Source organism: Tamandua tetradactyla, chromosome 17 (assembly GCF_023851605.1).
Source record: "Tamandua tetradactyla isolate mTamTet1 chromosome 17, mTamTet1.pri, whole genome shotgun sequence".
NCBI classification, from domain to species: domain Eukaryota; kingdom Metazoa; phylum Chordata; class Mammalia; order Pilosa; family Myrmecophagidae; genus Tamandua; species Tamandua tetradactyla.
In genome coordinates, this window is record NC_135343.1 from 41,750,032 (window position 1) to 42,038,389 (window position 288,358).

At 37.4% G+C, this 288,358-nt stretch overlaps 3 protein-coding genes, 1 long non-coding RNA gene and 1 other non-coding gene across 16 annotated transcripts; 3 read left to right on the forward strand and 2 right to left on the reverse strand.

Annotated features, from left to right (window-relative positions):
• Positions 1-29,608: 29,608 nt before the first annotated feature.
• Positions 29,609-38,154, reverse strand: FBXO48 (F-box protein 48). Its single transcript, XM_077134437.1, has 3 exons — positions 38,022-38,154; positions 34,738-35,072; positions 29,609-34,221 (listed from the first exon to the last, which is right to left on the reverse strand). Exons 2-3 carry the CDS (start codon positions 35,035-35,037, stop codon positions 34,060-34,062), a joined length of 462 nt encoding a protein of 153 aa, XP_076990552.1. The 5' UTR covers positions 35,038-35,072; positions 38,022-38,154; the 3' UTR covers positions 29,609-34,059.
• APLF (aprataxin and PNKP like factor) lies at positions 37,766-214,178 on the forward strand. Of its 10 annotated transcripts, none has more exons than XM_077134429.1 (12): positions 37,766-38,217; positions 60,288-60,359; positions 106,287-106,459; positions 133,153-133,218; positions 134,084-134,231; positions 134,550-134,682; positions 146,147-146,322; positions 161,933-162,267; positions 167,609-167,734; positions 175,981-176,193; positions 189,873-189,919; positions 212,714-214,178. In XM_077134429.1, the coding sequence occupies exons 1-12, from the start codon at positions 38,206-38,208 to the stop codon at positions 212,914-212,916; spliced, it is 1,704 nt and encodes a 567-aa protein (XP_076990544.1). In that variant the 5' UTR covers positions 37,766-38,205; the 3' UTR covers positions 212,917-214,178. The 10 variants fall into 10 exon arrangements, with proteins under 10 accessions (XP_076990544.1, XP_076990542.1, XP_076990545.1 ...); XM_077134427.1 differs by lacking the exon at positions 37,766-38,217 and adding an exon at positions 38,337-38,626; XM_077134430.1 differs by lacking the exons at positions 37,766-38,217; positions 212,714-214,178 and adding exons at positions 38,337-38,626; positions 191,042-193,641.
• Positions 214,179-229,052: 14,874 nt separating this feature from the next.
• Positions 229,053-229,159, forward strand: LOC143661842 (U6 spliceosomal RNA). Its single transcript, XR_013164880.1, has one exon. It is a non-coding gene; the product is annotated as a U6 spliceosomal RNA (small nuclear RNA).
• A 14,012-nt stretch (positions 229,160-243,171) lies between these two features.
• On the reverse strand, positions 243,172-245,856 carry LOC143660937 (uncharacterized). 3 transcript variants are annotated; one of them, XR_013164336.1, is made up of 4 exons: positions 245,691-245,856; positions 245,032-245,371; positions 244,120-244,323; positions 243,172-243,491 (listed from the first exon to the last, which is right to left on the reverse strand). It is a non-coding gene; the product is annotated as an uncharacterized LOC143660937 (long non-coding RNA). The 3 variants fall into 3 exon arrangements; XR_013164334.1 differs by having other exon boundaries at positions 243,172-243,496; XR_013164335.1 differs by having other exon boundaries at positions 243,172-243,496; positions 244,120-244,366.
• An 11,092-nt stretch (positions 245,857-256,948) lies between these two features.
• Positions 256,949-271,059, forward strand: PROKR1 (prokineticin receptor 1). The gene is given in 3 exon segments (XM_077134438.1): positions 256,949-257,937; positions 267,963-268,576; positions 268,579-271,059. Coding segments are annotated over 3 exon segments (1,323 nt in total). The 5' UTR covers positions 256,949-257,308; the 3' UTR covers positions 268,659-271,059.
• Positions 271,060-288,358: the final 17,299 nt, after the last annotated feature.

Sequence of the window (288,358 nt, forward strand, 5' to 3'; positions counted from 1 at the left end):
CAGCCTTGTTGAACCAATGTATCTTTCCCTGGATGCATTAGATTGGACACTTCTATAGAGCTGTTTTAATTTGGACAATTTCATAGCCTTAGAACTGTAAACTAGCAACTTATTAAATTCCCCATTTTAGAAGCTGTTCCATTTCTGGTATATTGCATTCTGGCAGTTAGCAAACCAGAACACCATCTAAGTCTTTATCCTTTATCTTTCCTTCTGGTTTCATGTGTGTCCCCAGCCCTTTTCTCTCAGTCATACATTCAGCTTCAGTGCTATAATCAGGTAGAATTGTGCTATCAATTTGTGAATTTTTATAATCAGTTCTATGGCACAATCTGTATTTCTTCAACACCAAATGCCCAATCTCTACCCTATCTCTATCTCCTAATGTCATATGTTCCTAACTTCAACTCTCAAAATTCACTCATTAATGTTAGTTCATATTAGTGAGACCATACAGTATATGTCCTTTTGTTTCTAGCTAATCTCACTCAGCATAACGGCCTTAAGGTTCATCCATATGGTTACATGCTTCACGACTTTACTCTTACAGCTGTGTAATATTCCATTGTATGTATATACCACAGCTTGTTTAGCTACTCATTTGTTGATGGACATTCGGGCTGTTTCCATCTGTTGGCAATCATAAATAATGCTGCTATAAACATTGGTGTGTAAATATCCATTTGCAACAGTGGAAGTTTTACTTCCTACATTCTAATTTGGATTCCTATTATTTCTTTTTCTTATCTAATTGCTCTGGTTGGAACTTCCAGCACAATGTTGAATAACAATGGTGATAATAAGCATCCTTGTCTTATTCCTGATTGTAGAAGGAAAGCTTTCAGTCTTTCCCCATTGAGGATGATGCCAGCTGTGGGTTTTTCATATATTCCTTTTATCATGTTGAAGAAGTTCCCTTCTATAGCTACCCTTGAAGTGTTTTCATAAAAAAGGATGTTGAATTTTATCAAATACCTTTTCTGCATCAATTGAGATGATCATGGTGGTTTTTCCACTTTGATTTGTTGTTAGGGTATACCACATTAATTGATTTCCTTATGTTGAATCAGCTTTGCATACCTGGAGTAAATTCTACTTGGTCATGGTGTATAATTCTTCTAATATCCAAGTATTTTTTTGAGGATTTTTACATCTGTATTCTTTTAAGAGAATGGTCTTTAATTTTCTTTGCTTGTACTATCTTTGTCTGTCTTTTATTAACTAGCTAAGGGTTCATCGATATAATTGATTTTCTCAAAGAACCAACTTCTGGTTTTGTTGATTTTCTTCATTGATTTCATATTCTCAGTTTCATTTATTTTTGCTCTAATCTTCATTATTTCCCTCCTTTTGTTTGCTTTGGAGGAGAAACTAAATTCCACACCTCGGCAATGCCATCCTGCCCCTCCCTGCTTAGCTAATGGACTATTGTAGTTATTATCACAAGAGGTAATAAGAGTTTTGGTAGTAGGAATAGGATGCTAACGATTAACAAAATCATTTCAAAGGAAAAATTCATTGATGGTACTGATGGAATAAAATGGTGATAGTCCACACAGAGAAGACTCCATTATCTTGATTCTTGGGGAATAGCAGCTCCTTAACAGAAACAGGAAAGTTATAAAGTACATGAAAGTTTGGGACATTAAATGAGAAGTTCAGTTCCAGACTTGAGTTTGGGATTATGGTGACTCTGAAGGTAAGGAGACAGAGTGGAGATGCAGGGATATGCTTAGCATTGTAAACAAAGAGGGAAGAGCTGAAGTTTCAGGAGAAGTGTTCACCAAAGGAAAGTACGTAGAACTAAGAAGGAGATAGAGCATTAAGTCAGGACAATAGGGACAGCCCATGGATGGAGATCAGGAGTAGGAAGAGGAGTCAGCAAAGGAGATGGCAAAGATGTAGTTAGCTGAGAATGTCAGAAGTCCAGGGAGAAGAGAGGTTCTGGGAGAGAAGGGAAGTGATAAGCAGTGTCAAATGCATGGAAGTAAAGGAAGCCAAGCTCTCAGAAAAGCAGTTGGGTTTGTTCATTAAAACACTACATGTGATCTTCATGTGATCTTTAGAATGATTATGAAGGGCAGAGGACACAGTATGGAGAAAAACGAGAAGCAGTGATTGTAGATTATTCAATCCAGAAATTTGTCACAGTGAATTACAGAGTAAAGAGTTGACTTGTACTTCCAGGAGGAATAAGGACACTCATTCATTTATTTGTTCAATATTCTCATATTTATTAGAGGTGCTTCTTCACTGCTAGGTAAGTAAGACAAGCAAGGTCCTCATTAGTATGGACTTGCATTCTAGAATTGGAGAGATAGTCTATAGACAATGAAGTAATTTTCTGACTTTGAAAGTGCTAGGATGAAAATAAAATAAGGCATAGAATAAGCACATTCTAGTTAATAGGAAGAGAAAGTGCATAGATCTTGAGGTAGTATTGAGTTCGCAAGTTCAACCAACAAAAAGAAAGCCAGTGCTTTCTTTTTGTTGGTTAGGAGATATCAAAGAGGTAGAGAAGATTTTGGATTTTGTTCTGAGTGCAAGAGGATGTCATTGATGGAGTTTAAACTGAAGAGTGATTTGAATGGATTTACAACTTTCCCAGTTGCTTTGGCTGCTTTGTGAAGGATGGACTGTAGAGGGCAAGAGTTTTGAAGCTTGGAAACATGATGTGAAGGTATTGAATAAATCAGGCAACCAATGAGAGTGTCCTAGACCAGGCTGATAGCACTGAAGTGGTGAGAAAGGGGTCAAATTTGGAATATATTTTGGCAGTAGGCTTACCAGGATGTGTAAGAATGGATTTGGTGGATAAGGGAAAAGACAAATGAAGGAGGATTCCTAGATTTTTAGATAGTGACTGAATGAATGGTGGGACCATTTGCTGAGATGGGAAGACTGGGGAAGATGCAAGTGTGGGTGTGGCAAGGTGGTAAGAATCAAGAGTTTTGTTTTGCTCAGACATGAGATGCTTTGAGCCATCAAGTGGAGGTGTGGTTCAGAGGAGTGGTCAGAGTCATGTGAAAGATACTGCTGTTGAATATTTGCAGCTTGTAGATAAAGGACAGGAATATGCTGGAGAGGAGAGCATAGGAGAGGAGGAAAGTGAGAAAGTAGAGTTCTGGAGCACGATGAAGAAAGAATGGGTCTACCCAGACAGTGGGAAAGCACTGACCACAGAAAGTAAGAGGGCCACCACTGATGCAAGAGAAAAGGAAATAAAGATGGATGTAGAAATAGAGTTCTTTGGAGGCACAGAAGAAAAAAGAGATATAGCTTGTGGCAAATGTTCTCTGATACTTAATAAATAAGAGATGAGGCCATAGGCTTGTGTTTGCGCAAGAGGTATAGTTGGGAGTTTTAGGAGAGAAGAAGATGAAGTGGACATTTAGGGCACCCAAATGAGAATAAAAGCATCAGTCTGTAGGGAGTGCAAAGAGAGAAAAGCCCTTGACCTCTTTCAGAAGTCCTTAGTGACCTTAAGGTAAGAACGAGGAGCCCATTGGGAATAACCTGGGTGCCAACGTTGGGGCAGAACTTCTAGCAGTAGGTTAAGGGTGGGTGGGCAGGTGAGATTAAGAACATCTGCCAGATCCAGGTAGGGAATTTGGAATAGCCAGAAAGGGCTTTGACATATTGAGTGGGGCTGCCAGGCTAAGTTTCCTGATTTAGGCAGAATGGTGGGTGTGTTTGCTGCAGCACAGAGAACTGATCTACTGACCAGCAGCATCAGCATCACCTGAGAGGCTATTAGAAATGCAGAAGCTAGGATTCCAACCCAAATCTCTGATTCAGAGATTTTAACTAGATTCCTAAATGACGTTGAATGCCTGTTAAGTTTGTGACATGCCACTCCAGGGAATGAGGCACTAAAAGATGCACTAAAACACCTTTTAAAATATGAACTACTGAAGATCAGAGCATAATTCTTGTAGATTAGTTTCCTATGTTTTTCTTTTTAATATATCTTTAATTTTTTTATTTTAAAGGAAGATTGAACATATGTTTTAGAAAATTTTGAAAATATGGAAAGATTCAGTCAGATTCTTAGGGCATGTTGGAATAGTAAAAGAACAGAATAAAGACTGTGAGCATCTTCAAAAAGTTCAGTTTCTCTCCAGGATTTTTCACTGGGAGGCAGCCTAGCAGCAGAGTGGCTACTTCCTGGTTAGATGACCTTCAGCCTGTTACTGAATTTAGCCTCTGTTCATTTATCTATTGGCAAAATGGGCATGATAATAATAGTACATAGAGTTAATGTAAATATTAAATTTGAAAATGCATATAAAATCTTTAGCACAGTGCCTGGCACATAATAAAAGCTCAAAAACTGTTATTATTATGTATCAGGACCGTGCCATGGTGAGCAATCACAAAGCCAAGCAAACTTTTTAAAACAGTTCTAATAGCTGCCCCTGCTTATTGGGAGGTTATTGGTCTTTCATTAAAACTATTTCCTTGAAGGCATTCACCAGTCATGACAGGTCAGGGGGAGAACCCCAGCATTCTGGAGGGCTGGGGAGAGAAGGCAGACTCCTGACCTGAAGGTGCCGCCCAGAATGGAAGCCGAGGTCTAGGCAAAGGGAAGAAGATGTAGGGACTTCAATGCAAGGACATAAGAGGCAACAGACAGAAAGCCCTAGTCCTGGCATGGAATACAAGATCCTCCTGGGGCCTCTGATATTTTTACTTGGTTTTCTACCTTTTTTCCCATTACATATTGTGCTGGGTTGAAAGGAAGTATGCCCCCTAGAAAAGTCATGTTTTGTCAAAATCCCATTTCATAAGGGTAGAATGGTCTCTGTTCAATATGTATGTTTGAAACTGCAATCGGATCATCTCCCTGGATGATGTGATTTAGTCAAGAGTGGTTGTTAAACTGGATTAAGGGATGACACGTCTCCACCCATTTGGGTGGGTCTTGATTGGTTTATTGGAGTCCTGTAAAAGAGGAAAATTTTGGAGAATGAGAAATTCAGAGAGAGCAGAACAACATAGCCACGAGAAGCAGAGTCCACCAGCCAGTGACTTTTGGAGATGAAGAAGGAAAATGCTTCCCGGGGAGCTTCATGAAACAGGAAGCCAGGAGATGAAGCTAGCAGATGGCGCCATGTATGCCATGTGCCCTTCTAGATGTGAGAGAAGTCCTGACTGTGTTCGCCATGTGCCTTCTCACTTGAGAGAGAAACCCTGAACTTCATTGGCCTTCTTGAACGAAGGTATATTTCCCTGGATGCCTTTGATTGGACATTTCTATAGACTTGTTTTAATTGGGACATTTTCTCAGCCTGAGAACTGTAAATTAGAAACTTATTAAATTCCCCTTTTTAAAAGCCATTCCATTTCTGGTATATTGCATTCTGGCAGCTAGCAAACTAGAACACATATAGCAATGCAAATGAGGCTGCAATAACATGCTGCAAATAGAAACCATTAAAACCAGGAAATAAATGTTGTGTTTCTCCCAACTGCCTCTGAATAGGATTATTTTTAACATTTGATGGTTAAGCAATTTGAAAATCCCCCACTTTCTGATTGTAGTACGTTCACAGATTTAAATGAGCACTGATGAAACACTATGTTAAGTATTCAGTGTAATAAAGCGTGAGCTTATAGTGAATGTCTAATATGTCATGTGGCACATATTGGATTAAAAGAGTACATATTCTCCATTTTGAAGGCTCCTCTAGTTACAGGTTCTGTTTGACCTATAAGGATACTTTATCTATGCATGGGAGAATAATGAAGAATGCTGCTCTTGCTTCCTTAACGTCCTGGGGGATGAATGGGGTGTTGAAGTTGTATTGTGGACTGAAAAACTTATTTGCAAGTGAAATCATGGTACAATTTGGGCGGGCACAGTTGTAATTACATGCTTAAATTCTTCTTGTGTAGAATAACTTTAGTCATTTATTCCTTGATGAGAGACACACATGTAATACTGGAGTTTAATGGGATTTAATAAAACAATCATTTACTGGGGGATGCGAGGGTATTTCAGTGGTAGAATTCTTGCCTGCCATGTAGGAGACCCGGCTTCGATTCCTGGCCCATGCACTTACTGCAAAAAACAAACAAACAAACAAAAGCCAACCAAACAAAAATTCAACAAATGGTGCTGCAATAATGGGATACTCACATGGAAAAAGAATGAAATGTGACCCCACCATACAGCATAAAGAAAACAAACAAACAAAAAAAAAAAAACCAACCACCAACCATTTACTGAATATTTAGCCTGGACCAGGAACTGTGCAGACAGACTATTGCACAGTTGTTTTATTTCTATGTACAAACATTGCTTTATTTCAACTTTACCCTAAGCCTTTGAGGTATTTCATTTTATTATCCCCCCTCTGCAGATGAAGACACAGATTCAGAATAGTGAAGTAAGTTGGCCAAAGTTACACAGCTAGGATCACAGGGAGAGGATTCTAGCATAGATTTTATACTTTAAATCACAATGTTATGTTTTCTAACTCCTCACTTTCTTCCTGTGTGTATCATTCAAATTCATAGTTTCACTTAGTATCTACTGTGACAGGAATCCTTCAAGTCTGCTAGGGATACTTTTTCCTTTAGTATGCAAATAAAATTATTTGAATCCCATACAACTTACTGTGGGAAATCTGATGACCTCATGAATTTTTTCAAGAATTCTCAAACAGGAGGACTTACATTCTCCTATTACTTCTCATTCGTCCTCCTATCTTCATTCTCATTATCGGCCTTAGACAAAAAGGAGTTACTGTTCCCTCATCCTACACGTGCACATAGATCTCCCTCCCTTCCCCCAAACATCACTCTACCAAAGGCATCACATGTCAACTGGTTTCTTTGGGAAACAGATGCCGGGAAAGAACTAAGAATAGAAGAGGTTACTGGAGAACAATAATAGTAATTTGAACAGATAAAGTTTAATTAGAAAGAAATATTAACTATAGCAGGGGATTGGAGTAATGAGAAATTAGTTCATTAGTCATAGAAAGAACTCTAAAGAATATAGGTATAGCAGATCCGAGGAGCAGCTACTCCCCCTAGTTTGAGATAGAATCCTTAAGGAAGAGCTTCCCCAAGGCAGAGAGCCAGACTTTGTTGGGAGGACATAGCCATGGCCCATTAGTGACAGAGAAGGCACTGAGGTATTGCAATGGTGGAAAATGCCAGAAATCTACCCTCTAGGGTGTTGGGAAAACTGTTCCTGTGTGGTGTCTCACCAGATGGACTCTGCTGTGAAACTGCCTGAAGGGAGTACAGGAAAAGCTGCTGGCTGTAGGGTCCTGCTAACTAACATTCAGTGCAGGAGTCTGGTATTGGAGATATTGTGCACATTGCAGAAGGCTGCCAAGAGAGCACACTGGAAAAGGGAAGGAACACCCCTTCCTAGAATAATGTCTCTTCAGTGCCCTCTTCTGACAAGGCTCAAGGTCATGCCAGCTGGCAAGGTAGAATTATTCAAAGGGATCATCTCCATTTTCACAGATCAACCAAGAAGGGAGGATTAGGAGCTGAGGACAAATAAAATTAATAACTGGCACATTCCCCATCTCCTTTTCTCCTTCTTGAATCTACCTGCAGTTTAATTGGTTACAAAGTCCTTAACATACGGCTGGTTGATGTCATCTCGTAACATGGCTCTTCTGCCTCCTTCATCATTTCTCCCATTTAAGGCCCTTTGTGATTGCATTGGGTCCACCAAATAATTCAGTATAATCTCGTTATTTTAAAGTCAACCTTAATTCCACCTGCAACTTAATTTCCCTTGCTATGGAACCTAACATATTCACAGGTTCCGGAGAGTAGGATGTGGACATTTTTGGAGGGGTCATTATTGCTCATATCACAGTTATTATCCTATTACTTTATTTTTAACTTTTTTATTGTATGGTATATCATATATACAAAGCAAAGAAATAAAAAAGTAATAGTTTTCAAAGCACTCTTCAACAAGTGGTTACAGGACAAATCCAAGAGTTTGTCATGGGCTCCCATACATCCTCTCATATTTCTTCTTCTAGCTGCTCCAGAATATAGGCAGCTAGAAGGCTTAAATATTTTTTTTTATCATCACAATCAACTCTTTTTCCTTCTTTTTTTGTGAAAAATAACATATATACAAAACTATAAATTTCAAAGCGTGGCACCTCAGTTAGTTGTAGAACATATTTCAGAGTTTAACATGAGTTACAATTCCACAATTTTAGGTTTTTACTTCTAGCTGCTCTAAAACACTGGAGACTAAAAGAGATATCAATTTAATGATTCAGTATTCATATTCATATGTTAAATCCTATCTTCTATGTATAACTCCACCATCACCTTTAATCTTTCCATACCTCTCTTTAGGGTTGTTTGGGCTATGGCAATTCTAAATTTTTTATATTGGAAGGGTCTGTTACTAATATGGTGTAGGGAGATGGAACTATATGATGTTCTGGAGAGGCTGGGCTAGGTTTCAGGATTTATCTGGATCAGGGATGAACCTGGAGGTTGTAGGTTTCTGGGAAGTTACTCTAGTGCATTGAACTCTTGTGGAATCTTATATACTGCCCTAGGTGTTCTTTAGGATTGGCTGGAATGGTCCTGGTTGGGGTTTGGCAGGTTATGATAGGTAGCAAGGTCTACCTGAAGCTTGCGTAAGAGTGACCTCCAGAGTAGCCTCTTGACTCTATTTGAACTCTGCCACTGATACTTTATTAATTACACTTCTTTCCCCTCTTTTTGTCAGGATGGAATTGTTGGTCCCATGGTGCCAGGTCTGGATTCATCCCTGGGAGTCCTCTCTCATGTCACCAGGGAAACTTTCACCCCTGGATGTCATGTCCCACGTAGTGGGGAGGGCAATGATTTCACTTGCAGAGTTGGTCTTAGAGAGACTGAGGCCACATTTGAGCAACAGCAGAGGTCCTCCAGAAGTAACTCTTAGGCATGCCTATAGGTAGACTAAGCTTCTCCACTACCTACGTAAGCTTCACAAGAGTAAGCTTCATGAGCAAGAGCATGGCCTGTTGATTTGGGTGTCCCTAAAGTTTGACACAGTATCAGGGGATTCCCTGATGGCAAGGTTTAATAGTTTCATATTCTTTCTCCCCTCCCTTAGGGAACTTTGCCAATACTTTTTGATTATCTGCTTAATATACACTAGGATGTTTCCAGGCATTACAATAATCTATACAGGATTAAAGGACCTCTTTCTTATTCTGTGCTCCCTGTTTCAGTTGTTCAAATGAGTTATACAGATAGGTTGAATTAGATTATGCACTGCAGAAAATTTCAGTTCCACATCAAATAAACCTTTTTTCCATTGGTCTCAAAGAGTGTGTGTGGTTCTAAAATATAGACACTATCTTCCTTACCCCTATGTTCTAAATTACTTTAACCCCAACCTGTTTGGCTTCATTCTTATCTCTAAATATCAGATTATATATGTAAAATAGCCTCTCAAAACCCAGAAAAATAATTACCACTCTGGACTTATTATGTCTGTTCTAAAAGCTTACAATCTAGGCCCTTGTTTTCTTATAAGCATTTCCTAAAGGTGACCCTACCATTTTGTCTCATCAAATGTCCCACATGTTCATTCACATCATTACATGCCTCACAACTTTGCTCCTTTTTGTAGCAGCACAATCTTCATTCATAAATATACACCATCGTTCACCAATCTATTTCTCAGTCAGTGCATCCTTCAGCCACCTGCATTCATTGGGCATCAAGTAGAAGGCCCAAGGTCCACAGTCCATTAACATTCTCAATTTTAGATAATTTTATTCTTCCCAAGAAAAAGAAAGCCAATAAACACACTCTTGCCGAATAGGAAACCTAAACCTCCTCTTAACTCTTGTCCCTCACCCACTATTTACCTCTACTGTTGCTGTGGTAGTGCTGATGGGTTCCTTTTGAACATAGCTCATTGCATGCAATAACAGTTTTCTCTGTGTACCCTGGACTTAAACACTCTTTGTGCAAGAATCATACCTTTGAAGTAATTCTTATAAAAACGAATTCATATTTCTAGTGTTAATCAGTGTGATACGTAGGTCTATATACCCCTTTCAATTTTGTTCATCTTCAATATGGTAATATTACTTATAGACCCACTAGAGAACTACCTTCACTCCTATCTATTCCCTTACATTGGAGTTCAACCTTATTAGCTAACAGTTTACCCATCTCTAGCTTCTATGTATCTCTAAGTCCTCTATATTTTGCATTATAAGCCTCTGATTATACATTAATGCTGGTCATAAAAGTGGAATCTACAGGATCTATCATTTTGCATCTGGCTAATTTCACTCAGCATTAAATCCTCAAGGTTCACCCATCTTATCATGTGCTTCAGGATGCCACTTTGTCTTACTGCTGCATAAAATTCCATCTTAAGTATATACCACATTTTGTTGATCCACTTGTCTGTTGATGGGCATTTTGTTTATTTCCATTTTTTTGTGGTTGTGAATAATGTTGCTATGAACACTGATGTGCAAATGTATGTTTGTGTCATTGCTTTCAGCTCTTCTGGGTATAGACCAAGTAGTGCTATTGCTGGGTCATAGGGCCACTCGATATTTAGTTTCCTAAGGAAATGCCAAACAGTCTTCCATAATGGCTGCACCATTATCCATTCCCATCAGCAGTGCATAAATGTCCCAGTTTCTCCACATCCTCTCCAATATTTATAGTTTCCTGTTTGTTTAATAACAGCCATTCTTATAGGTGTATGGTGGTTTCTCATTGCAGTCTAGATTTGCACTTCCCTTATAGCCAATGAAAATGAGCATCTGGTCATGTACTTTTGAGCCATCTGTATTTCCTCTTCAGAAAAATGCCTATTCATATCTTTAGCCCATTTTATAATGCATTGTTTGTTCTTTTGCTTTTGAGTTGTATGATTTTTTTGTGTATACAGGAAATCAAACCTTTGTCTGGTATGTGATTTCCAAATATTTTTTCCCATTGAGTTGGCTGCCTCTTCACCTTTTTGACAAAGTCTTTTGAGGTGCAGAGCATTTGATTTTGAGGAGTTCCCATTTATCTATTTTTCTTTTGTTGCTTGTGCTTTGGGTGTAAAGTTTAGGAAGTTACCTCCTATTACTAGGTCTTTGTGCTGGTAACATGCTGTTCTGACCACTGTGGCTTTATAATAGGTTTTAAAGTCAGGGAGTGTTAATCTTCTCACTTCATTCTTCTTTTTTAGGATGGCTTTATATTTGGGGTGTCTTTCCCTTCCAGATGAATTTGGTAGTTAGCTTTTCCAAATCTTCAAAGTAGGTTGCTGGAATTTTGATTGGTACTATGTTGAATCAGTAGATCAGTTTGGGGAGAATTGACATCTTAACTATATTTAGCCTTCCTGTCCATGAGCAGGGAATGTCTTTCCACCTATTTAGATCTCCTTTGATTTCTTTTAGTAATGCTATGTAGTTTTCTGTGTACAAGTCCTTTACATCCCTAGTTAAGTTCATTCCTAAGTACTTGATTCTTTTATTTGCTCTTTGGAATCTAATTTTTCCCTAAACTGACTCTTCAGCTAGGTCATTGCTTGTGTATAGAAATGTTACTGATTTTTGTACATTAATTTTATATACTGCCACTCTGCTGAATTTGTTTATTAGCTCAAGTAACTTTGCTGTAGATTTCTCAGCGTCTTCCAAGTATAGTATTTCAACATCTACAAATAATGAGTGTTTTACTACTTCCTTTCCAATTTGGATGTTTTTATTTCTTTGTCCTGTCTGATTGCTCTAGCTAGAACTTCTAGCAAATGTTGAATAATAGTGGTTAACAGTGGGCATCCTTGTCTTGTTCTTGATCTTAGGTAGAAAGGTTTCAGTCTCTCTCCATTGAGTACGATGCTGGCTATCGATTTTTCATATATTCCCCTTATCATATTGAGTTAGTTACCTTTGATTCCTATTTTTTGGAAAGTTTTTATCAGAAAAGGATGCTGGATTTTGTTGAATGCTTTTTCAGCATCAATTGATATGATCACCTGATTTTTCCCTTTCGATTTGTTAATGTGCTATGTTACACTAACTGATTTTCTTAGTTTGAACCATCCTTGCATTCCTGGTATAAACCCCACTTGGTCATGGTGTATAATTCTTTTAATGCGTTGTTGGATTTGATTTGCTAATATTTTATTGAGAATTTTTGCATCTATGCTCATTAAGAAGGTTAACCTGTAGGTTTCCTCTCTTATAGCATCTTTACCCGGTTTTAAAATGATATTACGTTCATAAAATGACTTAAGTAGAGTTCCTTTTTCCTCAATTTTTTGGAAAAGTTTGAGCAGGATTGGTATTAGTTCTTTTTGGAATGTTTGATAAAATTCCCCTGTGAAGCCATCTGGCCCTGGGTTTTTCTTTGTAGGAAGATTTTTCACGACTGCTTGACTCTCTTTACTTGCGATTGATTTGTTGAGATCTTCTACTTCTTCCTGAGTCAGTGCAGATTGTTTGCTTGATTTCAGGAATTTGTCCATTTCATCTAAGTTGTCTAGTTTGCTGGCATATAGTTGTTCATAGTATCCTCTTATGATTTATTTTATTTCTTCAGGGTCTATGGTAATGCACCCCTTCTCATTTCTGATTTTGTTTATTTGCATCCTCTCTTTCTTTTTCTTTGTCAGTCTTGCTAGTGGCCCATCAATTTTATTGATTTTCTCAAAGAACCAACTTTTGGTTTTATTGATTATTTCTAATGCTCTTCTGTTCTCCCATTCATTTATCTCTGCTTTGATCTTTGTTATTTTCTCCTGTTTGATTTGGGGTTAATTTGCTGTTCTTTCTAAAGTTCCTCCAGGTGCACTATTAAGTCCTTGAGTTTTGCTCTTTCTTGTTTTTAATATAGGCATTTAGGGCAATAAATTTCCCTCTCAGCACAGCCTTTTCCACATCCCATAAGTTCTGATATGTTGCATTTTCATTTTCACTTGTCTCCAGATAACTACTGATTTCTCTAGCAATTTCTTCTCATTGTTTAAGAGTGTGTTATTTACTCTTCATGTATTTGTGAATGTTCTTTGGTGGTTTTTGATTTCCAATTTCATTCCATTGATCAGAGGAAGTGCTTTGAATAATATCAATATTTTTTAATTTATAAAGACCTGTTTTCTGCCCTAGCATATGATATATTCTGGAGAATGTTCTGTGAGCACTAGAGAAGAATGTATATCCTGGGGTTTTGGAGTTGTGATGACCTGTGTTTGTTAGGTCTAATTCATTTATCAGTTTGTTTAAGTTTTCTATTTCCTTGTTGATCCTCTGTCTGGTTGTTCTATCTATAGAGGAGAGTGGCATATTGAAGTCTCCTACTATTATTGTTGAAATATCTATTGCTACCTAAAATTTTGCCAATGTACTTTGGAGTTCCCTGATTGGGAGCATAAACATATATGATTGTTACTTCTTCTTGGTTAATTGTTCATTTTACTAATAAATTTACTATTAACTTTTACTAACAATTTTTACTAATAAATTGTTCATTTTACTAATCATTTGTCTTTTATGATGTCTTTACATTTAGTTTATTTTGCTGATATTAGTATAGCCACTCCTGCCTCCTTTTGGTTACAAAAGAACATCTTTTGCATGAAGATCTTTTTCTATCCTTTCCCTTTCAATTTATTAGTATTTTTGTGTCTAAGATGAGTCTCTTGTAAGCAGCATATAGCTGGATTGTATTTCTTAATCTATTCTGCCAGTCTGTATCTTTTGGGTAAATTTAGTCCGTTAACATTCAAAGTTATTACTGAAAAGGCATTTCTTTAATCCACCGTCTTACCCTTTGGCTTTTACTTTTCATATTCTTTTTCCTCTTTCTCTTTTTATCCTTTCAACTATTGTTACTCATACAGTTCAATTTTGTGCCCTCCTCCAAACTTCCCTTTCCTATCTTTTTTTTTTTTCAGCTGGCAGAACTCTCTTTAGTATTTCTTATAGAACTGGCCTGTTATTTACATTTTCCTCAGCCTTTGTTGTCTGTGAAAATTTGAATCTCTCCCTCAGTTTTGAAGGACAATTTGGCTGGGTACAGAATTCTTGGCTGGGAGTCTTTCTCCTTCAGGATCTTAAATACATCATACCACTGCTTTCTTGCCTCCTTAGTGCCAGTTGAGTAGGCTGAACTCAGTCTCATGTCGTTTCCCTTGTATGGAGTAGATTGCTTTCCTCTTGCTGCTTTCAGGATTTTCTGCTTCTCTTCAACATTTGACAGACTGATTAGTGTGCGCCTTGGGGAAGGCCTATTCGGATTAATTCTAATTGGAGATCATTGGGCTTCTTTGATTTGCATACTTGTGTCTCTCCCATACATCTGTTCCGCCCATTATAGCCTGCACTACTCTCCCTAGCCCTTTACTCTTCTCTTCTCCATCTGGGACACTGATGAGTCTTATATTTGTGCGCTTCATTTTGTCCATCATTTCCCTGAGATCCATTCAAAATTTCCCATCTTTTTTGACATCTGCTCTTTCATGTGTTCAAAATAAGTTGTCCTGTCCTCTAGTTCATGTGTTCTTTCTTCTGCCTCTTCAAATCTGTTGTTGCATGTCTCTCATATATTTTGATTTGGTCTACAGCAACTTTAATCTCTGTGATGCCTGCTATTTTTCCATTTATTCTTTCAGATTCTTCTTTATGCTCTTCTAGTGGCTTTTTGGTCTCCTTTATGTCATTAGCCATCCCACTGACTTTATTTAGTAGAGTTATACGAACAACTTTGATTATTTTTCTCAATCTACATCTCCTCTGGTATTTTAATTTGGTTATTAGACTCGGCTGTATCTGTCTGTTTCTTCATGCGGTTAGTGATCTTCTGTGGTCTTCATGGCATGTAAATATCTTGATAGAGTTACTTTGGAATTTGATTTCCTTCTGTAGTCTAAAACTTTGTATTCGTGGGATGGATGTGGAGCAGGATGCAAAGTGTGGGAAAGGGCACAACAGTATGCTGACAGTTTGTGGTGTGGGTATATGCACAGGTTGGGGATGTATGCTGGGGCCTGAGAGCATGGGTTATGATTCACGGGGTTGTGGAGGTGTGGTGCCGGGGCCATGGGGAGGAGGTGCAGCTCAGGGAGGCCTTGGAGCACAGGAGCAGGGTGTAGCATGGGGGACACAGAGGTAGGGCACAGCTGGAGGCAGATGGGGTGGCTAAGCAGAGGTGCTGGGGCTCATATGTGGGCAAGATGTGGGTGGGCATGTGGAGTGTGTGGGTCATGGGTGTCAGGGTGTGGGGTACAGGGCACAGAATTCAGGGCACAGGGAGGGCAGGGTGCAGATAAATCCTTGTGCAGGGGAAGGTGTCCAGGCAGGGTTGGGATGCAGATGCACAATTGTATAGGGGTGGGGCACAGGTCACAGAGTTAGTATGTGTGTCAGGGGTGGGTGATTATGGGGGGGCAGGGCCCTGGTATGGGTGCGCAGGTGTGGGGTGGGGTGGGGGTGGGGTAGGGGTACACAGTTGTGCAGGACTGAGGCTGTGTGGCAGATATGCATGACAGCACCTGCCAATTGTGGGAGGGGGCACTTGTGCCATGGAGTGGGGCAAGGTTGTACATGTGTGAGGGGCAGGGGTGTGGGGTGCAGGGATCAAGAAGTCAGGGCATGGATATCTGGGTGCCCAGAGGGGAGGATGTGGCTGTGGCTGTGCCAGTGCATGGGTCTGGGGGCAGGGCCCTGGTGTGCGCATACACAGAGCTCAGGGGTAGCAGAGTGGGATTGTGTCTGCGTGGGCTAGAGGCCGGTGTGGCCTGGATATGTAGGTCAGCACTTGCCCAGAGCTAAGGGTTGTGGCATGAGTGAGTGCATGTGTGCGCATGCATCTGGGGGGCAGGATGGTGATGTGCATGAGCATGGAGCTCAGGGAGGGCGGGGTGGTGTTGAGTGACTGCATGGACTGAGGACAGGAGTGGTCCAGGTGTGAAGGTGAGTGCCTGCAGGGGGCAGGGAGGGGGAGGTTGGGGTCAAGCAACCAGATGTGGGTGTGTGGGGTCTCAGGAGGGGCAGGGCGAGACTGTGTGCTTGCGTGGGAAGAGATGGGTGAGGCTGGAACAGGCTTGTACACACTCGCAGGGCGGTGTTGTGGGGGGTGGGGTGGGAGGGGAGGGGGTTGAGGCAGCGGTACTTGGAGTGTGGTGGGGAGCAGGTGATGGGGTTCAGATGTGTTGGGTGGAGGGGGATTTGCCAGTGGTGGGGTGGGGGCAGTACAAGTGAGGGTAGTGCGTTCAAGGTATGCAGTTTGACTTCCTGGTCCTTTTCTCCTTGTCTGTGCACACCTGATGGCTCCGGGCCTCTGTTTGGAAAGCAGCATTAGGCTGTGTGCACTAGCTGGACAGTCTCCACTTCTCTGCATCTCAATTCTTCTGCTTTTTCAACCAGGGGCTCTCTATGTGGTATAGAAGACCCTCCCAGGTCACTTACACACTTACACACACATTGCTCTCCCGGTCATTTTTCTGTCCCTTCTCTAGCTGTTCCTTGGAGCAGGGGTGAACTCCACCTCTCCTATTCCACCATCTTCCTGGAACTCCCATTTATATCTTGTTAGATAAAAAGGTGGGGGGGCGGGGAGAGGGATGTCTGCTATCATGGTAATGAAATAAAGTGACTTTGGAAGAGTGTAATTTTACAAAGATCTTAACAGTAGTTAAACCATGCACAAATATTGGATTCATATTTGGAAGTATTTATATTGTGATCAGCTGTTTTTATTATGAACAAAAATAAATGCCAAATCATTAAATAAATAACTATCTCTCCCACTTACAGGATTTGAGACTAAATTCTGCCTACAAACTGTAACAAGAACTACAAGCCCCGATAGTGACATCTTAGTGGAGAAGGAAATGCGTGACGTGTTAGTTCTATATTGGAGGAGTAACAAATTTCAAAAGGAGAATGTAATTCAACAGAGGTAATATCTTGAGAAAAGTTTTACTGCACTTTTTTCTTTTGCCTTTCCAAGTACATGACCATTTTCGTGGTTAGCTTTGGGGAAGAGAATACAAAAGGAGGAGAGGAAAGAAAATTCATACATCAAAAGGATCTTTTAGCAATTCCATTAAAAGGGAACAACAATTCAATTAAAACTACATAGCCAGAAGTTGGCTATGAAAGGATTTGCTTCATTCTTAAGGGGCTTGGGGGAAAGTTAAACATTCCATGGTTCCTTATAAAAATAAGCTTGTGGTTACATTGATGGTGCTCCCCCCCATTTCCTTTGCCTTTCTTTTTCCTCTTTCCTTCCTTCCCTCAGGAAATGTGAACCTGGTTCAGTGCTCAACACTGGGGATGTGCTGATTTGAAAGGATTATGTGTCCTAGAAAAGCCATGTTTTAATCTTGATCCATTTTGTGGAGGCAGCAGTTTCTTTTAATCCCTATTCAGCACTGTAGATGACAAACTTGATTAGATTATCCTCACAGAGATGTGACTTACCCAATTGTGGGTATTAAACTTTGATTAGAGGGAGATGTGACTCCACCCATTCCAGGTATGTCTTGATTAGTTTACTGGAATTCTTTAAAAAAGGAAACATTTTGGAGAAAGCTAGAGAGCCATGAGAACCATGAGTGCCCATGCAGCCAGAGACCTCTGGGGATGAAGAAGGAAAATGCCCCTGCAGGGGCTCCATGAAACCTGGAGACGTTGCCATGTTCACTATGTGCCTTTCTGGTTGACAGAGAAACCCTGAACTTCAACAGCCATTCTTGAGTGAAGGTAATCTCTTGTTGATGTCTTAATTTGGACATTTTTATAGACTTGCTTTAATTTAGACATTTTCATGGCTTTAAGCCTGCAACTTAATAAATTCCCCCTTTTAAAAGCTGTTCTGTTTCTGGTATATCACATTCAGCATCTAGCAAACTAGAACAGGGGATTTAACAGGGAACTAGCCAAGCACGATCCCGCCCCATGACGCTTAGGCACTAGGGACAAAGAGGAAGTCAAGTAATTACACAAGCAAAGTAAGATAATTTCAAAGTGTAGTGAGTCCTCCCTATGAAGGGAACAGGATGTAGAAATAAAGAATAATGGGGGGGGGGAGGGGAACGGTTTTGGATGTAGCAGGCCAGGCAAGTCTTGCTGAGGAAATGATTCTTAAGCTGAAACTTGAAAATAGGGTGGCCACAATTTTATTCAATTTGTTTGGGACTTAAAAAAAAAAGTCTTGCACCCCAGACGTTATGATTGAATTGCATCTTCCAACCACTCTTCCCCCACCCCCCCAAAAAAGACATGTTGAAATCCTAATCTCTGGTATGTCAAAATGTTACCTAATTTGGAAATAGTTAAAGATGGAATCAGGCAAGTTAAAATGAGGTCATACTGTAGTAAGTTGGGCCTTTAATCCAAAATGACAGATGTCCTTTTAAGGAAAAGAAATTGGGACACAGACAGAGGGGGGATGGAGGCGGAGAATGTCACAGACTGCCAGCAAGCCACTGCTAGAAGCCAAGATACAGACATGGAACAGAGTCTTCTCTACAGACATCACGGGAAGCATGTCCCAGGTTACAGACTGCTAGTCATCAGAACTATGAGACAATGAATTTATGTTGTTTTAAGCCTCCCATTTTGAAGCACTTTGTTACAGCCAGCCCTAGGGAACTAAGACACTGGGAATCCCCCCCCCACCCCCGTCCCAGGCATACTGGAGTGTGGTTGCCACGTTACTTTAAGGATGTGAAAGAGCCAGCCTTGCTAAGAGTAGGGCAATAAGCACTCTAAGAAAAGGAAGTTACATGCACAAAGTCTCTGAGATGAGGGAGAGCTTGGTACGTTCAAGGAACCAAAGGGTCAGTGTGAGGTAGAAGTTTCAAGGCACAAGGAGAGATGGAGGAGATTGAAAGGGAGCAGCTCATACAGTAGGTTCTGGAAAAGAGTTCTGATTTTATTTAAAGTGCAGTGGAAAGCTATTGGCAGGTTTTATGTAACATGATCTGACATTTTAAAAAGTCACCTTGGCTGCTGCATGGAAAATGGATAGAAGGGGTCAAAATTAGAAGTAGAATTAGGATGATATGTAGTAGCCCAGGTGAGTAATAATGGTGTCCTAAACTAGGATGTGAATGTGAGGTTGAAGAGAAGGTGACAAATACAGAATACATGATGGACATATAATGGACAGAACTTGCTGATGGAGATCTCCTGGGTTTCTAACTTGAGCAGTTGGATACATGGTGTACCGTGATGGGGAAAGATGGAGGAATAAAAGACACTTTCTGTCTAAATGGTCACACCTTACAAAGACTAGTTATATAAATCAGAGGCCGTGCATTCTAATACATGTAACTTCTTACAAAGAGACATTTTAGTATTTCGAATATGTTGTTTGGAGTCATGAGGCGAAGTTGAAATTCCTGAGCCTCCAGCATAACCCAAGTAAACATTATATTGTTGAATAAGAACACTAAAGGAGAGGAATGATCTGCTAGGCAGAGCCAGAGAGGCAAGATCAGAGACAACTAGAAGGATGAAAGGATCCACTGCTCCCTGTTGTGGTGTGGATTTCACCGCCGCTGTGTTACTTCTATCCCCGTGTATCCTGACCTGTATATGGTTTGAGAGTTAAAAAATGATTAAAATATTTTAAAAATTACTATAGACAAATGAGAACATATTTTTTTAAGTATGATCAAAAGTTTAAGTTAAAACAATGTAAAGGAAATGTAAATAAAAGGAGTGTGGCATTAATGATTCAGATATTAAAGTAAAAGACTTGTTTAAAAGTAGAAAAAGGAAAAAGAAAGATTAAAAGAGATATAACTAAAGAGTTAAAGAAACTCAAATTAAGGACAAAATTAGGGATAAGTAAGAAAGAAAAAAAAAAGACAAAGATATACATTTTAAAGGCCAAGAATAGACAGGGTGAAAATGAAAATAAAACTAGGTCACCAAATTTAGAAGGATGAGATTATGACAAAGCTAAAATGAGCTAAAGGATAAACAGAGAGAAAAAAAATAAAGAGGTGATAAAAGATTAATGAAGGAGGTGCACAATAAAAATGTTAAAAGTTGCTAAAATTAACCCCAAATCCCCAAATATTTATGAAATAAAGGTCTGTAAAAGTAAGCTCCCTAGTTGGGAGGCTAAAACATTGGAATGTATAACAGTGAATCTTGTGATGGACACTATGATTTCTATGGCCCTTTCTCTGTTCCTGTTTTCTCCTGCACAAAACCATGCAATACAGAACACAGCAGAAGTGCAAGAGTCCCTGAATGTGAATGTGTTGATAATGCTTTCTGCAACTTTAGCTCAAAAGGAGATACACTCAAGTCTGAGATTGGCAGGGAAGCAGACCAATTATTTGGAAGTCTTTTCTTTTGGGACAGTTTTCTCTCTCTCCCTTATCAAAAACTCTCTTGGGTGGGGTAAAGCTAAAACAAACAAACAATCAAAAAACTGTTCTCCTGGAATTTAGAATAGCCAAACCAATTTTTTTTTTTTTTTTTTTTTTTTTTTTTTTAGCATTTCAAACTAAATTTATTTTAACATTTGTTCCCACTATTATTTATTTTTATTCCATATGTTCTACTCATCTGTTGACAAGGTAGATAAAAGGAGCATCAGACACAAAGTTTTCACAATCACACAGTCACATTGTGAAAGCTATATCATTATTCAATCATCATCAAGAAACTTGGCTACTGGAACACAATTCTGTATTTTCAGGCAGTTCCCTCCAGCCTCTCCATTACATCTTGAATAACAAGGTGATATATACTTAATGCGTAAGAATAACCTCCAGGATAACCTCTCAACTCTGTTTGGAATCTCTCAGCCATTGACACTTTGTCTCATTTCACTCTTCCCCCTTTTGGTCCAGAAGGTTTTCTCAATCCCTTGATGCTAAGTCTCAGCTCATTCTAGGGTTTTTCTCAATCCCTTGATGCTGAGTCTCAGCTCATTCTAGGATTTCTGTCCCACGTTGCCAGGAAGCTCCGCACCCCTGGGAGTCATGTCCCATGTAGACAGTGGGAGGGTGGTGAGTTTGCTTGTTGTGTTGGCTGGAGAGAGAGGCCACATCTGAGCAACAAAAGAGGCTCTCTTGGGGGTGACTCTTAGGCCTAATTTTAAGTAGGCTTGACCTATCCTTTGTGTGGTTGTTTCATATGCCAAAAAAATCTTGAAAAAGAAAAAAGAAAAGCAAAGTTAGAGGATGACGACTTCCCAAGTTTGAAACCTACTATAAAGCAACAGTAATCATGACAGTGAGGTACTAGCATAAAGATAGACATATAGATCAATGGAATAAAATTGAGAATCCAGAAATAAAAAACAAAAATCTATGATAAGTTGATTTTTGACAAAGTGCCAAAACCATTTAACAGAGAAATAGTAGTTGTTTCAACAAATGATATGGTGCTGTGATAACTGAATATCCACATGCAAAAGAATGAATTTGGATACCTTCCTGACATGATATGCAAAAATTAACTCAAAATGGATCAGACACCTAAATGTACAATCTAAAACTAGAAAACTCGTAGGAAACATAGATATCAATCTTTGCGTCCTTGGTTAGGTGATGGTTTTTAGATACAACATCCAAAACACAAGCAACCAAAGGAAAATAGATACATTGGACTCCATCAAATTAAAAATTTTTGTGCTTCAAAGGAAATTATCAAGAAAGTGAAAAGATGGCTCACAAAATAAGAGAAAATCGTATATCTGATAAAAGTCTAGACTCCAGAATACATAAAGAACTGTTACAATTTAAGAATGAAGGGACAAATAATCCAACTAAAAAATGGACAAAGAATTTGAAAGACATTTCTCCAAAGAAGATATACCATGGCTAATTAGCACATAAAAAGATGTAAAATAGTATAGTCTCTTTGGCCAACAGTCACCCAAAATGTTAAACATAGGGGATTGAGTCGTGTATGCCATAAAAGGCATGTTCAAGTCATACGTGTCTTCTGTGGGTGTTAAACCATTTGTAAACAGGAACTTTTTGAAGATGTTATTAATAGTTACATCTGGCCAAACTGAATTGGTGTGGGCCTTAGTCCGTCTGACCAGAGGCCTTATAAAGAAAGGAAATTTAAACACAGTCATCAGAGAAAACCGTAGGAAGAATCCAGAAATTAGAAGAAGCCAGAGAGGAGAAAGAGATTGCCATGTGATGGAGGAAATTCAGTATCAGATTACTACCAACCCAGGGAGAAAGCACAGCCTAGCTGACATCTTGATTTTGGACTTCTAACCTTCAAAACTATGAGACAATAAATACTTGTTTTTAAGCCAATCCATTTTGTGGTATTTGTCATAGCAGCTCTAGCAAACTAAGACACCATATGATCTAGCAATTCTACTCCTATGTATATATCAAAGAAAAGTGAAAACGTCTGCCCACATGAAAATTGTACACAAAGATTCATAGGAACGTTATTCATAATAGCCAAGATGTGGAAATAATCCAAATGTCCAACAACTGATAAATGGATAAATAAAAGGCAGATTATTGGTCAATAAAAAGGAATCGAGTATGAATACATGCTACCACATGGATGAATTTGAAAATAAAAGGCTAAGTGAAAAAGGGATGAAACTCTCCTCCCATGATCACTGTTGATAACAAAGCTACAAACCCCCGTGTCACGAGACCCTTCTGAAACTCTGTGTCACACCCTATGAAATTTCTTTCTCCTGAACCCTTATAAAGCCTTGTGCTTTCCTACCTCCTTTGTGGGGTGATGACTTCCATTTCCCCATTGGCCACCATCAGGAAGAGTCCTCTCCTGTTACTTTGTCCTAATTAAAATCCATACCTAATTCCATGCCTGGCGTATCCTTTGGTCTTTGGGCTGCTTCAACCAAGCCCTTCAAGAGTTGGAGTAGAACAAACATTTCTACAGCATTTATTCAGGTACTATTCTAAGTTTTTAAATATATTGACTATTAATCCTCATAAAAGTTCCATGAGATGGACACTTTTGCAATCATCAGTTTACAGATGAAAATCTGAGGCACAGGTGACTTTTCCACATGATTAGAGATATTTGCAGGGTTGGAGGATCTCCAAGGATTGTTGGGAGGATGGCTAATACATAATAAATACTCAAATGAGAGTACCTATTATTATTCTCTGCTGACATGAGTAGTGACTTTTGAGTCTCAAATATTCAAAGCAGAGTAAGGAAAGTATAATCAAAATCTAAATTACAGGGGGTGCATGGGTGGTTCGGTGGTAGAATGCTAGCCTTTCATGCGGGGGACCTGGGTTTGATTCCCAAACCATGCACCCCCTCCCCCCCAAAAAATCTAAGTTACAATGAGATAAAATTATATATCACATTCGGCTATATTTTGCTTTCCATTTTGAGATGTGGATATTATACTTACAATAAAGCATATAATACAGGTAATGAATTTGAAAATTTACATGTGAAAAGTTTATTTTTAAGTGAATGGAAGAAACACTATTAAATAGGTAAGAAATCTTGGATATGAATTTTGATTATCTTCCTCAACTCCCTAAGGCTCCTAGCTCACTCTTCCTACCTACATGAGCTTCAAGAGGAAAGGAAAAAGAGAACACACACATAATTTTAGAAATGTTTTCAGTCCTGGGTAAATTCCTTTTATAGTTTTGTCATATAAGGCACTAGAATTTATTCACAGTGTTAGTAAAGGGGTGAGAAATTTCTTTACACATAAAGACTGTTAAACCATAAATATCTATTCTTAGGTCTTGGAACTAACAACCACAGACCAAATAACTGTCACCTCAGTAGAATATATTTGCATGTACAGTCCAACTTCATGGAACTACAGCATCACTGGAGACACTGGGCTGAAGATTTGTGGAACAAACAGGAGGAATATGAGATAATTCCTCCGTGGAAGGACACTGGCACAGAACAATGACATGAATATTCTCTTTTGGGTAGAATGTGAAAGCTGAATTCAAATGCTCTTAATTGTGCTTTTGGAGATCAAAGCAGAAACCTATGGGGTGGCCAGGCTAGGACTGGGGTGGAGTGGGATAAGAATTCCCTTCCTTTGAGTATTACATTCTCTGATGGCTTATATTTCTCGTTGAAGTTGTTTGTCATTTTTGCCTTATACCCCGTGTTCTCTTCAGGGAAAGAATCTACCCACTGTCAATCTGATCCTCCCACCAGCGCTGGGCAGGGCTGGTTCCAGTTCCGTCATTGCAACTAGAAGGTTCCGGACAAATCCTGACCTCTGAGATTTTCCAGTTAGGAAAGAAGGCTGGAATGAGAAAATAATCCTCTTTCACTCAAGCTCTGTCTAGGCTGCAATAGAAATACTCTGCTGGCAGTTGATAAGCATTTACCAGATTTCAATGATAACAGCAGAAAAAGCTTTGGGTGAGATCTGAGTGACTTTCTCCTCCCTCCATGTACAAGCTCTGTAGTCCTCAATTTCTCATCTTTAAAATATGAATGTTAAGAAACACCTTTCAGGACGATCTGATGCATAAATGACCACACAGACGGTAATTAACCAATGGAACATATTATTATGAGACAGTAATTGGGAAGAAGCCATCCTGTCCATCCAAGTTTTTCAAGATTGTAAAATAAAATAATGGATAATGTTGACTCTCTGACTCTGATCCACATATCAACCCAAGAGGTTACATGTTATAGAGTGCAGAGTAATAACATAGTATCTGTAAAGTTCTTAGATAATTTTTAGGTGAGTAAAGTATAGTTTAAACTGTAAGTGCTGAAAAGTCCCCTCATACACAAAATTCAATATTCATTCCTAATAAAAGCATTAGGTAAAACAATAAGTAATGAATACTTCCTTAACACACATACACACACACATACGCAGAGAGAGAGAGAGAAGGGAGAAAGACAGAGGGAAAGAGAAAGGAAGGAAAAAAGGGAGGAAAAGAGGGAAGGGAGGAAGAAATAGTAATATTATTATGGAGAAATACTTGAAGCATTCCCAAGGAAAAAGGCAAAGATGCCCATTGTGGTAGTTAGATTCAGTTGTCAACTTGGCCAGGTGAAGGCACCTAGTTCTGTTGCTGTGGACATGAGCCAATGGTGCATGAACCTCATCTGTTATTGATTACATCTGCAGTCGGCTAGGAGGCGGGCCTGCTGCAATGAATGACATTTGACTTAATTGGCTGGTGCTTAAATGAGAGAGTGCAAGGTAGCACAGCCCAAGCAGCTCAGCATTCCTCATCTCAGCACTCACAGCTCAGCCCAGGCCTTTGGAGGTGCAGAAAGGAATCACCCCAGGGAAAGTTGTTGGAACCCAGAGGCCTGGAGAGAAGGCCAGTAGATTACCCTGAGCTTTCCCACATAAGAAAGAACCTCAGATGAAAGTTACTGCCTTGCCTCTGAAGAACTAACAAATTATAAATCCCCTTTTATTAAAAGCCAATCTGTCTCTGGTGTGTTGCATTCCGGCAGCTAGCAAACTAGAACACCCACTCTCAAGGGAAAATACAGAGGCATAAGCATAAGAATGGAAAAAGTAAAACTCACTGCATTTGCAGATGACATGATAACATATCTGGGAAACCCAAGAGAATCAATGATTACATTAATGTGAACAATGAAATAATTCATTAGGTTATCAGGCTACAAAATTAATGTACAGAAATCAATATAATATGTGTGTTATGGTATGTGTGTACATGATAACCAGTTAGAAGATATAGGAAAAGAAAATTCTATTTACAATAGCAACTAAAAAGATAAAATAGTTGGAATTAACTTAAGAAATATGTGAAATCTGAATGAGGTTGAAAACATTCCTGAAAGATGAATGCAAATATCCTTTGGTGTTGAATAAGACAATTTAGCATCATAAAGATGTAAATTACCCCAAGGTAATATACAAAATTTAACACTACCCCGATGAAATTTCAACAAGTATTTTTCCTGGAACTAGACAAATTAATTTCCAAGATCATATGAAAAAAGGAACACATAAGCAGGTACAGGAAAACCTGAAAGAAAAGGATTAATGAGGAGGGATAATCATATCAAATACCAGTACAGAATAATCATCTATAATTAAAACTCTATGGCATAAATAGACAGCTGGAACAGAAATGAAATATCAGAAATAGTGCAAATGGAAATTTATTATATGAATAAATTGTATGAATAAAGTGGCATCTCAAGTCCGGGGGAAATACAGATTTGTTAATAAACAGTTTCAGGACAACTGTACAGCCATTTGAAAAAAAGTCTTTGGACACTTACTTAATATATATCATCTCTAGGAAAACACTCCAAGTGGGAAACTAAACCATACATGTACTAGAAGAAAACATAAATGAATTTGTTTATAATCTTGCTGTGAGAAAAAGTCTTTTAAACTTTGCTTACCATCAAGATGCAATAGCAGAAAAGATGGATAAATTTGGATATATTAAAAAATAACCTTTCCATAGGGAAAAAAACACCTTAAGCAAAGTCAAAAGATAAGTCATTAAACTGGAAGAAAAATAATTGTGAAATGTCATAGGTAAAGAACTAATCTCCCTAGTTTGCAAAGCACTCTTAAAAATTGAAAATAATAAAGATATACACACACGCATTAACAAATTTAACTACCCTTAAACATATGACAAGCTGCTGAATTTCATTATAAGAGAAATACAAATGAAATCTACAGAGAAAATTCTTTCAACTTTACTGTTTGAAAGACTTCATAATAAAACGGAGAAAAATTACATTGAGATACCTTTTATTACTATCAGATTGGAAACAATTCTGAAGTGGAAAAACACACTCTTCTGTGAACAGTTGGGGAAAATATGACATGGTATTAGATGAAGTCATTATAGTAGAAATTTAAATTTTGTGGGTGTGGTTATGGTGTTTTGTGGTTATGTAGGTGTGTGTGCAAGTTGTTAGGAATTACAACCTGATGGTATCTAGGAGTAAAACGTCATGAGGCCTGTGAAATTACTTTCAGATATTTCAGCTAAACAAAAGTGTATTTTTGTATAGTATAGATCAGTGGTTATCGACCGGGGGTGATTTTGCCCACCAGAGGACATATGGCAATGGCTGGTGACATTTTGATTGTCGTAACTGCAGGAGGTGCTACTGGCATCTAGTGAGCAGAAGCCAGGGATGTTGCTGAACATCCTACAATGCACAGACAGCCAATGCCCCGTCCCCCCAACAAAAAATTAACTGGCCCCAAATTTTAATAGTTGAGACATTGGTGAGACGTACTGTACTAGTAGAGAGAGAGATAAAGCAAACAGAGCTAAAGTTAGTTGGTGAATCCAGGTGATTACACCATTATACTATTGTTTCAACATTTTTGTAAGTTTGAAAAATTTCAAAATAAACATTTAGAGAGAAAGCAAAATTTTTAAAAGAACATGAAAGAACATTTAAAAAGATAAAAAGAATAAGAGAAAAAATAAGCTTAACTAATAAAATAATAATCCACACATGAAAGAACAGTGGCATAAATAGGCTTTTTTATTACTAATTTATGAAAAGAAAAGACAGAAAAATCTGCCCATTTTAATTAGGTGATGGAAAACATAAATATGACATTAAGATGAGAGATTTTCAAATGCAGTTTTAGGCTTCTTTTATGATTTTATATATTGTGTGATAATTATTGACAATATAATTTGTGATATTTACATTTAATCAAATGAGCAACATGGGAAACCCACAGTCAATTTCTTACTTACAGGACTAAACTCATAGTTGAAAAATAGGATTAATAAAAATAGTTATTTGAAAATATTCTTTGGTAAGTTAATGCTTATGATAAAGCATAATTGGCGTGGTTTGTAAATCTACTGTTTTCTCTTGTTGCATCATCCATCCTACCTTGACTGGGATGAGACTAAGGGATGTTGGAAAATGCAAAATGGGTTTACTAAAAAAAAGTTTTTTTTTTTTTTTTTTTAATGGTAAACTGAATATGAAGATACTGAGCTCCTATCAAAAACCTGACCTGCATCCTTGCTGTGTTCTAATACCTTCTTTGGTACCATTATCTTTGTTCTGATACCTTCTTCTGTCTCATTCAGCCTCTTCTCTTCTTTGTTCTTTATAGTTCTTACATTCTTTCTTCCTTTTCCAGAATTAATTTTTTTGTGCAGAATAATAGAATCGATTTTCTTTTAGCACTTTGAACACACCATTCCCTTGTCTTCCTTTTTTTAATTGTATAGCAAACATATATACAGAGCAAAGAAATAAAAAAGCAATAGTTTTCAAAGCACTGTTCAACAAGTACTTACAGGAGACATCCCAGAGTTTGTCATCGGTTACCATATGATCCTCTCAGATTTTTCCTTCTAGCTGCTCCAGAATATAGGAGGATAGAAGATCTAAATTTTTTTTAATCTCCACAATCGACTTTTTTTTCTTTCTTTTCAGTGGAAAATAACATATATACAAAAAAAGCAATAAAATTCAAAGCATAGCACCACAGTTAGTTGTAGTAGCTGTGTTTGACATGGGTTACAACGTCACGATTTTAGGTTTTTACTTCTAGCTGCTCCAAGATACTGGAGACTAAAAGAGAATATCAGTTTAATGATTCAACAATCATATTCATTTGTTAAATCCTATCTTCTCTGTATAACTCCACCATCACCTTTGATCTTTCTATTCCTCTCTTTAGAGGTGTTTGGGCTATGGCCATTCTAACTTTTTCATGTTGTAAGGAAGTCTTTCAATTTAATTATTGCTCCTTTGGAGGAAGTTTGTCTTTTTCTCGCTGTCTGCTTTCATTTTTCTCTGTCTTCAGTTTTCAAAAAATTTGCTCTGATATGGCTTTGTGTGTAAAATTCTTATTTTGTTTGCAGAGCATGTGGCTTCTTGACTCTGTGGCTTGAGGTCTTTCATCAGGTGTGATAAGTTCTCAGCTGTTTTTGTTTCAAAATAGCTTCTGTCCAATTCTCTCTCTCTCTTCTATTTTGAGTTCAATTATACATATATTAGCCTTTACTTTTATATTAATGTTTTCTCACTATCCTCTATTTTTTATTTTTCATCCTTTTGCTCTCCTTGCTTTATTCTGGAAATTTTTTTAGGTCTATCTTCAGAGTCACTAATGCTTTTCCTTTTCTTCAGCTGGGTTTAAACTTCTTTTAAACTCATGAATTGATTACTTAATTTCAGTCTTATTTTTTGCTGTAAAAATTCCATCAGGCTGTTTTTGTTATTTTCAGTTTTCTGCTGAAATTCTCAAATGTCTTTTTTAAAAGCCATTTTATTGAAATATATTCACATACCATACAATCCATCTGAAGTGTATAAGCAATGCATTTATTAGCATATTCATACAGTTGTGCATTTATTACCACAATCTATTTTAGAACACTTTCATTACACCAAAAAAGAAAAACATCTCAATCCCTCTATCCTTCTCTAGCCCTACATAACCACTAATCTGTTTCTGTCAGCACAAACACTTTTTTTCCCTCCATCTCTATAAATTTATTTATATTTACATTATATATATATGAAGTCAAATAGTATGAAGTACCTTGTATCTGGTTTTTTCACCTAGCATAACGTTTTTTTAGTTTTTTGTTTTCATTTTTGCAATTGATGGAATAATCATGTATTATTGTTCTTTACAGTCCATACTTTTATTTTAAAATATTTTTGAGATATCATCACACACATACAGTACATCCAAAGTATACAATTAGTGGCTCACCAATATCATCACATAGTTATGTATTCATCACCATGATTATTTTTACATTTGTATCACTCCAGAAAAAGAAAAAGAAAAAAACTTCGACATCCTATACCCCTTGCCCCTTTCTCTCATTGACTACTAGTATTTCAATCTACCCAATTTTTTTATCCCTTATCCACCCCCCCACCCTGCCATCATAGTTTGTTTTAGGTGCATTTTTATCCATATCAAGTATGTCTTTTACTTCACTGTTCACTGTAAACTTTGTTATTTTAGTGTCTTTATCTGATCATTTCAATATCTAGGACTCCTCTGCATCTTTTTCTATCATCTATTTTTCTGTAAGTTTGCATTCATGTTATCATTTCTCCTTATGTACTTGTTTTGTGTGTGTCTATGTGTACGTGCCAGGCATTAATTATAAAAATATTCATAGAGATCATTTGAAGCCAAGTATGGAGAAATCTTGCTCTAGAGGGTTTTTTTTTTTTTTTGCTTCTGCCAGGTGTCTAGGAGACAAATATTCTGGGATCTTCTCAATCCATTTCATGAACTGAGATGTTTTGAAAGTGAGTGGTTTTCCTGTAGTGACCTATCTACTTCCAGGGTGTCCCTAGGGTGCAGTCCTTTTCGGTCCCAAACTGTAAGAAACAATGTTTATTTAGGGAAGAGTTATTATTTCTCCATCTCTTAGGGGTCCTTGGATTTTACTCCTTGTCCTGCTTGGGCAGCTATCAAAATCTATTTAGTCTTTTAGATGGCTTTGGTGGATTTGGTAAATGCGCCCATTGCAAGATTAACCTCAATTTACTGGGCTTACCTCACAAATTAGCCTATTGAGTGTCTAAAGTTTATATCTCATACAGATTTTATTGATCATTATGTCCAGGTCATAAACTAGAAGCAACTAAATAAAAGTTTCCAAATTTATTTATTAAATTTTGCACTTCAATAAATATTAGGAAACATGAAAATTCCTTAATAGTTTCCTAATAATTGTGCCTCTTTCACACTGCATGTAGGGAACATGTTATTTTACCTATAAGTAAGAGCTCTTCTTCCTCCATTCTACTCACCCACTCATGTTCCTGATAAATGTGTAGTTCATTCTAAGGTCATGCCATAAAATTTTTTTATCAAGTTCCAAAATTTCCCTTTCAGTGTAGACTATGATCATGGGTTACAACTCATTATGCAACTAATTGTTTCAATACAATAGTGCTTCAAAAAACTAATATTTATTCACATAACTTACAAAGGTAATACTTAAAACTGATTGGGGTGACAAATAATTAAAAATAATAAATGGTACTTCTTGCATAAAGTTTACTTGGAAAAGAAAACAAAACTTATTTACTTTTATATTTTCCTCTTTCGGTCTTTGCAAAGACTAAAACAATTATTGATATACAGCATTAAGTTTCTCATTTATCTTATGTGCTGTACATTTGCATTTCAAAACAATCTCATCCATTAACAATATAGTAAATTGTTACATTCTGAATAAGATAAAAATAAATAACCACAGAAATAACTTAACACCTCTTTATGGAGTATCTACTATGTGTTGGGTTTTGGGAACACAAAAATAAATAAGAAATGATCCCTGCCATTAAGAAGCTCTAAAGAGGAAGACAGGCAAATAAAACAGACAAGTAAATGCAGTCTGACAGCTTTGAGAGTAAAATGCACAAGGAGCTCTGTGAACCTTAATAGGGCCACTTATTAGGAATGGCTGTAATTAGGAAGTTTCCAGACCATGATGCTATGTTTTGCAAAATGAGCAGATTTTGCCAAGAAAATAGTGGTAGGTGAAGGGAAGAACATTCCAGGTATACTGAACAGCCTATGCAAAGGAAGAGAGGTGAGAGAAATTTCATGTTGGGGGAACTGCAAATATTTTGGTATGACTGAACTGAAAGTAATAAGATGGAGAGAAGAGGCCAGAGAAGTAGGCCAGACGATATCACAAAAACCATACAGGCTATGCCAGGGACTTTTATTTCTGTGTGAATGCAGTGAGGATTGTAAGTTAGCGATGACACACTAATTTGGGGTTTTAGAAAGATGATTCTGGTGACAGCAAGAGGATGATCTGGAGGTAAGAATTATGGAGAGGCTACTACAGTAATCCAAAGTTCAAATATGGGCTTATTAAGGGCACATTAAGAAAATGTAGCAGTAGGAATTGACTATTGACAGATTATGAAGAATGATGGAAAAAATAAAAATGGTAACATCTAGGAGCACTGGCCTTTCACTGAGAATGTGAGATGAGTTCAGATTCAAGTGTCTGAGATTTAGCTAAGACTCCAATAGTTAGTAGCATATGTGTTTCTAGAGCATCACAGGAAGATCTGGTGTGGAGACATGGACATGGTAGTCATAAGCACCAACAGTGTTAGCTGAAACTCAAGGAATGGAATAGATCACCCAGGATGCTTAGAATATAAATAGATGAGAGGGCAAAGTCTGGTGGACCTTGGGGAACAAGAAAATGTAATGGATAGATGAAGGAAAGGAAGTGTAAAAGAAACTGAGAAGGGGTGGTTAGCACAAGAAAAGGAAAATCTAAGAGACTGTAGCCCCAAATCTAAAAGGAATTTCAAGAACTGAGTGTTTATCAAATTATTAACAATTAAAAATAGATTTAGCAATTAAGTCACTTGTAACTTTAATAAAAACAGCTTTAATCATGAAGATTAAAGGTCAGATTATAGTGGATTGAGAAATGAATGACTGATGAGGAAGTCAGAGGCAACAAATAATTATTTTAAAGAGGACATAAAACTAGCAGGACTGAGGACAAAGCAACGTATGATAACTAACAAAAACTAGGATACCAACGTAAACCAGAACATACCATATACTAGATAAAATAGGCAAAGGCCATCACATCAGGTATGACTCCTAGTGCAAAGACTGAAACTCAATTTGAATCAGTTTAAGTGAGCAGACCAGGAATGGTTTTCTCGGCTGCTCTACATCTCTCTTTCGTTGACTCCAAAATATCTTATTGAGGATCTTCTTTTTCTGTATGGCAAGGGACAATTTCATCATGAAAGAGGAAAGGACTTTTCTCTTCCAGCTATGAAAGAGGGTGATTTGGGTGATGTGCCTGCCCCTGGACTAAACACTGTCAAATATTGTTAAATTAAATTAGTCGGACGCTTTCCTTTCTTTTTTTTTTTTTTTTCACATGGGCAGGAATCGGGAATGAAACCCGTGTCCTCTGGCATGGCAGGAAAGCATTCTTGCCTGCTGAGCCACAATGGCCCACCCAGACGCTTTCCTTTCTAATTACACTTTTGTTAAGAGGGACATAGGTGGAAGAGAATGTTGCATCTAGAAGTTACGTTTTAGGACTAGCAGAAGGAATTGGGGAGAAGATAGAGGAAGGGACAGGACAGCAGTCTTCAAATGTTTGAATGGTAATCATAAAGAAAAATAATTGAATTGGTCTAGTTACAGAGGGCGAGACAAAGACTAGTAGGCAAATGTTACAGACAGGCAGTCTTCAGATCAATGTGAGGAACACTCTCTAATTATCAGAGCAATAGTAGAATATTTTGTGACATAATGGAAATCCAACTATATAAGTATTTGAGCAGGGGCTGGTTGACTACCCACACATTTTCAGCCTTTGTGAGCAATTACCAGTTATAGGCAGGAAAGGAGAATCTTAATCTTACAAACTTTAGCCCTATAGCCAGTTAAATTTTAAAGTAAATCACAGGTTTAATATGCTTTAAATTTGTCTTGATATTTGATGATTCAATCTAATTTTACTAAAATGGAAATTTTAAAATTATTGAAAGTTATTATTCATTTAAACATATCGCTGTTAATTTCATTTAGCTAGTTTTCCCATAAGTCTAGCTATAACTATACTTAATGAATCTCTAAGTTAATTTCTTTAAATGGCTTTCTGAATTGGTGAATTATCACAAAGCAGAAAAATATAAAACTCTCTTGTCATTTAAAGTACTGTAATATACTAACACAAATACATGAAACAATTCATTTTGAAATCATTCTCAGTACAGTTTATAAAAATAACATTTTGTGATTTTTCCACATTACAATAAAGCCAGAAAAAAATTCTTCATAAAGTACAAAGTAAAAATAAAGGTTTAACTTTCATAATACCTTTTTTTAAGTTTTCTTTTCTTTTCTTTTTTTTTTTTTTTTAACATGGGCAGGCACTGGGAATCGAACCCGGGTCCTCTGGCATGGCAGGCGAGCATTCTTGCCTGCTGAGCCACCAAGGCCTGCACTTTAAATTTTCTTTTAAATGTTAAATGTTAAAAGTGAACAAGAAAGTGAACAAAGATACACCTTTTGCAACCTAATTGTCAGTTTGATTTTAAACTCTCAAGGTTACAAGATAGTTGATTTTTCCTTTTATCTTTCCAGTTCTGCTTCTAGAATTTCCCCCCATGTATCTGCATCCATCGGGTACATGATTTTTTCTGGCAGGCTAATAGGAGAACTTATGTTGCTATATCTGCCCCTTAGCCACTCATGTTTCACTTTACTCTTCTGGTAATTCCTCAGTAGTATTACCTGAAAGAGGTAAACCATCAAGGTTAAAAAGAATATACTAGGTGGCTAGTACGTTTTTTTTTTTTTTTTGCTCTGGCTAGAACTTCCAACACAATGTTGAAGGTTAGTATGTTTTGAAACTAGAAAAGTTGATTGACAAGGTGGAAAAGAAGATTAAGTATTTAAATCGATAAACATATATTAATAAATTTATATGCGTGTGTATATGTCCATCTGTGTATACATAACAGAGTGGCCCACATGGTTTGGTGGAGTTAAATAAAGTAGTCCCTTTCCTTCTGGTTTAACATAGAAAAATTCCTGGATTTTATATAATCGATTCTTATAACGATTTAAAAGGATGAATGGGAGACAGTGTGATTAGTATGAAAAGATATTAAATAAATTTAAATTTCATTTAAAAAGTGAAAACACTCTATATATGAAACTTAACCTCTACCAAGCAAGAAACAGAATTGGCTCAAATGTAACACTACTAGTGTCAAAAACACTGTAGACGGCAAGGATTAAACTTACCCTCCAGGAAAAACCACTTTCTACATCATCATCTATTTCTCTTTGGCACACAGCTCGTACAGTCAAACAGTGTGGTTTCCATAAAGAGTCACAGTTTCTTATTGTGTGATTCCAACTCCTGCATGTCACTGAAGCCCTACATAAACTCTGAATGTCTAGCTGCCTGAAAATTTTAAGAATGACTTCTGGAGGCAGTAGTTCAAAGTTGCTTTGACTCGCTTTTTTCTTCTCAGCATCCACAGAATTCAACTCTACATCACAGACTCTTGAATTATTGCTCCTCTTGGAGTTTTTCTGCATAGCTTGATGTTTAGGATAGTCACCTCATATGTAATCTATAAGGCAAAGTATACCGAATATGATTAAAAGGGGAAATGTTGGAATGTACATATGGTATACATATATGGTACACAGAATAAAACTTAAAAAAAAATCTATGGAACTATACTATACACTGAATCCTAAGTTAAACCACGGACTATAACAGTACAATTATGAAAATATGCTATCATCAACTGAAACAAACGTTCCATACCAATGCAAGGTGTTGATGGTGGGGTGGTGTATAGGAATCCTGAATTTTATGCATGATTGTTCTGTAAACCCACTTCTCTAATAAAGAAAAAAATCATTAAAAAATAAGGAAAATAAGACCACATTGGAAAAAGACAGACAAGACAGCCAAAGTAACTAAATAAAGCCTTCAGCAGTTTTTAGTTTGAAAAAGATATAGGATATTTAAAATTAAATCCATTCTTTTCCAAAAAAATTTCTTCTGTATCAATGTTCAGTTGAACAAGCAACTTTTCTTTATAATACTGAAATGTAATAAAGGGTTGTATAAGCAAACACATTATTTACTTATGTTTAAAAAAAAAGAAAAATCTAGATTTTCTCCTTGACATTTAAGCTCTTGTTTCAAGGATATAAGTTTCTGGGTTCTCCTGATTTCAATGCCAAGTCGAATTCACTGAGCTGGCAAACTTTCAGGACTATTGCTGATTGATTATTCAGATTACTTAATAACATTTTTAAGTCCTCTAAATAAAAAATGTAATCCAGAGCAAACAATAAAGTATTATCCCTCCAACTAAAATCTGGCAAAGAAACTTAAATGAAGTTTTTTGGGAAACAATCTTGAATTAAAAAAAGAAAACCAAGAAACATATTTCAAACAGTAGCCATCTGGAATTCTTTACTAGATTAATATTTCACTTTAATCTGGTAGTTACTATATACAGCTTTCTGTACTTGGTCTTTTAACATATTTATGGCTCATTATAATCCACCTGCTGGCTTAATAACAGGTATAACCCCCCTTTTTATGTATATGTAATGTATATGTACCCCCTTTTAAAATGTATATTTTAATAATAAATAAATTTGTGGTTCCACACATAACAAAAGGCAAAGTTTAAACATACTCAGTATCTTCAGATCAGACTATAGATTCTACTCTCAGCCAGATACTTTTGTGTTCAAATTGCTATTTAATAGCTGTATAATTGAAAGAACTTTAACTTCCTCAACTACAGTCTCCCAATCTGCAAAGTGAGGCCAACAAAGCTCCTCTCATGTGTTCCTGCAGGATTAACATGAATAATATGTAAAACAACTAGCATCACATGTGAATTGCACATGGGAAGCACTTGTTATTTCCTTTCTTTTTTTTTAAAATGTTTTTAGTACATGGGGTACGAATCTAAAAAAAACTTTTTTTCCCACTTACAAAGAACATTACCAAAAAATGACAAATGTTCTTCACATGTCAGATCATATTTGTTGAGTTTAGTAGCAGCAGTTAACTACTGTGAGAACACAGCAGATTCCAAGGATTTCTCAAAAATCCGTATTATTCGATCTTATTAAACTGCTGAATATTTGCTTGGGGGAACTGATACCTTGCCATTAAATTTTTAACCTATAATGTGTGACTTAATAATAAACCAGAGACACAGTCGGTGGTTTCTAACATAATTGCTATCTACTTTATACCTTGAGGGTAGGTGTTCACATTTGACACAAATATGCCTGAAATTGGTAAGAGGATGAAATCAGGGTATAATGACACAAAGTCTCAAATAGCCAATTCGGATATAAGACTAAGTGTTTTAGCAATGGCTCCTTGAAGTTCTCTTACCTGTGTAGTTCATTATGAATTAAGGACTCATTGAGACCATAAAACAATAGTGACTAACAACCACAAGGAATGTTTACAACTCACCGAGGTACTCAGACAAGCATGGGAGGTGATTAAAGAATTAAAGGCATTCACATGGTGTATGCTTCAGAAATAAACTGAAAACATGGCTTGGGTACATCACCACTCCTGAGCTATATCTGTACATAAAGACAGCTCATATTTATTGAGCTGTTTATTCCATCTTGCACATCTTTTTTTAACAGCAGAGGAAAAGGGGGAGTGTAGGAAGAGTTGAGGATTTAAAAAAATTCGGTTTATAACAATTCTCTTTTCTAGACGTGCTTCTCAGTTACAGGTTTTTGGACTTGCAAGACCACAGCTGCTCCCTTTCATTAGGTTGTTTATGATCCAAATTAGCTTTGGTAGTTCGAGGTTAATATCGCTGCCCAACAGAGCGCTTCCTTTTGAGTGTGGGTTTGTGGAAGAAAGCAAACTGGTGAAAACAAGAACATGAGTCAGGAGTAAGTTTCCCTTTTTTTTTTTTTTTTTTTTTAACACCTTCCCCTCTCCCACTAGCAATATATCTCAAAATTAAAACTCCCGTATTCTTGGAAGGAATCTCATATTAGAAAAACGTTACTGTGCATTTAAATGTTTGCTACTTCTCCCAGGATCTAACTGGGGAATAAAATACTTCCTCCTGTGGCAGGAATTCCACAGGCAGGCAGACGAAGTCGTTGGAATTTAGCAGTTGAGGGTGCCTTGACGAGGTTCCTAAAATCGCACTGGGCATCTTTCTTATATTCAGTTGTTTCGCCAGAACGCTTAGAAAACTCTCTTTCCTGCCAGCTCACCCTTTCTGGTGTCACAGGGTGGGAGGAGTCAAAGGCAGAGCAGGAGGGGCTGGGCCGGAAGCCCTCACCAGACCCCGCAGGTGGCAGGGGAATGACCTCCCTGTCCACCCTGAACTACCATGTGTGTTCCTGCCCGCGTCCCAAGACCAACGGGCACTTAAAGACTTAAAGTGAACAATGACAACCATCTACACTGCCTCATACCGCGGCTTCAGGCCACGGAGCTGAAGCGCAGGGACCGCGTACTCAAGCGCGCCTGCGCTAACGCGAAGGGAAGACCCTCCTACCTATTGGGCTGCGGCGACCTCTCCTGCGGCGATTTAAATCCTTGGGTTTTCGAATTCTTCCCCATAGTTCCTCGCATCCCCACTCCAGCCCCGCCTTGCTGGCTCGGAATTCGCACAGGCGCAGAGGCGGGCGCGCATTGCCTTCTGGGACTAGTAGTTTCTCCAGCATCACATCTGCTCAGGAATGAAGAGGAAGGTAGGGCCAAGGACTACAAGGTCCGACGTTCTCTGAAATAGGTGGGCGGTGATTAGAAGGGCGGATAAACCCCGGCTTTTAAAAAGTTATTTTTAGGCGCGTGATGAGGGAATCCCCCTGTGCGTCATTGGTTTAGGTGGAGAGGCGGGACTCTGGAAAGAGACGCAGGGGTATTGGCCCTGTGCGTGTACGCGCGAGGCGAGACTTTTCTCCCCTACTCACGTGTTTTCCCCGGACCTTGGTCCGGCGCCTTCGTGGAAGGCGGAAGTGGTTGCGAGGACCTTCTTGCTGAAGGGCCTGACCCTTGCCCGCCATGTCCGGGGGCTTCGAGCTGCAGCCGCAGGACGGCGGCCCCCGGGTGGCCCTGGCTCCCGGGGAGACGGTGATTGGCCGCGGGCCACTGCTGGGAGTAAGTGTGGGAGCGAGCTCGGCCGGACCGGCAGAGCCGCGCGAGGTCCTCGCTGGCTTCTGAGGCCCCACCACGGAGGCCCTGTCGCCCTGGATTTTAGAAGTTCGGGGACAGGATGTTCTTAGTCAACCCTTTTTGGCACACAGAGTCCCCTTATGTTGCCCTTAAAATCACTGGTTTGTGTTAGCCAAGGGTTGGCATACTGTAGTGCAGGAGCCAAATCCAGTCTGTTTTTGGAATGGGCCCACAAAATGACCGACTGGCTTTTACATTTTAAAACGTAAAAACATATCAAAACCTTATTAACCATTAAGAGTATATTTGCTTTAAGGGTGAAGATATTGCCTCTTGGGCTGCAAAGCCTAAAATACTTATTTTATGGTCCTTTACGAAAAATGTTTGCCAGCCCCTGGTCTTCTCTCTTCGGGTTAATTTCGTTTAAGCTCTCGCCTAGTCTGCAGGATTGTGAGGGCCTTATCTACTTTTATCATAATGTCTTGTTTTTTTTCCAGTAACATCTGCAGTTAACCCTTATATGGCGTGTATAGTTTTTCAGGTATTGATCAAAGGACTTTTAATATATTTAATCCTTTCAAAACCCTGTGAGTTAGGTTCTCATTGTTTTGATGAGACAGTTGAGCCATAGGTAAAGGTCACACATAAACTTTTGGATGCATAGTGCCGCTAAGCTATATATTCCCCATCTCTTTCGAGGTTCAGGAGTTGAATATTTGTATATTCTGTTCTGGAATTCTGTTGATTTTACTGATTTTTCATATGTACTTTATATATATATATATAAAATATATGTGTGTATATATATATATAAATATGTACATACCTTCAATATTCCACTTTTTAGCATCCGTTTTGTATAGACCCCTAGCACTGTGGGGGATGCAAAGATGAATGAGACATGAATCCCTGCCTCTAGGTCTGGGAAGACAGACCTGTGTCAGTGAGTTGACCCCAGGGAGTAGGGATCATGGACTGAACTGTTGCTCTGGTAGTGGCTGGTGTCTTTTAAGTCAGACCCATGGGTATTAGGGCCCTTCTCAGAGCAGGTAAAGGATTGGCAGTTCAAGGTTTTGTTGCAGAAGTTGGTTCTGAATATGTTTGTGTGTGTATATATATATATATGTAGTTTTTTTGTTTTATTTTGTACTGACAGGCAAGTAATGTTTAAATGTTAGTTTCTCCCTAGTTTATTAATCTAGACAAACATTTGAAGGAATTGCCTGGGAGGTTTCCCTTATCGATATTATTCAAGCTGACTTAAAAACTTTAACAGAGTATATACTTCATCTAGTAATCCTATGTCTGGTGACTAACCAGTTTTGAGTTGTTTAACAAATCATATTGCCAACACCCAGTACCATATATCTGGTTAAAAGACGGGTGGTTTTAGCCCTGTAGCATATAAACATACCAACAGGTGAAATTGATCCTTCTTGTGCCCTGGGCTTTAGTGTGACTCATCACCCAAGCCAAGGTTTTTGTTTATTTTGCTAGCTTGCAATTCCATTTCATGATTGATACCAATTAAAAGGTTTTATAGCACAGCATCTCAAGCAACAGAGTACCTTTAGGCCAAATTATTTGCTTCATGTTTTTTCTTTAAAGTTGATTGCACTCTTAAATGAAAACAGCTGTTTTGATTTCTAATTTTCCTTATTCTTTTTCCATAGCGGAGACTACATTAAATTTCTCTATGATCAATTTTTCCTACTGGGAATGACATAGCACTGGTATTTAGTGAGACTTATCTAAATGCACGTGTAATTAAATTGGTTGACTGAATAAAAAGAACAGGCCTTCAGTTGGGGCAGATTGGGAGAAGAGTCAGGGGCTCTAGTACAGATTGGTCAAGTGGCCTCTGTTCACCACTTCTAAGATTATTGTAAGTGTCCAGACACTTAGTAAAAACACTAAGTACAAAGTTTACACAAAGTAACCACTCCCTGGCCCTGGCAAATCTGAACTTGCTGTTTCTTGTAGAATCCCACCTGGCTTTCTGGAATTGCTCGTCCTATGTGGTCCAACACAGGTTTCTCCTAGCCACTTTCTTTGTCATTAGGGATGTGCTTTGCACTCCCAGCTGCTCTATCCTGCCTTTCCCTCTTAATTAAACTTGATTGTTTAATTAAGCACTGTTTAGCCTGGGTCAACGCGTAGCACATAAATCTATTGTGAATTAGGTTTAAAAGTCCCTGAGTTGTGAAGTCAACTTAAACATGGTAAAGAAGCAGTGAATTTGATGAATTAAGTGTTAATATTTTCCCTATTTCGTTGAGTAATATACTAAATTCAAGAAGTAGTTGAAGAATTTGGACTGTGATCAGATGAGAGGGCGTATAGGAGATATGAGATGAATGAGAAGTCCTTGCTTTCAAGTAATTTAGAGTTTAACAGAAATAAAGACTTATGTACGAGTAATCTAAACAGGAATTGCAGCTTGAAATGCAAGTTAGGGCCAGGCAAGGCTAGCTGAGTGAGTGAAGTGGCAGGGAGTAAGAAAAACACAGGGACAGTGAGAAATGACAGTGGCTCTGCCTCAGGATCAGCGAGTCCACAAAAAGAGGCAATCCCTCCTACTCTAATGCAATTCTTACTGCTTGCAACAGTCATAGGCCCAATTCCGATCTGGTGACAGTGTTGTCAGACCATATAATTTTTTCAAGAGATTTGGATTTTTTTTTGGTCAAATGCCTGATTTTTATAAGTTCACATTTAATTAAAAGTTTTGTTTGTGTAAATACTGTGAGTCAAATGTGGCTGGAAAGCCTCTGAGCTATATACTATAAAACATAATGTTACACGAATAGAAGGAACCTGAAATTAAGAAGGAGGATCAGGGAAGACTTCATGAACTCAGTGACATTATAGAGCTGGTCTTTGAAGTAATGGAATAGTTCAAATTTTGGTATGTGGAGAGTGGGTAGGAAGGAGGGAGGGCCATTTGGACTAAATAAATGCATAATTTAAGGTTCTAATATTCAGAAGTGTTTGGCATATTTATTAATTGCCTAATAAATCTGTGGGATAATCAAATTACGTCAGTGATCCTGTTTCACTTTAAAAGACCTTGCTTTTGCAGTATGTATTAGTTTTCATATATATATATGTATACTAATATTCATGCCATATTCATGCTTAATCTGAATATGCTGCCTTCTTACATGACTCCATACCTTTCTCCAAGATCTGTATCTCTGGTAATTTAAATCTGCAAGTAGTGACTGAACATCTGCATTTTTATAGAGCTCTGTTGCAAAGCAGAAGTTTAAAACTACTGCTAAATACACTAAGCAGAATGTTTGGCACAGAATAGGTGATTGAGAAATGTGTGCTGAACTGAACTGAATGAGAAAAGTAACTGTTCAGAAACATTAATTTCTCAGAGTCACAGGTGGGGATTAAACCCAGTTTTGTCTTCCTGAGCTCTGCTTTCTTTTTACTATGCTACCCTGTCATATTAATGATGAGGATGATATTCTTACGCTTGTATAACATTTTCTATGTAAGCAGCATTAAAAGTCAACAGTTTGGATGAGTCGAAAATTCAGTGGCATCAAGTCAACACAGTTATATTGGCTAACAATTCAGAAGTCTTGGATTAGGAGATTAGAAAGCATTGGATTTTACTTTTTTTGTATGCTCTGTAGTGGAGGTCACATTTTATTCTTATCCATGTGAATATCCAATTCTTGCAGCACCATTTATTGAATTTTTATTTATTTATTTATTTATTTATTTTTGAGTGCATGGGTGCGGAATTGAATTCAGGTTTCCTGTGTAGCAGGCAGGAATTCTACCCCTGAACTACCCATGCACCCTGGATTTTACTTTTTTTTTTTTTTTTTTTTTGGCATGGGCAGGCACCGGGAATCGAACTTGGGTCTCCAGCATGGCAGGCGAGAACTCTGCCTGCTGAGCCACCATGGCCTGCCCTGGATTTTACTTTTTAAAATCTAAATAATCAACATTTTATCAGTATTGTGGATTAAATAGGTGTTTAAGAGGTAGCCTGATTATGTTAGAGTTCTCTAGAGAAATAGAACCAACAGGAGGTATCTGTAAATATGAGATTTATAAAAGTATCTCACACAACTATGGGGATGTAAGAGTCTAAAATCTATAGAGCAGGTTGCATGCTGGCAACTCCAGTGAAGGTGCTCAAGGAACTCCCCAGGAGAGGCTGGCTGGCTGAAGTGAAAAAGAGGGATTCTCTCTTCTGAATTATCCTTAATAACTTTTGGTTGATTAGATTAAGTTTCACTCATTGCAGAAGACACTCTCCTTAGCCAGCTGCAGATGTAGTCAACCGTGAATGCAACCAACGTGCTTATAATTTAAGTCCATGAAATGCCCTCATAGCAACAGGCCAGTGCTTACTTGAACAGACAACAGGGCACCTTCATCTGGCTCAGTTGACACATGAACCTAACTATCACACTGATAACCTAATTGCCATTTACACCATAATTTCTGTGAAACGTATATTCACAAGTTCCAAAGAACAATTCACTCTAATATATTAATAATTAATAACCTTTTAAAGAGAGCTTATTTGTAAATTTGAGTCTGCATGGCAAACCTCTGTCCAAAATCAAGTCCATTTCCCCAAACTGCTAACTTGTCTCAAAAATCAGATTTTGGTTAATTCTAATGCAATAATATTAAATATCTCTTACAACTGACTTAAGGAATAAGACCCACTTAACCACTGGAAGCTATGGCAGCATCGCTGTATTGTTGACCAATCTCTGGAATGCAGCCAGATCTCATACTGGGAAGCTCACTAGATAAGATATGGTTTGCTGACTGGAAAACACTCTGGATTCCATTTTAGTCTTAATTTTAGATTTCATTTACTTGCTATGAAAGAAAGTTTGAAGAAAGAGGTTCATGCAAATTATACCTAAAGTAGATCCCATGGGTCTCTTTTTGGTTTATTCATTTTCCTATCATTTTAGCTCAAATCCTGTACTCGATGATTTTTTGTTTTTTTTCTCCCATGAAAGTTTGAATTTATTTGTCTATTTTTATTTGTCTGTTTATGACAGAGCAACCTAGATAATCTTTGTGAAGGCACTAAATTATAAAGCATTGGAAAGGATAATTTTTATCATATTAGCCCCTGATGTGTAATATAGTTTACACTGAGCGACAGACCAGTCTTCCCTCTTTTCTGTACTTAATTTTATGGCAGTCAGACTAAATGAGAACATTGAATTAATGGGCTATATTATACCTGTCTGTGATATTTGGACATTTTTCTAGGAAAACATTTTAATAAAAAATAAAAAACTACTGGTATTGGTTTTTCAGTAAATAATATAAGCAAAAATGAAATGAAAGGCACCATTCAACCTATTGTAGGATCTAGTAGCTTATTTTATTTTATTCAGGTTTATTTTTCATTTTTAGAAATTTAGGGATAATAATTGAACAAATATGTCAATTTAGAAACATCTGAATTTTTTTGCTGGTAGTATAAGAAAAGCTTCTTTTGTTTGACTGTTGGACAACAAGAGCAATCATAAACAGTTCTTTTATGTTTTCATATTTATATCTTTTCTCTCGCATAATTTTCATGTTGTAAAAATAGAGGACTTGTATGTACATCATAATGGGTGAAACATTCATACAAAACCAGAAATTGAACATGATGGATCCACATTGTCTCAGTACAAAAGTGCTGTAAGAACAGTCTTGTCCCTGTTGAAGAGATAATATGGAGAATTCAAGTAAAAAGGTTTTTTTCTCCCATAGTATATGAAAGAAAATTGCTGTCATTTTAGCTTTTGCTAAAAAAGGATATGAGTGATTTCAGCATTACTCTCAAGCCTGTGCCTTCTTCCAGGTTTCTTTTCTAAGCTCCTGCTGTATGGTATGTAATTTCTTTGACATAAAAAAAGCCTTTCTTTAATGCTCAATTTAGTCAATTTTTCTATTTTCTAATTTTTCTCTGGCTGAGCATGAATAAATTTATTTTTAGAAGTCCAGTATTAATATAAAAATTGCAGGAGTAATGTGTATTAATCACAAATGCTTTTGACTGCAAATGACAGATATGTCACTGACAGCGTAAATAAATAAGACATTTGCTTTTGTTCTGTAGTGGAATCTCAAGGGTAGGCACGTAGTCTAGAGCTTGTATAGATACTCAAGGAACCACTTTTCTCTTTTCTTCCTTGGTCATCCTAAGCATGTGTTTTCCGTACCTGCAGTCACTTGGGTAAGGTGGTGTTTGCCAGATTTCTCAAAGTGAAGATACCATTTCCTTTTAAGGAGTCTATGAAGTGGTACTTGGAGACTTCATGAATATTTTATTTCACCTGAAAGTTGAATCCATTGAAGCCTTATTGAGTCAGTTATTATATTTGAAGTTCCAAAATAGTGATTTTTCTACATTTCTCTTTTTCCTCTACATTACCTGGCATTCTTTAAAGAAAAGATTTTCCTCTCATTCCCACTCCTTTTCTTGCATTCAGTATGAACTCATAAATTATTTTAGTATTCAATGTATTATATTCCATTATTATTATTCAGTGTGAAATTGTTCCAGATTTGGTCAGTAGGAGTCCTTTCAAGCTGTTACGTATGCCCTTTTGACATGTGCCCTCAGGTTTTGAGCATTTTCTTGCTTTCTGGCACAAAAGATGTCTTAAGCTCACCTTGTACTTTGCCCTTGATCTGGAATCAGCCATTTCTCCAAAGACCTCTGGATCCTTTTAGTGGGGAATGGCATTCAGAAGCCAAGATTTGGGCTCTTGGAAGTGCTGCATGTTGCTTCTGGAGTATTATGGCTTTTAGGTCCTTTTAAAGGGTAAAGTTAGAAATAAAGTTTTTTGTTTTTGTTTTTCGAAACTATAACTTTATAATGGTACTTCTAATTCTAATCTAACAGCACAGGGTTTTTCTACTCCCATTCAATGTTTGAATGTCCCTTCTCCCATAGTGAGAATGTCGTTTTCCAAAAACCATTAATATTTATTCTTTTTCTCTAATCTATAACATACACACATAATTTCGGAATTGTCATGAACATATCAAAGCCACAAACAACAACAAGTAGATTAAGAGAATTTAAGACTCCTTTGGAATTCTTTATTTTTCTTAGTCTAAATATTTTGTTCTTATAACACCCACTTAAGGTTTACATTGTACTGTGTTGAAAATATACTTGAAAGCCTTTTTTTGTATGTTTATGTTATCAGTATGATACATCATTTTTTCTTTTTAGATTCAGTTTTAGTGGTGTATCCTCTTCCTTATCAGCTTAATTTTGTTTTATAATGAAGATATATGGTTCATAAGTAAAAAAACCATATAAAAAAATATATATATACTTGGAAGTCCTTTCCCCATCCCTTCCGCTGTGCTCCCACCTGCCACTTCCCTATAGGTAACCATTTTCCTTAGTTTCTGTTATACCCTTTCTGTGTTTCTTTTTGCAAAAATAAGAACACACAAATACATATGTGTTCATATTTCCCCCTCTTTTACATCTTGTCTTTTTTGCTTAAAAGCTTATCTTTGAAATCAGTCCATATCAGTTCTTCTATATAGTTTCTTAGAGATCTTCCTTATTCTTTTTTCTGATACATAGTACTCATGTACATTTATCAGTATTAATTTGAATCATTTTATGTGAATGGGTACTTAGGTTGTTTATTTTGTTATTAAAAATTATGCTGTGATAGGAATGATGTCAGCAAGATGGTAGAGTAAGAAGGATCACAATTCCACTCCACCACAGAAATACTGAAAACAAACAGGAACTAGCAGAATCAGTCTTCTCAGAGCTCAAGAAAACAGTCAGAATGTTACAGAAACAAAGCAAATCCCTCAAGAAAAAGGCAACATAGAAACAGCAGGAAATGCATGTGGTACCTTTACTAGCCCTTCCTCCACCCGTTATCTAATTTGGCAGGGCAGTAGCTCACACTCCTTGATTGGGTCCCTGGTCCAGGGATATGAAGGGAGCAGAGCAACCTTTATGCACATTTGGGGAACATGCATAGCTGTAGTAGTCCATCTTTAGCAGTCTGAGTTGGAGCAGTGTTGAATCCAAGATGCTTATTTCTATCTTACCTGTCTCACAAGTATTCTGGGTATTGAAAGTGACTGGCAGAGCTGCTAGAACATTATAAAAAAGAGAAAAACAACCAAAAACAAGCCCTCAACTACCTGGGCCAAATGGTTACTGGTTGAGACATACAGTGTAGTCTTGGAACCAGGATGAGAGGCTGCAAATTTCCTAGGAGATATAGGCATTTGGAGTATCTTTGTATATTTATAGGGTTATTTATGTAGCCTTACCTATGTGCTGAGGGCAAGATCCATGCTTAGAAAAGACATAAGAGGCTCCTATGCTTTTACCTCAGGTTGTTCTTCAGGCTCACTGTAAGGCTGGTTAAGAGGTGAAGCCAGTTCCAGCACAGTGCCAATCTGCAAAGACTGGGAAAGGTCATTTCTTTCTTTTTCTTTGGGTTAGTTTCTGGCAACCAAGGAAATCTCTGCCTTAACTCTAGCTGAATACACGCTTAAGGAACAGAGACTTCAGTGACCACATATATGAAAGGATATAGTCTTTGAGTATATAATTTGGAAAAATCACTAAACATGTAGGCCACTATAGTCTTTCAATAAGAAGGGTAAAAAAAGAAAAAGGAAGACAGCAAGTTTTGTTGAAGAGGAAAATTTTTATTTCCAGTATATTAAATATTTAAATATCCAGATTTCAACAAAATACCATTAAGAAATGGGAGAAGATGGCCCATTCAATGACTAGAATAAATTGTCACAAACCAGCACAAACAGAACTAGTTCTGTTTCTCTAGAGAACCCTAATATAATCAGGCTACTTCTTAAACACCTATTTGATCCATAATACTGATAAAATGTTAATTATTTAGATTTTGAAAAGTAAAATCCAGGGCAGGCCATGGTGGCTCAGCAGGCAGAGTTCTCACGTGCCGTACCGGAGACCTAAGTTCGATTCCCAGTGCCTGCCCGTGCCAATTGACGTTGGACATAAGGATAGACCTAAAAAAAAAAAAAAAAAGATGCCTTAAATATGCTCAAAGAGTCAAAGGAAAACATGGACAAAGAATTAAAAGAAACCAGGAAAATGATATATGATCAAAATGAGAATTTCAATAAAAATTTAGAAATTAAAAAAGGAACCACATAAACCATATAACCATATAGTCACATTATAGAGCTGAAAAGTTATAATACCTGAAATAAAAAATTCCCCAGAGGGTTTCTACAGAAGATTTGAGCCGAGAGAAGCAAGTAACAGTGACCTTGAACATAAAAAATTGAAATTATCTGGTCTGAGAAAGAGAAAAAAGAATGAAAAAAGTGAACTATGCCTAAGACACTTGTGGGCCACCATCAAGCATAACAATGTATGCATTGTGGGAGTTTCACCAGGAGAAGAAAGAAAGAATGGGAAGAAAGACTATTTGAAGCAATATTGGTTGAAAAATTCCTAAATTTAATGAAAAACATGAATATACACACCCAGATAGCTCAATGAAAATCAAGAAGGATAAACTCAAAGAAGTCCACACTGTGACACATTATAATCAAACTGTGAATGCCAAAGACAAAGAAAGAATCCTGAAAGCAAGATAAATAACTCATCATCTACAAGAGTGACACAATAAGATTAAGCATTGCTTTGTCATCAGAAACTACAGGGTAAGAAGACAGTGGGATAGCATGTTTAAAGTGCTGAAAGAAAAGAAAACTGTTATTCAGGAATTCTCTATCTTTCAAAACTGTCCTCCAGATTAAGGGAGATATTAAGACTATCAGAAAAACAAAAGTCGAGGTAATGTGTCACCATTAGACCTTCTCTACAAGAAATGCTAAGGACAGTTCTTCAGATAGAAAGAACACTAGACAGTGGCTTATAGCTGTATGAAGAAATAAAGATCTCTGGTGAAGGTACCTACATGGGTGAATTTAAATGCCAATGCTATTGTATTTTTGTTTTGTAACCCCACTTTTTACTTCTTACATGATGTAAAATATAAATGCAGAAAAGTAATTATGAATACATCGTTTTGTATGTATTCATTTGTATGTGTTCACACAACATTTAAACATGTAATCTGACAAGGACAATATATGGGGGCAGGGAATAGAGGGCTATGGGAACATAGCTTGTTTACAGTATTGAAGTTAAGTTGTATTGAATGAGATAGTTATAGATTTAGGATGTTAAATTTAAGACTTATAGTAATCAACAAAGTAAGAATAAATAAATAAATATATATTTTCATATATATTAAATATAAATGAAAGGAAATGAGAACAAATTCTGAGTGGTTCACTACAAAAAGTTAGCTGAACACAAAAATGGGCAGTAATAGAAGAAATGAAGGCCAGAAAAGAGAAAAACCAAATAACAAATAGGCAGAAGTATGTCCTCTATTATCAGTACTTTAAATGTAAATGGATTAAACTCTCCAGGCAAAAGGCAGAGATTGGCTGAATGAATAAAAAAGTTGTGACATCTATATGCTATTTATAAGAGACTTACCTTAAATTAAAAGATAAAAGTAGTTTGAAAGTGAAAGAATGGAAAAAATATATTGCATACAAATAGTAACCAAAAGAGAGCTGGGGTAGCTATACTAATTTCAGATAAAATAGACATTAAATAAAAAAGTGATAAAAGGGTCAAAGGAGAACAGTTTATGCTGATAAAGAGATTGATTTAACAAAAAGATATAACAGTTACAACTATATATTTACCCAACAGCAGCACTCCAAAATATATGAAGCAAACATTGACAGATTTGAAGTAACAAATGTACAGTTTTACAATAATAGTAAGGAGATTTTAATACAGCACTTTTCATAATGACTAGAACATCTAGACAGAAGATCACTAAGGGAAGAGAAGAATTAAACAGTACTATAAAGGAACTAGACCCAACAGACATAAATAGAACCCTTTATGCAACAACAGAATACATATTCATCTCAAGTAAACATCATTTTCCAGGATATACTATATATTAGGTCACAAAACAAGTCTCAATACATCTAAAAATAATGAAATCATAAAACTATCTTCTTTTGGCTACAATAAATGAAGCTAGAAATCAATAACAAAAGAAAAATTAGAGAATCCAAAAATATGTGGATATTAAGCAATGCACTCTTAACTAGTGGATCAAAGAAGAAAACACAAGAGAAATTAGAAGCTGTGTTGAGATGAATTAAAACAAGAGCAGTACATACCAAAACCCAAGGGATGCTGCCAAGGCACAGCTCAGAGGGAAATTTATAGTTGTAAATACTTACATTAAGAAAAAAGAAGAATCTCAAATCAGTAACCTTAACTCATTGAAGAAACTAGAAACCAAGAGCAAATTAAACCCAAAGTGAGCAGAAGGAGGGAAGTAACAAAGATTAGAGTGAAGAGAAATGAAATACGTAATAGAAAACAATAGATTCAGTGAAACCAAAAGTTGGGTCTTTGAAAAGATGAATAAATTGACAAACTTTTAACTAGACTGACAAAAAGATGCAAATAATGTCAAATCAGAATGGAAGTTGGGACATTACTACTGAACTTCACAGAAATAAAAAGGATTTTAAGAGGATAATGTAAAAAAAATTTTTTTTTAAAGTGGATATTGTGAGTAATTGTAAGCCAACAAATTAGATAACCTAGATGAAATGGACAAATTCCTAGAAAGACACAAACTACTTGCATTGACTCAAGAAGAATTAAAAGATTTACAGATCAATAACAAGTAAAAAGATTGACTCAGTAATAAAAAACCTTCCAACAAAGAAAACTCTGGGACCAGATGGCTTTACTGATGAATTTTACCAACATTCCAAGTAGAATTAACACCAGTCTTGCTTAAATGCTTCAAAAAAACTGAAGAGGAGAAAACACATCCTCTTTCATTCTATGAGGCCAACATTGCTGAAATATCAAAGGCAGATAAAGACAGCATAAGAAAAGAAAATTGTAGAATATTTTTCATGAATATAGATGCAGAATTCCTCAACAAAATACTAGCAGACTAGATCTGTTGCACATTAAAAGGATTATACACCAAGGCCAAGCAGAATTAATTTAGAAATTCAAGGATGGTTGAACATAAAATCAATCACTGTAGTATACCACATTAATACAATGAAGGAAAGAAAGCCCATAATAATCTCAATTGATACAGAAAAGATACTTTATACAATCAGAATACTTTATTGATAAAAAATTCGGAAAGCTAAGAATAGAAGAGTGCTTCCTCAGCATGATAGTGAAAGTATATGAAAACCGCACAGCCAATATTGTACTCCATAGTGGAAGACTGAAAACTTTACCTCTTAGATCAAGAACAGGACATGGACACCCATTTTTACCACTGGTATTAAACACTCACTGGACGTTCTCCAAATTGGAAAAGAAGAAGTAGAATTACACCTATTTGATGATTTTATGTGAGGAAAGTATCAAAAAATCCACAAAAAGCTACTAGAGTTAATAGATGAATTTGGTAAAATTGTGGCAGATGGATCAATATGCAAGAATTAGTTATGTTCCTATATACAAGCAATGAGTAATGCGAAGAGAAAATCCAGAAAACAAGGCCATTTAAAATACCATCTTAAAAAAATAGAATTACAAAATAGCATCTTAAAGAATCAAATATCTAGGAATAAACTTAAACAAGGATGTGTAAGACCTTCACAAAACATTGCTGAAATAAAGGCCTAAATGAAAGAAAAAGTAACCCATATTCTTGGATTAGAGGACTTAATATTATTAAGATGTCATTATACCATTACAAAGCGATTTACAGATTCAATGCAATTCTGATAAAAATTCCAACACCTTTTTTGCAGCAATGGAAAAGCCATTCATCAAATCCACATGGAATAGCAAGGGGCCCCAAGTATCCAATAATATCTTGAAAAGGAAGAAGAAATTGGAGGACTCAGTCATCTGAAATTTATGTCATTTATAATTTATAATACAGTAATCAAAATATTGTGTTACTGGCATAAGACAGATATATTCCAATGTAATAGAATTTAGAATTCAGAAATAAACCTACACTTCTCTAGCCAATTGATTTTCAGCAAGAGGGATGAATCCACTCAATAAGGAAAGGATATCTCTTTAACAATTAGAGCTGGGAAAATTGGATATCCACATGTGAAATTGTTTCATTACTACTTTACACTATATTTAAAAATTAATTCAAAATGGATCGAGAGCCTAAATATAAGAGCAGAAACCATGCAACTGTTATAAGAAAACAGGAAAAAATCTTCAGGACCTTCTATTAGTCAATAGGTTCTTAAATATGGTGCTAAGTGCTCAAGCAGCAAAAGGAGAAAATAGAGAAATTGCACTTCATAAAAATGAACTACTTTTATGAATCAAAGAACATTAACAAGAAAGTGAAGAAGAACCTACAGAATGGGGGTAAATATTTGAAAATCATATGTTTGATTAGGGTTTAACATCCAGAATATATAGAGCTTATAAAATCAATAACAAAAAGACAACTTAATTAAAAAATGGTGCAGGATTTTAATAGACATTTCTTCAAAGAAGATATACAAATGGCCAATAAGCACTTGAAAAGATGAAATACCACTTCATACTCACTAGGATGGCTATTACTTAAAAAGCAAAACAAAACAGTACAAGTGTTGGTGAGGAAGTGGAGAAATTGCAACCCTCGTGCCTTTTGGGTAGGAATATAAAATGGTACAACTCCATGAAACGCCATCAGTTCCTCCCAAAGATAAACATAGAATTTGGCAATTCCACTCTTAGTCATTTTCTTAGTTTGCTAAGGGTGTCATAAGAAATGCTGTAGGCTGATAGTTTTGTCTTCAACAACAAGAATTTATTATTTTCTCACATTTTTGGCAGCTAGAAGTCCAAAATCAAGGTATCAGCAAGCAATTCTTGCTCTGAAGACTAGCATTTGGTGGTGGCTTGCCGGCAGTCAGTACTCCATCTTTGCCTCCATCACATGGCTATCTGTCCTCTTGTATTGCTGGCTGTCCAGATTTCCTCAGTTTATAAATACTGTAGTCACGCTGGATTATAGCCTATCCTGATTCAGTTTGCTCTCACTTTAATAACATCTTCAATATCTTATTTATAAATAGGTTCACGTTCACTGGACAAGTAATTTGGACTTAAACGTGTCTTTGTTGAGAATATGATTCAATCCACAACAGTTATATATTCCAGAGAATTGAAAGCAGGGACTCAGATACTCGTACACCAATGTTCATAGCAGCATTATTCATAATTCCCCAAAGGTGAAAACAACCCTAGTGTCCATCATCAGAAAAATGGATAAATAAAATGTGGAATACCCATATATTGGTCATTATTCAGTCATAAAAATGAATGGATTTCTGATACATGCTACAGATGGATGAACCCTGAAAACATGTTGTGTGAAAGAAGCCAGACAGAAATGGACAAATGTATGATTCCGTTTATATGGGATATCTAGAATAAACAAAGTTAGAGACAAAGTAGATTAGAGATTGCCATGGGCCTGGTGGAAAGGAGAATGTGGAGTTATTGCTTAATAGGTACAGAGTTTCCGTTTGGGCTAATGAAAGAGTTTTAGTAATAGAAGGTGGTGATGGCAGCACAACATTGTAAAATTGATTTATGCTTCTGAATTGTATACTTAGATATGGTTAAAGTGGCAAGTTTTGTGTTATATATATGTTAACATAATTTAAAAATTACACTATAATGAATGACTTTATGAATGTTTGTTTTTGCATTAAAGGAAGCATATCTTTTGGGTGAATTCCTAGAAATGAAGTTGCCTACATGGTTTTGGTTTCTGTTAACAAATATATTTCCAAAGGGATTGCAGCTATTTGTACTCCTACCATCAATGTCTGAGGAATTTGTGCCCATTTTTCTAATAATACATAAATTTAGGGACAGTTAATAGCTTTTTGATATTGTCATCCTATCCAGGAACAAATCTAATTTTGTGTCTTTAAGGACTGCTTTCTTTTTCAAAGAGAGAAAGAATTTACTACTAGGTGCATTGTAGAAGAGCAGAAGGCCCATTGGCCCAAAAATCTGTCTCCCCAAACTGCAGTAATTCTGATAGTTTTATTAGCGAAAAAGATAGGCTGTGTTTGGGATAATGAGCATAGTGGCCCCAGATGATGTAATTAGAGGTGATCTAATTAATGAATATGTACAGATTGGTTACATGGTTAGTGAGAGAACATATGTAAGAAAATGGTAGAATGAGGCGTAGGTGACTTGTAGGTTAAAGTCTCAGCTAGTGTGCATGTCAGGCAGGCCTACTTTGGTTAGATCCAGTCTTGGTTATTAAGATAATTTTGTACTTGGGGTGTACTGGGCTGACCTAAGACCCTTCATTAATAAACATTAGGGGCTGTCTTTAGAGCTCATAAGACTCTAAAGTAAAAAAAACCTAATAAAACGGGTACAGGTGAAGGTTAGTTGCAAGGTTTTACGATCACAAAGGCATGAGACAGAAGCTATACAGTCATCAGAGATCAAGGTAGCTGGATTACAGTTCACAGATTTCCATTATTTCCCTTTGTCTACTCCAGTATGCCAGAAAGGAATCTGTATAATGATTCAACAGTCAAAAATCATTCCTTAGATCCTGATAACTCAGTTACAATTCTTCCCTCTTATTTGGTAATTCTCTCTCAACCTTTAGGGATGTCTGGGCAATGACTCTTCTAACTGCTTCAAGGCTGACAGGGGCATTGTTATTAAGGGGCAAAGGGATGAAATGGTGAAACCAGTTGTTCTTGGAGAGTCCAGTATTTCTATGTTCCAGAGCTTCTCTGGCATTGGAACAATCTGGAGGTTTTAAGGCTCTGAAAAACAAAATAAATGAAATTTTACAGAGCCGAGGATATTGTTCAGGACTTTCAGGAATGCTGTTGGTTGGGGTTTGCCATACTGTGGCAGTTTGCAATATCTGTCTGAAACTTGCATAAGAGTGACCTCCAGAATGACCTCTTGAATTGAGGTGAAATCTCTTAGCCATTGGAACTCTATTCCTTTTCCCCCTTTTGGTCAACTAATCCACCATACTGGGGCCAGGCTCATCCTTGGGACTTAGGTCTCATGATGCCAGGGCCAGTTACATTCCATGATGTTTGGGCCAGGTTTAATGAGTGTTTTGTTTTCCTCATAAGGTTTTACTCATTTCTTTTCACATTATTCCCAAATGCTTTTATCTACTTGTTGCTATATATAAATGGATTTCTTTCCCTTACATTATTTCTTCCTGCTGTTTATTGTTTGTGTCTATGAAGGTGATTAATTTTGTCTGATAATTTCAGACTGCTTGTGATAGATTCAGATGTCATCTTGGCCAGGTGATGGTGCCTAGTTGTTGTTTCTGTATACTTAAATCATCAGCACCCAAATTTCGTCTATGACTGATTACATCTGCCCTCGGCTAAGGGAAGTGTCTTCTATAATGAGTGACATTTAATTTAATCAGCTGGAGGCTTAAAGAGTGAGAAAGCATTCAGAGCCACATAGAACCAGACATTGGAGATGCAGAGGAAATGCCCTGGCAAAAGCCATTTGAAACCAGCAGCTGGGAGAGAGTTGAGGGCCAGCAGGCATTGCCATGTGCCTTCCCATGTGACAGAGGAACCCAGATGAAAGCTACCTGCCTTTCCTCCAAAGAACTGTAAATTTGTAACTAAATAAATCTCCTTTATAAAAGCTTTTCTGGTGTATTGCATTTCAGCAGTTTTAGCAAACTAAAACACTGCTGAATCTTTTTATTTTAGCATTTAGCTTTATTATTGATGTCTTATTTATCCAAGATGATATTAGCTTATTATCTGTCTCTTATCTTATTGTACTAGATAAATCCTCCCTATGTATAATGTCAGCTATCAGGGAGATACTTCTTTGCTTTGTTCCATGATGGGAATTACTTGAGTGGGAATTACTCTAGTATTTTCCCATTAAGTAAGATGCTGGGTTGAGGACTGATTTATATATATATTTTACATTGTTAAGAAAATGCCAATCTGTTTTTTTTTTAATTGTGTGCTCTTTATTAGGACTGTTGAATTTTTTTTTTTTTATTTTTTTATTTTTTTTAGGACTGTTGAATTTTTATAAGGATTTTTTTTTTACAACTGTGGAGCTAGTATGATTTTTCTCTTTATTTCTATTAATGTGTTGAGTTATATTAATGGTTTCACTAACAGAAGAACATTCTTACATTCCTTGAGTAGATTCAACTTGAGTATATCCAACTTGGTCATGATTATTTTTTAAAGTCTTAAATTATGTTTGATAATATTTTATTCAGGTTATTTACATCAGTATTAACTAGTAATATTATTCCATTTTTTTATGTTATCCTTATCAGGTTTGTAAAGAACTTGGAACTTTTTCTTTTTTTTCTGTACTCTGGAAAAATTTGTACAAAGTTGTGATTATCTGTCTTTGAAGATTTGATAGAACTTTCATATGGAACTATCTGGTACTTTTTTTTGAAGAGTAATTCTTAGGCAACTTTCCCTATTTCTTATATTGAAATTGGCCTATTTATGCTTTGTCTCAACTTAGATCAGTTTTAGGAAGTTTTAATTTCCCTGGATATTATCCATTTCACCTAACTTTTCAAATTTATTTGCATAGAATTAGTACAAAAATGGTCTCAAGATTTCTTTGAACTTTTTATTGAAGAATAGCATGCATATAGGGAAAATGCATAACTTGTATTTGTTCAGTCTTATGATTAAAAAATATCCTATATTTTCAATGATTATTTCCACCTTATTGTTTCTCATTTTAGACATTTGAGTTTTCTCCCCAACTCTGCCCCTATCCGTTTTTCTTAATTAGCTGTGGGTTTTTGTTTCTTATTGATTTTCCCTTAGAGAATAGAATTTTAATTTATATATTAGTGTCTTTTATGTTTTCTATTTACATGCAACCCCATAAGTATGTCCAGGCAAAACTCACAGCAAAGTTCTGCTAATTGACAGAATTATGAGGAATGTTAAATAGCTATTGTCTTATAACAATTGTTTATGCCATTATACCATTAAGTTTAGGAATTATTACATAGGGATAGATAGTTTTCACAGGTCAACAGCCAGAGGAGAATTTTGCCTTAGGACAGACCATGCCTGTAGCTGACTTTGATGAGATTTTGTACTGTTTCTGACTTTGTATTGTATTTGTATTGTTTCTTAAATGGTTTAAGGCTTTTGTGATATTGTAATGGAATGAATGTATTTTGTATATGGAAAGAACATGTCTTTTGGAGGTCCAGAATGTGCTGGTTTGAAACAATTGCATACCCCAGAAAAGCCATGTTCTTTAATCCTGATTCAGTAATGCTGGGTGGGATCTTTTCTGTTCAGTTTGTTTCCAGGCAGATGTGACCCACCCAGTTGTGGTTGAGACCTTTTGATTAGGTGGTTTCCATGGAATTATGTCTCTCCCCATTCAAGGTGGAGTTACTTAACTGGAGTCCTTTAAGAGGGAACTATTTTAGAAGAGATAGAGCCAACAAAGCTAACACAAGACCTAGATGTTTGGAAATTTAGAAAATAAATGCCCCCGGAGAAGCTATTTGAAACCAGAAGCCACAGACCCCAGTCATATGCCTTCCCAGCTGACAGAGGTGTTCTAGACGCACGACCCTTTCTTAGGTCAAGGCATCTTTTTCTGGATGCCTTAGTATGGACATTTTTACAGGCTTAGAACTGTAAACTTGCAACTTAATAAATTCCCTTTAAAAAAGCCAACCCAGTTCTGGTATATTGCATTCTGGCAGCATTAACAAACCAAAACACTACCCTATGCACTTTCTGTGTGCAGTGAATAGAGAATTGGGAATTTGTATAACACATCTTGTTAGATTGGGTATGACATTAGAATAAAATTGACCAAATGAAAGCCAGGGGTCTCTTTGAATGCCAGAGCTCTGTTTAGGACTGGAATCTTCTCAGAATGTCTACTTGCTTATTAAATAGCAGTTTTCATCTTATTTCTAATTCCTTTACTATGTTGTAGTTCAGATAGTTAAGCTGCTGGTAGACAATCTAAAAAATGTGTTTTATTTTAGGTTTTATGTAATGATACTAAGGGAGACAGTGTCATCTTAAGAGCAAGGATGGTTCTGGAATCAGATTCTGTGGTTCAAATGCCTGGCCTGATGCTTATTGGCTGTGGGTAGTTGCTTAACCTCTCTGCACTTCCAGTTTCTCACCTATAAAATGAAGATATCACCTACTTTTCAGAGGTGTTGAGAGGGTTAAGAGATAAAGAGATAATACATAGTAAGCACAAAACTGTGTGTGTTGGTCTCCATAAATGTTATTGCAGTTAGTGTATTAATTAATAAGAATGTAATAGATATTCATACTGTACAAGGAGAAGTGATAGGCTGTTAAATACAGCAGGGGATGAGACCTTTAAAATAATCTGTGACCAATCTCCCCAATCCTGAAATTAAAACAAATTTTAATGATAATTTATTAAACATTTAAGCTTCCCATTGTAAAGCATATAAGATTATCTTGTTGCTTACTCACTTTTTAGAGGTGTGTTTTAAAAGAGACATTATACCAAATGCTTAAATGATATTAATTTCAAACACTCTTTAAAACACCTTTTTTTGTACTCGATAGAGGCCCACAGCTTGTAATGAAATTACTCTGTTATGGAATCAGGTGTCCACTAGAGGTCACATTATACTTTTATATTATTTGAAATATCTTTTTCTTGCTAGTGTGAATGAAACCTGCTTAAAAGAAACAATAAGATAGGAAAAGACGTTATGACAACCAGCAGAAAATACTGTTTAAAAAAGGAAAAAAAGCCCAGCTGGATAATTACAGGAAACATCATCATGACATCATCCTATTTCAGGGCTTTATATTTGGCAGTTTATTACTCGGTTGATTAGAAAAATCAGTTTGTATTATTGAAGTAACGATGAGATTTTAAAGTACCCAAGTTAGAAATAGACTCCTCTTACTTTCAGCTATAGAATAATTTGCATTTCTTGAAATTATTTCTGAATGATTACATGTACATATAAAGTTATATATGAATATTTTTCTCATCTTTGATATTTATTTTGTTTAATAAGAGTGTGTATTGTAGTACTACCTTCTTCAAGAGTGACCTGCACAAGTAACTTAAATTCTTTGGGCCTCAAGTTCCAAATAAGTGAAATGTGAATAATAGCCATGACAATATTATGGTAAATTTCAATATTTAAGTGAACATTCTGTGCAAATGTTATCACATTACTCATGTTATTTTTGTCTCATTGAAGCATATCATGAGAAAGAATATAGAAACCCCTGTCATTTTATGCTATCTTCTTTTCTTTTATTTTTTTTGCATGGATAGGCACTGGGAATTGAACCCAGGTCTCCAGCATGGCAGGGAGAATTCTGCCATGGATCCTCCATTGCACCACCAATGCTATCTTTTCTGATAGTTAAAATAAATTATTACTTGAGATTTACCTTTCTGAAAGTCATTATGCCTAATAGGTATATATTAAATGGACTATCCTTAGGATATTTTATTTTAGAAAATGTTCTAAAAATTAACTTTAATAATATGAAAAATTCAGTTATGTGGAGCTCTTTCTGCCGTGATGCTTGATATTACTATTTATGTGTAGTCACAGTCTTAAGTATAGAACTGCTATCTGGTTAAAAAAAAAATGAGTACTGATTCCTAGTAATTACACATTTTCCAAGTTTGTTTCAGAACTATTGGTTTAATTGACTCTATGCATGGCTATAGTCTGCTTTTATTGATAATTTTCCTGATTTTTCAGATGATACCAAGGTAAATAACAGATGAATCAAATAATTATGGTATTTAATTTGGTGCTTAAAATGTTTTCATTGTATATCAGCCACAAATTAGAAAGCTAATCATAACGATTGTGTTTACATTGCATTTTCAAAATGTAAAGTGTAAACAATTTTTGGACTTTAATATGCAACAGTGATTGTCTTCATACATAGAATACTATTGGCTCAAAACAGGAAACGATAAAAATAGAAGATAATCTTCACTTTGAATATTTGTTTTTTGCTTTTCTCTCCTCCTGTTCTCTTAACTGTTACTGATGTTCAGAAAATGCAGATGCAGATCATCTGACCTAGGTCTGCCTGACCCCAAAACCTATGGTCACACTTACTCCATTTTACCAGGCTGCGTCTTTTAAAAACATTTTATTGTTATATTATGTTACTTATATTTGAAATGTTATCTAATATATGTATTATATAGATTTTTATCTCATTTTATAAATTTTAGTGTTAAGAATCCCCACTAAATAACTTTCTTGAATAGAAGCCATCATTTAAGGATTTGGGCTCCGTTAGATCCCAAGCTTGAGTCTTGGCTCTGCCACTTATTTCCTCTTCTATTACTTTGGTCAGGATCCTTAATCTGAATAGTTTCTTCATCTGTTAGATGAGGACATTCTCTTCAATATACAGTTGTTGAATGAACAATATATTCCATGTCTAGCTTATTGATTTCAGAATCATTTTTTATTGCTGTTTTTTCAGGAGGTGGCTGTATTTGACATTTTTGTTTTTTCTCCTACAGATAACAGATAAGAGAGTGTCCAGAAGACATGCCATTCTTGAGGTAGTGGATGGTCAACTTAGAATAAAACCGGTAAATGTGGTTTATTTATTAATGGTTTATTTTAATTTTTTATATCTTGTACTTTTCAGCTTTTGATTAGTGGTCTTATTTTCTAAGTTATGGAAATAGGAAATTAATATTAGAATATATCCTTCTAATTACCAGAAAATAATTGGGAGATAAAGATCTAAACTACTTAGATCACCTATTTTCCCCTAGGGCAGTGCTTTGTTTCTTAAATTATGATAATGTTCAAAACTGGTTATTACACATAAGTTTTTATAAGAAAGTCTACAATTATTTACTGGTTGGCTTTTGGGGATAGAAAAGGACCAAATCCAGTTGTATTATAGTGTTGTATTTTAACAAATTCTATATCTATGTGAGTAGAGTTGAGTATTTTTAAAATTTTAGACCTTGTTCAATTTTAGGGTTTTAAAATGATTTTAATTTGAAAGTTTCTTTTGAGAGCTAGGACTGTAGTTTTATAGTGAAAGCAGCAATCATTTTCAGGGCTACCTTTATTTTTGTAAAAATTTTTAATTGTGAAAAATAACATATATATAGAAAAGCGATAAATTTCAGTGCACACCGCAACAATTAGTAATAGAATGGATTTGAGAGTTTATTATGAGTTACAGTTCCACAATTTTAGGTTTTTCCTTCTGGCTGCTCCAAGACACTGGAGACTAAAAGAAATATCAATATAATGATTCAGGAGTCATACTCATTTGTTAAATCCTGTCTTCTCTTTTATAACTCCACTTTCTCCTTTGGTCTTTTTTTTTTTAATTACTTATTTTTTATTGCTATATATTCGCATACCATGCAGTGATCCAAAGTGTACAGTCAATGGTTCACAGTATCATATAGCTGTGCATTTAGCATCACAATCAACTTTTTTTCTTTTTTGTGAAAAATAACATATATACAGAAAAGCAATAGATTTCAAAGCACATTGCGACAATTAGTTGTTGAACAGATTTCAGAATTTGCTATGGGTTACAATTCTACAATTTTAGGTTTTTACTTCTAGCTGCTCTGAGATACTGGATAAAAGAAATATCAATATCATATACTAAGATAAAAGATATCAATATAATGTTTCAGCAGTCGTACTCATTTATTAAACCCTACCTTCTCTGTATAACTCCACCATCTCCTCTGATCTTTCTCCCACTCTTTAGGGATATTTGGGCTATGGCCATTCTAACTTTTTCATGTTGGAAGGGGCTGTCAATAATATGGAATAGGGAGATGGAACTAACTGATATTCTGGAGAGGCTGGCCCCTCTGCATTTCAGGACATATCTGGTCCAGGGATCCATCTGGAGGTTGTAGGTTTCTGGAAAGCTACCCTAGTACATGGAACCTTTTAGAATATTATATGATGCCCTAGGTGTTCTTTAGGATTGGTTGGAATGGTTTTGGTTGGAGTTTGGCAAGTTATAATAGGTAGTAATGTCTAACTGAAGCTTGTGTAAGAATGACCTCCATAGTAGCCTCTCGACTCTATTTTAACTCTTTCAGCCACTGATACTTTATTTGTTATATGTCTTTTTCCCCTCTTGGTCAGGATGGTATTGTTGATCCCACAGTGCCAGGGCTAGGCTCATCCCTGGGAGTTATCTCCCATGCATCTAGGGAGACTTTGACCCCAGGATGTCATGTCGCATGTCAGGGGAGGGCAGTGGTTTTACTTGCAGAGTTGGGGTTAGAGAGAGTGTTCTAGTTTGCTATCTGCCGGAATGCAATATACCAGAAATGGAATGGCTTTTAGAAAGGGAATTTAACAAGTTGCTGGTTTACACTGTGTAAGAATTCGAGAATTCGAGAGTTTTGCCACGCAAAGGAAGACTCCAAGAGACGTTCTCTCATGCAACACGCAAGGGGTTTATTTACCACACATGCGTGGGGCTCATTGAACACGCAGGAACAGAGAGCCCCGAGCCTGGGTTTTGGGAAGCCTTTTGAGGGCCAGGATAAGGGGGTGGGGTTTGAGGGTTGAACATGAGTTACAGGTTCTGCTTTATGCAGGAAGTAGATAACGAACATTTTGCAAGAAGTAGATAACAAACATTTTGCAAGAAGCAGATAACAAACATTTTTCGCGCATGAGTCATGGGAGCTGCTTCATGCAAGAAGCAGCTGTCTCGTGCAAAACTCCCTTACTCAACCTTCTCAGTTGCATTCTTAGATTAAACTTCCTCCCGGCAGTTACAACCTTGCATAACCAAGGCAGCAGAAAACCTTGCATAACAAAGGCAGCAGATAACCGCCCCTGGGAAGTCCCGGGTTGTTTTTCTTAGCCTGATGGGGCCCATAACTCTTTTCTTTACAATCCTTCTTTACATAAGAAAAGTTAGCTACTGTTAAGTTTTATAAAATCCTTCTTTACAACTGCTAAGGCTGAGAAAATGTCCCAACTAAAACAAGTCTATAGAAATTTCCAATTAAAGGCATCCAGGGAAAGATACCTTGGTTCAAGAAGGACGATGAAGTTCAGGGTTTCTCTCTCAAGTGAGAAGGCACATGGTGAACATGGTCAGGGTTCTTTTCTCATCTGGAAGGGCCCACGGCAAACACGGCATCATCTGCTAGCTTTCTCTCCTGGCTTTCTTTTCATGAAGCTCCCTGGGAGGTGTTTCCCTTCTTCATCTCCAAAGTGTTGTGGGACACACCAAAGGAGAGACCACACAAGTCAAAGCAATTTGCCAGCCAATTAGGAGTCTTTATTAGCCGGTCTGTGACTGCCTCAGAAACCCAAGGAGGATTCAGAGAGCAGCCCTGAGGAGTTCTCAATGGGGGGCTTATAAAGGTAAAAACCACAAGCATATCCACAGAAGCAGGAAAAAGGACATTATCTTTTTGAGCCACATCTTGGTTTGCAGCTGTAAGCAAGCAATCTTATGTACAGAAGCAGAGAAATGCCATTTGCTCTTGTACAATACATCCCATTCTTTTAGTTTCTTAATAATGATTATTGTTCAATTTTTAACTCTTGGTAACTTTCCACCCTGGATGTTGTGACTCCGGATACCCCCAACACAAAGCACTGGCTGATGGACACTCTGCTTCGTGGTGTTGCAGCATTATCTGCTCTCTCTGAATTTCTTTCTTCCTACAAAATGTTTCCTCTTTTTGAGGACTTCAGAGACTAATCAAGACCCACCCAAATGGGTGAAGACATGCCTCTACCTAATCCAGTTTAACAACCACTCTTAATTAAATCACATCTCTAAGGAGATGATCTAATTACAGTTTCAAACATACAATACTGAATAGGGATTAGAAGAAACGGCTACCTTTACAAAATGGGATTAAGATTAAAACATAGCTTTTCTAGGGTACATACATCCTTTCAAACCAGCACATTCCACCCTCTGGACCCTAAAAAAGACATGTTTTTCCCATATACAGAATACATTAGTTCCATCACAATATCAGAAAACTTTAAAGCATTTCAGTAACAATCAGAGGCAATACAAGGTTAAAACCAGTACAAAGTCTCATCACAATTACTTACAAGCATGGTCTGTTCTAAGGCAAAGTTCTCCTCTGGCTCTGGGCCTATAAAAACTCAAAACAAGTTATTTGCTGCCAGCATCTAAAGGAAAAACATTCATAGGATACATATACCCATTTCCATAAGGAGGAAGCAACACAGGGGTCACAGGACCCAAGTAGTTTCAAAAACCCGCAGGGCAAAGTCCATTAGATTTTGAAGTCTGAGAGTCATTTATCTTTGGGGCTTCTGAAAGCTGCAGTCCCACCCTTTCCAAGGGCTACACAGAAGACTTCCTCTCTCCAAACGCAACCTTGGGAAATACTGGGGAGACCACCTTTTTCTTGGCTCCACCCTCTCCAAGGATCGGGGCTGCACCCAGGCTCTCTGCCATCTCTGGGGCATACGCTTAACCCCTCCATGTGGTGGCAGCCAGGTTCTCCCCAAACCCCAAGGAATGTGCTTCACCCTCTCCAAGGCCTGAGGCAGCATGACTCTTCCACTGCAATGTCGTGGAAGGCCCATCCTCTGCCTTTGGGCAAACTCACACTCTCCACTTTTTACTCTACTTACAAAGATAAACTCTTGGTTTTAATACCTATAACTCCTATTGTTTTTTGCAACTTTGCTTTTACTCCAAATGATATTTGAAAAGTTCCTAGTAACAGAGTAGTCATAAACAATGAAAGGATCCATTTTAATAACTAAGCACATTTTTTTGTGGATAAGTGAATCAACTGAATTGTGAACAACTGAATATCAGTGTTTCTCATTACACCCTTATTTATTCAATAAGAAATCATTGTTATAGCAAAATTTACAAGAATTACATTTTTTATATACCAAAAATAGACCATCGTGTATACTGATGGCATGAATATTTCAAAACCTTATTTATATATTTTCTTATCATTAATCAAGGACATTTATATTTTCAAGACTAGAATGTTTTTCAAATATTTTCCGAATTGGCTTAGTAAAGGTGCTTAGTTGGAATTTTGTGTTTACATAGATGAAAAATACTGAGATTTATTTTGAACTTCTTTAGTTACTCAGTAGAGTACTAGTATATAAAGCAAGTATACCTAAATGAAAAGTGATTTTACTGACCAAGAATCCTCTCTTTGAGTTTTAAATTTTTCCAGTGTAAAGCATTTTAAATTGCTCTATGGGTCTTTTGGAATATTCAGTTACAAGAAGGCACCATTTAGAAAACATTCATTATCCTTCTTGCTTTTATAAGATTGTATTTCATAAAACAACTATATGAAGTCAACAAGTGTCTTTTGAGCACCAAATTGCAGTAGAAACAGTATTAGAATCTAGAGCAAAATTTCCTCATAAGATTATAGATAAAAAACTAAAATTTGGAATGATAAAGTTTATTTATTCAAATTATACGTATCTTTTAAATATTGCTTACTATAATTTTACAAACTTTCTAGTAAATGTGATCTTGTAGACGGGAGAAAGAGAAATATTTTTATCCTTTCTTGGTACCTGTAAGTATGTGTGTATTTAAAAAGTTGTAACATATTTATAACACAAAATTTGTCATTTTAAGCATTTTAAGTGTACTTTTCAGCGGCATTAAATACTTTGACACTTTCTTGCTACTGTCACCACTTCTGTTACTAAAACAGAAATCTTCATACCCAAAACAGAAACTTTGTATTCATTAAGCAATAAATCCTCATTCCCCTTTTACCCAACCCTGGAAATCTCTAATCTACTTTCTGTCTCTATGAATTTACTTATTCTAGATATTTCATATAAGTGGAGTCATACAATAATTATCCTTTGGTGTCTGGCTGATATCACTTTGTATAATGTTTTCAAAGTTTGTCCGTGTTGTAACATTTATCAGAAATATGTTCCTTTTTTTTTTTTTTTTTTTGCATGGGCAGGCACTAGGAATTGAACCTGGGTCTCCGGCATGGCAGGCAAGAACTCTGCCTGCTGAGCCACCGTGGCCCGCCCAGTATATTCCTTTTTATGGCTGAATAGTATTCCATTTCATAAGTATGTATGAATACACCAGTTTTTGTTTATCCATTCATCCATCGTTGGATACTTGGGTTGTTTCCACCTATTGACAATTGTGAATAATGCTGCTATGAACATTGGTGTTTCTAGCAAATGAGTTTTCCTACTTTCATTTCATTGTGATACATAGCTAAAAGTGGAATTGCCAGGTCCTAATGATAATTCTAAGTTTAACTTTTTGAGGCATCACCAAACTGTTTTCCACAGTGGTTGGACAATTATATATTCCTACCAGCAGTGCATAAGAGTTCAATTTATCCACATGCTTGTCAACTCATATTTTATGTTTTTTAAAATAATAATCATCCTGATAGATTTGAAGTACTATCTCATTGTGCTTTTGATTTGCATTACCCTAATGGTTAAGGATGTTGAGCATCTTTTCATGTACTTATTGGTCATTATTTTATCTTCTTTGAAAAAATATATATTCACATCCTTTGCCTATTAAAATTTTGAAGCATTTAACACTAATCTTCTCATCTTAACTTTCATGTGTACAATTCATTTATATTAACTGTATTCACAATATTGCGATACAATCTACATCATCTATTATCAAAAGTTTTTTAGTACTCTAAACAGTGTTCTGTACCCATTGAACAATGACTTCCTATTCCTACCAACCTTCCCTGTTGTTACCTCCAGTTACAACAGTAACCTGTAGTCTACTTACTGTCTTTATGAATTTGCTTATTTTAGTTATATTGTATACGTGAAATTATATAATACTGTCCTTTTGTGTCTGGCTTATTTAACTCAACCTGATGTCTTCAGGATTCATCCATGTTGTAGCATGTCATAATTTCATTCATTGATGACTCAATAATATTCCATGTATGTGCATTTACCACATTTTGTTTAAACATTCATCTGTAGAGGGACAACTGGATTGCCTCTACCTTTTGGCTGTTATGAATAATGCTTCTATGAATATTGTGTACAGATAATCAGTTCACGTTCCTGTCTCAATTCTTTTGGGTATATACCTATCATTGTAATTGTTGGGTCAAATATATTTAATTTCTGAGGAACTGCCAAACTGTTTTATACAGCAGCTACGCCATTTACACTCCCACCAACAATATGTAGGATCCCATTTCTTAGCATCCTTACCAACACTTGTTTTCTATTTTTAAAATAATAGCCATCCTAGTGGGTGAGAAGTAGTATGTCATTGTGTTTTTTATTTGAATTTCTTTGGTGACTAATGATATTGGGCACCTTTTCATGTGCTTATTGGCCATTTGTATAATTTTTTTGGAGAAATCCCTATTCAAGTCCTTTCCCCAATTTTAAAATCAGGTTCCTTGGTTTTTTGTTGAGTTGAAAGAGTTCTTTATATATTCTGGATATTAAGGCCTTATCAAATTCATGATTTCCAGATATTTTCTCCCATTCTGTAGGTTGTCTTTTCACTTATTAATGTCTTTTGATGTACAAAAGCATTTAATTCTTATGAAGTCCATTTTGCTTATTTTTGCGCTTGTTGCTTGTTCTGTTGGTGTTGTCTCTAAGAATCTGTTGTCTAATAGAAGGACCTGAAGATTTTCCCCTATGTGTTCTTTTATTAGTTGTATGGGTTTGGCTCTTACATTTAGACCTTAGTCTATTTTTAAAAAAATATTTTCATTGAAAAATACTCACATGTACAGTCCATCAATAGTATACAATCAAAGGCTCACAATATTAACACATAGTTGTGTATTCATCACCATGATCATTTTTTAGAACATTACTCCAGAAAAGCCAGTAAAAAGAAAAAACTTTTACCCTTACACCTCCCTCTCACTGATCACTAGTATTTCAATCTAACCATTTTTTTTTTTTATCCTTTATCCCTCCCTCATAATTTATTTATTTTTTATCCTTATTTTTTTTAGTCATTTGTCCTGGATAAAAGGAGCATCAGATACAAGGATTTCACAATCACATGATCACATTATAAAAGCCATATAGTTACACAATCATCTTCAAGTATCAGTGATACTGGAACACAGCTCAACAGTTTCAGATACTTCCCTCTAGCCTCTCCAATGCACTATTAACTAAAAAAGGATATTTATATAATGGATAAGAATAGCCTCCAAGATAACCTCTCAACTCTGAAATCTGGGTCCTGGCTCATGCTACAAATCCTGTCCCATGTTTCCAGGGAGACACCCCTGGGAGTCATATCCAACGTAGGGGCAAGGACAGTGACTTAACCTGCTAAGCTGGTTTAGAGAGAGAGAGGCCACATCCTAGCAACAAAAGAGGTTCTCTGGGTGTGACTCTTAGGCATAATTATAAGTAGTTTTAGCTTCTCCTTTGCAGGAATAAGTTTCATAGGGCTGGACCCCAAGATTGAGGGCTCAGTCTGTTGAATTGGTTGTCTCACTGCTTGTGAGGATATCACAAATTCCCCGTATGACATAGTTTGATATTTCCTCCTTTCTCCCCTGTCCTCAAAGGGGACTTTGCAAATAGTTTTTTATTCTCTGCCCAAATTACTCTGGGTTGTATCAGAGTATCACACTAACCTGCACAAACCAATAAGATTTCACGCTCTATTCAGGATTCCATGTAATTGTGGTATTCAAATAAACAGACAATACAAATTAAATTAGATGATGCACTACCCAAAATATGATCTTTTTTGGGGGGGGTGCATGGTCTGGGTATCGAATGTGGGTCTCCTGCATAGAAGGCAAGCATTCTACCACTGAACCACCCATGCACCCACTACCCAAAATATAAAATTTACACCAAATAAACGTCTCTCCCTTTGATCTCAGAGACAAGTTAAAATTTTAAAATATGGATGATATCATCCTTTACCCTGTATTCTGAATTATCTTAGGCCTGTCCAGATCAGCTTCATTCATATCTTTAGTTGAAATCTGATCCCTTTTTCAACTTTTTAAACAGTTGCTATATGGGGTAATGCTGATTTTCATAACTTCAGTGCTCTAACTCTGAGTCTCAGGTGTCACATAAATACCCAATGTTTCAGGGAATGACCAGATTTTACACAGATAGCTCAGCATCTCAGAATTTAGAAATAACAGCTACAATTCCTGAATATATGTGACTGCTGTAAGAGCTTACAATCTAGGGTACTTTATAATAGGCCCCAACCTGATAACCCATTCTCTTGACTTCAATTCTCTGGGTTTGTATATTATGCTTACTCCATATGAATGAGGCATAGTAATATTTGTTTTCTTGTTTCTTACATTTCATTCAACATCCTGCCCTTAAGGTTCATTTACCTAGTTGTATGCATCACAGCTTCATTCCTTCTTGTGGCTTCTCAGTAATCCGTTGTATATATACACTACAGTTGCCTCTTTCATTCCTCAGACATTGTACCCTTAGGCCACCTCCTTCTATTGTGAACAGTGAACACTGCTGCCATAAACACCAGTATGCAAATTTCTATTTGTGTACCCACTCAAAATAGAAACACTCAGTTCCTCTAGGTGTATCCTAACAACGGTGTTGCAGGATCTAATGGCAATCCTACCCCTACCTTCGTGGAACTACCACACTGCCCTCTGGAGGGGCTGCACCTCTCAACTTCCCTATAACAGTGCATAGGTATATCTCTTTCTCCACGTTTTCTCTAGCACTTGTTTCTCTCTGTTCATTTTTAAAGAGTTTTATTTACACATCATACAATCCAATCTAATAGCCATGCCCTCACCACCGTAATCTATATGAAGACATTTCCTTTTCTTCTGCAAAGAATCTGTAACCCTCCTCCATATCCTCCGCTTGTTGACATTTAGTTTTGGCATGATGCCTTTGTTACATTCAGTGGAAACATATTACAGTTGTTACTGTTGACAGTAGATTCTAGCTTGCATAGGTCGTATTTTCATTTCACCACCTTGCAATGCTGACATTTATTTGTTTTTCCTCATGCAAAAAGGTTTTCGTATCTATATATTTAATTACCATCATTGTCTACTCTACACATGCCTGTTTTACTGTCTTTATTTTCTGCCTTTCCTTCTGGTGTTATATGTGCCCCCATCCTTTCTTCCTCAACCAAACTCATATTTAGCTTCATTCAGTGTACTTATATTATTGTGTTACTATCAGATAGTATCATGCAATCCATTTCTGAGTTTTTACAATCAGTCCTTTTGCACATTCTATGTTCCTTCAGCACCAAATGCCCAGTCTCTATGTTCTTAACTTGAACTCTCAAGTTCATTCAGGAACATTAGTTTATGTTAGTGAGACCATAGAGTATTTGACCTTTGGTTTCTGGTTAATTTCACTCAGCATAATGTCCTCAAGGTTCATCCACTTTGCTACATGCTTCATGACTTTATTCTGTCTTACAGCTGTGTAATATTCCATTGTATGTGTATACCATAGCTTGTTTAGCACTTGTCCATTGACTTACATTTGGGCGCTTTCTGTGTCTTGGCAATTGTAAATAATGGTGCTGTCAATATTTGTGTGCAAATATCTGTTTGTTCCTTGCTTTCAGTTCCTCTGAATATATACCTAATACATATTGCCATATAATCCATGGGATTGCTGGATTATATGGCAATTCTATACTTAGCTTCTTGAGGAACTGCCAAACTGTCTTCCATAGTGGGTGTACCATTTTATATTCCCATGAGCAGTGGATAAGTGTGCCTCTTTCTTCACATCCTATCCAGCACTTGTTGATTTCTGTTTTTTTTGATAATGGCCATTCTCGTGGGTATGAGATCATTGTGGTTTTGATTTGCATTTCCCTAAAAGCCACTGAAGTTGAGCATCTTTTCATATGCCTTTTAGCCATTTGTACTGTTTGTTCATGTCTTTTGCCCATTTTAAAAATTGGGTTGTTTTTCTTTTCGTTATTGAGTTGCAGAATCTCTTTATATATTCTGGGCATTAAACCCTTATCTGACATGTAGTTTACATATATTGTCTCCCATTGTGTAGGTTGCCTTTTTATTTCCTAAAAAAGTTCTTTGTTGTACAAAATTTTGAGGAGATCCCATTCATCTATTTTTTTGTTGCTTATGAGTTAGGTGTAAGGTCTAGGAAACCATCTCCTACCAGAAAATTTGTAAGATACTTCCCTATATTATATTCTGAAAGTTTTATGGTCTTAACTGTAATATTTAGGTCCTTGATCCATTTTGAGTTAATTTTTTACAGGGTATGAGATATGGATCCTCTTTCATTGTTTTGTGTATGGATAGCCAGTTCTCCAAATATCACTTATTGAAGAGGCTGCTCTTTCCCAGTTGGGTTGGCGTAACCACCTTATCAAAGATCAGTTGTCCCTAGATAAGAAGGTCTATTTCTGAACACTCAATTTGATTTCATTGGTCAGTATATCTAGCTTTATGCCAGTACCATGCTATTTTGAACACTGTAGCTTTGAAATATGCTTTAAAGTCAGGTAGTATGAGACCTTCCCTCAATTTTCTTTCTCAAGATATTCTTAGCTGTTTGGAGCACCCTGCCCTTTCTAATAAGTTTGGTTATTGTTTTTTCTATTTCTGCAAAGTAAGTTGTTGGGATATTAATTGGTATTGCACTAAATCTATAAATAAATTTGGGTAAGATTGACGTCTTAACTATATTTAGTCTTCCAATCCATGAACACGGTATGCTCTTCCATTTATTTAGGTCTTCTGTGATTTCTTTTAGCAATTCCTTGTAGTTTTCTTTCCATAGGTGTTTTCTGTCCTTAGTTAATTTTATTCCTAAATATTTGATTCTTTTGGTTGCTATTGTAAATGGAATTTTTTTTCTTGATTTCCTCCTTAGATTGCTGATTACTGGATAGTATAGAAACACTACTGATTTTTGAATGTTGATTTTGTACTTTGCCACTTTACTATGCTAATTTATAAGCTCTAGCAGCTTTGCTGTAGATTTTTCACATATGATATCATATTATCTGCGAACAGTGAGAGGTTTACTTCTTCCTTTCCATTTTGGATGCCTTTTATTTCTTTTTCTTGTCTAATTGCTTTGGCTAGAACTTCTAGCACAATGTTGAATAAAAATGGTGACGGGGGCATCCTTGGTCTGTTCCTGATGTTCAAGGGAAAGCTGTCAGTCTTTCCCTATTGACAATGATGTTAGCTGTGGATTTTTAATATATTTCCTTTATCATATTGAGGAAGTTCCCTTCTAATGCCACTGTTTGAAGTGTTTTCATTAAGAAAGGATGTTGATTTTGTCAAATGCTTTCTCTGCATCAATCAAGATGATCATGTGGTTTTTCTGCTTTGATTTATTGATATGGTGTCTTACCTTAATTGTGATTTTCTTGCCTTGAACCATCCTTGCATATCTGGAATAAATTCCATTTGGTCCTGGTATATAATTCTTTTAATGTGCTGCTGGATTCGATTTGCAAATAGTTTGTTGAAGATTTTTACAACTGTAGTCATTAAAGAGATTGTTCTGTGATTTTCTTTTCTTGTAGTATCTTTGCCTGGCTTTGGTATTAGGGTGGTCTTGGCTTCATAGAATTAGTTAGGTAGCTTTCTCTCCTCTCAAATTTTTTTGAAGAGTTTGAACAGGATTGGTACTAATTCTTTCTTAAATGCTGGTAGAATTAACATGTGAAGCCATCTAATCCTGGACTTTTCTCTTGGGGGAGCTTCTTGATGACTAATTCAATTTCTTTACTTATGAATGGTGTGTGAGGTCGAGTCAGTGTTGGTCATTCATGCCTTTCAAGGAAATTGTCCATTTCATCTATGTTTTCTAGTTCATTAGCATTTAGTTGTTCTTAGTATCCTCTCATTACCTTCTTTATTTCTGCAGAGTTAGTGGTTATGTCCCCTTTTCCATTTCTGATTTTACTTATTTGCATCTTACCTCCCTCTCTCTGTCTCTCTTTTTATTTTTTTGTTAGCCTAGCTAAGAGTCCATTGATTTTCTCAGAGAACCAACTTCTGGTTTTGTTAATATTCTAAATTATTTTATGTTCTCAGTTTCATTTATTTCTTCTCTAATCTTCGTTATTTCTTTCTTTTTGTTTTCTTTGGGGTTAATTTGCTGTTCTTTCTCTAGTTCTTCTAGTGAACAGTTAATTCTTTGATTTTTCTTCTTTCTTCTTTTTTAATATAGGCATTTAGGGCAATAAATTTCCCTCTCAGCATCTCTTTTACTGTATCCCATGAATTTTGATATGTTGTGTTTTCATTTTCATTTGCATCCAAATATTTACTGATTCCTCTTGTAATTTCTTCCTTGACCCACTAGTTGTTTAAGAATTTGTTGCTTAGCCTCCAGATATTTGTGAATTGTCCAGCCATCTGCCTGTTACTGGTTTCCAACTTCATTCCATTATTATCTGAGAAAGTTTTTTTTTTTTTATGATTTCAGTCTTTTTAAATATATTGAGACTTGTTTTATGACCCAGCATATGGTCTATTCTTGAGAATGATCCATGTGCACATGAGAAAAATGTATATCCTGCTGTTGTGGGGTGTAATGTTCTATAAATTTCTGTTATGTCTAGTCCTTTTATCGTGTTATCTAAAATTTCTGTTTTCTTATTGATCCTCTGTGTAGATGTTCTATCCATTGACGGGAGCATGGAATTTAAGTCTCCAAGTATTATAGTAGAGGTGTCTATTTCTCCCTTCAGTGTTGTCAGTGTTTGCCTTGTGCATTTTGGAGCACTCTGGTTCGGGGCATAAATATTTATGATTGTTATGTCTTCTTGTTGAGTTGTTCCTTTTATTAACACATAGTTTCCTTCTTTGATTCTTACATTACAGTTTTACATTTTAAGTCTTATTTGTTGGATATTGCTATAGCTACTCCTGCTGTTTTTCAGGTTGTTGTTTGCATGAAATATCTTTTTTTCAGCCTTTCACTTTCACCCTTTTTTTTTTTTTGTCCATGGGTATGAGTCTCCTATAGACAGCATATAGGTGGGCCTATTTTTTTTTATTATATTAATTAAAAAAATTAACTAACACAACATTTAGAAATCATTCCATTCTACATATACAATCAGTAATTCTTAATATCATCACATAGATGCATATTTGTTTCTTAGTACATTTGCATCGATTTAGAAAAAGAAATAGAAAGACAACAGAAAAAGAAATAAAACAATAGAGAGAAAAAAATAAAAAAAAGAAAAAAAAAACTAGACCTCAGATGCAGCTTCATTTAGTGTTTTAACATAATTATGTTACAATTAGGTGGTATTGTGCTGTCCATTTCTGAATTTTTGTATCCAGTCCTGTTGCACAGTCTGTATCCCTTCAGCTCCAATTACCCATTATCTTACCCTATTTCTATCTCCTGATGGTCTCTGTTACCAATGACATATTCCAAGTTTATTCTCGAATGTCGGTTCACATCAGTGGGACCATACAGTATTTGTCCTTTAGTTTTTGGCTAGACTCACTCAGCATAATGTTCTTTAGGTCCGTTCATGTTATTACATGCTTCATATGCTTAAAGCTGCATAATATTCCATCGTATGTATATACCACAGTTTGTTTAGCCACTCGTCTTTTGATGGACATTTTGGCTGTTTCCATCTCTTTGCAATTGTAAATAATGCTGCTATGAACACTGGTGTGCAAATGTCCGTTTGTGTCTTTGCCCTTAAGTCCTCTGAGTCGATACCTAGCAATGGTATTGCTGGGTTGTATGGCAATTCTATATTGAGCTTTTTGAGGAACCGCCAAACTGCCTTCCACAGTGGTTGCACCATTTGACATTCCCACCAACAGTGGATAAGTGTGCCTCTTTCTCCACTTCCTCTCCAGCACTTATCATTTTCTGTTTTGTTGATAATGGCCATTCTGGTGGGTGTGAGATGATATCTCATTGTGGTTTTGATTTGCATTTCTCTAATGGCCAGGGACATTGAGCATCTCTTCATGTGCCTTTTGGCCATTTGTATTTCCTCTTCTGAGAGGTGTCTGTTCAAGTCTTTTTCCCATTTTGTAATTGGGTTGGCTGTCTTTTTGTTGTTGAGCTGAACAATCTCTTTATAAATTCTGGATACTAGACCTTTATCTGATATGTTGTTTCCAAATATTGTCTCCCATTGTGTAGGCTGTCTTTCTACTTTCTTGATGAAGTTCTTTGATGCACAAAAGTGTTTGATTTTGAGGAGCTCCCATTTCTTTCTTTCTTTCTTTCTTCAGTGCTCTTGCTTTAGGTTTAAGGTCCATAAACTCGCCTCCAATTGTAAGATTCATAAGATATCTCCCTACATTTTCCTCTCTTTTATGGTCTTAGACCTAATGTTTAGATCTTTGATCCATTTTGAGTTAACTTTTGTATAGGGTGTGAGATATGGGTCCTCTTTCATTCTTTTGCATATGGATATCCAGTTCTCTAGGCACCATTTATTGAAGAGACTGTTCTGTCCCAGGTGAGTTGGCCTTATCAAAGATCAAATGTCCATAGATGAGAGGGTCTATATCTGAGCACTCTATTCGATTCCATTGGTCGATATATCTATCTTTATGCCAGTACCATGCTGTTTTGACTGCTGTGGCTTCATAATATGCCTTAAACTCCAGCAGCGTGAGACCTCCAGCTTCGTTTTTTTTCCTCAAGATACTTTAAGCAATTCGGGGCACCCTGCCCTTCCAGATAAATTTGCTTATTGGTTTTTCTATTTCCGAAAAAATAAGTTCTTGGGATTTTGATTGGTATTGCATTGAATCTGTAAATCAGTTTAGGTAGAATTGACATCTTAACTATATTTAGTCTTCCAATCCATGAACACGGTATGCCCTTCCATCTATTTAGGTCTTCTGTGATTTCTTTTAACAGTTTCTTGTAGTTTTCTTTGTATAGGTCTTTTGTCTCTTTAGTTAAATTTATTCCTAAGTATTTTATTCTTTTAGTTGCAATTGTAAATGGAATTTGTTTCTTGATTTCCCCCTCAGCTTGTTCTTTGCTAATGTATAGAAACACTACAGATTTTTGAATGTTGATCTTGTAACCTGCTACTTTGCTGTACTCATTTATTAGCTCTAGTAGTTTTGCTGTGGATTTTTCAGGGTTTTTGACGTATAGTATCATATCATCTGCAAACAGTGTTAGTTTTACTTCTTCCTTTCCAATTTTGATGCCTTGTATTTCTTTTTGTTGTCTAATTGCTCTGGCTAGAACCTCCAACACGATGTTGAATAACAGTGGTGATAATGGACATCCTTGTCTTGTTCCTGATCTTAGGGGGAAAGTTTTCAATTTTTCCCCATTGAGGATGATATTAGCTGTGGGTTTTTCATATATTCCCTCTATCATTTTAAGGAAGTTCCCTTGTATTCCTATCCTTTGAAGTGTTTTCAACAGGAAAGGATGTTGAATCTTGTCAAATGCCTTCTCTGCATCAATTGAGATGATCATGTGGTTTTTCTGCTTTGATTTGTTGATATGGTGTATTACATTAATTGATTTTCTTATGTCAAACCATCCTTGCATACGTGGGATGAATCCTACCTGGTCATGATGTATAATTCTTTTAATGTGTTGCTGGATTCGATTTGCTAGAATTTTGTTGAGGATTTTTGCATCTATATTCATTAGAGAGATTGGTCTGTAGTGTTCTTTTTTTGTAATATCTTTGCCTGGTTTTGGTATGAGGGTGATGTTGGCTTCATAGAATGAATTAGGTAGCTTTCCCTGCACTTCAATTTTTGTGAAGAGTTTGAGCAGGGTTGGTACTAATTCTTTCTGGAATTTTGGTAGAATTCACATGTGAAGCCATCTGGTCCTGGACTTTTCTTTTTGGGAAGCTTTTGAATGACTGATTCAGTTTCTTTACTTGTGATTGGTTTGTTGAGGTCATCTATTTCTTCTTGAGTCAAAGTTGATTGTTCATGCCTTTCTAGGAACTTGAACAACATCTAGATTGTTGTATTTATTAGCATAAAGTTGTTCATAGTATCCTGTTATTACCTCCTTTATTTCTGTGAGGTCAGTGGTTATATCTCCTCTTCCATTTCTGATTCTATTTATTTGCGTCCTCTCTCTTCTTCTTTTTGTCAGTCTTGCTAAGGGCCCATCAATCTTGTTGATTTTCTCATAGAACCATCTTCTGGTCTTATTGATTTTCTCTATTTTTATGTTCTCAATTTCATTTATTTCTGCTGTAATCTTTGTTATTTCTTTCCTTTTGCTTGCTTTGGGGTTAGTTTGCTATTCTTTCTCCAGTTCTTCCAAGTGGACAATTAATTCCTGAATTTTTGCCCTTTCTTCTTTTTTGATATAGGCATTTAGGGCAGTAAATTTCCTTCTTAGCACTGCCTTTGCTGCGTCCCATAGGTTTTGATATGCTGTGTTTTCATTTTCATTAGCCTCGAGATATTTACTAATTTCTCTTGTAATTTCTTCCTTGACCCACTTGTTTTAAGAGTGTGTTGTTGAGCCTCCACGTATTTGTGAATTTTCTGGCACTCTGCCTATTATTGATTTCCAACTTCATTCCTTTATGATCTGAGAAAGTGTTGTGTATGATTTCAATCTTTTTAAATTTGTTGAGACATGCTTTGTGACCCAGCATAAGGTCTATCTTTGAGAATAATCCATGAGCGCTGAGAAAAAGGTGTATCCTGCTGTTGTGGGGTGTAATGTCCTATAAATGTGTGTTAAGTCTAGCTCATTTATTGTAATATTCAAATTCTCTGTTTCTTTATTGATCCTCTGTCTAGATGTTCTGTCCATTGATGAGAGTGGTGAATTGAAGTCTCCAACTATTATGGTATATGTGTCTATTTCCCTTTTCAGTGTTTGCAGTGTATTCCTCACGTATTTTGGGGCATTCTGGTTCGGTGCGTAAATATTTATGATTGTTATGTCTTCTTGTTTAACTGTTCCTTTTATTAGTATATAGTGTCCTTCTTTGTCTCTTTTAACTGTTTTACATTTGAAGTCTAATGTGTTGGATATTAGTATAGCCACTCCTGCTCTTTTCTTGTTGTTATTTGCATGAAATATCTTTTCCCAACCTTTCACTTTCAACCTATGTTTATCTTTGGGTCTAAGATGTGTTTCCTGTAGACAGCATATAGAAGGATCCTGTTTTTTAATCCATTCTGCCAGTCTATGTCTTTTGATTGGGGAGTTCAGTCCATTAACATTTAGTGTTATTACTGTTTGGATAATATTTTCCTCTAACATTTTGCCTTTTGTATTATATATATCGTATCTGACTTTCCTTCTTTCTACACTCTCCTCCATACCTCTCTCTTCTGTCTTTTCGTATCTGACTCTAGTGCTCCCTTTAGTATTTCTTGCAGAGCTGGTCTCTTGGTCACAAATTCTCTCAGTGACTTTTTGTCTGAGAATGTTTTAATTTCTCCCTCATTTTTGAAGGACAATTTTGCTGGATATAGGAGTCTTGGTTGGCAGTTTTTCTCTTTTAGTAATTTAAATATATCATCCCACTGTCTTCTAGCTTCCATGGTTTCTGCTGAGAAATCTACACATAGTCTTATTGGGTTTCCCTTGTATGTGATGGATTGTTTTTCTCTTGCTGCTTTCAAGATCCTCTCTTTCTCTTTGACCTCTGACATTCTAACTAGTAAGTTTCTTGGAGAACGCCTATTTGGGTGTAATCTCTTTGGGGTGCGCTGCACTTCTTGGATCTGTAATTTTAGGTCTTTCATAAGAGTTGGGAAATTTTCAGTGATAATTTCTTCCATTAGTTTTTCTCCTCCTTTTCCCTTCTCTTCTCCTTCTGGGACACCCAAAATACATATATTTGTGCGCTTCATATTATCATTTAGTTCTCTGAGCCCCTGCTGAAGTTTTTCCATTTTTTCCCTACAGTTTCTGTTTCTTTTTGGATTTCAGATGTTCCATCCTCCAGTTCACTAATTCTAACCTCTGTCTCTTGAAATCTACCATTGTAGGTTTCCATTGTTTTTTTCATCTCCTGTATTTTCATTCCCATAAGTTCTGTGATTTGTTTTTTCACACTTTCCATTTCTTCTTTTTGTTCATCCCTTGCCTTGTTCATGTCCTCCCTGAATTTATTGATTTGGTTTTTGAAGAGGTTTTCCATTTCTGTTCGTATATTCAGAATTAGTTGTCTCAGCTCCTGTATCTCATTTGAGCTATTGGTTTGTTCCTTTGAGTGGGTCATATCTTCAATTTTCCTGGTGTGATTTGTTATTTTTTGCTGGCGTCTGGACATTTAATCAGATTTCCCTGAGTGTGAGACCTAGCAGGTTGAAAGATTTTCCTGTGAAGTCTCTGGGCTCTGTTTTTTTTATCCTGCGCAGTATGTGGCGCTTGTTTGTCTGTGGGTCCCACCAGCAAAAGATGTTGTGGCTCCTTTATTAATGCCACTATTGGTGTTTGGTTGGACCCAGTCCCTGCCACTGTCAGAAACTCCCTCCTCTCCCTCCGGGCAGCCGCTTGTGGGGGAGGGTCACCGGCCGCCGGCTGCCCTGTCCTGGGGAACTCGCCGATCCGAGACTCGCCGCCGGACTGGGAAGCCACCTGTGGGGGAGGGGCGCCGGTCACCGGCCGCTACAGCTTGGGGAAGTCCCTGATCTGAGTCACCGCTGGACCGGGAAGCCCCCTGTGGAGGAGGGGCACCGGTCGCCGCGACCTGGGGAACTCGCCGATCTGAGAGCCGCCGCTGGACTGGGAAGCCGCCTGCGGGGGAGGGGTGCTGGTCGCCGCGGCTTGGGGAACCCGCTGATCCGAGACTCATAGCTGGTCTGGGAAGCCGCCCACAAAAGAGGGGTACCGGCCGCCGCGGCTTGGGAAACTTGCCTCTCTGATACTCTCAGCCGGTCTGGGAAGGAGGTAGGGAGAGGCGCCGGCCACCAGCCGCCGCGACCCGGGGAAGCGTGTGCCGCTCGGGGAGCTCATCGCAGTGGAGTCTCGCAGCCGGTCCAGCCAGTCCAGACTGAGGTACGCTGTGTGTCCGGTCCCTGCCGTGGCCCCGGGAGCTGTTTTGCACTGTTTCTGGTTACCTAGTAGTTGCTCTCTAGGTGGGCCTATTTTTAAATCCATTCTGCCGGTCTGTGTATTTTGATTGTGTAGTTTAACCCATTAACATTTAATGTTTTAACTATAAAGGCGGTACATTCTTCTACCTTTTTCCTTTTGGATTTTATGTGTCATATATGATTTTTTTTTCTTTCTTTAACCTTTCTTGATAGTCTTCTTTCCTATACTCTTCTCCAGACCCTCTTTCCTTTCTTTTCCTTTTTGCGTCTAGTGCTCCCTCTAGTATTTCTCGTAGAGCTTGTCTCTTCATCACAAATTCTCTCAGTGAGTGCTGTTAAACAAACAGACAACTAAAAATGTTGGTGAGAATGTGGAGAAATAGGAACACTTACTCTTGCTGGGAATGGATAGTGGCACAGCTGCTGTGGAAGACAGTTTGGTGATTCCTCAGAAAACTAAATATTGAGTTGCCCTGTGACCTGGTGCAATCGCGGCAACCCCAGAGGCAGAATCAATTGTCTATGGCAGCTGGGTGCCAGGAATGGCTGGCGTCACAGGCAGACCGGCCGGGTGCTTGGCGCTGCAAGTTAACTGATCCCTCACTGGTCAGCTCCCCAGTTTTGATGGCTGGGTCTGGCAGAGCAGGCACCCCTGCTCCCTGCCCCTGACCATGCATACTGTCTTTGAACCACTGCAGTCCCAGAGGGGTGGGCCTGAGGAAGAAGGAGCCTCAGGTGTGCCACCCACTGGTGAGAAGAGGTAAGTATAGGCTAACTGCTACAGTTAGGAAGTGGAGAGCCTGAAGGGAACAGGTGCCTTGGGTTTACCGCCTGCTGGGACAAAGGGTAAGTGTAGGCAGGTTAACACACTGTCTGCCTTTGGTTTCATTTTTTTCCCTAATGTTCTTTTCCTTTTCCCTTCACTTATTTTTTCCCTGTCATTTATTTATTTACTTATTATTTATTTATTTATTTTGCATGGGCAGGCACCAAAGATCAAACCCAGGTCTCTGGCATGGCAGGCAAGAACTCTGCCTGCTGAGCCACTGTGGCCCATCCCATTTATTTTTTGTAGTATGTTTGTCTATATATTTTTAATATAGTGCCCAGTGTCTGGCAGGTATGCCAGAAACCATGCCTGTGGGGCCAGCTGTTCTTGGCACCCAGGTGCAATTGCTCCCAGTGGGTGAAAGCCTAGATCCCTGCCATGGACAATTGGTTCTGCCACTGGGGTTGCCGCAGTTGTACTTGATCACAGACCCAGGCTGAGAGGCTTCCCCAGCCAGCAGCTGAGGCAGGCTGGAGTGGAGGCATGGTCACTCCGCTCATGCTGCAGTGGAGATCATGTTAGATTGACCCACCTCTCTCTCCCCTTCCGCATTCCCATGCCTCTCTCCTTCCCAAAGCTCCCTAGAGACCCTTCTTGATTACTCATACCCTGGGATTGCAGTCCTGGTCATTTTCTCCCTGTGCCCTGTCTTGTTCCATGGAGCAGGAATGAATTCAGTCCACTCTGCCCCACCTTCTTCCTAAAAGTCTGAATCTCCTTTAGTGTTTAAATTGCCTTTTAACTTCATTCAGTAGTTGCTTGGTTACTGTAACCCTTTGATTGTTTTCTAGATCCCTGAAAAGTTGATTTTGCCAGTTTTTGCTTGTTTTTCAATGCTTGTGTAGGTGTAGCTATTTTGGAGCTTCCTAATTTTCCCATGCCACTATTATTTTTAAATAAATTTTTATTGTGGCAAAATATATACAACACAAAATTTCCCATTTCAGCCACTTTCATGTGTATGACAGTGATATTACAGTCACAATATTGTGCTATCATCACCATCCGTAACCAAAACTTTTTCATCACCCCAAAGAGTAACCCTGTACCCATTAAGAATAAATCCCTACCCACCTCAGCCCCTGGTAACTATAACCTACTTTCTGTCTCCATGAATTTGCTCATCTAGATATTTCATATAAATGAAAGATATTTGTCCTTTTGTTTCTGGCTTATTTCACTCAACACAAGGTCTTCAAGGTTCACCTATGTTGTAGTATGCATCAGAACTTCATTGCTTTCTATGGTTCAGTAATATTCCATTGTATGGATATACCACACTTTGTTTATTCATTCATCTGTTGATGGACTCTTGGATTGCCTCCACCTTTTGGCCATTGTGAGTAATACTGTGAACACTGGTGAATAAATATCTGTTCAAGTCATTTTCAAATCCTTTGGATATATATCTAGGAGTGAAATTGCTGGGTTATAAGGTAGTTCTATGTTATACTTCTCTGGTTTTTACACCTGTGATGTGTTGTCAGAGCAAGTTTGTCCGAGGAGTCAGTTTGTTCAGTTTGGTTTTTTGTTCTCCACTTCCCTTGACAACTGATGCCCTTGGGCATTGTCCTATTGTCTCTTCCTATCTGTTTTCACACTTCTTGAATCAGTTAATCCAAAGCAGGAATTTACTGAGCACCCGCTTGTATCTAGCAGTGTGAATAGCACATCAGTCCCAGAATGAATCTATCTTGGAATCCCTACCCCGTGATCCTTGGCTTCTGGGCAGCATGACTCCCATGCCACCTTCTCTAGGAAAACTTCATAGACCTCAGCTTCTCCATGTCCTCATGGCAGTGGACACCTCTCCCATAAGCTTCTCAGATTGTGTATATTGCACGTGGTTACTTGTATGCATGTCTGCCCAACTAAACTGTGAGCTTATCCTTGAAAGCTGAAACAATATTTTATCTTTGTATTCTTTAGCACCTAACACAATTTCTGGCACCTTAAAAAAAATCTGTATAGTTGTTTATTTAATACTTTTTTTTCAGAAAAGGATCTGAAATACCTTACTAAAAATACATAAGGAGTAGCAGAAATGTGGATGAAGAAAAACAAGGGTAAGAAAATCATAGAGTCAAAGCCAATAATAACAATGGTAGAATATATAATAATATATAAGTGTTTATGGTTGAGTGTCAAGCATGGTTCTAAGTGCTTTACATGCAGCATTCTCATTTCTTCTTCATAATGATCCTTTGAGGTGATTACTGTTATACTCACCATAAGATGAGAAATCATGAGGCACAGAAAGATTAACTTACCCAGGTTCACATAGGTGAGAAAGTGGGACTGGAACCCAGAGCCTGTGCTCTATCTACAGCCCTCCCAATACCAAGGGTAGGCATTCTGTATCACATCAATAAAAATTATTAAACTCCCCAATATGGGTATCTCTATAAATATTATATATAAATTATAAATATGCACTGATGAACTAATATGTACATTGTAAAACACAAAAAATGGAAATTAAAAAGGAAGAGAGAAAAATTTAAGTGCACATGGAAGTTCTGTTGGGGTGATCATATGTAACCTCTCAGATACATGCAACCCACTCCTGAGCAAGTGGGTTCAGCAGGTGTTTCTGTGAACTCTTCTTTCAGTAGAGAACAATGGTGACTATACATCACAGCTGTTCTAGGGTAGCAAAATAATGTGGTTCAAGTGCGGACCTTCCTGATTGACTGATTTAATCCAATAATGATCATTATTTTAAAAATCAATCATATTAATTGACTTTTCTGTATAACAGTCATTGTACTAAAAGTTTTACTTATATTTCTTCAATTAATCCTTATCACATGATTATTATAATCACCATTTTATAAATGAGGAGATGGAGACATGGGGGAGGTTGACTTGACCAGCATGTGGTAGGAGGTAAGATTTAGACCCATGTTTACTGAATTCTGAAGCCAGTGGCCCTCATCACCTTTCTGATAGCCTCAGAAATTTTGAAAACAGATGAGCTTAAAACAATAGTTTCTATTTATGAGATTAAAAAAAAAATTGAGACAATGACATAATGAACCATCCTGAATGAATGGCATAATGATAAGAATCCCTGATTTAATAATTGTTAACATTTTGCCTTCTATACTTGCTCTTCCTTCTTCTTCTTCTTTTTTTTTTTTACATGGGCAGGCACTGGCTCTTCCTTCTTTTTATCTTGACTTTTCAAAAAAGATATTTCAAAATATCTGGGGTGCACGGGTAGTTCATTGGTTAGAATGTCTGCCTTCTATGCAGGAGACCTGGGTTTGATTCCCGGACCATGTACCCCCCCCTCCAAAAAAAAAAGAAAAAGCAAGTATCTGGCATCCTATCATTTCATCCCTAATTTATTATACATATATCAGATGTATTAGGACATTTTATTCTTTTATCATCATACTTTTGTCACTGCTAATAAGTTTAACATTAATTCCTTAATATTCTCTATTAACCAGTCTATTAATTAGTACCAGTCAAATCAAAATTACTTTAAACCTGGAAAAAAAATGTGAGACTGGAATTGTAAATGAAAGCAGAGAAGCCAACATTAGCCTGACAGCTCTCTCAAAGGAACTGTGAGAAACACTTGTCACTTTCCTTGAGTAGCAAGGGATGGTTGCTCCTACTGAGCATTTACTATATATCCTCCTGGGCTATAACTTTGGATACTATAAGGGATGTTAGTTATTGTGTGTAGCCTGAGCATAATGCCTGTAGAGGGAAGACATTCAACTAATTGTGATTTGATTAATAATCATATATATCTCCCAGGTATTGTTTTCTTAAGGCCAAGCTGTGGCATCGTTATTTCATTCAATCATTTCATTGGTCTGGATGAGGAAACTTGCCTAAGGACCCATAATTAGAAAATGGAAGTGCTGAACTTCAACTCAGGCCAGTCTCATTCAGAATCTGAGTGGTTATCCATGTCTCAGTAATTACCAAGGGATTGGTGGTAGAGGCCTGAGACTTTAGTGGATTTTCAGCTACCAGTGGTTGGATAACAAGGTCACAGATTCCTGAGTATTTACCAGTCTGCTTGAGATGGTAGAAACTGGCTCCAGCACAGCACTAGAACCACCCACAAATGCAGATACCCCTCAGACATGTGGTCCAGTACAGCCGCTGAACTTGGAAACTCCAGGCTGTAGGTTTGACTTGGTGGCCTCAGGCCTATGCTGGGTGCCCTTTGCCACCATGGTTTTTAGTAGCTCAGAATGTTGAGGCTTTCTGAAGATGTCTGATACTATGTATTCAGCAAGTTTCAGAATGGGAATTAGAACCCAATCTCTTTTAATTCCATGCAGTATTTTTTTTCTCATTATATTTCCCAAGACAGGATTCTCTGTTACTGAATGTTCTCTTCTTTGAAAAAATTTCTTGACGTTATTACTAGTTGTTGACTTAGTTTATGAAGTAGTTTTACTACCTTCAAGTTACAGAATTTTTAGTAGTGAAAACAGCCTTAGATTCATACTTATGAATGTGAAAGTTAGATTTGGGTCAGATGTGGCATTGTATATCATTGGGTAAGAAGACATTGTTGCCAATAAATAGCATTAGGACAGTTGGTTATTTGTTTGAAAAAAAATTAGTACCCTACCTTAAACCATATCCCCAAATTAATTCTAGGTACATAAAATATGAAAGTCAAAACCATAAAATTTTTTGATGATAATAGAGAAAAAGTCTTTATGACCTTAGGGTAGGGAAGAATTTTAGAGCAGGATATAAAAAACAGTAACCACTGGCGCCTGCCCATGCCAAAAAAAAAGAGTAACCATAAAAGAAAGGTTGAAAAATGTTATTACGTTAAACTTAATAATCATTGTTTATCAAAAGACTATGATGAAAACGAAAATCACAACAGGGAGATAATATTTAAAACACATGTGATTGTCAAAGAATTGATAACCAAAATTGACTTAAATCAGTGAGAAAAAGATAAGCAACTCGGTAGTAAAACAGGCTAAAGACCTGAATGGCAAGCTACAGAAGTAGAAACCTAACTAGTTAGTAAGCTTGAAACGGTATTCATCTTCCTTATTAAGCAAAGAAATAGAAATGAAACCACAATAAGATACCATTTCATAGCCAGCATACTGGCAAAAATTAAGAAGTCTAACAATTTCAAACGTTGGTGAGGATGCAGAACAACTGAAACAGTTATACGTTGTGGGTGAGTTTAAATTTCTTTTGAAAATAGTTCGACATTATTTTCTAACAATAATGAAGTCCCTATAATCCAGATCTCATACCCGTGTACCAAGAGGTATGTATAAGAATCCGCATATCAATAGCAAAACCTAAAAGCAACATACATTTCTGTCAGCAAAATATATTGTGATATTTTTATATTATGAAATATACTGTAACAGTGAAAATGAATAACTTACAGTGAAAACACATGAATTAAAATCAGGAATGTAATATTGAATGATAAAAGCAAGCATCAGAGGAGTACATTCAGTATACCTCCATTTATATAAAATTAAAAATCTTACATAATGAACGATATATATTCAGGACCATAAATACAGGTGGTGAAACCATAAAGAAATACAAGTTTTAAACACAGATTCCAGGTTCATAGTTACCTCTGAAAGATTGACAAGAGAATGGGTAGAGAAGGACCCTCAGGGAATTTCAAAGTAATGATAATATTCTTTTTTCTTAAACTGAGTGTTGGATTCATGCATTATACCCTACAGGTATTATATCACTAAAAAATTATTATGGCATTATTATGACTTGAAAATGATATATAGGATAGTAAAATTATTATCTCACATTGGAGATACAAAAAGTGTTGATTTGTTTTTGAGGGAATATACAGTGCTAGTACTAAAATCTGATCAGTATTTTAGAAAAATATTCAGTTGGATTTTTAATTTTATTCTACACATTAATATATTTACTTAATATAGTTGATGGAAAGCTGCTCCTTGAACCTTGGTGATATATAGATAGGTCCTTTGTTCAGTGTAATACTTGATTTATTGTTTATGTTAATATAGTTTTCAAGAAAATACCTATCCCCTTGAAGTCAATTGATCCATTTATTTGGATATTTACTGTACAGGCATTATTTTGATTTAAACTTGGTTTTTAAATTTGGGCCCTGGTGGAGGTCAGGTGTTATACAATGGGAAAGGCCATTGTTTTAGTTTCCTAGGCTGCTGAAAGCAGATACCTGGAACTGGGTTGGCTTAAACAGTGGGAATTTATTAGCATACAATTTGATGCTGAGAAATTGTCCAGATCCAGGGATCAAAGCAATGCTTTCTTCCTGAAGGCTGGCTGCTAGCAATCCTTACCTCCTTTCAAGCCACGTGGAGGCATCTGCTGGTCTCTCCCTTCTCTTCTGGGTTTGAATTCAACTTTTTGCTTCTGTGGCTTCCTCTCTGTATTCATTATGTTTATAAAGACTCCAGTAGTAGAATTAAGACCCATCTTGAATGAGGTGGGTCATACTTTAACTGAAGTAGCCTCATCAAAAAGTCCTACTTACAATGGATATACATCCACAGGAATGGGTTAGATTCAAGAACATGTTTTTCTGGAGTATATACAGTTTCATGCCACCACGGCCATAAAGCATGAAAAAAGATAGGTTGTTACTCACAGGTCCCACAGAGTGTGAGAATTGGGCGTACGTAAGGGGTTGATGAGAAGGTGATTGGTTCAGCTGACTCAGCCAGCAAGTAGAGAGTACACAGGCAGAGGGAGAGGGACCCCTTGGGGTTACTTTTATTATGGTTCAGTGGTGAAGGTTAGTAGATTCCCCATGGGAGTCAAGGATTGGTTAGATTAAAACAAATGGACTGATATCCAGTGGTGGTGAGGATGGTTACCTTATCATTTGGGAGCAGTGCAGTGGGTTTTGAATGAGAATTGTGGGTGGTGTGGTGGTGGCCACAGACACAGGTTTGGGATCTGGAGAGTTTATGCCCCAGGGCTGCAAAGTGGTTCATTAACTAAGCCACAGGGTAGTGTTGAGGCAATTGCCTTAGCTGAAGGAAGATGGATGCCAAGACAGCACACAAAAGTTTTCATGTTTATGACAAGCACCTATGAAGTAACTGCCTTTAATTGTTAATATAAGTTTTAGGATCTTGCAGATAATGAGAATGAGATGGGGAAGTGACTTCTAGTTCATTCATTTTATCTTAATGTGATTTAAATATTATTGTCTGTTCCCTAGTCAAACCCAAATTCTTTGATCTGCTAAAGCAAGTTATTTATGCAACTGTAACAAAGTGAATGAGAGGGAAGTTTTAGTTTAAAAACTGTAAAATTATATAAAAATATATCGCAGTTGTTTTGTATGATGATCCCTTTTCTAAGATCTCTACCCTGAAGTATGTTAATGATTGACATGTTTTTCTGCTTTCTTTAAAATTGGAAATCCAAACGTACCACCAAAATAAAAAAGTAGCTTTGACAATGATAATTGTCAGTGCAATTGACAGTTACTAATTCTGACAATTACTAATTTTTGCTTATAAATTGGATGAATTTCTACTTTTTTTTTTCTAATCCTCCTTTAAAATAGGTTTTAGTTCTCAGAAGTTCTTACAAATAGTGCATGAGGAGATAATTTTAGTTCATGAGATGGTCTTAGGTTTTGCACGTGCCATTTAAATTTATTTGAAAATTTTGAATCAGTGGAAAGAAAATGCAATATAAAGGCAAACTGATGATGTTCTCTGTAAATGACTGTCTTAGCAGTGGTTGTGATATTCCTCAGGGTGAATTCATAGCTATCATTGCCATTATTTCATTTTAATAAAATCTTACTGTTTTTGTTTCTTGGATGATTGAAACAGTAGTTCTGTAACTATACCAAAAAACGTTGCAAAAGACTTTTTTTCACCTTTCTTTACTGATTAATCAAAATATACTTCTTGGGATAAGTGTGCTTTGTCCTTTTGTACAATAAAATTCTTGAGCTGTGAGCATTTTTCTTCCAGTGAAATTATGGGTATATTGTATACTCGCCTTTCCTCAACTCACTTTGTTTAAAAAAAAAAAAAAAAAAGTAATGCTTTCCTAATCAAAAAAAATTCTGAAAATAAGGAGGGCCTCCTTTTGGGCACACATCAATCTTTCTTTATTATTTGATGATACTCCAAGAGAAAGCTGTAGACAATTGATTTGTATTTTGGTTTCATTTCTTCAGGGATAAAGCATTGTTTGCACCACTTCTAAAGTGATAGCTTGATCCATTTTCTTTGCACTTGCAATCTGATGAAAATGTTAAAAAACATACCTCTCAAATCTGTAGATTTTATCTTTAATTTGTTATAGGTTTGGGTTTGCCAATATTTTTTCTGCCCTTGTTTGCTATTAAAATCATTAAAACTAGCCTCATTCAAGAAATTAGGGATTAGTCCCTATTTTTCTTGTCTCTGGAGAGTTTAAATTCAAAGAATTCTTTAAATCCTCTTGGGTCTTTTTTGGGAAAGGTTGAAATTATTGATGGCGTTTTTGAAATATTTAAGTCTATTCCAGCTCTCATTTTCTTTTTATAATTAAAAAATTTTTAAATAAGCCACACACACACATGCATAAATAGACATCCTTTTTTGTTTGCTGTATGTGCCTTAAAGTAATTGTCAAATTTTTGAGCATATTTACAAATGTGTTGGTATAGAATATTTGCAAAATTATTTTTCAAAAGTTTTTTCTTTGTGTAATGTATCATTGTTTTCATTCTAGAAATTTGTCAGTGTGTATCTGTGTGTCTTCTCTCTTTTTGCTTGGGCAGTACTGCTTGAATTTGCCTACTGATAGATGGCCAATTTCTGTTTCTATATCAGTCTGAGATTTTTAATTAAAAAAATATTACCTTTTGGCATGGTAGCCTTTTTGATTTATTCTATATTTGTTTTCCTCAGTATTTACTCTGGACTTTATTAGCACCATTCTTACATTCTTTTTAGATTTTACTGTGTTTATTTTCTGGACTTCTTAAATATAAATTTTGGCCTTTTTTTCTGAAATAAGCATTTAAATATCATTTTCCACTAAGAACTGCTTCAACAGCCTCCTGTACATTTCTGCATGTAGTACTTTAATTGTTCATTTTATTCCCAATTGAAATTGTGATATTTTTATTTGACTTGAATTGTGAAATGTATATTAAATTTTCAAATGTAAGGGGGAAAGATTTGGTTAGATAACCAATCAATTTGTTATTCAGGTCTCAATTTAAATTAGCAATGTGCTCATAAAAATATTTATATGATACTGATACATTGACATTTACTGATATTTAATTTAAGATATATTGTTTATTTAGTTTTAATAAATGAATATGAAACATAATGTTTCCTTGAGAAGAATGTGCACTAATTTATTTATAGAGATTTCTATATATTACTAGGTTCTTTGCTAATTTGTTTGTTGTTCATGTATTGTATATATTTAGTGATTTTTATTTGCTCAATCTAAATTTTTTTTATTATGAAAATAACATATACAAATAAAGCAATAAATTTCAAAGCACACTGCAAAATTAGTTATTAGAACAGATTTCAGAGTTTGGTGTGGGTTACAGTTCTACAATTTTAGGTTTTTCCTTTTAGCTGCTCCAAGATACTGGAGACTAAAAGAAATATCAGTATAATGATTCAGCAGTCATACTTATTTGTTTAAATCCTGTCTTCTCTGTTATAACTCCAGCTTCTCCTTTGATCTTTCTCCCAGTCTTCAGGGGTGTTTGGGCTATGCCCCTTCTAATTTTTTCATATTGGAAAGGGCTGTTGAAAATATAGGGTAGCAGGATAAACCTAGTTGATATTCTGGAGAGGCTGGCCCCTCTGGGTTTCGGATTTATCTGGCCTAGGAACCCATCTAGAGGTTGTACATTTCTGGAAAGTAATCATAGTGCATGGAACCTTTGTAGAATCTCATATAGAGCCTTAGGTGTTCTTCAAGTTTGGCAGGAATGGTTTTGGTTGGGGTTTTGCAAACCATGATAAATAGCAATATCTATCTGAAGCTTGAATAAGAGTAGCCTCTCAACTCTATTTGAACTCTCAGCCATGGATACCTTATTTGTTACACTTCTTTTCCCCCTTTTGTTCAGGAAGGCATTGTTGATGGTGTCAGGGCCAGGTTCAACCCTGGGAGTCATAAACCATATTTCCAGGGAGAATTCCACCCCTGGATGTCATGTCCCAATGATTTTGCTTGCAGAGTTGGGCTTAGAAAGAGAGAGGCCACATCTGAGTAACAAAAGAGGTTTTCTGGAAGTAACACTTAGGCATAAGTAGCTTCTCCACTATAGAAATAAGCTTCACAAGAACAGGACTCAAGATCAAGGACTTGCCCAATTGGCTTGGGAGTTGCTAATGTTTGACACAGTTATCAGATGTTTCCCCAGTGTTAAAGTTTAATAGTTCTGTATGTTTTCTCCCATCACTCCAGTGACTTTGCCAGTACTTTTTAGTTATCTGCCCAACATACTCTGGGATATATCTGAGTATTATATTAAGCTATATAAAATTACAGACCCTCGTTCCCATTCTGGGTCCTATGTGTTTGGGTTCTTTAAATGATCGATCCCACCAGGTTGAGTTAGATTATGTGCTACAGTAAATTTAGGTTTTGGACAAAATAAACCTCCCTTCCGTTGGTCTGATAGAGTAGGTGAAGTTCTAAAATACAGACAATGTCCTCCTTACTGCTATATTCTCATTTACCTTAGTGCCTTCTTGATTGGTTTTGTTCTTATCTCTAATTGAAGCCTGATCTCTTTTTCGGTTTCTTTAATAGATGTTATATGTGGCAATACTGATTTTCAGACCGTTAGAACTCCTCCTCTGAGTCTTAGGTGTCACACAGGTACCTAGAGTTCCCTGGAAATACTAGATTACACATATATAGCAAAGCCTCTCAAAATGTAGAAATAGCATTAACAGCTCCAGACTAAATGTGACTGCCGTAAGAGCTTACAATCTAGGCTGTAATTTAGAAAATATTTTCTAAATGCAATGATACAATATTTGCTCTTTTGTTTCTGGCTTATTTTACATCACATAATGCCCCCCATGTTCATTCACATCGTTGCATGCCTTATAACTTCCTTCTTTTCTGTAGCAGCGCAGTATTCCATCATATGTCTACACCACAGTTCTCCATTCTGCTTTTCAGTCAGTGTATCCTTCAGCCACTGCCATCCATTGGGCATCATGTATAAAGTCAACAGTCCATGTCTCACATTATCCTGACTTAATGGTATAATCATCAACTCAATTTTAGACAATTTTCATTGCTCCCAAGAGAAAAATAACTGATAAAAATACCCTCACCAAATAGAAACTCCAAACCTTTCCTTAACTCTTGTCCTTACCCTCCAATTATTTGCCCTTGGTATTGCTGTGGTACTATTGTTCTCTTGTTAAACATAGACCATAGCATGCAATAGTAGTCTTCCTCCTCTACCCTGATATTATTTACTCTTTGTACAAGATTCATGTCTTTAAAGTAGTTCATGCAAGAATATATTTATATTTGTAATGTTAATCAGTGGGATACATGGCTCTTTACAACCCCTCTCAGTCATGTTCTCCTTCAATATGACAATATTTATTATAAATCCACTAATGAACTACTTTTACTTCTAGCCATTACCATACATCTAAGTTCAACCTTGTTACCTAACCATTCATCCATCTTTAGCTTATGTGTATCTCTAGGTCCCCTATATTTTGTATTATAAGCCTCTTGAGTTTACCTTTGCTAGTGTCATAAAAGCAAAATCTTACAGTATCTTTACTTTGGTGTCTGGCTTATTTCACTCAACATTATGTCCTGAAGGTTCATCCATGTTGTCATATGCTTCAGGATATCATTTTGGGTTTGTGGGTCATGGTAGGTGAGGGGTTAAGGTACTGCTTGGGGCATGGGTGGGGGGCAGTGCTCATATGGGCATGTGGATGCGTGGTGTGACATTCACAAAGCACAGCTTGACTTAATTCCTGGTCCCTGCTTCCCTATACCCATAGCTTCACTCCTGAAGTCTCCGGGTCTGCATTTGGAATGGGGTGTGTTAGACTCTGCACTAACTGGATGATCTCTGCTTCTCTGCATCTCAATTCCTCAGCTTTTTCATCCAGGACCTCCCTATGTAGTGTACAAGATCCTTTCAGGTCAGTTACACCCTGGAATCACTGTCCTGGTCATTTTTCTGTCACTTCTCTAACTGTTACTTGGAGTAGGGATGAACTAGGCTTATCCTATTCTTCTATCTTCACAGAAGAGCCTTCTAAATGGTTTTTTAATTAATTTTTAAAAAAAAATTACAGGATACACATTCTTAATATGTGATCATTCCATTCTACATACGTAATCAGTAATTCACAATATCATCACATAGTTGTATATTCATCATCGTGATCATTTCTTAGAACATTTGCATTAATTCAGAAAAAGAAATAAAAAGACAACAGAAAAATAAAACAAAAACAGGAAAAAAAACCATATACACCGTAGCCCTTACATCTCCCTTTCATTGAACACTAGCATTTCAAACTAAATTTATTTTAACATTTGTTACCCTTATTATTTATTTTTATTCCATATGTTCTACTCATTTATTGACAGTGTAGATAAAAGGAGCATAAGACACAAGGTTTTCACAATCACACAGTCACACTGTGAAAGCTACACCATTATACAATCATCATCAAGAAATATGGCTACTGGAACACAGGTCTGCATTTTCAGGCAGTTCCCTCCAGCCTCTCCATTACATCTTGATTAGCAAGGTGATATCTACTTAATGCATAAGAATAACCTCCAGGATAACCTCTTGATACTGTTTGGAATCTCTCAGCCATTGACACTTTGTCTCATTTCACTCTTCCCCTTTTTGGTCAAGAGGATTTTCTCAGTCCCTTGATGCTGGGTCTCGGCTCATTCTAGGGTTTTTCTCAATCCCTTGATGCTGAGTCCCAGCTCATTCTCGGATTTCTGTCCCACATTGCCAGGAAGGTCCACACCCCTGGGAGTCATGTCCCACGTAGACAGGGGGAGGTTGGTGAATTTGCTTGTTGTGTTGGCTGGAGAGAGAGGCCACATCTGAGCAACAGAACAGGTTCTCTTGGGGGTGATTCTTAGGCCTAATTTTAAGTAGGCTTGACCTATCATTTGTGGGGCCAAGTTTCATATGAACAAACCCCAAGACTGGGGGCTCAGCCCACAGCTCTGGTTGTCTACACTGCTTGTGGGAATATGAAGAATTCAACTTGGGGAGGTTGAATTTTCCCCTGGTCTCACCATTCCCCAAAGGGGACTTTGCAAATACTTTTTCGCTCACTGATCAAATCACTCTGGGATTCATCAGGGCATCACTCTGGACAAACCAACAAAATCTCATGTCCTACCCAAGGTTCCATGTACTTATGTCGTTCAACCAAGCTATCTACATAAGTTATATTAGGAAATGCACTAGTCAAAGTATAAATTTTGTACCAAATAAACATTTTTTTGCTTTAGTCTCACACAAATTGAAATTTTAGTTGAAATTTTAAAATATTAATTACCATCTATTTTCAGCATTCTGCAGTACTGACATTCCTTTGTTCTTTCTCATGCAAAAACATTTTTTAAATTTGTATATTTAGTCACTGTCATATACTCTAGGCAATCCTAGATTATACCATCTCAATCTTTATAGTCTTTCTTTCTGATTTCATTTGTGTCCCCAGCCCTCCTCCCTCTATCATTCTCACATTCAGCCTCATTCAGTGTTTTAACATAATTGTATTACAGTTAGGTAGTAACTCTGTGCTGTCTATTTCTGAGTTTTTACATTCAGTCCTGTTGCACAATCTGCATCCCTTCAGCTCCAATCACCCAATATCTTACCCTATTTCCACCTCCTGATTGTCTCTGTTACCAACGAAATTCTCCAAGTTCATTCACCAATATCAGTTCCCATCAATGAGACCATACAGTATTTGTCCTTTTGTTTCTGCCTAATCTCACTCAGCATAATGTCTGTAAGGTCCATCCATGTTGTTATTTACTTCATAACTTTATTCTGCCTTACAGCTGCATAATATTCCATCGTATATGTATACCACAGTTTGTTTAGCCACACGTTTGTTGATGGACATTTTGGCTGTTTCCATCTCTTGGTAATTGTAAATAATGCTGCTATAAACATTGGTGTGCAAATGTCCTCTTGTGTCCTTGCCCTCATGTCCTTTGAGTAGAGACAGATATAGACGGGTCCCGTTCCCTAATCCATTCTGCCAGTCCATGTCCCCTGATTGGGAAGCTTAATCCATCAACATCAGTGTTACTACTGCCCGGGCAGTACCCTCTACCGTTTTGCCTTTGGCTTTTATATGTCCTTCTAATTTTCCTTCGTTTTACCTTTACTCATGGTCTTCCTTTCTACACTCTTCTCCACACCTCTCTCTTCTGCCTTCATATCTGTCTCTAGTGCTCCCTTTAGTATTTCTTGCAGAGCTGGTCTCTTGGTCACGAATGCTCTCAGTGATTTTTTGTCTGAAAATGTTTTAATTTCTCTCTCATTTTTGAAGGACAGTTTTGCTGGATATAGAATTCTTGGTTGGCAGTTTTTCTCTTTTAATGATTTAAATATATCATCCCACTGTTTTCTTGCCTCCATGGTTTCTGCTGAGAGATCTGCGCATAGTCTTATTGGGCTTCCCTTGTATGTGATGGATTGCTTTTCTCTTGCTGCTTTCAAGATTCTCTCTTTCTCTTTGACCTCTGACATATTGATTAGTAAATGTTTTGGAGTACATCTATTTGGATCTATTCTCTTTGGGGTACGCTGTACTTCTTGGATCTGTAATTTTAACTCTTTCGTAAGAGTTGGGAAATTTTCAGTGATAATTTCCTCCATTAGTTTTTCTCCTTTTCCCTTCTCTTCTCCTTCTGGGAGACCCACAACACTTGTATTTGTGTGCTTCATATTGTCCTTCAATTCCCTGAGTCTCTGCTCATGTTTTTCATTTTTTTCCCTATAGTTTCTGTTTCTTGTCGGATTTCAGATGTTCCATCCTCCAGTTCACTAATTCTGTGTTCTTTCTCTCGAAATCTACCATTGTAGGTTTGCATTGTTTTTTTCATCTCCTCTACTGTGCCTTTCATTCCCATAAGTTCTGTGATTTGTTTTTTCAGACTTTTAATTTCTTCTTTTTGTTCATTCCTTGCCTTCTTTATATCCTCCCTCAATTCATTGATTTGGTTTTTGATGAGGTTTTCCTTATCTGTTCGTATATTCTGAATTAATTGTTTCAGCTCCTGCAGCTCATTTGAATTGTTGGTTTGTTCCTTTGACTGGGCCATATCTTCAATTTTCCTGGTGTGATTTATTTTTTTGCTGGCGTCTAGGCATTTAATTACCTTAATTAGTTTCTTCTGGAGATTGCTTTACTTCTTTTACCTAGGGCTTTCTTGCTGGATGAATTTGTTGTCTATCTGTTCTTTGACATTCAGTTCAGCTTTATCTGGACCTCTAGCTTAGGTTTTGTTTAACAGCGGAGAATTTTTCAGTTCTTATTTTCTTGTTTCTTGCCCTGCTTGTATGGTGCCTTCCCCCCCCACACACACACTTAGAAGCATCTACTTAGGTATTATAGATCCCAGCTGGATTTTTCCAGACCAAAGTGGTCTCCTATCAGGAGGAAAGAGTCACCTGCATCAGTTTTTCCCTGAGGGTGAGACCCAGCAGGTTGAAAGACTTTCCTGTGAAGTCTGTGGACTCTATTTTTCTTATCCTGCCCAGTATGTGGCGCTTGTCTGCCTGTAGGTCCCACCAGCATAAGATGATGCGGTACCTTTAACTTTGGCAGACTCTACCTGCTGGCGCGTGGTGGAAACAGAGGAGAGGTTGTAGGCTGGTTTTAATGGCTTCAAGTTACCAAGCCCTGGGGTCTGAATTCCTTGAGGGAGGGATTCCACCTGAGTTGGGCTTCACCCCTCCCCTGGGGAAGGCAAAGGCTCCAGACAAGCCCTTAAACAACCTTGTTTCTGCCTATGTCTGGGGCAGTTGCAGCCTGAGAAATCCTGCTGCTGTGTCCAGAGGCAGTCAAGCCTTTGTAGAAACACAGCCACAAAAACCTCTGTTTCCTTTTTTTTTTTTTTTTTCTTTTTCCGTCAGCCCTGCCCCCTTGGCTCTGGGGCAAAAATGAGCAACCTCCGCTTTGACCAGGTTCACCTGAGCTGGGGGCCTATTTCTAGTAGCCAGAACTTGTTAATTAATTCCACAATTGGCATTTAGTTGGGCTCAGCCCCTGTTGCTGGTAATGTCTGTTTCCTTTCTGCTTTGGGAGGCAGCCTGTGGGGGAGGTGTCCTGGCCACCGCGGCTTGGGAAACTCACGGTTCTGCGGTGGGCTCGCAGCCAGTCCAGCTGGTCCAGACTGGGGTACACTGTGTGTCCGATCACTGACATGGTCCAGTAACTATTCTGTACTGTTTCTGGTTATTTAGTAGTTTTTCTGGAGGACGAACTAAAATGCGCTCATTGTTAAGCCACCATCTTGGCCCGGAAGTCTCTCTTAAGTGATTTTTAATACTCCAGTCTAATTGTCTCTTTTTTCATGGGCATATTTAGTCCATTTATATTTATATAGGTCATTTATATTTCTGATATGTTTTACTTTCTTTCTACAGTTACATTTTATGGTTTTAATTTGTTTACCTTTCTCATCAAATTCTTTCTCTTTTTTCTCTATTCCTTCTTTCCTTCCTCTATTTTGATTTAATTTTATGTGTTCATTCCCCCTCCTACTTGTTTGGAAATTGTGATTTCTGTTGTTAAAGGTCGCCTTTAAATTTTTAACATGCATACATATTGTGTACTCTATATCACTCACCTGAATAATAGAAGTACCTTAGACTGTTTTACCTATGATCTACCCTCTGCCCTCTTACATGTTATTTTATCCTGACTTTTAATTTCATCTTGTTTGGTCTCCACAAATTCCATTGTTATTATTCTTACTTTATAGATCAATATTTGTTTATATTTATGCACCTATTTACCATTTCTTGACTCATGATTTCTCTTCACTTCTCAAGCCTACCTCCTGGGTTAATTGTTCTTATTTCTGAAAAATATCCATTAGCATCCCCTTTTGTGAGGACCTTTTGATGTTATTTGCTATGTTTTTGTTTTCTGATAGTCTTTTTTCACTACTTTTCCTGAATGATAATTTAGCCATGTATAAAATTCAACTTTGATAGTTATTTACTTTTAATATACATTGAAGATATTCTTTAGTCTGCTAGCTTCTATTTTGCTGGTGCAAAATCAAGGTAGCTCTTAGTCTGTTATTTTTTAAATAATATATTTTCTGTCTCTTGGTACTGTTAACATTTTCTCTTCATATTTGTTGTTCTGAATTTTCTCTGTGATGTGTTCACTTGTAGATTTCTTTTTATTTGTTTTTGAAATTCTTAGCCATTTTCTTTATATTTTTCTTCTATTTTATTTTCCTGAAATTCACATTAGACATATGTTAAAAAAATCATTCTATTCATCCATGCATATTAACCTTGCTTTCATATTTTCCATATTTTTTCTTTGTGTTATATTTTGTATAATTTTTTTTATCTCTCTTTCAGTTCACCAATTAACTCTATAGCTATATCTAATCTGTTTAACCCATCATTGAGTTTGACATTTTGGTGATTTGGTTATTCATTTGTGGATGTTCTATTTCATTTCATTGTTTTACAAATAAGTCTGCCCCTCTCCCCCTTTTTATTGTCCTGGTCTTTTCTTATTTTTAAAATTCCATCTTTTTTTTCCTTTAGAAAGTTTGAACATATTTAATTAATATATTATGTCCAGTATTTGTTTATTTTTTTAATTTTTTACTTTTTCTTGGGCAGGCACTGGAAATCGAACCCGGGTCTGTGACATGGCAGGCAAGAACTCTGCCTGCTGAGCCACCATGGCCCACCCTGTCCAGTGTTTATTTTATCAGAAGTTTTTGGGAAATTAATCCTGTTTATTGGTTTTGGCCTATCTCTCTATTTCTCTTTCTACCCCCCCTCTCCCTTTCATGCTTTCTCATGGTGGATTGTTTCCTCATCTGTTTTGTAATATTTTATTGTGTGCTCAGGTTCAGTAGTCCTTTATCTGTTGTATTTCTTTATGGCTTCACTTGAGGGGTGAGTGCCTTAAGAGAATATTGTGTTTTCCTTATCAAGTAGTCCAAGGTGCTGCAGATTCTGGTCCGATTTCTGTTTATATTTTAGTCTTGGAATTCCTGGTTCATATATCTTGTTTATATGTAAAATTCAAACTAGGAAGGCCAGGTTCATGAATACAAATTCTAAGAGGAAAATGTTTTTGTTTATTTTATTCAGTGCTCAGGCTGGGTAAGTTTCCTTGTCATATCCACTTGCTGGTAGGCAGACTTCTTTTTAAATTTATCTTTTCCTTCAGGATATATCCTGTTAAGGATTTTAGCTTTTGCAGAAATCACAGTTCTAGCTCTTCACATTGTGTGGAACTAAGGCTTTGTTTCCTATCTCCTTGCACTTTTTAAAACTCACAACACCTCAAAAGTAGTTGAAGGATGAGAGGGAGAGGGAGGGTATGAGGAGGGAAAGGAAGGAAGAAGGGAAGGAAGGGAAAGAGAAAAGATGGGAGGGAGGGATGGAGATAGAAAGGAAGGGAGGAAGGGAGGGAGGGAAATAAAGGGCATATATAGAAAATGTTAATATCGGGTATAGGGATATTTAGAAGTTCTATTATTTTTGTAATTGTTCTGTAAGTATTTCAAAATGGAAGTTTTTTGTTTTTTTTTTCAAGTAGATGAAGGATATGTTTTTGAGCTCTCTCTCCATTTTTAGTTCTTAGGAATTTCCCTTCCTTTCTGGCAGACCTAGCAATGTATTTAAAAGTGTATTTACCCAGAATTTTTAGTTGTTTTGTATCAGAAGGATAATTAACTTGACTATATTTCCGGAAATGAAAACTCACATGTAGTTATTAAAGTCAAGAAAACGCTGTACTCCAGAGATACTATACTTTGACTTTTTATTGCAACAGTAAATTATTTTCTTTTAATATAATTAAAATTAAAAGTTATTATTTCATGTTCCTGTGGACTTAATGTATATATGACTTTTTGGTTAGTTAATATTAGACATAGATTTTTTTAAATTTATTTATTTTTTAAATATAACAACATACAAACATGAACATTCTTGTCATATGATCATTCCATTCTTGATATATAATCAATAACTCACAATTCCATCACATAGTTGTATATTCATCATGATCATTTCTTAGAACATTTGCATCAATTCAGAAAAAGAAATGAAAAAAACTCATACATACCATACCCTTTACCCTCACTTTCATTGATCACTAGCATTTCAATCTAATAAATTTATTTTAACATTTCTCTCCCCTATTATTTATTTGTTTTTAATCCATATGTTATACTCATCTATCGATAAAGTAGATAAAAGCATCAGACACAGGGTTTTCACAATCACGCAGTGACACTGCGAAAGCTATATAATTATACAATCATCTTCAAGAAACATGGCTACTGGAACACAGCTCTACGTTTTTAGGCACTTCCCTCCATCCTCTCCATTATACTTTAATGAAAAAGTTAATATCTGTATAATGTGTAAGAATAACCTTCAGGATAACCTCTCGACTCTGTTTGGAATCTCTCAGCCATTGACTCATTATTTTGTCTCATTTTGTTGTTCCGCCTTTTGGTCGAGAAGGTTTTCTCAGTCCCTTGATGCTGAGTCCCAGCTCATTCTAGGATTTCTGTCCCATGTTGCCATGAAGATCCACACCCCTGGGAGTCATGTCCCACGTAGAGAGGAGGAGGGCAGTGAGTTTGCTTGTTGTGTTGGCTGAGAGAGAGAGGCCACTTCTGAACAACGAAAGAGGTTCTCTGGGGATGACTCTTAGCCCTAATTTTAAGTAGGCTTAGCCTATCCTTTGCAGGAATAAGTATCATATGAACAAACCCCAAGATTGAGGGCTCGGCTTATTGTTTTGGTTGTCCCCACTGCTTGTGAGAATATCAGGAATTCTCCACATGGAAAAGTTGAATTTTCCCCCTTTGTTGCCATTCTCCCAAGGGAACTTTGCAAATTCTTTTTTATTCACTGTTCAAATCACTCTGGGATTCATCGGGACATCACTCTGGACAAACCTACAAAATCTCATGCCCTTCTCAAGATTCCATGTACTTATGGTGTTCAATTAAACTGTCCACATAAGTTATATTAGGAAATGCACTAGTCAAAATATAAATTTTATATAAATAAACATTTTTTGCTTTAGTCTCATGTATAAGTTAAAGTTTTAAAATATGAATTGCCATCTCTTTTCAACACCCTGCATTATTGACATTGCTTTGTTCTTTCTCATGCAAAAACATTTTTAAATTTGTACATTTAGTCACTATCATTATACACTGTAAGCATTCCTAGATTATACCATCTCAGTCTTTATTGTCTATCTTTCCTTCTGATTTCATTTGTGCCCCCAGTCCTCCTCCCTCTATCATTCTCGCATTCAGCTTCATTCAGTGTACTAACATTATTGCATTACAGTTAGGTAGTATTGTGCTATCCATTTCTGAATTTTTACAATCAGTCCTGTTGCACAGTCTGCATCCCTTCAGCTCTAGTTACTAAATATCTAACCTATTTCTATCTCCTGATGGTCTCTGTTCTTAACTGAAATTCTCCATGTTGATTCACTAATGTTAGTGCATATCAGTGAGACTATACAGTATTTGTCCTTTTATTTCTGGCTAATCCAGGTCCATTAATGTTGTTGCATACTTCATAACCTTATTCTTAGACATAGATTTTTGACCTTATTCAATGAGTAATATTTTTTTAGATTGAACTTATAGGATCAACATTAGATTTCTTAACATGTCCATTTTGCTCTCAGTTCTGCTATCCCCTAGATGAACAGTTTTTAGGTAAAGAAAAAGATGCTTATGGATCACACTAACTGGTCCGTCCACCTTTGTGGTTGCATTTGTTAAATATCTAACATTTAGCCACTTATAATTTAAATATTAGGTATATTCAATGAGGAAAGAAGTAGTTAAGTGACCCTTTGTCTTTGGGTCTATGATATGTTTTTTAATAAATGTAATTAGTTTCCTCTCAAAAAGCAAAACCTTTTCTGTTCTTAGAATTTTATGCTTTTGTAATTAACCTCCTTGCCTTTGTAAGCTTAGTACTGGGTCAGTATTTAATATTGTATAGAAATTCATCTCAATCTTTAAAATACTCATGAAGACATGGTCTTATCTTAGAAGAACCAAACCTCATTTAAAGAATAATCAGTGTTCAGACAGAAACTTTATTCATAACTGTTTAGATTCTTTCTTTTTCTCATTACCTTACATTCCTGTCTCTGATGACTATGGTATACTCAACGAGGGAAGGCTTTGCATAATAGAATAAGAATTTTTTTTTAATGCATACTCCTAGGATTAGGATTAACAGGAAACTTCCAAGCCCAGTGGTAGATCCATGTGATTAGATCAAAGATTATGTATAATACAATGATTTCATAGTGTGAAAGTGGGCAGTGAGGTTAGAAGCAATCATAGATTTATGGAGAGTTTTAATTGCTATGTTATGTTTATATTGAGGAGTCATCAGAGACTTTACACAGGGAAATTTGAAAGCATAACTTGGGAAAAAGTGAAGTTAATGACAGGGAGGATTGATATTATCTTAGCACGAGCAAGAAATTTAAGCAGTAGGTAAGTTCTTGAACTAGGGCAGTGACTGTGCAAATAGTAAGAAATGGATTCTAGAGATACTTCAGAGGTAAAAGATCTGGGACTTGACATGATAATTGGAGCGGAAGAACATGGTAGATGTTCAATAAATTTTTAAAAATCTTTGCTATGTTTTAACATTTGATATAAATTAAATCAGAATAGATTCTGTTTTCCCTTGAAATATGCTATTCTCATTTTTGGGGGTACAAAATATGCTTTTTTCAAAATAAAAACAATTGAAAACAAACCATAATCCATAGTTGCCTACCAAAGTTAATAACATTATTTGCTTCATGTTTTATAACAGTATTTTAGACTTTGCTATGTTGTACTTAATTTATATTCTATAAAGATTTAAGATTATTTTAAAAAATGAAAGCAGAAATTTTTGCCCCCTTCATCCTGAGTTTTAGTCTGTTCAAACTGAGGGTGAATGAAATATATCTTAATATGTGTGAATATTTTAAATGGTTGGGATCAGAAAATGTTTTGAAGTATGAAAATATAGTTAGTCCAGAAAGGTATCTCAAGAAGTATAAATAGAAAAGCTGCGGATGTTCAGGATGTGTCTAATCCCAGGACAGTTTTTCTGCTAGGCTGGAGAGGTTGTTGATGTTGATGTTTCCAGAAAAATAGTCTCATTAAACCAATTAAGTAGATAGATGGAAGGATGGTAAAGGGAAGTTGCTGTATTAGATTCTAATAAAGAAACATCAAAGGACTGCATTACTGTAGATTGCTGTTGTCATACACTAAAACTTATTTATTTTAATAGCCAAATGATGTTGAAGACAAAAAAGGCTATTTTATCTTTGGAAAGGTCTAACTTCAGCTTGATCCTAAGAATTTTAGAGGTGATTTTAATAGGTCTTGGTTGTGGAGGCAACTCTTATTATCTTTTTTAACATGGAGGCAGTCCATGGCAAACATGATATAAAATAGTGGATATTGTAGCAATTTTGACTTTGAGATTAGATTAGTTTGAAAATATATTATACCCCAGAAAAGCCATGATTTAATCCTGATTCAATCATGTGGGCCCAGACCTATTGTTTAGGGTTTAAAGTTTGACAAGATTGGGTGGGCAGTGGTGGCTCAGTGGCAAGTTCTCACCTTCCATGCCTGAGACCTAGGTTCGATTCCGGGTGCCTGCCCATGTGAGAAGAAAAGCCTGATTGGATTGTTTCATGGAGATGTGACACACCCAGTTGTGGGTGGATTACTTCCATTGAGATGTGACATACCCAATTGTGGGTGTGACCTTTTGATTAGATAGAGATATGAGTCTACCCATTCAAAGGTGGATCCTGATTAGTTTACCAGAGTCCTTTAAAGGGGGAGACATTTTGGAGAAACCTCAGATACCGATACTGGGAGAGCAGTTGCTTCAGAGGTGACAAAGACACAAATGTTTGGAGATGCATGGAGTGCTGACAGCAGATGCTTAGACACAGGTAAAGTCCAGCAGATGTCACCATGTGCTTTCCCATGAGATGCTAAGCAAGCTAGAACCCAGAGTTGTGTCCTGGAGGAGCTAAATGAAAGCCCAAAGAAGTCAAGTGAGGAACCCCAAGAGCAAGGGACCAGCAGATGCCACCTGCGTGCCTTCCCATCCTACAGAAGTTGTTCCAGATGGTATCAGCCTTTCTTGAGTGAAGGTAACCTCTTGTGGGTGCCTTAATTTGGACATTTTCATGGCTTGAAAACTGTAAAGTTGCAATTTTATAAATTCCCTTTTTCAGAGCCATTCTTGGGGACATCCAAATTAATAAGCTGAGCCCTGAATCTTGGGGTTCACCTCTATAAAACTTATTCCTGCAAAGGATAGGCTAAGCCTACTTATAATTAGACCTAAGAGTCGCCCCACTTTTTTGTTGCTCAGTTGTAGCCTGCGGGGAGAGGTGGGACTCCACCGAGTCTGGTCCCGCTAGGCTAGCGAGGGTCCACTCCTCCTGCCGAGGGGGTCCAGGGAGTAGAACCGCCAGGCGCAGAGGGGGCTCGAGCTCGAGGGTCTGGGTCGGAGGCGCGCGCGCAGGGGACCACTGCGGGTCTGAAGGACTGGAGGCCGAGTCAATTCAGGCATGAAACAAGGCAGCTTTATTGTTGGTAGAAGCTTATGCCATGGCCGCCAGTAGCTAAAGACCTCGAGGCTCGGTGAGCCCCGGAATATATACAGTTTGAGGAGAGGTGGAGTTAGGGCGTGGACTCCAGGGGAGGGTAGCCAATCACACAGGGAGGACGGATGGGGTGACTGTGACGTCTGTAGGCACCAGGGAGATGTTGTTTTTGAGTGTGCTTGTAGCAGCGGATGTTGGGCGGGTGGAGGGATAAGGAGGAGGCCAACAGGGGTAGAGAGACAAGGCTGCGTCACTAGTCGCCGGGTGAGGCTTGTAATTCAGAGGTCTAGAAGAACCGGACGTGCCAAAATGGCGAGGGAGGGAATGAAAAAGACTAAGCTATCAGGCCAAGAATAAAATTATGCCACAGTAGCCTCTCTCTCTAAGCCAACTTGGTAGGTGAACTCACTGCCCTTCCCTCCTAATTGGGACATGACTCCTAGGGGTGTAAAAATCCCTCACAATTTGGTACAGGGTCCCTTGGATGAACTGGGACCCCACATCATGGGATTGAGAAAGCCTTCTTGACCAAAGAGGGAAAGAGAGAAATGAGACAAAATAAAATTTCAGTGACTGAGAGATTTGAAACAGAGTCAAGAGGTTATCCTGGAGTTCATTCTTATGCATTATATAGACATCCCTTTTTAGTTTATGGTGTATTGGAGTGGCTGGAGGGAAGTACCTGAAACTGTTGAGCACTGTTCCAGTAGCCTTGATTCTTGAAGATGATTGTATAAAGATGTAACTTTTACAATGTAACTGTATGATTATGAAAACCTTGTGTCTGATGCTCCTTTTATCCAGGGTATGAATAGATTAGTAAAAAAAGTATCAATAAAAAATAAATAGTAGGGAGGATAAGGGGTAAAATAAATTGGATAGATTGAAATACCAGTGGTCAGTGAGCAGAAGGGGTAAGGGATATGGGATATATGAGTTTTTTCTTTTAATTTCTTTTTCTGGAGTAATGCACATGTTCTAAAAATGATCACAGTGATGATTACACAACTATGTGATGAAAATGTGAGCCGTTGATTGTACACCATGTATGGACTGTATGTATGTGAAAATTTGTCAATAAAAATATATTTTTTTAAGAAAAGCCTTTGTTTCTGGTATATTGAATTCTGGCAGCTTAACGAACTAATAGAGAGATATATTTACTACTTGCAATTTGATTATGGATGATGATCTTCATAGTTGGAGTTTTATTCAAACAAAATAAGATTCCTGTACAAGGAGAAAAATCAAATCTGTGTTGTTTACTTGAGAGATTTGCTTAAAATCGTTCTTTCTGTACTTTCTTGTTTTTAATATTATAGTAAGAAATTGTTAGGAGAAAATCCATGGAAAGGAAGCTATCCAAAAGTTTATACCTAACATTTTGGATATAAAGGTTTGGGGGGTCCAGTTTCTATACTTAGTGTTATTTTTCATGTTTCTCTCTCATGTTTATTGTCTCTTTATTAAGCAAAATGGAAGAAAGTACCTTTTAACTAGTTACTTGATAACTTTGCTTTTTTTCTTTGATTCCTAGAGAAATGGGAAGTATCTCATAGTTTTTTTAAATGTATAAACAGTTATGACACTTATAAATCCTGGGTAAGTGTCTATTTATACTTTAAAGTGTCTAAATTTATACTTTAAATTGTTTTACATTAAAGTTTGAATCTGTTTATTCTGTCCATTCTCAGTTGGATTTAAATTTAATAATTTAAATTATGACATCTTTGTGTTCTTTTTATTTGTTAGATACACACAAATCCATGTTTTTATCAGTCTTCTGAGAAAAGCCAGCTCTTACCACTGAAGACAAATCTGTGGCACTGGTTGAATCCTGGAGATAGTTTTTCTTTGTTAGTTGACAAATACGCTTTCCATGTTTTCTCTACACAGTCTGAAACAGAACTGGAATATACTTTAAGGTAAGATCATCTCATGAAATGAGAGTAAATGTATTTATAATCTAATTCCTCAGCCGTCCATAAATGTTTCACTAGAAACCATTTTGGGATTAAACTATGTTGGAGACATAGCAGCTACCTAATTCTTTGTGTGTGTGTATGTGTGTGTATTTTTGAGTGTGTGTGTTTCTAGAAAACATTTGACTTTAGAAACTTGGTAATGATTGCTCCCACATGCGGTGTCTTTTCCCATGCTATTCAGAATGTATTTTCTACCTAATAGCTACCAAGATAGTTCATTTGAAACTCACTACATTTTCCTCATTATCTTTAGCTTCTTTAATTTTATTAAGGTATTGACCTTTGACTTAGAGTATGCATGTATAACTTTTCTTTCTTCTAAAAATAACAGAAAATATAGGAAAAGGAAACTGAGGAAATGAGGTATTACAATAAACATCCTGACATCCAGTATAGAAAAATTTATGTTTTAGTTTTGCTCAGCTGGTTGTTAGAACACTATTTGGTTTTGTTTCAGCTTTTAAATTATAGAACATAACTTCGGCCTAGAAGTAAATGGACAAAATTATACAGAGTTCTCTGATTGTGATATGTTTAAATTAGAATTCAATAATAATAAGATACCTAGAAAAATGTCCAAATTTTTCAAAATTGAGCAACACATTTCTTTCTTTTCTTTTTTTTTTTTTTTTACATGGGCAGGCACCGGGAATTGAACCCGGGTCCTCGGGCATGGCAGGCAAGCACTCTTACCTATTGAGCCACTGTGGCCTGCCCAGCAACACATTTCTTAATAATACATAGGTCAAAGAAGAAATCGTAAGAGATATTAGAAAACATTTGGGACAGAATAATACAGAAAACACAATATGTTAAAATCTGTGAGATGCAGCTAAAGTAGTCCTTAGAAGGAAATTTATATTTAACTACCTGTATTAGAAAAGAAGAAAGCTATAAAGCCAGTGATCTATTTTCTACTTTAAGAAGATAAGCAAAAAGGAGCAAATTAGTCACAAGGTAAATAGAAGAATGGGAATAATAAAAATAAGAGTGTCAATATCCATCTGAGTCCCTACTTTAGTTCTTTTGGATATAGACTTAGAAATGGGGTTGTCAAGTCATATGGAAAGTCTAAACATAGCTTTATGAGGAACCACCAAACTGTTTTCCACAGCAGTTGCACCATTTTACATTCCTACCAACAATGAAATGAGTGTTCCCTTTTCTCCACATCCTCTCCAATTCTTGTTATTTTCTGTTTTTTTTTTTATTTTTTTTTGTAGTAGCCGTTCTTGTGGGTCTGAACTGGTATCTCATAATGGTTTTCGTTTATATTTCCCCAGTGGCTAATGATATTGTGCATCTTTTCATGAGCTTATTTGCCGTTTATATAACTTGCTTGGAGAAATGTTGATTCAAGTTTTTTGCCCATTTTTTAATTGGGTTCTTGTCTTTTTTGTTGTTGATTTGTAAGATTTCTTCATATATTCTGGGTATTAAACTCTTATCAGATATGTGGTTAACAAATATTTTCTCCCATTCTGTAGTTTGTCTTTTTACTTTCATAGTAAAAAGTTCTTTCATGCACAAAAGTTTTCATTTTGAAGTCCCCCTTATCTGTTTTTTCTTTTGTTGCCTGTAAAGTCCAACAAACCATTTTATAGCATAAGTTGCTGAAAATATACCCTTGTTTTCTGCTAGTAGTGTTACAGTTTTGGTTCTAATGTTTAGGTCATTGATCCATTTTGAAGTTAATTTTTTTTCTTTTCTTCAGCCAGATAGGGCTTTGTTTATTATTACACATTTTTAAAAATTGTGAAATATATATACAAAAAAGTAATACATTTCAAAGTACATTGTAGCAATTAGTTGTAGAACAGATTTCAGAGTTTGGTATGGGTTACAATTCCACAATTTCAGGTTTTCCCTTATAGTGGCTCCAAGATTCTGAAGACTAAAAGAAATACCAATATAATATTCAGCACCCTTACTCATTTGTTAAGTCCTATCTTCTCTGTTATAACTCTTCCTTCTCCTTTGATCCTTCCCCCATTCTTTAGGGGTATTTGGGCTATGCCCATTTTAACATTTTCATGTTGGAAAGGGTTGCCTATAATATGGGATGGGGGATGGAACCAGTTGATGTTTTGGAGAGGCTGGCCCTGCTGGATTTCAGGGCTTATCTGGCCTAGTAACCCAGCTGGAGGTTGTAGGTTTCTGGAAAGTAATCATAGTGCATGAAACTTTTGTAGAATCTCAGATAGAGACCTCAGTATTCTTTAGGGTTAACAGGAATGGTTTTGTTTGGGGTTTGGCAAACTGGTAATTAGCAATATCTAGCTGAAGCTCACTTAAGAGTAGCCTCCAGAATAACCGCTCAACTCTGTTTGAACTCTCTTAGCCACTGATACTTTATTTTGTTATGCTTCTTCTCCCTCTTTTGGTCAGGAAGTTCATTGTTGATCCCACGGTGCCAGGGCCAGGCTCATCCTTGGATTCATATCCCATGTTGTCAGGGAGACTTTCACCCCTGGTTGTCATGTCCCACATAATGGGAGGGATACTGATTTTCCTTGCAGAGTTGAACTTAGAGAGAGAGAGGCCACGTCTGAGCAACAAAAGAAGTTTTCTGGAAGTAACTCTTAGACATAACTGTAGGTAGGTTTAGCTTCTCCGCTACAGAAATAAGCTTCACAAGTGCCAGCCTCAAGATCAGGGGCTTGGTCTATTGATCAGGGTGTCCCTAAGAGACAATATCAGGGGTTTCCCTGGTAGTAAAGCTTGATAGTTCCATGTTTTTTCTCCTGTTCCACAAGGGACTTTGTCAATACTTTTTCATTATCTGCCCAACATACTCTGAGATGTATCCTAGTATTATATTAAGCTATATGAAATTACAAGTCCTCATTCCCATTCTGGGCTTCATGAGTTTGGGTTGTTTTAATGATCTCTGTAGATAGGTTGAGTTAGATTATGTGTACATAAAATTTAGATTTTGAACAAAATAAACCTCTCTTCCTTTAGTCTGATAGAGGAGGTGAAGTTCTAAAATACAGGCATTGTCCTCTTTACTACTGTCCCGACGTAATTGGCTTCATTCTTAACTCCAATTGAAGACTGATCTCTTTTTTGATTTCTTTAGGAGTTGTTGTATGTAGCAATGCTGACTTTCAGAGCTGCCAAACTCCAGCTCTGAGTCTTAGGTGTCATACAGGTAGCCAGGGAGATACCAGGTTTTACTTATATAGTACAGCATCTTAAAATCTAGAAATAACATTTACTGCTCTGGACTAAATGTGACTGCTGTAAGAGCTTACAATCTAGGCTCCAGTTGTCTTATAAGTATTTTTCAAGAGACCATACAACATTTTTTTCTGGCTATTTTGTACTACATAATGTCCCCAAGGTTCATTCACTTAGTTGCATGTCTCACTACTTCATTCCTTTCTGTAGCCACGCAATATTCTATCATATGTGTATACCACAGCTTGCCATTCTGCTTCTCAGTCATTGTATCCTTTAGCTTCCATCTGTTGGGTAGAATATATAATTTCCAAAGTCAACAATCTGTATCTCACATTATCCTCACTTACTTGTACAATCATCAGCACTTTGAAATTTAGGTAATTTTCATTGCTGCAAAGAGAAAGACAAACAATAAGCACACCCTCACCAAATAGAAAATCCAAACTTCCTCTTAACTTTTGTCCTTATCCCCCAATTATTTACCCCTGCTATTACTCTGATACTGTTGATGTCTTCCTGTTGAATATAGCCTGTAGCATGCAATAGTAGTTTTCTCTCTTTATCCCCCTATTATTGACTCTGTACTAGATTCATATCTTTTGAAGTAGTCCATGTAAGAACTTATATTTATAGTGTTAACTAGTGAGATACATGGTTGTATACAACGCCTTTCAATCATGTTCACTTCCAATATGACAGTATTACTTATAAACCCACTAATGAATTGCTTTCTCTTCTATCGGTTCCTTTACATTTAAGTTCAGCCTCATTAACCAACTGTTCAACCATCTCTAGCATCTGTCCTTGGTCCCCTACTATATTCTGTCTTTAGATCCCCTATAGTCTATTTTATAAGCCTCTGCGTTTGCCTTTACTGAGGTCATAATAACAAAATCTTACAGTATCTATCTTTTAGTGTCTGACTTATTTTACTCAGCAGGATGTCCTCAAGGTTCATCCATGTTGTCATATGTTTTGGGACTTCATTTCATCTTAGTGCTGCATAATATTCCAATCTATGTGTATACCACCTTTTGTTTATCCACTTGCCTATTGATGGACACTTGGATTGTTTCCATTGTTTGGCAATTGTGAAGATTGCCACTGTGAACATCAGTGTGCAGATTTCTGTTTGCGTCACTGCATTAAACTCCTCTGAGTATATACCGAGTAGTGGTCTTGGCCGGTTTGTCAGGTAATTTGATATTTAGTTTACTAAGGAACTGCCAAACTGTCAAACATAGTGTTTGACCGCTATGGTGTTGTAACAAGCTGTAAAACCAGAAAGTGTTAGTACTCCCACTTTGTTCTGCTTTTTAAGGATATTTTTAGGTATATGATTTTTCCTTCCAAATGAATATGATAATTAATTTTTCCAAGTCTTCAAAGTAGGTTATTGAAATTTTGATTGATATTGCATTGAATCTATAGCTCAATTTGGGTAGAATTGACATCTTAACCTATCTTGAAATTAATTTTTGTGTGTGGTGAAGGAGGGATTCACCTTCATTCTTTTGCATATGGAAATTCTGTTTTCCCAGCACTGTTTGTTGAAAAGATTATTGAATGGTCTTGGTAACCTTGTCAAAAATCAAATGACCATAATGGTGAAAGTTTATTTCTAACTTTGTTTGATTCCATTAGTTCTATTTGTCTGTCCTTGTACCACTGCCACACTGTTTTGATTATTGTTGCTTGGTAATAAGTTTTAATATTGGGAAGTGTGATCTTCATACTTTGTTCTTTTTTCTCATTGTGGTTTTGGTTTTGGGGGGCTCCTTACCCTTCTATAGAAATTTGATATTTGGCTGTCTTTTCTACAAAGAAGGCTGTTGGAATTTTTGTTCGATTGTGTTGAATCTATAAATTGCTTTGGGTAGATTTGCTATGTTAATGCTATTAAATCTTCTCATCCATGAATTTGAAACATTCTTCCATTTATTTAGATCTTTGATTATTTTTAGCAGTGTTCTGTAGTTTTCCATGTTAAATTTACATCCTTGGTTAAATTTATTACTAGATTTTTGATTCTTTTAGTTGCTGTTATTAGTGGATTTTTTATTAGTAATATATAGAAAAATTACAGATTTTTGACTATTGAACTTGTGCACCACCACTTTGCTGAATGCATTTCTTAGCCCTATTTATACTGTAGATTTTTCAGGGTTTTCTATATATAGGATTGTGTCATCCACTTCCTCTTTTCCAATTTGATTGCCTTTTGTATTATTTTTTTCTTGCCTAATTGCTCTAGCTAGAACTTCCAATAAAATGTTTAATAACAGTGGTGACATTGGGCATCCTTGTCTTGTTCTTGATCATAGAGGAAACTATTTCAGTCTTTCATCATTGAATATAGTATTAGCTGTGGATTTTCATATATCCCCTTTGTCATGTTCTTCTGTTCCTGTGTTTTTATCAAGAAGGGGTTCTAGATTTTGTTATACACTTTTTCTGTTTCAATAGAGATGATCATGTATGCTTCACCTTTGTTCTATTAATTATATCACATTAATTTTCAATTAATTAATTTTCTTATGTTGAACCATTCTTGCATGCGTGTAATAAAAACTACTTGATCATGATCCATAATTCTTTGAATGTGCTGTTGAACTTGATTTTCTACTATTTTGTTGATGATTTTTGCATCTTTATTCATAAGGGATATTGGTCTGTAATTTTCTTTTCTTGTGAAATCTTTATCTGGTTGTGGTATAAGGGTTTGTTTGGCTTCATAGAATGAATTAGGAAGTGTTCTCTCCTTTTCTGTTTTTTTTTTGAAGTATTTGTGCAGGATGCGTGTTTGTTCTTGGAATATGTGGTGCAATTCACCAGTGAAGATATTGGGTCCTGAACTTTTCTTTGTTGGCTGATTTTTGATTATTCATTCAATCTCTTTACTTGTTATTAGTCTGCTGAAATCTTCTATTTCTTCTTGAGTCCTGTAGATATCATATGTGTTTCTAGGAATTTGTCCATGTCATCTAGTTTATCTAATTTGTTGGCATAAAATTATTCATAGTACCCTCTTTGGGTCGGTGATAATGTCCCCCTTTTCATTTCTTATGTTAATAATTTGTGTCCTTTTTTTTTTTTTTTAAATCAATCTAGCTTCATGTTTTCCTATTTTCTTGCTGTCTGTTTTTTGTGAACTTTTCAGACAGCCAACTTTTGGTTTCATTGATTCCTCTCTTGTTTGTTTATTGTCTATGTCATTTATCTCTGCTTCATTCTGTGTGTTTGCTTGGGGTTTAGTTTGCTTTCCTTTTTCTGGATTTTCCAGTTATGAGTTAGGTCCCTGATTTAGGTCGTCTTCTTTTTTTAACATTTAGAGCATAAATTTCCCTCTCAATACTGTCTCTGCTGCATTCCATAATATATATATATATCCACAATATAGTGTTTTCATTTGCCTCAAGATATTTCCTAATTTCCCTTGTGATTTCTTTGACCCACTGGTTATTTAGGTGCATTTTTATTTTCCATATATATTTGAATTTTCCACTTCTCCCTCTGTTACTGATTTTTAGCTTCATTCCATTGTGATTATAAAGATACATTATATGCTTTTGGTGTTTTTTTAATTTATCAAGACTTTTTTTGTATCATAACATATGATCTATCCTGAAAAATGATTGTTGTGCACTAGAGAATAGTGTGTATTCTACTGCTCTTATGTGAAGTGCTCTATATATGTCTCTTAGGTCCAGTTGGTTTAAAATTATCTTTAAAGTCTTCTCTTTTCTTACTGATCTTCTCTCTAGATATTCTAACCATTATTGAAAGTAATATACTGAAGACTCCTACTATAATTGAAGAAACATCTATTGCTCCCTTCAAATAAATTTGTTGGTATTTGCTTCATATATTTTGGGGCTCTGCCATTAGGGTTGTGTGTGTGTGTGTGTGTGTGTGTGTGTGTGTGTGTGTGTGTTATGTCTTTTTGTTGAACTGAGCCCTTTATCAGTATAATAGTGAACTTCTTAGTCCTTTGTAACAGTTTTTGACTTTATTCATCTGGTATTAGAATAGCTACCCCAGCTCTCTTTGGGTTAGTGTTTGTATGGCTTACATTTTTTTGCACCCTTTAAATTTAAACCTACTTGTACCTTTAAATTTATGGTGAGTTTTTTGTCAACAGTATACTGGGTTATGATTTATTTATTTATTTATTTATTTATTTATTTATTTATTTATCATAACAACATACAAATGCAAGCATTCTTACCATATGATCATTCCATTCTTGATATATAATCAGTAACTCACAATATCATCACATAGTTGTATATTCATCATCATGATCATTTCTTAGAACATTTGCATCAATTCAGAAGAAGAAATAAAAAGAAAACAGAAAAAATTCATACATACCATACCCCTTACCCTCACTTTCATTGATCACTAGCATTTCAATCTAATAAATTTATTTTAACATTTGTTCCCCCTATTATTTATTCATTTTTAATCCATATGTTTTAGTCGTCTGTCGATAAGGTAGATAAAAGGAGCATCAGTCACAAGGTTTTCACAATCTCACAGTCACATTGTGAAACCTATATCATTATACAATCATCTTCAAGAAACGTGGCTACTGGGAAATAGCTCTACAGTTTCAGGAAGTTCCCTCCAGCCTCTCTTAACACCTTAACTAAAAAGGTAATATCTATATATTGTGTAAGAATAACCTCCAGGATAACCTCTCGACTCTGTTTGGAATCTCTCAGCCATTGACACTTTATTTTGTCTCATTTCGCTGTTCCCCCTTTTGGTAGAGAAGGTTTTCTCAGTCCCTTGATGCTGAGTCTCAGTTCATTCTAGGATTTCTGTCTTACGTTGCCATGAAGGTCCACACCCCTGGGAGTCATGTCCCATGTAGAGAGGGGGAGAGCAGTGAGTTTGCTTACTGGGTTGGCTGAGAGAGAGAGGCCACATCTGAGCAACGAAAGAGGTTCTCTGGGGGTGACTCTTAGGCCTAATTTTAAGTAGACATTGCTTGTCCTTTGCGGGGATAAGTTTCATATGAACAAACCCCAAGATTGACGGCTCAGCCTATTGCTTTGTTGTCCCCACTGCTTGTGAGAATATCAAGAATTTTCCACTTGAGGAAGCTGAATTTTCCGCCTTTCTTACCATTCAAGGGGACTTTGTAAATACTTTTTTATTCACTGTTCAAATCACTCTGTGACTTATCAGGGCATCACTCTAGGAAAACCTACAAAATCTCATGCCCTACTCAAGGTTTCATGTACTTATGGTGTTCAATTAAACTGTCCACATAAATTATATAAGGAAATGCACTAGTCAAAATAGAAATTTTGTACCAAATAAACATTTTTTGCTTTAACTTTTGTTAAAGTTTTAAAATATGAATTACCATCTGTTTTCAGCACCCTGCATTATTGACATTCCTTTGTTCTTCCTCATGCAAAAAATTTTTTTAATTTGTACATTTAGTCACTATCATTGTACACTCTAGGCATTCCTAGATTATGCCATCTCAGTCTTTATCGTATATCTTTCCTTCTGATTTCATTGGTGCCCCCAGGCCTCCTTCCTCTATCATTCTCACATTCAGCTACATTCAGTGTTTTAACATAATTGTATTATAGTTGTATAGTATTGTGCTGTCTATTTCTGAGTTTTTACATTAAGTTCTGTTGCACAGTCTGTATCCCTTCAGCTCCAATTACCCAATATCTTACCCTATTTCTGTCTCTTGATGGTCTCTGTTGCCAATGAAATTCTCCAAGTTTATTCACTAATGTCAGTTCGTATCAGTGAGACCATACAGTTTTTGACTTTTTGTTTCTGGCTAATCACACTCAGCATAATGTCCTTATGGTCATACATACTTCATAACTTTATTCTGTCTTATAGCTGCATAATATTCCATCATATGTATATGCCACAGTTTGTTTAGCCACCCCTCTGTTGATGGACATCTTGGCTGTTTCCGTCTCTTGGTAATTGTAAATAATGCTGCTATAAACATTGCTGTAAAAATGTCCGTTTGTGTCCTTGCCCTCATGCACTTTGAGTAGAGACAGCATATAGATGGGTCCTGTTTTTTAATCCATTCTGCCAGTCTGTGTCTTTGATTGGGGAGTTTAATCCATTAACATTTAGTGTTATTACTGCACGGGTAGTACTTTCTTCTACTATTTTGCCTTCTGGATTTTATATGTCAGATCTAATTTTCCTTCTTTTTACCTTTATTCATAGTCTTCCTTTCTACACTCTTCTCCACACCACTCTCTTCTTTCTTTCATATCTGTCTCTAGTGCTCCCTTTAGTGTTTCTTGCAGGGCTGGTCTCGTGGTCACAAATTCTCTCAGTGATTTTTTGTCTGAAAATGTTTTAATTTCTCCCTCATTTTTGAAGGACAATTTTGCTGGATATAGAATTCTTGGTTGGCAGTTTTTCTGTTTTAATAATTTAAATATATCATCTCACTCTCTTCTCGCCTCCGTGGTTTCTGCTGAGAGATCTATGCATAGTCTTATTGGGCTTCCCTTGTATGAGATGGATTGCTTTTCTCTTGCTGCTTTCAAGATCCTCTCTTTCGCTTTGACCTCTGACATTCTGATTAGTAAACATCTTGGAGTATGTGTATTTGGATCTATTCTCTTTGGGGTATGCTGCATTTCTTGGATCTGTAATTTTAAGTCTCTCATAAGAGTTGGGAAATTTTCAGTGATAATTTCCTCCATTAGTTTTTCTCCTCCTTTTCCCTTTTCTTCTTGTGGGACACCCACAACACGTATATTCGTGTGCTTCATATTGTCTTTCAGTTCCCTGAGTCCCTGCTCATATTTTTCCATTTTTTCCCCTATAGTTTCTGTTTCTTGTCAGATTTCAGATGTTCCATCCTCCAGTTCACTAATCCTATGTTCTGTCTCTTGAAATCTACCATTGTAGGTTTCAATTGTTTTTTCCATCTCTTCTACCGTGCCTTTCATTCCCATAAGTTCTGTAATTTGTTTTTTCAGACTTTCAGTTTCTTCTTTTTGTTCATTCCTTGCCTTCTTTATATCCTCCCTCAATTCATTGATTTGGTTTTTGATGAGGTTTTCCATGTCTGTTTGTACATTCTGAATTAATTGTTTCAGTTCCTGTATGTCATTTGAATTGTTGGTTTGTTCCTTTGACTGGGCCATATCTTCAATTTTCCTGGTGTGATTTGTTTTGGTGTCTAGGCATTTAATTACCTTAATTAGTTTATTCTGGAGGTTGCTTTCACTTCTTTTACCTAGGGTTTTCTTGCTGGATGAATTTGTTGTCTATCTGTTCTTTGACATTCAGTTCAGCTTTATCTGGACCTCTGCTTAAGTTTTGTTTATCAGAGGAGAATTTTTCAGTTTTTGTTTTCTTGTTTCTTGCCCTGCTTGTATGGTGCCTTTTTCCCCCCACCCTTAGGAGGGTCTGCTTAGGTATTATAGACCCCAGCCGGATTTTTCCAGACCAAACTGGCCTCCTATCAGGAGGCAAGAGTCACCTGCGTTGGTTTTCCCTGAGGGTGAGACCCAGCAGATTGAAAGACTTTCCTGTGAAGTCTCTGGACTCTGTTTTTCTTATCCTGCCCAGTATGTGGCGCTTGTCTGACTGCAGGTCCCACCAGTATGAGATGATGCGGTACCTTTAACTTTGGCAGACTCGCCCTTCTGGGGGCATGGTGGAGACAGAGGAGAGGTTGTAGGCTGGTTTTAATGGCTTCAAATTACCAAGCCCTGATGTCTGAATTCCTTGATGGATGGATTCCACCTGAGTTGGGCTTCACCCTTCCCCTGGGGAAGGCACAGGCTCCAGACAAGCCCTCAAACTATCTTGTTTCTGCCTATGCTTGGGGCAGTTTCAGCCTGAGAAGCCCTGCCGGTATCCAAAGGCAGTCAAGCCTTTGTACAAACACAGCCACAAAAACCTGTTTCCTTCTTTTTTTTTTTTTTCTCTTTCCATCAGCCCTGCCCCCTTGGCACTGGGGCATAAATGAGCGACCTCCGCTTTGACCAGGTTCACCTGAGCTGGGGGCCTATTTTTAGTAGTCAGAAGTTGTTAATTAATTCCACAATTGGCATTTAGCCCCTGCTGCTGGTAAGGTCTCTTTCCTTTCCCTTCTGGGAAGCGCCTGTGGGGGAGTGGTGCTGGATGCTGCGGCTTGGGGGAACTCATGGTTCTGGGCAGGAACTCGCACCCAATCCAGCTGTTCCAGAATGGGTACACTATGTATCTGGTCACTGATGTGGTCCAGGAGCTGTTCTGTACTGTTTCTGGTTATTTAGTAGTTGTTCTGGAGGATGAACTAAAATGCGTACATTGTTAATCACCATCTTGGCCCGGAAGTATCTTTGAGGAACTTCTTAATGAGTGATTCAGTTTCTTTACTTGTGATTGGTTTGTTGAGGTCATCTGTTTCTTCTCAAGTCAATGTTGATTGTTCAAGTCTTTCTAGGAAGTTGTCCATTTCATCTACATTGTCTAGTTTATTAGCATAAAGTTGTTCCTAGTATCCTTTCATTACCTCCTTTATTTCTGTGGGGTCAGTGGTTATGTCTCCTCTTCCATTTTTGATTTTATTTATTTGCATCCTCTCTGTTCTTCTTTTTGTCAGCCTCACTAAGTTTCATCAGTCTTACTGATTTTCTCATAGAACCAGCTTCTGGTGTTGTTGATTTTCTTGATTGTTTTCATGTTCTCAATTTCATTTATTTCTGCTCTAATCTTCATTATTTCTTTCCTTTTAATTTCTTTAGAGTTAGTTTGCTGTTCTTTCTCTAGTTCTTCCAAGTGGACAGTGAATTCTTTGATTTTTGCTCTTTCTTCTCTTTTGATATAGACATTTAGGGCAATCGGTTTCCCTGTTAGCACTGCTTTTGCTGCATCCCATAAGTTTTGATATTGTGTTTTCATTTTCATTTGCCTCAATATATTTATTGATTTCTCTTATAATTTCTTCCTTCACCCACTGGTTGTTTAAGAGTGTGTTGTTGAACCTCCATATATTTGTAAATTTTAAGGCACTCTGCCTATCATTGATTTCCAACCTAATTCCTTTATGATCTGAGAAAGTGTTTTGTACGATTTCAATCTTTTTATTTTTATTAAGACTTGCTTTGTGACCCAGCATATGGTCTGTCCTTGAGAATGATCCATGAGCACTTAAGAAAAACCTCTGTCCTGCTATTGTGTGGTGTAATGTTCTATAAATGTCTGCTAAGTCTTGCTCATGTATTATATTATTCATGTTCTCTGTTTCTTTATTGATCCTCTGTCTACATGTTCTGTTCATTGGTGATTGTGGGGGAATTGAAGTCTCCAAGTACTATGGTAGATGTGTCTATTTCTCTTTTCATTGTTTTTTTTTTTTCAGCTTTTTAAAAAGAATTTAATAAATTACAAGTTTACAGTCCTAAGGAAGTGAAAGTGTCCAAATTAAGGCACCAGCAAGAGGTTACCCTCACTCAAGAAAGACTGATATTGTCTGGGACAGTTCGGTCAGCTGGGAAATCATTTGGCTGGCATCTGCTGGTCCCTTTCTCCTGGGCTCCGTTGCTTTCAACCTCTGTTCCTGTGGGGGTTCCTCCCTTAGCTTCTCTGGGGCTGGCTTTCATCTCTTGGCTTCCCTTGACTCTCTCCAGGTTATTCTGGCTTGCTTAACATTTCATGGCAACATCTGCTGGACTCCAAGTATCTCCAGACTTTCACGTCTCTGTTCTCCATGTGTAGGCATCTGTATCAGCTCTGCTCTGAAATTCTGTTGCCTCTATGGTTTCTGTCATTTCTGGCTTTCTCAAAATGTGTCCTCTTTTAAAGGATTCCAGTAAACTAATCAAGATCCACCTGGAATGGCCGGAGTCACATCTCCATCTAATCAAATGATCACACCCACAATTGAGCATATCACATCTCCACAGAGATAAACTAATCAAAAGTTTCTAATCTGCAGTATAGAACCAAGATTAAAAGAATGACTCCTCCCACAAGGTTGGATAAGGATTAAAACATGGCGTTTCTGGGGTACATAATACTTTCAAACTAGCACAGGGCGAGTGTTCTATGAATGTCAATTAAGTCAATTTGATTGATAGCATTGTTCAATATCATTACTGATTTTCAGCCTACATGTTCTAATGAGAAAGGCATGTTGAAATCTACAATTATACTTGTAGATTTGTCTATTTCTCCTTGTAGACTATCAGTTCTTTCCTGAGCTTCAGGTAGTTTCCTTGAGCTCATCAGCACTAAGATGAAGATAAGAGGAGGAATCCCCTGCAGATTTCCAGTGTTTTTCCCTCTGCTCACATGTTTTGCTGTCAAACACTCTATCCCGTGAACTATCTGCTCTAGTTCACAAGCTGCCAGAATGCAATATACCAGAAACTGAATGGCTTTTAAGTGTGGAGGGCCAGAAGCAATCAATCAGACCCAAGCAGGGAAAGTCCCCACAACCTTGGGGTGAAATGTCCCCAAGAGTTAAACAATAACCAATGTTAGGAAACTGAGAGAATGGGATGTGTTTTTTTTTTTTTTTTTAGAAATTATACCATTCTACATACGCAATCAGTAATTCTTACATCATCACATAGATGAATGATCATCGTTTCTTAGTACATTTGCATTGGTTTAGAAGAACTAGCAACACAACAGAAAAAGATATGGAATGTTAATATAGAGAAAAAAATGAAAGTAATAATAATAGTAAAAAAAAAAAAAAAGACAAACAACCAGACAGACAAAAACAAAAAAAAAACCTATAGCTCAGATGCAGCTTCATTCAGTGTTTTAACATGATTACTTTACCATTAGGTATTATTGTGCTGTCCATTTTTGAGTTTTCATATCTAGTCCTGTTGCGCAGTCTGTATCCCTTCAGCTCCAGTCACCCATTATCTTACCCTGTTTCTAACTCCTGCTGGACTCTGTTACCAATGACATATTCCAAGTTTATTCTCGAATGTCGGTTCACATCAGTGGGACCATACAATATTTGTCCTTTAGTTTTTGGCTAGACTCACTCAGCATAATGTTCTCTAGGCCCGTTCATGTTATTACATGCTTCATAAGTTTATCCTGTCTTAAAGCTGCATAATATTCCATCGTATGTATATACCACAGTTTGTTTAGCAACTCGTCTGTTGATGGAGATTTTGGCTGTTTCCATCTCTTTGCAATTGTAAATAACGCTGCTATAAACATTGGTGTGCAAATGTCCGTTTGTGTTGTTGCCCTTAAGTCCTCTGAGTAGATACCCAGCAATGGTATTGCTGGGTCATATGGCAATTCTATATTCAGCTTTTTGAGGAACCGCCAAACTGCCTTCCACAGTGGTTGCACCATTTGACATTCCCACCAACAGTGGATAAGTGTGCCTCTTTCTCTGCATCCTCTCCAGCACTTGTCATTTTCTGTTTTGTTGATAATGGCCATTCTGGTGGGTGTGAGATGATATCTCATTGTGGTTTTGATTTGCATTTCTCTAATGGCCAGGGACATTGAGCATCTCTTCATGTGCCTTTTGGCCATTTGTATTTCCTCTTCTGAGAGGTGTCTGTTCAAGTCTTTTTCCCATTTTGTAATTGGGTTGGCTGTCTTTTTGTTGTTGTTGAGTTGAACAATCTCTTTATAAATTCTGGATACTAGACCTTTATCTGATAAGTCATTTCCAAATATTGGCTCCCATTGTGTAGGCTGTCTTTCTACTTTCTTGATGAAGTTCTTTAATGCACAAAAATGTTTAGTTTTGAGGAGCTCCCATTCATTTATTTCCTTCTTCAGTGCTCTTGCTTTAGATTTAAGGTCCATAAAACCGCCTCCAATTGTAAGTTTCATGAGATATCTCCCTACATTTTCCTCTAACTGTTTTATGGTCTTAGACCTAATGTTTAGATCTTTGATCCATTTTGAGTTAACTTTTGTATAGGGTGTGAGATATGGGTCTTCTTTCATTCTTTTGCATATGGATATCCAGTTCTCTAGGCACCATTTATTGAAGAGACTGTTCTGTCCCAGGTGAGTTGGCTTGACTGCCTTATCAAAGATCAAATGTCCATAGATGAGAGGGTCTATATCTGAGCACTCTATTCGATTCCATTGATCGATATATCTATCTTTATGCCAATACCATGCTGTTTAGACCACTGTGGCTTCATAATATGCCTGAAAGTCAGGCAGCGCGAGACCTCCAGCTTCATTTTTTTTCCTCAAGATGTTTTTAGCAATTCGGGGCACCCTGCCCCTCCAGAAAAATTTGCTTATTGGCTTTTCTATTTCTGAAAAATAAGTTGTTGGGATTTTGATTGGTATTGCATTGAATCTGTAAATCAACTTAGGTAGGATTGACATCTTAACTATATTTAGTCTTCCAATCCATGAACACGGTATGCCCTTCCATCTATTTAGGTATTCTGTGATTTCTTTTAACAGTTTTTTGTAGTTTTCTTTATATAGGTTTTTTGTCTCTTTAGTTAAATTTATTCCTAGGTATTTTATTCATTTAGTTGCAGTTGCAAGTGGGATTCGTTTCTTGATTTCCCCCTCAGCTTGTTCATTACTAGTGTATAGAAATGCTACAGATTTTTGAATGTTGATCTTGTAACCTGCTACTTTGCTGTACTCATTTATTAGCTCTAGTAGTTTTGTTGTGGATTTTTCCGGGTTTTCGACGTATAGAATCATATCGTCTGCAAACAGTGATAGTTTTACTTCTTCCTTTCCAATTTTGATGCCTTGTATTTCTTTTTCTTGTCTAATTGCTCTGGCTAGAACCTCCAACACAATGTTGAATAATTGTGGTGATAGTGGACATCCTTGTCTTGTTCCTGATCTTAGTGGGAAAGTTTTCAATTTTTCCCCATTGAGGATGTTATTAGCTGTGGGTTTTTCATGTATTTCCTCTATCATTTTAAGGAAGTTCCCTTGTATTCCTATCTTTTGAAGGGTTTTCAACAGGAAAGGATGTTGAATCTTATCAAATGCCTTCTCTGCATCAATTGAGATGATCATGTGATTTTTCTGCTTTGATTTGTTGATATGGTGTATTACATTAATTGATTTTCTTATGTTAAACCATCCTTGCATACCTGGGATGAATCCTACTTGGTCATGATGTATAAATCTTTTAATGTGTTGTTGGATACGATTTGCTAGAATTTTATTGAGGATTTTTGCATCTATATTCATTAGAGAGATTGGTCCGTAGTTTTCTTTTTTTGCAATATCTTTGCCTGGTTTTGGTATGAGGGTGATGTTGGCTTCATAGAATTAATAAGGTAGTTTCCCCTCCACTTCGATTTTTTTGAAGAGTTTGAGGAGAGTTGGTACTAATTCTTTCTGGAATGTTTGATAGAATTCACATGTGAAGCCGTCTGGACCTGGACTTTTCTTTTTAGGAAGCTTTTGAATGACTAATTCAATTTCTTTACTTGTGATTGGTTTGTTGAGGTCATCTATTTCTTCTTGAGTCAAAGTTGGTTGTTCATGTCTTTCCAGGAACCCGTCCATTTCATCTAAATTGTTGTATTTATTAGTGTAAAGTTGTTCATAGTATCCTGTTATTACCTCCTTTATTTCTGTGAGGTCAGTAGTTATGTCTCCTCTTCCATTTCTGATCTTATTTATTTGCATCCTCTCTCTTCTTCTTTTTGTCAGTCTTGCTAAGGGCCCATCAGTCTTATTGATTTTCTCATAGAACCAACTTCTGGTCTTATTGATTTTCTCTATTGTTTTCATGTTTTCAATTTCATTTATTTCTGCTCTAATCTTTGTTATTTCTTTCCTTTTGCTTGCTTTGGGATTAGTTTGCTGTTCTTTCTCCAGTTCTTCCAAGTGGACAGTTAATTCCTGAATTTTTGCCTTTTCTTCTTTTCTGATATAGGCATTTAGGGCAATAAATTTCCCTCTTAGCACTGCCTTTGCTGCGTCCCATAAGTTTTGATATGTTGTGTTTTCATTTTCATTCGCCTCGAGATATTTACTAATTTCTCTTGCAATTTCTTCTTTGACCCACTCGTTGTTTAAGAGTGTGTTGTTGAGCCTCCACGTATTTGTGAATTTTCTGGCACTCCGCCTATTATTTTTTTCCAACTTCATTCCTTTATGATCCGAGAAAGTGTTGTGTATGATTTCAATCTTTTTAAATTTGTTAAGCCTTGCTTTGTGACCCAGCATATGGTCTATCTTTGAGAATGATCCATGAGCACTTGAGAAAAAGGTGTATCCTGCTGTTGTGGGATGTAATGTCCTATAAATGTCTGTTAAGTCTAGCTCATTTATAGCAATATTCAGATTCTCTATTTCTTTATTGCTCCTCTGTCTAGATGTTCTGTCCATTGATGAGAGTGGTGAGTTGAAGTCTCCAACTATTATGGTATATGTGTCTATTTCCCTTTTCAGTGTTTGCAGTGTATTCCTCACGTATTTTGGGGCATTCTGGTTCGGTGCGTAAATATTTATGATTGTTATGTCTTCTTGTTTAACTGTTCCTTTTATTAGTATATAGTGTCCTTCTTTGTCTCTTTTAACTGTTTTACATTTGAAGTCTAATTTGTTGGATATTAGTATAGCCACTCCTGCTCTTTTCTTGTTGTTATTTGCATGAAATATCTTTTCCCAACCTTTCACTTTCAACCTATGTTTATCTTAGGGTCTAAGATGTGTTTCCTGTATACAGCATATGGAAGGATCCTGTTTTTTAATCCATTCTGCAAATCTATGTGTTTTGATTGGGGAATTCAGTCCATTAACATTTAGTGTTATTACTGTTTGGATAATACTTTCCTCTAACATTTTGTCTTTTGTATTATATATATCGTATCTGACTTTCCTTCTTTCTACACTCTCCTTCATACCTCTCTCTTCTGTCTTTTCGTATCTGACTCTAGTGCTCCCTTTAGTATTTCTTGCAGAGCTTGTCTCTTGGTCACAAATTCTCTCAGTTACTTTTTGTCTGAGAATGTTTTAATTTCTCCCTCATTTTTGAAGGACAATTTTGCTGGATATAGGAGTCTTGGTTGGCAGTTTTTCTCTTTTAGTAATTTAAATATATCATCCCACTGTCTTCTAGCTTCCATGGTTTCTGCTGAGAAATCTACACGTAGTCTTATTCGGTTTCCCTTGTATGTGATGGATTGTTTTTCTCTTGCTGCTTTCAAGATCCTCTCTTTCTCTTTGACCTCTGACATTCTAACTAGTAAGTGTCTTGGAGAACACCTATTTGTGTCTAATCTCTTTGGGGTGCGCTGTACTTCTTGGATCTGTAATTTTAGGTCTTTCATAAGAGTTGGGAAATTTTCCGTGATAATTTCTTCCATTAGTTTTTCTCCTCCTTTTCCTTTCTCTTCTCCTTCGGGGACACCCACAACACGTATATTTGTGTGGTTCATATTGTCCTTGAGTTCCCTGATACCCTGTTCAAATTTTTCCATTCTTTTCCCGATAGTTTCTATTTCTTTTTGGAATTCAGATGTTCCATCCTCCAAATCACTAATTCTATCTTCTGTCTCTTTAAATCTATCATTGTAGGTGTCCATTGTTTTTTCCATGTTTTCTACTTGATCCTTCACGTCCATAAGCTCTGTGATTTGTTTTTTCAGTTTTTCTATTTCTTCTTTTTGTTCAGCCCATGTCTTCTTCATGTCCTCCCTCAATTTATCGATTTCGTTTTTGAAGAGGTTTTCCATTTCTGTTTGTATATTCAGCATTAGTTGTCTCAGCTCCTGTATCTCTTTTGAACTATTGGTTTGTTCCTTTGACTGGGCCATATTTTCAATTTTCTGAGCGTTATCCATTATCTTCTGCTGGCGTCTGAGCATTTAGTCAGATTTCCCTGGGTGTTGGACCCAACAGGTTGAAAGATTTTTCTGTGAAATCTCTGGGTTCTGTTTTTCTTATCCTGCCCAGTAGGTGGTGCTCTTGGCATATGTTTGTCTACCGGTCCCAGCAGTAAAAGGTGCTGTGGGTCCTTTAACTTTGGAAAACTCTCACCATGGGGGAGGTTCGCCAGCCGAAGCGGCTTGGAAGAGTGCCAACCGGGCCAAGGGTTTGAACGCGGGGAGGGTCGCAGGGCGCCGCAGCCCGGGAGAGCATCCGTCCGAATTTCCTAGTCGGCCCGGGGAGCCAAGCGTGGTGCGAGACTGCCAGCGCCGCGGCCCAGGAGAGTGCACTGTTCCCAGCCGGACCGGGAAGTCATGTGTTTGGAAGGGACCCTCCCCGGTCACCGTTCTCCGCGGTCTGGGGATTTCCGATCCAATTCTCTCAGTTGGTCTGGTGGACTGCGCGTGGTGGGGGCGCCAGCCGCCGCGACTTGAGGGGACTGCTTGCCCAATTCTGCCAGCTGGCCCGGGAAGGAGGAAGGGAGGGACTCCAGCCGCTTGCCACCCCGCCCGGGGAAGCCCGCGCCCCTCGGCGATCTCACCGGATTGTGTTCTCTCAGCCAGTCCACCGTTCCAGGATGGGGTACGCTGTCTTTTTGATCTCTCATCTTTTCATTGTTTTTAATGTTTGCCTTATGTATTTTGGAGCATTTTGGCTCTGTGCATAAATATTTATGATTGTTATGTCTTCTTGTTGAATTGTTCCTTTTATTGATACATAGTGTCCTTCTTTGTCTCTTTGTTTTTAGTTCCTTTAAATATTTTTATTGATGTCATAGCAATTTTTTTAACTTATTAATTTAAAAAATTAACAAACAAAACATTAAGATATCATTCCATTCTACCTATACAATCAGTAGTTCTTAATATCATCACATAGTTGCATTTTCATCATTTCTTAGAATATTTGCATCGATTCAGAAAAAGAAATAAAAAGACAACAGAAAAAGAAATAAAACGTAACAGAGAAAAAAAAAAGATTATACATACTATATCCCTTACCCCTCACTTTAATTTACCACTAGCATTTCAAAGTAAATTTATTTTAACCTTTTTCCCCCTATTATTTATTTTTATTCCATATGTTCTACTCTTCTATTGATATAGTAGCTAAAAGGAGCATCAGACAGAAGGTTTTCACATTCACAGAGTCTCATTGTGAAAGCTATATCATTGTTCAATCATCATCAAGAAACATGGCTACTGGAACACAGCTCTACATTTTCAGGCAGTTCCCTACAGCCTCTGTGCTACATCTTGAACAACAAGGTGAGAACTACTTAATGCATAAGAATAATCTCCAGGATAACCTCTCAACTCTGTTTGGAATCTCTCAGCCATTGACACTTAGTCTCATTTCACTCTTCCCCCTTTGGTTGAGAAGGTTCTCTCGATTCCTTGATGTTAAAACATCTTCTCAGCTCATTCTAGGGGTTTTCTCAGTCCCTTGATGCTGAGATTCAGCTCATTCCAGGATCTCTGTCCCACGTTGCCAGGAAGGTCCACACCCCTGGGAGTCATGTCCCACGCAGAGAGGGGGAGGGTGGTGAGACTGTTCATCATGTTGACTGGAGATTGAGGCCACATCTGAGCAACAAAAGAGACTCTCTTGGGGGTGACTCTTAGGCCTAAATTTTAAGTAGACTTGACCTATCCTTTGTGGGGTTAAGTTTCATGTGAACAAACCCCAAGACTGGGGTCTCAGCCTATAGCTTTGGTTGTCCACACTGCTTGTCAGAATATCAAGAATTCAACTTGGGGAAGTTGAATTTCTCCCCACTTTCACCATTCCCTGAAGGGGGCTTGCAAATACTTTTCCAGTCACTGATGAAATCACTCTGGGATTCATCGGGGCATCACTCTGGACAAACCAACAAAATCTCATGTCCTACCTGAGATTCCAAGTACTTCTGACATTCAATCAAACTATCTACATGAATTCTATTAGGAAATGCTCTAGTTAAAATATAAATTTTGTAACAAACATTTTTTGCTTTGTCCATAAGGTGACATTTTAAAGTATTAATTATCATCTATTTTTAGCACCGTGCAATAATGACATTCCTTTGTTGTTCCTCATGCAAAAACATTTTTAAAATTTGTACATTGTACATTTCACTATTATTATACACTCTAGGCATTCCTAGATTATACCGTCTTGATCTTTACCATCTATCTTTCTTTCTGATTTCATTTTTGTCCCTAGCCCTCCTCCCTCTATCATCCTCACATGCAGCTTCATTCAGTGTTTTAACATAACATAATTACATTATAGTTTGGTAGTATTGTGCTGCCCATTTCTGAGTTTTATATTCAGTCCTGTTGCACAATCTGTATCCCTTCATCTCCAATTACCCAATATCTCACCCTATTTCTATCTCCTGATGATCTCTGTTATCAAGGAAATATTCCAAGTTTATTCACTAATGTCAGCTCATATCAGTGAGACCATACAGTATTTGTCCTTTTGTTTCTGGCTAATCACACTCAGCATAATATCCTTAAGGTCCATTCATGTTACATACTTTATAACTTTATTCTGTCTTACAGCTGCATAATATTCCATCTTATGTAAATGTCACAGTTTGTTCAGTCAACTGTCTGTTGATGGAAATTTTGACTGTTTCCATCTCTTGGTAATTGTTAATAATGCTGCTGTAAACATTGGTGTGTAAATGTCCGTTTGTGTCCTTGATGTCGTGTCCTTTGAGTAGAGACAGCATATAGATGGGTCCTGTTTTTTAATCCATTCTGCCAGACTATGTCTTTTGATTGGAGAGTTTAATCCATTAACATTCAGTGTTATTACTGCATGGATAGTAGTACTTTCTTCTACTGTTTTGCCTTCTGGATTTTATATGTCATATCTAATTTTCCTTCTTTTTACCTTTACTCATAGTCTTCCTTTCTACACTCTCCTCCACACCTCTCTCTTCTGTCTTCATATCTGTCTCTAGTGTTCCCTTTATTTTTCTTGCAGGGCTGGTCTCTTGGTCACAAATTCTCTCAGTGATTTTTTGTCTGAAAATGTTTTAATTTCTCCCTCATTTTTGAAGGACAGTTTCGCTGGATATAGAATTCTTGGTTGGCAGTTTTTCTGTTTTAATAATTTAAATATATTATCCCACTGTCTTCTCACCTCCATGGTTTCTGCTGAGAGTTCTGCGCATATTCTTATTGGGCTTCCCTTGTATGTGATGGATTGCTTTTCTCTTGCTGCTTTCAAGACCCTCTCTTTCTCTTTGACCTCTGACATTCTGATTATTAAATGTCTTGGAGTACGTCTGTTTGGATCTATTTTCTTTGGGGTACGCTGCACTTCTTGAATCTGTAATTTTAAGTCTTTCATAAGAGTTGGGAAATTTTCAGTGATAATTTCCTCCATTAGTTTTTCTCCTCCTTTTCCCTTCTCTTCTCCTTCTGGGACACCCACAACATGTATATTCGTGTGCTTCATATTGTCTTTCAATTCCCTGAGTCCCTGCTCATATTTTTCCATTTTTTTTCCTATAGTTTCTGTTTCTTGTCGGATTTCGGATGTTCTGTCCTCCAGTTTTGAAATCCTGTGTTCTGTCTCTCGAAATCTACCATTGTAGGTTTCCATTGTTTTTTTCATCTCTTCTACTGTGTCTTCCATTCCCATAAGTTCTGTGATTTGTTTTTTCAGACTTTCCATTTCTTCTTTTTGTTCATTCTTTTCCTTCTTCATGTCCTCCCTCAATTTATTGATTTGGTTTTTGAAGAGGTTTTCCATGTCTGTTCGTACATTCTGAATTAATTGTTTCAACTCGTGTATGTCATTTGAATTGTTGGTTTGTTCCTTTGACTGGGCCATATGTTCAATTTTCCTAGTGTGATTTGTTATTTTTTGCTGGCTTCTGGGCATTTAATCACCTTAATTAGTTTATTCTGGAGATTGCTTTCACTTCTTTTATCTAGGGTTTTTGCAAGATCAATTTGTTGTCTGTCTGTTCTTTGACATTCTGTTCGGCTTTATCTGGACCTTTAGCTTAAGTTTTGTTTAACAGAGGAGAATTTTTCAGTTCTTGTTTTCTTGTTTCTTGCCCTGCTTGTGTGGTGCCTTCTCCCTCCCCCCACACTTAAGAGGTTCTACTTAGATGTTATATACCCCAGCTAGATTTTTCCAGACCAAACTGGCCTCCTATCAGGAGGCAAGAGTCACCTGCATTGTTTTTCCCTGAGGGTGAGACCCAGCAGGTTGAAAGACTTTCCTGTGAAGTCTCTGGACTCTGTTTTTCTTATCCTGCCCTGTGTGTGGTGCTTGTCTTACTGCAGGTCCCACCCACATAAGATGATGCAATACCTTTAACTTTGGCAGATGCTCCCTGCTGGGGGCATGGTGGGGACTGAGGAGAGGTTGTAGGCTGGTTTTAATGGCTTCAAATTACCAAGCCCTGATGTCTGAATTCCTTGATGGTGGGATTCCACCTGAGTTGGGCTTCACCCCTCCCCTGGGGAAGGCACGTGCTCCAGACAAGCCTATGCCTGGGGCAGGTGCAGCCTGAAACGTCCTGCCACTGTATCCGGAGGTATTCAAGTCTTTGTAGATACACAGCCACAAAAACCCCTGTTTCCTTCTTTTTTTTCCCCTTTTTCTGTCACTCGTACCCCCTTGGCACCCGGGTAAAAATGAGCAACCTCCGCTTTGATCAGGTTCACCTAAGCTGGGGCCTATTTTTAGTAGTCAGAATTTGTTAATTAGTTCCACAATTGGCGTTTGATTGTGCCCAGTCCCTGCTGCTAGTAAAGTCCTTTCCTTTCCCCTCTCGGAAGCGGCCTGTTGGCAGGGGCACTGGCCGCCACAGCTTTGGGAACTCATGGTTCGGGGGGGTGCTTGCAGCTGGTCTGGCTGGTCCAGACTAGGGTACGCTGTGTGTCTGGTCACTGACGTCGCCCCATGAGCTGTTGTGTACTGTTTCTGGTTATTCGATAGTTGTTCTGGAGGACAAACTAAAACACACACGTTGTTAAGCCGCCATCTTGACCCGGAACCTTCTTTGTCTCTTTTAACTCTTTTACATTTGAAGTCTAATTTGTTGGATATTAGTATAGCTACTCCTGCTCTTTTCTGATTGTTGTTTGCATGAAATATCTTTTCCCAACCCTTCACTTTCAACCTATATTTAATCTTGGGTCTAAGATGTGTTTCCTGTAGACAGCATATAGATGTGTTTTGTTTTTTAATCCATTCTGCCAGTCTGAGTCTTTTGATTGGGGAGTTTAATCCATTAACATTTAGTGTTATTACTGGTACTTTCTTCTACCATTTGCCTTTTGGGTTTTATATGTCGTATCTAATTTTTCTTCTTTTTACCTTTACTGATAGTCTTCATTTCTACACTCTTCTCCACAACTCTCTCTCCCATCTTTTCCTATCTGTCTCTAGTGCTCCCTTTAGTTATTCTTGCAGGGCCAGTCCCTTGGTCACAAATTCTCTCAGTTATTTTTTTGTCTGAAAATACTTTAATTTCCCCCTCATTTTTGAAGGACAGTTTTGTTGGATATAGAATTCTTGGTTGGCAGTTTTTCTCTTTTAGTAACTTAAATATATCATCCCACTGTCTTCTCACCTCCATGGTTTCTTCTGAGAAATCTATGCATAGTCTTATTGGGCTTCCCTTGTATGTGATGGATTACTTTTCTCTTGCTGCTTTCAAGATTCTCTTTCTCTTTGACATTTGACATTCTGATTACTAAGTGTTTTTGGAGTACGTCTATTTGGATCTATTCTGTTTGGCATACATGGCACTTCTTGGATCTATAATTTTAAGTCTTTCAGTAGAGTTGGGACGTTTTCAGTGATAATTTCCTCCATTAGTTTTTCTCCTTCTTTTATCTTATCTTTCTGGGACATCCACAACACATATATTCATGCGCTTCATGTTGTCATTCAATTCTCTGAGTCCCTGCTCATATTTTTCCATTCTTTTCCCTATATTTTCTTTTGCTTGTCAGATTTTAGATGTCCCATCCTTCTGTTCACTAATCCTATGTTCTGCCTCTTGAAATCTGACATTGTAGGTTTCCATTGTTTTTTCATCTCTTCGACTGTGCCTTTCATTCCTATAAGTTCTGTTACTTGTTTTTCCAGACTTTTGATTTCTTTTTGTTCATTCTTTGCCTTCCTTATATCCTCCCTCAGTTCATTAATTTGATTTTTGATGATGTTTTCCATGTCTGTTCGAACATTTTGAATTAATTGTTTCAACTCCTGTATCTCATTTGCATTGTTGGTTTGTTCCTTTGACTGGGCTATAGCTTTAATTTTCCCAGTGTGATTTGTTATTTTTTGCTGGCGTCTAGGCATTTAATTACCTTAATTAGTTTATTCTGGAGATTGTTTTCACTTTTTTTTAACCTAGGATTTTCTTGGTGGATCACTTTGTTGTCTTTCTGTTCTTTGATATTCAGTTCAGCTTATTCTACACCTCTAGCTTAGGTTTTGTTTAACAGATCAGAATTTTTCTGTTCCTGTTTTCTTGATTCTTGCCCTGCCTGTATGGTGCCTTTTTTCCCCCCTTGGGCCGGTCTAATTAGGTATTATAGACCCCAGCCAGGTTTTCCCAGTCCTAACTGGCTTCCTCTCAGGAGGAAAGAGTCACCTGTGTCAGTTTTCCCTTAAGGTGAAACCCAGCAGGTTGAAAGACTTTCCTATGAAATGTCTGGACTCTTCTTTTTTCCTATCCTGCCCAGTATGTAGTGCATGTCTGTCTGTGGGTCCAGCCAGCATAAGGTGATGCAGTACCTTTAACTTCAGTAGAGTCTACATTCTGGGGGCGTGGTTAAGACCAGCGATTGTGTGTTGGCTTTAATTGCTTCACTTTTCCAGACCCTGGGGTCTGAGTTCCTTGATGGAGGGATTCCACCTGAGCTGGCCTCCATCCCTCTCCTCAGGAAGGCACAGGCTCTAGACAGACTCTCAAAGAAGCTTAATTCTGCCCATGCCTGGGGCATTTGGAGCCTGAGAAGCCTTACAATTGTATGCAAAGAGCAGTCAAGCTGTAGAAACACAGCCATGAAGTAAAAAAGAAAAATCCTTTTCAGAGCAGGACCCCCATTCTTTAGGTTTGCCAATCATGAGCATAATTTGATACATTGCTTTGTGTATCTCCAGGTCCTATATGCACCCTCCTTTCCTTCAGGACCCAGACCCTTTCAAGTATTATGTGTTGTCTGATCCAAAAAATCTCTGTTTTTTTTTTTTTTTTTTTTCATTTTCCTTTAGCCCTGTCCCGTTTGTGCTGGGGCAAAAACCAGCAACCTCCGCTTTTACTTGAGGTTGACCTGAGCTGGGGGCCTATTTTTAGTAGTCAGAATTTGTTAATTAATTCTACAATTGGAGCTTGGTTGTGCTCTGCCCCTGCTGCTAATAAAGTCCCTTTCCTATCCCCTTTGGGAAGCAGCCTGTCGGGGAGGGATACCAGCCGCCATGGCTTGGGGAACTCACGGTTCTGGGGGTGCTCACAGCTGTTCCAGCTTGTCCAGACTGGTGTACACTGTATGTCCAGTCACTGATGTGGCTGAAGCAGTTATTCTGTACTGTTCCTGGCTATTTACTAGGTGCTCTGGAGGGCGAACTAAATCTCACATCTCCCTAAGCCACCATCTTGGCCCCTGCCTCTCCAGGTTAGTTGGGTTATATTTTTAATCCATTTTACCACCCTCTGCATTTTGATTGGAGAAATTAATTTATATACTATTAAAGTAATATTTCAGTTACATTCTCAAATTTTTAAAAGATAAATTTATTGGATTATCTCTGTGTATTAATGAGGAAGAATAATCCAACAATTTTTGATGATCTTACTTCACTTTTCAGAAAGTATAAGGTAATTGGTTCTGCTGTTATGTTCCACATATGATCATGGATACAACTATACAAAAAAATTAGGTTGCAGCTGGACCAAAAGTTTACCGAGATTTTGCAAGTGTTTCTTCTGGGCAAGACCCAAGTAGCAGCTATGTGAGAGCCATCCTAAACTCAGAATTTTACTTTCTTTTTTCTCCAGGGGTCTAATTAGCTTAGCAGATACTCTTGCAGCTTTCATTTTCCCTTTGGATGCTCATTGATGATCTTAATTTCTGTGGACTGTTTTGACAAATATTGAATAAGAAAGTAGCTTTTAAGCCTTTGAGAGAGATTACTGCCAGCCATTTTATAAAAGGGTGGTTATAATTTCTAGTCTCATGATTTGAAAGACTGGTGTATTATGTGCTGATAAGTAGGTAGAAAATGAAGAACATATTCTAATCTATATACTACATGTAGACTACATATATTCTAAATATATATTTTATGCTATATATTTAATATATGTGTGTGTATGTACACAAATATATAGTGTATTATAATGTGGTATTTTGGTTTGTCAAGTCTGAGAAAAGGAGCATAACTCACCAGTCAAATGTATGGGAGAATTGTGTTTATGGTAACATGGTAGATGGCACAAGTGTTGACATGATTAATAAATTAATTGTCTTCATTTTATAGAAATAGTCAAATGCTTGATGAAGATGAAATATTGAATGAAACAACAAAACCCCTCTTGATTAATTTACCTAATGAGACAACTTGTGTTCCACAACTAGAAAGAGACACAGAAATATCCAAGACCCAGACTACTCCAACAAATAGTATGGTGAGAAATTTAAGATCTTGTCCATTTATAACATATTCCTCAGGTTTTTTTGAGGAGAGAAAAAAACACAGAATTTAAATAATAACATGACATCATTACCAGCACTGACCTGTACTGACCTTTTGCTGTTTTAAAATTAAGCTCTAGAGAATAAGTATCACGGTAGCCTAGCGTTTCAACTAATGTAGGTAATGAATTTTTTCTTTGAGAAATTTGGCCAACTTAGTTCACAGTTGCAAATATAGTGGATTTTTTATCATGGTTTCCTCCAAAGTAACTTATTTTACAAATTAATTAAGTATAAGTGATTATTTTTAGTCTTTTCCAGATGAATATGGAGACTTCAGTAAGCAGCAGCTAAACTTTGCCCAGAGAAAAAGAATCCTTCCAGCTTGGATGTTAGCAGAAAATTTGAGTGATCAAAATCTTTCTATACTACTCATTAGTGGTGGTAAGTATTTGTTTATGCAAATACTAAGAATTTCAGGGAAACAAAAAGCAAAATTTGAAAGTTTTTTTAAAAAATGGAGAATGAGTAGTGGTTTGGTATGATGAATTTGAATTCAAGAATTTTTGAGTTGTCCAAGAAAAATATTTGGTCACTGATTATAACCAACTTTCATTTGACAGATATCCTACATATAATATGAAAACCCTTTATTGGAAACTTCCCTTGAAATACAAATGAGTGTAATTTGACGTTGGTCTGGACAGAAATATTGTATCGTTATATTTTAATGATGTATTTTAAACACAATATATTTTAAATACTGAAGGTTCAAAATAGGAAAGGAAAGTCTTGAATCAGGCATATCTTTTTCTTATAAACTCAAACTATGGGAGGGTATCTGGAAGAAACTGGTTAGGGTACTCAATTCCTTTAAATAAAGAAAGATTAAAAATATAGCACAGGGCCAGTGGTGCTCCCGCCGTCATCCAGCCCTCCTCTCCCTCTTTCTCTGCCAGCGCTCCCGCCGCCATCTAGCCCTCCTCTTCCCCCTTCCTCACCGGCGCTCCCGCCGCCATTCAGCCCTCCTCTTCCTCTTTCTCCGCCGGCGCTCCCGCCGCCATCTTGCCCTTCTCTTTCCCCTTCTGCTCCGGCGGTTCTCCATCTGCCATCTTATCCTTCCCTTTCTCCTCCTACTCCAGCGGCTCTCCAACCACCACCGTGCTCTCTTGCGCCTTCACCGGCTCCTCCGCCACCGTCCTCGACAGCCTTGCCACCCTCACCTTTCCTCCTCCAGAGCAGTTACTAGGGGAGTAGAAACGATACAGAACGCTCCCGGAGCCATGATAGAGATCAAAAAGACAGCGTACCCCATCCTGGAACGGCTGACTGTCTGGGAGAACTAGCTCCGATGAGATCGCCGAGGGCCGCGGACTTTCCCGGGCGGGGCGACAAGCGGCCGGAGTCCCTCCCTTCCTCCTTCCTGGGCCATCTGGCAGAATTGGGCAGGTGGTCCCCTCAAGCCGTGGCGGCCGGCGCCACCACCACAGGAGGCCCCCTGGACCAACTCAGAGAATTGGATCGGAAATCCCCAGACTGCGGAGAACGGTGACCAGGGGGGTCTCTTCCAAACACGTGACTCCCCGGTCCGGCTGGGAAAGGTGCACTCTCCCGGGCTGCGGCGGCTGGCGCCCTACCGCCACTTTTGGCACTCTGGGCCGACTAGGAAATTCGGACGGGCGCTCTCCCGGGCTGCGGCGCCCTGCGACCCTCCCCGTTTTCAGACCCCCGGGCCGGCTGGCACTCTTCCAAGCTGCTTCGGCTGGGGAACCTCCCCCATGGTGAGAGTTTTCCAAAGTTAAAGGACCCACAGCACCTTTTACTGGGGGGACTGGCAGACAAACGTGTGCCAAGAGCACCACCTACTGGGCAGGATAAGAAAAACAGAACCCAGAGATTTCACAGAAAAATCTTTCAACCTGTTGGGTCCAACACCCAGGGAAATCTGACTAAATGCTCAGACGCCAGCAGAAGATAACGGATCATGCTCAGAAATATGAAAATACGGCCCAGTCAAAGGAACAAACCAATAGTTCAAATGAGATACAGGAGCTGTGACAACTAATGCTGAATATACGAACAGAAATGGAAAACCTCTTAAAAAACGAAATCGATAAATTGAGGGAGGACATGAAGAAGACATGGGCTGAACAAAAAGAAGAAATAGAAAAACTGAAAAAACAAATCACAGAGCTTATGGAAGTGAAGGATCAAGTACAAAAGATGGAAAAAGCAATGGATACCTACAATGATAGATTTAAACAGACAGAAGATAGAATTAGTGATTTGGAGGATGGAACATCTGAATTCCAAAAAGAAATAGAAACTATCGGGAAAAGAATGGAAAAATTTGAACAGGGTATCAGGGAACTCAAGGACAATATGAACCACACAAATATACGTGTTGTGGGTGTCCCAGAAGGAGAAGAGAAAGGAAAAGGAGGAGAAAAACTAATGGAAGAAATTATCACTGAAAATTTCCCAACTCTTATGAAAGACCTAAAATTACAGATCCAAGAAGTGCAGCGCACCCCAAAGAGATTACACCCAAATAGGCGTTCTCCAAGACACTTACTAGTTAGAATGTCAGAGGTCAAAGAGAAAGAGAGGATCTTGAAAGCAGCAAGAGAAAAACAATCCATCACATACAAGGGAAACCCAATAAGACTATGTGTAGATTTCTCAGCAGAAACCATGGAAGCTAGAAGACAGTGGGATGATATATTTAAATTACTAAAAGAGAAAAACTGCCAACCAAGACTCCTATATCCAGCAAAATTGTCCTTCAAAAATGAGGGAGAAATTAAAACATTCTCAGACAAAAAGTCACTGAGAGAATTTGTGACCAAGAGACCAGCTCTGCAAGAAATACTAAAGGGAGCACTAGAGTCAGATACGAAAAGACAGAAGAGAGAGGTATGGAGGAGAGTGTAGAAAGAAGGAAAGTCAGATAAGATATATATAATACAAAAGGCAAAATGTTAGAGGAAAATATTATCCAAACAGTAATAACACTAAATGTTAATGGACTGAACTCCCCAATCAAAAGACATAGACTGGCAGAATGGATTAAAAAACAGGATCCTTCTATATGCTGTCTACAGGAAACACATCTTAGACCCAAAGATAAACATAGGTTGAAAGTGAAAGGTTGGGAAAAGATATTTCATGCAAATAACAACAAGAAAAGAGCAGGAGTGGCTATACTAATATCCAACACATTAGACATCAAATGTAAAACAGTTAAAAGAGACAAAGAAGGACACTATCTACTAATAAAAGGAACAATTAAACAAGAAGACATAACAATCATAAATATTTATGCACTGAACCAGAATGCCCCAAAATACGTGAGGAATACACTGCAAACACTGAAAAGGGAAATAGACACATATACCATAATAGTTGGAGACTTTAATTCACCACTCTCATCAATGGACAGAACATCTAGACAGAGGATCAATAAAGAAATAGAGAATCTGAATATTACTATAAATGAACTAGACTTAACAGACATTTACAGGACATTACATCCCACAACAGCAGGATACACCTTTTTCTCAAGTGCTCATGGATCATTCTCAAAGAGAGACCATATGCTGGGTCACAAAGCAAGTCTTAACAAATTTGAAAAGATTGAAATCATACACACACTTTCTCGAATCATAAACGAATGAAGTTGGAAATCAATAATAGGCGGAGTCCCAGAAAATTCACAAATACGTGGAGGCTTAACAACACACTCTTAAACAAGAAGTGGGTCAAAGAAGAAATTACAAGAGAAATTAGTAAATATCTCGAGGCGAATGAAAATGAAAACACAACATATCAAAACTTATGGGACGCAGCAAAGGCAGTGCTAAGAGGGAAATTTATTGCCCTAAATGCCTATATCAGAAAAGAAGAAAAGGCAAAAATTCAGGAATTAACTGTCCACTTGGAAGATCTGGAGAAAGAACAGCAAACTAATCCCAAAGCAAGCAAAAGGAAAGAAATAACAAAGATTAGAGCAGAAATAAATGAAATTGAAAACATGAAAACAATAGAGAAAATCAATAAGACCAGAAGTTGGTTCTATGAGAAAATCAATAAGATTGATGGGCCCTTAGCAAGACTGACAAAAAGAAGAAGAGAGAGGATGCAAATAAATAAGATCAGAAATGGAAGAGGAGACATAACTACTGACCTCACAGAAATAAAGGAGGTAATAACAGGATACTATGAACAACTTTACGCTAATAAATACAACAATTTAGATGAAATGGACAGGTTCCTGGAAAGACATGAACAACCAACTTTGCCTGAAGAAGAAATAGATGACCTCAACAAACCAATCACAAGTAAAGGAATTGAATTAGTCGTTCAAAAGCTTCCTAAAAAGAAAAGTCCAGGTCCAGACGGCTTCACATGTGAATTCTATCAAACATTCCAGAAAGAATTAGTACCAACTCTCCTCAAACTCTTCAAAAAAATCGAAGTGGAGGGGAAACTACCTTATTAATTCTATGAAGCCAACATCACCCTCATACCAAAACCAGGCAAAGATATTACAAAAAAAGAAAACTACAGACCAATCTCTCTAATGAATATAGATGCAAAAATCCTCAATAAAATTCTAGCAAGCTGTATCCAACAACACATTAAAAGAATTATACATCATGACCAAGTAGGATTCATCCCAGGTATGCAAGGATGGTTCAACATAAGAAAATCAATTAATGTAATACACCATATCAACAAATCAAAGCAGAAAAATCACATGACCATCTCAATTGATGCAGAGAAGGCATTTGACAAGATTCAACATCCTTTCCTGTTGAAAACACTTCAAAAGATAGGAATTCAGGGGAACTTCCTAAAATGATAGAGGGAATATATGAAAAACCCACAGCTAATATCATCCTCAATGGGGAAAAATTGAAAACTTTCCCCCTAAGATCAGGAACAAGACAAGGATGTCCACTATCACCACAATTATTCAACATTGTGTTGGAGGTTCTAGCCAGAGCAATTAGACAAGAAAAAGAAATACAAGGCATCAAAATTGGAAAGGAAGAAGTAAAACTATCACTGTTTGCAGACGATATGATTCTATACGTCGAAAACCCGGAAAAATCCACAACAAAACTACTAGAGCTAATAAATGAGTACAGCAAAGTAGCAGGTTACAAGATCAACATTCAAAAATCTGTAGCATTTCTATACACTAGTAATGAACAAGCTGAGGGGGAAATCAAGAAACGAATCCCATTTGCAATTGCAACTAAAAGAATAAAATACCTAGGAATAAATTTAACTAAAGAGACAAAAAACCTATACAAAGAAAACTACAAGAAACTGTTAAAAGAAATCACAGAAGACCTAAATAGATGGAAGGGCATACCGTGTTCATGGATTGGAAGACTAAACATAGTTAAGATGTCAATCCTACCTAAGTTGATTTACAGATTCAATGCAATACCAATCAAAATCCCAACAACTTATTTTTCAGAAATAGAAAAACCAATAAGCAAATTTATCTGGAAGGGCAGGGTGCCCCGAATTGCTAAAAACATCTTGAGGAAAAAAAACGAAGCTGGAGGTCTCGCGCTGCCTGACTTTCAGGCATATTATGAAGCCACAGTGGTCAAAACAGCATGGTATTGGCATAAAGATAGATATATCGACCAATGGAATCGAATAGAGTGCTCAGATATAGACCCTCTCATCTATGGACATTTGATCTTTGATAAGGCAGTCAAGCCAACTCACCTGGGACAGAACAGTCTCTTCAATAAATGGTGCCTAGAGAACTGGATATCCATATGCAAAAGAATGAAAGAAGACCCATATCTCACACCCTATACAAAAGTTAACTCAAAATGGATCAAAGATCTAAACATTAGGTCTAAGACCATAAAACAGTTAGAGGAAAATGTAGGGAGATATCTCATGAAACTTACAATTGGAGGCGGTTTTATGCACCTTAAACCTAAAGCAAGAGCACTGCAGAAGAAAGTAAATAAATGGGAGCTCCTCAAAATTAAACACTTTTGTGCATTAAAGAACTTCATCAAGAAAGTAGAAAGACAGCCTACACAATGGGAGCCAATATTTGGAAATGACTTATCAGATAAAGGTCTAGTATCCAGAATTTATACAGAGATTGTTCAACTCAACAACAACAAAAAGACAGCCAACCCAATTACAAAATGGGAAAAAGACTTGAACAGACACCTCTCAGAAGAGGAAATACAAATGGCCAAAAGGCACATGAAGAGATGCTCAGTATCCCTGGCCATTAGAGAAATGCAAATCAAAACCACAATGAGATATCATCTCACACCCACCAGAATGGCCATTATCAACAAAACAGAAAATGACAAGTGCTGGAGAGGATGTGGAGAAAGAGGCACATTTATCCACTGTCGGTGGGAATGTCAAATGGTGCAACCACTGTGGAAGGCAGTTTGGCGGTTCCTCAAAAAGCTGAATATAGAATTGCCATACGACCCAGCAATACCATTGCTGGGTATCTACTCAGAGGACTTAAGGGCAACAACACAAACGGACATTTGCACACCAATGTTTTTAGCAGCGTTATTTACAATTGCAAAGAGATGGAAACAGCCAAAATGTCCATCAACAGACGAGTGGCTAAACAAACTGTGGTATATACATATGATGGAATATTATGCAGCTTTAAGACAGGATAAACTTATGAAGCATGTAATAACATGGATGGATCTAGAGAACATTATGCTGAGTGAGTTTAGCCAAAAACTAAAGGACAAATACTGTATGGTCCCACTGATGTGAACCGACATTCGAGAATAAACTTGGAATATGTCATTGGTAACAGAGTCCAGCAGGAGTTAGAAACAGGGTAAGACAATGGGTGATTGGAGCTGAAGGGATACAGACTGTGCAACAGGACTAGATATAAAAACTCAAAAATGGACAGCACAATAATACCTAATTGTAAAGTAATCATTTTAAAACAGTGAATGAAGCTGCAGCTGAGGTATAGGTTTTTTTTTTTTTTTTACTATTATTACTTTTATTTCTTTTCTCTATATTAACATTGTATAACTTTAAAAAAATATATAACACAGTTTTGTAGTTAATCTAGCTAACTACAAGTAGTGAATCTAGGTAACTAGAAGATGAGAATTTTTTTTCTCCTCTGTGTTTTAAAAATCGTTATTGTTTAAGTAATAAATGACTTAAGTCAGTGGGTCAGTGCTAAGGATTTTTAAAATTTAATTATCTGTTTGCATCTTAGGCTTATTTTGATGTAAGTCACTTATGTCTTTTCCAGCTCTGGTATTATGCTGTGGTTATTGATACTTATTTAGATTATCTGAACCCAGCTTGATATTTTGAAACCTTCTGAGTCAGTAGGAGCCTGAGAAATAACAAATGCCATTAAATGACTTATGCAAGATCACATAATTTAGACCTAGCCCTGTGGGACTCTAAAAAACATCCATGCTTTCAACCATACAACTCATTATACACCCACCTAAATTTACTATCTTGAGACTCTGGGGTTTGTGTGTGTGTGTGTGTGTGTGTGTGTGTGTGTGTGTGTGTGTGTGTGTTTTCTTTTTAAAACCTGTCCTTGAATTCTTTCCTGGATCTTTTCTCAGTTTAATTATTGGTTTAATTCTTATGTATATGAATGTTTACCGTAATCAAGCCATCTTTTCTGTCTTTCACCCAGTTAAGTTTTAGTTCATTTATTTCCTGGCTACTCAGGTATGAGCCCTTGAATGTTGTCATGAGTTCCTCCAGCGCAGACTGAAATTTTTCCAGTTACCTTAGTGATTTGGATGAGTATATTTTGGCCAAGTCTCTCAGTGCCTCCCCCTTTCTTGATTTTCAGTTAACTCTGTTCCCACAGCCTTCTGGGCCCCAGGCCAAGTCACTACTGCTAGGTTAGATACTCCTGCCTGTTTGAGAAAAGAACCTTTTATATTTCTTTGGTATCCTATTCTGCAGTGCTCTTATTCCTCAGTCTTCTAACCTTATAGCATAGAATCTTGAAAAGGGACACACGTGCTGATGAAAATTGTAGTCCCCAAATCATTTGGCTGGCATTTAATTTTGTACTGTGAAGACTTTCAGTGTGACGCCTCAATCTGTCATTGTAAATTATAATTTATAATGTGTGTTATAATGTTGAGCTGATGCTTTATTTTAATTGGAATATAATCCATAAGTATTTAAAGCACTAGTTATGCTGTATATTTATATTCAGAAACTTTGCTAAATAATCTAATTCTAATAGTTTTTGACCCTCTTGGATTCTCTGGTTTTACATGTCTACCGAATTATAATTTTTGCTTTTCTGATTTCTTTACTACTTTCTTTGTTTTCTTGTCTAATTTCCTGAGGTAGCCTCTCTAAATTTTAAGTAATAGTAGATAAAATTGGCATCTACATCTTATTCGTAATTTCCATAGGAATTCTGTTAGTATTTTAGCAGTGACTATGATTGATATTAGATTCTGATAAATACTCTTGTATTTAGGATGTTTTCTATTTTCACTTTGCCTTTTTTTCAGGAATAACTTGAATTCTTTAAAACTTTTTTTGGTATATAAATAGTTATAGAATTTTCATATATTAATGTGATTAATGATGCTAGTAGATTTCCTATACTGTATTATTCCTGATATTGTACCTAACATTGTACCATGCTTCTGAAATAAGTTTTATTATATCATGGTAGCACATTTTTATATTCCATTAGATTATATTTACTAATTTATGGTTTAAGACATATATATTTATATTTATCAATGTGGTTAGTCAGTATTTTCTCCATTTTTGCATCTTTATCAGATTTTAGCAGTAGAGCTATATCAGCTTTGTATAAAACAAATCAGAAAGTTTTTTATTTGATAAATGTTTGAAGAATTAGTCATCCATTGGACGAAAATGTTAGTGCACTACCTCATGTCATATTTAGAAGTAAAGTCCCATTGAATTAATAATCCTAACATAAAAATTAACACCATAAAGACATTTGAAAAATATATAAGGAAAATATTTTTATTACTTCTGGAAGTCTTTTTTTTTTTAAAGATAGTCAGTCTAGAAACTATGAGGGAAAAATTGACAGATTGTTCTTGGTAAAAATGAAAAAAAGTATTTTTAAATGAAAGACACTATAGGAAAAGTCAGAGGCAAAAACAGATTGACATACAATATACTGGCAAACAGTATCTGTTACACTTATAAGAGATAGAATATTGTAAAAAATTATCTGCATAATAACAATAAGAAAGTAAAATCTCAGTACAAATTTTAGGCATTATATGTGACTGACTATGAGGAATTTGGGACAAATAGCCAATAAATATATGACATTATCAGAAAATGAAATGCAAGTTAAAACAAGCAGGTAACATTTGTTGTTGTTGTTCACAAAGCTCAACAAAATTTAAGCAATTAATAATATCTGGTACTGGCAGAAATGAGTATTACTGAACATTGTTCGTAGAAGTGTAATTAGTATAGCATTTTGAATTCATTTTTAGTATCTCTCAAATTTTTAAGTATACAACAGACTTTGATCCAGAAATCCCAATTCAATTTATCTCATGTAAGTAATTAAGCATTTCTATTTTTAGCCCTGTGTGGGTTTGCATATACATATTTTTGGATATGTATGCTTAAATTAGGGAAAAGTATAGAAGGGTGCACATCAAATTATTTATATAGCTGTGGTTCCTCTGGAAGGTAAGATAGGGTACATATATATATGTATATATATTTTTTTGCATGGGCAAGCCCTGGGAATCGAACCCAGGTCTCCGGCATGACAGGCGAGAACACTGCCTGCTGGGCCATCATGGCCCACCCAGGAAGCATATACTTTTAGTGACATATATCACTACATACATATATAATTGAGCTATCATGTAGTATTAATGTTTAATAGCTCATATAAGTACAATTAGTAATAATTAAAAACAAAATAAAATAAATTGATTTGTATTAATAATTAGCCCCTCTTATATTTTCATTATTTATCTGTACAGATCCTGAATTTAGAAAAATGTTTGCTGTATCACATATAAAGAGTATTGTGAGTAAAGTAAACTATCTTGTACAGTTTTTGTGAATAACATTTTAACAATATCAAAACCGCTTCTTCCTTAGTAAAACGAAATTAACTCTGGTACTTAAAAGGAATGTTTGTAGTAGAGAATTTAAAATTTTGAAGAATCAAATATTTTCAAATACAAGCATTTTTAACTTTTGCATTCTATGTATGTATGTGACACTTGAATCTTATAATGTAGTAAACTACCATTTGGGCAGAAACCATGTCTTAATTTACATTTAATAGTTTTTTTGCAGATTATGCACCGCCATTACTACATTATTTCTCCTTGATTGAGAATTTATAACTTCATTTTAGTTTTTGGTTATTTGTTGCACCGAGCTGTAAGTCTTCTTCAGTCTTGTTTCTGATAGTTTCTAAAATAATACAAAATGCTTTCTAACTTAGATTCATGATGACTATTGAAATATTCTAGGGAAAGTTTGCTTACTGGACTAGTTATAAGTTTCTGTTGATGAATACATTATTTTCATCATGGCTCAATTGATTTTCAGTTTGACAATATGGACAGTATTCTATTAGTATTGCTTTCCTAAATGTAAAGGAGTATTATTTCAGGTCACTTGAATGTCCTTTAGAACAGGGTGAACAAGCTGCAGGCCAAATCCAGTCCCTGCTTGTTTTTGCAAATAAAGTTTATTGAAATACAGCCATGTTCATTAATTTACATATTATCTTTGACTGCTTTCATGTCACAAAGTCAATTAGGTAATAAAGTCAGACGCTTTGTCCCACAAAGCTTAAAATACTTACTCTTTGGCTCTTTAAAAAGAGTTTGTTGACTCCTACTTTAGAACATTGGAATCATAATTATAGATTGCCTTATATATATATACACAGAATTTCAAACCATTTGTTGGACAAATTCTGTTTATATTCATAATTCATTAAATCAAAAATACTTATTGATGGTTTGTTCCTGGGTTTCAGCACCAAAAAAAAAAAAAAATACTTATTGAGCACCAGTTTTGACTAGGCACATTTTTTTTGGTATTCAGATCTAAGGGTGATCACATTAGTTTTTTTTTTAACACATGAAGCTGTCATTCTAGTGTATAGGAAACAAACAATTAACCATGAAGGTTTTTATCCTACAAAAGGTAGGTCTTTTGTTTCTTTTCTGATTAGATGGCTCATGAATTTGTTACCAAAATATCATGTTGACTTAGATTTACCAAACCTTGGGTAAGTATTATATTGGATGCTGGGTCCATTGTTATGAGCCTTTTTTTTTTTTTGGTCAGCAAAGTTTGTAAAGATCTGTTTCCCTTTTTGGGTTATTCTCCTATTTGGGTTTTTAATCTGAATTTGAAAATGACTGAAGTTGAATTCCTCACTGTGGATGTTAGGGTTTCAATAAGGATATGTAAAATTCATTGGTGAGCTATATGACTGTCAGATTTTTGGTTAAAGAAATTCAGAGCTAAAATAAATAAAAGACACATGATAGCTTTTCTAGATAATATACATCTTGCTGCATTTACTTCTCCTAGTAACTCTGTGAATTATTATTATTATTCCCATTTTTCAGATGTGGAAACCAAAGTTCAGAGAGGTGACATGAAACAGCAGGTAGAGCCCTCCTTGAATCTTGGCCTGGCTGACTCTGGGCTAGAGGTTTTGGCCATTGGGCTACTTAATACTTTTTAGGATTTGGAAATAAGTGTTTTTAAGGTGGTATTAATATAAATGGAAATTTAACTTTTATCCTTTTGGTGTTTTTGCTATGGATTATTGACATCTTAACCTACCGCAGATAATTTTCTTTGTATGCGTTTATGTGTGTTTAAGATAATGATGTAATCCAAGGAGATGGAAAAGAAGGAATCCGCAATGACAAAACACAAATAAACATTTCATGTCAAGGAAGGAAGCGATCAGTTTCATCAGGAAATTCAGAAAGTACCCAGGACCCAGGAAAAAAGTGCAAAAATGCTGTTCAAGAAGAGTCTGTCAATTCATCCAAGGTGGTTTTTGTTTGTTGTATTTTCGTTTTAAATTCAGTATTTATTGTTTCTTGTCTTTGTCAGGAATTCTAGATAGGAATTGATTATATGTGCTATATATAGCAAGGAGAAAGAAAACTAGCTTTTATTATTGAGTTTATGAAGATGAGATGTAGCCCAAGTTTTTTTGGCTCACCGAAACTGAGCTTTTATACAGTACTTTAATTGTGGAGAAAAAGGTATTTGATTTAGAAATTTTCAGATTGGCGAAAAATGAAGAACTCTTTACTGTGGCCACAATTTGTAATCTCCTTCCTGATTTCATTCCCTTTTTCTTATTATAAAACCTGTTTCGTTTTGTTTTTCTATGCCATTGGTCACTGTCAGACTGCATGCAGCCACATATTTCTTATTAAGTATAGAGAGAAGAATAAATGACGAAATAGCTCTTAATAGCATGATGCAGGATCACTTCTGGGCTAATTTCAACACTTACAGACCTTCTCTTTCATCTTTCAGGTTTTTCTTTTATTTCCATCTACCCAATTTCTTTTAATCTTTGTCCCCCTATTATATGTTTATTTTCTCTCCTTATTTTTTACTCATCTGTCCAGACCCTAGTTAAAAGAAGCATCAAACACAAGGTTTTCACAATCACATTGTAAAAGTATATCATTATACTATCATCTTCAAAAAAGAAGGTTATTGGAACACAGCTCTACAGTTCAGGTATTTCCCTCCAGTCACTGCAATACACCATAAACTCAAAAGGGGATAGCTATATAATGCATAAGAATAACCTTCAGGATAACCTCTCAACTCTGTTTTAAATCTCTCAGCCACTGAAACTTTATATTGTCCCATTTCTCTTTTCCCACTTTTGGTCAAGAAGTTTTTCCTAATCCCTTGATGCTGGTCCTGTCTATCCCGGGATTTTTGTCCCATGTTGCCAGGGATGTTTATACCTCTGGGAGTCATGTCCCACATAGAGAGGGAGGGTAGTGAGTTCATTTGCCATGTCAGCTTAGAGAGAGAGGCTACATCTGAGCAACAAAAAAGGTTCTCTGGGGGTGACTCTTAGGCCTAATTTTAAATAGGTTTAACCTATCTTTTGCAAGAATAAGTTTCATAGGGGCGACCCCCAAGATTGAGGGCTCAGCCTATTGATTTGGTTGTCCCACTGCTTTGGAGAATATCAGAAATTTTCCAAATGGAAAAGTTGAATATTGCCTCCTTTCTCCCCATTCCCCCAAGGGCGCTTTGCAAAAATACTTCTTTATTCACTGTTCAGATCTCTCTGGGATTTTTCGGAGCATCATACTAACCTGGGCAAACCAATTAAGTCTCATACCCTATTCAAGATTCTATGTACTTATGATGTTAACTTAACTGACCATACAAGTTAAATTAGGAAATATACTACCCAAAATACAAATTCTGAACCAAATAAACATTTCTTGCCTTAGTCTTACACAGAAGTTGAAGTTTTAAAACATGGATGATATCATTCTTTACCCAGTCATCTGATATACCTTAGTCCAATCCAGATGAGCTTCATTCATGTCTCTACTCAATGTCTGATCACTTTTTCAAGTTTTGAAACAGTTCCTGTCTGAGGCAGTGCTGACTTTCATAGCTTTAGAGTTCTAACTCTGAGTCTCAGGTGACACCTAAATACCCAAAGTTTGTGGGAAAAAACCTGTTATATACAAACAGCTCAGTATCTCAGAATTGCAATTAACAGTTACACCTCCTGAATATATGACTACTGTAAGAGCTTACAATCTAGGACCCTTTACAATAAAAACCTAATAACCCATGCTCTCAACTTTAGTTCACCAATTTTTTGTATTATAGGTAGACCATATAATTGAGGCATGATAATGTTTGTCTTTTTGTTCCTGACATTTCATTCAACATACAGCTCTTAAGGTTCATTCATCTAGTTGCATTTCTCGCAACTTCATTCCTTCCTGTGGACACTCAGTAGTCCATTGTATGTATACACCATCGTTCCTTCTTGCATTCCTCAGTTGTAGTCCTCTTAGGCCAGCTCCATTCACTGTGAATCATGAATACTGCTGCCAGAAACACCAGTGTGCAAATGTCCATTCATGTCCTCACAGTCCTTCCTCAGGTATGTACTGAGTAACTGGGTTTCAGGATCATATGGAAACCTGACCCCAAGCCTCCTGTGGAACTAAAACACTGCCCTCCAAGGGGCTAGACCTTTCATTTCCCTACCGACAGTGAATAGGTTCATCTTTCTCTGTGCATTCTCTCTAGCACTTGTTTCTCTCTGCTCACTTTTAAACAGTTTTATTCACACATCATACAATCCAGCCTAATTTGTTACCATACGCTATCTGAAGACATTTCCTTTTCTTCCATGCAGAATCCGTACTGCTTTCCCAATCCCCCCACCTGTTAACATTCAGTTTTGGCATAATGCAGTGGAAGCATATTAGGGTGTTACTGATGACACTAGACCCTATTTCACAATTGATTGTTCTTATTCCCATATACTGTCTATTTTCAACACTGCAATACTGACATTCATTTGTTCTCCCTCATGCAAAAATATTTTTAAATTTCTATATTTAATCATGATCATTGTACGCTCTAGGCTTTCCTACATTATGCCATGTCAGTCTTTATCTTCTATCTTTCCCCCTGGTTTCATATGTGTCCCTAGCCCTTCTCCCTCTATCATATTCGCATTCAACTTCATTCATTGTACTTATGTTATTGTGCTACAATCAGGTAGTATTGTGCTACCCATTTCCGAGTTTTTACAATCAGTCCTGTTACACTATCTGTATCCCTTCAGCTCCAATTGCCCAATATCTTCCCTGTTTCAATCTCCTGATGACCTCTGTTCTTAACTGAAATTCTCGAAGTTTGTATCAGTGAAACCATACAGTATTTGTCCTTTTGTTTCTGGCTAATTTCACTCAGCATAATATCTTCAAGATCCATCCAGGTTGTTATATACTTCATGACTTTATTCTGTCTTACAGCTGTATAATATTTCATCGTATGTGTATACCACAGCTTGTTTAACCATTCATCTGTTGATGGACGTTTGGGCTGTTTCCATCTCTTGGCAATTGTAAATAATGCTGCTATAAACATTGGTGTGCAAATGTCTTTGTCCTTGCCCTCATGTCCTCTGAATAGATACCTAGCAGTGGTGTTGCTGGATCATATGGCAGTTCTGTGCTTAGCTTCCTGAGGAACCTCCAAACTGCCTTATGTGGCAGTTGCACCATTTTCCATTCCCACCAACAATGGATAAGTGTGCCGCTTTCTTAACTTCCTCTCCAGCACTTGTCATTTTCTGTTTTTCTTTTGATAATGGCCATTCTAGTGGGTGTCAGATGATATCTCATTGTTGTTTTCATTTACATTTCCCTGATAGCCAGTGAAGTTGAGCATCTTTCCATGTTCCTTTTAGCCATTTATATTTTTTCTTCTGAGAAAGATCTCTTCATGTCTTTTGTCCATTTTTTAATTGGGTTGTTTGTCTTTCTGTTGTTGAGTTGAAGAATCTTTATATATTCTGGATAATAAACCCTGATCTGATATGTGGTTTTATTGCCTCCCATTGTGAAGGCTGCCTTTTTACTTTCTTGACAAAGTTCTTTGATGTATAAAAGTTTAATTTTGAGAAGTTCCATTTATCTATTTCTTTGGGTGTAAGATCTAGAAACCACTTCCTATTATAAGTTTTATATTTCCCTACATTTTCTTTTAAAAGCTTTATGATCTTAGCTCTAATATTTATGTTTTTGATCCATTTTGAGTTAATTTTTGTATAAGGTGTGAGATATGGGTCCTCTTTCATTTTTTGCATATGGATATCCAGTTCTCCAAGCCCCATTTAATGAAAAAGCTGCTCTGTCCCAAGTGAGTTGGCTTGACTGCCTTATCAAAGATTAATTGACCATAGATGAGAGTGTCTGTAGCTGAATTCTCTGTTCGATTCCATTGGTTAGTATATCTGTCTTTGTGCCAGTACCATGCTGTTTTCACCACATACAATGAGATCTCACACTTCATTTTTCTTTTTCAAGATACTTTTAGCTGTTTGAGGCACCCTTCGAAATAAATTTGATTATTGTTTTTCCATTTCTGCAAAGTAAGTTTTAGTGATTTTAATTGGTATTGCATTGAATCTATAAATCAGTTTGGGTAGAATTGACATCTTAACTATATTTAGTCTTCCAATCCATGAGCATGGTATGCCCTTCCAGTTATTTAGGTCCCCATGATTTTTTTTAGCAATTTCTTATAGTTTTCTGTGTATAGGTCTTTTATATTCTTAGTTAAATTTGTTTCTACTATTTCTAATATTTGATTCTTTTGGTTACTATTATAAATGGAATTTTTTTCTTGATTTCCTCCTCAGATTGCTCATTACCAGTATGTAGAAACACTACTGATTTTGGGATGTTGTTCTTGTATCCTGCTACTTTGCTATGCTCATTTATTAGCTCTAGTAGCTTTGCTGTGGGTTTTTCAGGATTTTCAATGTATATCATCTGCAGACAATGAGAGTTTTACTTCTTCCTTTCTAATTTGGATGCCGTTTGTTTATTTTACTTGTTGGATTGCTCTGGCTAGAACTTCCAGCACAATGTTGAATAACAGTGGTGACAGTGGACATCCTTGTCTTGTTCCTGATTTTAGAGGGAAAACTTTCAGTCTTTTCCCATTAAGAATGATGTTAGCTGTGGATTTTTCATATATTCCCTTAATCATGTTGAGGAAGTTCCCTTTTATTCCTATTCTTTGAAGTTTTTCATCAAGAAAGGATGTTGAGTTGTGTCATATGCCTTTTCTGCATCAATAAAGATGATTGTGTGGTTTTCTGCTTTGATTTGTTGATATGGTGTATTATATTAATTGATTTTCTTATGTTGAACCATCCTTGAATACCTTGAATAAATCCTACGTGGTCATGGTGTATAATTCTTTTAATGTGCTGCTGGGCTCAATTTCCAGGTATTTTGTTGAGGATTTTTGCATATATGTTCATTAAAGAAATTGATCTGTAATTTTCTTTTCATGTAGTATCTTTGTCTGGCTTTGCTATGAGGCTGATGGTTGCTTCATAAAATGCGTTAGGTAGCTGTCCTTCCTCCCAACTTTTTTGAAGAGTTTGAGCAGGATTGGTACTAATTCTTTCTTGAATGTTTGGTAGAATTCACATGTGAGGCCATCATATGTGAGATCCTAGACTTTTTTTTTTGGGAGTTTCTTGATGACTGATTCAATCTATTTCCTTGGTTTGTAGAGGTCATCTATTTCTTCTCGAGTCAATGTTGATTGTTCATGCCTTTTTAGGAAGTTGTCCGTTTCATCTACATTGTCTGGTTTATTAGCCTATAGTTGCTCATAGTATCATGTGATTACTGCCTTTTTATCTGCAGGGTTAGTGGTTATGTCTCCTCTTCCATTTCTGATTTTATTTGTTTGCATCCTCTCTCTTTTTCTTTTTGTCAACCTAGCTAAAGGTCCATCAATTTTACTGATTTTCTCAAAGAACCAACTTCTGGTTTTGTTGATTTCTCTATTGTTTTCATGTCCTCAGTCTCATTTATTTCTGCTCTAATCTTTATTATTTCTTTCTTTTTGTTTGCTCTGGAGTTGGTTTGCTGTTCTTTAGGTTTTCCATGTGAACGTTAATTCCATGATTTTTGCTCTTTCTTCTCTTTTTAATAGGCATTTAGGGCAATAAATGTCCCAGTTAGCAGTGCCTTTGCTGCATCCCATAAATTTTGATATGTTGTGTTTTCATTTTCATTTGCCTCGAGATATTTACTGATTTCTCTTGTAGTTTCTTCCTTGACCCACTGGTTGTTTAAGGGTGTTTTGTTTAGCCTCCATATATTTGTGAATTTTCTGGCCCTCTGCCTGTTATTAATTTCCAACATCATGCCTTTATGATCCAAAGAAAATGTTTTGTATTATTTCAATCTTTTTGACATTTTTTGATGCTTTATGACCCAGCATATGGTCTATCCTTGAGAATGATCGATGAGCACTTGAGAAAAATGTGTATCCTGCTGTTGTGTGGTGTAATGTTCTGTAAATTTCTGTTAAGTCTAGTTTGTTTCTTGTATTATTCAAATTTTCTGTTTCTTTATTGATCTACTGTCTAGATGCTCTATCCATTGATGACAACAGGGAATTGAAGTCTGCAAATATTGGTAGAGGTGTCTGTTTCTCTCTTCAGTATTGTCAGTGTTTGCATCATGGATTTTGGAGGACTATATTTTTTTCCCTTTTTCCTTCAGCCCCAGCCCCTCTCTACAAAAACTCTTAGTAACCTTCGCGCTTATCCTAAGATTATCTTTGCTGGGGGTCTATTTTCAGTGGTAAGAATGTGTTAATTAATTCTGCAAGTGAAGCTTGGTTGAGCTAATCCCCTGTTGCTAGTAAAGTCTGTTTCCTTTCCCCTTGGGGAACCAGGCTGCCAGGTGTGCTGATTTGAAACTGTTGTGTACCCCAGGAAAGTCAGGTTCTTTAATGCTCATTCAGTATTGCAAGGTGGAATCTTTTTAATTTTTTCTATGGATATGTGATCCACCCAATTGTGGGGGGTGACTTTTGATTATGTGGTTTCCATGGAGCTGTATTTCCACCTATTCAAGGTGGCGTTGCTTACTGGAGCCCTTTAAGAGGAAACCATTTTGAAAAGAGCCCACAGTGCCAACAAAGCCCACATAACCAGATCTTCGGAGATCCAGAAGGAAAATGCCCTGAGGAAACCTTATGAAATGAGGAGAGAAAAATAGCAGATGTAGCCATTTGCCCTTCCAGCTTAGAGAGAAACCCCAAACTTCATTGGCTCTTTCTTTGAAGTTAAGGTATCTTTCTCTGGATGCCTAAATTTGGATACTTTCACAGCCTTAGAACTGTAACTTACAGCTTAATAAATTCCCATTTTAAAATCCATTTATTTTCTGGTATATTGCATTCTAGCAGCTTACAAACTAAAACAGGAAGACTTACAGAAAAAAAGCAATAAGAAGGAGCCAGAAGCTGAAATTAGTGGAACCAGGAGGAGAAAGGAAAGAACATCACTTTAGATGTTCTAATCATCTAAATCACTTTAGATTTCTAGAGAAATCTAAAGAGTGAGAATATCTTGGAATAGATAGGAGTCTTGGAGTATACCATAAGCAGATGTGAGTAAGAAGGGCCTTCCAAAATTTTGGTGTGCCTAGTGACTTAGTCTGTGTACTGCCCTCCTGCCTACTGCCCCAAAGACCAGAGAGATAAAGAGGTCTATACAGCCAGCTTCTGTGTATTTCCTCAATCTCACTAGAATCCCTGCCTTAAATCCCATCTACTTTACTGTTTTCATACACTGGACTAGATGTTGTAGAATGGGGCATATTAAGCCAACAGTTTGTAACAATGTATGTCTTTCCCGCCACCCTCCGTATATGTCTGATCAGATTTAAATTTTACATTTAAGTCTTTGGGTGTTTTACAGATATACCTTTATTTGAGCCTTGGAATTCTTTTGGTAGGTAGTATGGTAGTTGATATTTCCATGGCCTTTAGGCCTAGCTATTGGAGGCACAAGTCACAAATTATTAAGTGGCAGTGGGAACCCTGGCAAGCTGACATTGAACAGTCCAGAAGTCCAGTAATAATTACTGAAGTGAATAACCTTGCTGTTAAGTATAACATTTCTCTGCATGTGGATGCCTGCTCTTTATTTATTCATAGGAAAAGCATGGAAAGTAAAGAATATAGCACTTAGTTATAAAGTTATCTCTTAAGTACACTTGTATCTCTGCAGAGCTCCTCAGTGTTGACCCTGTCAAAAAATCTTATATGCCTTGCTCCTGATTTCCCATATGGGTTAAGAATCATAGCATGGCTCTTATGTGCTTAACTTTATGGGTCAGCTGGGCTAGGTTATAGTGTTCTTTGTTTGGTCAAGCTAGCCCTGGCCTGATTGTTACTGTGAGGGTATTTCATGGATCTAAACCATTAGTCAGGTGATTGCATCTGTGGCTGATTGTATCTACCATCAACAAAGGAGATTGCTTTCAGTGATGAGTGAAGTGTTAGCCAGTCAGTTGAAGGCCTTAAAAGGAGAAGTGATGACTTCAGCAGTCAGAAAGAAGAATTTCTGTCTCTACTTCGACCATCCAGCTTCTCTGGGGAATTCAATAACACTGTTAGTGTGTGGCCTGCTCTGCAGAATTCCTACAGTTGTGTGAGCCAATTCCTTTAATAAATCTCTTAATATTTCATATTAAGGATTGTAAAACATTATAAACCAGCTAAACCTAGTAGACATACACAGACCAGAATACACATTCTTCTCAAATGCACATTGAACATTTTCTTGGATAGCCCATATATTAGTCCATAAAACAATCTCAGTAAATCTGGGAAAACGGAAATAATACAAATATCTTCCCCAACCAATAACAGAAGGGAAATTGGAAAATTTGCAAATATGGGAATTAAATAACACACTCTTAAATAACCAATAGGTCAAAGAAGAAATCACTAGGGAAATTGGCAAATACTTTGAGATGCATGAAAATGAAAACAAAAGACAACATATTGGATTCAGTGAAAGCAGTGCTCAGAGATATTTATAGCTGCAAATGCCTACATTAAAAAAGAAGACCTTAAATCAATAACCTACTGTTGTATCTTAAGGAGTAGAAAATAGAAAACTAGTAGAGAGAATCAATGAAACCAAAGTTGTTTCTTTAAAAAGGTAAAAAAAATTGACAAAACTTTAGTTATACTGACAAATAAACCAAAATTAGAAATAAAAGTGGGGGCATTACTATGGAATGTATAGGAATTAAGAGGATTTTAAGAGAATACCATCAATAATTGTATGCCAGCAAATGAGATGATCTAGATGAAATGGAAAAATTCCTAAGAACACACAAATTTCCTAAACTTACTCAAGAAGAGTCAGTAAATCTTGGTGGACTTATAAAAAGTAAAGGGATATCAATAACCAACAAATCTCCCAATAGAGAAAAGTCTAGAACCAGATGGCTTCACTGGTGAATTCAAATCATTTAAGGGAGAATTCATGCCAAATCATATTTCAAAAAATATAAGAGCAGGGAACACTTTCTAACACATTTTATTAGGCCAGGATTACCCTGTTACCAAAGCCAACAAAGATAAAAGGAAAGAAAACTACTGACCAGTATCCCTAATGAAGTAGATGCAAAGTCATTATCAAGACACTAGCAAGCCAAATGCACAACACATTAAAAATATTAAACAACATAACAAAGTGGGATTTATCACAGAAATGCAAAGGTGATTCAACCAAAGGAAATCAGTTAACACACTGTGTTAGGTAGGGTTCTGTAGAGAAACAGAATCAACAGGGAACACTTGCAAATATAAAGTTTTTAAAAGTGTTTCACGTGACCGCAGGAACGCAGAGTCCAAAATCCACAGGGCAAGCTGTGAAGCCGACGACTCTAATGGAGGGTCTGGATGAACTCTACAGGAGAGGCTCACCAGCTGAAGCAGGAATGGGGCCTGTCTCCTCTGAGTCCTCCTTAAAAGGCTTCCTGTGATTAGATTTAGCATCACTAATTGTAGAAGACTGTAGAAGACACGCCCCTTTAGCTGATTACAAATGGAATCAGCTGTGGATGCAGCTGATGTGATCATGACCTAATCCTATGAAATGTCCTCATAGCAACAGACAGGCCAGCACTTGCCCAATCAGATAAACAGGTACTACAACTTGGCCAAGTTGACACATGTCCCTAACCATGACACACACCGTATTAATAGAACTAAGGGGGAAACCCCATGATAATCTCAATAGATGCAGAAAAAGCATTTGACAAAATTCAACATTTTTTATAAGAAAAACAACTAGGAACAGATGTGAAACTTCTTAATATGATAAAGGGCATTTACCAACCCACAACTCAGTGGTAAAAAACTGAAAACTTTCTCCTAAGATAAGGAACAAGATGATGAGGCCTGCATTCTCTGCTGTTATTCAGCATTTTACTGGAGGCCTAGCCTGAGCAATTAAGGAAAAGAAATAACAGCCTCCCAAAGTGGAAAGGAAGACATAAAACTATGCCTGGTTGTAGAGGACATGATTCTGTATAGAAAGAATCCCAAAGAAGACACTCCCCTCCCCCCACACACCCAGGAAAAACTACTAGAGCTGATAAGTGAATTCAGCATACAAAAAATCCATTGGGTTTCTATATACCAGAAATGCCCAATCCTAAAAAAAAATTAGCAAAACAATTGCATTTACTATAACATCTAACACAATGTTTTAGTTTGTTAAACTGCTAGAATGCTACATACTAGGAATGGAACAGTTTTTAAAAAAGGAATTTATTAAGTTGCAAATTTACAGCTCTAGGACTGTGAAAATGCCCAAATTGAGGCATCAAGAAGAGATTACCTTTCCTTGAGAAAAGCTGATGCTGTCTGGAGCACCTCTGTCAGCTGGGAAGGCACTTGGCTGGTGTCTTTTGGGGTCTTTGGCTTGTGGACACCTCTGTCAGCTAGGAAGGCACATGGTGATGTCTACCAGATTTCCCTCCTGGCTTCTCATTTCATAAGGCTTCCCTGGGGATGTTTTCCTTCTGCATCTCCAAAGGTCTTCTGGCTGTGTGGGCTCTGTTGGCTCTGAAGCGTTTTCCAACATTGTTCCCTCTTAGAGGACTCTAGTAGCAACCTCAACTTGAATGGGTAGAGACACTTCTCCATGGAAATCACCTAATCAGAAGGAACCACCCATAATTGAGTGGGTCACATCTCCGTGGAAACAATAAAAAAAAAACCCACCCAACAATATTGCATTAGGATTAAAGAATATGGCTTTTCTGGGGTACACAGCAGTTTCTAACTAGCACACAGAATAACAGAACAAATTTAAACAGGAAAGTTTAAGAATTGTGCACTGAAAATGATAAAACATTGCTGGTAGAAATTAAAGAAGACCTAATTAAATGGAAAGATATCCTGTGTTCATGGATTAGAAGGCAATATTGTTAAGAGGACAATATTCCCCAAAGCCAGCTATAGCAACACCTATTAAAATTCCAGTAGTCTTTTTGCAGAAGTGAAAAAGCCAATCTTCAAACTCATGTGGAATTATAAGAGTTGTCAAGTGACTAAAACAGTATTTATAAAGAAAAACAAAGTTGGAGGAATCACACTTCCTGATTTTAACACTTACTGCAAAGCTATAGTAACCAAAACAGTCTGGTACTGGCATAAGTGTAGACATGTAAACAAGTACCATTAAATTGAGAATGCAGAAATCAACCCAAACATCTTTGACCAATTGCTTTTCAGCAGGGTTGCCAAGACCATTCAATGGGGAAAGAATGGTCTCTAAAGCAGATTTTGGCATGAATGAAGTTGGAACCCAATGTTCATCCATATGCAAAAGATTTACCTCTTGGAACTTGTGTGGTAGGGGGAAGCTCTTTAACCTGTCCCTTATAGTATATTAAATTTTCAGAATTGGCGAAGGGTTTCTTCAGTAAGTTGAGGAACTATTTTAATAACCTTGATGACGTATTTTAGCCACCTCCGAGCATCAAGCTCATTTTCCACCATCCCTTCTCATTCTCTGAAGTCTCTGGCATGTATTTTTTTTTATGTATGTTTTATAGTGGAAATCACATTTCATTCTTTTTCCATGTGAGTATCCACTTATTGCAGCATCATTTGTTGAGTTTTTGTCTGTTTGGTTTTTCATTTGTTTGCTTGCTTGTTTGGGAAGTGCACAGCCAGGAATTGAACTCGGTCTCCTACATGGCAGGCGAGAATTCTACCCCTGAACTACTCTTACACCCTCTCCTGGCATGTATTTTTACATTGCAGGATATTCTGGCCTCTCTCTCATAAATCACCAGCCTCCCATACTAATTCTTCACATTTTTACTCAATCCAGGAAATGAGCCTGTGGATATTATGAAATATGAAGTTCTCTGCCTTTTCCCTGCTTCTCTGAAGTACAGATTACCTTCCATATTTCCTGTTCCCCCTCATTCAACACTTCACTGGCTTTCTGTAGCTCCTGAGGTTTGTAATTGGCATAGTACAAATTTATGTCTCAGCAATTTGTAAAAATTACTGCATGTAGTGGATTTTGAGGATCATTTACAAATAATGGAAACTATGAATGTTAAGTTCTTGAATGCCAAGGGTCTACTGTATATCAATATTTCATGGAGTTCCATAAAGAGCATTATGAATTCCAACTTTTGTACCTCTTGTGATACATTTGAGAACCTCTGATCCATAGTATGGATATGTGTGACCTTAACGTTCCTTTCTCTTTTAGAATAAATTGAAATGTTAAATGTATTCCTTATGAGAATTAAAAAGAAATTTTTTTTTACATTTCATAGAAGTAGAGGGAATTAAAATATGCTATACCTTTCATTTCAGAATAATACAAGGTTATTAAAAATAGAATATTCAAAGCATGGATAAAAAAGTGAAAGTTTGATTTTCTTCATCCCTCAGTTCCGTTGACTACTAATATTTTTGCTTCTGTCTTTGAAACCTTTCATTTGGATTTACACAAGTACACATGCAGATACATAGGGGTTGTTTTTAAACTAAATTGACTGATAGCATAAATATTGTTCTTATTTTAGTTTAAAAAATCATTAGATATATTTACATAGATTTACCTCATTCTTTCAACATTTGTTTAGTATTTCATAGTAAGAATGCATTCTAATCTATTTAGCCAGTTCCCCAGTTGTTTCCACTTTTTTCCCCCTATAATGAATGTGACGAGACTGAGTGGAATTTTTTTCCCTATTGTCCCCAAACTTCTGTTGAGGCCCAAAGCTGGGGACAAAGGTACTAAGTGTAAGTATCCTGTGTTTTGAAGGCGCCCCAACAATGATCAGCCCTTTCCCCAGTTTTATAGGGAACTCAAGGGAACTGCAGGAATGTTTTAAGCTTTGGTGGAATGCATTGTTTGTGGGAAGAAGTAAGTGATATCCTCCTTTCTGGAACCAAGAGAAGAGAGACACAGTTTGGATATGCCAGTAGGAATGGGACTGACATTTTATGGAACATCTTCTTAGCTAGCATGTTTTTCTCATTACCTGAACAGGGGAAAAGAAAACTGGTGAGAGCTGATTGAGTTGGGGACTTCCAAGTAGGAAAGTGAGTCAGGGTTGCCCAGTCCCACTTCAGAGTTCTAATCTCTGGCATGTGCCTGTTGGTCCTGTAGTGGAGGACGGATGGGATTGGGGTCTAGTTGAGACTACTGAAACTGAGAAATAGAGAATGTGTGTTTTAGAGGGATATGACTCTAAATGTCACCAACTGATTGTCAGCTGCAAGAGGTAGCCGAATGATTGCATTTTTCATAGTTTATTGTATAAGGACCACAATAATACCTAAGTTCCTTTTACAAGATCATTAATCTGTTTGGGTAGCATTTTAAAATTAAAAAAAAAAATCAAAATGCTTACTTAATCTAAAGGAAGTCATACTAATAACATCTCAATAAATTTGAGTTGTCACATATCAAGCTGGAAAACAGCTGTTTCCAGATGACAGCCAGCATATGTGGGCCCTTAGTTATAAGTGGGGGTAGAAATCATGTGTATCTAGTATATTGTCATCACATTCTAGAAATGGTTATCAGGAGGATGGTTTTTTTCCTGAGCAATGTTTCTACTCCATAAGAAATATAAATAATTTTAAGGGGTCATTTTTAATAGGATAATACTAGGTTTGCTCTTTGTGCTGGTGGTTAGTGCAAATTTAAAGGATTCTGCAGCACTAATGGTTCATAGCGTCTTTAATATGCTAAATTGAAACTTTTATTCAGACCACATCAAAGGAATCTTTTTTTCTTTTTTTTGTTTTCTGAGTTGGCCATAACAGCTTCATGTAAGATTTTTCTGAGGAGGAACAGTTTTATCATTCAGCTATAAAAAAATCATGATTATATCTAGAGAGTAGAAATGAGTATTATAGTAAGTTATAAGAAATTATAGGAACAGTACATGTTAAAAGCATGACACATTGTTGAACAAATCCTAGTATGTTTTATAGAAAAGATTATATTCATATGAAAGCAAATGTAATATTTTATGTTTTCATTAGTACTTTTCTGTTAATTTTTCACTGAATGTTTGACATGATTGTAAAGTTTGATACAATTGCAAATTTATTTTCTGATAACTGCTGTTTTTAAAACATCAAACTGGAGAAGTAGGAGATATTGGAAATTTTAATAACTTTAAAATGTGAGTCGAGGTTTTCTTAAAAAATATTTTTATTGACAGATCTTCACATACATTTCATACATGGTGTACAATCATTGGCTCACAATATCATCACATAATTGTATATTGATCACCATGATCATTTTTAGAACATTTGCATCACTCCTGAAAAAGAAATAAAAGAAAAAGCTCATATATCCCAAACTCCTTGAAATACTGACCATTAGTATTTCAATTTACCCAATTTGTTTTACCTCTTATCTCCCATATTATTTACTTATTTTTATCCATATATTTTTTACTCATTTGTCCATGTCCTGGGCATCAGACACAAGGTTTTCACAATCACAGTCACATTGTAAAAGCTATATCAATATACAGTCATCTTCAAGAATCAAGGCTACTGGAACACAGCTCAACAGTTTCAGGTACTTGCCACTCCAATATACCATAAACTGAAAAGGGGTATCTATATAATGCATAAGAATAACCTCCAGATAACATCTCAACTCCTCTTGAAATCTCTCAGTCACTATGTCACATCTCTCTTTCCCCTATTGTTAAGAAGGCTTTCTTAATTTCATGATGCTGGGTCCCAGCTCATCCTGGGAGTTCTGTTCCTCATTGCCAGGGAGATCTACACTCCTGAGATTCATGTACCAAGTAGGGGGTAGGGCAGTGAATACACCTGCTGAATTGGCTTAGAGAAAGAGGCTACATCTGAAGAACAAAAGAGGTTCTCTAGGGGTGACTGTTAAGCATAATTACAAGTAGGCTTAGCCTGTCCTTTGCAGTAATATGCTTTTGGGGGGCAGAACTCAAGATCAAGGGCTCAGCTCAGCCTGTTGATTTGGTTGTCCCCAGTGCTTGTAAGAATATCAGGAATTCTCCAAATGGGGAAGTGAATATTTCCTCCTTTGTCCCCAGTCCCCCAAGGGGACTTTGCAAATACTTCTTTATTCACTGCCCAAATTACTCTGGGATATATTGGGGCATCACACTAACCTGGACAAACCAACAAGATCTCATGCCCTATTCAAGATTTGAGGTACTTATGGTATTCAACTAAACTGACCAAACAAGTTAAATTAAGTAATGCACTACCCAAAATATAAATTTTGCACCAAATTAACATCTCTCCCTTTAGTCTCATATAGAAGTTGAAGTTCTGAAATATGGGCCATATCACCCTTTACCCTGTATTGTGATTTACCGCAGTCCTATCCAGATCTTCCTTCATAGCAGTCTTGAGGTTTTTAAAATGTAAACTTATCAAAACATATATATAACATTAATCTTGTAGTTTCTAGCTTTTGTGCTTAAGTTTCTGTATTATTTTTAAAAATATTTGCTTCTGATTTGTTTTATAGGAGGTGTCGCAATCATCTTCTGTAATTCCATTAAGTAAAACAGAGGTGACTAATGTGAATACACAGAGAAAGGAACTAGGTGAAGTTTCTGACCACGGAATTGTTACTAAAAGAACAACAAATAAAAAAGGCGAGGCAGTGAGCTGTTCTGAGAGTTGTTCACGTGTCCAGGGCGAGTCATTACACAATGAGTCTCAAAGTTCTCATCCCAAATCTGATTGTGATCTTTCCCATCATGAAGATTTGCATGCAAAGCAGACCGTTTCAGTTCCACAAGATTCTGAAGAGAACAAGGTCAAGAGGACATCCTGTATGTATGGGGCAAACTGCTACAGGTAAAAAAGAAATTATAGATGGAGTATAATTCTTTTGCTTCAATAGGATGTGTAGCTATGGAAATATATGCTACAGCATTTTAAAAGCTGGTGACCTATATAAGTTTAGGAGCTTTATCAAGCTTTTACTTGTTTGCACTTTCTCACTATACATTCTAGCAAATCCTACTGGAGATTTTTAAGATACAGTGGGGAATTAAATGTTTTATATTTAGCTACGTGGACTAATACAAGGATCTAAATACAGGGGAATTCAGACTTGAAAATTGAATGAGTTAGACCTAAATACTTGCTTATTCAGATTTTTAATGAGATCAGAGAGCTGGCCTTCCGTAGGTTTTGATTAGTATACAACTATCAGTAAAATTTTTAGGTTGTGTTTAGGCATATTGTATCTATAAGAAACCTCGGTTTCTTCTAAAACAGCAAAATATATATTTTCTGGTTTGGTTGGACACTCCTATACCTACTTTATTTGATTACATATGGTCTAATTTCACATTTTGTGAACTCAAATTATAATCCCTTAGTTCTAGGTTATAGTTTAATTTATGTTTGTAGTACTATCAAGTTTATAATTATACAGTCTTATTTCAGAAGCATTTCTTTGCCATTTTAACTTGTCAAACCAAGTATCTTACCAGTGGAGTTTGTTGTTTTCTATGCAAGTATATTTATGTCACATGGTCTGTTAATTTTACATTCATATTATCTTTTTTTAAAAATAAGTTGCCATTTTAGCACTGTATAATCATTTTTTTTCTGTTTCAGCAGTGCTTATTTATGTATTTAGATTCAATTTTGTCTTTTTGCAATGGCTTTACTTAGACATGCACTTACATATAAATTTATAGAATAGAAATATATATACCTTGTATTAGTTTGAATTTTGAAAATTCCTATTTGTTGCTCCGTGTTGTAATTTGTCTTTGGTAAAGGTGATGGAATGCTTTGTCAAGATAATGAATTCATTCATTCATATTTGATAATACATGTTTGTTTTAATGAGTTTTTAGCTTATAAATACTAATTTTAATTTTTCACCATTTTTAGATATTAATTTTCATAATTAATATCTGAGGAATATTTATCACAAAACTGTTTGTATTTATAACAAAGGGGAAAATAACATGTATTGAATTCTCATTATATATGTGCATTATAAAAATCATTTAAGTGTATCTTCTCCCTAGTTTCATCTACTGCTTTAGTTCATGCCATCATCTCTCTCTGTGACAAATGAATAATCTTTCTAAGCTTTCACACTTTCTCTCAAATTCATATTTCTTATTGTTTTCTAAGTAGCCTGGTTAAGAAATAAGAACAAAGAGAAAAGAAAGAGAGATAAAATGTGACTGCATCACTGTTCTGTAGGGAACCTTTCAGTGGCTAAAATCCATACTTCTTAGTATGGTCCAGAAAACCCTAAACTACCATAATTCTTGGGTCTCCCATGCTGTTTTATGCCCTTCTGCTCTTGTACATACTGTTCTCTTTTTGATACATAAATATTACTTTAAAAAAATCAAAGTATGCTATTTAAAGGGTGAAAAGGCAAGCCATAAAGTGGGTGAGGATATTTGTAATACAAATAAAAAAACAACTTTTATCCAAAATATCGGTCAGTAAGAAAATGATAGGCAACTCATTAAAAAAGAAACAAAAAACAAAGGGCAAAAGGTACGTCATAAAAGAGGACATACAAATGGCTACTAAACATAAAAAGGTGCTAAAGTTCATTGGACAGTAGAGAAACACATATTAAAACAGTGCTAGAGAGCATGAGTTGTCAGACTTTTAAAGGGCTAGATAGTATATATATTTTCTTAATTTCACATGCCATATGTTCTCTGCTGTTTTACTTAAATCTGCTCTTTTAGTGTGAAAGCAACAGAAGATAATGCATAAATAAATGGGTGAGCCTATGTGCCAATAAAACTTTGTTTACAGTAAGAGACAGTGGGCCAGATTTGGTCTGTAGGCCATAGCTTGCCAATTTCTGCTATAGATACTACTACTTATCCACCAGACTGGTTGGAAAAAAAAAACAAGAAAAACCTGACAACACCAAGTGATGGTTAGGATCTTAAAAACTAAAACTCTAATAACTTGTTAGTGGAGTGAAAATTGATCTAATTTCTTTAGAAAACTAAAAATACTTCCCAAACCTGAGTAATACATACCCTATGACCAGTCCTAACCATATACTCAGGAAAATGCGTGTGTGTATGCACCAAATGACTTATACCAGAATGTTTATGGTAGTAGTACTTATAGTAGCCAATAACTGGAATGAACCCAAAAGTCCATCATCAATAGAATGAATAAATGAATTGTAGCAGCATCATACAGTGGAATATTATATAGTAATTAAAATGAATTGCTGCTACATGCAGCAACATGGATTAATTGTTCAAACAAAATCCAGATTCAGAGATGTACCTACTTTATATTTACATTTAAAAACTAGTTTCTTGTTTTAGAATATCAGTTCTTAAAGCATGGTCTGGAAACCCCTGGGGTTTCCCAGGATGCTTTCAAGAAATCTGTGAGGTTAAAAATATTTTCAAAACAATTTTAAAACTAGTTTTTTATTCTTTTCCCTCTCTTATTCTTTTAAAAATGTACAGTAGAGTTTCTCAGAGGCTACATGATGTGTTATTGCTTAAATCCAGATGCATTATATTAAGCCAGACATTAAAGAAATTTCCAAAAATATAAAACAGTGCCTCTTCTCACTAAGTTCTTTATTTGGAAGATAGAGTAATTTATGTTAACATGCAATGAGTTTATTTTTATTTTTAAATAAATGAATATATTTCAATTTTGTCATTTTTAATTTCTAGTAGGGTAAATAATTCACATAAACAAAAGGTCTCTGAGATTTTATAATCGATCAAAGTGTAAAAGAATATTGAGACCAAAAATCTGAGAACCATTGTTTTAGAAAACAGGATAGTGATTATCCATGTGTAATAGTTTAAGTTCAGGTGTTAACTTGGCCAGGTGCTGGTGCCCAGTTGTTCTGTTGTTGGGGACTTAAATCATCAGCATGTGAATTTCATCTATGGCTGATTACATTTGTGATTGAATAAGGGGAGTGCCTTCTGCAGTGAGTGATGTTTAATTTGATTAGCTGGAGGCTTAAAAGGAGATGTCATAAGAGAGAGGAGGAACTCAGCAGCTCACTCAACTCAGAGCTGACAAAGACCCAGAAGTTTGAAGATGCAGAAAGGACATGCCCCAGGAAAAGCCGTTTGAACCCAAAAGCCGGGAGAGAGGGCAGCAGATTTGCCGCGTGCTTTCCCACGTGACAGAGAAATCCAGATGAAAGCCAGCTGCCTTTCCTTCTTCTGAAGAAGTCTATATAAAGTTGTATCTAAATAAATCCCCTTTATAATAGTTAATCTGACACTGGTGTGTTGCATTCTGGCAGCCTTAGCAAATTAAAAAACCTTGGATAGTAAAATGGGTTTAATGATTAGAAGAGGGCACTTTTAGAATGCTGGTAATGTTCTGTTGGTTTTTTTTATTTTTATTTTTTTTTATTTTTTTTATTAACGGAAAGAAAAAAAAAAGAAATTAACACAACATTTAGAAATCATACCGTTCTACATATGCACTCAGTAATTCTTAACATCATCACATAGATGCATGATCATTGTTTCTTAGTACATTTGCATCGGTTTAGAGGAACTAGCAACACAACAGAAAAAGATATAAAATGTTAATATAAAGAAAAGAAATAAAAGTAGTAATAATAAAAAACAACAACAACAAACAAATAAGCAAACAAAAACAAAAAAAACCCTATAGCTCAGATGCAGCTTCATTCAGTGTTTTAACATGATTACTTTACAATTAGGTATTATTGTGCTGTCCATTTTTGAGTTTTTGTATCTAGTCCTGTTGCACAGTCTGTATCCCTTCAGCTTCAATTACCCATTGTCTTACCCTGTTTCTAACTCCTGCTGAACTCTGTTACCAATGACATATTCCAAGTTTATTCTCGAATGTCCGTTCACATCAGTGGGACCATACAGTATTTGTCCTTTAGTTTTTGGCTGGATTCACTCAGCATAATATTCTCTAGGTCCATCCATGTTATTACATGGTTCATAAGTTTATCTTGTCTTAAAGCTGCATAATATTCCATCGTATGTATATACCACAGTTTGTTTAGCCACTCTTCTGTTGATGGAGATTTTGGCTGTTTCCATCTCTTTGCAATTGTAAATAACGCTGCTATAAACATTGGTGTGCAAATGTCCGTTTGTGTCTTTGCCCTTAAGTCCTTTGAGTAGATACCTAGCAATGGTATTGCTGGGTCATATGGCAATTCTATATTCAGCTTTTTGAGGAACCGCCAAACTGCCTTCCACAGTGGTTGCACCCTTTGACATTCCCACCAACAGTGGATAAGTGTGCCTCTTTCTCCGCATCCTCTCCAGCACTTGTCATTTTCTGTTTTGTTGATAATGGCCATTCTGGTGGGTGTGAGATGATATCTCATTGTGGTTTTGATTTGCATTTCTCTAATGGCCAGGGACATTGAGCATCTCTTCATGTGCCTCTTGGCCATCCGTATTTCTTCTTCTGGTAGGTGTCTGTTCAAGTCTTTTTCCCATTTTGTAATTGGGTTGGCTGTCTTTTTGTTGTTGAGTTGAACAATCTCTTTATAAATTCTGGATACTAGACCTTTATCTGATCTGTCGTTTCCAAATATTGTCTCCCATTGTGTAGGCTGTCTTTCTACTTTCTTGATGAAGTTCTTTGATGCACAAAAGTGTTTAATTTTGAGGAGCTCCCATTTATTTCTTTCTTCAGTGCTCTTGCTTTAGGTTTAAGGTCCATAAAACCGCCTCCAGTTGTAAGATTCGTAAGATATCTCCCAACATTTTCCTCTAACTGTTTTATGGTCTTAGACCTAATGTTTAGATCTTTGATCCATTTTGAGTTAATTCTATTGGTTTTTTAATCTCAGTTGAGGGTCATGTATATGCTTATTTGCTAAAAGTCTTTAAAAGTCGTTTGTACTTAATGAAATTTATATCAATATGATATGAATTTTATGTTTATTATATATATATATATATCTTACTTAATGTTCTGTTAAGATTGTCCATTGATAATCCCGGCCTACCATGTGTTACTATAAATTCATTGTTACCATGAAAATTCTATACTGACTAGTGTCATGAACTTTACTTTTAACAAGGTAGCAGGCTGGTTCACATTCTGGAATAAATAAATGTGTATTTATTTTCTTGCTATCTTCACTAAAAATCTTGTTTAATATCCCATTAATTATTTTTTCTGACATTTCATTTGTCACCCTCAGAAAGAATCCTGTCCATTTCCAACACTTTAGCCACCCAGGTGATAGTGATTATGGAAGTGTGCAAGACATGCATCAAGGTGAGGCTAATGACAAGCCTGAATGTCCCTATGGAGCATCTTGCTATAGGTATGTAAACTTGAAATATTTGGTTGTTCTCCCCCCACACACACAGTTTTCCCTATTATTAACACTTTGCATTAAAGTGCTGTATTAGTTAGGGTTCTCTGGAGAAACAGAATCAACAGGAAATATTTGTAAATATAAAATTTATAAAAGTAACCATGGAACGTAGAGTCCAAAATCTGTAGGGCAGGATGTGAAGCTGACAATTCAGTGGAGGGTCTGGATGAACTCCGCAGGAGAGACTCACTGGCTGAAGTAGGAAGAGAGCCTGTCTCTTCTAAATGTCCTTAAAAGGCTTCCAGTGATGAGATTAAGCATCAATCATTGCAGAAGACACTCCCCTTGGCTGATTACAAATGGAATCAGCAGTGGATGCAGCTGGTGTGATCATGATTTAGTTCTATGAAATGTCCTCATCGCAACAGACAGACCAGTACTTGCCCAACCCAACAAACAGGTACCACCACTTGGCCAAGTTGACACATGAACCTGACCATCACAAGTGGTATCTTGGTTACAATACTTTGGGTGGTATCTTGGTTACAATAATATTGTAATTACATTATTTACTAAATAATTCATAGTTTACATTAGAATTCATTCTGTGTCATACAGTCCTTTGGTTTTTTGTTTAATTTTTATTCTAGTAACATATATATATAACCTCAATTTACCCTGTTATATCCAGTTTCTAATATATAATTCAGTGGTATTAATTACATTAACAATGTTGTGCTACCATCACTACCATCCATTACCAAAACTTTTCCTCATTGCCCCAAACAGAAGCAGTATCAATTAGACATGAACTCCTCCATATTTGTCTTTAGTGTCTGGCTTATTTTGCTCAAAATTAAGTCTTCTAGGTTCATCTGTTTTGTCTCATGTTTCAAATTTTCATTCCTTTTTGCAGCTGAGTACTATTTCATTGTATATATACATGCCACATTTGTTTATTGATTTATCTGTTGATGCTCACTTGGGTTGATTCCATCTTTTGGCAATTGCAAATAATACTGCTGTGAACATTGACATGTGACTATCTGTTCTAGTCCCTCGTTTCAGTTCTTTAGATTGTATACCTAGAAATGGGATTGCCAGATCATATGGTAATTCTATACTTAACTTTATGAGGAACCACTAAACTATATTCCATAGCAGGTACACCATTTCACAATCCCACCAGCAATAAGTGTTCGTTTTTTCCACATCTCCAGTTCTTGTTATTAGTTTTTTATCTATTAGGCTTTTGATGACTGATTCAGTCTTTTCATAGTTATTAGTTTATTGAGATCATCTGTTTCTTCTTGCATCACTATATCTAGTTTGAGTATTTCAAGGAATTCATCCATTTCATCTAGGTTATCTAATTTGTTGGCAAACAGTTCATAATATATACTTATATTCCTTTTTATTTCTGTGGGGTCAATAGTAATGCCCCCACCTTTTATTTCTGATTTTAGTTATTTGAATCCTTTCTCTTTTTTTCTTAATCAGTCTAGCGAAAGGTTTGTTGATTTTATCTATCTTTTCAAAGAATACATTTTTTATTTAGTTGATTCTCTCTATTGTACTTTTTTTCTCTGTTTCACTTATTTCTGCTCTAATCTTTATTATCTCTTTCCTTCTGTTTGCTTGGAATTTAGCCTGCTATTCTTTTTCTGGATCCTCCACTTGTGAGGTTAGATCTCTTATTTTAGATCTTTGTTATTTTTTATGTAAGCATTTAGAGATATAAAATTCCCTCTCAGCACTGCCTTTTGTGCATTCCGTAAGTTTCGATATGTTATATTTATGTTTTCATTCACCTCAAGATATTTCCCAATATCTCTTGTAATTTTTTTCTTTGAAATATTGGTTGAATGCATTAATTTCCACATATTTGTGAATGGAGAATTCCCAAATTGTGGTTATAAAAGATACATTATATATTTTCAAGTTTATTGTGACTTGTTTTGTGACCAAAGATATGGTCCATCCTTGAGAATAACCCATATGCACTAGAGAGGAATGCTGTTGTGTGAAGTGTTCTGTATATGTCTGTTAGATCTGGTTGGTTTATAGTATTCAAGCCATCTGTTTCTTTATTGATCTTCTGTTGAGATGTTCTGTCTGTTATTGAAAGTAATGTATTGATGTCTCTTACTATTAATGTATAACTGTTTGCTTCTCCCTTCAAATCTCTCAATACTTGCTTCATATATTTTGGGGCTCTGCCATTTAGATGCTCATATATATTTATAATTGTTTGGTCTTCTTGTTGAATTGACTCCTTTATCAGTGTGTAGGGACCTTCTTTGTCCCTCATAACAGTTTTTTATTTGAAGTTGATTTCATCTGATCTTAGTATAGCTACCCCAGCTGTCTTTTGGCTTCTATATGCATGCTTTATTTTTTTCCTTATTTTCAGTTCAACCTACTTATACCTTTAACTGATGCGAGTCTCTTGTAAACAGCGTATATATGTGTCATGCTTTTTATCCATTCTGCCAATCTCTGCTTTTGATAGGATCATTTAATCATTTATATTTAATAAACTACTGATAATACAGGACTTTCTTCTTCCATTGCTATTTGATCTCTTACGTCTTATACCTTTTCTGTCCCCCAATTCTCTGTCCCCCAAATATACTTTCATAGTTATTTGATTTTTTTATATTATACTATTTTGAGTCCCTTCTCATTGTTTTTCTATATATATTTGTCGTATATTTGCTTTGAAGTTACTATGAGGCTTAAATTTAACATCCTAAATCTGTAACAATTATGTTTAATTTGGTATCAACTTCTTCAATAGCACATATATGGATTGTTCCTATATCTCTTCCATCCCACTCTCTTTTTGTTGTTCTTATTATAAATTATATCATTATACATTGTATGTCCAAAACCATAGATTTATCATTATTTTTTAAAATGAATTTGTAAGAAGTAAAAGTGGTGTTTTTACTTTTAGAGATGCCTAAAAATATGAGCGTAACCACATTTGTAATTACCCACGATTGCTTTCACTGAAGGTCTTTTATTTCTTTATGCCACCTGGATCCACTGTCTAGTGTTCTTTCCTTTCAGTCTGAATAACTCCCTTTAGCACTGCTTGTAGGGCAGGTCTAGTGGTGAAGAACTCCCTCAGTCTTTATCTGGAAGTACCTTAATCTCCCCCTCAGTTTTTAAAAATTCTCATGAATATAAAATTCTTGACTAGCAGTTGTTTTCTTTCAATGCTTTAAATATTTTGTCTGCTTTTATATTTTGGAGTTAAAAAAAATCATGATAAGGTATTTTGATTTAAGAAAGCATGCATTTTACAGGTCAAGAAGATATAGAAATCCTAACTATAGAAGCATGATATATATGTGCATACTCTCTCTTCTTATATTATTGTTATTAGTTAGGCAAAATATATGATCTAATAGATTTATTTTGTATCATTGCTAAAGCTAAACTGATGTTATAATAATACATTTACTCTTTTAACAATCTCGATTTGTGAGAGTATATTATTTTATTAGCCATATTCTATTAAGTGCTAGAATATAAACCTAGTATATCAGAATGACAAAATGTTCTAATTTAGTTTGCATAAATACAGTTTTTCATGTAAATACATGCCAAGTTTTTCCTATAGTCACAGAAAAGTAAAAAAGTATTACAGTTAGAAAAGTGATTTTCACTTTTTCTTACTTTTTTTTTTTAATATTCCAAATGTAGAGTTGTGATAAGCCCATTTTCCAAGATGGATGAAACATTTGGAACAGAGATGAGCTAAAACATGTTTATTTGCTTTTTACCTTTAAAAATTTGCCTTCACAAAACAGGACAAGATTATTTTAAAATAAAAACAGTTTCTCTCTCCATTGAAATGCTGGCTTGGTTTTTGATATTTCTGATTCCCAGGCTCACCTATTAATTCCTTAAATGTGTACAATTCAGTTTCTTTTTCTAGGTAATCTTAACATGAACACATTAATCTCAGTCTCATACTACCTGTCAGTTGTCTAAATTTGTGTAATATTGTATTTCCAAGGTTGTGTTTTCACCTAGAGTCAATATTTTTAATCACTGTAGAGCAAATGCTTATCTAGGAACTCCACATATATGGATTTATATCATTTCCAGCCATTCTGTCACGTAAGTAAAATAGGGAAATACAGATAAATAAATGCACATACTAGAGTAAAAATAAAAATTTCCATGATTCATATATAATTAATTATTTTACTAGGATGTATAGTTATTTTACTTTTTTCTAGACAACAGGCACCATTAACATTTTCTGTGAATTGTTATACCTTTTAATATAGCAAAATTTAATTTTGTTTGAAAAAATGATAATTTGAAAGAACTGGTTGGTGCCATTATTTTACATATCTTGTTCATTTAACTAATTTATTGCTTTTTCATTATATATTGCAATATATCAGAAGACTCAGTGAGTCTAATACAGTTGATTAGTTTAAGGTACTTGTGTGAATTAGAACATTAGATATTTAATATCCAGCATAGCCCATAATCACTATTCCTGCCTCTGACTCATCCACTTCCTCTAGTGTATAATAGGGTTTCAGCAGTGCATTACTCCTGTTATTACTTGTTAAATTGAGCACTATGCTTGAATATATATTTATTAAAATGAATAAATCCATTTTCAACCAGCGTAGTATACAAATGTAAAATCAAATTCACATACATTGCCTCAGATTTATAAAACCATAGAAAAGCATGTACCTTGCAAATGAAGATGTTGGTGCCTTGATGTTTTTCAAAGGCCAGTGTCCTACTTTTTTTTTTTTTTATGATGTCCTCTTAGAGCGGTGATGTAAGAGGGTGTATCAGTCATCAATGATAAGTGCTCATAATGTAATTGAATCTAATGTGACCCGTATGGTATGAAATAGCACGATGTTTTGCAACATGAATAATTTGTTTTTTTCAAGCATATGTTTGATAGTAAGTAAATTTATTAGTTTTTATTATCTGCTGATCCAGATTTATAGATATTATCTAAAATTTCTTACTCTTTACTCTTTTAATTTTGAAGTGTTCAACATTAGAAGAGAACAAGTATTCTCTTATTTTGTCATATATACAGATGTACACTTGAACTACAAGATAATAATTTTTAGAAGTCACAATCAAAAAACGTTTGTATTTGAGATTACATTACTTAAGGCAAAAATGAGTTGGTTTTAGAGGGAAACTCTTGTAGTAAAGTAGTTAAGACTCTGAGAATCACTAGATGAGGCTGTGAATCATTTTATTTATTATATATAGTTAAAATCAAAGTTGGTAGCATTTTAACCCATTTTTACAGGCCCCGCATATAGACAAAATAACCCTATCATCATTTGCCAGCTTATACTTCTTTAATCATGTATAAAAATATGCTCTTGGAAGAAAGTATCTTAAGACTATGTGGTAATAATTTACCATGTAGGTTTCCATAAAACTTGGCTGTAATTTTTTTAAACTTCACTTAGAAGCAGTAGTAACATCAATTATATTCTTCTACTCCTGACAAAATGTATTGGAGTGTCTTGGTTTTGTTTTCTTTCTCCTTTATTTGAACAAACATCATTGGCACAATAATAAATTTGTTTTTGTTTGTTACATTTAGTGTTCATTGCAAGTATATAAGAGTCGTCAGAGTTCTTTTGACATACATGGCAAATTGTAGTGATTTTTAGTAACAGATTTACTACTTTCTATTTTATATAGGGTTATTCTCTGATTATATAAAAAAAAAGATCATATTTGTTTATTCTGCTTTTTCTCCTAAATTTTGAGACAGATGTTTCATGACATGGAGTTCAGGTTTTAAAATGTGTTGAATTTTTAAAATGCAAGATACATTATTTTGGGATAAAAGCAAAAATATGGTATTATTTTTTATCCAGGAAATATTGAGCACCTAATGTGTGCTGGTCTGTATTCTAGAAGCTGATAATAGAACAGTATCTTAAATTCATTTGAAATCATGGTGTTAAATTGCTGTATCTTTGGAAGCAAACATGCAAAAAGTTACTGTTCCATTTTTGCTATCATTGCCCCATATAAAACCTTTAGGTAGCTCTTTATGATGGAGAGATTTTTTAGTAGACAGGCTCTAGGTATACTTATGCCAATTCTGTGGCATAGCTTTTCATAAATCATTTTATTTTCCTGGGCTTCATTTCCTCATGTAGAAAACACAGAGGTTGGATCACTTGTGCCCTGGGGCCTCTGGTCAATAGATGGGAGTATTCCAGAGCAGAGAGCAATATATTCATAGTCATAAAGTATGGTCAGTGATATTCTAGTTATTTTTCTTTACTCTCCTTTGCTATCTCCTCTTCTTCCCTACCTCACAATGTTGCAGAGCCACAGGCTCAACTTTCTGATGTTTTCCCAGAATCTTCTATTCTTTCTCCCTCAGTGAGCTCATTCAAATAATGGCTCCAGATTCATTTGTTTAAATGCCTCCACTTAGTTGTCTAGTAGGTATTTCAGATGTATCATATCTGAAACAAAACTCCTGATTTTTGTCATGAAAATAACTCTTTCCCAAGTGTTCCCAATTTAGTAAATGACTCCACCATTCCATAGTGTTCAAGTCCCAAATCAAGAATCAAGAGTGACCCTTGATTCTTTCTTTCCTTTACATCCCTCATTCAATCCATCAGCAGTTACTGTCATTTCAATCTTTAAAGCCTATCAGGAATCTGACCATTTTTTACTTTCTCTACCTCTAGCACCTTAGTCATAACTAATGTTATCTCTTGCCTGAAGTACTCCAGTAGCTTCCTGACTGATAACCTTATTTCTCCTCTTGCTCTTCTGTGGTTTATTCTCCACATAGCAACCAGAGTACTTCTCTAAAAATAAGTCATATAATGTCTCCTTATCAGAACCCTATAGTGGCTTCTGGTTATAAACTCTTTACCCTGACTTATATGTTCTTCTTTGGCTTAGTTTTCTACAATTTTTTTTTCTTACTCATTCCTCTTGAGCTATATCAGTTGTCTTTGTTTTTCCAAATATCCTAGCTTATTTTCACCTCAGGGCCTTAGCAAATGTAGAGCATTTGCTGCTTCCTCTTCTTGGTGTGTTTTTTTCCTTCAGACATGTAGGTTATATTCCTCCTCAGAAATGCCTTCTCTGACACTCTACCTAAATACCTATCCTACTTCTCCATACTTAGTCACTCATATGCCATAACTTTGCCTTATATTTCTACCTGAAGTTGTATTATATGTGTAATTGTTGGTCTGTGTTACCTATCATCATATCCCTTGAAAGTATAGACTGTCCACTTGTTCATTACTATGACTCTGGAAGCTAGAACCAATTTGGAATATAAGAGATATTCAGTGAATTTTTGTTTATTGACAATGTGAATGAAATGAGTGGAAATAGGATGTTTTTGTTTTTGTTTTTTTTTAACTTTTTTATTGTATGGTATAACATAAATACAAAGCAAAGAAATAAAAAAGCAATAGTGTTCAAATCACTCTTCAACAAGTGGTTATAGAACAGATCCCAGAGTTTGTCGTGGGCTACCATATGATCCTCTCATATTTTTCCTTCTGGCTGCTCCAGAATATAGGAGGCTAGAGGGCTTATTTACTTTTTATCATCATGATCGACTTTTTTTTTCCTTCTTTTTTTGTAAACAGTAACATTTATACAAAACTAAATTTCAAAGCACAGCACATATTTCAGAGTTTGATATGGGTTACAATTCCACAATTTTAGGTTTTTACTTCTAGCTGCTCTAAAATACTGGAGACTAAAAGAGATATCAATTTAATGATCCAGCATTCATATTCATTTGTTAAGTCCTATCTTCTATGTATAATTCCACCATCACCTTTCATCTTTTCATATCTCTCTTTGGGGTTGTTTGGGCTATGGCAATTCTAAATTTTTGATATTGGAAGGGTGTGCCACTAATATGGGGTAGGGAGATGAAACTATCAGATTTTCTGAAGAGGCTGGGCTAGGTTTCTGGACCAGGGACCCATCTGGGAGATTGAAGGTTTCTGAAAAGTTACTGTAGTGCTGGGAACCCTTGTGGAATCTTATGTATTGCTCTAGGTGTTCTTTAGGATTGGCTGGAATGGTCCTGGTTGGGGATTGGCAGGTTATGATAGATAGCAATGTCTAACTGAAGCTTGCATAAGAGCAACTTCCAGAGTAGCCTCTCAATTCTATTTGAACTCTCTCTGCCACTGATACTTTATTATATTTCTTTTCCCTCTTTTGGTCAGGATGGAATTGTTGATCCCACAATGCCAAAGCCGGATTCATCCCTGGAAGTCATCTCCCACGTCATCAGGGAGACTTTCCCCCCTGGATGTCATGTCCCACATAGGGGAGAAGGCAATTATTTCTCTCGCAGAGTTTGGCTTAGAGAGAGTGAGGCCACATCTGAGCAACAACAGAAGAGGTCCTCCAGAAGTAACTCTTAGGCATACCTATAGGTAGACTAAGCTTCTCTGCTACCTCCATAAGCTTCACAAGAGTAAGCCTCAAGATGAAGGGCATGGCCTATTGATTTGGGTGTCCCTATAGTTTGACACAGCATCAGGGGATTTCCTGATGGTAAAGTTTAATATTTGCATATTTTTTCTCCAATTCCTCAAAGGACTTTGCCAATACTTTTTGATTATCTGCTTAAAATACTCTAGGATGTAGTCAGGCATTACATTAAGCTATACAGGATTAAAGGACCTCTTTCTCATTCTGGGCTCCGTGTATTTCAGTAGGCTGTGTTTTATATATTTATATTCAAATATTATTCATAGAGTAATCAAAAAGCATTAGGGTTAGATTTCATTGGTTCATCAAAATTATAAAGATTTATAAATATTGGTAAGATTTGTAAAATGCTATGTATCTTATACTATATAAGTATACTATTACCTAGATTTTTTGTTATTTTTTTCTTGACATGTGTATATATTATATATTAAAATGTATATTTAAAGTATAAAAGTTAACATCCTACATAAAACTGATGTGGTTATGGTTATATTTATGCCGAAGATTACCATTAATAATCAACAAAAATGCAAAAAAAGGGGAGAGGGGAGGTGGAAAGGAATGATTTTGAAACCAGCTGAGATACAGAAAATACCATTTGTGAGGAAGTTTGTTTGTAATCTTTTATGAATGAACTCTGAGTAAAGACTTCCATTCATTGTTAGGAAAAATACCTGGGTAGAATTTGGCAGTGACTTTAAAAGTTATTTCAAATGCTTGGATGCTACAAAAAAGCTATACAGAGTTGACACTTATGCTTGACCCAGGGTTTTATGGGAAGACATTCTGCTTTGTTATAAAATAACTGATTTTTGAACGTGGAATATGCATATCCAAATGTTAGAAAATATTCTCTAAATATATGAAGTTTAGCCGGGGAACATTCAACCACAGTGGTATTGTTGAAGGAAATATTCAGCCATTTAGCATTAATCAATTAACTTTACTCTTGCTGGCACATGGATTTTCTGAGAATGAATGATTTTTGTCCCAGTTGTGGCTGGATATCATAAAATAGAATTGATTTATATTTCTGTGGAAAATAAGGTGATTAATAGTTGACATCTTTAAAATGCTTAAAAGTGTAGAAATGTTTAAATATTACTTCATTTAATCCTTGAAACAACTCAGTATGAGATAGGAAGTATTATCCTAGCTTTACAGATGGAAAAATGGGGTTTGGTTCATAGGAGTTTCCCTGAATCACACAACCGGGTTCAGGTTCTTCTGATCCTAAAGTTTAAAAATGTCAAATGAGAATAGACCCAAGATATAGTGGCACTCTCTCTTAAGTATTTGTGAAGGATTCTCAGTGTTTCTGTTTTATCTGAGTGATTGACTTGAGTTTAGTGTCTTATGATGCTGAGCATCTGTATTTCAGGAACCTTACTGCAGTTTAGTCTGATTAATAGATTCATTATTTCTTGGGGAAGTAATATCAACTGTTAATGGCATGAAATTACAACATATTTAGTCTTTGGCTTGTGTAAGAAGATTCAATGAGTACTTTGAGTGTTTGTTAGGGTTCTCCAGGGAAACATAACCAGCAAAAGATTTATATATTTATATATATAAAATTAGATTTATCATAGGAGTTGGCTCACATATCATGAGGATAATCATGAGGATTAACAAGTCTGAATTCCATAGAGCAAGCTGCAAATGGGAAATCTGATTCAGCAGGTTTTGATGATTTCCCTTGGGGAAGCTGGTTGTTTGAAGTAGAGATTGAAATTGTTTCTCACTGCTGAAATCACCAGTTCTCTTTTTAAGGCCTTCATGTCCTTAGAACTGTAGACTGGTGACTTAATAAATCTCCATTATTAAAGTCAGCCCATTTCTGGTATATTGCATTTTAGCAACTTCAGCAAGCAAAACAAACCCCAATCAAAAATGATGAAAGACCATCAAGAACTGAGAGAAACAAGTTCTCCTAGACTATAAACCAAAAAGTCAATATCCAGCAAAACTGTCTTTCAAAAATAAGGGAAAGATTAAAAGCTGAGAGTTCATCACCACTAGACCAGCGCTATAAGAGATGCTAAAAAAGTTGTTGGTTGAGGGGAAAGGACAATAAACCATAGATTGAAATTACATGAAGAAATAAAGATCTCTGGTTAGGGTAATGACATGAGTAAATATAAATATAAATGCCTGGACTATTGTAATTTTGGTTTGTAATTCCACTTTTTACTTTCTACCAGATCTAAAAGGCAAATGTGTAAAATGTAATGATAAATTAGTGGTTTGGGACTCTTAATCTATAAACATATAATTTGTGACAGGAATTACATAAAGATGGGGGTGGAGGACTATAGGTATATAGCTTGTTTATACTATTGATTAAGCTTGTATCAAGGCACATGAGATTGCTAGACATTTAGGATGTTAAATTTAAGCCCCATGGTAACTACAAAGAAAATGTCAGAGAAATATGCAAGATCATAGAGACAGAAATTAGCATATGGGTTGCTAGGGAACGGGTAGTGGGAATGGGAAGTTAATGTATAATGGGTGTAGCATGTCTTGTTGGAGAGATGGGAAAGTTTTAGTAATGGAAGGTGGTGAGGATACTGCTACATTGTGGATGTGATTAATCCCATTGAATGGTATGCTTAGAAGTGGTGGAGATAGTATAGTTTATATTGTATATATGTTCCCACAATTAAAGAAGAACTATATAAATGAAATGCAATACATAATTCTGAATTGGATTTAGCAAGGGCTCAAAAGGCTCAAAGGAATATTGGGACATGAAAAAACTGGAATACAGACTATAAACTTTATATCAGTGTTAAATTGCTTGGGCTGGATAACTGCATTTAAGGTGGTTCCAAAAGTGAATATCTTTGGTCTTAGGAAATATACATGGCAGTATAGAGTGTTCAGGGAGCATGATGTATATAACATATTCAAGTGCTCAGAAAATGAATTGATAGAAATATAGAAGAGAGATTGAAGGAGAGAGGGAAGGTGGGAGAAAGAGAGGGAGGGTGAGGGACAGATACCAATCTGGCAAATTAGTAAAATATCAAAATTAGTGGATTTGGTATCAGGTTGGGGGATGTTGGAGTTGGCTGTCTGAGGTTTGTATTATTTTTGTAACTGTCCTGTAAGTGAACATATTTCAAGATAAAAACTTCCTTTAAAAGACCCCGTAGTAGTTAGGTTCAGGTGTCAACTTGGCTAGGTGATGGTGCCCAATTGTTCTGTGGACTTAAGTCATCAGCATGTGAAATTTATCTATGGCTGATTACATCTGCAGTCAGCTAGGGAGAGTGCCTTCCTCAGTGAATTATGTTTTAATTTGATTAGCTGGAGGCTATAAAGGAGAGTTCAGATGAGAGAAAAGGAGTTCTGCACAGCCCAGTATAGCATAGCTCAGAGCAGCTCAGACCCAGACATTTGGAGATGCAGAAATGAATGGTCCTGGAGAAAGCTGTTTGAACCCAGAAGCCAGAAGGGAAGGCCAGCAGACCATGTGCCTACCCATGTGACAGAGGAACTCAGATGAAAGCTGCCTGTATTTCCTCTGAAGAACTGTAAATTTGTAACTAAATAAATCCCCTTTATAAAATCCAGTCCAATTGGGTATACTGCATTTTGGCAGCTTTATCAAACTAAAACAGACCCCATTAGATTATTTTTGGTATCCTGGATTAATCCTGGAGCAGTAAAAGGACATTAATGCAAAATTGGTGAAATTTGAAGAATTCTATAGTTGAAGTCATAGAAATATACCGAAGTTAATTTCTTCATTTTGACAAATATAGTTTTACAAGATTAGGGGAAATTGAATGAAGTGCATATGGGAACTATTTGTTCTTTGAAACTTTTCTGTAAATCTAAAATTACTGAAAATGAAAAGTTTTTTTTTTTTAAATATAGCCAATAAATTCCCATTGTATAAGCCAGTCTATTGTATTTGTTTTAGCAGCTGGAAAAACTAAAACAGGTTTTGGCACTAGGAAGTTGGGTACTGCTATCACAGATACCTAAAAATGTGTAAATGGGTTTGGAATTGGATTATGGATAGAGGCTAGAAGAACTGTGAAGCTCTTAATAAGAAAAAGCCTCGATTATTCTGAAGAGACCATTGGTAGAAATACGGACACTAAAGGTACTTTTGATGAATCCTTAGAAGGAAATAATAAATGTGTTATTGGAAATTGGAATAAAGGTAAGCTTTGTTATAAAGTAGAGAGAATTTGGCAGTATTATGTTCTGATGTCATATTGAAAGTAGAACTTTCAAGTGATTGTTTTGGTTTGGTAAAGCTGCCAGAATGCAATATACCAGAAATGGATTGGTTTTTACAAAGGGGATTTAGTAGGTTATAAATTTATAGTTCTAAAGCCATGAAAATGTCCAAATTAAGGCATCCAGATAAAGATACTGTCGCTCAAGAAAGGCCAATCACGTTCAGGGTTTTTCAGTCACTTGGGAAGGCACGTGGCTGGCATCTCCTGGTCCTTTGTTCCTGGGTTGCATTGCTTTCAACCTCTCACTCTAGTGACTTTCTATGTTGACTCTCCAAAAATCTCTAAATGTCTGTGTCTTGGTTCCATTTCTCTGCTCCCTGTGTCAGCTCTGAGCTCTCTCTTTCTCTGTGAGCTTTTTAAGGACTACAGTAAACTAATTAAGACCCACCTTGCATAGGCTGGGCCACATGTCTATGGAAATAATTTAATTGAAAGGTCCCACCTACAATTGGGTGGGTTACATCTCTATGAAAACAGCCCAATCAAAAGATCCCACCCAAATAATAAGTCTCCCTGCATAAGATTGGATTAGGATTAAAAGAACCTGGCTTTTCTGCAGTACATAACAATTTCAAACTAGCACAGTGATGAACTTGGATATTCAACTGAGGAGATTTCCAAGCTAAGTATGAAAAATGCATCCAGTCCTTTACTTGCAGATAATAGTGAAGTGAGAGAGGAGAGAGATAAGCTAAACACTAAACTGTGATGCACAAGGAAATCAGCAATTAATAATTCAGAAAGTTTTGAGCCTGTCTAAATAGTTTGTTCTGAGACTAGGGCCTGAAGCAGCTCTGAGACATTCCTGAGCCTCTCCAAAGTGAATCCCCAGAGGACAGGGTATCATGTAAGGGTTTAACTGAACAACCCTTTGCTAAAGAGGGTGTGGATGGCATAGATCCAGTCAGACATTTCAGTCGTAGTCAGGATTAAAAGTGCGGGTTTCCAGACAGAATCTGTGTAGTTCTATTGTATGATGGTTTGGACTCACTTGAACTGCATGCAAAGCTGACAGGTTTTTGCAAAATTTGTATGAGCAAAACCACTGCTAGCTTGGACTGAAAGAGACAAAGAAGGAATGAATTCAAGGAAGAGTGCTTCAAAGGCAAAACCAAGGAAGCAAAGATCTGGACCAAAACAATCTCCTCAGGCCAAGAGTGTGGGCCCACCCATGTGTGGAAAGGCAGGTCTACCCCTGTGCTTGTAGGGGGCATGTTGTTCATCCTGGTGCTTGGAAGACGAGGGTCTAGGCAGGTGACTTTTCTGGAAGAGTGTAGCTATTACAATGCCAGGAGATAGTGGGGCCTGTGCCCAGGCATTCACAGAGAACCTGACCACCACCTCAATGATCAGAGATGATGGAGCCTGTGCCCCACTGTTTACAGAGAGCTTGGACTACCATCCAGTGCCTGGAGAAGGTGAGGCCTGTGCCCTGGTATTTCAGCAAGAACCTGGAATTGTACCAGCACTTGGAAGGGGTAAGGCTGCTACTCCAACAAGCCCAGAGGAAAAAAATACCAATCCATAGATGACTCAGACTCTAATGGAATTTGCCCTCTATGCCAGTTTGAATCTCTTGTGGACCCCAGAAAATCCATACCCTTTAAACCTCATTCAATATTGCTGGATGGAAGCTTTTGATTCTCCATGGAGATATGACCCACCCAATTGTGGGTGGTAACTTTTGATTAGATGGGTTTCGTGGAGATATGTCTCTACCCATTCAAATTGGGGTTGCTTACTATAGCCCTTTACGAAGGAATCATTTTAGAAAAGAGCCACAGAGCCCACAGAGCCAGAGACCTTGGAGGTGAAGAAGGAACATGGCCCCAGGGGAGCTTCATGAAACAAGAACCCTAGAGAGAAAGCTAGCAGATACAGACATAGTATCTGGAGATATTCCCCAGAGATTGTCACAGATACGTTCTTGAAGGAGATATGATTTGAACTTAGGCAGTTCAGAATTAGAATAATATACTTGGTAAAATGGTTCAGATCCAATACTTATCATGTAAAAGAACCAGCAAATGTTCCTTTAGAGTTGAAATGAAAGACTGGGCTACAATAAAGGTTGAATCTGAGATTAAGAGGAGATTTCAAGGGTAATTTAAGAATTTAGTGTTCAAAAGACTTTATTTTATTGACATACAAATTAATATATAGCTAAACATATATAAAACTTGTTTTAATTTTCGTATGTGCTTTTGTGTATGATATACTGTCTTTTAGGTTTTGATTCATTGTCTCATTATAATGATCCATCTATTCTAGGGTGTGCAGGTGGTTCAGTGATAGAATGCTCATCTGCCATGTAGGAACCAAACACAGGTTTGGTTCCTGGCCTATATACCTGCTCCCCCTCCTCGCCCCCCCCCCTCCAAAAAAATGTCCATCTATTCTGTGAATTGTATCTATCATCAATAAAGAATAAAGTTTAGTTGAAAACACTGATATCTGGAAACTTTTGAACCTAACATACAGGATAATTCTTTTCTTTGTTTTCAATGAAGTCAGATACAAAATTTTTATTGATATTGATAGTTTTGCTTTAAATTGGAAGTTTGGTCTCTAAGTTAAATATGGGAAATCACCAGTTCAACTAGTTTTCTTCTGGTCTACATTGAAGTCTTATATCTATCTTTTTATTAAAATATGTAATTATCCTAGGCAAGGTTGGTGCTGTTATTGGAGTCAAAAAGAAACGACGTTTTATCTTCTAACATGAAGTTGCAAATATTTTCCCTTTTTTGAATATAAATTTTCAGAATTAATTTTCCTGCTCTTCCTTTTTGGAATATACAAATATAAGACTTTTTTCCTTATATGCACATTCATTCACTTACTCTGAGTTGGCTTGCTTTTTCCTAGATAGTATGTGAGATTAGGATATGTAGATGGAGTATGTGTGTGAGTGCAACTGTGGATGTGTCCCAAGATAACAGAGAATGGGAAACTGTCTTCTGAATCTTTCAGGTTGAACCACTACCCCCTTATTTACTGAAACTGCTCCTTCACTTTGTCTTTTTTAAAAAGTACTCTCCCTTCTAATCTTTCTACCTGGCAACTGATGTATTCAGCCTTTTCGTGTGTATTTGGTGCATAAACTATACGTTATTAACCTCCTTGGTTCTTTGTTTTTGTACTTTTTTTTTAAAAAGTATGACATTTAATTACTTGAGAGTTTCTAAAGCAGCTTTTGAAGGAGGCTTGATTAGCAACAAGGCCATATTTAACCTTCCAGTAATCTTGCTGTGTTAAAGGCCTAGTCGGAAAAGATAGGACTGCTTGGTAGGGGAAGCAAACATGCATTAAAAGGAAGGGACTAAAAAGCCTTTAAATCTCTAGGATAGATAACATAAGGTAAGATACATAATGATAGGGAAAATTGTAACATTTGAGAAATAAGAATGAAGGTATATGGAATTTCAGTGTACTATTCTTGCCACTTTTCTATAAGTTTGAAATTTTTTCAAAATAAAAAGTTAAAGCCGAATCTCAAGTGACCAGTTATCTTTTTCTAGATTAAAAGAGATGGAGGATAACATTTTTCTTGTCTTCTTTCCCTGATGTACTTCGATTTATTTATTGTATAAATTGTACTTCAATAAAGACTGAATTAAACCTGTGCCAGTGTATTGTTAAGAAAAGATCTTCCCACAAATTACTGCAAATTTGTTCATTTGCAACTTCTTTCATCAAGTCTAAATTGTGCAGTTTATTTCATTCAACTTTGAAGTTTCCTTTCCATCAAAAGGTCATATTTGGCTTTATTCCCCAAATGCATAGTCCTTTTGTAGAATCTTTTTCTACTTCTCAACAACTGTTGAATTATGACTCTAATTAATGGTGAACTTACACTCATGCACTGTGTTTAATGCTCATGTTGCAGGAAAAGTTACCAAAAAGATATTAACACCTGACACAGTGCAGGGCCTGGCATGTAGTAAGTATTCTGTGAGTTTTCTTTGAACATATGAATAAATGAATGACTAAACATTAATTACTTGCTGCTTGCCTGAACCCTTAGACTAAGAATTTATGGAGCATTACCTCATGAATCTTGACTGTAGTGTCATATGAGTATAGGTTCTATTGTTATCCCCATTTTGCAGATGTGGAGACTGAAACTTAGAGAGAATGTAAGTAGTAGCTGAGCCAGGATTTTAACTTGGATTTTTCTTTTTTCTGTTTTAGTCACTACATTATCTGATATCTGATAAATATGTTCAGTGATAGCATTTCTACGCATAGAATATTTTACCTTTTTGCAGGGTCAGAGCTTTTTTTTTTTTTTTTTTTTAGTTACTCTTGACTGGGGAGGGATGGTCTCCCTTTTCTTGGTTTATGAATGGAAACTGTGCTTTCCATTACCATAGCCACTATGTTGCTAATTACATTTAAATGTAAATTAATTAGAATTCCATAAAATTAAAATTTCGGTTCCTAATATGCACTAGGACGTATTTCCTCTACTTAGTAACCACATGTTGCAAGTAGTTAGCAACTATTGGACAGCAACGGATGTAGAAAATTTCCTTAATCACTGGAAGTTTTACTGGATAAGAGTAGGCTTTTCAGTTGAAGCTCTTGAATGTAACACTAGCTAAAACCTATCCTGGAAAATAGACTCCATGATTACCATAGTTCTCAAGCAGTAGCACTGTTGTTTTTCTGAATGTTATCAAATGCAGTAGGACCTTGTTTTGCATGAACTCAACACAAGCACATTCAGGTATACATGATTGGCAATTAAAAAGAATAAAGACAGAGAGGGAATTAAAATTTTTTAAAAATTATTTCTATGAATAATTTTGTTTACCTAATGTTACTAGAGTATTTATTTGCCTTATTTGTAGAAATGTGTGATGAGTATGTTTGTATAAGAAATGATTATTAAATATTGGGTTTGCTATTATGTACGATTTTCAACTTAAAGGGTCTTGGAATGTGTTGGTTGCATAAAATGAGGTCCTACTGAAATTTAATAATTACTGGGTAAATTAAGTATAAAGTTAATAATAGTAAAAATTGACTAATTTAAAATAATATATTTGTAATTACTTCCCAGTAAATGCAAAATGCTAGGCAATGTTGGAAAGGAGACATAACTATTTGAAAAGCAGATGATTTTATATGATTATAAATTATTTATTTTTATTTTGTTCACAGTATCACAGTAGAGTAAAAGGTACAGAGGTGAATATAGTATTCTTGAAATATAATTTTAGTATGAGCTATTTCAAACACAGAATATACACTTTTTAAAATTATACAAAAGAGTTTTCAAATACATTTTTTACACTGGTTTCCATAAAGGAATTTATAAATATAGTATTTAAGTCACTTGGTTATTACAGAAACATGTAGTTCTTTTAAAATCCAGTCCATAGATTTACCAGAACCACTGTCTTCAGTATGGTACTTATCTATGTTGGAAAGCATAGATCTTGAACAAGAATTTCACCTCTTTGGGTACACATTGCGCACTGCCATTGGGATAAGGTAGATCTGTGAGATCATCCTTAGCACTTACATTCTGTGATGCATGGTGTGCATATCATATACTAGCTTTGAAGCTAGAGAGCCACTCTCCAAGAGTTTGGCAATTTTAGCCATTAGAACAGATGTGGAAACATAAAGTTGAGTAAGAGGAATTATAGAAAAATTTAAATTTATAGATAACCTGTTTTACTATTATATTCTTTTGCCTTATTTGCCCAATTAAAAAAATTAAAAATAGAACAAAGGTTATTTAGCCTGACAAAGAGAAGGTGTAAGACTTGGCTTAATACCTATATCTTAGAAAATATAACAAGTATATTCTATCTTACTTTTTTGTGTTTTTCATTGAGGAAAATGCTTATGTAATGCCTATCTCTATTGCAGTCCCCAGACTCTCCTTAAGGGTAAGAATATGTATTTTCTTAAATATTTAATCCTTAGTGCCAACTTGCAGCCAGAACACAGTGAAAAAACAATTGGTCAATACTTAATGAATGAGCAAATGAACCTTTACAGTATAAAAGAATTACTTCTGACACAGGCATACTAGGAAGTTGTACACCTCAGCACATATTTATTGTTAGTATATGTCTTAGTTTTCCTGAACTGCTATGACAAATACTACAGAATGGGTTGACTTAAATAATGGGAACTTATTGGTCTGCAGTTGCAGAGGCAGAAGTCCAAATCAAACCATTGACCAGAAGGTTTGCTTCCTCCCAGTGTTAGTAGCATTTGGCTGGCTGGCCATCCTTGGATACCTTGACTTTTCTTTCACAAGGCAATGTCCTCTCCTTTCTCTTCCAATTTCCCTTGACTTCTGTTTTCCAGCTCCTACCAGTGGCTTTCCCTGATTATGTCTGTGCCAGTTTAAATCTGTAGTGTATTCCAGAAAAGCCATGTCCTTTAATCCTCATTCAATATTGCTGCCTGGGAGCATGTTGTCTGTGCCCATGGAGATGTGACTCACTCAATTGTGGGTGGTAACTTTTGATCAGATAGCTTCCATGGAGTTGTGGTTCCACCCATTAATTCTTGAAAAGACGAAACAATTTGGAGAGAGTCCCTTTTGAGAACCATGAGAAGGCCACAGCAGAATGCTGCAGAACCATGAAGCAGAGAGTTCACCAGCCAGTGACCTTTAGAGATGAAGAAGGAAAACACCTCCCAGGGAACTTCATGAAACAAGAGGCCTGGAGATAAAGCCAGCAGATGCCACCATGTTCACCATGTGCCCTTCCAGCTGAGAGAAATGCTGAATGTCATTGACCTCCTTGAACCGAGGTATCTTTCCCTGGATGCCTTAGATTGGACATTTCTATAGACTTGCTTTAATTGGGACATTTTCGTGCCCTTAGAACTGTAAACTAGCAGCTTATTAAATTCCCCTTTTTAAATGCCGTTCCATTCAAATAGAGTCTAGAGGTTGCTCTTACTCAAGCGTCAGTTAGATCTTGCTACCTATCATAACCTGCCAACCACCAACCAGGACCATTCCAGCCAATCCTAAAGAACACCTAGGGCAATATATAAGATTCCAAAAGTGTTCCATGCACTAGAGTAATTTTCCAGAAACCTACAACCTCCAGATGGGTCCCTGGTCTAGATAAGTCCTGAAACCTAGAGGGCCCAGCCTCTCCAGAACATCAGATAGTTCCTTCTCTCTACCCCATATTAGTGACAGACCTTTCTAATATGAAAAAGTTAGAATGGCCATAGCCTAAACAATCCTAAAGAGAGGGATGGAAAGATCAAAGGTGGTGGTGGAGTTATACAGTGAAGATAAGATTTAACAAATGAATATGAATGCTGAATCATTTAATATCTCTTTTAGTCTCCAGTATCTTAGAGGTTGCTCTTATTCAAGCATCAGTTAGACGTCATATACACGTAAATATCTAAAATTATGAAATTGTAACCCGTGTCAAACCTGAAGTATGTTCTACACTAATTGTGGTGTTGTGCTTTGAAATTTATTGCTTTTTTGTATCTACGTTATTTTTCACAAAAAAAAAGAAGGGAAATGAAGTCGATTGTGATGATGAAAAAATATTTAAGCCTTCTAGCCTCCTATATTCTGTAGCAGCTAGAAGGAAAAAAATCTGAGAGGATCGTATGTTAGCCCATGACAAACTCTGGGTTCTGTCCTATAACTACTTGTTGAAGAGTGCTTTGAAAACTATTGCTTTTTTATTTCTTTGCTTTGTATATATGTTGTACTATACAATAAAAAATTAAAAAAAAAACACAGAAAAAGCTATCCCATTTCTGGTATATTGCATTCCAGCAGCTAGCAAACTAGAGCAATGTCAAAATGTCTTCTGTTTGTGCAAGAGTCCAGGAATCAGGATTAAGGCCTAACCTCATTCAGGTGGGTCATACCTCAACTAAAATAACATCTTCAAGAGATCCTATTGACAATAGGTTCTCATCCACAGAAATGCAGATCAAGACCAAGAACATGTCTGTTGGGCTACATAATTCAGTCCATTGCAGCATATTCCAGGCTTCTTTGTTACTCCCTAAGAGAAGGCTAGCCATCAAGTAGATCATGAAGAATCCGTTGCTTTGGGTTTTTGTTGCCTGGACAGTTTTGCATTATCTGGAGAGTGCCTTGAATATACAGGACACGCAAACATCTGTTGAACTAAATAATAGATGGGAACATAAATACATATAATTAAAAGTAGATTTTCAAGTAGTAGTTTCTGTTTGAATTTGGAATGTATTATATGAGTTTTTCAACAGAAATTGACTTTCCTATTTATATTTTTCTTATAAGAAATGATTTGTATTTTTTTGACAGACTGACTTAAACACTTTTTGGGGGGAGTTCATAAAGAACCTTAGAAGTATCACTTCTAGATATTATATATGAATGTATACACATATATTCACTATTTATATTCATGTTTTATGTACTGTCTTATATTTTGGGGGTGTGGTATATAAAATTTTAGAAATATGAGATATTGTTGTGATGGTTAATTTCATGTGTCAGCTTGGCTAAGTTATGATGTCTAGTTGTTGGGCAAGAAAGCAGTGGCCTGATTGTTATTGTGAGGATATATTTTGGATTTAAATCATTAGTCAGTTGACTGCATCTAAGGCTGGTTGCATCTTCAGTCAACAAAGAAGATGCCTTTAGCAATGAGAGGAGTGTCGTCCAATCAGTTGACAGCCTTAAGGGAAGAACAGATGACTTTAACAACCAGGAAGAACAATTTCCAACTCTACTTTAGCTCCAGCTTCTCCTGGAGAATTCTTTGAAACCTTCATGGAGTTCCCAACTTGTGGCAAGCCCTATGGAATTTCGACTTGCCAATCCCCAAGTGGTTTTACTTCAGGAAACTCAAAATGAAACCTTTCAGTGATTCTCCAGTTCAGCTTAGATAGAGTTTCCAGTTATTGTGAATTTAAAAAAAAAAATCTGTTTCTATGAATTTATTGAATTGCTGATTTTAATAAGTTTCCTAGATTTAAAAAAAAGCAAAATATTATATATATCTCCATATCTTGTTAATTCTGTTTCTCTGGAGACCCTAATGCAATCATGTTTTAAGAAAATGATCCATTAAATTTTATTTGTTTGATTCCGTCTTTCTCTTGAGTATAAGTTCATTAAGGGAGAACTGTGTATTGTTCATCAATATATCTTTGCATCTAAAAATGTAACTGGCATGGTGTAGGCACTCAGTAAATATTGCCAATATAAAAGATTATTTTCAATAAGAGGCCTATTGGGGCCTGATTTTATTTGTTTGATAGTATTCTAGCTTAATTCAATAGTCTTATTAATTTTTAATGATTGGAAAATGAGGTCTCATTGTTGCCTATTTTTTTTTTTTTTTAAGGAAGAATCCCCAGCACAAGATAGAATATAAACATAGTACACTTCTGGGTAAGTGATTTTACTTCAGGAAACTCAAAATGAAACCTTTCAATGATTGTCCTGTTCAATGTAGATATGGTTTCCAGTTAGCATGAATTTTTTAACAAAATTTGTTTCTGTGAATATTGAGTTGCTGATTTTAATAAGTTTCCTAGATTTAAAAAAAATACAAAATATTATGAACATTTTATAAAGCAAACATTTTCTAAAATCATTGTCTAAAAATAAATAGAGGCGGGCCGCGGTGGCTCAGCGGGCAAGAGTGCTTGCCTGCCATGCCGGAGGACCCCGGTTCGATTCCCGGCCCCAGCCCATGTAAAAAACAAACAAATAAACAAAATATAATAAAACAAGAAAATGTTTAAAGATGTTTCCCTTTCTTCCTCCCTTCCTTCCTTCCATCCTTCCTTCCTTCTCTCTGTCTTTCCTTCCCTTCCTCCCTCTCTCTTTAAAAAAAAAAAAAAAATAAATAGAGATTTGTTCTTGTACTTGTATCTGTTAGGATACTTTTTTTTTTTTTTTTTTTGTTCAAACCATGTATGTGGTCCAAGGAAGTGTTAGAATACTTTTATGTGCAAATACCTAAAAACAGAATCTCAGACTGGCCTAAGTGATAATGAAAAGTCATTGACTCATGTTTTTGTCAAGAGATAAGGCTATATCTAATACAAATTACTGATTTGGTTCAATCATGCCACTAAGGACCTGATTTCCTTCTATCTCTTGGACTTTATAAGCCATAAGACTGGCTCCCCTCCCATCTGAGGAGCTATGTGTGTCCTTGTTCATTTGAGACTATAAGCATCTGTGTTTACATCTAATGAGAGAGAGAGAACTGTTTTGACTCTCAGGGTTCCTAGGAAAAGTCATGAAATTGATTCGTTTTTACTTTGTTACATTCTTATCCTTGAACCAATCACTCTCATCACTGATTAGTTTGTGCCACCCCTGGTACCAGGGTTGGTATCACCTTCAGAAGCACAGGAATACCCAATAGTAGCTAAATAAATTTTGGAGGAGGAAGAAGGGAGGGCTAGACCCAGAAAAATAATGCCATCAGTTCTGTTTACATCATTCTGTTTATCTTCTATTTCACCTGTTTCAGAACTCTAATTTTTTTCCTTTTAACAGATTTGGACTTCTTCCTGTCATTTGTATAATGCAGAGGCCAATTCAGCACATAGTATTACTGCTGACACAGTGATGGAATAATATACATACTGTTGAGGCTATGCTTACATGTATGTGTATGCACATACAACCAACTTTTATAATCAAGTGATGAAAATGATCAATTTCACCAAAAGGGAATTTTATTTCATATTAAAACACAATTTAGTGCTTTGTTACTCCAGACACAAAAATACACCCTTTACCTGAACTCATTCAGTATGCGAGTTAAATGTTATATGTTATACTTTCTTTACTAGGACTATATCTAATGATGAAGCATTTATCATAGTTAAAGTAGCTTCCTTTCCAGCCATAATGTGATATTATTTTATTAAAGCTATATTTTATTGACAATTGTAGCAGTCCATGAAAGGGCATTTGGAACATTTGTATATCTTGAAAGAAACACTAACCATTCATCTAAAAACTGTCAGTATGCCCCACATAGCATTGTTAAAATATCTGAATTTTCTTTGAAAATTTTCTTTGAATTATCATTGAAGTATTTTGTTAACAAAGAACATATTTTAGAGCAGTTAACTTTTTTCTTTTTGTAAAATATACGTCGTTCCAAACAGAAACTCTGTACCCAATAAGCAATAATTCCCCATTTCCCCCTCTTCTACCCAACCCTGATAACCTCTAATTTACTTTTTGTCTCTATGTATTTGTCTATTCTAGGTATTTCATATAAATAGAATGAGACAATCTTTGTCCTTTTATGTCAAATTATTTCACTTAACATAATGTTTTCAAGATTATTCATGTTGTAGCATATGCTGGCACTTCATTCCTTTTTTACAACCTAATGTTCCATTGTATATGTGTATGCAATTTTGTTTATCCATTCTTCTGCTGATAGTCACTTGTGTTGTTTCCACTTTTTGGCTATTGTGAATAATTCTACTGTGAACATTGGTGTAACAGTGTCTGTTTGAGTCCTTGTTTTAAATTCTTTTGGGAATTAACTCGGAAGCCAGTTTGCCAGGTTTTGTGGTAACTCTATGTTTAACTTTTTTGAAGAACCGCCAAACTCTTTTCCACAGTGGCTGCACCATCCTGCATTACCACCAGCAATGTAAGAGAGTTCCAATCTCCATATTTTTACCAATACTTGCCAATATTTTCCACTTTTTTTCTTATAGCCATCCTGTCTCATTGTGGTTTTGATTTACATGTCTCTGGTGGCTGTTAATGTTGAGCATATTTTCATGTGCTAATTGTCCATTTGTATATCTTGCTTAGAAATGTATCTTCAAATCTTTCGCTCAGATTTTAATCAGGTTGCTTGTCTCTTTGTTGTTGAGTTGCAGAAGTTCTTATATATCCTATTAAACCCAAATCAGATATATGATTTGCAAATATTTGCTGCTGTATTGTGGATTATCTTTTCACTCTCTTGATAGTAACCTTTGAAGTACAGATGTTTAATTTTAATGAAGTCTGAGGTATTCTTAATTTGCTTGCCTGTGTCTTTTGTGGTCATATTTAAGAAACCATTAGTAAATCCAAGGTTATGAGGGTTTGCCCCTGTGTTTTCTTCTTAAAGTTTTATAGTTTTAGCTTTTAAATTTAGGTCTTTGATCAATTTGTTGAAGAAACCATTCTTTTCCCATTTAATGATCTTTGCACCCTTGTTGAAAATCAACGGACCATAGATGTGAAAGTTTATACCTAGGCTTTCAATTCTGCTCCATTGGAAAATATGCCTGTCTTTATTCCAGTGCCATAGTGTTTTGGTTACTGTAGCTTTGTAGTAAGTTTTGAAATCAGGGAGTCCTCCAACTTTATTCTTTCTTTTCAAGATACAATTTTATTCTGAGTCCATTGATATTCCACAGGAATAATAGGGTGAGTTTTTCCGTTTCTGCAAGAAATGCCATTGAGATTTTGAGAATTAAATTTTTGTAAAGCCAATTTTTCATTTCATTGGAAAGATGCATTTAAAGAATTTATAGTCGTAAATTCTAAATAGTAGATATTTGGAAACATCAGTTTGACCTTATATTTTTAATGTACTTTCAAAAGTGAATTTTCCAGTCTTCTATGAGTGTTTTAAAAAGAATCACTGTTATGTAACAATATAGTGAGAACATCTCTCCTCTAAAATACATTGAGGTGTCTGGAGTGTTTCAAATATGAAATGAAGTATTGAGATCTCATTATAATTATTAGTTTAGAGATGGTAAAAACAAAATTATACCATACTTATTATTCTCATCTCCCAAATCCTTAAAGTTTAACATTAATAAAGATCTTAATCTCACTCATGTTAATTCATTACTCTGACATTTATTTATTCATTCATTATATGTTTTCCACGTGAGACAACTTACAGAGATAAAGAAGAGCCATTTCTGGCTCTTGATGCTTGTGGTAAGATGCTCTAATATCTCAGAGGAAAGGGAATGAGTATTTTCTGTTTGGGATTAGCAAGATAGACTTGATGCAGGAATTTGAATTTAAGTTGGTCTTTAAGGGGACAGGATTTCAGTCATTTTGTTTTCTTTCCTTTACAGTAGGTGTATATAGGTCATCCCAGACAAAGGGAATAATATGTCAATTTATTATCTCCCTCCAAGGACATGGAGGGAGAAAATGGTAATTTTTGTTTGGAGTTAGCAAGTGGATCAGTTTAACTGAGTCTCTTTATGCAGTCTCTATAGTTACTGTGGATGATACTAAAGAGTTTATTAAAGCCAGAATATGGTATCTCTTAAAAGCCAGACCAAAGGTATGGGTACTTTGACAAATAATGAACCAGTGTTTTACCATACTCAAGCTGGTGATGATTAGCAGTCTGAATTAAAATGGGGAGATCCTTAGTTAGTAAGTTTAATAAAGGACCAGGACTAGAACAGCCACTTGAAGAGTAAAAGAGGAAGATTGGATAGGGGAGAAATTTTGAAGGTAGAATGAATAGGATTTTCTAACTAATTGGCTCTGGTGTGAGGGCTGGGATGAAGTAAAGGAAATAGAGATGACTCAGAATTATGGTACAAATTATCAAGACACTGGTAAATAAAACTAGGTAGGTTTTTTTTAGTTCTTTAATTTGATTTATATTGAATTGTATTGAGTTTGAAGTTGTGGTTTTTCTGACTACGTGATGTAACAATAAAAGTTTGTATAATACCAAATTGAGAATAACTTTGCATTAAACTCTTTATTATTTAAATTCATATTTTTAACACCCCTAAAGTACTTTGATCCATAAAAGTTTTCCATGCACGTTAACAATTTATGTAGTATATTTTATTTTTTTCTAGGTTTGATTGCGTCAGCTGCTGACCTTCTTTTATATCTAATTGGTTTAAAATTCTAATAACTCTCCACACTTTTTTAGAGTGCTGTGGTTTTGGTGCAGGATACTGAATATAAAAGTAAAGAGTTCCAGGATAATTTTTTTTTTCCTACTTACTAAATTTTTATTTATAGTTACCACTGTACTATTTATTTAATGCTAATTATTATCAACATTCAAATATATAATACCAGTGGTGTTACTCATATTTGAATGTGGTTAAAAGGAGAAATTTTAGGTTCTGTATATGTTTTATAATAACAATTTTTTAAGTAAACAAAGGACTCTACAACACAGTGAACCCTAATGTAAATTATGGACTATAGTTAATAGTACAATAATAATAATATTGTTTCTTCAATTGTACAAAGATAACAGACTAATACATAATACGAACTTGTTAATAATAGGGAAAACTGTTATATGGGAACTCTGTATTCTCTGCCTAATTTTCTATATGCTACCACTTCTCTAATAAAAAATAAAAAATAAATTAATCATCATTTCTCCTTAGAAGGGAACAGGGGAACAGTACTCACCCAGCATCTGTTCTCCATTTAGCATCTGGAATAAGCCTACTAAAATGAATATTGCAGATAATGATTCCTCTCTCCTTAGAACTCTTCAGTGGCTCATTCTTTCATTCAGAATAAAACCCGGCTTAGAAGTACTTCTAAAGTTTGCCTCTGTCTTCAGCCTCTTTTTTTAGGGATTTTTTTTTCATTACAATTGTTTTTTTTTATCATCACAATTGATTTTTCTTTCTTTTTTGTGAAAAATGACATACAAAAAAAGCTATAAATTTCAAAGCACATTGCAATGGTTAGATAGATGTAGAACAGATTTCAGAGTTTGTTACAAGTTACAGTTCCACGATTTTAGGTTTTTACTTCCAGCTGCTCTAAGATACTGGACACTAATTAATATAATGATTCAGCAATCATATTCATTTGTCATACTCTACCTTCTCTGTATAACTCCACCATCACCTTTGATATTTCCCCAACTCTTTAGGGGTATTTGGGCAATGCCCATTCTACCTTTTTCATGTTGAAAGGGGCTGTCAATAATATAGAATAGGGAGATGGAACTAGCTGATGTTCTAGAAAGGCTAGCCCCTCTGCATTTCAGGTCTTCTGTGGTCCAGGGATCCATCTGGAAGTTGTAGGTTTCTGGGAAGTTACCCTAGTGCATGGAACCTTTGAAGAATCTTATATAACATCTTAGGTGTTCTGTTTGGTTGGGGTTTGGCAGGCTATGATAGATAGCAATGTCTAACTGAAGCTTGTGTAAGAGTGACCTCCAGAGTAGCTTCTCAACTCTATTTGAACTTTCTCAGCCAGTGACCTTATTTGTTTCACTTCTTTTCCCCTTTTTGGTCAGGATGGCTTTGTTGATCCCACAGTGCAAGCGCCAGGCTTATCCCTGGGAGTCATAAACCACATTGCCAGGGAGACTTTCAGTCCTGGATGTCATGTCCCATGTAGTGGGGAGGGCAATAATTTCACTTGCAGTTGGTCTTAGGAAGAACGAGGCCACATCTGAGCAACAAAAGAGGTCCTCTTTAAGTAACTCTTAGGCCTACCTATAGGCTAGGCTAAGCTTCTCCACTACAAAAATAAGCTTCACAAGAGCAAGCCTCAAGATCAAAGGCTTGGTCTGTTGATTTAGGTGTCTCTCATGTTTGACACAGTACCAGGATAATTTCTTTTATGTTACCTGTATAAAATTTTTAAAAGAAATTATCCATGTTTTATCATCTGATTGGGATTGTTCTTTCTGATCTCTATTGTTGTATGATGTGCATTATTTTAGGCAATTGGTGCTATTGATAACTGAAAATTAGAATGTTCTACAGATATCTACTGTAATTTCTCTAAATCTGCAGTTGTATGCATACTTATTTTTTTTCAGAAGTATAGGCCTACCTCATTGTGCTTTGCAGATTTTGCGTTCTTTACAAATTTAGGGTTTGCAGCAACCCTATGTCAAGCAAGTCTGTCAGCACTATTTTTCCAAAAGCATGTACTTACTTTGTGTCTATATCATATTTTGATAAAATTCTCACAATATTTCAAACTTTTTAATTAATTTTATATCCATTATTATATAGATCCGTGGTCTGTAATCTTAGATGTTACTACTGTAATTGTTTGGGGACACTATAAACTTATACCCACATAAGACAGTAAAAATATGTGTGTTCTGATTGCTCCATTGACTAACCACTTACCCCATCTCTCTTCCTTTCTTTGGGCTTCCCTGTTTCCTGAGGCCTAGCAGTATTGGAATTAGGCCAATAATTAACCTGACAACAGCTTCAGACCAAAAACTAGGAATGATTAAGCTTAGTGAGGATGGCATGTTCAAAGCCTAGCTAGGCTGAACACAGCTAGACACAGCTTCTTGTGTCTCACAGTTAGCCAAGTTGAGAATGCAAAAGAGAAAGTTCTTGAAGGAAATTAGAAGTGCTACTCCAGTGAACACAAGAATAATAAGAAAGGAAAATAGCTGTATTGCTGCTATAGAGAAAGTTTTAGTAGTCTAGATAGAAGTAGCAAACCAGCTATAACATTCCCTTAAGCCAAAGCCTAATCTAGAGCAAGGTCCTAACTCTCTGCAATTCTATGAAGGCTGACAGAGGTGAAGAAGCTGCAGAAGAAAAGTTTGAAGATGACAGAGTTGGTTCATGAGGTTTAAGGTAAGAAGCTGTCTCCATAACATCATAGTGCAAGGTGAAGCAACAAGTGTTGATGTAGAACCTACAGCATGTTATCCAAAAGATCTAGCAGAGATCATTGATGAAGATGACTACCCTAAACAACATATTTTCGATGTAGGCAAGACAGCCTTTATTGGAAGAAGATGTCATTTAGGACTTTTATAACTAGAGAGAAGTCAGTGCCTGGCTTCAAAGCTTCAATGGACAGACTGACTCTCTTATTAGGGGCTAATACAGCTGTTGATTTTAAGTTGAAGCCAATACTCATTTACCAAAAATCCTAGGTCCCTAAGAAGAATGCTAAGTCTACTCTGCTTGTGCTGTATAAATGGAAGTACAAAGAATGGATGATAGCACATCTGGTTACAACATCATTTATAGGCCCTTTATTGAGACCTACTACTCAAAAAAAAAGGGGGGGGGATTCCTTTCAAAATCTTACTGCTTGTTAACAATGCACCACATCATCCAAGCATTCTGATGGAGATATACAATGAGATGAATGTTTTCATGCCTGCTAATATCCATTCTGCAGCCCATGGATCAAGGCAAAAATTTGACTTTCAAGTCTTATTTAAGAAATACATTTCACAAGGCTATAACTGACATAGATAGTGATTCTTCTGGCAAAGTAATTAAAAATTTATTGGAAAGGATTCACCATTTAGATGCCATTACGAACATTACGAAGAGGTCAAATAGCAACATTAACAGGAGGTTAGAAGAAGTTGATTCCAACCCTCATGGATCACGTTGAAGATTCAAGACTTCAGTGGTGGAAGTAACTGCAAATGTGGCAAAAAAGCAAGAGAATAGAAGTGGAGCCTGAAGATGTGACTGAATTGCTTCAATCTTGTAATAAAACTTAAATGGATGAGGAGTTGCTTCTTCTGGATGAACAAAGAAAGTGTTTTCTGATATAGAATCCTGGTGAAGATACAGTGAACATTGTTGAAATGATAACAAAGGATTTAAAATAATACATCAACTTAGTTGTTAAAAGAGTGGCAGGGTTTAAAAGGATTGACTCTAATTTTGAAAGAAGTTGTACTGTGGCTAAATGCTATCAGATAACATTACATGCTGTTTTAGTTCGTTAAATACTGCCAGAATGCAATATAGCAGAAATGGAATAGCTTTTAAAACGGGAATATGTTAAGTTATAAGTTTATAGTTCTAAGGCCATAAAAATGTCCAAACTAAGGCATCCAGAGAAAGATACCTTGATTCAAGAAAGGCTGTCACATGAGAAGGCACATGGCTGGCATCTGCTCGTTCTTGCTCCCAGCTTCAGTTGCTTCCAGCTTCCAGCTTCAGTTGCCAGTGGTTTCTTCTTTAAAAGTCTGTGGGCCTTTACTTAGCTCCTTGGAGACACAGCTCTAGGCTCTGGTTTGCTTACATCCCATAAGAAGGCACATGGTGACATCTACTGGGCTCTGCATCTCCACACATCCATGTCTAGGCTTCTGCTGTCTCTGTTGGTACTTCAGGTATATCCAAATGTCATTATCTCTGTTGGCTCAGAAGCAACTGTGTTTTCTCCAAAATGTCTCTCCTTTTAAAGGACTCTGATAAATTAATCAAGACCCACCTTGAATGGGTGGAATTACAGCTCCATCTAATCAAAAGGACACACCCCAAATTGGGCACGTCACAACTCCATGAAGACAATCAAATCAAAGATTTCTACCCAACAATATTGAATCAGGATTAAAGGACCTGGCTTTTCTGGGGTCCACAGCACTTGCAAAACGGCATACATGCTATAGAAAAATCTTTTCGTGAAAAGAAGAATTGGCAGACTTCAGTGTTGTCTTATTTTAAGAAATTGCCACAGCCACCTCAGCTTTCAACAAACATCAACAACAAGGAAGACTCTCCACTAGTAAAAAGAAGGTAACTTTCTGAAGGTTCAGATGATAGTTAGCATTTTTTAGCAATAAAGTATTTTTTTTTTTTGTATACTGTATGGTACGGGTCACATTTCACTCTTTTTCCATGTGACTAACCCGTTATTGTAGCACTATTTGTTGAATTATTTTTGGGAGGTGAGTGGGGGTGGGGGTGGGTTGGGGAAGTGCACAGGTTGGCAGTCAAACCCAGGTCTCCCACATGGCAGATGAGAATTCTGCCACTGACCTACCCTTGCACCCCCAGCAATAAAGTATTTTCAATTAGGGTCTATGCATTGTTTTGTTTTGTTTTAAGACATAATGCTGTAGCACATCTAACAGACTACACTATAGTATAAACATAACTTTTATATGCAGTGGGAAGCCAAAAAATACATGTGACTCACTTTATTGTGATATTCACTTTGTTGTGGTGGTCTGGAACTGAGCCTGCAATATCTCTGAGGTATGCCTGTAGAAACCAAAAGATCTAGACAGAAAGTTCTTAAGAAAGATTAATGAGATTTAAATGAGTTTCTAAAAGCTAAGTATGGGGAGAGTTGAAAGAATATAGGTTATGAGAAAAGTTGACACAATGGTTTTTATCAAAGAAATAAATTTCATGCATAATAAAAGTTGGTCAGTATGCAAACTCTCTGATGCTAAAATATGAATATCTATCTAGGAGTTTCATGCATAAAAGAAAACATCTTTAGCAATAAAACTAGGCATTATTTTAAATAATTATTCTTGTGTGTATTTAGTTTATTTTCGTCCTTAGAGATATTGAACCAAAATATTTCTTCATTTATTGAAAATTAACGTCCTGGATAGTCCTAAGATCTACTAAAAAAGAAAGAAAAAGAAAACCTGAGCAATGATTAGTGTTAAGCTATTAATATGCTCTGAGACGTCTGTTGTCTTATATCCCAATACCAAAAAGTTATTTGAAAAGATTGTTTCTCCATGCAGAATCAGCAATTACATCTAAGCAGCTCTGCAGACTTAGTTCTTGGAATAAGAAATTTTAAACATCATGCAGAAATTGTTAGTTACAAATTTCATTGTAGTCACTGTGATAATTTGAATTCCTTTGCATAAGAAGAGTCAGAAATTACTGCAACCTAATAGTCTATAGTTAATAGCATGTTTTAAACTTGTTAAAGAATTTATTACTTTTTCTAAGTTATTTTTCATCATCATGGTTCATTGTAAGCCATCAAATTTTAAATATGACTGACAGCTGATTTCTCTTGTCCTACCTTCAAGTAGTCTGTCTACCTTCTCCACATTTCATATCACTTCACTGATTTATACACAAAATAAATGTTTCTACTTTGGCCTTAAAATTAGAAATTTGGACTTAGGAAGAGTCTTTGAGACATTCAATCAGTATCCCTTGATTCATAGATTAAGGGAATAAATTCCTTTAGATTAGTGACTTGTTCGTTGTCATGGGTCTTATTTAAGATACAGATATTTGGACTTCTACCCCACTAGTCTAGCCCTCTTTTTCTTAAACTATTTATATCAGGAGACTTTTTGTTGGGTAAGGGGGGATGGACAACCAAATAAGAACAGCCAAAACTAGCATTTTTTGAGGAAATAGATGGGATTCTTTTGATAAATATGCCTTACTGCCTCAGCAAATGATTCTGCTCAATAAGTTGCTATAGATTTCCAGGGTTCAGTGAGACTTAAAGTCCCTTACCAGGATTTAAACAAAACTCTGCTATATAAATCATTATATTGACAGACAGCCCTGTAATCAAAAGCATAGGTTGTAAGAAGGATTTATGTAAAACTAGAGCTGTTCGACAGTTGATTTGCAAGTAGTTCATTTGTTCATTCATTCATATATTCAACAAATATGTATTGAGTGACTTCTACATGTTAGGCATGTAGGAAATAAGGATACAATAGAGTCAATGCTGTGCTGTTATAGACTTTTACAAAGTAGTGCACATGTAAACAATTATATGATGTCAGATGGTGATAACTGCTAAGAAGAAAAAGCTGAGTAAGGAAATAGAATAACAAGAGTGTGAGCATGCCTGAGATTCAGAATTAGATCATTGAAGCCATGAAAGTCAGCATTATCCCATTCAGCAAGTGTTTAAAAAGCTGAAAAAATTGTTCAGACTTCATCTAGAGATATGAATGAATCTGAGGTATATAGGAATAAGATAAATCAGTATACTGGATAAAGGATGATACAGCCCATATTTTCAAACTCTACCCTTCATGCAGATCAAAGGGAGAGATGTTTATTTGGTGCAAAATTTATATTTTGCATAGCATATTATCTAATTTAACTTGTAAAGTCAGTTTACTTGAACACCATAATTACATGGAATCTTGGATAAAGCATGAGATCTTGTTGGTTTGTACAGGTTAATGTGATGCCCTGATATATCCCAGAGTAATTTGGGCAGAGAATGAAAATGTATTTGCAAAGTCCCCTTGAGAGACTGGGGAGAAAGGACTAAATAGTAAACTTCCCCATCTGGGGAATTCCTGATATTCTTGCAAGCAGTGGTGAACTACCAAATCAATAGGCTGAGTCTTCATTCTTTGGGCTTGCCCCTATGAAGCTTATAATTGCAAAGGAGATGCTAAGCCTACTGATAATTATGCCTAAGAATCATCCCCAGAGAACCTCTTTTGCTGCTCAGATGTGGCCTCTCTCTAAGCCAACTTGGCAGGTGAAATCGCTGCCCTGCCTCCAATGTGGGACCTGACTCCCAGGTATAAGAAAGCTGTCTTACTCAGCATAATGTTCTCTAGGTCCATCCATGTTATTACATGCTTCATAAGTTTATTCTGTCTTAAAGCTGCATAATATTCCTTATGCTTTATGCATAACATTATGCTGAGTGAGACTAGCCAAAAACTAAAGGACAAATACTGTATGGTCCCAATGATGTGAACCAACATTAGAGAATAAACTTGGAATATGTCATTGGTAACAGAGACCATCAGGAGTTAGAAATAGGATAAGATAGTGGGTAATTGGAGCTGAAGGGATACGGACTGTGCAACAGGACTGGATACAAAAACTCAGAAATGGACAGCACAATACTACCTAATTACAATGTAATTATGTTAAAACATTGAATGAAGCTGCATCTGAGCTATAGTTTTTTTGTTCTGTTTTTGTATATATATTTTTTGTATTTTTTATTTTTATTTTTTCTCTATATTATCATTTTATTTCTTTTTCTGTTGTCTTGCTATTTCTTTTTCTAAATCGATGCAAATGTACTAAGAAATGATGATCATACATCTGTGTGATGATATTAAGAATTACTCATTGCATATGTAGAATGGAATGATTTCTAAATGCTGTGTTAGTCAATTTTTTTTTTTTTAATTAAAAAAAAAAAACAAAAACAATGTGGGAGGTGCAAGGGTAGTTCAGTGGTAGAATTCTCACCTGCCATGTTGGAGACCCTGGTTCATTTGCCAGCCCATGCACTTCTTTCTTTTGTTTGCCTGCCAACAAGCAAACAAAAGAAAGAAAACACAAACAAACAAAAATTCAACAATGGTGCTGCAATAATGGGATATTCACACAGGAAAAAAATGAAATTGGACCCCTGCCATGCAGCATACAAAATAAAAACAGAGTGGGGATGATTAAATAATTAGCAGACAAAATAAACTGAGTCAAATATTGTTAGAAGGAATAAAGAAAGATCCTATATATACTGATAAAAGGATCAATTACAAACATAACTAGAATATCTAAACTCAGTCTTCAAACATTGAATATAGGGTACATAGAAATAGCCAGGAGCTAATTACATGCAGAATTTAAAAAAAAAAAAAAAAAAGAAAGCTGTCTGACCAAAAGGGGAAAGAGAAATGAGACAAGATAAAGTCTCAGTGGCCGAGAGATTTCAGAGTCAGGAGGTTATCTTTCCAGATTATATATATACCTGTTTCTAATTTATGGTGTGCTGGTGTGGCTAAAGGGAAGTCCCTGAAACTATTGAGCTGTGTTCCAGTAGTCTTGATTCTTGAAGAAGACTGTGTAACTATTTAATTTTTATTGCGTGACTGTGTGATTATGAAAGCCTTGTGTCTGATGCTCCTTTTATCTAAGATATGGACAGATGAGTAAAAAGAATATATATGTATATATGAATAAAAAATAAATAAATGATAGGAGGAGATAAATTGTTGATACCCCCTTTACAATATCATTAGATCAGATGGAAAATCACAACTATGTGATGATATTGTAAAGAGAGTGTCATATTAGATCAGATAGAAAATGAACTTTCTGATAGTTTGACATTAAAGCAGAGATCTGAAAGGAGGAACAGGTAAAAATTGGCTAGATTGAAATTCTGTGGGTCAGTGGGTATGGGATGTATGAGGGTTTGTTTTTTCTTTTTGTTTCTTTTTCTGGAGTGATCCAAATGTTCTAAAAATGATCATTGTGAAGAATGCACAACTATGTGATGTTATTGTGAGTCATTGTATAATATGGTTGGACTGTACATGTGTGGATATTTCCCAATAAAAACATTTTTTTAAACGTGTGTATGTAAAGGGTGTGTCATATTAGATCAGATGGAAAATGAACTTTCTGATAGTTTGACATTAGAGCCGACACCTGAAAGGAGGAGCAAGTCGGGTGGTTATCTGGGGGAGAAGTTTGCCAGGCATTTGGAACAGTGAGTTCAAAGGCCCTAGGGAAGATCATGCTTGGGCTATTTAAGGAGTAGCAAAGGGAGGATAGAATCGGAACAAAGAGCATAAGGAGAGAGTGATAGGAGATGAAATCAGAAAAGCTAACAGTCAACCACTTATGGAAGACCTGCAAATAAGAAATTCAAATTTTATTCAGAGTAAGATAGAAAGTTATTGGAAGGTTTTGAAAGTAACATCTGACTGATATTAAATACATGTGGTTTCTTTGTGGAGATGGACTAGGATAGAAGCAGAAAAACTAGACAGGAGGCTATTGAAAGAATCCAGATGATGATGGTATTTGGCCTGTTTGTTTGAGTGGATGTAGTGGATGTATTTTTAAGATAGAACTAATAGGATTTGTTGACATACTGAATATTGGGTTTGTGTTGGTGGATATAGGAGATTCAAGGCAAGGTTTCTTGCCAAAACAGCTGGAAAGTTGGAAAGTTTGAGAAGTTGTATACTCATTAGTTATAGATGACAAGATTTAGATGAGGAGACTCAAGAGTTTGGTTTTGAAAGTGTTAAGTTTCAGATGCCTGTTCAAATGGTGATAACATAGACAGTTGTGATGGTTAGGGTCCGGTGTCAATCTGGTCAGGTGATGGTGCCCAGTTGTCTGGTCAAGCAAGCACTAAATTAATGATTACTGCAAAGACGTTTTTTTGAATGGTTAATAAACCAGAGTCTGGTTTATTAAATCATCAGTCAGTTGATTGAATCCATGGCTGATTACATCCACAGTCAACTAAGGTAGTCTTTCACAATGAGCAAATCCTATCAATTGTATTTAATCCAATCACTTGAAGATTTTTAAGAGAGAGAGGATGGTTTCAGTATTTAGAAGAGAGAATTTTTGTCTCTACTTCAGCTAGGCAGCCTGTCCTGTGGAATTCATCATTGACCTTCACCAGAGTTACCAGCTAACATCTGCCTTGTGTAATTTGGACTCATGCATCCTCACAGTTGCCTGAGACTCTAAAAAATCTCTTACTTACAGATATCTCCTGATGGTTCTGTTTCTCTGGAGAACCCTGTTTAACCTTTTGTATCAGGAGTGGTTCTTAAGATACAGGATCTTAAAAATGGGTTTTTGCAATTGGTTTTCTACTGTGATTAAATTAAAAAGCACTAATGACTATAATAATCAGGACGGCACTGACAGTCCATGGTGTGAGTTGGCAATACAGATACACAAAATATCACCATTTGATTCTCATTATACTCTTGTTACAAGGCAAGGCTCTGGTTGGCAATGTTTTTGACACCTTAACAGAATTAAAAGGTATTAATGATATTGGCTGGTTGTTCTTATATATGTTGTATGGATACAGTTATGAAAGAAAAAAATGAGCTGAGGTCTTCAAATTCGCAATTAAACACATGCCGTATGAAAGGTGTAAAAGTTTCTGTGTGTACCCTGAAAGAAAAAAAATCTTATTTCCTGTGGTTACAGACTTGAGATCTCTGAAAACCAGACCCAGAGTCTCATTGTATGAGTAGCAGATTTAAAACATGAACTAAATTCTCAACCTTGCAAGGATGTCTGCTGTGAAATTAAGGGCTTTGACAGGAAAAGAATGAGATCCTGAATCATGGGATGGGGACCTATGGGTTGATAATGATAGTGGTGGGGACATTGGAACCTTAGATTGTGCTGAGCCTTTGCTGGATAAACCTGTAATGGTCTGCCCTGAGGAAACAGCCACTCTGCTTCCACCCTACCCTGAGAAAACAGCCTGCCCTAAGGAGACAGCTATCTGACCTCCAGCCTACCTTGAGGAAACAGCTTCCCAACCTCTAGTCCACCCTGAGAAGTCTGCCATCCAACCTCCACCTAAAGAGATTGGCTCTTCAGTGCCTGCAAAACCTGTAATAACCCTAGGGAAACAGCCCCCACTCCTTTGTCTGGAAAGATTAATCCTGTTTTACCAGATGAAACTGCAATGGAATAACCTTAGGTAATTGACTTGAAAGGCATTTTTAATTCTTTTCATGACCCATCCCCACCACTCCTCTTTTCTTCAAGACCTATAATCAGATTAAAATCCCAATGGACTCTGAAAGGTGAGGTACAAAGTGTGACCCATGAGGAGGGTCACCTGCATGAGTTTTCAATTTATATAGATAGTAATCAGGGGAATATTTGTGGGAATGGATATTAATGGTGTGGGTTAGCTGTAGAAGAAATATAAAATTGGATCAGGCTGAATTTATTGATATGGGCCCGTTAAGTAGAGATTTCTGCATTTAATATTGTAGCTCAAGGGGTTAGAAAGGGCTTTAATGGTTTGTTTTGGGTACTTGGCTGAAACTTGGATCAAAAGTTGGCCTGAGGTCAACTTTGACATTACCTGAGGTCAAAATGCCAGAACTGCCTTCTTCTGGATCCCCTCATGGATTCCCTCATCCAAAGGCTTAGAGAGATTGGAATGTTAGAGTGAATATATCATGGAAAACCTGCTCATACACCCCAGGAATGTCTAGAGGACACACCTTTTACCAAGACTTTGAGGAATAAATTTGTGAAACTAGTTCCATCATACCTGAAGAGTTCTGTAGTTGCCTTTCTCTGTAAATCAGATATTACCATGGGAACTTCTGTCCCTGAGCTTGAATCCTTTAACACAATGGGGATTATTAGATCCTGAGTTGGCAGAAGCCAGGTGACAACAGTTAATCACCGTAGACAAGGAGGGCGTGGCTACTTGGACAACAGACTCAAAGAAGCAGCCAGGGTAATCTGACAGAGAGTTATGACATTGGCTAATAGATCATGGGGTGCCTAGAAGTAAAATGAATGGGCATTCTACTAAATTCTTTGAGCTGTATAAGAGTTCTAGGTCAAGTGAACAGAAGTCTAACTTGAATTACAAAAACAGAGTGCCATGGCCCCTTAATCAATTCCCATACATGAGACAGTTTAGAGACCCAAAGCCCCTTGAATGAGGGGGAAGGCCAGATACCCTTGTGGTAGGACCCTGTGATACTATCAAAAATTTATACTGTTAATCTTCCTCTTAAACTTCTCCAGGGAGACATATAGCCTTTTACCAGGGTGACTGTGCACTGGGGAAAAGAAAATGATCAGATATTTTGGGGACTACTAGACACTGGCTCAGTAAAATGACATTAATTTCAGGAGACCCAAAATATCACTCTGGTCCATCAATCAGAGTAGGGGCTTATAGAGGTCATGTGATTGATGGAGTTTTAGCTCAGGTCCATCTCACAGTGGATCCAGTGGGTCCTTGGACCCATTCTATGGTTATTGCCCCAGTTCTGGAATGCATAATTGGAATAGACATACTTGGGAACTGGCAGAATCTCCACATTGGTTCCCTGGCTTGTGGAGTGGGGGCTGTTATGGTAGAAAAGACCAAGTGGAAGCCACAAAAACTGCCCCTTCCTAGCAAAATAATAAGTCAAGCAATACTAGAATCCTGTAGGGATTACAGAGATTAGAGCCCCTCTTAAAGACTTGGAGGATACAGAGGTGATAATTCCCATCACATTCCCATTCAGCGCTCCTGTTCGGCCTGTGCTGAAAACAGATGGTTCTTGGAGGTTGACAGTGGATTATCATAAACTTAATCAGGTGGTGACCCAGTTACAGATGCTGTTCGAGATGTGGTGTTATTGCTTGAGCAAATCAACACATTCCCTGGTACCTGGTATGCAGCTGTTGATCTGATGTGCCAGTTTGAAACTATTATGTACCCCTAGAAAAGCCATGTTTTAATTCTGATCCAGTTTTGTGGGGCCAGACCTATTGTTTAAGGTGGAAAACTTTAATTGGAATGTTTCCATGGAGATGTGACACATCCAGTTGTGGGTATGACCTTTTGACTAGATGGGCTCCACCCATTCAAGGTGCACCTTAATTAGTTTACCAGAGTCCTTTAAAAGGAAAACATTTTGGAGAAACCTCAGATGCAGATGCTTGGAGAACAGTTGCTTCAGAGCTGATGGAGACACAGATCATTTGGGGATCCTTGGAATGCCAAGAGAGAGCACATGCCTAGACATGGGCAGAGCCCAAAAGACATTGCTGTGTGCTTCCATCTCATGCTTACCATGAGATGCTAAGCAAGCCGGAATCTGGATAGAGCCAAAGGAAGCCAGAAAATGAAACCCACACCTGGAGGAACCCCACCAGGAAGCAGGCTGAAAGCAATAGAACTCAGGAGCAAGGGACCAGCAGATGCCAGCCAGGTACCTTCCCAGCTGACAGAGGTGTTCCAGATGGCATCAACCTTTCTAGAGTAAAGGTAACCACTTGTTGCCTTAATTTGGACATTTTCATCACCTTAGAATTGTAAACTTGTAGCTTAATAAATTCCTCTTTGAAAAGCCATTCCATTTCTGATATGTTGTATTCTGTCAGCTTTAGCAAACCAAAACATCTAGCAAATGCTTCTTACTTAATAGCTGTTAGTAAGAACTGCTAGAAACAGTTTGCTTTCAGTTGGCAAGGCTACCAAGTATATCTTCACCGTCCTGCTTCAGGAGTATATCAGCTCTCCAACCCTATGTCATAATCTTTTCTGCAGGGACATTGATCATTTCTCCCTCCCAGAAGACATCACACTGGTCCATTATTGTGATGATATGTTGGTCGAACCTAGTGAGCAAGAAGTAGCAACCACTAGACTTACTGGTGAAAGGGGAAGCACTGCAGCCTCTTTCTGGGATGTCCCTGAAGAATAGTGGTGAGGGAAAATCCTCCCAATGGGCAAAACTTCAAGCAGTACATCGGGGTGTTCATTTTGTTTGGACAGAGAACTGGCCCGAGGTGCATTTGTATAGTGACTCATGGTTTGGCTGGATGGGCGGAGACTTGGAAGGAACATGATTGGAAGATTAGTGACAGAGGTCTGGGGAAGAGGTATGTAGATAGAACTTTCTGAGTGGGCAAGGAACATGAAGATATTTGTGTCCCATATGACTGCTCACCAGACTGTGAGGTTTTTATAATCAGTTGGATAAGATATACCTTTTATGGAAACCAGTCAGCCTCTTTCCCCAACCACTCTTCTCAATTGCCCAATGGGCTCATGAACAAAGTGGTCATGGTGTAGGGGAAGTTTGCAGGGACTCAGCAACATGAACTTCCACTCACCAAGGCTGACCTGGCTACAGCCATTGCTGAGTGCCCAGTCTGCCAGCAGCAGAGACCCACACTCAGTTCCCGATATGGCACCATTCCCCGAGGTGATCATCCTGCTACCTGGTGGCAGGTTGATTACATTGGACTACTTCCATCATGGAAGGGACATCAGTTTGTTCTAATTGGAATAGACACATACTCTGGATATGGGGTTGCCTTCCTTGCATGCAGTGCCTTCACAAAACTGTCATCCATTGACTTATGAAATGCCACAAAGCTATCATCCATGGACTTACGGAATGCCATACACCATCGTGGTATTCCACACAGCATTGTTTATGATCAAGGAACCCACTTCACAGTAAATGAAGTGTGGGAATGGGCACATGCTCATGGAATTATCTGATCTTACCATGTTCCCTATCATCCAGAAGCAGGTAGGTTGATAGAATGGTGGAATGGCCTTTTGAAGACTCCATTATGGTGCTGACTAGGTAGCAATGCTTTGCAGGGTTGGGGCAGTGTCTCCAGGAGACCGTATGCTCTGAATCAGTGTCCACTGTATGGTACTGTTTCCCTCATAGTCAGGATTCACAGATCCAGGAATCAAGGGATGGAAATGGAAGTGGCACCACTCACTGTCACCTCTAGTGATCTACTGGAAAAAAGTTTGCTTTCTGTCCCTGCAACCTTAAGTTCTGCTGGTCTACACAGGCCTTAGTTCCAAAAGGAAGAGTCCTCCCACCAGGAGACATGGTTCCATTGAATTGGAAGTTAAGGTTGCCACCTGGCCACTTTGGTCTTCTCATTTCTCTGAATCAACAGGCAAAGAAGGGGGTTACTATAATGGTTGGGGTGACTGATTCTGACTATCAAGGGGAATTAGGACTGCAACTACACAATGGAAGTAAAGAAGAGTTTTCCTGGAATACAGGAAATCTCGTAGAGTGTCTCTAAGTACTACCATGCTGTTGATAGAGTCATTGGAAAACGCCAACAACCCAATCCAGGCAGAACTACCAATGGCTCAGAAACGTCAGGAATAAAGGTTTAGGTCACCCTTCTAGGCGAAGAACCATGACCAGCTGAGGTGTTTACTGAGCATAAAGGGAACATGGAATGGGGAGTGGAAGAAGGTAGTGATAAATATGAACAGTACCTGTTACAGAAACAAGCACTGTGATTGTATAAATATTCTTCCTTGCTTTATTATGAGTATGTTTGTATTTGTACATAAAGTGAATATCTTTTGTTTTCTTCTTATCCCCTTATCATATGACATAGTTGAACTGTTCATATCGTAGTATTTAAGTTATAAAATACCAGATTTAAGAATGAATGTTACCCAAGGGCTTGCACCTGATTTTGGAGATACTTAGTGCATTTCCTGTTGTATACAGGACTGTTGAATATTGTTAGGTGAAATAATACTCAGATGTGTTTGTATTGTCTGTTACTGTGTTCTGTTTAGAGATTAATTATGGTTAAAGGTGATGTGTACAGCAGCCAAAGTGACAAGGGGGTGGACTGTGATGGTTAGGTTCATGTGTCAACTTGGCCAGGTAATGGACATTTCATGGCTGGTTAATAAGACAGAGGCTGGTTTATTAAATCATCAGTCAGTTGATTGTACCCATGGCTGATTACATCTACAATCAGCTAATGGGGGTGTCTTCTACAATGAGCAAATCCTGTCAATTGGCTTTAGTCTGATCAGTTGAAGACTTTTAAGGGAGAGGTGATGATTTCAGCAGTTAGAAGAGAGAACCTTCTTTACTTCAGCCAGCCAGCCTCTCCTGCAGAATTCACTGAACACCTTTGACATTGTTGCCAGGGTGCAGACTGCCCTATGGAATTTGGTTCATGTATTCCCTCAGTTGTGCGAGACGCTTTTATAAAATCTCATATTTACAGGTATCTCTTGTTCGTTCTGTTTCCCTAGAGAACCCTAATTAATAAAACAGTTAATATAAATGAGTCTGGAATTCAGGGCAAGAGTCAGGGCTTAAGGTATAAAGGATGTAAGACTGGATGGAATCATCTAAGGAGTAAGTTGGAGAAGAATTTCCAACCTGAAATTTGGTACACTACAAAATTTAGAAGTTGGGAAGATGAAAAAGATGTGGCAAAGGAGACTGAGAAGGAATAGCCAACAAGGTAGGAGGAGAAGCTGAAGTTTTATTTAAGTTTTGTTTAAGAAACTGTTTATTAAGATATCATTAAATAGTCATGTATATGTCATACTTCCAAGAATAAAACGGACAAGAATAGAGATATTGATTTTCTTTCCTCCTGCATTAGTTAGGGTTCTCTAGAGAAACAGAATCAACAGGAAATATTTGCAAATATAAAATTTATAAAAGTGTCTCATGTAACTGTGGGAACATAGAGTTCAAAATCTGTTAGGGCAGGCTGTGAAGCTGACGATTCCGATGGAGGGTCTGGATGAACCTCAAAGGAGAGGCTTGCCAGCTGAAGCAGGAAGAGAGCCTGTCTTTTCTGAATCCTCCTTAAAAGGCTTCCAGTGATTAGATTAAACATCATTCATTAAAGAAGACACTCCCCTTGGCTGATTACAAATGGAATCAGCTGTGGATGTAGCCGGCATGATCATGATTTAATTCTATGAAATGTCCTCATAGCAGCAGACAGGCCAGCATTTGCCCAACCAGACAAATGGGTACCATCACCTCACCAAGTTGACACATGGACCTGACCATGACACCTCTTCACCCTCTTCCCCATCTGCAGATTATCCTCTAAATGTTTTTAAAATGCATTCTATCATAAAAATATTATGGGGAATTGGGACTAGTTAGACATAAAAAAATGCCCTCAGTATGTTTACAGAAGATATGATATGTATACAAGTGAATATAATAAAAGAATTTCCCCTAAGGAACTTATGTGTTTCCTACTTTATGTTAATAAGAATTGTGCAGGTTATTGTGTCTCCCTTCTTAGACTTGGTTACCAAGAAACCCAAGGATAAATTTGATCCTCAGTTTATAATAATGATGTTAAAATTGATTGACAGATTTATATTCTGCGTTTTCATTTTCTTAGTTTATACTTTTATTTGTATTTTATTACACTATAGTTATTGTCATTATAATCTATCTCAGATCCCCTGTGGATTGAGTAGTGATACAAAGAAAAATATAGATGTGTTGGGCTATAGGAGTTCAGAGAATAAATTACTTTGTCATCATTTTCATTGTTTCTCATCAAACTCCTTGTTTTCATTTAAGTTATAAATTTATTCAAAGCATGTACAAAAGTGTATGCATTTAATATTTTTAAGTTATACATTTGCTGCTCCACTTCTGCTGCTTATTAAAGGAATTGTTCTCTGCCATTCAGATTTCCAGATAGAATCTTCCTAGCTGTTCCTTAAATGTTCCACATCCTCCTAAAGTCTTTCATTGCCTTATTTTGAGTGAACTCTGTTGATGTGGGATGAGGAAAGAAATTAATTTGAAGACAAAAAATCTAGCGTTATAATATTATTTAGAAATGTATAAATTCTTATGGCTCTTTCCACAAGAATCCTAATTTTATTGAAACATGAACTGTAAGGATGTATTAGATCTATAAATTAAATTTCCTGGTATACCTAAACTCATATCTGCTCATCTGATCTGTGAAACAGTACTTTTGTCGGTCAGAGGAATGATTATTATGAATCTCAGCCATTTTAGTCTCAGGAGTACCATGGTGGAAAAAGTTAGAAAAATAAATAATAATTGATCATTTCGGTATCCATTCTAGAAATCTGTAGTATTCAGTTATGTAGGAAATTAAATAGATTCCTCTTGATGTAGAAAGGCATCTTACAGCAAGAGTGATATGTGTGTACCCAATGATGTGCTGTGTACCCAATCTTCTCTTGTTTTAGTGAGAAGCACTTTAGGTGACAGTGATGATGTTGGACAACCCAGTGAGCACGATGTGGATGTCAACTTTATAGATGATAAGGAAGAAGAATACGAGCCAACAGATGAAGACTCTGACTGGGAGCCAGAAAAGGAAGACCAAGAGAAGGAAGATGTTGAAGAGCTTTTGAAAGAGGCAAAAACATTTATGAAAAGAAAAAATTAACTCTTTTTCTGCAGTAATATATGGTTCACATTTACTTTCTCTTTATGGAAAAAAAATCCAAAAACTAAGGAGGCACTTAAGGCATAATTGCTTCTCTTCTTTTGATGGTTATAACTTTTACTATTGACTTGTTGCAAATGAGACATTGAAATGTTAGCCTTTAATGTAGCAGGAAGAATTCATTTTGTTTCCTTGCTTTTTCTATTCTATTTAAAGCATCTAGAAATAGGAAACAGACAGATAAGTTGAAGAATAGTAATTTATATTTTTCATGTACTTTGTGTGTTGGTAATAAAAAGTAAAAGCCATAGGTTTGCACAAACTTTTGTCTTTTTTCCAAAGACTCTGTCTTTTAAAGAATACTATGCAAATATAACCAGGAAAATTGCATTGTGGGTGGGAGAGCTTGCCTCTTTCAGTGCTATTCAAGTAATTCTTCAAGCAGAACCAAGCTCTTAAAAAGTGACAGCCATCCTTGAAATGGCTATAATTTTTTTAGTACTCTAGATTTAAGCTTTGTGATTTCATATACTTGTATTCCTTAGAACTTGAAGAAATTAATGCCAAATACGTGCTATGTATAGATTCAATGAGGCTATGGAAAAATGTTCACTATTTAAGGAATGTTGTGTTTCACATCTACTATAATTTTACTGTATGTCAGAGTTTAAAAATAGAAAAATTTAATTTGACGTTTATTTTTCAAACTAAAGTGTCACCTCATTATTTTATGTAAACACTCACTGTGCTGTCTTTGAGTAGAGATACATTTTTTAATCCCCATTTTCTCAAATGATACTAGTTCTTTTGTCATCAGATGAACATACCAAGTTGTTTCCCAGTGGTCAAGATCCTGGCCTCTTCCGTGGAGAAGATACCACTTATCCTCCAATTTTTATGAGGTGATTACTTCCCTGTATCTCTGTACTTAAACTACTTTAGGCCATGTAATACTCGTCATTTTAGATGGCTTAGACTCTTTGAAATACAGTTAAAATCATTTATAACAGTTGGATATGTGTACACAGAGCAGGAAAGATTACTGAAATCATAAATCACCAAACCCAAAGCATCCTTGTTAAACACTAACATTTTCTCTTCTAAGGGAGCCTAAAAATTCATATCATAAAAGTGTAAGACAAATTTACAGTATCATTACTTAGTGTTTTTAAATGTCTTTTTAAGTAATTGTATAATATTAAAATTTACTTAAATGAAGTTATGGAAAAATAAACATTTCTCTAGACTATTATTACCTATTATCCTGACTTTGTCCTCTTTATTTTTGTCTGCCATATGGCGGGGTCACATTTCATTATTTTTCCATGTGAATATCCTGTTATCACAGCACCATTTGTTGAATTTTTGTTTGTTTGTTTGTTTGTTTTGCCTGTTTGTTTTTTTGGGGGGGAATCAAACCTGGGTCTCCTGCACTGCAGGCGAGAATTCTACCACTGAACTGCCCTTGTACCCCCTTTCCTCTTTTGAGACCTCATTTTTCCCTTCTGATGTACCTTTAGTCTTGGAGGCTTGACAAAACTATGAATAAAATATTCAAATTTATTCTCATTCCTGTATTGATATGTTAATCCTTAATGTTTTCTACAGTCTACTCCAGGTATATACCCAAGAGAATTGAAAACATATCTACATCCAAAAACATGTTTACAGATGTCTGTAGAATTTTTCTTCACAATAGCCAAAAAGTAGAGACAACCCAAATACTGTTGATCATTTGAAATGAATGGATAAATAAAATGTGGTATATCCTTACAATGGAGTATTACTCAGCCATAAAAAGAATGAAATACTGATACATGCTACATCATGGATGAACCTTGAAAACATGCTGGGTAAAAGAAGCCAGACTCAAAAGACCACATATTATAGGACCCCATTTATATAAAATGTCAAAAAGTAAAATTAGAATTTTAATTATGTACCGGATTTATACCAGTAAAAGTTTTCATATATACATTTCTCACCTATATGTTTAATTCTAAAAGCAAATATTTTCATTTGACCTCTTGAGGGGAGGTAATTTTCATAATGTTTTCGAGGAAGCTAGAAACATGAAGATTTTTCAGGGATACTTGGGCACAGGCTTCGCTTCCCCTACCCTTCCCCAGATTAGGAATGGCCCTATTGACACTGAGTTTATTTCTAGAGCTAGAAGATCTTAATGTTTGTAAACATTCATTGAAATGAAAGCATATAGATTATAATTCTTCCAGAATGGTGATTTTTTTTAGTTTTTTTTGTATTTTTGTGTGTGTGTTGTGTGGAGAGAGTCGCATTTCATTCTTTTTCTGTGTGAGTATCCTATTATTGCAGCACCATTTGTTGAGTTTTTTGGGGGGGAGGGTGGAGCATGGGGGGAGCAGTGCACAAACCAGGAGTCGAACCCAGGTCTTTCACGTGGCAGATGAGAAAACTACTACTGAACTATGCTTTCACCACTCAGAATGGTAATATAAAGCTGAAATGGTGACTTCTTTTCAACTCTAATCTCTGCAAATTTCAGTGTCACCAACACATCCCATAGAGGGGAAAACCATACTGCAACAGGCTGTGTACTGCTCAGTGAGACCACCTCATAGCAAGGAATCTGTACTGGGGTATGCGTGTGTGTGTGTGTGTGTTTCTGCCAATCTGCAAATCTGACTTACAAAGCTACATCTCTACAATAGGTATTGAAAGAAAAGTGATAAAATAGTAATTATTGCTGAGATTATTATTGACCATATCAATGTAATGTATATAACAAACTTTATTATCATAAACAACCATAGATGTACTCTGTTGAATCAGAACCTTGTCTTAAGTGTTAGTGATTCAAAGAAGAGTAATGTTTTCAGTGGGCTTACAGCCTATTTGAGAAGATAGGATAGTTCTTTAGGAACAGTGACTATTGAATAGTATGGAGAATACAAGGAAGAAAAAAACAAGGTGTCTACAGAGATCTTCCAAAGGCAATGAGACAAGAACCCAAATAACAGTGGATAGAATGGGATTAGTCAGAGAAGAGTATGCTGGCCTGTAATTTAGAAGCTACTTCTTGCTGCAAACTCAGTACTGAGGAAGAGCCTTTCTGCGATTGTTTGAGTTGCAAGTTGCACTAGTAAGTTATTTCACGGAACACAATTTTTACTGAAAGAAGACTGGCAGAAAAACTATGATCATTAAAACTCAGTATTTGTCAGGCATTTCCTCAAAAATAAACTAAGCCTGTTTGTTTAAGAAAAATGCATATATAATAATAAAATTTACGCTTTCAAACAAAAATTGCAGTTTCTTTTAATGCTTTTAATAAAACCAATCAACATGCAATATGAACATTCTTTTTTTTTCATCACATAGTTCATCATCATGATCACCTCCCAGAACATCTGCATCAATCCAAAAAAAGAAACAGAAAACTGGGAAAAAATTCACACACACCACACCACCCACCCCTCCCCCCACACTGATCACCAACATTTCAATCCACTAAATCTACTCTAACATTTGCTCCCCCTACCATTCATTCATTTTCAATCCATGTTTCACTCATCCATCCACAAGGCAGACAAAAGAAGCACCAGACACACAAGGCTTCCACACAGTCACACCATGAAAGCCACACCACTACACAATCATCCTCAAGAAACATGGCCACCAGAGCACAGCTCCACACCCCAGGCACCTCCCTCCAGCCCCTCCACCACACTCCATCCAAACAGGTGACATCCATATAATGCACAAGAACAACCTCCAGGATAACCCTCTGACTCTGCCCGGAATCTCTCAGCCATTCATACTCTACCTTGTCTCACCACGCTCCTCCCCTCCCTCAGCAGGTTCCCCCAATCCCCTGACGCTGAGCCCCAGCCCACCCCAGGATCCCTGTCCCACGCTGTCAAGAAGGTCCACACCCCCGGGAGCCATGCCTCACGCAGAGAGAGGAAGGCAGCGAGCCCACCCATCGCATTGGCTGAGAGAAAAAGAGAGAGGCCACCTCCGAACAACAAAAGAGGCCCTCCCAGACTGACCCCAGCCCCGACCCCAAGTAGGCCCAGCCTATCCCTCACAGGGCTAAGTTTCTTATGAACAAACCCCAAGATTAAGGGCTCAGCCTATTGCTTTGGCTGCCCCCACTGCTTGTGAGAATATCAAGAATTCTCCACCTGGGAAAGTTGAATTTTCCCCCTTTCTCACCATTTCCCCTAGGGAACTATGCAAATACTTTTTTATTCATTGTTACAATCACTCTGGGATTTATGGGGCATCACCTGCACAATCTCATGCCCTACTCAAGGTTCCATGTACTTACGGTGTTCAATTAAGCTGGGATTAGACAGCTTTTTTTTTAATTTTTAAATTTTAAAAAAATATATAACATTCTTAACATATGACCATTCCATTCTACATATATAATCAGTAATTCACAATATCATCACATAACTGCACATTCATCATCATGATCACCTCCCAGAAGATTTGCATCAATTCAGAAAAAGAAAGAAAAAGAAAACAGAAAAATTTCATACATACCCCTTACCCCTCCCTTTCATTGATCCCTAGCATTTCAATCTACTAAATTTATTTTAACATTTGTTCCCCCTATTATTTATTTTGTGCCGTATGTTTTACTCATCTGTTGATAAGGTAGATAAAAGGAGCATCAGACACAAGGTTTTCATAATCACACAGTCACATTGTGAAAGCTATATCATTATACAATCATCTTCAAGAAACATGGCTACTGGAACACAGCTTTACATTTTCAAGCAGTTCCCTCCAGGCTCTCCATTGCATCTTGACTAACAAGGTGATACCTACTTAATGCGTGAGAATAACCTCCAGGATAACCTCTCGACTCTTTTTGGAATCTCTCAGCCACTGACACTTTATTTTGTCTCATTTCATTGTTCCCCCTTTTGGTTGAGAAGGTTTTCTCAATCCCTTGATGCTGAGTCCCAGGTCATTCTAGGATTTCTGTTTGATGTTCCCAGGAAGGTCCACATCCTTGGGAATCATGTCCCACATAGAGAGGGGGAGGGCGGTGAGTTTGTTGGTTGTGTTGGCTGGAGAGATAGGTCACATCTGAGCAACAAAAGAGGTTCCCTTGGGGGTGACTCTTAGGCCTAATTTTAAGTAGGCTTGACCTATTTTTTGCGGGGTTAAGTTTCATATGAACAACCCCCAAGACTGGGGACTCAGCCTATTGCTTTGGTTGTCCCCACTGCTTGTGAGAATATAAGAATTCTTCACTTAGGGGAAGTTGAATTTTCCCCCTATCTCATCATTCCCCCAAGGGGACTTGGCAAATACTTTTTTACTCACTGTTCAAATCACTCTGGGATTTATTGTGGCATCACTCTGGACAAACCTTCAAAATCTTATGCCCTACTCAAGATTCCATGTACTTATGGTGTTCAGTTAAGCCGTCCACATAAGTTATATTAGGAACTGCACTAGTCAAAATATAAATTTTGTACCAAATAAACATTTTTTCCTTTAGTCTTAAGTTAAAAATTTAAAGTATTAATTACCATCTATTTTCAACACCCTGCACTAACAATGTTCCTTTGTTCTTCCTCATGCCAAAACATTTTTAAATTTATGCATTTAGTCACTATCATTATACACTGTAGGCATTCCTAGATTATACCATCGCAGTCTTTATCATCTATCTTTCTTTCTGATTTCATTTGTGTCCCAAGCCCTCCCTCCTCCCATTCTCACATTCTGCTTCATTCAGTGTTCTAACAGTATTGTATTACAGTTAGTTAGTATTGTGCTATCCATTTCTGAGTTTTTGCAATCAGTCCTATTGCACAATCTTCAGCTCCAATTACCCGATATCTTACCCTATTTCTATCTCCTGATGGTCTCTGTTACCAATGAAATTCTCCAAGTTCATTCACTAATGTCAGTTCATATCAGTGAAACCATACAATATTTGTCCTTTTGTTTCTGGCTAATCTCACTCACCATAATGTCCTCAAGGTCCATTCATGTTGTTACATATTTCATAACTTTATTCTGTCTTACAGCTGCATAATATTCCATCGTATGTGTATACCACAGCTTGTTTAGCCACTCGTCTGTTAATGGACATTTTGGCTGTTTCCATCTCTTTGCAATTGTAAATAATGCTGCTATAAACATTGGTGTCCAAATGTCTGTTTGTGTCCTTGCCCTCATGTTTTCTGAGTAGATACCTAGCAATGGTATTGCCAGGTCATATGGCAATTCTATACTTAGCTTCCTGAGGACTCACCAAACTGCCTTCCACACTGGTTGTACCATTTGACATTCCCACCAACAGTGGATAAGTGTGCCTCTTTCTCCACATCCTCTCCAGCACTTGCCATTTTCTCTTTTATTGATAATGGCCATTCTGGTGGGTGTGAGATGATATCTCATTGTGGTTTTGATTTGCATTTCCCTAATAACCAGAGAAGTTGAGCATCTTTTCATGTGCCTTTTGGCCATTTGTATTTCCTCTTCTGAGAAGTGTTTGTTCAAGTCTTTTGCCCATTTTGTAATTGGGTTGTCTGTCTTTTTGTTGTTGAGTTGAACAATCTCTTTATATATTATGGATACTAGACCTTTATCTGATATATTGTTTCCAAATATTGTCTCCCATTGTGTAGGCCGCCTTTTTACTTTCTTGACGAGGTTCTTTGATGCACAAAAGTGTTTAATTTTGGGGAGTTCCCATTTGTTTATTTATTTCCTCAATGAAAAATTACAGTTTTGAAAAACTGATCTGTCATTGTGAGTCTGATAGCTTCCCAAAGTTTAAAGACTTTGCTGATGATTTTGGAGGTGATACTATATGATGAAATGTGTCAAACATTGGGAAGATCTATAAAACTAAGTGAAACAGTATTTTCCAAATGACTATTGTATGATACAACATAAGGCATGGGTAAAAGTGGTTCAAAGTATAAGATCGATCAATAGAGCTTAATGTAACAGAGTCTGAAAAGTTCATTAATAAGCTTTCAGATTCTACCTTGCAACCAACCTTCCAGGAACTGCTGTTTGCCCTCTTTATTTGGTGAAATTCCAATAACAATATCCATATTATCTGAAAAGTTTATTAAAATATTCCTTCCTTTTCCAACTACATATTTGTGTAAGGCCTGCTTTTCTTCATAAACTTCAAGCAAAATAACATATAATAGATTGAATGCAGGAGCAGATAAGAGAATTCAGATGACATATTAAACCAGACATTAGAGATTGGCAAAAATATAAAACAGTGCCACTCATCTTACTAGATGGTTTTTGGTAAATATAATCATTTATGTTAACATGTAATAGGGTTATTGTTATTTTTAAATGAGTAAATAATATTTATTAAATTTCTTAATTGTAATTTCCAATATAGTTTTATCTATAGATATGACTCATAAACAATAGCTTTTTAGGGTCCTTAATAACTTTTAAAAGTAAAAGAGTCCTAAGGTCAAAACTTTCGAGAATCACTCAATTAGAACACCATACCATTCAGATAGGCTCGATATGCTGGGATAACCCCCAAATCTCAGTGCCTTAGTACAAGAAAACTTTCTTAGGCCAAGACTTACTGCCTTGGGGGATTCTCCAGGGCACTGTTTTCCATATGGCAAATGAACAGTCTAGATTTCAGAGGCTCCACCATCTTTTAATTGGTCTGTCTGGAATGTGACCTTCTTCATCATGACTGCAAGGGGACTAGAGAAATGGAAGGTTATACCTGGTAATTAAATGCTTCAGGTTGGAAGTGATGTGCATCGCTCCTGCTCACAGCTCTTTAGCCAGAAGTTGTCACAAGGCCTTGCCCACTGAAAGGGACTGGGAAGTAAAGTCTTACACTTGCTCAGAAAAGATACAGTGAACACTGGTAATGTCTACCATCATAATTAAAGGAGGGTGCAATATCTAGAGAAAAGAGAGTTGAGGACAAGATCTTAGAGGTCACCCTCATTTAAGGGGTAGGAAGATAAAAGTCTTCAAAGGAATTAAAAGGATAAGAGGAATATCAGTAATTTGCTGTGTCAAAGGTTAAAAGAGAATACTAAGAAGGAGTGGTCAACATTGTCAGCTGCTACAGAATGTTTACAAGCATAAGTCTTGAGATTAGATTTGGTTTCTTACTTCATTAAGGTAATTGAAGGAATTAGATGAGTTCTCCACAAACTCACCCCTGCATCTACTCACCTACCAGCATCTATTTCCATTTTCTCAAATCTTCTCCTTCGCTGTAATAAATTTAAAGTCAGCTCTTATGCGCTAGATCCAACCTCCACTTACTCAAGGGTGTAATTCCAGTAGCTCCTCTCTTTCTCTCATCTCATCAGTTTTTCCCTTTATATTGAATCATTCTCATCACTATATAAACTTACTGATAATTTTTCATCGATTTCCTTCACTGCTAAGTCCCCAGTGCCAAGAAGAGTGCCTGGAACATAACTGATGCTCAGTACATATTTGTTGAATGGATAAATGACCATGTGGACATTAGTGATTGGGACAAAAAGCAAGAGTGCAGGGTGTTCAGGACGTGATGGTAGAAAGGCAATAAAGGTATGAATTGTGACCACTGGAGAAGTTCAGAGATGAATGAAAATAGGCAAGGTTTGTTTGTGTTATGTTGTTTTTAGAATGGGAACACAGAACAAGTTTGTTTTTTTTTTTTTTGTTTTTTTTTTTTTCTTTTTTTTTATTAATTAAAAAAAGAATTAACAAAACAATTAGAAATCATTCCAATCTACATGTACAATCAGTAATTCTTAATAACATCACATAGTTGCATATTCATCATTTCTTAGTACATTTGCATCGATTTAGAAAAAGAAATAAAAAGACAACAGAATAAGAATTAAAACAATAATAGAAAGAAAAAAAAACAAAAAAAACAAAAACAAAAAACCTATACCTCACATGCAGCTTCATTCAGTGTTTTAACATAATTGCATTACAATTGGGTAGTATTGTGCTGTCCATTTCTGAGTTTTTATATCCAGTCCCGTTGTACAGTCTGTATCCCTTCAGCTCCAATTATCCCTTCTCTTTTTTTTTTTTTTTTTTTAATTAACGGAAAAAAAGAAATTAACCCAACATTTAGAGATCATACCATTCTACACATGCAATCATTAATTCTTAACATCATCACATAGATGCATGATCATCATTTCTTAGTACACTTGCATTGGTTTAGAAGAACTAGCAACATAACCGAAAAAGATATAGAATGTTAATATAGAGAAAAAAATAAAAGTAATAATAGTAAAATCAAAACAAAACAACACAAAACAAAACAAAAACCTGTAGCTCAGATGCAGCTTCATTCAGTGTTTTAACATGATTACTTTACAATTAGGTATTATTGTGCTGTCCATTTTTGAGTTTTTGTATCTAGTCCTGTTGCACAGTCTGTATCCCTTCAGCTTCAATTACCCATTGTCTTACCCTGTTTCTAACTCCTGCTGAACTCTGTTACCAATGACATATTTCAAGTTTATTCTCGAATGTCCGTTCACATCAGTGGGACCATACAGTATTTGTCCTTTAGTTTTTGACTGGATTCACTCAGCATAATATTCTCTAGGTCCATCCATGTTATTACATGGTTCATAAGTTTATCTTGTCTTAAAGCTGCATAATATTCCATCGTATGTATATACCACAGTTTGTTTAGCCACTCTTCTGTTGATGGAGATTTTGGCTGTTTCCATCTCTTTGCAATTGTAAATAACGCTGCTATAAACATTGGTGTGCAAATGTCCGTTTGTGTCTTTGCCCTTAAGTCCTTTGAGTAGATACCTAGCAATGGTATTGCTGGGTCGTATGGCAATTCTATATTCAGCTTTTTGAGGAACCGCCAAACTGCCTTCCACAGTGGTTGCACCCTTTGACATTCCCACCAACAGTGGATAAGTGTGCCTCTTTCTCCGCATCCTCTCCAGCACTTGTCATTTTCTGTTTTGTTGATAATGGCCATTCTGGTGGGTGTGAGATGATATCTCATTGTGGTTTTGATTTGCATTTCTCTAATGGCCAGGGACATTGAGCATCTCTTCATGTGCCTCTTGGCCATCCGTATTTCCTCTTCTGAGAGGTGTCTGTTCAAGTCTTTTTCCCATTTTGTAATTGGGTTGGCTGTCTTTTTGTTGTTGAGATGAACAATCTCTTTATAAATTCTGGATACTAGACCTTTATCTGATATATCATTTCCAAATATTGTCTCCCATTGTGAAGGCTGTCTTTCTACTTTCTTGATGAAGTTCTTTGATGCACAAAAGTGTTTAATTTTGAGGAGTTCCCATTTATTTATTTCCTTCTTCAGTGCTCTTGCTTTAGGTTTAAGGTCCATAAAACCGCCTCCAGTTGTAAGATCCATAAGATATCTCCCAACATTTTCCTCTAACTGTTTTATGGTCTTAGACCTAATGTTTAGATCTTTGATCCATTTTGAATTAACTTTTGTATAGGGTGTGAGAGATGGGTCTTCTTTCATTCTTTTGCATATGGATATCCAGTTCTCTAGGCACCATTTATTGAAGAGACTGCTCTGTCCCAGGTGAGTTGGCTTGACTGCCTTATCAAAGATCAAATGTCCATAGATGAGAGGGTCTATATCTGAGCACTCTATTCGATTCCATTGGTCGATATATCTATCTTTATGCCAATACCATGCTGTTTTGACCACTGTGGCTTCATAATATGCCTTAAAGTCAGGCAGCGCGAGACCTCCAGCTTCGTTTTTTTTCCTCAAGAGGTTTTTAGCAATTCGGGGCACCCTGCCCTTCCAGATAAATTTGCTTATTGGTTTGTCTATTTCTGAAAAATAAGTTGTTGGGATTTTGATTGGTATTGCATTGAATCTGTAAATCAATTTAGGTAGGATTGACATCTTAACTATATTTAGTCTTCCAATCCATGAACACGGTATGCCCTTCCATCTATTTAGGTCTTCTGTGATTTCTTTTAGCAGTTTTTTGTAGTTTTCTTTATATAGGTTTTTTGTCTCTTTAGTTAAATTTATTCCTAGGTATTTTATTCTTTTAGTTGCAATTGTAAATGGGATTCGTTTCTTGATTTCCCCCTCAGCTTGTTCATTACTAGTGTATAGAAATGCTACAGATTTTTGAATGTTGATCTTGTAACCTGCTACTTTGCTGTACTCATTTATTAGCTCTAGTAGTTTTGTTGTGGATTTTTCCGGGTTTTCGACGTATAGTATCATATCGTCTGCAAACAGTGATAGTTTTACTTCTTCCTTTCCAATTTTGATGCCTTGTATTTCTTTTTCTTGTCTAATTGCTCTGGCTAGAACCTCCAACACAATGTTGAATAATAGTGGTGATAGTGGACATCCTTGTCTTGTTCCTGATCTTAGGGGGAAAGTTTTCAATTTTTCCCCATTGAGGATGATATTAGCTGTGGGTTTTTCATATATTCCCTCTATCATTTTAAGGAAGTTCCCTTGTATTCCTATCTTTTGAAGTGTTTTCAACAGGAAAGGATGTTGAATCTTGTCGAATGCCTTCTCTGCATCAATTGAGATGATCATGTGATTTTTCTGCTTTGATTTGTTGATATGGTGTATTACATTAATTGATTTTCTTATGTTGAACCATCCTTGCATACCTGGGATGAATCCTACTTGGTCATGATGTATAATTCTTTTAATGTGTTGTTGGATACGATTTGCTAGAATTTTATTGAGGATTTTTGCATCTGTATTCATTAGAGAGATTGGTCTGTAGTTTTCTTTTTTTGTAATATCTTTGCCTGGTTTTGGTATGAGGGTGATGTTGGCTTCATAGAATGAATTAGGTAGTTTTCCCTCCACTTCGATTTTTTTGAAGAGTTTGAAGAGAATTGGTACTAATTCTTTCTGGAACGTTTGGTAGAATTCACATGTGAAGCCATCTGGTCCTGGACTTTTCTTTTTAGGAAGCTTTTGAATGACTAATTCAATTTCTTTACTTGTGATTGGTTTGTTGAGGTCATCTATGTCTTCTTGAGTCAAAGTTGGTTGTTCATGTCTTTCCAGGAACCCGTCCATTTCCTCTAAATTGTTGTATTTATTAGCGTAAAGTTGTTCATAGTATCCTGTTATTACCTCCTTTATTTCTGTGAGGTCAGTAGTTATGTCTCCTCTTCCATTTCTGATCTTATTTATTTGCATCCTCTCTCTTCTTCTTTTTGTCAATCTTGCTAAGGGCCCATCAATCTTATTGATTTTCTCATAGAACCAACTTCTGGCCTTATTGATTTTCTCTATTGTTTTCATGTTTTCAATTTCATTTATTTCTGCTCTAATCTTTGTTATTTCTTTCCTTTTGCTTGCTTTGGGGTTAGCTTGCTGTTCTTTCTCCAGTTCTTCCAAATGGATAGTTAATTCCTGAATTTTTGCCTTTTCTTCTTTTCTGATATAGGCATTTAGAGCAATAAATTTCCCTCTTAGCACTGCCTTTGCTGCGTCCCATAAGTTTTGATATGTTGTGTTTTCATTTTCATTCGCCTCGAGGTATTTGCTAATTTCTCTTGCAATTTCTTCTTTGACCCAGTCGTTGTTTAGGAGTGTGTTGTTGAGCCTCCACGTATTTGTGAATTTTCTGGCACTCTGCCTATTATTGATTTCCAACATCATTCCTTTATGGTCCGAGAAAGTGTTGTGTAAGATTTCAATCTTTTTAAATTTGTTAAGACTTGCTTTGTGACCCAGCATATGGTCTATCTTTGAGAATGATCCATGAGCACTTGAGAAAAAGGTGTATCCTGCTGTTGTGGGATGTAATGTCCTATAAATGTCTATTAAGTCTAGTTCATTTATAGTAATATTCAGATTCTCTATTTCTTTGTTGATCCTCTGTCTAGATGTTCTGTCCCTTGATGAGAGTGGTGAGTTGAAGTCTCCAACTATTATGGTATATGAGTCTATTTCCCTTTTCAGTGTTTGCAGTATATTCCTCACGTATTTTGGGGCATTCTGATTCGGTGCGTAAATATTTATGATTGTTATGTCTTCTTGTTTAATTGTTCCTTTTATTAGTATATAGTGTCCTTCTTTGTCTCTTTTAACTGTTTTACATTTGAAGTCTAATTTGTTGGATATTAGTATAGCCACTCCTGCTCTTTTCTGGTTGTTATTTGCATGAAATATCTTTTCCCAACCTTTCACTTTCAACCTATGTTTATCTTTGGGTCTAAGATGTGTTTCCTGTAGACAGCATATAGAAGGATCCTGTTTTTTAATCCATTCTGCCAATCTATGTCTTTTGATTGGGGAATTCAGTCCATTGACATTTAGTGTTATTACTGTTTGGATAATATTTTCCTCTAACATTTTGCCTTTTGTATTATATATATCATATCTGATTTTCCTTCTTTCTACACTCTTTTCCATATCTCTCTCTTCTGTCTTTTTGTATCTGACTCTAGTGCTCCCTTTAGTATTTCTTGCAGAGCTGGTCTCTTGGTCACAAATTCTTTCAGTGACTTTTTGTCTGAGAATGTTTTAATTTCTCCCTCATTTTTGAAGGATAATTTTGCTGGATATAGGAGTCTTGGTTGGCAGTTTTTCTCTTTTAGTATTTTAAATATATCATCCCACTGTCTTCTAGCTTCCATGGTTTCTGCTGAGAAATCTACACAAAGTCTTATTGGGTTTCCCTTGTATGTAATGGATTGTTTTTCTCTTGCTGCTTTCAAGATCTTCTCTTTCTCTTTGACCTCTGACATTCTAACTAGTAAGTGTCTTGGAGAACGCCTATTTGGGTCTAATCTCTTTGGGGTGCGCTGCACTTCTTGGATCTGTAATTTTAGGTCTTTCATAAGAGTTGGGAAATTTTCAGTGATAATTTCTTCCATTAGTTTTTCTCCTCCTTTTCCCTTCTCTTCTCCTTCTGGGACACCCACAACACGTATATTTGTGCGGTTCATATTGTCCTTGAGTTCCCTGATACCCTGTTCAAATTTTTCCATTCTTTTCCCTATAGTTTCTGTTTCTTTTTGGAATTCAGATGTTCCATCCTCCAAATCACTAATTCTATCTTCTGTCTCTTTAAATCTATCATTGTAGCTATCCATTATTTTTTCTATGTTTGCTACTTTATCCTTCACTTCCATAAGTTCTGCGATTTGTTTTTTCAGTTTTTCTATTTCTTCTTTATGTTCAGCCCATGTCCTCTTCATGTCCTCCCTCAATTTATCGATTTCATTTTTGAAGAGGTTTTCCATTTCTGTTCGTATATTCAGCATTAGTTGTCTCAGCTCTTGTGTCTCATTTGAGCTATTGGTTTGTTCCTTTGACTGAGCCATATTCTCAATCTTTTGAGCGTGGACAGTTATCTTCTGCTGCTGGCGTCTGGGCATTTATTCAGATTTCTCTTGGTGTTGGACCCAGCAAGGTTGTAATATTTTTCTGTGAAATCTCTGGGTTCTGTTTTTCTTATCCTGCCCAGTAGGTGGCGCTCGTGGCACACATTTGTCTGCGGGTCCCACCAGTAAAAGGTGCTGTGGGACCTTAAACTTTGGAAAACTCTCGCCGTCCTGGGGGTTCGCTAGCCGAAGCGGCTTGAGCCGGCCCGGGGTCCGAATGCAGGGAGGGTGTCCGAACGCAGGGAGGATTGCTGGTCGCCGCAGCCAGGGAAAGAGCCCGTCCGAATTTCCTAGTCGGCCCTGGGCAACAAGCGTGGCGGGAGGGCGCCAGCGGCAGCGGCCCGCCCGAGAGAGTGCACGTTCCCCGGGAGTCACGGGGTCACCGTTCTCCGCGGCCTGGGGGTTTCCGATCCAATTCTCTCAGTTGGTCCGGGGGCTGCGCGTGGTGTGGGCGCCAGTCGCCTTGGTTTCAGGGGACCACCTCTCCAATTCTCCCAGCCGGCCCGGGAAGGGGGAAGGGAGTAACTCCGGCCGCTTGCCACCCCGCCCGGTAAGGCCCGCGCGCCTCGGCGATCTCACCCGAGCTGCTTCTCTCAGCCAGCCAGCCGTTCCAGGATGGGGTACGCTGTCTTTTTTATCTCTGTTGTGGCTTTGGGCGCTTTCTGTATCGTTTCTACTCCCCTAGTAGGTGTCCTGGAGAAGAAACTAAGATCCGCGCGTCTTACTAAGCCGCCATCTTAGCCATCCAGAACAAGTTTTATGGGCATAAAGAAGAAATCCATGGAGAGAGATTCAGAATGTTGTTTATGCCAAAGAATGGATATTTTAACTTCTGTTAACAGTTTTGCATTTAACTAAATTTATTGGAACAGTGATTCTCAACCTAGTTGTGCATCAGAATCACATGTGGAGCTCTTTAAAAATACCAATACTGAGCTGCACTACAGACTACTCAATCAGAATCTCAGATTGGGCACCAGCATTAGTATTAAAACAAACACACACCATGGGTGTTTCCCAGACGTAGCCTTAGTTGAGTACCACTGGGCTGGAGGAAGTAGAGTAAAAATAACTGTTGGTTCCTTTAGGTAATCATCTTAAACAGTACCACTTTGTTTATTTATTGTAACCCCCAATCATTGTATTTTCTGGCTTCAAGGATGAATGCTGTTAAAGGAGAGGGACTGGAAAAACATGTAATATAAGCCCACTTTTACGTATTTCTGATGTGCAGTTGAAGGCAGTTCCAGCAATGAAAATAGGCCTCTAAGGCATGTCAAAAGAAAATTAATCATTCTGAATTTAAAGATTACTTTGTGAGACTTTTCATTTCTCATGCAGTATGCCAGAAGAAATGCCCCAAATAGAGGTATTTGGTACTCTTTGAAACCATAAAATTTTAAGTACAGTACTTTCCCCAGTGCCATACATTCTTAAGATTTTAAGCTTCATAAGGTGTTGGCTTACCAAATCATATTGGCACCAACTGCTACCAGGGAAATTCCACAAAAATTCTGTGGGCAGCATCTTATACGTGGAGGACCCAGTGAATCCTTCCTATGGTATAATAATATTAAAAATTAACAATCAAAGAATAAGAAAAATAAAGCTAACCCATGTGAAATTTTAAGCTACCCTTCTGAAAAAAGAAATCAAGGTTGAAGTAATAAGCTGTTTAGAAATAAGCAACAATGAGAGTATTATGCTACATATAAAACAAGATGTACTTGTAGGAGATCTTTATATATGACTATTAAAAGTAAATACAAGTGCTCGCTTCAGCAGCACATATACTGAAATTGGAACAATACAGAGAAGATTAGCATGGCCCCTGCACAAGGATGACACTCAAATTCGTGAAGCGTTCCATATTTTTTTATCATCTCAATTGATGCAGAGAAGGCATTTGACAAGATTCAACATCCTTTCCTGTAGAAAACACTTCAAAGGATAGGAATAAAAGGGAACTTCCTTAAAATGATAAAGGGAATATATGAAAAACCCACAGCTAATATCATCCTCAATGGGGAAAAACTGAAAACTTTCCCCCTAAGATCAGGAACAAGACAAGGATGTCCACTATCACCACTGTTATTCAGCATCGTGTTGGAAGTTCTAGCCAGAGCAATTAGACAAACAAAAGAAATACAAGACATCAAAATTGGAAAGGAAGAAGTAAAACTATCACTGTTTGCAGATGATATGATACTATACGTGGAAAACCCGGAAAAATCCACAGCAAAACTACTAGAGCTAATAAACGAGTACAGCAAAGTAGCAGGTTACAAGATCAACATTCAAAAATCTGTAGTGTTTCTATACACTAGCAATGAACAAGCTGAGGGGGAAATCAAGAAACAAATTCCATTTACAATTGCAACTAAAAGAATGAAATACTTAGGAATAAATTTATCTAAAGAGACAAAAGACCTATACAAAGAAAACTACAAGAAACTGTGAAAAGAAATCACAGAAGACCTAACTAGATGGAAGGGCATACCATGTTCATGGATTGGAAGACTAAATATAGTTAAGATGTCAATTCTACCTAAATTGATTTACACATTCAACGCAATACCAATCAAAATCCCAACAACTTATTTTTTCGGAAATAGAAAAACCAATAAGCAAATTTATCTGGAAGGGCAGGGTGCCCCGAATTGCTAAAAGTATCTTGAGGAAAAAAAAACGAAGCTGGAGGTCTCACACTGCTGGACTTTAAGGCATATGATGAAGCCACAGTGGTCAAAAGAGCATGGTACTGGCATAAAGATAGATATAGCGACCAATGGAATCGAATAGAGTGCTCAGATATAGACCCTCTCATCTATGGACATTTGATCTTTGATAAGGCACTCAAGCCAACTCACCCGGGACAGAACAGTCTCTTCAATAAATGGTGCCTAGAGAACTGAATATCCATATGCAAAAGAATGAAAGAGGATCCGTATCTCACACCCTATACAAAAGTTAACTCAAAATGGATCAAAGATCTAAACATTAGGTCTAAGACCATAAAACAGTTAGAGGAAAATGTAGGGAGATATCTTATGAATCTTACAATTGGAGGCGGGTTTATGGAGCTTAAACCTAAAGCAAGAGCACTGAAGAAGGAAATAAATAAATGGGAGCTCCTCAAAATTAAACACTTTTGTGCATCAAAGACCTTCATCAAGAAAGTAGAAAGACAGCCTACACAATGGGAGACAATATTTGGAAACGACATCAGATAAAGATGTAGTATTCAGAATTTATAAAGAGATTGTTCAACTCAACAACAAAAAGACAGCCAACCCAATTACAAAATGGGAAAAAGACTTGAACAGACACCTCTCAGAAGAGGAAATACAAATGGCCAAAAGGCACAGGAAGAGATGCTCAATGTCCCTGGCCATTAGAGAAATGCAAATCAAAACCACAATGAGATATCATCTCACACCCACCAGAATGGCCATTATCAACAAAACAGAAAATGACAAGTGCTGGAGAGGATGTGGAGAAAGAGGCACACTTATCCACTGTTGGTGGGAATGTCAAATGGTGCAACCACTGTGGAAGGCAGTTTGGCGGTTCCTCAAAAAGCTGAATATAGAATTGCCATATGACCCAACAATAGCATTGCTAGGTATCTACTCAGAGGACTTAAGGGCAAAGACACAAACGGACATTTGCACACCAATGTTTATAGCAGCATTATTTACAATTGCAAGGAGATGGAAACAGCCAAAATGTCCATCAACAGATGAGTGGCTAAACAAACTGTGGTATATACATACGATGGAATATTATGCAGCTCTAAGACAGAATAAACTTATGAAGTATGTAACAAAATGGATGGAACTAGAGAACATTATGCTGAGTGAGACTAGCCAAAAACTAAAGGACAAATACTGTATGGTCTCACTGATATGAACCAACATTCGAGAATAAACTTGGAATATGTCATTGGTAACAGAGACCATCAGGAGATAGAAATAGGGTAAGATAGTGGGTAATTGGAGCTGAAGGGATACGGACTGTGCAACAGCACTAGATACAAAAACTCAGAAATGGACAGCACAATACTACCTAACTGTAATATAATTATGTTAAAACACTGAATGAAGCTGCATGTGAGAATGATAGAGGGAGGAGGGCTGGGGACATAAATGAAATCAGAAAGAAAGATAGATGTTAAAGATCGAGATGGTATAATCTAGGAATGCCTAGAGTGTATAATAATAGTGAAATGTACAATGTACAAATTTTAAAAATATTTTTCCATGAGGAAGAACAAAGGAATGTCATTATTGCAGGGTGCTGAAATAGATGGTAATTAATATTTTAAAATGTCACCTTATGTGTGAAACTAAAGCAAAAAATGTTTATTTGTTACAAAATTTATATTTTGACTAGTGCATTTCCTAATATAACTTATGTAGATAGTTTGACTGAACGCCATAAGTACTTGGAATCTCAGATAGAACATGAGAATTTGTTGGTTTGTCCAGAGTGATGCCCCGATGAATCCCAGAGTGATTCGATCAGTGAGTGGAAAAGTATTTGCAAAGCCCCCTTTGGGGAATGGTGAGAATGGGGAGAAATTCAACTTCCCCAAGTTGAATTCTTGATATTCTCCCAAGGAGTTTGGACAACCAAAGCTATAGGCTGAGCCCCCAGTCTTGGGGTTTGTTCATATGAAACTTAACCCCACAATAGATAGGTCAAGGGAGGCGGGGCCAAGATGGCGGCTTAGTAAGGTGCGTGCGTCTTAGTTCCTCCTCCAAAGCAACTACTAGGTGAGCTGAAACAGTGCAGAACAGCTCCCAGGGCCACGACAGGGAATGGACACACAGCGTACCCCAGTCTGGACTGGCTAGTCTGACTGCGAGACTCGGCTGCGGTGAGATCCCCGAGCGGCGTGCGGTTTCTCGAGCAGCGGCAGTTGTGGCGGCCGGAGCTCCTCCCTCCCTCCTTCTCGGACCAGCTGAGAGTCTCAGAGAGGCAAGTTTCCCAAGCTGAGGCGGCCGGCGCCCCTCTTTTGCACGCGGCTTCCTGGTCCGGCTACGAGTCTCGGATCAGAGGGCTACCCAAGCCACGGTGACCCTCCTCCGCGGGCGGCTTCCTGGTCCGGTGGGGAATTCCACAGGCCGCGGCGGCTGGTGACCGACGCCCCTCCCCCGCGGGCGATTTCCTGGTCCGGTGGCGAATTTCCCGGGCCCGCTGCGGCCGGCGACCAGCCACAGGGTCCCCTCAAGCCGCGGCGGCTGAAGCCCCCACCACGCGCAGCCCCCCGAACCAACGGAGAGAATTGGATCAGAAATCCCCAGACCGCGGAGATCGGTGACCGGGGGGATCACTTCCAAACACGTGAGACAAACGTGTGCCACGAGCGCCACCTACTGGGCAGGAGAAGAAAAACAGAACCCAGAGATTTCACAGAAAAATCTTTCAACCTTGTTGGGTCCGACACCCAGGGAAATCTGACTAAATGCCCAGATGCCAGCAGCAGAAGATAACGGTCCACGCTCAGAAGATTGAGAATATGGCCCAGTCAAAGGAACAAACCAATAGCTCAAAGGAGATACAGGAGCTGAGACAAGTAATTCTGAATATATGTACAGAAATGGAAAACCTCTTCAAAAACCAAATCAATAAATTGAGGGAGGACATGAAGAAGGCATGGGATCAACAAAAAAAAGAAATGGAAAGTCTGAAAAAACAAATCACAGAACTTATGGGAATGAAAGACACAGTAGAAGAGATGAAAAAAATAATGGAAACCTACAATGGTAGATTTAAAGAGACAGAGGCTAGAATTAGTGAACTAGAGGATGGAACATCTGAAATCCAAAAAGAAACAGAAACTGTATGGAAAAGAATGGAAAAATTTGAGCAGGGGCTCAGGGAATTGAATGATAATATGAAGCACACAAATATACATGTTGTGGGTGTCCCAGAAGGAGAAGAGACGGGAAAAGGAGGAGAAAAACTAATGGAAGAAAATATCACTGAAAATTTCCCAACTCTTATGAAAGACCTAAAATTACAGATCCAAGAAGTACAGCGCACCCCAAAGAGAATAGATCCAAATAGACGTTCTCCAAGACAATTACTAGTTAGAATGTCAGAGGTCAAAGAGAAAGAGAGGATCTTGAAAGCAGCAAGAGAAAAACAATCCATCACATACAAGGGTAACCCAATAAGACTATGTGCAGATTTCTCAGCAGAAACCATGGAAGCTAGAAGACAGTGGGATGATATATTTAAATTACTAAAAGAGAAAAACTGCCAACCAAGACTTCTATATCCAGCAAAATTATCCTTCAAAAATGAGGGAGAAATTAAAACATTTTCAGACAAAAAGTCACTGAGAGAATTTGTGACCAAGAGACCAGCTCTGCAAGAAATACTAAAGGGAGCACTAGAGTCAGATACGAAAAGACAGAAGAGAGAGGTATGGAGAAGAGTGTAGAAAGAAGGAAAATCAGATATGATATATATAATACAAAAGGCAAAATGTTAGAGGAAAGTATTACCCAAACAGTAATTACACTAAATGTTAATGGACTGAATTCCCCAATCAAAAGACACAGACTGGCAGAATGGATTAAAAAACAGGATCCTTCTATATGCTGTCTACAGGAAACACATCTTAGACCCAAAGATAAACATAGGTTGAAAGTGAAAGGTTGGGAAAAGATATTTCATGCAAATAACAACCAGAAAAGAGCAGGAGTGGCTATACTAATATCCAACAAATTAGACTTCAAATGTAAAACAGTTAAAAGAGACAAAGAAGGACACTATATACTATTAAAAGGAACAATCAAGGAAGAAGACATAACAATCATAAATATTTACGCACCGAACCAGAATGCCCCAAAATACGTGAGGAATACACTGCAAACACTGAAAAGGGAAATAGACACATATACCATAATAGTTGGAGACTTCAATTCACCACTCTCATCAATGGACAGAACATCTAGACAGAGGATCAATAAAGAAATAGAGAATCTGAATATTACTATAAATGAACTAGACTTAACAGACATTTACAGGACATTACATCCCACAACAGCAGGATACACCTTTTTCTCAAGTGCTCATGGATCATTCTCAAAGATAGACCATATGCTGGGTCACAAAGCAAGTCTCAACAAATTTAAAAAGATTGAAATCATACACAACACTTTCTCGGATCATAAAGGAATGAAGTTGGAAATCAATAATAGGCGGAGTGCCAGAAAATTCACAAATACGTGGAGGCTCAACAACACACTCTTAAACAATGAGTGGGTTAAGGAAGAAATTACAAGAGAAATTAGTAAATATCTCGAGGTGAATGAAAATGAAAACACAACATATCAAAACCTATGGGACGCAGGAAAGGCAGTGCTAAGAGGGAAATTTCTTGCCCTAAATGCCTATATCAGAAAAGAAGAAAAGGCAAAAATTCAGGAATTAACTGTCCACTTGGAAGAACTGGAGAAAGAACAGCAAACTAACCCCAAAGCAAGCAAAAAGAACGAAATAACAAAGATTAGAGCAGAAATAAATGAAATTGAGAACATGAAAACAATAGAGAAAATCAATAAGACCAGAAGTTGGTTCTATGAGAAAATCAACAAGATTGATGGGCCCTTAGCAAGATTGACAAAAGAAGAAGAGAGAGGACGCAAATAAATCTCTCTAATGAATATAGATGCAAAAATCCTCAATAAAATTCTAGCAAATCGAATCCAGCAACACATTAAAAGAATTATGCATCATGACCAAGTAGGATTCATCCCAGGTATGCAAGGATGGTTCAACATAAGAAAATCAATTAATGTAATACACCATATCAACAAATCAAAGCAGAAAAATCACATGATCATCTCAATTGATGCAGAGAAGGCATTTGACAAGATTCAACATCCTTTCCTGTTGAAAACACTTCAAAGGATAGGAATACAAGGGAACTTCCTTAAAATGATAAAGGGAATATATGAAAAACCCACAGCTAATATCATCCTCAATGGGGAAAAATTGAAAACTTTCCCCCTAAGATCCGGAACAAGACAAGGATGTCCACTATCACCACTATTATTCAACATCGTGTTGGAGGTACTAGCCAGAGCAATTAGACAAGAAAAAGAAATACAAGGCATCAAAATTGGAAAGGAAGAAGTAAAACTATCACTGTTTGCAGACGATTTGATAATATATGTTGAAAACCCGGAAAAATCCACAGCAAAACTACTAGAGCTAATAAATGAGTACAGCAAAGTAGCAGGTTACAAGTACAACATTAAAAAATCTGTAGCATTTCTATACACTAGCAATGAACAAGCTGAGGGGAAATCAAGAAACGAATTCCATTTACAATTGCAGCTAAAAGAATAAAATACTTAGGAATAAATTTAACTAAAGAGACAAAAGACCTATGCAAAGAAAACTACAAAAAACTGTTAAAAGAAATCACAGAAGACCTAAATAGATGGAAGGGCATACTGTGTTCATGGATTGGAAGACTAAATATAGTTAAGATGTCAATTCTACCTAAATTGATTTACAGATTCAATGCAATACCAATCAAAATCCCAACAACTTATTTTTCAGAAATAGAAAAACCAATAAGCAAATTTATCTGGAAGGGCAGGGTGCCCTGAATTGCTAAAAGTATCTTGAGGAAAAAAACGAAGCTGGAGGTCTCACAGTGCCGGACTTTAAGGCATATTATGAAGCCACAGTGGTCAAAACAGCATGGTATTGGCATAAAGATAGATATATTGACCAATGGAATCGAGTAGAGTTCTCAGATATAGACCCTCTCATCTATGGATATTTGATCTTTGATAAGGCAGTCAAGCCAACTCACCCGGGACAGAACAGTCTCTTCAATAAATGGTGCCTAGAGAACTGGATATCCATATGCAAAAGAATGAAAGAGGACCCGTATCTCACACCCTATACAAAAATTAACTCAAAATGGATCAAAGATCTAAACATTAGGTCTAAGACCATAAAACAGTTAGAGGAAAATGTAGGGAGATATCTTATGAATCTTACAATTGGAGGCGGGTTTATGGAGCTTAAACCTAAAGCAAGAGCACTGAAGAAGGAAATAAATAAATGGGAGCTCCTCAAAATTAAACACTTTTGTGCATCAAAGACCTTCATCAAGAAAGTAGAAAGACAGCCTACACAATGGGAGACAATATTTGGAAACGACATCAGATAAAGATGTAGTATTCAGAATTTATAAAGAGATTGTTCAACTCAACAACAAAAAGACAGCCAACCCAATTACAAAATGGGAAAAAGACTTGAACAGACACCTCTCAGAAGAGGAAATACAAATGGCCAAAAGGCACAGGAAGAGATGCTCAATGTCCCTGGCCATTAGAGAAATGCAAATCAAAACCACAATGAGATATCATCTCACACCCACCAGAATGGCCATTATCAACAAAACAGAAAATGACAAGTGCTGGAGAGGATGCGGAGAAAGAGGCACACTTATCCACTGTTGGTGGGAATGTCAAATGGTGCAACCACTGTGGAAGGCAGTTTGGCGGTTCCTCAAAAAACTGAATATAGAATTGCCATATGACCCAGCAATACCATTGCTAGGTATCTACTCAGAGGACTTAAGGGCAAAGACACAAACGGATATTTCCACACCAATGTTTATAGCAGCATTACTTACAATTGCAAAGAGATGGAAACAGCCAAAATGTCCATCAACAGACGAGTGGCTAAACAAACTGTGGTATATACATATGATGGAATAATATGCAGCTTTACGACAGAATGAACTTTTGAAGCATGTAATAACATGGATGGAACTAGAGAACATTATGCTGAGTGAGACTAGCCGAAAACTAAAGATATAAATACTGTATGGCCCTACTGATGTGAACCGACATTAGTGAATAAACTTGGAATATGTCATTGGTAACATCAGGAGTTAGAAATAGGGTAAGATAATGGGTAATTGGAGATGAAGGGATACAGACTGTGCAACAGTACTAGATACAAAAACTCAAAAATGGACAGCACAATACTACCTAATTGCAATGTAATTATGTTAAAACACTGAGTGAAGCTGCATCTGAGCTATAGTTTTTTGTTTGTTTGTTTGTTTGTTCTGTTTTTATATATATATTTTTTTTATTTTTTTTTTCTCTATATTATCATTTTATTTCTTTTTCTGTTGTCTTGCTATTTCTTTTTCTAAATCGATGCAAATGTGCTAAGAAATGATCATACATCTATGTGATGATATTAAGAATTACTGATTGCATATGTAGAATGGAATGATTTCCAAATGTTATGTTAGTTAATTTTTTTTAATTAATAATAAATAAATAAATAAATAAATAAATAAAGGTTGCATGCTATATTTTTCTGTTTATAAAACATTCTGGAAAAGATAAAACTGTGGTTAACTCTAATATAAACTATGTGATTTAGCTAATATTGTAATTATAGTAATATTGTTACATCAATTGTAAAAAATGAATGAAACTAATATAAAGTGTTAATAAGAAGGAAAAGTGTGTGTGTGAGGGTTTATATGGGATTTCAGTATTCTCTCCATGAATTTTCTGTAAACTCATAACTTCTGTAATAAAATATTAAAGAAAAAAAATTAAATACAAAAAAATATGAAAAAGAAGCTAGAGAAAAGCATCAAAAGAAATCCGATGAAAATGGGACAGAATTAATGAAGTAAAAGCTTGAGGTAAAAGACTAAATAAGCAGTAAACTTGATCAATAAAATACAAAAACAGATTCTTTGAAATGACTGATAAAATAGACAACACCAGGACAAATATTAGAAACGGAAAGAAGGTTAGAATTATAGTTATGATTTTTTTTTTTAATTTGGTCAGGAGATAACATATAGCTTCATGACAGTATGTCTGTAAATCTAGATAAATGATTGGCTCTTTAGAAAAGTCTAATTTACTAAAATTTCCTTTAAAATATATTTATATTTATTTGGTACAAAATTTATATTTTGCCTAGTGCATTTCCTGATTTAACTTATATGGACAATTTAATTGAACACCGTAAGTACATGGAACCTTGAATAGGGCACGAGATTTTGTTGGTTTGTCTAGGTTAGTGTGATGCCCCAATAAATCCTAGAGTGATTTGAACAGTGAATAAAGAAGTATTTGCAAAGTCCCCTTAAGGGAATGGGGGGAAAGGGGGAAAAATTCAACTTACCCATTTGGAGAATTCCTGATATTCTTGCAAGCAGTGAGGACAACCAAATTAGTAGGCTGAGCCTTCAGTCTTGGGGTTTGTCCCTATGAAACTTATCCCTGCAAAAGATAGGCTAAGCCTATTTAAAATTAGGCCTAAGAATCACTTCCAAAGAACCTCTTTTGTTGCTCAGATGTGGCCTCTCTCTCTTTCTCTCAGCCAACACGGCAAGCAAACTCACCACCCTCCCCTTCTCTATGTGGACCTGACTCCCAGGAGTGTAACCCTCCCTGGCAAAATGGAACAGAAATCCTAGAATGAGCTGAGACTCAGCATCAAGGGATTAAGAGAACCTTCTCAACTGAAAGGGGGAAGAGAGAAATGAGACAAAATAAAGTGTCAGTGACTGAGAGATTTCAAACAGAGTCAAGAGGTTATTCTTACACATTATATAGATAGCCCCTTTTTAGTTTATGGTGTATTAGAGTGACTAGAGGGAAGTACCCAAAACTGTAAAGCTGTGTTCCAGTAGCCATGTTTCTTGAAGATGATTGTATAATGATACAGCTTTCACAATATGACTGTGTGATTGTGAAAACCTTGTGTCTGATGCTCCTTTTATCTACAGTATAGACAGATGAGTAAAAAATATGGGTAAGAAATAAACAAATAATAGTGGTAACAAAGGTTACAATAAATTGAGTAGATTGAAATACTACCAGTCAATGAAAAGAAGTGATAAGGAGTATGGCATGTATGAGTTCTTTTTTTTTCTTTCTTTTGCTGGAGAGATGCAAATGTTCAAAAAAATGATCAGAGTGACAAATACACAACTATGTGATGATATTGTGAGCCATTGATTGTAACCATGTCAAGAATGTTTGTATGTTTGTTCGTTGTTTATAATACAAATATTAATATATATAAATATATATGCATATATTTTTATAGCTCTGAATATCCCAATAACCATAGAGGAAATGAAAAGTACTGAAAATTTACTCCTAAAATGCTGTTAGCCACTGGGTTTACAAGTGAGTTCTAACAAACATTTATGCAATATATAATTCCTCTTTTATTAAGACATAGTGTAGAGCATAAAAAAAGGTAGAAAGTGCTCAAGTTTTTCAGATTAATCAAGGGCAGTATTTAAAAAAATTCACAAGTTAATCTTGTTTATGGACATAAATATAAAAATCCTAGATAATTAATCATTTGACTGCTGTAGTGTATTAAAATATCCTGACCTAGCAGAATTTATGCTGATAATAAAAGGGCAGTTCAAAATCAATAAATCTATTAATGTAATACACCACATTAGCAGATAACAGGAACTCATGATCTCAGGAGAGGCCAAAAAAAGGTATTTGATAAGTCATTGTTTTTCCCTTTAAAACACAAACTAACAGAAAGCTTTATGTAAGCTTTGAGTAGAATTAACCTTTTTTTAACTTGATGAAAGTATTTGTAAGAAATCTATGGCAAACTTCCAAGTTCCCTGGGGAACACTGAAATCATTTCCACTGAGGTCTGAAACAAGACAAGAATGCCCACCATCACCTCAGTTATCCCCTTGAATATTAAAGGATTTCCTGGTTATCTTTCCCAGCATAATAAGAAATGAAAAGAAAAAACAGTTTATGGATTGGATAGAAAAAAATCTACTATATGCAATATGTTTGCCTACTTAGGAAACAGAAACATGTACTGAAAAAATATTAAAACAGACAAGGGTTTATTAAATTAGCTAATATAAATTCCAAAAATTAACAGCTTTCCCACAAACCAGCAGTAATCAGCTAGAAAATGTAATGAATAAACAACATATTTAGAAGAGAACAAACCCAAAGTGCCCAGTTTTATTAAACTAACACAATTTTGTAAAACCTTTATGACTAAAACTTTCAAATTTCAAAGAATGGAAGGGATGGACATAAACAGAGATGCGAACTGTTTTTCTGGATTAAAAATGCAACGTTGAAAGATATAATTTCTCCCTAAATTAATCTATAAATACAGGACAATCCCAGTCAAAATCTCAAATGGATTCTTCAGAATTTTACAAGCTGATCCTTGTAAATCATTAGGCAAACAATTTTTGAACAAGAACAATGGGGAGACTCTTCTACCCTGTCAAAATATCTATATCAAAGCAATAGAGCTCTATATGCTTTTTTTTAAAAAAGTGGTATTGGTTTGGAAAAGACAAATAGATGAATAGAACAAAATAAAGACTCCAGAAACAGGTATCAGATAAATTTAATTTATGATAAAAGTGTAATTTTAAATAAATTGGGACAATTTGAAAATGATGAAATTACACTCTTACCTCATATTTTGAAAATTAAAATTCCAATGGATTAAATTACAGGTATGGGGAAAAATCAAAATATTGGAAGGAAATGAAAAAGGAAATTTCCCTAACCTCAGGGAAATTCTCCTGAGCAAAACCCCCACCCCAGAATTTGTAAAGAGGAAAATTGATATATTTCACTCGCAAAAATCAAGACACTTTGATTTTAATGTAGCAACAGACTGGGAGAAAAATATCTGTAGCATGTGAAATGCATACATATAAAAGCTCCTTCAAACAACCAAAGGAAAATGGACAAGAGCCATAAACATGTAGTTCACAGAAGACAAAAAGTTTGCCCATGATGTGAGAACTTACTCAGCGTTCGCTAGCAAATTAGCATACAAATTAGAACAGTGAAATTGTTCTTGAACATCAGGTTCCCAAATTTAAGACATTACTTTTCACTGTAGGCAAGCATGTGGAGAAAGTGGTATACTCCTACATGGAGAGTGGAAATGTTAATTGGTCAACTCTTTTTGGAGGACAATTTCACAATAGCTATTATAATTTAATGGGCATGTTTGATTCATCTGTTCCTCTTTTCGGAATCTATCCTTCAGAAATATTTGTGAGCTAGTGTAAAGACGAATATACTAGAAGTCTATTTCAGTTCTGTAGTAAGAGAAGAAAGAAAAGCAGAACAAAAGGGAACTATCTAAATCTCCATCAATAGAGAAGTGGTTAAATAAGTCATGGGGCATGCATGCTATGGAATATTATGCAGTCATTAAGAACAATGAGGTGACTTATGTACTGATAGGTAAAGATTTCCCAGAAATGCTGTTTTTAAATAAGGGAATCATGGAATAATGAGTCCAGTATGATTACATTTATGAAAAGAAAAAGAGAAGTATCTGCATATATGTACTTATCTATAGATAGAAATATGACCAGGAAGTACCCGGCAAGCTGTTTTAGTACTTACCTGTGGGAATACGAATGAATGTGGGGGAAGGAGGAGGAGTAAGAATGGATTGTCAAATTAAATCCACATACTAATACATTGTTGCCTGAATCTTGTAACAAGAATGTATTCAAGGACTGATTGTGTCAAAGAAATTTTTGCTGGGGATACCAATGAAGACTGGCAATAAAAGGATCAGCAGTGCAGTCTCATGTATTAAACTCTCAGGGAGCTGGTAAATAATCCTTGCATTATTTCTGATGCTATCAATAACATTTATTTCAGTGAAAACTATTTGGTTGACCAGAACTAATCCCCCTACACCCACGGTTCCTGGGTTTTTGCCAAAACGTAAATTAAGACAAAACCCATCTAACTGGCAGACTTCTAGGAGATTTGATGAAGTCATACCCCATCCCATGGCTATTAAGTAATGAATACTCTGGACAAAATTGATGTAGAGAAAAGTCTTACCAAAAAGAAATTTAAAGCCAAACTTCCCTAGCACTCTTTAAATTGCAGGTATTTACCAAATGTATCTCTGTAAAGTAGTGCTGGTGGGGAGTTTGGAGAAGCTGACGATGCAGACACACCATGTGGTAAGGTGAATGAACCACTGCAATGCCCCCTTGCACCCTTTATCCTGAAGAGATCTTCTTGCCTTGTCCTAGGGAGCTCTTGGCAATTGCTGATATTCAGCTTTCATCTTAAACTGAACAAGCTGGCTTCTCCTAGAGGTGTTTAGTGCTTGGATTCCTCCACAGCATAATGGTCAGCTGGTAAATACCCAGAATTGTTTGTATCGTGTAATTATACAGGGAAAAGTAAAAAGCCAGGAGGTTTTCATCTTATGCTACTGATCACTGGATAAGGAAATGCAGAGTGACGAATTTGAGCCAATAATGACTCCAAACAACCCCCTTACGCCAGGGCTTACTTGGGGAGTCCAGAATGTTCCCAAATTATGATAATGTTAGCTTAATGAAAGTATATCATTGTAATTCTTCCCTTTTGTTTTGAGAGAGAAATCTGTTGTTACAAAATTGAGATTATCCATCATTCCGTGTGTCCATCATTCTGGATTACATGCCGGAGATAGATACCTTCCTTTAACTTCCTTTGTTAATAACTAAGTGCTAATTTACAGGAGATAAAACGCTACTTAACACATCTAATTAATAGCCACAGATTAATCTGCCGATTGCTTTCTTCTTGGATACATCATTCTTATTTCTGACTAATGGTTGGCCTCTCAAGATAGCTCAGGTGATCTTGCCTACATAGCAACCATGCCAGCTGACGAAGAAGTCCGTGGCCTTTTTATAACTTAAGAGATTTACTGGTCTGTGAAATAAACCAACATCTGGAAGAGGCAGTTTATGTATCTGGAACACATATTTGTTCTTCCAAAACTATTTTTCAAACTGAGACTCTGTCTGTCCTCCTAAACCAGTAAAAATCATAAGCACTTTATAAAATTTTGTTTAACAATAACAGAGTTATCTATCAGATCAGAGTGACAGTGAAGAGTTTATGACATTCTCTGCATCTCTGTCATCAGTCATTGGCAGCCACCAGGAGTTCATTTTGAAGAAGAATTTTTGAAGTTTACTTGGTGGAGACTCTTGCGGAGATACAGGATTGGCCCTCGGGGGATGGGCAGTGGCTGGTCCTGCTACAAGGTCCTACCTCACTGAACTCAGCCAAGTCATCCAAGTGGGTTCTGAACCAAGCCAGGCCAATCAGGTGCTCTTTCCAGGGAATCTGTACTGGATAAAGGCAGAAACACGGGCTCAGAACTGGGTCACCCTACACCGCAGGTCCCCAAACCACCACTCCTTAGGCTTTGGGCTGTCCTGATTCCTAGGCCGGTTAGCCTTCCCTTCCCTTGCAAGAACTACCTTGACATTTTTATTATTCCCCTTAAGCTAGCCAGAGTTAATTTTTGTTGTATACAGTCCTCCAAAAAATTGTTTTTAATTTATTACCATACACAGCATGAGTTGTAATTAAGCAACATTACAGTTTTCATTTAATTAAGAAAATTATAGCCACTAACTGTTGCAAACTTCCCTTTCCTGTTCATTCTCCAAAAGTCAGTTGCTGAGGAGGTAGATAGAGGCAGAAATGCTGAGAAGTTTATGTTTGTCTTTTAAAAACTTGTGTGTACCACTGTAACATGAAATTCTGCATTCTACCATATCTTTTATTATATAGGTCCCATTTCAGTGCCTCCCCCAAATTCTTGCAGATCTTCAGACCCTGGTTGAAGAAGTGCTACACTAGCCTGTATTTAGCTTATTATTTAAGATTTAAGTATAGCTTTAAACAACAGTTGTTAGGAGTGAAGTTTTAGGTTAAATACCCATGGTAGGAAAATAATGAACTCAACTCAGAAGCTGAGCATTGGCCCCACAGAGGATGTCACCTGGTAGGCTGAGGAAAACCTTAGCCTTCCCTAAAGGTTGTTCTTGACAGTTTGTAAAAGACATGACTGAGACAGGTTGAGGCAGAGCAACTTCAGGATGCCTGGAGGCGAAACCTTCCTTGGAGACTGGAGGCCAGTGGTCTGTCTGCCCAACCCATTCCACGCCATCTGCATTCAGGAGGAATGGGGTCGAAGACAAGGTCATGGTTGCCTTGCAGAAAAGAAGTCACAAACTCAATCTCAGAGCAGGGGATGGAACCAGAGAGGAGAGGGCCAATTCACACTCTGTCCTGGTGGGGATGGGGGCCTACACGGTGCATTTAGCAGCCTATTGTCTTTGTACCTGGAAGGACCAGGACCTCTCCCCTCTCTTACATCATCTCCCAAGTCTGACTGCTCCCAGTGCTGGAAAGAAAGGACCCCAAAGCCTAGGCATCTGGGAACTCTGGACAATAGGGGACAGCTCAGCCTGAGCTTGCTGAATTACCTGACTCATTTTCAACAAAGGAAGGGATCTGGACTATTAAATGCCACTATTGGTGTTCATTCAGTCATTCATTAATTCAGCAAATATTTATTGAGCTCCCACTGTCAACTCTGCAGTACTGGGGTGATAAAAATCCCAGCCAACCCAGAGCTCCCCTTCTAGTGTATGAATTTGCTCTACAATATCCTCTTCTTTTTAAAAAACTGAGGTCTAAACTCATGCTTGTGTGTGCTGTCAGGGATGGGGAGGTGTGGGGAAACAGTTATCTTTCTGCTGTCTGGCAACTTCTGTTTTCAACCCTTCTGCACACACATCCCCTTTAATTTCAAAATTCCAAAGTATTTCTATTCTGCATAGCAGTGGCTAGAGTAAGTTGCAAGACAACTTACCACTAAATGGCAGTGAAAGTGGCATTCCATCATCTGCTTTAGCTTCACGACCTTCAACTTGGGTGCTAAACTTTGCAAGATATGCAAATCTGTAAAATTCCTTTGCCTGTGTACAAACTACCACTCTTCACAGCACTTTTTTGGATTTACATCTTTTCTCATTCTATGAAGGACTTGATGTAGTATACCAAAACATATAAGATGAAAAGTAAACAGATGAAAAGTGGAACATAAAAGCAGGATAGAAAGCTGAAGCCAAGGATGAAGCGAATTCCCCCAAATCCACAGAATAAGGTGTTTCACAGTTCTCTGCAGGGACCTGACCAACTCAGCTCTAAGTCTTCAAACAAGAGAGAAACACAATCAGTCACAAAATTCACTGGGTCTATAAATCTTAAGACACCCATGTATCTTACGTAGAATAAGCATAGTTTTACTTGGTACAGAAAAAAAAAAATGACCCATAACCCGTGTCTACAGCATAACAAGGAGACAGAGAATGCCCTGAAATTTCAATTTTCGTATAAGAAGCAAAGTGAAATTATGAGATCAGCAGACTGAGCTTCTGAGGCTGCGTCAGACCTGAGACAGTGTGGAAAAGAAGCATGCAACCGGGTCCCAGTGAGGGCGGATCATGGATAACCTCAGGTAGTGCTCACCCACAGAAGAAGTGCGTTCTATCTTGTGGAGGTGGAATAATGGCCCCCAAAGACATTCATGCTGTCATCCCCAGAACCCGCGACTACGTTACCTACAAGGCAAAAGGAATTTGGCAGAGGTGTTAAGTTAACGCGTTTGAGATGGGAGATTAACCTGGATTATCTGGTGGGCCAGTGTCATCACTATGGTCCTAATAAATGACAGAGTGAGGCAAGAGAGGGAGTGTCAGTGTGATGTGATGGGAGAAAGTCTCCACTGGCCATTGCCAGCTTTGAAGGTGGAGGAAGGAGGCCATGGGCATAGGACGGCAGGCAGCCTCTAAAAGCTGGGAGAGGCAAGGAAATGGATTCTCCCAGGGGCCCTCAGAAAGGAACAGCCTTGCCAACAACTTGATGTTAGCTCAGCAAGATGCGTTTTGGATTTCTGACCTCTAGACCTGTAAGAAAGTGCGTCTATGTGGTTTTGAGCCACCAAATTTGTGGTCATTTGTTATAGCAGCAATAGGTAACTGATATACACCCAGGGTGGGGATGTTTGAGAACACATCTGAGACCCATTGGCCCAGAGTGCTAGCAGCTTGGAGAGGCTGTGGGGTCAGAGTGGCAATGCTGGGAAGGCAGATTTGGACAGAGGGAGGTATCTTAGGAAGGAGCTGTTTCCCTTGAAGCTTTGGTGGTGAAGAGATAAGGAGGAAGGAAGGAGCTGAAAATAAGGGTCCTACTTAAACCAAACCTGCTGCCACCCCTAAAGGCACCATTTTATTGCAGAAGCTTCTCTTCCCTATAGAAATGGAAGAGGGACTTTCAGGAAGAGGCTGAGTAAGGAATCCAAACCCATCACTAGCAGTTCTCCACCTCCACACATAACCTGCCGCTGTGGTTCCAATGTGGGATGTTAAACTGTTGGCTCTCACTGAGCTCAGAGCACCTGGCATGAAGAGAAGCAGCGTGGGACTATAGAAGAATGCTGGCTGTAAACTGAGTCATTGATGGGCTGCTTCTTCTGTTATAAGCCTACATGCAAAATACCATTAAAAACACAGAAGCACATTTAGCAGCTGCTAAGTTATAACTCAGGCTCAAGGAGCATTTTGATATATAAAGGTCAAAGAATTTTGTAATTTAAAATTTCATTCAGAAAAGTCAGAAAAACAAACAGACAGACCAGTAGAAATAACAACATAAAAATCACCCATAACTACCACCCCCTTCGGATAGTCACTAGCAACTTCCTTTCTGAGTATCCTATTCCCATTTTGCCTGGGGTCACCCAAACTGCTCAGGTCAGGATCAGTTAATCCCAGCTTTGCATGCCCCACTTTTTTGTTGGAGAAGAGGGACAAATCCATACTGTTGGAGTGGGATATTTATCCACCTGGGGGGAAGGGGCCCCTGCCATGAGAATGCCTGCTTTGATTAGCACCTGGGGCTGCTTTATCCTGGTTTCCAGGTTTAAGGTCTGGTCGGGCCTTTTCATTGTTAGACTGAGCATCTCCCACAGGTCGTGGAATGGAAACAGACTGAAATAGGGGTGTACCATAAAAGAAGAGGTCGGGGTAGGTGAGGGCTGGGCGATGGCTGCTGAGCTTATCTCAGTAACATCCCCAGCATGTCCCTCTCAGCCTCTCCATTGGCCTAACCTACTTCTCCACATTCTCTCTACAACAGAAGCTCACTTCCCATCTTGGACGTGAATGTGGAGATGGTTGGGCCTGCGGGCCTGTGGCTCTCCACAGTGCTGGCAGTAGAGATTTGGGAACAGCAGAAGCTGCAGCAAGTCAGGAGGGTTTCTCCCACGTATGCCGTCACTCCAAGAGGGGTGATCAGGTCTGTCAGAATCAATCATTGCATCCAGACTCCCCTGCCTGCCGGAGGTCCCGCAGAGAATCTGCTTGTACCTTTTGCAGCGGGGGGCTTGCCATTGGATTTTAGTCACCACCCCTGGGGGATTAGCCCATGTATAGCAGGATGTGTTAGCAATAGCACATATATATGCCTCCCCCCTGGGCTAGCAGGAAGTCTAAGGCATTGTATTCTGGATATATGTACTGGCATGGAAAGATGTCACATTGATAAGTCAATACAGTAACTTCAGAGTAGAACATAAAATACATTTTGTTTAATGAAAGTATCTCCCCAATCTGTCTACTTCATCAGACTGAAGTACCACCTATGGTCGCACTACCTTTACTATTGATAGCAAAGGATACTAAGCCTACATGTCAGTCCTTGGTGAGAATTTCCTCCCTGTCTTTACAGTGCCCTCCAGGAATTCTCAAGAGACATTTGTGTCCAAAGCCCAGTTCTTTCTGCTCTTGTCTTGCTAAAATGGAGTCAGAACTCAGATGCACCCCCTTAAGGCAACAGGACCCACAATGGGTACTGACCTGGTTCCTCCAGAACATGTGGCTGGACTCTGCTGCTGTCACTGCTGGGTTTCATGTCACCATGCAACCCTGCGACTCTCACCTGATGCCCCTCTTCTCTGATGTTGCGTCCAATACCAGATTGCATCACTCCCCTGTATTTAGTGCAAAGGGCCCAAGTGTTTGCTTCCCTGCTTGAGCTGGAATCGAGGTCTGCTCTGTGAAGCCTGGTGCTCCAGCACCCGCCTGCCTCCAACGCTAGTCAGGAGAACAGAGAAAGAGTCTGGCCACCTTGCTCCTCTAAGGTCAGGGCAGTTCACTACTGCCATTGTAATATCCAGACAGCCTCTCCATGCCTTCCTGCTGGGCAGGCCAAAAAATCCCTTTCTCTTGCAGGCCCAATGCCCACCCACTTCCTGGCTGCCATGACTGAGACTCAGAATAGCCATTGGTGGGATCGAGTGGGCTCCAACAGCCTCCCCAGAGAAAATAATCTGAAGTTTGGGCTCCTACCAAGGTAAGGATTGTTCATTCTACTGCCTGGCTTCTTGTTGCACATACCCAGAGAGTATTCTAATAAAATATAAGCACCACTAGAAGGTTAACCACTGGCATGCAGGGGGGTATTTTGAACATTTGCGACTTTGCAGTCTATCCTATTTATTTGCTAAAATGTACATTACCATATGGGAATATCACATTCATGAATTCTGTGTAAGGTTATTTTAAGACACTCTGTATTTAGCATATATACCAAATAGGTAATATGGGATTAGGGATAAATGTAAATGTGAGAACTTTTATTTCCTATTCATTGTATAATTTGATTTTTTTTTTATAATAGCACTTTACTCTTGTGATCACAGCCAAAACTTAAAGACATAGAAAATATACTGTTATTAACCATTATTTAATGAGAACTTGTGAGAGAGAGCAGATTCAAGCAAGCCTAGGTGAGTGTGGACTCACCTGAGCTGGGATAAGGTAACATATCAGCTGGGAGAGGGCAGGTAAGGAGGCCCAGGAGGGAGGGAAGGTGTTTCTATTCGAAGGAATGCTTCTGTCTTAGGACCGTCTCAAAGCCTTCTCCCTAAACAGTGACTTCCTAGTCTACTTTACCTGCCTTAAAGAAAATCATAGCTCTCTTCCCTAATATTCCCAGTCTCATTTCCCCTTGCTCTTTAAGTACTGGCTAATTAGCACTGAAAGGGGGTTTCATAGGTCAACTTGCTTTATTACAATCAGGCTGTCGGTCAGTGCTAAAAGTGATTCTTGTGGGGCTTTGCCACGTGTATCATTTCACAACATCCCCCCTGACCCCCGCCCCAACTACCCGACTTGAAATCGGTCTGAATATAAGACAGTTTTGTAACTTATTCAGTAGACCATACAAAAGGTTAATTACACATTTTAAATGGAAATCTCCCTAGGTGTAATTAGAATTCTACCTTCTCCTGTGCATCTCTCTACAAGTATAGTTTGCAGTGGGTCAGCACAGATCTCTGACACTTGATGTCTCTTGGAATGATGTCATCTTCTTGGCTTTGTACCAGCTGGTGGCTGTTCTAACTGCAGTTCAGGCAAATGCCAGGCAGACCTGAAGTCAGAAGAGGAAAATGGTTCTGTAGAATCAACTGAATCAACCTGTAGTTATTACAAAGCAACTCTGGACAGAGTGCAGTAAAGGCTAAAGAGTCTGAGAAATTTCCAGGTACTTCCAAAGTTAGAGCATTTATTTGAATTTTTTAATTAAGCTAGGAACCCAATTTCAATTTTTTCAGTTTATGATGTTCATTAAACTGACACGCAAAATACTGTCTCATTGTTTTTAGATGGCATTTCTTTGACTACAGGTGAGGACTAGCACTTCAAAATACATTTTCACTGTGATTTGATTTTTTCGTTTGGGACTTGTCTATTTGTATATTCTCCCCATTATTCTTCTGAAGGATCATTATTTTCCTTGTTAAAATGTCAAGGTATTTCATACATTAAGGGTCTTAATCTTTGGTTTGCCATATTTGTCATAAATAATTTCCTGGTGGTTTGACATTTATCTTCCAGTTTTACAATGTTTCTGACTTTCAAATGTTTTAAATTTTAATATAGGAAAATCCATTAACCTTTTTCTTTGGGATATTGTCTATCACTTTTTTGTTTTGCTTAGTAGAGCCTTTACCATTCTGAAATCAGATAAATTTTTATCTATGTTTTCTTTCAGTTTTTAACTTTTTAAACTTTTTTAATCCCTCCCAATTATACTTTTGAATATAGTATGATAAAGATGTGAATTAATGATTTCCCTCAATAGCTGATTTACCTATTTATTGTTATTAATTCACCCTTCTCTCATTTATGAAATTTAAAATATACAAGTAATACAGGTGTTAGGTCTCAAAAAAAACTTCTAAGAGCAAAAGGAAGTCTTGATGCAGAGCCCCGTCAGCTCCCCTCCTCAGCATCCTTGGCAGGTCCAAGGATCCAGATATAAACCTGTTACAAGCCCCCATCCAACCAGGAAATAACACACCACTTAGTAGGCACCCTCCCTTCCCAGCATCACTGTCCCTTTAAAACACAGCTCCTAGAACAAAGAACTGGAACTATTTTCTCTTTCTTCCTGCTGGCTCCAACCTGCCCTATAGCAGAAGCCCCAAAGCAGAGCTACCTGTGTTCTCCTTTTTCCCATAATTCCACGACCTCTTGCCCTGTTACCATGGGTCTCGATCAGGAAGACCAGGATCTGAGGCAGACATGAGGCTTCCACCCCATCCCTGCCCTTCAACTGCCCATTCCTGCACTACCCCAAGTAAAATATCCCTGCCTGGTGATGCCACTGAATTACACTTCGTGCCCAGGCATATCCAGAGTCAACAGTTGGCACACTTTATGCTCAAACTCATTATGTACTATCTTTTGAAACTTTATAATATTTTGATATTAATTGGGAAAGTTTTCAAAATGTTTTATCAAAAATTCTTGTATGCTTTTGCCTGTTTATTATTCAAGATATGCATAAAAATAGTTTTGATAGCTTCCAAAGTGATCCCATTAAGAATTTGTTTGGGAGAGTCTTAAACCAATAAAATGAGTGAAAGAATTAGCCTTTTTGAAGTGTTTGGGCTTCCTCAGAAGTGAGGCCCTTTCTCCGTACCTGTCTGAATCTTCCTTTACAACCCTCCATTGGGATTTGGGGCGGTGGAGAGGAATGTTAGAGGGCAGTCCAATTGCTGTTGAGTGGGCTTTGAGAAGCCACTCAAGCATCACTGCTTGCACGCTGCAGAGGTAATTGGAAAAGAAAGCAGGATAAGTTCTGAGCCAGCTCTGGGCCTCTTCCAGGAATCCTTGATTTTTATTTTTTCATAGCACTGGATGAGAGTATATGTCCAGAGAACAAATCTGATGAAAGCAGAAAATAAGCTGATTTAGTAAATTTACCAGACAGGAGATATTGTGGCTGGGTCCTGGGACCAATGATTTTGAGAAGAACGACAGGTTAAGAGCAGGTAGGTACGTGCCATGAGGGTGGCAGACCAAAGAAGTGGACAGGAGGCTGCGCTAAATTTCAGGAGATGTGGATTAAAATCTGGGTTCTGTGTCCTTGGGCACTAGTAGCTTTCTGTCTTGAACATCTGTTTGCTCCTTTCTCAACTTACCAATGCTCACTGAATGACCTCTAGGCCCCTTCTTGAGCTGTATTTCTAGGCAGTATTTACTAGAATATTACAGGTGTTACATGGCTGCAAAAAGCCCATTGATGTTAAAACCTCCCATTTCTAAAACAGAGGGACATAATTAAAGGATAAAATGATGAAGCAGTAAGAATTCAAAGGGCCATAAGGATGATTCCTGCCAGTAGAATAGGAAAGAAAAAAAAATCCAGAGTAGCCCATGGGCATTATTTAGGGATACAGTGACTCCAAAGAAAGTGCTTCCCAAACAGATTCTGGAGATCTTGTTTGGTGAGGGCTCCTCAGATGGCAAATGCTCTCAGATATTGTGGATCTCTTTGTAAGTAGGATGCTCTCTGTAGGCATGATGAACCCAGACACCTCTGCCCCCTGTGGCAGCAGCTACTAATCACAAGCAAAATTTCCATGCTGTTGACATCCTGGTTACATGTTTGAAAAAAAGTACATCGATGGCATTCCAGATTTTGTCTTTAAATTATTTCCTTTCTTGTTGTTGTTTTGTTATTGAACTTTTTGAGTTCCAGATTTGAGCTAAGCTAAGGCAGACCTGCTTTAACTGTCACAGAGTCCTGACTATTAAAATTCTAATTGGATGGGCTGCTTGTATTGTCCCAAATAATTGTCTGCTTCTCAGATGGGGTGAGAGTGGGATTTTTGCCAGAAAACTGACACGCAGGTACCCAAACCCTTCAGAGGAGCCCCTAACAGAACCCACAGTGCGTAGAACCTGCCAGACTCTCTCTACTCCCATTATTCCATTTCCTCTAAGAGTGTCTTTGGCCAACAGACATAACCCCAGTATGGTTATGCCCTGCTGTCTCCATCTCCAGAAGTTATTCACCATCTCTCCATTCCAAAGGTCAAGATTTGATTATGGCCAACCTCAGTTTTAGCCTCAACTATTATTGATTGCCAGGTGTTTGAAGGAGAAAGAGAAAAATTCTAAGTTCCACCCAGAGGCTAGCATCCAAGATGGCCTCCAGAATAGTCCCCAGTGATTCCTGCTTCTTGGTATTCTCACACATGTATGGCCCCTCCTACCTTGTGCTGAGTTTATCTCTGTTTACTGCTGCTGAGATCATGTTATGAAAGACTGAGGCTTCTGTCTTGAGCACTTTCTTGTTCTCTCTCCCTGACCATCTGCTCTGGGGGAAGTCGGCTGCTGATTGTAAAGTCACTCAGGCAGGCTACAGCTAGACCTGTATGATGAGGAATTGAAGACTCCAGCAACTGTCAGTGAAGAACTGAGGCCTGACAACAACCATGTGAATCCACCCCGGAGCCTGCAGCCCTCGCTGGTAGTTTGACTCCAGCTTCATGGCAGAACTTGAGCTGGAAGCACCCAGCTGAGCCACTTCCAGATTCCTGAGCATCAGAAATTCTGTGAGATAATGTTTGTTGTTTTAAGCTGTTAAGTTTAGGGGGTGATTTGTTCTGCAGCAAGAGATAACTAATACATTCTGTCTTTTGTTTTTTATTTTGAGTACAAATAATAGAGTTGGAAGACATGCTGTATGGAATGGCCAGGGTTGATTCTAGCAACATTCGTCTACCCTGTGCCAATGTCTGTTCTAGGTCCCTAGATTCCCAAATTCAGTTGGTAATAAGACTCGCCTAGGATGCTAGTTAGATGTACAGACTTCGCCCCTTCCCTGGGTCTGCATTAGGGTCCAGGAATCAGTATGTTTAACCAGCACCTTAGATAATTCTTATTGTCTGACAAATTTGAGACACATTAAATAATAGATACAAAAATGAATGAGGTATAGCTCTTCCCCCAGGGAATAGTCAAGATAGAAAACAAATTGCTACACAAGAGAGCATTTAAATAGAGGCATCAAGTGGCCAAGAAACCATGAAAATCTGTGGGGAACCAAGAAATGCTTCCTGGATGTGAAGACATTGGAAGGAGGCCTCAAAATTTGATCAGACTCTTAGGGGCAAGATATTGAAAGAATCACAGAGTGACAGTAACAGCTGGCTTTTATCAGGGGCCTGCTAAGTGACAGGCATTTTGTTAAGTACTTTACTTCCTTTAGCATATTTAATCCACAAGATCACCCTATGAAGTAGGAGCTACTTTTATCAGTGATTTCCAGATGAGTAAAGGTAAGCTTTGGTTACCATGTTCTACCAAGGAGCACAGACCTAGGTAGTAAGGAGGCAGCTGACTCCAAATCCCATGCTGGAAACCACTATCCTATTCCACCAGGTGACATAAAACTCAGATGTAAAGGTGCTGCAACATCTTTACAAATGACAGGAGTTTTGTATCTGAGACTAGGAGGTGTCCAGGGAGGGATACGGTTCAGGGGTGGATACTGCATGAAGTGTTAGATCCTGACAGTAACTTCTAGTGCAAGTTCAACACATTCATCTTATAATGAGGAAAGACAGCCCTAGAGGTTATGTGACTTCCTTAAGTCACACAGCTTGGTAGCAGCAAAGTAGACTATAGGGTGGAATACTGGGCGGTCCTCTTTAGATTATGGACAGTTGGAGGCCATACTGGAATTGGCCATGATGCTTTGCTAAGGAGTTCGGGAGCTATTTTATAGGCTTTGGAGTGAAGTTTGAGCTCTGCAAATTAGCTCTCATCATCTCAGCCTTCTCCCTTTGAGCAGCTATCCTTCCTGGGGGACTCCTCCCAACCCCCAGCATCTACACTGTTCCCCACGTCTCCCCCTCTCCGCCCCCCGAGGCACCGCTTTTGGGAAAGCAGTTCTCTAACCCTCGAAAGAAGTTCAAGCGGCTGATCCCGAGGCTGAACCTGGTGTCTATCTGGGCTCACCCTGGGGAAGGTGACCTGGGTTGGACCGAGAGTGCCCAATGAAGCGGTGTTGCAGGCAGGGGAGAGGGGCTCCTTTGGGTTCTTTGAAATCACACCACCTGAACCAGGCCATATCCTTCCACTCCGGCGGCAACCAAGGGGCTGAGAAGGTGAACGGGCCGATACGTCCCGTGCCTCGGGGCGGGCACAGCCGTGCCCTGTGGCTACGGCCAGCGCGGGGACCGCGAAGAGCTCTGCACAGAGCGCGGGTGCCCTTGTTCCCGCCCGAGGCGGCGGTTCCGGAGCATGAGTCCGGAGAACACATGCCGCCCGGCTGGTCCGGCTCCCCCAGGGGCGTCCTGGCCACGAGCTGCCGCCCCGTGCCCAGACACTCCGGCCCGGGGACGACTCCCGGGACCCCAGGCCCGCGCGCGCCCCGACCCCCGACCCCGCGCGCATCGCAGACCTGGCCGGAACACGCCTTCCCCGAGCCTCGCGCGCGAGCCCCGGGCGTCCCATTGGCCACCAGGGCCGGGGACAGAGGATTGCGGGGCGGTCCCGGGGCGGGGGTCGGAGGGCGGGGTGGGGTGGGGATGGGATGGCCCTGGCGCGGAGCCGACGCTCTTCCGAGCTGCCGCGTTAGCTCGGGCGCTATTCCAGCCGCAGCAGCAAAGCCCGCCGGAGCAGAGAAAGGTCCCCCAGAGCGGGGAGGGAAAAGGAGGGGACCTGTCTTCTCTCTGCGGGCCTCTGGGAGAAGCGTCTCTTGTCCCCGGCCCCGGAATAAAGAAACGCGACCTCACCCTCAGGGCACCGGAATAGCCGCAGGTACCGAGCGCGCGCTCAGAGAGGGGAGTGCGGGGAGGACGCCCGCGGTACGGGCGGCGACGGGGTGCAGGGGCTTTTGAGCGTGGAGGGGGATTTACAAGAGGCTCTCACTGATCTTCATTTGTTCAGGGGGAGCCAGGCTGCGTGTCCGTTCTGACTTTAGGTGTACCCCGCCCCGAGGCTCTGAGGAGAAAGTTGGGAGCCCGAGAGGGCTGCCAGCGGGGTTTCCAAAGACAGGCTTCCAGCTATGGACAGGGTCTGGCCTGGAGGAAGCGGTGGCTAGGCACAGGTGAGGATGGGGCGCCCCTCTGAGAAATCAGAATAAGGGGATAAAAGTTCCCTGGGCAATTTCTCCCCAAATCCTTAATCTCCTAACACCCGTTGTCCTCAAGAAGATTCTGTCGCTCTTTGATTTTAAAACCTGACAGCTTTGGGGTAGGGTGCTTATGGGGGTGCCTCTCCAGACGTGGCCTGTCTCTGGGCTTTGGGAGTAAACAGGAGCCTGTTGACTGGGATTGCGGCTGCACCTGTCTGGCTCCTAGCCTGGCTTCTGCTGCTGCTCAGCTGTGGGTTCTGCTTCTCAGGCCTGACAGGAGACGGGCCCAGCGGGCAGGACTGATAACTCAGGGGAAAGGCAAGGTCTGAGGAGAACCGGGATGAGGAATTGAGAGAGGAGGCCTGAAATGGGCTTTTTTTGAGGGGTAGGTGCAGGGGGACTTTAATCTTGATCCCCCAAAATTAAGCTTCAGGTGTCTTGCCTTGAGGAAGTGTAGACAGTAGGCCTTCCTCGAGACCCTGGACCTCTTCTGTGAATCTCCCTTTCCCGGGAACCTGAGGTTTGCCACATTTCCCTTTCCTTTCCTCTCTCCTGACATTTGGAGTGCTCTGCAGACCTCAGCTCTCCCCTTACATCCCAGCTCCCAGATTCTGAAGAGAGCATGGGATTGGGGGCATTGGCTTCCTCTCTGTCCCCAGAGGTACTGCTACTCATGCCCCAACCCCCCACCCCCACCCTGCCCACTGTGTGTTGTGTTGGAGTTATCTGTGTCAGGATTCCCTCCTCTGCCTTGTAGCTGACTGAGGAGGACCGTGTGCTCAATAGTAATTCCTTGCAGTTTTGGGGTGAAACACCCTCCCTCTCCAGGGAGCTCCATGCTTAACAGAAATTATTGATTTTCTTCTGCCTGGAGGAAATTGAAATCCTGAGAGTTTAAGCTACTTACCTCAGGACAATATAATCAGCCAAGGAAGGGTTTTGCTCTAGGGTCCTTCTCTAATTCACTCAGCTAGTGATGAGGCTGTGACTCCAACCCCATGGCCTCTTTTGGAGGACAGACTTGGTAAATGGTGTGACAAACTTCTGGGGTCACAGCGGACTTTGATGTGGGAACAGGGAGCCCAGTGAAGAGGTGAAGGAAGCTGTGAGATAAACTTGGTGATTTTTAGAGCCATGTTTTGCCAGAAGAAAGACCATCTCGTGGAAAGCAGGCTGGGTTGTATCGAAGTTCTCTCTCTTCAACATTATTCAGAGTAATTTATTTAACCCTCTGGGAGGGAATTGTTGGTTCCACAGAATGGGACACTTCCACAAAGGACAAAGTTCAGGCTGTCAGGACAGTGAGTAGATTTGAAAATAAGTTGGGAGCAGCTCAATTTTCTTTCTGTGGTTTTTCCAACTCCCAACTTTGGTCCCTGAATTTCTGTCTTGGGTGGAACAGAAATGAACTGAGTTGGTGCCTAGCTGTCTATAGCAATCTAACGTTCTCTGAATGAGGGGGTGTGTAGTTTTTATTAATTTGTTTTCTGTCACTGATTACTCTGTTTCTGCTCCATCACCCTATGTTCACCCTGAACAGATGGCTAATAGGTCTACTTAGATTACAGGATGGTTTAAAATGCTGCCAGATTCACTCACATATATAGCCTACTGTTATATGTCTTCTAAAGGCATAGGATGGAACCTGGATGCTGTACCCCAAGGACACTGGTGGGGAGCATCTGACCACTAAGGGAGAGCTGAGTGTCAGCCGAGTGGGGAGCCATCCAGCTTTGCAGCCATCATCCCAGGAGAATTCTCAGCAGTGTTGCCCAATTGCACCACCTTGCCCAATGGAGATCACCATGGGGGCCAATGTTGAGAATGCCACCAATGCCTCCACCAACTTCCTTTCTCTGCTTGACCCCCACGGATTTCCAGCTGCTTCCTTCCCATTCAACTTCAGCTATGATGACTATGATAAGTCCTTGGATGAAGATAAGGATGTGACCAATTCCCGGACTTTCTTTGCTGCCAAGATCATCATTGGCATGGTCCTGATGGGCATCATGCTGGTCTGCGGTATTGGCAACTTCGTCTTCATTGCTGTCCTGGCCCGCTATAAGAAGCTGCGCAACCTCACCAACCTGCTCATCGCCAACCTGGCCATCTCTGACTTCCTAGTGGCCATGGTGTGCTGCCCCTTTGAGATGGACTACTACGTGGTACGCCAGCTCTCCTGGGAGCACGGTCAGGTGCTGTGCATCTTCATCAACTATCTGCGCACTGTCTCTCTCTATGTCTCCACCAATGCCCTGCTGGCCATAGCCCTTGACAGGTGAGTGAGGGGCATTAAGGCCAATGGAAGTGGTCGGGGAGGAGGAGGCATTAGAATTGCCCTGTCCTTCACTGCAGCTATGAGGTGATGGGAGGTATCTGTGTTTCCCCACAGAGGTGAACATATGAGAAGTTAAAAAACTTTCCCCATTGATTGCACAATTAGGAGAGTTCTGGTTTTCCACCTGTAGTCAAGCAAGAGATAGCAGACTCCACTAGAGTTGGGAATCTTTTTGATTCCCCAACTATGAACATACTCTTAGATGTTGTACCAGTTCAAGGTCCAGAGGTAGGCAGGTAAGAGGAGGTGTTGAGGGACAAGTTTAACTCCAGGCAATTACCTCTTGATCCAACTTAGAAATCAAAGCTTCCTTTACTAAAACATGCCCTCCTTAGCTCCAGTTGGCTTAAAGTAAGGGATTTGTTTTTAGTTTTGTTTTCTTAAAATGGAACATATGCTTTCTTACTATCTTTTTTCCATTAATCAATTTGTTCCTTTTCATACATACATTTTCATGCAACTGTATAGAAGTCTGGTTCTGGTGATGTTAAATAAAATCAGTAAGAGCAGCCTGTGGCAAATCTTTCTTATGTTATATTCACTCATTTCTTTTAATTTAATTCCTTTGTCTAATGTGCCAGGGTGATCTTTATTCTTTGGGGAACAATCTTTGTAAACTCCAAGTGTCTAAATCTGGACTCTTATAGCAAAGCACCTTGTTTTGAGACAGAACCCTGAGGGTCAAATTGGGCCTCTCTGTACTTGTATCTGAACAGCCCATTGCTCTTCTACTCTCTTAACCTGGAGAGCCTGAAGCACAGATGATCTTTCTGTTCTATAGCCCCAGGGCTCTGATGGGGTTGGATCTGCCCCTCATAGACAGGGCACTCTAGGACAGTCTTCCTGGGAGGGGCCCACCAAATAGAGTGCATTTTCTGAAACCACCAGCAGGGCAACTAGATAGGGTAACTGAAAAAGGACTACTCCTGAGGAGAGGGGGTTAGTAAGAAACCTACCTTTAAAATCACTGAGCAATGCAGCCTCTGCCTTCTTTCTTTTGGGGGAGGGTGTCAGGGAATTAGCAGCTTAAACTAACCTAGAAGAAGCTCAGAGGTGTTGTCCCTGCAGAAGGCTGCTTCTCCTTGGCCCACGACTTCCACATGACTCATGGAGCCCCATAAGATTTTTCCCACCTAGGCATGGCCCCTGGGTAAACATACAGAAGTAGCAGGTAGGCAAATAATTAAGCAGAGTATTTTCTCTCTAAGTCCCCTTTGGAGATGCCAAGGGAGAGCTCCAGGGACCTTGTCTTTGACCTTTCCTAAAAGTAGAAGCTGCCACCACCTCTCTTCGCTCACGAGCAGGAATAAAGCATGGCATTGTTTATCCAAGTTTCATGCTACTAGGACATCTTTTTCCCATGGGGGCCCTTTTAGCTACTAAAGATGGGGAAAGCCTGCTATGGAGTGGATCCTGTTCCCTGGGTGAGATCCATTTTAACATGTAGGGGCCATTTTTCAAAGGGGAAACAATAGCAAGAGAGAATGGTTTCAAATGTGGAAGGAAACCAGGATAAACTAAAGAGCTTTGGTTTATGTTTTAACATGTACGAGTTAATATCTGTGTCAGTCCATCAACCTTGATCTACCGGACCTCTTCAAGCTCATGTCCTACTTTCATATCAAACTCAGCTTGTTGGAAATAATATAAGCATTTCCCTGCAGTGTGAGTTTATATAATGCAAATTAAATACAATATAAAGGACTAATTAGGGAACATGCTTTGTATAATAGGTTTTGATATTGTTTAGAGCATGATTGTGATTGGAAACTTGCACCCAAATTTCCCAGGAAAGCTGTCCAGTGGCTGTGACTGGCTGACTGCCTGCTCCAGTGCACTATTTTTTTTATTGATGTCTATGATTTTTGCTTCAATTTATATTGATTTTTATGCCTTTTGACTGTCTGTGCCAGTTCAAAAGGATTTATGTACCCTAAAAAAAGCCATGTTTTAATTCCAATCAATCTTGTGGGAGCAACCATTTCTTTTGGTCTCTATCCAGTAATGTACGTTGGAAATTAGCCTGGGTTATCTCCATGGAGATGTGACTCACCCAATTGTGGGTATTAACCTTTCATTAGAGGGAGATGTAACTCTACCAATTCCAGGTAAATCTTGATTAGTTTACTGGAATCCTTTAAAAGAGGAAGCTTTTTGGAGAAAATTTCAGAACGACGGGAAAACAACAGAGCAGAGTCACGAGAATGACAAGAGCCAGAACCCATGCAACCAGAGACCTTTGGAGATGAGGAAGGAAACAAGGAGATTAAACAAGAAGCCTGGAGAGAAAGTTAGCAAACATCGCCATGTTTGCCATGTGCCTTTCCAGTTGAGAGACAAACCCTGAATGTCATTGGCCTTCTTGAACCAAGGTATTTTTCCCTGGATGCCTTAGATCAGACATTTCTATAAACTTGCTTTAATTTGGACATTTATATGGCCTTTGAACTGTAAAACTAGCAACTTATTAAATTCCCCCTTTGAAAAGCCATTCTATTTTTGGTATATTGCATTTAGGCAGCTAGAAAACTAGAACAGATTTTGGTACCAGGGAAGTGGGGTGCTGGTTCAGTTTGCAAATACCAAACATGTTGGAATGGCTTTTTAAATGGATAAGGGTAAGATTCTGAAATAGTTGTGAAGAGCTTGATAGAGAAGGCCTAAAATGCTTTGAAGAGACCATTGGTAGAAACGTGGACTCTAGGGATGTCTCTGGCAAGACACTAGACAGAAATGAGGCATATGTCACTGCAAACTGGAAGGAAGGTGATACTTATATTAAAATGGCAGATAATATGGAAAAATTAACTAAAAGCTATGGCTGAAAGGCAGATTTTAAAATCCATGAACTTGGATATTTAGCAGAAAAGATTTCCAAATTAAATGTGGAAAGCACTAAGCCTGGTTTCTCCTTGCAGCTTATAGTGAAATGCGATAGGAAAGAGATAAGCTGAGAACTGAACTCTTGGGTACACAGAAAACAGAAATTGATGCTCTGGAAAGTTCTGGGCTTCTAGGAAAGGAGACCCCAGAGAATAGTGCCCCACATGAAGATTTAACCAAATGTGGAACCAGTCAGCCATTTCAGAGAAAGCCAGGATTGGAGATGGAGTTATCCAGGTAGGATGTGTGGAAACTCCTGCTCTCTGTTGGGCACAATCCTTGCTTACTATATAGAAAGCTAACAAGAATGCTGTGGGACCTGTATAAATGGAGCCTTTGCCAGTCTGGACTGAGAGGGGCAGAAAAGGGACACACTGGAGGAAAAATAACTTTAGAGGCGAAACTATGGACGCTAAAGTTTAGAGTCAAGAAACCTTGGACCAGAAGAGCAGGCCCACCCAAACACGTGGAGAGGGTCCAGAGCCAGAGAAGAAAATTTGCCTTAACAACTGTCCATGCCTGTAGCTAACATTGATGAGACTTTGTACTGGTTTTAACCTTGCATTGCATTTGTATTGTTACCAAAATGGTTTAAGGATTTCTGATATTGTGATAGAATAAATGTATTTTATATAAGGGAAAAACATGTCTTTTTTAGGGTAGAGGGTAGAATATGCTGGTTTGAAAGGATTTATGTACCCTAAAAAAGCCAAGTTTGAATCCTAATCAATCTTGTGGGAGCAACCCATTTCCTTTGGTCCCTATTCAATAATGTAGGTTGGAAACTAGATTGGGTTATCTCCATGGAGATGTGACTCACCCAATTGTGGGTATTTGGGTAATTGTGGGTAATTGTGGGTAGAGGGAGATATGACTCCACCCCTTCCAGGTAAATCTTGATTAGTACACTGGAATCCTTTAAAAGAGGAAGCTTTTTGGAGAAAGCTTCAGAATGACGGGAGAGCAACAGAGCAGAGTCACGAGAATGACAAGAGCCAGAACCCATGCAACCAGAGACCTTTGGAGATGCAGAAGGAATGTGCCCCTGTGAGAACATCGTGAAACAAGAAGCCAGGAGAGAAAGCTAGCATGTTCGCCATGTGCCTTTCCATTTGGGAGACAAACCCTGAATGTCATCGGCCTTCTTGAACCAAGGTATCTTTCCCTGGATGCCTTAGATCGGATATTTCTATAGAACTTGCTTTAATTTAGACATTTATATGGCCTTAGAACTTGTTAACTAGTAACTTAATAAATTCCCCTTTTTAAAAACTGTTCCATTTCTGGTATATTGCTTATAGGCAGATAGCAAACTAGAACACGGTCTAATTTCAATTTTGTAATATAGGCACTCATTGATTTTTATCTGGTCTTATGTTTTATTCAGGATTTGATCAGTGATCTTCAGGTTTGATTTGGTTAGTTTGGGGCAAATAATTTTTATATTGAAATAACACATGCTTGTAGTTACAAAAGCACATTTTATTTTGTTTTTTTAAAGTTTTAAAATATTAATTACCATCTATTTTCAACACCCTGAAGTATTGACATTCCTTTATTCTTCTCATGCAAAAAGATTTTTAAATTTGTACATTTAGTCACTACCATTATACACTCTAGGCATTCCTAGATTATACCATCTCAGTCTTTATTGTCTATCTTTCCTTCTGATTTCATTTGTGCTCCCAGACCTCCTCCCTCTATCATCCTTACATTCAGCTTCATTCAGTGTTCTAACATTATTGTATTACAGTTATCCTTTCTGATTTTTTACAATCAGTCCTATTGCACAATCTATATCCCTTCAGCTCTAATTATCCAATATCTACCCTACTTCTATCTCCTGATTGTCTTTGTTACCAACTGAAATTTTCCAACTTCATTCACTAATGTCAGTTCACATCAGTGAGACCATACAGTATTTGTCCTTTTGTTTCTGGCTAATCTCACTCAGCATAATGTCCTTAAGGTCCATCCATGTTGTTACATACCTCATAATTTTATTCTATCTTACAGCTGCATAATATTCTGTTGTACGTATATACAACAGCTTGTTTAGCCACTCCTCTGTTGATGGACATTTTGGCTGTTTCCATCTGTTGGCATGAAAATAATGCTGCTGTAAACACTGGTGTGCAAATGGCTGTTTGTGTCCTTGCCCTCATGTCCTCTGAGTAGATAGGTAGCAATGGTATTGCCAGGTCATATGGTAATTCTATACTTAGCTTCCTGAGGACCCGCCAAACTGCCTTCCACAGTGGTTGTACCATTTGACATTCCCACCAACAGTGGATAAGTAGCAGGTTTATTTTTATGTAATGAAATTTCTGTACGCATTGTGTTAGCAGTTAATCTACTGGGTTTAAACTTCTGCTGAACCACCTACTAGCTATATGGCCTTATGTAAGTTCTGTAAGCTTTCTGTGCCTCAGTTTTCTTATCTGTAGACTGGAGATAAGAGAACCTAATTTATTGGATTGCTTGAGGAGTAAATGAAATAATACATATAATTACTTAGAATAATGCTTGAAACGGAGTAACCACTCAATAAACAGTGGGTATTGTAATTGCTAAGTTAACCCTTAAAGGAACAGTTAAATAGATAATGAAAAATTAACTAATGTTACATTTCAGAGCAGCTGATTATTTTGTTATTATCAAAACCATTGGTTTTATGATGTGACATAAATATATATATATAATACAAGGCTTCTAAGAAACAGCTATCAAGATATAGCAGAACAAATCTATTCATTTTATACCTGCCTTGATTTCTCTCATATCATTGATTCCATTGTTCCCCAGCCATTTAAACTGGAAACCCTCCTTTGTCTTGGTGGCTCTCTCGCCTTTTTCAGCATTCACTCAATTTCCATGTCCTATATTTACTCCTTTTCCCACGTTGCTCCCTCAGGCTGGACTGGCATAGTCTCCTTTTGGTCCTCCTGCTTCCAGTGTCTCTTGGCTCTGTCCCTCTACCAACCCTACTCCCCTTACAATACATCTAAATCATTCATTCATTTATAAGTTCATTCAAAGAAGGCATTTTTGTAGAGTGATTGCTTTATGACACTTCTATTCCAAGAACTAGGGATACCGAGGTGAAAAAGACACAAAAGCTCCTTGTCTTCATGGAACCTCAACCTGAGGGATGGAGATAGAACAGTTATGTAAACAAAGAAATAAGGAAGATAACTTCAGAGAAATGCTCTGGGGGAGAAATATTCCACAAAAATATTAAATGTGGCCAAGTGTTGGAACGACTCTAGCTGGGTTGTCAGGAAAAGTGTCTCTGAGGAGAGGACATTTGAAGGGACTTTGAATGATGAAAACAAAGGCCAGATGAAGATTGGGAGAGCTTGCCACTCCAGAGCAGAAGAAAGCTAACATTTATAAAACCATTAATGAAGAAGTAGATGATACATTTATATGAAATTTAGAGAAGTGTGAGATTGTTATTTACTGGAGTAGTCATAGGAGGCTGCATGGAGGAGGTAGACTTTTAACAGGCATTTACTAGATAGAGATCAGCAGAGGAAAGGTTTTCCAAGTGGACAGAACAGTGTTTGCAAAGGCCTAGAGGTGGGAATGCTTGAGATGAGTATGAAGTACCTTGGGGAGTCTGTGAGGCAGGGGCTAAGAACAGTAGGTGAGTCAGAGAAGATAGAACAATATTGCAGAAAATCTCAAAGTCCAGGGATTGAGACCTGATGGTGGCAGGGAACCTAAAAAGATCATCAGAGGGCTTTGTCCCCTGAGGCCCAGATTTCCACTTTGCTATGGAGAGATCTGCATTCCCCACCAGTGTATCCCTTGAATCTTGCAGTTGGTGGCGCCCTGGGAGTGAGACCATTCCTCCTTTTGCCTCACATCCAGGGGAAACCAGCCAGGCTGCCCACCCATTGGCAGGTTCTCCTTTTCTGCCCGGATGAGGCCACTGAAGGTACAAGTAACCATGCTCAGCCTTAGGACAAAAAACACTCCCTGGTGAGCTCAAATGTCAGGTCCTGTGGAGAATTCTTTGTCCTTCCCATAACTGGCCTAGCAACTGCTGTGACCATGATTACCACAGTTTGACTTGGGGCTGGAGCTGGGGCTGGAGTTGGGGAACTGAAATGGAGCCCAGATGCTGTTTGCTTAATCACCCAGCCCACTGTCATTGCATAGTTACTACCTGGATATTTCTTCACCCGGCCACCTTTATTCCTCATTGTTTGGGAAATGTTGGCTGTAAGTGTTGTGGGACCTGAGCAGGACTTATAGTTGCAGTGGTAGACACACAGGGCAAAGCAAGCCAAGGGTGTACCCACAAGCTGAGGAAAGAAGCTGCAATTGCCTGACTCCTTCTTAGAACATCAATAGGGAGAAACCAACTGGGATGGAGAAAAAAAGAGGAGAGAGGTTGCTAGAATATGATGAGGGCAAGAGGAAGGGGAATGCTTGTTCTGGCTGGAAGCGGAGGTGGTAAATGTCATATTGGAGAGGCCACTGGATCTGGAGCAGGATATGGGTCTTAGTCATGGTTCTGTCAGTTTCCAGCTGTTTGACTTTTGGCACGTTATTTAGCCTTTCCAAGCGTCAATATGCTCATCTGTGAAATGGGTGTCTTTGCTCTCTTACCTACTCAATAGGGTTTGGGTGATCAACAGTTATTACCAATACTACAGTTCTGGAGTGCTGAGCCTCACATAGTCAAGATTTAAAATCTTGTTCTGCCCTACGCCTATTGATAAATATATCAGGAAGACCCCTAGCACAGATCCTGGATTTTAACTCTGGGGATGGTGTTGGGGTGGGAAGTGGGGGTAGTGAGGTGGAAGGAGTGATAGAGTCTGAATGAAATAACTGTCTGATGGGTAATCACAGATTACCATGAAGATTAGTTTTGATGTGAAGAGTTAGATCCCATAAAATGGAAAGTAATAGAGAGTTTGTAAATGTAGTATTTGCCAATAAGGAGTAAAGGAAAATGCCTATTAATACTGAACAGCTCTGAAAGATATATTTTAGGATACTAACAGTTTCTTGAATACTAATAGCTTATTGTTTATGTGCAGAGTCTCATTTGAGCCTCATGGTATGTCTATGATATGGCAAAGCAGGTGATATTCCCATTTAGGGTGAGGAAATTGAGCCCACAGCATTAAAGAGAAATGATTCCAATTCATACAGCAAGTTTGTGGCAAAGCTGGGATTAGATTCTTAATCTTTCTGATTCCTAGATCAGTGTTCTCTCTTCTACTTGTTTGTTGAAAAACTACTCAGAGGTTGAAACATCACAGACTTAGGAAGTTACTATTGGGAAAAGGAGGACAAGAATTATTTAAGTGAAAATTCATATAGTGAACAAGGGTGAATATGGAAATTTTTTTTTTTATGTGCCTGACATAATTTTTTTTTTATTAATTAAAGAAAAAAAAGAAATTAACACAACATTTAGAAATCATTCCATTCTGGAAATTTTTTTGATGGAATAATCATCAGAACATGGTGAAGTAGAGATCAAATGAGCCAGTGATAATGCAAAAGCTCTAACCTCTTAGTATTTGATATGAGTTTCAGCAGGAGCACTATGATCTTTATGAAAGGCCCATGCACGTGCATGGACGAAAGCATGGCCAACATCCTGCCCAAATTCCCATCTCACTGCTTAGCCTCAGGTGTATCCGCATGAGTGTCAGACATGATTGCCAGTGGCCAAGCATGGTAAGGCAGCCAGTTGTGGACTGAATGTCCAGAAGTGTACTCACCCATCCAATTTCACCTGATAGCTTCTGGAAGCTAGAAGTGAGCCAGTCTGTTCCTGTGAACTCTGCAAATGCCACTCAATGGGGTTTGGCTTCCTGTGTTGGGGAGGGGTAGGGACAAGATTAGCAGAAATGCGATCGAGGGAAAATATGAATCAATCTGCTCTCCAAATCAAACTCCCAAGAAAGACCACCCAAGGGGACTGGTTTCAATGGAAGGAGAATTGGTTTGGCTTTCCTTCATTCCCCTGTCACATTTGCTCCTGGTTCTTCTATCTAAGATATGAAGCTCCAGCACATGAGAATTGTTTCTTTCCAGTGTCAATTAATCATTCCCTCCCACTTCACTTCCTGTCTTTCTCTTTCTCCAACTTCCACCCCCTGCCAGACATGGAAAGTTTTCCAGGAAACTAGAGCTCTCTGCATAAGTATAAGCACTCTCTTTAGAAGGAGCTTTCATACCACACAAATAAATGATCACATCCCCCAGACAGTGCTCTGTTGTCTTTACTGGACCACTGTGGTAACAGCAGTGTAGTTCTCTGGAAAGAACAAGAACAATATCTTCTACTGTCTGGTGCACTGTGGTTTAAAAAATACATCCACATGTATTATCATTGATTTTCACATCAACTCTGTGAGGTAGGGTTAAATGTTTTCTGTCATGGGTCTTGCTATATAGAACCTTGATAAAGTCACTCATCTCTCACCAGTCTCCATTTCTCCACTTGGAAAATGAGACAGACATGCTTATTCTCCACTTTTGCGTGCAGAGCAATATTTTCACAAATGTGGAATAAAGACAAAACTTTACCTGCTGCTTCCACTGGAAGAGGGAAAATTCTCCTATCTCTTTGAAATTACCAGTCCATTTTTGCTCTAAGCTGTGGGGTAATTAGAATGAACGGTTCTGAAAGTAAGAAAGGCAAGGAAAGGGTGCCAGGCTAGAAACCAAGGGGGCATTATTGCTACCTATAATAATAAAAATAATTATTTATTGAGTATGGACCGTGTTTAAGACTGTGCCAGGAATTTTGCACACATTATCACATTTAACCCTTAAAAACAAAACAAACTACAAAAAACAACAAAAACCCTGTGGATAAGGAGACTAAGGCTCAGAGAGGTTAAACAAAGCGTGTCTGAAAGTGCACAGCTAGTAAGATGGAGCTGGGATGCATTCAAGATTGCCTTCCTCTGTTGCCCACATATCATTGGGCTTTTCCTTCACACATACCATTCAGTTGCTCCTCATAATGTTGCACAAATAAAGCTATTATCCAGCACTTCCTCCTCACTGTGTTTGATCCTACTTGAATCTTGCCTTTACTCCAGATATCTGGCCATTGTCCATCCGCTGAGACCACGGATGAAGTACCAAACAGCCACCGGCCTGATCGCCTTGGTCTGGCTGGCGTCCATCCTTGTGGCCATCCCTTCAGCCTACTTCACAACCCAAGCGGTTCTCGGAACTTTCAAGAGCCAGGAGAAGATCTACTGTGGCCAGATCTGGCCCATGGACCTGCAGATCTACTACAAGTCCTACTTCCTCGTCATCCTCGGCGTCGAGTTCGTGGGTCCTGTGGTCACCATGACCCTGTGCTACGCCCGCATCTCCCGGGAACTGTGGCTCAAGGCTGTCCCGGGTTTCCAGACGCAACAGATTCGGAAGCGGCTGCGCTGCCGCCGGAAGACGGTCCTGGTGCTCATCTGCATCCTCACCGCCTACGTGCTGTGCTGGGCTCCTTTCTATGGCTTCACCATCGCGCGCGACTTCTTCCCCACCGTGTTCATAAAGGAGAAGCACTACCTCACCGCCTTCTACGTCGTCGAGTGCATGGCCATGAGCAACAGCGTGATCAACACTCTGTGCTTCGTGACGGTCAAGAACAACACCATCAGGCACTTGAAGAAGATCATATTGCTCCACTGGAAGTCTTCTTACAATGGAGAAAGTTAAGCACGGACCCAGATCTCAAAACCACCGCGGTACCCACCGCGGAAGACGCAGACGGCATCCGGCTAAAATAATCTGATGGGCCTTTGGAAGTTTAAACATAAAACAGAATCTCTGGTACACTGACCTACGGGCTTGGATACACACCAACCAGCACTCTTGGTTTGCAGCAGAGTAAATGGCAACAACGTGGACGCTATAACTCTGCTCAAGGAGCCTGAAATTTCTAAAACCATTGTGATTAAACATCATTACTAGTGGCCAATATTTACCAAACATCTAATTTGTGTAAAAAGTGAGCATTGATGAATCCTATTTGTATTGACATATATGTAGGACTTAAACCAAGGGAAAAGTTGGGGGTGTAAACTGTCTGGATTAAGGGGTTTCCAGAAGAGGGTTTGGATAAGAATCAAGAACTACGGTCCACGTGTCCATAGTGCAGGGGTCTCCCTGGACCATATCAGCTACTTATCATGCACTGATACAGCCCATCTCTTGGATTATTCTTAAGCTTGAGCTCACTCCTGACATTTAAAGGACCAGGACAAATGGTAAAAAGGCTACCAGCTTTTCCTACAACTCTTCTCATCCCTAGTTATGACCCTTAATGTGAGGGGCCTTACATGCATGCATATGGATGCATCAGGATGTATGACCAAGTTCTGTCCAAAGGCCCTTCCCCCCGCCCTACCCAGCAGCCACCCCTTGGATCTAGGGCTGTACATATCAGTGGTGAGGTTCACCATCAGGAGGATGGACCCAGAGAATAAGCCACATATATGATAGAAACTATTTGGACAAGAAAATTTGGTGTTCTGGGTACCAGGAGCAATTCTAGAGTGGGGAGCCTGAGTTCAGAATGGACATGACCTCTTGGCTCCATGGACTCCTTGTACCATAGGGATGAGTGCAGATGAAGGAGGGTGTTTTAGTTTCCTTGGGTGCTCAAGTAAATACCACAGTGGGTGGGCTTAAACAATGGGAATTTATTCATTCACAATTTTTATAGTAGGAAAAAGTCCAAATCCAGGCCTCAATAAGGTGATGCTTTCCTCCCAAAGAAAGGCATTCTGTGATCCTTGGTTCTGGGCTCCTCTGTCACAAAGCAATGTGCATGGTGGCTTCTGGCCACTCCCTTCTCTTCTGGGTTCCATCGACCTTTGGCTTCTTGTTTTCCATGGCTTTCTCTCAATCTGTCTGAATTTTATTCTGCTTATAAAGGACTCCAGTAATAGGATTAAGACCCATCCTGATTAATTTGGTCCAAAACTGAAGTAACCTCATCAGAAAGACCATACTTACAATGGGTTCACACTCACAGAAATAAATGAAGATTAAGTACATGTTTTACTGGGGTAGATAGCTAAAAACCATCACAGTCAGAATTGAGAGAATGTAGGGCTCAGGCTACCTAGGTCTAAGGGTTTTGTCACTTCCACCTCTCAGTCATTCTGGCTTGGACCAGTTAGATTTCCCCCTCAAATTCTTCTCTTCCTTCTGACTCCATGCATGTGAAATGTGGAATCGTTGCAGGTAGACACAACCCTTCATGACTGTGAGCACCAACCATATTTCCACTCTCACCAGCTCTAAAATATGGGCCAGGAAGAGTTCTCTCCTAAATTGCCCACCTAATAAGGTAACTTCATTAATGATTTGAGGGCAAGATGTCTCTCTGTTGCTAATGCTTGAAACCCATGCTAGACGTTAATTCCTTTGAAGAAAGACTTGCTTCTCTTTTAAAATGAAGGTCCTTTTAAGGGGGTTAACGTATCAATTTCTTCCTCCCAGTGTAAACAGAGTCAGCTGATACAATGGCAGGGGCACAGGGGAGTGGTAGAGCCATAGGCACCCAGGAAAGAAGGGGATATGCAAATGGAAGATGATCAGAACGAGCTCCAGTGAACCCAAAATCTTATTCGAACTCTACGCTTTCTAACCTATCCTCTATTGTATGGTATTTTGAATTTTATAAGTTGAAATTTTGAAACTAGAAGGTGTGAGATCCAGCCTTGACTGTAACCTGTACGTTCCTAGGCAAAGTCTTTCTGATGGGAACAAGGTAACACCTGTGAAACCCACCAAGAGGTGGTTGTGAAGAACCAATGAGACAATATAGGGAAAACTCTCAACCATACAAGTAATACAGAAAATAGGCTCATGCTTGTGTATAGCAGGCCTGGACAAGGAAAAATATGCCACTTTGGCTTATGTATCTGCAAACTTTCTTCCTCTCCCTTTCATTATCCTTGTGAAAATGATCCCTTTACAAAGCAGTGCTGTGTATTACGTTTCTAGTAATACATTGGTATAGAAAAGGCTGTGAGATCCTGTGTCAGGAGCCTAAAAGGAAATGGTGGATGAGTCTCCAGTCAGATGATTAGCTCCAGCATGACAGTATATTCATAATCCTGGAGGCACTGAGCATCTTCCTGTCTTTTTCCAGCCAACATGAAGCTGGAACAACATGATAGTTACCTCTGAATCTGTTGTGATTATCAAGTGTGCACAGCTATAAAGTGGACTTGTTCATTTTCTTATTTAGTTCTAGAGCAGCACATTTATAAGGCTATTCAAGTGACATCTGTTTGTTTTCCCCTCCAAATATGTCAACTGTTTATTATTGACAGCATAATTTTTAAATTGCTCTTTTACCCTGGAAGACACATTTCAAAAACCTGTTTGTTCCTTCCCATTCATCATCTAACACACACCCGACATTCTGAGAGCAGTCTGAGAATGCTCTCAGAAAATACAAACTAATTCAAATAGTAGCCTAAACCAAACTTGCACTGGAAGACAATTCTTACTTTTTTATAAAATCAGGTATTACCTTCTAAAATCAGGAAAGTTGGTTTTTGATTATTTTTTATTAAAAGTAATAAAATGATATAATTTATCATCATGTTCTTTTTTTTCCATTAGGAACACTAAACAAGAGTAGACTATTAAATAGGAGCATTCTGTATGTGACAATCAAACTTGTTTTCCTTTTCAGACTAAAATGTATCAATTTTGCACTCAAACGGTCTGTAATATTTCTAGGTATTAGTGTCTGCTTGTGATTTCATTGTGAATGCAAGTGTTGTTATGATCAAGTGAAATAAAGATATGAATGTACATATAGAGTCCTTGACCACAGTGTTGCTGTAATTTCTGCCCTGCCCCATCCTTTCCTAGTGATAGTATGGTGATCCTTGGAGTGAGCACAGGGTAGATGCTAAATCCATGATTTTATGGATTGAGAGTAGAGCACTAACTCATGCCATTACTGCCTGCAAACGTTTCCTCTCCTAAACAGGTTTAACTGATTTGTATTCTCTTCCTATAAGTCTTCTTCGGTAAAACCATCAATATTTTTAAGCATCTGAGTGCCAAGACTTGAAATCTGAGGATGTGTTTATGCTAAGGCTAAACTTTTGAGCAGGCTTAATGTCTTTACATGCAAAGTGTACCAGAAGATGAAGCTAGGATGCCACACCACGTTCACATGAGTGGCTGGTTTGTTAAACTGATACTGTACCCTGCCCAGCAGATGGCTTCTCTCAAAACTTGGTCGTCAACCCAACAAGGTAACAGTTGTGTTTATGTGTATCTTTTCTGATCTCTGAATACTTTCAATATGCAAGAACATATGCATATTTTTATATATAGAAGGATAAGGATGTGATTTGTATAAAATCCAACCTTTTTTTTTTGAACTAAAGTGAAAGAGAAGAGCAGCTTTTACAATAAGGGTTTTGGAGATTTTACCTACTGTGTACATACTTAAAAATAATTTCTTAAAGACACCAAAACATGGTGATGTGGCAGTCACAGCAGCAAGCCCTCAAGTGTGAAACAAGTTCCATGGTTCCATGCTCATTGTGGAAAAGAATGCCAAAGAATTTGTGAGGTGACTAGAAAATTAAAAATATGAGTCCTATTTCTTGAAAAGTAAGATAAAAATTGGAATATATCCACCAAGAATGAGTTCAGTTCTCCTTCTTAGAATGTGACAACATCAAATTCATGTCATTTATAGTTGAAACTGAAGCCCAGAGAGGGTGAGAATTTGAGGTCACACAGCTGGTCACCCTGAGAGCCAGGGTTAGACTCCAGGCTCCCAAAGCTTAGTCCAATGCTCTACCCAGCATTTATGGGTGTAAGGGCATCGAACTTTTGGAGAGGAGAAGATCCATTCTAAGAATCCTTGAAGTGACTGTGTTCAGCTCCAGTTTGGCCTTCTCTGGAGACTGTTAAGGAATTTTGCAGAGACGTTCCTGGTTGTTTTGTAAACCAAGTTTAGCTCATCCTACCTCTGGAAACTCACAGCACTGACATGGAGACTAGGAGGTTTAAGGAAAGAACTGCTAAAAGTTTCTACAGCTGCTTCTTATTTTCCTTGTCTAGCTGGGAGACTGTAGGTATGTAAAAGAAAAGACCCCACGGCCATAAGAACAGCTGCTCTGCCCTAGGAAAGCAGAAGAGAGAGGAACTGATCTGATAGGAAGGGCTTTGTGTTCAGAGTTCAGTGGCCTTAGAGGGCTACTTTCTGCTCCTACCAGAGAGGACTGGAGATGTAGGGAGGCCTATGGACAGAGGCTTGTGGGATTGAACTGGGCCTTAGAGTACAAGTAGAGAAGGAAGAAGGTGAACATTCCTCATGAGAAGAAAAAAGCTTCTTTTATCTATTTTTGGAAACTGAAATCCTTTTTACTGGGGAAAAAGACTTCTCTCACAATGATAGAATTCTCTCTGGAAGAGGTAACTGAAAAACAGAGACATAAGTAAGTGATACCAGAGACTTAACTGAGAGCAGGTTTTTTTCTGTTTGTTTGTTTGTTTTTGTCACATCCACAATTGAGTGGATAATATCTCCATGGAGACAATCTAATCAAAGTTTCCCACCATACAATAGTTAATAAGGATTAAAGGATATGGCTTTCTTAGATACACCGCACTTTCTAAGCAGTAGAGGAGCCAATAACAGGGAATCTTGTAAAATCAGTATATTCAGAGTATTTCTTCTTTAATTATAAATCTTTTGTTATAGGTATGCTGAAATGACTTAGATGAAATGTTTTCATACTGCTCATTTCAGCAGGAATCCTCCCTTTATTCTCAATAAGCATTTTTTATTAATTAAAAAAATTAACAACAAACAAGAATATTAACATATCATTCCATTCTACATATATAATCAGTAATTCTTAATATCATCACATAGTTGCATAGTCATCATTTCTTAGAACATTTGCATCGATTTAGAAAAAGAAGTAAAAAGACAACAGAAAAAGAAATAAAATAACAGAAAAAAAAGATTATACATACCATGTATATGTATGGTATGCTTTCATTTATCACTAGCATTTCAAACTAAATTTATTTTAACATTTGTTCCCCCTATTATTTATTGTTATTCCATATGTTCTACTCTTTTGTTGATATGGTAGATAAAAGGAGCATCAGACACAAGGTTTTCACAATCACAGAGTCACATTGTGAAAGCTATGTCATGGTTCAATCATCATCAAGAAACATGGCTACTGGAACACAGCTCTACATTTTCAGGCAGTTCCCTCCAGCCTCTCCACTACATCTTGAACAATAAGGTGATATCTACTTAGCGTAAGAATAACCTCCAGGATAACCTCTCGACTCTGTTCGCAATCTCTCAGCCATTGACACTTAGTCTCATTTCACTCTTCCCCCTTTTGGGTCTCAGTCTCTTGATGTTAATTCTCAGCTCATTCTAGGGTTTTTCTCAGTCCTTTGATGCTGAGTCTCAGCTCATTCCAGGATCTCTGTCCCATGTTGCCAGGAAGGTCCACACCCCTGGGAGTCATGTCCCACGCAGAGAGGGGGAGGGTGGTGAGACTGCTCGTCATGTTGGCTGGAGGGAGAGGCCACATCTGAGCAACAAAAGAGGCTCTCTTGGGGGTGACTCTTAGGCCTAGATTTTAAGTAGACTTGACCTATCCTTTGTGGGGTTAAGTTTCATATGAACAAACCCCAAGACTGGGGGCTCAGCCTATAGCTTTGGTTGTCCACACTGCTTGTGAGAATATCAAGAATTCAACTTGGGGAAATTGAATTTCTCCCCATTCTCACCATTCCCCAAAGGGGGCTTTGCAAATACTTTTCCAGTCACTGATCGAATCACTCTGGGATTCATCGGGGCATCACTCTGGACAAACCAACAAAATCTCATGTCCTACCTGAGATTCCAAGTACTTATGGCGTTCAGTCAAACTATCTACATAAGTTATATTAGGAAATGCACTAGTCAAAATATAAATTTTGTAACAAATAAACATTTTTTGCTTTAGTTTCACGCATAAGGTGACATTTTAAAATATTAATTACCATCTATTTCAGCACCCTGCAATGATGACATTCCTTTGTTCTTCCTCATACAAAAACATTTTAAAAATTTGTACATTGTACATTTCGCTATTATACACTCTAGGCATTCCTAGATTATACCATCTCGATCTTTAACATCTATCTTTCTTTCTGATTTCATTTATGTCCCCAGCCCTCCTCCCTCTATCATTCTCACATGCAGCTTCATTCAGTGTTTTAACATAATTACATTACAGTTAGGTAGTATTGTGCTGTCCTTTTCTGAGGTTTTGTATCCAGTCCTGTTGCAGGACTGGATACAAACTTGAAATATTTCATTGATAACAGAGACCATCAGGAGATAGAAATAGGGTAAGATATTGGGTAATTGGAGCTGAAAGGATACAGACTGTGCAACTGAGAGCAGGTTTTGATGGGGCGGGGAGGAAGGAGACAGAGAGACTGACCTTGTGAAGCAGGTCTTTCTGGTGGGGTGGAAGAGGCACCTCATATTTAGGAAAAATAATAGGAAGAGAATCCAGAGAGGTTGTAGCATGATTGGTGGGCTGTGCCTCTTTTTGCTATTATATTAAAAGTCCTATCCTAGCGTGTTAGTTTGCAAGCTGCCAGAATGCAATATACCAGAACTGGAACAGCTTTTATAAAGGGGAATTTAATAAGGTCCAAGATTACAGCTTTAAGGAAATGAAAGTGTCCAAACTAAGGCATCCAGGGAATGATACCTTAATTCAAGGAAGGCCAATGTGTCTGTAACACCTCTGTCAGCTGGCAAGCTACACTGGTCCCTTGCTCCTGGACTCTGTTGCTTTTAACGTCTGTTCCTGTGGGGGTTCCTCACTTTACTTCCCCAGGGCTGGCTTTCATCTCTTGGCTTTCCTTGGCTCTCTCCAGGTTCTGGCTTGCTTAACATCTCATGGCAATGTCTGTTGGACTCCAAGCATCTCCAAACATCTGTGTCTCTGTTCTCCATGTGTCCACACCTGTATCAGCTCTGCTGTGAGGTTTCTGTCAACTCTGAGGCTTCCGTCAACTCTGAGGCTTCCGTCATTTCTCTAGGCCCTGTCCTTCCTGCCATTTCTCTCATTTCTGTTATTCTAACTCTCTACAAAACATTTCCTCTTTCAAAGGATTCCAGTAAAACCATTCAATGGGTGGAATGGGTGGAGTCACATCTCCTTCTAATCAAAAGTCACACCTACAATGGGTGTGCCACAGCACGGTGAAGATAATCTGATCAAAAGATTCAACCCACAGTGCCTAATAGGGACTAAAAGAAATGGTTGCCTCCACAAGATTGGATTAGGATTAAGGCATGGTTTTTCTAGGGTGCATAATAATACTTTCAAATTGGCACACCTGGAATTCAGTCTTCTAGGTAGGTGCATATCCTGTCTTTGAATTTTGGATGGCTCCTTCAATTCAGAGAGAGCAACTGAAGCTTCACTTCAATCAGATACAAACTGTCCTGTATAATTGTTTCCTAGTAGCATCTGATTCCCACCCTTCCCCCCCCCATCTACCTCTCAATCTACCCTAACAGTCATTTAGTGGTAAAATAGAAGAAAATCATAGGTTTTTGTGTAGGATATTTTCCATTTGCCTCTCTAGATCTTCCTATAACCCTGGAGACTGACCTTTATGGACTGTATCATTGAACAACATTTTCCTTTAGCATCTTGTTGGGTTAGGTCAATGAGAGACACCAACAAGAGGCCAGAGGATAAAGCAGAATGAATTTAGGGGGTTATCTACTTGACTCCCAACATCACAGATCATAGGAGCTGGCTGTACCCACTGCTGTTGGGAAGCCATCTCCTATGGCTATGGTCTCTGGGTTCCAGTAATTGCTCCTCGCTTTTGTCCTTTTTGTTGCTTTTTAACAGGGCGATGCTGTCTCCCTTAGTCACTAGCCTTATGGTGAGTGATGGTTAACTTCATATGTTGACCTGGCTAATTTTATGGTGTCTAGTTGTTCGGTCAAGAAGTCACTGTCCTGATTGTTACTATTGGCATTTTGTAGATGGATTAGCATCTATAGTCAGCAGATTGTATTCACAGCTGATTGCATTTACAATCAACAAAGGGTGTTGCCTTCAGTAATGAGGGGAGGGTATCCTCATCCAATCAGTTGGAGGTCTTCTTTTTGGCATGGGCAGACACCAGGAAAGGTTTTTTTTAAAAAATTGAGATATCTTCATGAACCATTCAGTCCATCCAAAGTATACAATCATTGGTTCACAATTACATCACATAGTTGTGTATTCATCACCATAATAATTTTTAGATCATTTGCATCACTCACTTGGAGGTCTTAAAGCCAGATCTGAGAATTTCAGAAATCAGAAAGAAGAATTCCCTGTCTCTGTTTCAACCTACTAACTTCTCCTGGGGAACTCAATAGCATTGTCATTAGAGTTTCCAGCTGCCGCATGCCCTGCAGAATTCAAACTTCCCAATTCCCACAGTTGCTTGAGCCAATTCCTATAATACATCTCTCTCTCTCTCTCAGTATATATATTCTGTTTTTCTGGCGAACCCTAACACAGTGTGCTTCACCATTCCTCGTTGACTCTCCTTTGCCCTGTCCGTACCTTTGCAAAACCCTCTTTATTAAACCCTTCTCAATTCCCTGTTTGCTGGCTAGTATAGTTTTACACACTATTCCAGTAGATGATGGTAATCTGGGGCTCCCAAGCATATGTCTTAGGAGTCAACCATCCCATAAGCGACAAATGTGAGTTCTTGTCTTCTGTTTAGTTTTCTCCTTCCATTTTGCTAAATCACTCTTTGTTATTGAAAATGATTAACTCTGGGTGGTCAAACTCTCTCTTGCCTTTTTTTCCAGTCAGTGAAAATCAAAATGGCAAATTCTGGTAATTCATCCCGTAACTGGTAAATCATTATCAATGGTTGTGGAAAGAAGCTTTTAACCTATTATGGGGTTTTTAGTTTTTTTCCTCTAATAAATCTACCTTCCATACCCAGTATGTGTTTCCTTCAAAATGGGGTATGTTTGTACAATATTTTTTTTCAGAATTTTATCCACTTTCTTTCCTCATGGTACTGTTTCAAAGGGTGTAGTAGAAACGAAATTTCGTAATTATATGATGTTTGCTCGGTTTGAGAGCAGCTTAAATTTATTTAATTGTTTTTACTTTTTGTTGTTTATTTCATTAGATTTTGTGATCTTATGTCTCCTTCAGTGTAATACTCACGAGTCCATTGTATGTGTTCGTGTAGAAGAGTGCTACAGGAAGGTTAATATGTTAGACGGACCATGGCCAGATGGACTGGAACCAGAGGAACCAATTAGGAGGGAATGGGAGTAAAAATACGAAGGAAGGAATGGATGGAGTGAAGCTTATAAAGAGTTATGGGATGAGAAGGGGGAATTCTCTTGAGAAGAAGAAACTCAAAACAGAAGCTAATGTTTTGAGCTTGGGTGACTGAAAATTTACATGCAGGAACTGATTTAGGGGACAGATAAGTTTATTAGAAAGGTTGATTTTGAAGCGCTAATGAAATATTTGGATATATTCAGCAAGCAGTTATCAGCGCTTTAGGAGAGAATTAAAAGTTAGAGAGATGTGGTTACCACTACATTGAACTATCACAAAGGATCAGATTGTTGAATCAAACCAGAGATTTTACTCAGTATCAAGCTTTACTAATAGTTTCAAGACCCAAGCAATCAAGAGGTGTACGTGAAGCAGGGGTCGTCTGAAACAATGCAGTGGCTCCCCAGGTCCTTCCTTACCACCTCAGACATGATCTAGGTCCAAGATAAAAGATAATGTTTCCAAATGAGGGTTGTGGGTCACTTTACAGAGTGAGGAACATTTATGTTTTTTAAATGGCACCATTATATTTACTCAGATCTTTACAGAGCTTTTGTGACATTTTGGGGAGCAATGTCTCCTAAATTCACATATACTTGTTGTTTTTTTTTTTACTATAAATAATCTTGAACTAGGGATATTTTGCTAAGAGCATCCCATAGATAAGGATTTTTCTCCCATCATTTATAATTAGCCTATTCCAAGAGATCCAGTTTTCAGCAGGATTAAAAGGTGACTAGACTGGCCACCTGCCTTCTTTGCCCTGAGCAGTCCCTTGGTAATTGGAGGAGAACTGGACCATGGGCCAGCTGCCTTAACATCATCACCCCCACCCCCATCCCACCTCCCCCACCCAGCACAAGCCTGGTCATTGATGTCTTTGGAGTGGATGATCCATTGAAAGGACAGAATTTATAGAGAAACCATTTGGGAAATAGAAGGTGAAAGAGGAATCAGGGAAAGAAATGAAGAAGTGAGAATATCCAGAGAATAAGGATGGATACAGTATGGGTGAGAATATTAGCTTCACTCCAATATTCAGTATTTCATTTGTTTTTTAAGTAAGAGAACTAATTTTTTACTAGTATATTGTCATCTAGACTAAAGATTCTATTTTCCAGACTCTTTTGCAGCTAAGGATGATCATGTGACCCAATACTTGCGAGTAAAACCTATAGGTGAATTTATGGAACTTACTCCCCTAAACAAGAGAGAAGTGTTTTTCTCTTTCCCTTCCAAACTCCCACTGTTTAGAATGTCAGTGTAATGTCTGGAGCTCTAGGAGCCATCTCGAACAATGAAAATAAGGCTTGCACCATAAGGATGGTGGATCAGATAACTGGAAGGATAATAGGATCCTGATAACTCAGTGGTTCCCATGTCAACACAGAACTATCTTTTTTTAAGGGATTTTATTCCTAGGAGCTCTGTCAGATCCTAGTCTAGTACCCAAGATGGCTCAGCATCAGTTAGCTCTATTTACATTGTCTTCCTCATAATCTCCATCTTTTAAACAAAGGTTCATTGTCAAGCCGCATGAATGGGATAGTAATCCTTCCCAGAATATGAGCACCTTAATAAAAATATAATCTGAACAGTAATGGCTTAACCTCTACTACACCTATGGGAACTTTTTTTTTTTTTTAACTTGACCTCAAAGTGCATCTTCTTTATCATGGGCACGTTTTTCTTCTTAAGGATAAGAATTGTTTAAATGTTCTTTTGGTTATTGAGATATGGCATATAGTGATAATCTGTACTGTACTACTAATTGCAGCTAATCAAGTGTCTGTGTACTTTACAAACACAATTTTGTTTAATTTTCATAACCCTATGAGATGGGAAGTAATATTGTTCCTGAGGTCTAGTAAGTCATCAGCCTAGGGTTCAAAATTAGACTGGTTTGGCTTCAGAGCACAGGACTACACTGTTCTCTAGGCTTCTGGAGTATCTTCCAGCTTTGTCTTTAAAGAGCCAAAGCCGGGGATTGGAAAGGATACCTCTGTAAGACATTTTGGAACCGCCCTTTCAGTATCTGCTAATGTACAAAGGAGTGTTTGAGGACAAGGACTTCACCTTTCAGCTACATCATAATGAGAATTCAACCTAAGAAGGCAAAGTTTCTGAGTTTTTGCACTTGTCTCTGAAGCTAAAAAGTAACAGGTAAGGCGGAAGGATCCATTGGAACTACCAGCTTCTACACACAGTTAATTAACAAATACTTCGAACTGGACACCATGATGGGAAGTCTGAGGCTGTGGGTAGTAGAGAAGTGTGGCCACTGATTATTTCAAATACATTGGGCTTTCTGAAATGTTTATACCAGAAAGCTAAAATTAATAGATGGATTGTTAGGAGTAGGTTACAGAAACCCAGGGTTAGAACACTTGTCAATATGAGGCATAAAAATACATTCTGAAGCTCTCTGACCTTTTTATTTAGGAAGTGGGTTGTCTTCCCACCTGTCCAGATGTTAGCAAGAAGTCTCCACATGTGATCTCCTTTCCAAGTGTATCTGAGGCTCCCTGAAGAAGGTCTTTGTTTTAAAATTTCCCCTTGGTTTTTGCTTATCACTTCAGCTGCCATCTTACTTCCACAGCCTTTGTCAACTGCCCTTTTATTCCCAGCTGCCCTGCATGTTGTGGGGATTTATTAGCCTCTCCCCATGCCCACAAAACAGAAGAGAGGGAAAATCCTCCCTCTTTCCATCCAAGGAGAGCAGCCATAGGCATTTCCTTTGGCAAAATTCCCTCATCTTTTATGCACTTGCAATAGTTTACATTTCTCAAACTGAGTTTTTCAGGCATTAATGGGTGGGGCACCACAGCCCAACTCAGGTAGACCTGTGCCCAGGAAGCCCAATTCCTCGTTTACTTCCAGTGTGAGGTATGGAGCAATTTGCCCTAATATGGTCTTGATAATATGATCCTAGGTAAACAGGTACTTGAACAGGAGTGTGTGCACATCTATTAAAAATGAACATTTGTTTTCAGGGATTATTCACAGTTTGTAGTTGGGGTGTGTATATGATGGGAAAGGGGATCCCTTCTCCCTGCATGGACATTCCCTTACCAAGGATCCATCCAGTTACTTTATGAAAGCCAAATTCATCTTGATCTAAAGCATTAGCAGTTAGGTAATGTGGTATCTTTATACATTTTTCCATGAATGAATGGGTATTTTAAATATATATATATATATATAATAGTGATAGGCAGAATAATGGCTTCCAAAGATACCTAGGTCCTAACCCCAAGGACCTATGGATGTTACTTTATATGGCAAACGGAGTGCAGATGTGATTAAGTGAAGTATCTTGAGAAGGGGAGATGATATTAGATTATCTGGATGAAGTAATCACAAGTGGCCTTATAAGAGGGAGGCAGAGGGTGATGTAAGTTTAGAGAGAAGAAGGAGATGTGATAATGGAAGCATGTGCTTTTTTAGTGGCTGACTCAGGGATTACAATCTGCATCTTTAACTTATTCCAACCTACATAAAAATACTTTAGTTTATCCAAATCTACTTAAGTTACAATAATAAAAAACAGAAAACATGCAACAGAATATTTTTAACTAACTACCAACCTCTCCTACCTAGTGTTATTTTCATGCATTTATATAAATATTATAGTTTCATAATTTTATAATTTTTGCTCTAAACACTTGTATTTCTTACAAGAAATTAAGAGGATAAAAGAAAAAGTGTATGTATGTGTATTCTCATACATATTTATTGTTTTTAATGCTCTTCATTCTTTTCTTTTTCCCTAAGTTATCATATAGTGCATATAGATTTCTTGGTTGACACTTTTTTCTTTCAGCATTTTGAATATGATTTTACAGTATCTTTTGATCTCCACTGTTTTTTTTTAGCTTTTTAAATTGTATAGTATAACATATATACAAAGCAAAGAAATAAAAAAGCAATACTTTTCAAAGCACTCTTCAACAAGTAGTTAAAGACAGATCCCAGAGTTTGTCATGGGCTACCATACGATCCTCTCAGATTTTTCCTTTAGCTGCTCCAGAATATAGGAGGCTAGAAGGAATAAATACTTTTTTATCATCACAATCAACTTTTTTTCCTTTTTGTTAAAAATATATAAACAAAAAGGCAATAAATTTCAAAGCACAGTGCAACAGTTAGTTGTAGAACAGATTTCAGAGTTTGGTATGGGTTTCAGTTCTTCTATTTAGGTTTTTACTTCTAGCTGCTCTAAGATACTGGAAACTAAAAGAAATATCAATATAATGATTTAACAATTATACTCATTTGTTAAACCCTACCTTCTCTGTATAACCCCACCATCAACTTTTTTATTACTTTTTAATTTTTTTTTTAAATTCCAAAAAACACCAAATAAACACAAACATTCTTAACTTTTGATCATTCCGTTCTATATATATAATCAGTAATTCACAATATCATCACATAGTTGCATATTCATCATCATGATCATTTCTTGGAACATTTGCATCTCTTCAGAAAAAGAAAACAGAAAAAAAAAATCATACATACCATACCTTTACCCCTCCCTTTCATTGATCCCTAGCATTTCAATCTAAATTTAACATTTGTTCACCCATTATTGATTTTTATTCCATATGTTTTACTCATCTGTTGATGAGTAAAGGTAGATAAAAGGAGCATCAGACACAAGGTTTTCACAATCACACAGTCACATTGTGAAAGCTGTATCATTATACAATGATCTTCAAGAACCAGGCTACTGGAACACAGCTCTACATTTTCAGGCAGTTCCCTTCAGCCTCTCCATTACATCTTGACTAACAAGGTGATATCTATTTAATGCGTGAGAATAACCTCCAGGATAACCTCTCAACTCTGTTTGGAATCTCTCAGCCACTGACACTTTATTTTGTCTCATTTCACTCTTCCCGCTTTTGGTCGAGAAGGTTTTCACAATCCCTTGATGCTAAGTCTCAGTTCTTTCTAGGGTTTTTCTCAATCCCTAGATGCTGAGTCTCAGCTCATTCTAAGATTTCTGTCCCACGTTGCCAGGAAGGTCCACACCCTGGGAGTCATTTCCCACGTAGACGGGGAGGGTGGTGAGTTTGCCTGTTGTGTTGGCTGGAGAGAGAGGCCACATCTGCACAACAAAAGAGGTTCCCTTGGGGGTGACTCTTAGGCCTAATTTTAAGTAGGTTTGACCTATCCTTTGTAGGGTTAAGTTTCATATGAACAAACCCCAAGACTGGGGGCTCAGCCTATAGCTTTGGTTGTCCCCACTACTTGTGAGAATATCAAGAATTGAACTAGGGAAAACTGAATTTCCCCCCTTTCTCAACATTCCCCAAAGGAGACTTTGCAAATACTTTTTTATTTACTGTTCAAATCACTCTGGGATTTATCTGGGCATCACTCTGAACAAACCAACAAAATCTCATGTCCTACTCAAGGTTCCATGTACTTTGATGTTCAATTAAGCTGTCTACATAACTTGTTTTAGGAAATGCACTAGTCAAAATATAAATTTTATACTAAATAAACATTTTTTGCTTTAGTCTCACACATAAGTTAAAATTTTTAAATATTAATTACCATCTGTTTTCAGCACCCTGCAGTAACGACATTCCTTTTTTATTCCTCATGCAAAAACATTTTTTAAATTTGTACATTTATCATTATACACTGTAGGCATACTTAGATTATACCATCTCAGTCTTTATCGTCTATCTTTCTTTCTGATTTCATTTGTGCCCCCAGCCCTCCTCCCTCTATCATTCTCACATTTAGCTTCATTCAGTGTTTTAACATAATTGTATTACAGTTAGGTAGTATCGTGCTGTCCATATCTGAGTTTTTACCTTCAGTCCTGTTGCACAATCTGTATCCTTTCAGCTCCAATTACCCAATATCTTACCCTATTTCTATCTCCTGTTGGTCTCTGTTACCAATGAAATTCTCCAAGTTTATTCACTAATGTCAGTTCATATCAGTGAGACCATACAGTATTTGTCCCTTTGTTTCTGGCTAATCTCACTCAGCATAATGTCCTTAAGGTTCATCCATGTTGTTACATACTTCATAACTTTATTCTGTCTTACAGCTGCATAATATTCCATCATATGTATATACCACAGTTTCTTTAGCTACTTGTCTGTTGATGGACATTTTGGCTGTTTCCATCTCTTCACAATTGTAAATAATGCTGCTATAAACATTGATGTCTAAATGTCCATTTGTGTCCTTGCCCTCATGTCCCCTGAGTAGATACCTAGCAATGGTATTGCCGGGTCATATGGCAATTCCATATTTAGCTTTTTGAGGAACCGCCAAACTGCCTTCCATAGCAGTTGTACCATTTGACATTCCCACCAGCAGTGGATAAGTGTACCTCTTTCTCCACATCCTCTTCAGCACTTGTCATTTTCTGTTTTATTGATAATGGCCATTCTGGTGTGTGTGAGATGGTATCTCATTATGGTTTTGATTTGCATTTCTCTAATAGCCAAGGAAGTTGGGCATCTCTTCATGTGCCTTTTGGCCATTTATATTTCCTCTTCTGAGAAGTGTCTGTTCAAGTCTTTTGCCCATTTTGTAATTGGGCTGGCTGTCTTTTTGTTGTTGAGTTGAACAATCTCTATAAATTCTGGATACTAGACCTTTATCTGATATATCGTTTCCAAATATTGTCTCCCTTTGTGTAGGCTGTATTTTTACTTTCTTGACGAAGTTCTTTGATGCACAAAAGTGTTTAATTTTGAGGAGTTCCCATTTATTTATTTCTTTCTTCAATGCTCTTGCTTTGGGTGTAAGGTCTAGGAAACCATCTCTTAGTATAAGATTTGTAAGATATTTCTTTACATTTTCTTCTAACAGTTTTATGGTCTTAGATCTAATGTTTAGGTCTTTGATCCATTTTGAGTTAATTTTTGTATAGGGTATGAGCTATGGGTCCTCTATCATTCTTTTGCATATGGATATCCAATTTTCTAGGCACCATTTATTGAAGAGACTGTTCTGTCCCAGGTGAGTTGGCTTGACTGCCTTATCAAAGATCAATTGTCCATAGATGTGAGGGTCTATATCTGAACACTCTATTCTATTCCATTGGTCAGTATATCTATCTTTATGCCAGTACCATGCTGTTTTTCCACTGTAGCTTCAAAATATGCCTTAAAGTCAGGCAGCGTGAGACCTCCGACTTCATTTTTTTTTTCTCAGAATACTTTTAGCTATTCGGGGCACCCTGCCCTTCCAGATAAATTTGATTATTGGTTTTTCTATTTCTGAAAAGTAAATTTTTGGGATTTTAATTGGTATTGCATTGAATCTGTAAATCAATTTAGGTAGAATTGACATCTTAACTATATTTAGTCTTCCAATCCATGAACACAGTATGCCCTTCCATCTATTTAGGTCTTTTGTGATTTCTTTTAACAATTTCTTATAGTTTTCTTTGTCTTTTGTCTCTTTAGTTAAATTTATTCCTAAATATTTTATTCTCTTGGTTGCAATTGTAAATGGAATTCTTTTCTTGATTTCCCCCTCAAATTGTTCATTACTAGTGTATAGAAACACTACAGATTTTTGAGTGTTGATCTTGTAACCTGCCACTTTGCTGTACTCATTTATTACTCTAGTAGTTTTGCTGTGGATTTTTCGGGGTTTTCAACATACAGTATTGTATCATCTGCAAACAGTGAGAATTTTACTTCTCCCTTTCCAATTTTGTTGCTTTGTATTTCTTTTTCTTGTCTAATTGCTCTGGCTAGAACTTCCAACACAATGTGGAATAACAGTAGTGATAATGGACATCCTTGTCTTGTTCCTGATCTTAGGGGGAAATGATGTTAGATGTGGGTTTTTCATATATTCCCATCATCATTTTGAGGAAGCTCTCTTCTGTTCCTATCTTTTGAAGTGTTTTCAACAGGAAAGGATGTTGAATTTTGTCAAATGCCTTTTCTGCATCAATTGAGATGATCATGTGGTTTTTCTGCTTTGATTTGTTGATATGGTGTTTTACAGTAATTGATTTTCTTATGTTGAACCATCTTAGCATACCTGGGATGACTCTTACTTGGTCATGATGTATAATTCTTTTAATGTGTTGCTGAATTCAATTTGCTAGAATTTTGTTGAGGATTTTTGCATCTATGTTCATTTAGAGAGATTGGTCTGTCGTTTTCTTTTTTTAAAATAATATCTTTGTCTGGCTTTGGTATGCGGGTGATGTTGGCTTTGTAGAATGAGTTAGGTAGCTTTCCTTCCTCTTCAATTTTTTTGAAGAGTTTGAGTGGGATTGGTACTAACTGTTTCTGGAATGTTTGGTAGAATTCACATGAGAAGCAGTCTGGTCCTGGACTTTTCTTTTTGGGGAGCTTCTTAATGACTGATTCAATTTCTTTACTTGTGATTGTTTTGTTGAGGTCGTCTATTTCTTCTCGAGTCAAAGTTGGTTGTTCATGCCTTTCTAGAAAGTTGTCCATTTCATCTACATTGTCATGTTTATTAGCATAAAGTTGTTCATAGTATCTTGTCATTACTTCCTTTATTTCTGTGGGGTTAGTGGTTATGTCTCCACTTCCATTTCTGATCTTATTTATTTGCAACCTTCCTCTTCTTCTTTTTGTCAATCTTGCTAAGGGTCCATCAATCTTATTGATTTTCTCATAGAACCAGCTTCTGGTTTTGTTGATTTTCTCAATTGTTTTCATGTTCTCAATTTCATTTATTTCTGCTCTAATCTTTATTTCTTTCCTTTTGCTTGCTTTGGGGTTAGTTTGCTGTTCTTTCTCTATTTCTTCCAAGTGGACAGTTAATTCCTCAATTTTTGCCCTTCTTTTTTGAAATAGGCATTTAGGGCAATAAATTTCCCTCCTAGCACTAACTTTGCTGCATCCCGTAAGTTTTTTTTTTTTTTTTTTTTTTTAAATATTTTGTTTATTTTATTATTATTTTTTGTTTGTTTGTTTGTTTTTTACATGGGCTGGGGCCGGGAATCGAACCGGGGTCCTCCGGCATGGCAGGCAAGCACTCTTGCCCGCTGAGCCACCGCGGCCCGCCCCATCCCGTAAGTTTTGATATGTTGTGTTTTCTTTTTCATTTGCCTCAAAATATTTACTGATTTCTCTTGTAATTTCTTCCTTGACCCATTGGTTGTTTAAGATTGTGTTGTTGAGTCTCCACATATTTGTGAATTTTCTGGCACTCTGCCTATTGTTGATTTCCAACTTCATCCTTTTATGATCTGAGAAAGTGATTTTTCTCAGAAAGTATGATTTCAATCTTTTTAAATTTATTTAGACTTGCTTTGTGACTGAGCATATGGTCTATTCTTGAGTATGATCCATGAGGACTTGAGAAAAAGGTGTATCCTGCTGTTATGGGGTGTAATGTTCTATAAATGTCTGTTAAGTCTAGCTCATTTATTGCATTATTCAAATTCTCAGTTTCTTTATTGATCCTCTTTCTAGATGTTCTGTCTATTGACGAAAGTGTGGAACTGGAGTCTCCGACTGCTGTGGTAGATGTGTCTATTTCTCTTTTCAGTGTTTGCCTTAAGTATTTTGGGGCATTCTGGCTCAGTGCATAAATATTTATGATTGTTATGTCTTCTTGTTGAATTGTTCCTTTTATTGATACATAGTGTCCTTCTTTGTCTCTTTTAACTCTTTTACATTTGAAGTCTAATTTGTTGGATATTAGTATAGCTACTCCTGCTCTTTTCTGATTGTTGTTTGCATGAAATATCTTTTCCCAACCTTTCACTTTCAACCTATGTTTATCCTTGGGTCTAAAATATGTTTCCTGTAGACACCATATAAATGGGTCCTGTTTTTTAATCCATTCTGCCAATCTATGTCTTTTGATTGGGGAGTTCAATCCATTAACATTTAGTATTATTACTGTACAGGTAGTACTTTCTTCTACCATTTTGCCTTTTGCATTTTATATGTCATATCTAATTTTTCTTCTTTTTGCCTTTACTGATAGTCTTTCTTTCTACAATCTTCTCCATACCTCTCTTTCCTGTATTTTTGTATCTGCCTCTAGTGCTCCCTTTAGTATTTCTTGCAGAGCCGGTCTCTTGGTCACAAATTCTCTCAGTGATT

Excerpts from the sequence above, each read along its gene's own strand:
- APLF (XM_077134427.1), top strand. The coding sequence starts at position 38,531 with ATGTCCGGGGGCTTCGAGCTGCAGCCGCAGGACGGCGGCCCCCGGGTG. Across the intron at positions 134,232-134,549 it reads CTACTCCAACAAATAGTATG|TCTTTTCCAGATGAATATGG; the intron begins GTGAGAAATTTA and ends GATTATTTTTAG. Across the intron at positions 167,735-175,980 it reads TATGGAGCATCTTGCTATAG|GATGGAATTGTTGATCCCAC; the intron begins GTATGTAAACTT and ends TCTTTTGGTCAG.
- FBXO48 (XM_077134437.1), bottom strand. The coding sequence starts at position 35,037 with ATGCAGAAAAACTCCAAGAGGAGCAATAATTCAAGAGTCTGTGATGTA. Across the intron at positions 34,222-34,737 it reads AAAGTGGTTTTTCCTGGAGG|GTAATACTACTGAGGAATTA; the intron begins GTAAGTTTAATC and ends TACCTCTTTCAG.